This window comes from Nyctereutes procyonoides, unplaced genomic scaffold (genome assembly GCF_905146905.1).
Source record: "Nyctereutes procyonoides isolate TBG_1078 unplaced genomic scaffold, NYPRO_anot_genome, whole genome shotgun sequence".
NCBI classification, from domain to species: Eukaryota; Metazoa; Chordata; class Mammalia; order Carnivora; family Canidae; genus Nyctereutes; species Nyctereutes procyonoides.
This window is the reverse complement of record NW_026575048.1, coordinates 26,403,715-26,692,072: the sequence shown is the minus strand read 5'-3', so window position 1 is coordinate 26,692,072 and position 288,358 is coordinate 26,403,715. Positions and strand designations below refer to the sequence as shown.

Here is a 288,358-nt window from a genome sequence, read left to right as displayed (position 1 = left end):
GGGAAATGAGGTGTGAGATAAGTTTAGGGAGTTAGAGATCAGATGATAGCAGGCCTTGCTGCACATATTAAGGATATTGATCTTCATCTAAGGGAAGTGGGAGGTCATTTAAAGTGGATAGTACTTAAAGCGATGGGAGAGAAGAGGATACAAAACATGCTTGTGAAACAAAAAATGTTTTGGAGTAAAGCTAAAGTAAATACATAGAGGACAGGAGCCCAGACAAGAGCTGATGAAGGCTGGACTCCAATGCTGCATTAAACAGATGAAAAAAAGGATGGACTGGAGCAGTATTGGGAAGCTAACATCATCAGAGTGATCAGGTATAGAAACTGAAGAAGACAGATGCAGGAGCTCCTCACCAAGACAGGAAAACACTGGAAAGTCCTCAAAAGGAAGAAAACGGTCTTTTGAATAGAAACCATAGCTATTTCTTCTAATAAACTTCCCCTCCCCTCCACCAGTCAATCAACTCAAAAGATTTTGGTTAGTGATCAAAACACAGAGTCTATCTTCAAAAATACCTGTCCATTGCTCACTGATGCCTCATCGTTTTTTCTTTTTTTAAAGATTTATTTATTTATTTATTTATTTATTTATTTATTTATTTATTTATTTATTTATTTATGGTAGACTTAGAGAGAGAGAGAGAGAAAGAGGCAGAGACACAGGAGGAGAGAGAAGTAGGCTCCATGCCGGGAGCCCGACATGGGACTTGATTCCGGGACTCCAGGATCGCACCCTGGGCCAAAGGCAGGCTCTAAACCTCTGAGCCACCCAGGGATCCCCCGCTTCATCTTTTTAAAAAATAAAAATAAAAAGTAAGTCACCACACTCAGTCACCTCACTCAGTCACCACACTCCACAATTAGAAGTAAATGGCATTATACTACTTTCCTGGGGCTGCCACAATAAATTACCAAAGAAATGTATTCTCTCTCAGTTCTGAAGACTAGAAGTCCAAAATCAGTATCATTAGGGCCATGCCCCTCAGAAGGCTCTTGGGAAGAATCCCTCCTAGGGTCTTCCAAGTTCTATTGGTTCTTGGCATGTCTCGGCTATGGTACCATGACTCTAATCTCTGCTTCCTTCTTCACACAGCCTCCTTCTCGCTGTGTATCTCTGTGTTGTTTCCTTTTATACTTCTTACAAGGACACTGTCGTTAGGTTTAAGCCCATCCTAAAACCAGGATGATCTCATTTTGAGATTCTTAATTACATCTGTAAAGACCTTATTTCCAAATAATATTCACAAGTACCGGGGGTTAAGAATTATACACATCTTTTGGGGGCCACTAGTCAACCTACTATAGGTGTGAAATGTAAACAGATTGTTTAGATCCACTCTGCTTAGGCAAGCTTCGATGAGTTTCAGCTAAAACGGCATTCTCCGGAGCATGTCAGACAAATGTAAGTTTCTAGACATGCTCAAAATAAATTTCTACCACGGTCAAGTACATTTGGGAAATACTGGATGCTATATACCCTTATGATTTACAAATTTATATATACCTATTAAATTTTCTGAGAAGGCCATTGAAGTTGTTCGATCCCACATTTTCCAAATTAATTTGACCTGCAACATCTTCCTTTTGGTTATACAGCACCCACTGACATCTGAAAAACTGTGGTCCACGGGGAAGACTCACAGATATGTCGAGTTAAAATACAATCAATCAATAATCAGTGAGGATAAATGGTTTGGATTTCAGAATTCTCTCAATTTTGATGAGGGAGAGGAAGAAAGGAAGGGTCCTGTACACAGGGGGAAAAAGAGGGAGTAGTCTGTGAGTTCAGGCAGGGAGGTATGCTGGAGCCAGGGGGCCATATGCTGGGGCAGGGGCAGAAACATGAGACTGGATACTCAAAGGAATTTTTGCTCAAAGAATTCTTTCTTCCCTTTAAACTATGAGGAAACAGCACAAGCTGTGAAAGAGAGGGTTTTGGTTGATTGCCTGGCTTTTTATTTGTGGGTGTGTTAAGGTTGGTTTTCTTCAGTCAAGTAAAAGCATGTAGAGCAACTTTGTGATTTATAGTGGGTTTTGTTTTGTATTTTCTCAAACATGATGATTTCCTCCTAAAAGGGCATGTTTCCTGTGGGTTTTATTAATTGAAGTGCTGCTGTAACTACACTTCTGCCATTCTGAATTCTTCCTGTACTTGCAGCTAAAAGTTGTAGTCTTCCTCCATTTGGCTCCTCAGTTATCAAACATATCTAACAGACTGATGGCTTGGTCAATGAGAATCCTGATTCTTCACTGGAACAGGAGCTATAAAGGCTGTCTGTGCTAGACTTTGGCCAACGTGAGTGGGTAAGCCCCAGTTACCTGGAGATCTGGTAATTCCCAGTAGCCAAGAGCAAACAGAGGCCCAGGGTTCCAGAGAAAGCACAGGCCTCTCATACATCATGAGCTACTCCCAGATTCCTATGCCACCTGCAGTGTTGGACACCCCTTCCTCCTGGGGCATTCTCTGTGGTTGATCTCTCAGCCTCTGGTACACACCAAAACTGTGGCATACCTTCCTCTTTCTGGAAGAAAAATGTGTGCTCTTGGCTCCTCATTCACAGGGATCCTACTACTTTCCTTCAAATAGATCGGCAGACTGAGACAGTTGTTGGGGGGCAGAGGCACTGGGCCCCTCCATTACTCTTCCCTCATCTCCAGATTTTAACTGGATATGAAGCTCACAAAAGTTTGTGGCATAGCAAGCCAAACTCTATGCCAGAGTTTCCTGATATGGAAATCCTATACCATTAGGGGAATACAAGATCATTTTATCTGATATAAGAACAAATATATTTTATGGGTGCAGCAGCACACAAAATCTGTATTCCATGACTGTGCTTGCTTAGAATCAGTCTAATTTTTAAATACACTTTGCTAAATTTAAAGTTTAATTTTAAAAAAATCAATAATCATACAGACATTTCATATATGCGAGAGGTTTAACCTGACTGAGCTTCAGGAAGCTCCACTCCATCATATACAAACACCACCACAGAGTCTTAGACAGAGAGGGACTTCAGTGGCAGCCTGAAGAGCAAGAGTCTTTTCACCAAACTTGCCTTGATAAATGGATTCTGCGCTGAGTTCAGTCTCCGTCAATGTGAGAAAAATTCTAGGACAGACAATTTACCATCACAGACAAGTTCGTACTGAAGGAGGATAGCAATGCTTTTCTTTCTTAGGGAAAAAAAAAATTAAGAAGCCAAACTGCCCTGGAGCAAGAGCTAACAGACAAGTATCAGGTCTTAGAGGGGAAAAGCAAAAGATTTCATTTCGGAAGTTGTAACTTAAGAGAGTAAAAATAACAATCCAATGATTCTGATGCAAAGGGCATTTGCTTCTGAACACTTCTGAGTAACTTAGATTATTTTCAATTGGTTCTTGAACAAAATAGTGCTTGGCTCTTCCTCTAAACTCTACATTTTTTTCTTGAATCCTGCACCACACCTCCCCCCATCCTCACCCCCCAGCTTTATATATCTGCTATGAATGCTCCTGCTCAGATTCTCCAAGGAAAGCCAGAGTCATTGATTCCCTGGATTAGCCAGCAAATCCCTCAGGTATCAGACTCTTGCCAATTTTAGGTCTTTCCACCCTGATGCCAAGGTGATCATTTAAAAAAACAAACAAACAAACAAACAAACAAACAAAAACATTACTCAGGGGCTTCTTGGTGGCTCAGTCAGTTAAGCCTCTGCTTTCTGCTCAGGTCATGATCCCAGGGTCCTGGGATGGGGCCCCACCTCACACTCCCTGCTCAGTCTCAGTGGGGAGCCTGCTTCTCCCTCTCCCTCTGCCCACAGCTCCTCCTGCTTTTGCTCTTTCTTTCTTTCAAATGAACAAATAAAATCTTTAATAATAAAAAAAACTATTACTCATGTATACCCCACTAGGAAACTCTTGATGGATCTTTATCATCCAAAGAGCAAAGTTATTGTTTACTCACTAAATATTTTTTGACTATGTACCATACGCCAGACACTGCTAAGTAGCATCCCCCTTGCTTACAAGTACTGGCACAAGGTAGGCATTTGTTGGAAAATGACTTGGAATTTCTCAGAATCTGGTGCCTCAGAGACCCATGGGCACATGCTTAAGAATGTTCTCTCATCCTTACCTTCTTGGTGAACTCCTACGCAGTTTTCATGTAATAGTGTACATGTCCTATGACACCTTTTTGAATTCATCAAATCATGTGTTTAAAAGTTTATCTTTCACAGCAGTATGTGAGCTTCTGGAAGGTAAGAACTTGGCATTTCTCATCTTTTTATCTACAGTGCCCCGCACATAGTAAGCGTGAATTTATCACCTGAATATGTGAATTGCTAAAATATAATGCAGTCCAAAACTCAAAAACAATTCATTAATTAATCACTGTTTTGAGTTATATCTTGTTATATGAGAAGAATCACAGTCATTTTTTTGCTTTTATTTTTTCCTTTATAGCCATCTTTTTTAATGAGTATATTTTAGATGTGCCCAGTTAAAATAAGAAAAAGGATGCCAGGGATTGGGCTGAGGATAAACTCAAACAAAAGGAGCCCCTAGGTGGCTTAGTCGGTTAAGCCTCTGCCTTCAGCTCAGGTCCTGATCTTGGGGTCCTGAATCTCAGGGTCCTGGGATCTAGCCCCACATCATTGGGCTCCTGGCTCAGTGAGGAGTCTGCTTTTCCCTCTTCCTCTGCTGCTCCCCCTGCTCGTGTTCTCTCTCTCTCTCCCAAATAAATGAATAAAAATAAAATCTTTAAGAATGGGATCAAGAGAAAGTCCATAAGTTTGGGACAAACCAAACTGTTTCAATGAAAAGGAATTATTAAACATCTTCCCTAAGGATGTAGAAGTTCACTCATTCAGACACTCATTCAAATGTTAAATGATGCTTTATAGAATGTTCACTAATTATAATTCCTTCAATATTGTGTTCACTGGAATATTAGGGAACTTCTAATTCATTCCCTCATTAACTCATTTAATGTCTCACAATGACCTAATCTGGGTCCTGCTCTAAACATTGGAAATAGAGGTGACTCTCACAGACAGGGTTCCTATTCCTTGGCGTTTACACCATCTTGTGAGCAGTTGGGTGACAAACATTTAAACTAGGACAGACATCTAACACTAGAGAGAAAGATGGAAGGAAGGAAGACAGGAAAGGAAAATACACCGTGACCATAGTGCTACACAGAGATTTAAAATAGAAATAGGGAAAAGGAGACATCAGTAACTATTTTAGACAGATCATCAAGGAAGGTCTGTCTAAGGTCTAACTAACAATAGGGAGCCAGCCAGCTATGATCATGGGATGAAAGCACTCCAGGCAGACAGAATATCTAGTACAGGATTGTAATTCCTAAAATGAAAATTAAAAACATAATTTAACAACAAAACATACCCACAGAGAAACACATTAAAGTTGCTTGAACTTCTGATTAGTATGAATTCAGACTAGTTTGAAAACCAGAACAAAACTGTCATCACTGACATGAAAACTTAAACTGAAAAAAATTTTAAAAATAGGAGTTTTATTTAATTTTTAAAAGATTTTATTTATTTATTCATGAGAGACAGAAAGAAGCAGAGACATAAGCAGACAGAGAAGCAGGCTCAATGCAAGGAGCCCGATGTGGTACTTGATCCTGGAACTTCGGGATCATGCCCTGAGCCAAAGGCAGACATTCCACCACTGAGGCACTCAGGAGTCCCAAAAATAGGAGTTTTAAAACAAAAAAGAATCTTTTAGCTTTTTTTTTTTTAGTTAAAGTAATCTAGTTTAGCCAAAATATGTTATCTTAGAAAGGAAATCATACCTCAAACTTTTAACTGTTCATTTTCCTACCATTTTGTCAATCTTCAATTTTTTTTGAAAAAAAAAAAAAAGTTATAACTTCCTTTTGGACTGACTACCAGCAGGATACAGAAATCCCAGTTCTGAAATGAAAACAATTAGAAATTTTAGCCAAGTATGCAGAGTGCTAGGCTTTCTTTATGGATGAGGACATCTGGTGAACTTACAGTATCTCATCAATCATCACAACCTCTACTGGATTACAAAAATGATGATATTTAAAGTTTCCAATTCCATAAACAGACAATTAGAGAGGCTGAGTGGGCAAATAAAATGGTTAACTTACAATCACTGATTAAGGCACTGGCAATACTTACCAAAACCTAAGGGAAACTAATACTGCACCACACGGAAAATCTATGACCTCAAATCATGTTACCAACAAAAACAAACAAAACCTAACCACAACACTGGAATTGGAAAATAACAAAACATATATAAAGCATAAAAATATATTTTAAATAAATATACTCAACATGATAAATTCTGAAAACATTATATTGACCAGAAGAGGCCAGAACCCCATTATAATACTGATTTATCAAAAGTTCAATAATAATCCATCCTAATTTATGGCAATAGAAATGAGCAGAATAATTACCTCTTGCAGAGTGATAAGGGTAATGTTCATAAGAAAAAGTCATAAGAAACTTTCTGGAGGGATGAAAAGTTCTACAAATTGGTCTGTGGGGTGGTTATATGGCTGTATACAAAGGTAAAACTTCATTAGATTCAAGATGTGTGCATTGATAAATAATACCATCAACTTAAGAAAAAATAAATACAAGTAATTAATAAATTAGAAAAAAAGTAGAATTAATTAATAAATATAAAAGCTAGCCTCTTAGGAGGGTGGGTAAATAAATAAACTAGGTAAAACCACTACACTACCAAAGATTTCAAAAATGAAGAAAACACAAAAACACAAATTTAAGAATATGAATGGGGAAATATAATAAATATAAGCTCAAATAATTTTAAAAGACTTTTTAATTTATTTAAATTCTAATTCTAAAAATTTGAAACCCTTTATTTTTTTAAAATAAATTTATTTTTTATTGGTGTTCAATTTACCAACATACAGAATAACAGCCAGTGCTCATCCTGTCAAGTGCCCCCTCAGTGCCCGTCACCCATTCCCCCCCACCCCCTGCCCTCTTCCCCTTCCACCACCCCTAGTTTGTTTCCCAGAGTTAGGAGTCTTCATGTTCTGTCTCCCTTTCTGATATTTCCCACACATTTCTTCTCCCTTCCCTTATATTCTCTTTCACTATTATTCATATTCCCCAAATGAATGAGAACATACACTGTCCTTCTCCAATTGCCTTACTTCACTCAGCATAATACCCTCCAGTTCCATCCACGTTGAAGCAAATGGTGGGTATTTGTCGTTTCTAATGGCTGAGGAATATTCCATTGTATACATAGACCACATCTTCTTTATCCATTCATCTTTCGATGGACACCGAGGCTCCTTCCACAGTTTGGCTATTGTGGACATTGCTGCTAGAAACATCTGGGTGCAGGTGTCCCGGCGTTTCATTGCATCTGAATCTTTGGGGTAAATCCCCAGCAGTGCAACTGCTGGGTCATAGGGCAGGTTTATTTTTAACTCTTTGAGGAACCTCCACACAGTTTTCCAGAGTGGCTGCACCAGTTCACATTCCCACCAACAGTGCAAGAGGGTTCCCTTTACTCCGCATCCTCTCCAACATTTGTGGTTTCCTGCATTGTTAATTTTCCCCATTCTCTGTTGTGAGGTGGTATCTCATTGTGGTTTTGATTTGTATTTCCCTGATGGCCAGTGATGCGGAGCATTTTCTCATGTGCTTGTTGGCCATGTCTATGTCTTCCTCTGTGAGATTTCTCTTCATGTCTTTTGCCCATTTCATGATTGGATTATTTGTTTCTTTGGTGTTGAGTTTAATAAGTTCTTTATAGATCTTGGAAACTAGCCCATAGATCTTGGAAACTAGCCCTTTATCTGATATGTCATTTGCAAATATCTTCTCCCATTCTGTAGGTTGTCTTTTAGTTTTGTGGACTGTATCCTTTGCTGTGCAAAAGCTTCTTATCTTGATGAAGTCCCAATAGTTCATTTTTGCTTTTGTTTCTTTTGCCTTCGTGGATGTATGTTGCAAGAAGTTACTGTGGCCAAGTTCAAAAAGGGTGTTGCCTGTGTTCTCCTCCAGGATTTTGATGGAATCTTGTCTCACATTTAGATCTTTCATCCATTTTGAGTTTATGTTTGTGTATGGTGCAAGAGAGTGGTCTAGTTTCATTCTTCTGCATGTGGATGTCCAGTTTTCCCAGCAACATTTATTGAAGAGACGGTCTTTCTTCCAGTGGATAGTCTTTCCTCCTTTATCGAATATTAGTTGACCATAAAGTTCAGGGTCCACTTCTGGGTTCTCTATTCTGTTCCATTGATCTGTGTGTCTGTTTTTGTGCCAGTACCACACTGTCTTGATGACCACAGCTTTGTAGTACAACCTGAAATCTGGCATTGTGAGGCCCCTAGATATGGTTTTCTTTTGTAAAATTCCCCTGGCTATTCGGGGTCTTTTCTGATTCCACACAAATCTTAAAATAATTTGTTCTAACTCTCTGAAGAAAGTCCATTGTATTTTGATAGGGATTGCATTAAACGTGTAAATTGCCCTGGGTAACATTGACATTTTCACAATATTAATTCTGCCAATCCATGAGCATGGAATATTTTTCCATCTCTTTGTGTCTTCCTCAATTTCTTTTAGAAGTGCTCTATAGTTTTTAGGGTATACATCCTTTACCTCTTTGGTTAGGTTTATTCCTAGGTATCTTATGCTTTTGGGTGCAATTGTAAATGGGATTGACTCCTTAATTTCTCTTTCTTCAGTCTCATTGTTAGTGTATAGAAATGCCATTGATTTCTGGGCATTGATTTTGTATCCTGCCACGCTACCAAATTGCTGTATGAGTTCTAGCAATCTTGGGGTGGAGGCTTTTGGGTTTTCTATGTAGAGTATCATGTCATCGGCGAAGAGGGAGAGTTTGACTTCTTCTTTGCCAATTTGAATGCCTTTAAAGTCTTTTTGTTGTCTGATTGCTGAGGCTAGGACTTCCAGTACTATGTTGAATAGCAGTGGTGAGAGTGGACATCCCTGTCATGTTCCTGATCTTAGGGGAAAGGCTCCCAGTGCTTCCCCATTGAGAATGATATTTGCTGTGGGCTTTTCGTAGATGGCTTTTAAGATGTGGAGGAATGTTCCCTCTATCCCTACACTCTGAAGAGCTTTGATCAGGAATGGATGCTGTATTTTGTCAAATGCTTTCTCTGCATCTAATGAGAGGATCATATGGTTCTTGGTTTTTCTCTTGCTGATATGATGAATCACATTGATTGTTTTACGAGTGTTGAACCAGCCTTGTGTCCCGGGGATAAATCCTACTTGGTCATGGTGAATAATTTTCTTAATGTACTGTTGGATCCTATTGGCTAGTATCTTGTTGAGAATTTTTGCATCCATGTTCATCAGGGATATTGGTCTATAATTCTCCTTTTTGGTGGGGTCTTTTTCTGGTTTTGGAATTAAGGTGATGCTGGCCTCATAAAACGAATTTGGAAGTACTCCATCTCTTTCTATCTTTCCAAACAGCTTTAGTAGAATAGGTATGATTTCTTCTTTAAACGTTTGATAGAATTCCCCTGGGAAGCATCTGGCCCTGGACTTTTGTGTCTTGGAAGGTTTTTGATGACTGCTTCAATTTCCTCCCTGGTTATTGGCCTGTTCAGGTTTTCTATTTCTTCCTGTTCCAGTTTTGGTAGTTTGTGGCTTTCCAGGAATGCGTCCATTTCTTCTAGATTGCCTAATTTATTGGCGTAGAGCTGTTCATAATATGTTTTTAAAATCGTTTGTATTTCCTTGGTGTTGGTAGTGATCTCTCCTTTCTCATTCATGATTTTATTAATTTGAGTCTTCTCTCTCTTCTTTTTAATAAGGCTGGCTAATGGTTTATCTATCTTATTAATTCTTTCAAGGAACCAACTCCTGGTTCTGTTGATCTGTTCCACAGTTCTTCTGGTCTCAATTTCGTTGAGTTCTGCTCGAATCTTAATTAACAATCTTCTTCTGCTGGGCGTAGGGTCCATTTGCTGTTTTTTTCTCTAGCTCCTTGATGTGTAAGGTTAGCTTTTGTATTTGAGTCCTTTCCAGTTTTTGAATGGATGCTTGTATTGCGATGTATTTCCCCCTCAGGACTGCTTTTGCTGCATCCCAAAGATTTTGAACGGTTGTATCTTCATTCTCATTAGTTTCCATGAATCTTTTTAATTCTTCCTTAATTTCCTGGTTGACCTTTTCATCTTTTAGCAGGATGGTCCTTAACCTCCATGTGTTTGAGGTTCTTCCAAACTTCTTGTTGTGATTTAGTTCTAATTTCAAGGCATTATGGTCTGAGAATATGCAGGGGACGATCCCAATCTTTTGGTATCGGTTCAGACCCGATTTGTGACCCAGTATGTGGTCTATTCTGGAGAAAGTTCCATGTGCACTTGAGAAGAATGTGTATTCATTTGAGTTTGGATGTAAAGTTCTGTAGATATCTGTGAAATCCATGTGGTCCAGTGTATCATTTAAAGCTCTCGTTTCTTTGGAGATGTTGTGCTTAGAAGACCTATCGAGGGTAGAAAGAGCTAGATTGAAGTCACCAAGTATAAGTGTATTATTATCTAAGTATTTCTTCACTTTGGTTAATAATTGGTTTAACTATTTGGCAGCTCCCACATTCGGGGCATATATATTAAGGATTGTTAAGTCCTCTTGTGGGATAGATCCTTTAAGTATGATATGGTGTCCCTCTTCATCTCTCACTGTAGTCTTCGGGGTAAATTTTAATTTATCTGATATAAGGATGGCTACCCCTGCTTTCTTTTGAGAACCATTTGAATGGCAAATGGTTCTCCAACCTTTTATTTTCAGGTTGTAGGTGTCCTTCTGTCTAAAATGAGTCTCTTGTAGACAGCAAATAGATGGGTCCTGCTTTTTTATCCAGTCTGAAACCCTGCGCCTTTTGATGGGGTCATTAAGCCCATTCACGTTCAGAGTTACTATCGAAAGATATGAGTTTAGTGTCATCATGATATTTATTCAGTCCTTGTTTTTGTGGATTGTTCCACTGAACTTCTTCTTAAAGGGGAATGTTAAGAGTCCCCCTTAAAATTTCTTGCAGAGCTGGTTTGGAGGTCACATATTCTTTCAGTTCCTGCCTGTCTTGGAAGCTCTTTATCTCTCCTTCCATTTTGAGTGAGAACTTTGCTGGATAAAGTATTCTTGGTTGCATGTTCTTCTCATTTAGGACCCTGAATATATCCTGCCAGCCCTTTCTGGCCTGCCAGGTCTCTGTGGAGAGGTCTGCTGTTACCCTCATACTCCTCCCCATAAAAGTCAGGGATTTCTTGTCTCTTGCTGCTTTAAGGATCTTCTCTTTATCTTTGGAATTTGCAAGCTTCACTATTAGATGTCAAGGTGTTGAACGGTTTTTATTGATTTTAGGGGGGGATCTCTCTATTTCCTGGATCTGAATGCCTGTTTCCCTTCCCAGATTGGGAAAGTTTTCAGCTAGGATTTGTTCAAATACATATTCTGGCCCTCTGGCCCTTTCGGCGCCCTCAGGAACCCCAATTAAACGTAGGTTTTTCTTCCTCAGGCTGTCGTTTATTTCCCTTAATCTGTCTTCATGGTCTTTTAATTGTCTGTCTCTTTTTTCCTCAGTTTCCCTCTTTGCCATCAACTTGTCTTCTATGTCACTCACTCGTTCTTCCACCTCGTTAACCCTCGTCGTTAGGACTTTTAGTTTGGATTGCATCTCATTCAATTGATTTTTAATTTCTGCCTGATTGGATCTAAATTCTGCAGTCATGAAGTCTCTTGAGTCCTTTATGCTTTTTTCTAGAGCCACCAGTAGCTGTAGAATAGTGCTTCTGAATTGGCTTTCTGACATTGAATTGTAATCCAGATTTTGTAACTCTGTGGGAGAGAGGACTGTTTCTGATTCTTTCTTTTGAGGTGAGGTTTTCCTTCTAGTCATTTTGCTCAGTACAGAGTGGCCAAAAACAAGTTGTATTGGGAAAAAGAGAAAAAGAGAGGAGAGAAAGAAGGAAAGAAAAGAGAAAAAGAAAAAAGAAAAAAAGCGAAGAAAAAGAGAAAAAAAGAAAGGGGAAAAAAAAGGATGGGGGAAGCAAACAGTAATCAAAAAGAAAAAAAAACACACAGGGGAGTATCTTCTGTTTCTGTATACTTTCAGTCCCTTGACTTCCCCTGGAACTTGTCCTTCCAGCTGGTCTTCTGGGGGAGGGGCCTGTTGTGCTGATTTTCAGGTGTTAGCACTAGGGGAGCTGCTCTGCCCCCTGCCTGGTGCAGGGCTCAGTGGGGGTTGTTTACCCCGTGAGGCCCCAGGAGGAACAACGGCAGTGGCGGGGCCAGCTCTGCAGCCCTGGAGTCAGCTCCCGCAGTAACTCCAGAGCTCTACGTCTGCAGGGCCTGGAGGCTCTGGGGCGGGGCCGCTGATCTGCTCAGCTCGGGGCAGGAGTGTCCTGGCCGTCCTGGACCCTCCCGGCCTCTGCCTGTCCCTGGGGGAGGCCGGATCCTGGGTTGTGTCCCGGCGCCCTGGGCTCCGGAGCCTGCGCTGTTGGATTCTTGGATTCGCGCTCCCGCCCCGCAGCCCCCTCCGCGGAACAGCAGCCCGAGCCCCTCCGAGCTGCTCCAGGTCCCGCCGTGCCCGCTGCAGCCCTTAAGGAGCTCGGCGCACTCTCCTTCGCGCGCAGGTGTCTGTTAGTGTCCCAGGGAGCCCGAGGGCATCCCCGCCCTCCTGGGTCCTGCTCTAACTCCCTGCGGGCACCTTTCCACCCGGGAAGATTGGTGCAGCTCCTGCTTCTCCGGGACGGGGCTCTCCTGTCCTGGGGACACTCGCCCCGGCCTTAGCCCGGCTCCTCGCAGGGCCCCTCCCCCTTGGAGGCCTTTTGTTTCTTTATTTCTTTTTCCCTGTCTTCCTACCTTGATAGAAGCGCGAACTCTTCTCACTGTAGCATTCCAGCTGTTCTCTCTTTAAATCTCAGGCCGAATTCGTAGATTTTCAGGATGATTTGAAGGTTATCTAGGTAATTTGGTGGGGACAGGTGATTTGGGGACCCTACTCTTCCGCCGTCTTGCCCCTCCTCCTGAAACCTTTTAAAAAGAGAACACTTAAACAAAACCAAAATATGGAAAAAATTTCTAAGTTTTCAAAGAGCTAATTCTCACATAAACATTGAATTCAGGCAAGTTTGAGTGAAATATATGGGATAATTATTGTGTTATTTACACCAGTTTTGAGTAAAATGGTAGATTTACACTGGTTTTGAGCAAAAGTGGTAGATCACAGATACTCCATCTTCCCCCAAAATGAAGAAAAAAAGTAATAAACATGCACACACAAATACACACAAACAAGGCAATAAACTAGAGTTTAAATCTCTGCCATAAATGTCTAGAAGAAAAAAGGTAAAGATTCTAGTATGATGTAACATGGCATAGTGTGGCTTTTGACCCATATCTCAACAAGAGAAAGATGTTAAAATATATTGAGAATTCTCACTAATAGCCCCAATTCACAGAGGAGCAAACTGAGTGACAATGATGTTCCCTGGAAAGACATGGACAAACCAATTCTGAAGGAGGCAGAAGTTCTTGTCACCTTTCTACAAGTTTCCAATGATAGGGGAAGAATGGCCACTACTATCTCTATAGAACAGGAGGCTATCAGCATTATTCAGATCTAACTATCCCCAAAGGATCATGGACGATTGAAAACAAATGAGAATATTAATGACATAGGATCTTCTGAGAAAACAGTATGTCAGGGGACAGAAGAAACACTGAAATGCCCCGGTCAGGCTCTCATCATCCACTCACACCCCAACAAAGGTGAGAAAAGCAACCTATTACTAGATTGAAAGATTTAACAAATAAAATTACAGGACACCAGTTTCACTTGGATACACTTATACTAAAAAAATGTTCATTGTTTATCTGATATTCAAATCTGAGAGTTACAGATCATGTCCATCTACTCTAATAGAACCAGAATCAGAGAGATACCCTATTGTTTCCTTTTTGTCACACGATAGAATTGAAACAGCACTGAGGAAAAGATGGGTAAGTGAAGATGAAGTGAATCCAGGAGTTCTTCCTCTCCAACAGAAATTCCTCTTTAACAGAAATGATATAATTTAAAAATAATAAAATAAAATAAAAAAGAGGCCCATCTTAGGCATTTCCATAGAAGCATACACTACCAGAAGATGATATTAACAATATATGCCAAGTCTGAGGAAATGTGAAATATCAAGAACCTAGCCAACCAAGAGGTTGATTAATTATAATGAAGTGTAGCACTCACAAGACTGTCTTGCAAATCCCACTGAAAATGGAAACAAGGCAACTGAGATGAATAAAGAAGGCTTGCTAAAAGGATCAGTGGTGAATACTGAAAATATTAAATTATGGTAATAAGGCTAAGACAAACTAGAAATTATGAGTAAAGAATAGAAAGTAAGCAAAATAAATATGAGGACTTAAAATAACACTATATTAATAAAAACCGATGAGGTGAAGATAGGAATTGTTAAATCACTATCAATCAATATTACCTGAAAGTTAAGTAAAAGTAATAAAAAGTAAAAATAAATATAATAAATCAAATCTTCCTTTTTTATTTTTCTGAAACCAAGAGGCATCTTTTAAAATTAATATTTTGTGATAAAATGTTTATCTAAATTTCTGAACTGTCTCCAGTTTCAGTTATTTCAGCTATTTGTTTTCTGTTAATATCAAGTAAAATTAATTTTGGTAATTTTTATTTTAAAAAATACTAATAAAATTTAATTTAAAAATATAATTTAGTATGATCTCATGTTTGCAAAATTAATTCCATGTAACCTTCTATTTATTCAATAAACAGACATCATTAATTGAGCACCTACCAAGTTCCAGCCACACTGTTCTTTGTATACACACACATAATATATATAGGTATTAAGAGATATCTGGTATCATGTATTAATCAATATTAATATTAATGATAGTTATTTTCAAATGATAGAATTTGTAGTCTCCATTTTGTTCTATTTTTCCTTTCAAATTTGAATTATTTGTAAGGAATGGAAACCATTTTTGTAAAAACAACCAATTATCATAAAACATGGAGAAAGGAGGAAATAACATTTAATTTTTTTAACATTTGATTTTTTAAAACCAGCATAACAATGCATCAAAAAATGCATCAAAATGTCACACATGCAAATTTCATTAATGAATGTTTAAACAAAAACCTCAATTAAAATATAAGAAAAGGGAGTACAACAAAAGAATAATATGCCACAAATAGTTTATTCCCAGATGACAATCAATACTTACTCATCAAAGTTAAGTTTAAAGATTTTAAATCACAAAAGTTTCTTGTTAGAAACTAAGATATTTTATAAAATGCATAACTGATTCCAAATATTAATGAATAATAACCCAGTAAGAGATATTATACTTTTTCAATCTAATAAAGCTGGAGGGAAATCAGGAAAGTAAGGTGTTCCAGAATCCAGGTGAAGAAACTGTTTCAGGAAGGGAGTGATCCACTGTTGAACATTGCCAAGATTCACATAAAACAAAAAAGGAAAAAGAATCACTGATGACACTCTGGTAAAAGCTCTTTTCTTGTCATGGTGAGGATAAAATTTTTATTGAAGTGTTCAAGCAAGGGAAAAGTGTCATCAGCAAGTATGGACAATCTTTGAAGAGTTTTACTATAAAAGGAAAGAGGAAAAAAGATGGTGTGAGGTCAAGGAAGGGATTGCTTGCTTGCCTGCTTGCTTGCTTGCTTGCTTGCTTGCTTGCTTGAAGATGGGATATATTCTAACATGCATGGTGACTCCATAGAAAGGAGGAAAAAACTCGTATTTCCAGAGAGAGAGGGAACAGTTCCAAGAGCAGTATCAGAGAAGCAAGAGGCAGCTGGCCTTAGGAAAGAGCAAGGACAGTTCCTCCATAAAAAGTAAAGCAAAGGCAGAGCATAAAGTACAGATGCAGATAGGTCCGAAGATTTGATGCTGCAAAGGAAAGGGAGTTCTATGTTCATTATTTTCTATGAAGTAAGAATCAGAATCATCAGTGAGAGTGAAAAATGGTGAGGGATGTTGAGGGGAGTAGGTAGGATGAAAGTAGACTTCTGGGATCGTGGAAAAATGAGAGAGGGAAGAAGAAAATAATTAAGATTGCTGGGCTGTGTTCAGGACCCACTTGGGATTTAAAATCATAAATTCTAAGCTTAGGGCCAGTCACCATGGGTGAGTGCTCTGTCTCAGGCGTATCCAGCCCAGGGGCAGATGCAGAATGGGTAGATTACATTAAAGCAGGATTGGGCCTCTTCTGGGTGAGTACAGTAGTGAAGAAAGAGGCCCAGGAGTCAAGGGTTACACACCAAGAGTGACCGCAGTGACACATATGGGATCTAGGTTGGATAAGAGAAGAGAGGACATTCTGGTGAGCACAGTATAACATATAGAGGTGCTGACCCACTGTGTTATATACCTTAAACTAATCTAACATTGTGTATAAGCTATACTCAAAAAACAATGAAATAAAATAAAATGTGCTTGAAATCTTACCTACAAGAGAAAAGAGGACAAGTTGAGGCAACAAATCATGAAAAATTCTGCAGTCAATGGATAAAAGGTCCTAATGTGGTCACAAATGGTTGTATTTGAGATTTTAGAATAAAATAGGACAAACAGGAGCCAGATGGTCAGAGAGTCGGATACTGAAAGCAGAGATTTTGAAGATAACAGTAAAGGAGTGGAGAAAAAGAACATTACAAGTGAGGAAGATAAGGTACTCAGAGGCCAGGATTGATGGCTTTCCATCTCATTCAGTGCAAAATGCAAAGCCCGTATGGTGATCTGCAAGACCTTAAATGTTCTGTACCCATCCCCCTTGAATACCCTGACTTTGTCTTCCACTATATTTCTTCTCTTCACTCTATGAAACCATACTCACCTCCTTACTCTTCCTTAACCTTGCTAAGAATGTTCACATTTCATGTTCCTTTGCATTTACTACCTCTGCCCAGAATATTCTTCCCATGTTACCACCTCATCTAAAAAATTGGCCCACCACAACTCAACAGTTCCTATCCCCCTTCCCTGTTTTATTTTACTCCACTGCACTTAATCACATACTAACATATATATCTCTTACTTAGTTTTCTTGCTTACTCTCTCTATATCTGGAACCCCAAAGCTCCACGAGGGCAATGATCTTTGTCTCTTTGGTTGACTATCACATCCCCAGCAACTAGAAGAATGCTCACGACATAGTACACAATCAACAAATACATACTGAGTGATTGAGAGAAAGAGATGAGTAAGGGAAAGAGTGAATGAAGAAATACATGGAGTTCTAAAAGCTTTGCTGAAATGGAGAAAGATATTGCTTAATTCCAGAGTAATATGATATACTTTTTATAAAACATTACTAATCATCCGGGAAGTGCAAATCAAAACCATAATGAGATATCACCTCACACCTGTCAGAATGGCTAAAATCAAAAACACAAAAACAACAGGTGTTGCCTAGGATGTAGAGAAGAAGGAACCCTTTTATACAGTTGGTGGGAACACAAACTCGTGCAGCCACTATGGAAGACAGTATGGAGGTTCCCCCCAAAATTAAAAATACAATTATCATATGATTCCACAACTAGGTATCTACCAAAAGAAAAAGAAAGAAAGAAATAATTCAAAAACACATATGCATCCTTTTTAATTTTTTTTTTATTTTTATTTACTTAGGATAGTAACAGAGAGAGAGAGAGAGAGAGGCAGAGACACAGGCAGAGGGAGAAGCAGGCTCCATGCACCGGGAGTCCGATGTGGGATTCGATCCCGGGTCTCCAGGATCGCGCCCTGGGCCAAAGGCAGGCGCCAAACCACTGCGCCACCCAGGGATCCCCACATATGCATCCTTATGTTTATAGTACCATTGTTTACAATAGCCAAATTATGGAAGTAACCCAAGTATCCATTGATAGATGAATAAAGAAGATATATATATACCATATATATATATATGATATATATATGTATATGCAATGGAGTATTACTCAGCTATAAAGAAGAATAAAATCTTGCCATTTGTGACAATATGAATGGATCTAGAGAGTATAATGCTAAATGAAGTAAGTCCATCAGAGAAAGACAAATACCATATGATTTTGCTCATACATGGAATTTAAGAAACAAAATAAATGAACAAATTGAAAAAGAAATAAACAAGAATCAGACTCTTAACTATCAGAAAACAAACTGATGGTTACCAGAGAGGAAGTGCGTGGGTGATGGGTAAAATAGGTAAAAGAGATTAAGAGGATACTTATCATGATGAGCACTGAGTAATGTATATAATTATTGAATTATTATATTGTACACCTGAAACTAACATAAAACTATATGTTAGTTACATTTGGAATTTAAAAAAATAAATACGATTTTTAAAAGTTTAACATCTATCAAAATATCCTTGGAAAAAAGTGTTCAAGAGTGAGGAAACTTCTAGATGACATACAAAGCAAAAACATACTAAGAATATTTAATTTTAGCTACTTCTCTCTCAGTCTTCATCCAACCCTCTGAGCCATTCCTTAAAAATAGTTCTCCCAAGAGTCTTGTGTAGTTTTAATAAAGCATACAAGTTCCACTGAGAATTAGAGCTACAAGCAAAATCCAAATTTAGAAGTTTTTTAATTTACTTCTTAAAGTATACATCCAAATAAATTTTAAAACTTCAACATTTATCTAAGCCATCCAGTTTAATATGGGGAGATAGCCCAGGAATATTCAAATACAGATTTATAAGCTTAAATCAATTCATGAATTTGTCCTAAAACTCAAGGCTGTTCCCAAGGAAGACAAAAATGGGGTAGGGCAGATTCCCAAATGGAAGATATGCAAGAGAGACCACAGGTTCCAAAATGAGGACTAATATCACTTATTTTCTGGCATTTTCAGAATTGCATGTATATTAAAGATTTAACCCAAATATTAAGAACAAAACTTAGAAACAACCTAAATCCTTCTCAGTAGACGAATGAACTGTGGACTTTTCATGGAGTGGAATGGGATACACTAGCTGAAAATGAAAGAACGAAAACAGCTCAAACAGAATTTTCCTCCTCTCATTATGTTCTTCTTTCCTTCTCTTGCCTTCCTAGCCCTTTCTCTTCATCCTTCATCCCTTACCCTTCTCTTATTTTTCTGTCCTCACTCCTCCTTTCCCTTGCCTCTTTCTGGTTCACTTCTCTTACACTCCTTTTTTGGAAAATTCAGGTTAAAAGTCATGAGTGACACCAAGCACACTTCCTGCCATTGATAGGAATCCCATGGCTGCCTGGCATAGATCTAGTGTCAGAACCTGAGTAGGGTGAGGAGACCCAGTAGGTTTCTATTAATCTTCAAATTCCATTCCAGAAGTCACTTCCTCCAGCAGGCCTTCCTCCATGACCCAAACCCAGGTGGAATTAATTTTTCCTCTTCTAAGCTCCCAAGATATTTGCTCATGCTTCTAATAATCAAATCTTATTATAACTGGTGTTTAAACTGGTTCTTTCTTCTGCTAAAGGTGGATTATAACAATCGCCATACCTAATACATTACATTTTCTGACCCTACGATAACTTGAATTTGTAGAATGAAGTTGAATGAGAGCAGTGGCAGAGGAAGTATCGGTTCTGGATCTGGAACTGGAGAAATGGAACTCAAATGCAGGTAACATCTGAGATCATACTCGACAACACAGAACCTCAATTTTCTAATCTATAAAACATGAAAATACTGCAGGAAGGCAATATTAGCTGCTTCCAGGTTGTTGAGAGGATGAAATAAAATAACTATAGATGTAGTCAGCACAACATTCAATAAACACACTGTAACGGTGTCTTTGCTGGGTACAGGCTGTGAGTTTGGAATCGTTCAGTTGTGTAGAGCTAGGTAATACCTTCCTCTTGCCACCTCTGTTTACATCCATTAGGTTCACACAGGATGAGGCTCCTTCTAGGGAAAGAACTCCTGTGGTACCTACAACAATTTAACTGTAAAAAAATTGATGAAAGGAAGAGGAGAAGTGGCAGAAACCAAACTGTGAGAAGAGGAACCATCAAGACTGGAAAGACAGAGTCCTCCATGGGGTGGAATGTGTCAAATTGTCCAAATTGTCACGCACATAATTACATAGAATTCAATATACATTCTCAAGTTACTGATATTTCCAGGCAAATATTTGCCCACCAGACCCTGTGCCCTCAGTGGAGATTCACTGTACCAGACAGCCTCAGTGGTAGAGCCTAGGTTCAGGAGGAAGCTGTGACCTGATTATAGGACATGACTAGCATCTGAGCTTTCCATCCCACGCACCCAGAACATTAGTAGATCCTCTGGAAAGACTGAAATTGTAACTATACCCAAAATAGGCACCCCATCAAGCTTTCTAACTCCTTAAAGCTAAGTAACCTGCTGCAACTAACCCTAAGTGACCAGAAAGAGGTGTCTGTTCCCCTATAGTGTCAGGAACAGTCAATCGGTTCTAAGCAACCAAACTGACTCTGGCTATCTAAGCCATAGAAGGAAAGCTGATCCACTTAAATCCAGGAAGGACGAAAAGCAGAATAGCCCCCAGGACCACTGTCAAAATCTCATAGTCTCCCTGAGGCAATACCGTTGGAATAACAATTTGCTTCCAAAGATGTGTCCCTTTAATCACAGTGCAAATATCCTGGAGACTGAGTCATCTCATCCTAGCTTAGGTTAAGAAGACACCTGTGGAAAAAAAAAAAAAAAAAGAAGACACCTGTGGGCCATGTGTGCACAAGGCACTATGATTAAGAACCCCACTGGAACACACAGAAGAGGGAGGGTAGGCTCCCAAGGGGAAGGGGAGATGAAGAGAATGAGAAGCTGGATAAGCATGAATAACAGCCTACTACAAGCCTGCTGTTCTCAGCAGATTGCCAGAGTACTGCAGCAGTATTAGGGCCAAGGCAGCGTGTGGCTGGGCCCCTGGGGGGGCATCCACTCCAGGAGAAGGGATCATCAAGCCGCATGGTGGCTGCAGGGGAACACCAATCTAGCTAGGGCAGAGCAACAACATCTCCTCACACTGCAGGCGTCTTGGCAGCAACAGCAGTCTAGTAGCAGAAGGGAGCAAAAAGACTGGTTTGTGAGAACACAGAAGACCCCATCTGAGAAATTCCAAGAAGTACATAAAAAATGGAAAGAATTAAAAGTAGGCTGAATGAATTTCACCTGTCAGGGGAGAGCAAATGAAATGTAGAAACTACTGTTGATCTTTGATTAGGAAAACTTCAAGTGACCCTTAGTTATTTTCTGTTCTTCAAGAACAGATAGAAAAAGGAACTAGATTCCAATGTCATGCTTACATGTAAGTCTCTTAAAATAGGGCACTGCTGCTAATAACAAGTAGATGGCAGTTCTCCCTCCCCAACAGACGCAGTCACAGAAGAATGACTAACTCCATGAACAGAACTGCCACACACAGTGCTCTCCCTACTAACTGAAAAATCAGGTAATTTTCAAATTCAAAATCCTTCCTCACCCATATTTTATATGGATATGATTTTCCAAAGACATACCATGTCCGTAAGTCAACCAAAAGGATAAAAGGGGTGGATCCTGCCATGAATCACATAGTGATGTCACATCCTTGTTTCTCTCCAGCCATGTCCCTATACATGCACAACAAACACTCTGTGCCTGTCAGATCTAGTCAAAATGAACAACAGCTAGAGAATGACTAAGGGGGAAAAAAACACTTAAAAATTGCAAAACCTACAAATAGGGAATGAATGAAAAGATGTCACACATGCTCATGTACATAACAACATACATGCACTCAGTTTCTCTAAGTCATGGGTATATTTTTCACCAGGTTAGGAGATGATGAAATAAACATCAACTTCAGATCTTTTTTAAAATTTGGTTAACTTAACTTGCCCCATCTGGCTACCCGGAACCCTCTTGATGACTCAAGGTCTGTGGCTGACCCCTAATACAGCCCTCAAAGGGCAAGCCCCAATTCACTGCAAACTCTAAGGAAGCCCTGCAGGAAGAAGGCTTCCCTCCACATTTTATTCAAGTCCTGACTTCTTTTTACAAAGTATAATAAATAAAATTCTCATAATGCAGATGAGAGATTGCTCCAAAAGAGCCACTGGCAAATGAATGATCCATTGCTTCTTGCATCTGGGTAAACCATTTAGAGAACCTGCTAAAATTATTCATGAAACCAGTCTTATACCAAAGTCTTATCAAATGTAAGAGCATTTAAAAACTTGTGAGTCCTGGGATCCCTGAGTGGCGCAGCGGTTTGGCGCCTGCCTTTGGCCCAGGGCGCGATCCTGGAGACCCAGGATCGAATCCCACATCGGGCTCCCGGTGCATGGAGCCTGCTTCTCCCTCTGCCTATGTCTCTGCGCCTCTTTCTCTCTCTCCCTCTGTGACTATCATAAATAAATAAAAATTAAAAAAAAAAATTTAAAAACTTGTGAGTCCTGTTCAATATTAGTTCCATGTTACTAAAAGGAGCACATTAATTTCTAAAAATATTCTTCCATTTGATCCTGACATTACTTAATTAGGAATCTTTTGCATAGATGAAGGCCTTAAATTCTACTTCACCTCCATATTTGGGTTTCACTGTACACAAACTTAGCTTCTATGTTTAGGGCAGCTAAATATTCACCATAAGATTATCTCTGTCGATCAGAATTTAATTTCTCCAGACATTAAGAAAATCATGGCTTTCACCATGAATACTTATGAAGGTTCTGTTCTCAGGCCTTCTGGGTACCACCCTCCGAAACCCTTGAGAGATCAAGGAAAGGTGAGCTCAAAGAGGAAAATTAGAATGTAAATCACACAAAAGCCTAAGGGGTCCTTCACTGAGAGGGAAAAACAAAACAAAACAAAACAAAAAAACGACTAACAAATTATCATGTCCATAAGTTCTGAAAAATTTAAAAGTTAAATAATGAAAATATCGTACGTATGTTTTATATTGTGTTGCATCTTATTTCTATGGCTCTGAGTGCGAAGCAACTTTAGGATAGTATCTTCAATAAAAGTACATTTAGCCGATGAAAGCACTAATAACATATGTATTTAAAAAGCAACATTTCATAAGAGACATGTGGTTCCATTAGGAGTAGCACATTCTTGGAGTCCTTTATGTTTTACAGCAGGATTCTGAAATGCCTTTACGATTGTGGGGCTGTTTCCTTTCCTGCTTGTAGTTTCACCAAATAAGGCTTCACTGTCTCATAATTATTACTCAGAGGTTTGATGGACTCACATGGACTTTGTTGTATTCTAACACACAAATAAGAATCTCATTTTAAAGTCGTCAATAAATCCAAATACAAAATTTTGCATTGTACACTAGAAAAATACCTTTTTACAAAAGAATACAAAAGAGACAAAGGTTGCTAGGCAACCACCAGGCACAAGCTTTAGCTTTCAAGGTAACAAAGAGACTACTGTACTTCCACCACCTGAAGGTCCTTGCTCAAAGCAACAAAAGAAAACTGACAGTAAGGAGTTGGAACATAACCCAGAACCACCGCCATTCTCCAAAATCATATTGGAACATGTTTTATTGATTTTAATATGTTGACTTACAACATAAGTAAAAGAAACATTATTTGGATTGTATCCAACTTTAAAAATTCAACTGGCATCCGCTGCATGACTCTGGCCCTTATCTTCTGTGCACTCTAAAAGATATCCTACACACAGCTTATCTTTAAACGAGGTCAAGAGTAGGGAAAAACACCTCTGAAGGAACTCTGCCATTGGTGGCTTCAACCTGGTCTTTTCTCTTCAGTGTACTCCAGACTCCAAAACATCTAATATCTGAGGTTGGTTTTATAGGTTTAAACTGCTTCAATAATCTAGTAATATCTTGGTGAAAATGAATCCAAGTATTAGGTGTCCTATAATGTTTGTGCCGCTTGAAAGAAGCCAACTGCAAGAAGAGCCTAAAGAGGAACTCTCAAAGGGTTGAATTTCAGGCAGAGCAGCTCCTGAGTGAGGAGAACAGCTCACCAGACCACCACCCATTACTCTGTGACAAGCCTAGCGCTGAGGGCTAAAGGATTGCAATCCTTTTGACCTATGGTGCAGAAGAGTGCATAGTATGGAGGCAAGCTGCCGGCCTTCAGTCCTGGCTCTACACTTACAAGCCTTATGACCTTAGACAAGATGCTTATTCCCTCATTTGCAAAAAGGGGAGAAAGACATTACCTAGCATCCAGCTTTCAAGTATTAACTGAAATAACATATGCAAAACCCTTTACGTAGTTGCTGATATGTGATATGTGCACAAGAGTTTATATTTTTGTTTATATGTTTAATATTTTATTTAAATTCAATTTGTCAACATATAGTATAACACCCAGTGCTCATCCCACCAAGTGCCCTCCTTGGTGCCCTCACCCAGTCACCCCATCCTCCCACCTTCCTCCCCTTCTGCAACCCTTTGTTTGTTTCCCATAGTTAGGAGTAACATGGTTTGTCTTCCTCTCTAATTTTTCCACACCCAGTTTCCCTCCTTTCTCTCATAGTTCCTTTCACTATTTCTTATATTCCACATATGAATGAAACCATAGGATAATTGTCTTTCTCAGACTGACTTATTTCATTCAGCATAGTACCCTCCAGTTCCAACCACGTCAAAGAAAATAGAATTTATATTATTGATATTATTTAATGTCAATGCCTTCAATATTATGAAGGTCAATAGTAAATACTGCTCCATCTCACTGATTTAACAAAATACTCTCTGGGTACTTTAACTAAATATCCACTGTCAGAATATTTTGTCCCATGATATAGCATAATGTCGGAATGAATGACGTGGGGCAAGAACACAGAAGTGGCACTAGATGGATGTGATAAAAGAACATTAAACATACACCTGTCCCTTTCATCATCCTGCATCATCTGGGGCCATGATATTATGGCAGTGGTGATACAGATAAATGGTCCCCAAAAGAGGATGGGGACCTCTATATAGATCTTAGTCTTGAGTTCCTTGCATTTATATGAATCAGGCTACATGGAATTCTGTACACTTAGGTCACCATAGAATTTCAGATCTTTCGGCTACTATCTAAAGGAAGAATACCCGTAAAACCATAAGGAAATTTCCATTTACAGAAAATCAAGAACTACACTGGAGCTGGCTCAGCCACAGGAGTTCATACGTCATAAGTCCACCTAGTGCTGCCTTCTGTGCCCTCTGGCCTAATTCAAGCTGCTTTCTTGTGTACTGACAGCCTCTGTTTCCTGACGTTAGCTTCCATATGCTTCACAATGGCCTCTCTGGTCCCTCCTTCACAATGACTTTCACTCTCATCCATAGATAAGGACGATGCACATTGTGTTACCTACTCAAAATCCCAAAACAGAGATTCTAGCTGATAGCAAAAAAGGTGAAAAGGGCTGTAACGGACAAATACTGCAATATGCTCCCCCAGAGCCTCTTTGGAAATACAGGGGTTTCTCCCCTAGCCACTGGGAGTGCTGCTGCCAGACAGTCCCCAACTGTCAGCCCTCACAGGGACTGCCTCAGCTGCCCCACCCAGGGCAGTGTCCCCTTCCTGGGCAGCTGGGACTTATGAATAGAGAGGATAGTGGCTTAGTCCTCTTGTCCCAACTTGGGACATTTCTGAAGATTCATTCTAGCTTCAAAACTTTCTACAGGGGCACCTGGGTGGCCTCAGTGGTTGAGCATCTGCCTTTGGCTCAGGTCATGATCCCAGGGTCCTGGGATCGAGTGTCACATCAGGCTCCTTGCAGGGAACCTGCTTCTCCCTCTGCCTGTGTCTCTGCCTCTCATTGTCTCTCGTGAATAAATAAATAAAATCTTCAAAAAAAAAAAAAAAAAAACAAAACCCTTTACGGTATCTGCTAAGCCCTGCACTGAGACTGTAGCACCATTCAACTGCTCCCTCTGCCCACTCTTGCTTCCTTCCTTCCCCTGTCCTCCTCCCCTGCCCCTTGTTGATCTTGAGAGCTCTCTTGGATAACATTCTTACCCATCGATCTCCACCTCAGAGTGCTTTGTGGGAAACCAGGCAGTGACATGAGCATAACTCAGACTTTGCACACGCCGTATCTTCAAGCCAATCCATACAGGTTGTCACCAGCCAGCCAAAATACTGTTTGCCCTAGATTAAGCACTCATTCCTGATCCAGTAAGCTGTGGCCCAAAGGCCAGGATAAGGTTGTGTGGTAGAAAACACCACTTTCAGAGCAGCAGAAACTCTGGGCTAAGTGGAAGGTTTGACAGCTCTTACATTCTCTTATCAATCCCAGGCTGGATGCATAGGTTTGTCTTGTTCTTCCCAAAATCCACAGAATTCAGTCTGATTTCTTTTTTCTTTATAGTTATCACTGCTTCCTCTGACTCCTGGAGATCCCTGCCTACGCAAGAATGTCTGGAATGAAAACATCTCCACTTTACTGCTATCTAAAAACATTCCCCTTTGAGTTGGAGGGGTTTCCTGTGAATCATGACAGGGAAACAGAAAGGAGATATGTGAAACAGCAAACATAATTAATACATTAAGAAGAGTTGTTAAAGAGATTTTTAGAAATTCAAGCTTGTGTTATTGCACTAATTAAGGACACTCCGTGATACTTCTTATAAAATTTTAAAAATCCCTTCCTCCTCACATTTGTAATGACTATATCTTTGTTAAGAAAAAAGACTTATTCATTTTGTTTAAAATTATGTGTGCTCATTATAAAAATTAAAGTAACAAGGAAAAGTCTAACAAAGAAAAAAATTGCCCAAAGTCCTACTGCCCATAAATAACCATAATTAACATTATGTGAGAATATTATTCTAGTTGTCTATTCATATATCCAGAAAAATAGATTAACTTTCATTAAAATGGAATTACAATATGCATGCTATTTCAAACTTAAAGTTTCATTTTTAATTTTATCTAACCAAAAAAATGAAAATGAGGTAAAACTGAAATAATCCTTGAGTATGAAATGCTTCTTTACCATAAGAAGTATTCCCAAAAAGATCACTCTTAGGCCAAAAGATTATGAGGGGCACCTGGGTGGTTCAGCTAGTTAAGTATCTGTCTTTGGCTCAGGTGATGATCCCAGGGTCCTAGGATTGAGCCCCGCATCATTGGGTTCCCGGCTCTAAGGAAATTCAGCTTCTCCCTCTCCCTCTGCCTGCCACTCCCCCTGCTTGTGTTCTGGTGTAGTCAAATAAATAGATAAATAAAATCTTTCTTTAAAAAGTGATTATGAAAACTTTAAGCTGAAATAATTTCAACTACATATTTCAACTTTAGATGCTTCCAATGGAACCATGTCCTGCCATAAAAAGAGGAGGGCTGAAGCAGACCACATTACCTTCTCTCTCCCTCCTCATTTCCTGATTCAGATTATACCACCATATTATCACATGTGGCAAAAACTGCTGCTTCTTCCCCAATCTCTATTTCTCCCTCTTTTCAATTATAAGTTCGAGTTGAGCACAAGACATCCCTGCTAAAGACAACATTTCTCTTCCTCCTTTACAGGCAGTTGTGGCCATCTGACAAAATTCTGGGCAAGAAAATACTGGAGAAGTAATGTATGCAACTTCTACGCCATGCCTTTGACGGAGAAGGAGCAGGCCCTTGCCTAGATCCCTTTCCCATCTCTCCACAGGCTAGAATACAGACATGACGCTGATGGCTGGAACTTTCATGTGAGAATATGAAATGAAAGCCACATGCTGATGACGGGCAGAACAATAAAGCAGTAGAAGCCTGGGTGCCAATACCCTCAGCCTCCAAACCAGCCCCAGACTATCTACCCAGGCTTTTACTTGAGGATGAAATACATTTCTACTTCATTAAAGCCAATTCGTTTTTTAGGTTTCTTTTTATAGCATCCTAACTGCATTCTAGCTAATATCTCAACTAATCCATCAATAGACTATACATTTAATGTCTACTCTAAAACCATAATTCCCAGAGTTAGTTTTTCTTAGTTCCATATTCAAAGCCATTCAAAGTTCACAGCAAGTCCCTTTTACCAGGATATCTCCATTCCTGAATCCTGGGAGCTCTCTTTCTCTCTTTGTTTTTATTTGGTTTGTCAGTAGTACATTAGTTTCCTATTGCTACTATAACAAATTACCATACACGAAAACAAACACGAAATCCCAACACGAACTTATCTTGCAGTCTTCTATGTAATAAGTGCAAAATAGATCTCACTGGGCTAAAGTCAAGGTGTTGGCAGGGCTATGTTCCTTTTGAAGGCTCCAAGAGAGAATCTGTCTCGTTGCCTTTTCCAGCCTCTAAAGACTGTTTGGATTCCTTAGTTCATGGTCCCTCTTCCATCCTCAAAGCCTACAATATAGTTCTTCAAATATCTCTCTGATCTGACCTTCTTGCTTCCCTCTCTTCCTTATAAGAAAAGTTGTGCTCGCATTGGGACCATTAGTAATCCAAAAAGTTTCCTCCTCTCAAGATCCCTAACAACTACATCTACAAAATCCCTTTTGGGGACTTTGAGGATTAGGACATGGACATCTGGGGAGAAGGTACATCATTTTGCCTTCCACATATGGTTTTGTTTTATACTCTTTCTTTTATCTGACCAAGTGATTTTTATCTAGAAAGGGTTCATGAGTGCTTCATTGCCTAAAGTATATGCTACATTATTGAGAATGTATCTTTCCTTTCTACTTGAAAAAATTTGTTTGAAAGTTTTATTAGATCACCACTTTTTCCAACATGGTATTTATTTCTATAGTAAAAACTTGAAGGCAGCATGTCATTTTTCTCTTTGTATGTGATATTCTTTTTCTGACTCAATGCCTTAAGAATTCTCTCTTCATCTATGAAGTTCAACCTAATCAGGCTATGACTAGATGTTGATTGCTTTTTATTATTTTTGCTAGGATACAATAACCTTGTCCAATTTACTCCTTCAGTTCTTTATTTCACAGAAATTTTCTTCTCTTATATCAATCTCTGAATACATTTTTAGTTCCATTTGTGAAATTATATACTAGGGTCATCAGCAATCTTTGCATTGGATTGATTGCCTTTGTCTCTCTTTCACATCTATTACTTTATATTTAATTACTTAAACATCTTATTCTTTTTTATTTGCATTCATTATGGCTATGTCAAGCCTTTTGTCTACATCAGTATTTTCATTTTCACCTATGCTAGTCTGTTTCCTGATACTTTATTATTTCTGCGATGTCTTAGTTTGGTTCTCAATTTGTTTTATTTGCTCTAGAGCCACCTCACTATATTATCTATTATCTCTTCCCTGAGATGTCACATGTCTGTCATTTTTGCTACATTGCAAGTAACAGAGAGAATTTGTGGGAATTTCTTTTGTTCTGGGTCATTTCCGACTGGAATCATAGTTTCTTTTCTGTTTTTGTTCATGTCTGCTTTTATTGTTGCCAAAGTATGGAAGTAGGTCTTCACAATTGCACTGTCATTTCTTCTCATGCTTTTCATACTTGATCTGAGCTGCTATATCCCAATAGTTTTTCTGAGATGTAATGTGGATGATTGTTTGCTTTCTCCTCTCAGCTACAATTTGAAGGCTGAATATCTCATATTCAATCATAGACTGAGTCACAGCAGGTGGGGATGAGTTAAAAAGATGGCAAATACCACAAAATCATGGAATCAAGAATTTTAGTTAATAATTATCTACACACTTCTATAATACTTTTTTCCTTACATTTTGGCCAAAAGTTTTCATTTACCCCTTAATATGACCACAATTTTGTAAAAATCACTTTTTTTGGAGAGGCTAGAAAGATAATCTAGTCTCTGCTAACATATTCATCAAAATTTGCATCTATTATGGATAGTTTTATTATGGAGAATTTCTTTTATCTTCACAACTCATACTTGATAATATATAAATTTGGGGAAATATTATCAAATTGGAGATTCTCTATCAAAGAGAAAAAATTTTTCCAACTTCTGGCTTCACTTCCAAATTTTTCATACCTTGTTTCTCCAGTAGCACTCACATATTTCCAGTGAGTGCCAAGTGCCAGGGATACTTTCATAGCATTACTCAGTCTCTGGCTTTGCAGTTGCTTAAAGTGACTCCAGTTGGACTTGCAAAGCACAAGGTAGAAGTATTTCTGGAAGCAATTTCTATGCTGGTCCAGCTAACAATAACTTAATATTCATGAATAGAATTGCAAATCTCTTAAATATATCTCATTAAATTTAATATAGCTATATCCCCAGCTCAACTTACCCTTAGTTAATTCACAAAAAATACCACTGGCCACTCTATTGTCACCCAACACAAGGAGAAGTCATAATAGAAAAAAATAGCTCTTAACTGACTACAGTCAAAATAACTTTCTTTTGCAAATTTTACAAAAACACAAGATAATGTGAGAATAGTATGCTAGAGCCCTCCTGTATCATTTCAAAGAACTTATACAGATGAGAGACTCTGAATCTTAAGCTTTATTATATTCAATGTATATGTATCTTTAAATGAATGGATATCTTTAGATTTTAGACAGTCTCTTCAATTCATGTGAAAACCTGGATCCTTCCATTCTTCGTGTTTCTTCCACTTACTCTTCTCTCCTCATTCCAATACTTCCCATCAGACGAAGGAAAAGATAAATCCACTCAGTTGTCTTCTTTCATATTTAAAGGTAATAGACATCGCTGCTGTAATGTGATTATATGTTCCTGATAAACTTTATTTTCTGTAAATTAATGCACTAAAAATTGGAGAGTTTATGGGGAAAAATACATTTGGAACACTTCACTCAAAACCGGTGCAACTTTGTTAACACAAAAATACTAGCCACAGTTAAATATCATACTGGCATTTGTTAAGCGACAATTCTTCTTGGATCCTTTACTTTTTTTACACAGCCCATGCTTCCTAAGCAAAGATCAGGGATAAACTTTTGTTTAGGAATGATTGCATAGCAAATCTAAAAGAGAGAACATCTCCTTCCCCAAAGATATTCCACAGTAGTAAAGTCTCTTTCTCTTTCCTAAGGACACATGCTTATGTTCCAAGGATAAGAGTAATAGCTTTCCAGAAAAGAGGACAGGCAGGTCATTAGCAACCCTGATAAAAGCTCAAAGTCTCCTAAATTTGGAATTTGTTTCCTGTGATGAAAACCCACTATATGTATAGGCAGTATCCAGCCTTCATTTGCATCTCCCTATGGGAAATTGGGGTTGGGAAATTAATGCAAGATGCTACTCCAACTATTTTCACTGAGTAATAAACCATCTGTGTCTCTGACCCAAGGGTTTAATGTTCTTCTGTATATATATGTGTATATGTATACATAAGACACACACGCACATACATACATGCATCCTGTGGCAAGCTAACTTGCTAGCCTCCAACTAGGATAAAACCTTAGATCCTTCACAGTTTTTGGTTTAAAAGCATTTGCATCCAACATCATAATTGTTCCTTAAATCTTGGGAATTTCTCTTAGCCTTTAAGATCTGAGTCCTTAAGATACCAATTTCATCAAAATTTAAAATTTGATCCAGGTTATAGCCTTTTGCAACAATCCATTTTAACACAGAAAATAACATCCTTATAGCTCCTTCTTCATCTGAAGAATCTACTACAGATTTAACAAAGGCCTTCATGTTTAGGAAATGCAATTCTTGAAGCCACTAACCTCACTACTATTTGTACTCAAAGAAGACACATTTGTAAGATATGAAACCTTTTTATAGGGTTTTTATGTATCACCTAGGTTTCCTCTTTAAATGTGAGAAAGTCTGCCCCTGATCATTTCAAAAAATTAATAGGATGGGGGAGGGAACCCAAAACTTTTTCATCATTCTATGCTAACAAATTCACATTGAAAAAACATGTCTTATAAAAGAGAACACACATTAGGAAAAATTCTCAGGGTCTACTTTTGTTTTGTTGTTTTTAACCTACTGGTTTAACCTAAGGGGCATCAGGTCTAGTTTATGAGCTACACCCTACTGCTTCCGAGCATTCTTCCATCTTTTTTTAGCCACCACTTCTCATATTATTCCCTTGCTCTCCTTTCCTTGTTTGGTTCCTACTTGGTTTGGGCAGGGACTGGTGGAGGAGGAGGTGATAGTATTTGTTTGATGTAATTCGCTGATGTTTCAAAAATAAATTTTTGGGATGCCTGGGTGGCTCAGTGGTTAAGCGTCTGCCTTCAGCCCAAGGCGTGATACTGGAGTCCCGGGATCTGGTCCCACATAGGGCTCCCTGCGTGGAGCCTGCTTCTTTCTCTGCCGTCTCTGCCTCTCTTTCTGTATGTCTCTCATGAATAAATAAATTAAATTTTTTAAAAAGACAAATAAATTTTTTGTACTAGGCATGACACAGAATAGTGCAACATGAATAACAGGCTAACAAGTAAGACACCTCCCTTGTAGTCTAGTTTTCTGCCAAGAAATAACTAGGTAGTCTTAAGAACACTATGTTCAGAAGTCCATCTGGAATATAAGGGAATGGATTTAAAAATCTTTTTGTGTGTGTGGTAAGAACACTTAACATGAAATCTACCCCCCTAGGCCATTTTTAAGTGTACAACACAGTATTGTGGACTACAGGTACAATGTTAAATATCTTCTAAGTTTCTTACAGTTTACAAAGTCTGTGATTCACAGAAAAATGATGTGTATATATATATTTCCTGTTCCTCCCAACAAGAACCAAGGAAAACCCTGGACATTATAAAACAAACATAAGAAGGCTCTGAAAGGTGAAAAAGAAGTAGGCAAATCTCACGATCTGAGGAACAATTTGGTAGTGAGCATCTTGAGTTTTCTCCTTTTAGCCACACAGACTGGGTACTGAGAAGCCAGCAACTCAGAAATGCCAAAGGGAACAAACAAAAAATAGCCCCAAAAGACCAGAAGAGAAGCAGTCTACCAAACATAACTTTCAGACAATAACTATTCTACAGTAGCCACATACACACACACACACACACACACACACACACACACACACACACACACGACCTGTGGCCCCACCCCCATCATGCCAGCAAAGTCTGAGTGGCAGTCTAGACTTCTGCCCTCAAAAGGATGGAACAAAGCCAATACTCAATATTCTTCCAGGGTGGTATCAAAAAAAGGCACAGTAGGAAAGTGAGGCTTTCATCCTTACCAGGTGTAATGAGAACCTCTCCCACGGTGTCAGGGAAGCCTAGACTTTCACTGCCACTTGGAAATAATAAAGTATCCCTCTCCTTCCCCAGTGAGGTAGTGTCAGACTGGGCCTAGTGGGGGGTCAAGAGTTTCATCACTGCACAATGGTAAGGAAACCATATCCCCAAAGTCCCATTGTGTCAGTGGGAAGCAGTAGTAAGGCAACCCTCCTCCTCCCAGCCAGGGAGATAAAAGTAGAGACCTATTAAGGAGCTGGAACTCCTATCCCACCCAGCAGTGATGAAGAGTCCCCCATCTCGGGTGTCAACAGAGGTTAAGTGAGGAAGCTAGACTTCTACTCTTTCCTGGCAGTAATGAGATGGTGTCCTCTACCCCCTTCCCTACCAGAGCAATATCAGAGAAGTCAGCTAAAATAGAAAGTTTAAATAATTTCCAGAGTCTTACAGGATATAACCCAAAAGATCTAGGTTACAATAAAAAATCATACATCATAACAAGAACCAGCAAGATGTCAAACTTAATTTAAAAACACAACCAACAAATGCCAACCCCAAGATGACAGGAGTGTTAAAATTATCTGACAAAGATTTTAGAGCAGCTTTCTTAAAAATACCTCAACAAGCAGTTATAAGAAATTACTTGAAAAAAATATTTCAAATATAAAGTCTCACAAAGGATTGGGAGATATACAAAAGAAATGATTGGAAATTTTAAAACTGAAAAATTCAATAACCAAAAGAAAAAAATCAATGAGTTGGACTCAACAGCAGGAAGACAGAGGAAAGAATCAGTGAGCTTAAAGTCAAACAATAGAAATTACCCAATCTAAACAAAAGAGAAAATATAGACTAAACCAAAATAAATAAACAGAGCATAGGGACCCTTGGGACTTAAAAAAAAAATCTAATATTCTAATATTCGTGTCATCAGAGTAGAAGGAAAGGAGAAAGAGGATGGAACTGAAAAGTATTTACAGAAATAATGAATAAAAACTCCCCAAACGATAGAAACCTACATATTCAAGAAGAGCTGAGTGACCCACAAACGAATATATGAAAAGAAATCCACACAAAGACACATCATAGTCAAACTTCTGAAAATTAAAATAAGTTTTGAAAACAGTGAGAGAAGAGTAACACTGTATCTATGAAGGAAAAACCATTCAAATTACAGCAAATATCTCACCAGGGAAAGAAATATTTTTCAAGTGCTAAAAGAAAAGAATCTTACAGAATTACCCAGAATCTTACATCAAACAAAAATATCTCTCAGGTATGTTGGAGAAATCAAGGCATTCTCAGATGAAAAAAAGGTAAGAGAAGCTGTTGGAAGCAGGCTTACCATAAAAGAATGATTAAAATTCTCTAAACAGAAAGGAAACAATTGAAGAAGGAACCTGAACCATCAGGAAAAAAGAAAAGGACATGGTAAGCAAAAATATGGATTAAAACAACAGAATTCCCTACTCCTCTTGACTTTTCTAAGTTATGTTAGATGAATGAAGCAAAAATTACAATACTGATGTGGTTCTAAATGTATGTAGCAGAAATATTTTAGACAATTATATCGTAAATGGGAAGAGTGTAGGGACATAAAAAAGATTAAGGTGTTTATGCTTTACTCAAGCCAACAAAATGCTGACACCAGTAATCTGTGATAAATGTTATATATATATATATATGTATATATAGTCTAGCCTATACATATATATATAGTAATCCCTATAGCAATTACTAAAAAAGCTACACAAGGTGATTACACTCAAAAAACTAGAGAAATCAAGTGGTAATTCTAAAAATACACCCAAGTAACCCACAGGAATTCAGGAAAAAGAAAATAGAGAAACAAAAAACAGAAAAAGCAAACAAAATAAAAAACAAAATAACAGACTTAAGCCCTAACACATGAATAATTAGATTTAATTTCTCTAAATACAGCAAGTAAAAGAGATGGGCAAATTATATTAAAAAAAAAAAAACATGACCCAGAGGTACCTGGGTGACTCAGTCCGTTAAGCATCTGCCTTCAGCTCAGGTCATGATCTCAGGGTCCTGGGATCAGGCCCCACGTTGAGCTCCCTGCTGAGCAGGAGAGCCTTGCTTCTCCTTCTCCCTTTTCCCCTCTCCCCAACTCATGTTCTCTCTAGCTCTCTCTGCTTCCTCAATAAATAAATAAATAATATTTTTAAAAAAATCACGACCCAACTATATGCTGTTTATAAGAAATGTGCATCAAATATAATGACCTGGGCAAGCTGAAAATTGAAAGTATGGAAAAAGATATATTATGCAAACATTAATCAAAAGAAAGCAGAATGACTATATTAATATCATATAACAGGGACACCTGGTTGGCTCAGCAGTTGAGCATCTATCTACCTTTGGCTCAGGTCGTGATCCTGGAGTCCCAGGATTGAGTTCCAGATCATGTTCCCTGCATGGAGCCTGCTTCCCCCTCTGCTATATCTCTGCCTCTCTCTTTCTGAGTCTCTTATGAATAAATAAAATATTTTTAAAATATATCATATAACATAGACTTCAGAACAAAGAAAATTACCAGAGACAGAGAGGGATATTATCATATAATGATAAATGGGTCAATGCTGCAAGAGAACATAGCAATTCTCAATATGTATGTGCCAAACCACAGAACTGCAAAATATTTGTAGCAAAACTGATAAAATGAAAGGAAGAACAGACAATACTACATTTCTAGTTAGAGACTCCAACGCCCATCTCTCAAAAATCAATAGAACAACTATCTAGAAATTTAGCAAGGATACAGAAGTCAAACACAACATCAGCCAACAGGATCTAATCAACATTGATAGAATACTCTACCTAACAACAGAATACTCATTCTTTTCAAGGACCCACAGAACATATACCAAGATACACCATATTATGGTATTCTGAGCCACCTCTTCCTTGTGTCAACATTCCCCCTCAACTCACAGAAAAGCCACCTACCATCAACCAATCTCTCTTCATTCCAATTTGGTGATGTACAATATATTATAGCTCTAGGACATTCTAGTCACCAGATACCATCAGAGTAGGGAAGAAGAAAAGGTAAAGGGGATTCAAATATCCCCCAGAGATAGCACATTCACTCCAGAACTCCATAGCTTGTTCAGGAAATAAGTAAGATAAAATGGAATCTGGAATCCAAACCTTGTAAATGGCACAGACCATAGTCATTGGAATTGTACAGCCCTAGAAGAGGAGGGCTTACTCAGGATACTTTCCAAGACTGGGAAAGATTAAGCATAAAAAAAAAAAAATCACATGACTGGTGTTTTAATGAGATTTAGCCATTGAATTCCACTATAAAGCCTGCACCTACCTCCAAAAAAAGGGTAAATGACTCTTTCAAATGTGCATTAATTCTAGGATACCATTTAGAAAATTACCTCATCCAGTGTACTAAGTGGCACCCAAATTGCCCAGAAGAGTTATTGTATTTCCCCAAAGTGAGCAATTGACTCTTTTCTAACCAGTTGTATCAAGTCCAATTAGAAGCAGAATATAACTTCCTAGATATTTAAAATGGAATAGGCCAGTATTACAAAAGCCAACTGAGTAATTTATAGGAATTTTTTAATATACAGTTAATATTCCATTAAGATAAGTTAAACTGCCATTTGGAGAATAATTTTCTTTATATATAAAGATAGAACCCATACTTTGTCACTCCCATAAGGCCGTGTGTGTGTGTGTGTGTGTGTGTGTGTTGGTATCTGACTTAGACAGAAATGTATCATTTTCACATTGTTGTGCTGAATTATTCTTTTTTCTTATTTTTTCTTGAAAGGTTTTTGTTTTCTCCATATCACCTATATACTATGACATCATGGAGCAAGTACATCAGCACATTCTTTTCTTGTTATATAAATTACTGGACAGGAAAAATATTCATAGAGCTCTCTTGGGAGACAAATGTGAATCATAAAATCAAGTTTTCTCCATGAGTCTACCTAAGGTACAATATGAATTTGTGAAAAATGCATCCCACTGGGAGTTGGGTAACAAAAATTCGGGCACTCAGTTTAACCTCTGAAGTCCTCAGTTTCTCCTTACAGAATGTGAGTGTTGAGATCTGTCTTCTGCCTCTTGAGGAAGCTGCAAAGTTCAAATTGGTTCATATGCATGAAAGTCTGTCGGCTCCCTTAGGATAGGAAGAAAACAATGAGAATTTGTAGTCATATTCTTTAAGGTAAATCAAAGAAAGTCTTTTAAATTTTAATTAGTTTCCTTAAACCCCTGTGGATAAGTCTCTTTTGCCCATTTCACAACTTAGAATTCAGACACTGGGAAGTTAAATGGTTTGCCCCAATCATATAACCCCCTGGAATTAGAGCAAAGAATTCCTTGCATCTACTGATGCAAGGAACACAGAAGCATCCGTGGGCCTTGTGCGCCGAATCATGGTACAGGAGCTTTAATGTGTGGTTGAGCTCTGTGGCTCTGCTGCAGGGTACCAGAAAGATTCTTTTTAATTTTTATTTTTGACAGACTGGGGATTTTTCATTTGGGAAAAAAAGGGGAGAGAGAAACTGAACAGCAGGATCAAAATCATAATCCCTGTTTTTAATGGAAATGTGAACTCAAGATTTTACCTTTGCTGGCCCCAGCTTGAAATCATGCCCCTGAGGGAAGTCTGCCTTCCTTACAACCAGCTGGCACAGTGTGCTTTGTTTTAAGCAGCTCAACTCAAATATGTTTCCCTTTTTATGCTCTCCCTAATAACGCATGGTACAAAAGATACTGATACTGGAATGAAGTGTGCCTACTTCCTAGTTGAATGATTAAATACTGGCTTACTGGAACTGTAAGTAGGAAAAGAAATGCAGGTCTCCCTTCTGCATTTTCGGATTCTTGTTTACAGTGGGCACAACTCCAGTTAAGTCACTACTAAGGAGTGAAATTGGGTGCATTCTTTGGCTTCTTTGCTGTTCTCTAAGCTGCCTCTAGTTTGTAGGAGCTACAGGCCTTTGCACAGTTAGATGGTTTAAAAAGAGAGAAATTGACACAAGCAATAAAACAACAGTTTGTCAAACCATTTCTCTCTTGCTTTATGGGAGTTGTTTGTTTGTTTGTTTGTTTGAGGGTTTGTTTTTTTTTTTTTTTTTTGGGAGGTTGCTTTTTTTTCTGATGTTCATTGTCATGTTTTTATTTTCTGCTCCTCAGCAAAGCAAGGGAGGAAAACTGATAAAAGGACTAACTTCGAGAAGCTTCAGAAAAGGCCACAAAATATTCTTTTATATAACTTGCTACTTTTTAAACCTGATCACTGAGAAGTAGAGGATTAGGAATTGAGACAGAGAAAGGGGAAAACTAGAAGAATCTCTCCTCAACTTCCTTCTTTGCACTACAATATGGAAATATGTAACAAGTTGCAATTCCAGCCAGTAATACATGTTGTTAGGGCCTTAATTTTGAAAGAAGAAGGCCACTTATCTGGTTATAACCACTCTGGATCTCATCACTAAGAACTCAACAAATTAATCTGGACCCGAGGAGTTGCATAAAGACGTGAGACTTTATGAAGGCAGGACTTTTGAGACTGCCAAGATGTAATGTGAAATAGTTATTGCAAGGTCAGGCTCTGAATCATCTCAGATCTTTATCGTCAAATCTTTACATCTTAGATCTTTCCTCTACGAATTGCACATTGAGCAAAATCCCTACCCTATCAAACCTTTGTCTTCATAGCAACATTCTTTCTAACAACTCAAATGTGGAAACAATCCAAAAGTTCATCCGTTAATGAATGGATAAGCAAAATACACTGCATCCCTACAGTGGAATGCTATTCAGCCACAAAAAGGAAAAAGGAGCATTGATACTTGCTATAGAGTGGATGAGCCTTAAAAACATCATGTTAAGTGAAAGAAGCAGTCAAAAAGGCTACATATGATATGATTCCATTTATATGAAATGTCCACAATGGGTAAATTCATAGAGACAACAGATTAGTGGTTTCAGGGGTCTAATAAGAGTGAAGAACAAAGAGTGACTGCTAATGTGTACTGGGTTTCTTTTATGGGTAATGAAAACATCCTGAAATATGATTGTGGTGATGATTGTATAGCCTGGAGAACATACCAAAAGTTATGGAATCACATACTTTAAAAAGGTGAATTTTATGGTATGTGAATTATATTGCAATTATTGGGGGGGACAGATTAATAATAGTTTCTTTCTCATCAGATTGTTAACAATTAAATAATGCAAGTAATGCACAGTAACACAGTGACTAGCACATAGTAAGTGCTAAATTAATGTTAATTATTGACAAGAACTTAATTCAACTCACCACTCATAGTTAACATACAATGAACTATAAGAAGCATGCAATGGGTTCTCATCTGACCTCTAGGGTTTCCCCATGTGATCGAGTGATTGACCCTAAGCAGTGTAGCTAAAGGAGTAGCTCTGATCCAGTCTGCATTCTCTTCTGAGAATCCCGTGCTTATGTTGCCCCAAAGTAGGATGACCAGATTTAGCAGCTAAAAATACAGGAAACCCAGTTAAAGCTGAATTTCAGACAAATTAGTCATTTTTTCTTATTATAATTATGTTCCAAATGTTTCATAGGACATACTATTACTTAAAAATTATGCAACATTTAGGATATACTTCTACTAAAAAAAATTTTTGTTGCTTATCTAAAATTCAAATTTAGCTGGGCATCTGGCAATCCTACTACCCATGAGGTCTACACTAGGTTGGACGGCTTCATCTGACATTACAGACCTTATTATGAAGTCTTACCAAGCTCAAAGACCATCCACAGGGTACTGCACATTTATTTATAGATTTCTACCATGACACCACTACCATATGCCTTACAAAATGATGGCCTCACTCTGGAAGTCTAATAGCTCTCCCACCTCTAGGTTGTCTACACCAGAGTTTTTGCTCTCAATACAAACATTGTTCCCCAAGAAATCAGCATTTGTCCACACCATGGCAATAAATGAGGCAAATTAAACTCTTCTAGTTGGAAATGTTATTCCTGATAGGAATGGATCTGTGCATTTGCACAATCTTTTCTGGGTAATAACCATCTCCCTTCTCCAGCAATAACTGAGGCCAGAACTTAATATCCAATATCTGTGGTTTACACAAAAAACACAAATACACACAAAAAATAACGTGTGAGTGCAAAAACATATGTGGTCATCGTCAAGTATAACTTCAATCATTAGGTATGGTTAAAATGTCAGTTGCCAAAACCAAATCTGTAGGTCTTTAAGAATATGGTGAATGTTACACATGCAATCATATAAATATAATGACTCTATCTGGAATTTAACTTTTAAAGCAGTTCATTACTATTCAATTCGGAATTTTCTTATTCTTTTAGAAATTTTATTCTACCTGGAGGTTTCTCACACTTTCAGCAAATGTTTCAACATGGTGTACCTCGGAGACTGGTGAGAACGTGAATTTTATTTATACCAGGTGACCATCCCAGTCAATCATGAATTACTTGTCATAAATTACTAGTTTTTTTTAACCTAGAAAGTATTGCCAACAGGACTGGCTACCAAAATGAAAACGCACTTTCATTGTGTTCAAAAGTCATGAAGAATAGTGAGAGCAGACCATTAAACCAAATACAGGTGGCCTTGTACAACCTTATAAGTTGTGTGCCCATGAAGCTGGCCCTGATGACAGGTATCACAATGGCTAAACTGAGTCAACATTTTGAGGGCAAAGTTATGTGTATTTCTCTTCCTCCAAACCAAGGATTGAAATCATCTGATAAATTGTTTCTTTCTTGATCTCATTTGACAGTTTTATCAAATCCAGAGGACCCTAAAAAAAAAAAATTGGGACAAGAAATGGGTTACCCCCTAGAGTAAGGAGCAGAGTGGGTGCAGCACAGGAGTAAGAGGAAGACTTTTGTTGTGTGTACTTTGGTATCTTATATGTTTTGAATGGTGTGATATAAATGTCTTACCCAGCCAAAAATGAGTAAATAAATTTTAAAGAGAGCTTTGGAGTCTCAGATCAAACCCAGCTGAATAAGCCACATGTATTTTGAATATATACAGGCACCATCATTTGGGTGTTTTTATAATTTTCTATTTTTTTATCTTTTATGCATCAAAGGAAAGATATTTCTTAAGGCAATTATGAAATATTCTAGGATGCCTTTAATAGAATTGATTGAATAAGGTAAAATAAGGTAGACTGAATAAGGTAAAATTGTTTCTGCACACCACAAAGTGCTTCACTTTCTAATGCACCGTATATTTACAGTTTGAGATCATTGTGAATTATGTGACAGGATATGGTTCTCGCTTTGTTTTGGCAGTTCAGGGTCCAATTCAAGCTCAAAGCTAGTAACTGGGAGACCTTTGGGCCACATTTCTGTGTTCTAAAGCTTTCCCTTAGATTTCTACTCTTACTCAGGATTTATTTTTCATGATTCCATTTTCATATATCTTTATATTTTCTTCTTTTACTCCATGATTCTTTTAAACCACAAGAAATACTTTATGGAATGAAGTAAATAATTCTCAGCATTTATCCCACAAAGCAATGATGAATGTAGAAGAATTGAATCAAAAAGTTTTGCACTATTTTTTATAGTATCATCTGTCCCTGCTTGTGTGTTAAAGAATAGCTCACTAGACAGAGAGGCAGAATAGTGAGTTAAGAACAAAACCATAGGGATCCCTGGGTGGCGCAGCGGTTTGGCGCCTGCCTTTGGCCCAGGGTGCGATCCTGGAGACGCGGGATCGAATCCCACGTCGGGCTCCCGGTGCATGGAGCCTGCTTCTCCCTCTGCCTGTGTCTCTGCCTCTCTCTCTTTCTCTCTCTGTGACTATCATTAATAAATAAAAATTTAAAAAAAAATTAAAAAAAAGAACAAAACCATATATTTATCGGAAAACCAACTGTTGTGTAAACTTAGAAACAAAATCCAAACCAAGCTATGTGTTAATCAGAGAAAAGTTAATAGTGAGGCATAAACTTTCAACCTTCTAATAGCACAGCTATCAGACTTGGCCCTGATTTAGATTAGAGCTAACAACTGGCAATATTATTAGTATTACCTATAAATCATACCTGCACTACATATTGTCTACTCATACCACTATTGGTAATTGTAAAAAAATCAGGAACAACCTAAATAATGAAGCATGAGGAAACAGATAAGTTATCTATCTAAAACACAGAATATTATATAGCCACCAAAAAACAATGCTTTGAAAAAGCCTAATGGCATGATAACTACAGTTAACACTGCTATTTGACATATTTGAAAGTTGCAGAGAGTAAAGCCAGAAGTTCTCATCACACAAAAAAAAAAAAAAAAACTTTTTTTTTTTTTGTATCTATATGATGTGATACATATTAACCTGTTCTGGTAATCATTTTACAATATATATAAATCAAATCATTATGCCATACACCTTAAACTTTTAAAAAAATTTTAAATCAAATTCAATTTAATTAACATATAATGTATTATTAATTTCAAAGGTAGAATTTAGTGATTCATCCTTGCATATGTAAACCCAGGCCTCATTACATCAAGTGCCCTCCTTAATGTCCATTACCCAATTATCCCTTGGCACCACCCTTTTCCCTTCCAGCAACTCTCAGTTTGTTTCTTAGAGTTAAGAGTCTCCTATGGTTGTCTCTCTCTCTGTTTTTATCTTATTTTATTTTCCATTCCCTTCCCCTATGACCCTCTGTCTTGTTTTGTTTTTTTTTTTTTTCACTGTCTTGTTTCTGAAAGTCCACATGAGTGAAATCATATGGTATTTGTCTTTCTTTGATTCACTTATTTTGCTTAATATAATACCCTCTAGTTCCATCCATGTCATTGCAAATGGCAACATTTCACTCTTTTTGATGGCAATATATATCTATATCTATATCTATATATATCTATATCTATATCTATATCTATCTATCTATATCTATATCTATATCTATATATATATATATATATATATATATATATATCACCTTTATCTCTTTGTCTTTTGATGGGCATTTGTGTTCTTTCCATAGTTTGGCTACTGTATCTTTGGATCCAGGAGTGCAATTGCGGGGTTGTAGGGTAGCTCTATTTTCAAATTCTTGAGGAATCTCCATACTGTTTTCCAGAGTGGCTGCATCAGTTTGCATTCTCACCAATAGTGGAAGAGGGTTCCCCTTCCTCTGCATCCTTGCCAACATCTGTCATTTCCTGAGTTGCTCATTTTAGCCATTCTGACCAGTGTGAGGTGGAATCTCATTGTGATTTTGATTTGTATTTCTCCGATGCCGAGTGATGTTGAACATCTTTTCATGTGTCTGTTGGCCATTTTTATGTCTTCTTTGGAGAAATATCTATTCATATCTTCTGTCCATTTCTTTTTTTTTTTAGATTTTATTTATTTATTCACAATAGACATAGAGAGAGAGAGAGAGGCAGAGACACAAGCAGAGGGAGAAGCAGGCTCCATGCAGGGAGCCCGCCGCGGGACTCGATCCCAGGACTTCAGGATCACACCCTGGGCCAAAGGCAGGTGCTAAACTGCTGAGCCACCCAGGGATCCCCCCTTCTGTACATTTCTTGACTGGAATTTGGGCTTTGGGGTATTGAGTTTGATGAGTTCTTTAAAGATTTAGGATATTAGCCCTTTATTGGATAAGGCATTTGCAAATATCTTCTTCCATTTTGTAAGTTGCCTTTTGGTTTTTTGGTTTTGTTGACTGTTTCCTTTGCTTTACAAAAGCTTTTTATCTTAAGTCCCATGCATTCATTTTTGCTTTTGTTGCCCTGTCCTTTGAAGATGTGTCTGTCTACCAAGAAGCTGCTGTGGCTGAAGTCAGAGATGTTGCTGCCTTTTTTTTTTCCTCTAGGATTTTGATGGATTCCTGTCTCACATTTAGGCCTTTCATCCATTTTTAGTTTACTTTTGTGTATGGTGTAAGAAAGTGGTCCAGTTCCATTCTTCTGCATGTGGCTATACAATTTCCCCAACACCATTTGTCAAAGAGACTGTCTTCTTTCCACTTGATATTCTTTCCTGCTTTGTTGAAGATTAGCTGACCACAGAGTTGAAGGTCCACTTCTGGGTTCTCTATTCTGTTCCATTGATCTAAGTATCTGTTTTTGTGCCAGTACCATAATGCTTTGACTATTACAGCTTTGTAATATAAAATATTTGGCTTGAAATCCAAAGTTGTGATGCCTCCAGCTTTGGTTTTCTTTTTCAACTTTCCTTTGGCTATCCGGGGTCTTCTCTGGTTTCATACAAATTTTAGGATTGTTTGTTTCAGCTCTGCTAAAAAATGCTGATGTTATTTTGATAGGGATTGCATTGAAAGTGTAGATTGCTTTGGGTAATACAGACATTTTAACAATATTTGTTCTTCAATCTATGGGCATGGAATGTTTTTCCTTTTCTTTGTGTCTTCCTCAATTTCTTTCATAAGTGTTCTTCAGTTTTCAGAGTACAGATTCTTCACCTCTGGTTAGGTTTATTACTAATTCATTCTGTAAGGCTTCATTACCTTCATCCCAAAAAGCAAAGACCTCATCAAAAAGGAAGATTACAGACCAATATCCCTGATGAACATGGATGCAAAAGTTTTCAGAAGATACTACCTAATAGGATCCAATAGTACATTAAAAAGATTATTCACTACAACCAAGTGGAATTTTTTCCTAAATTGCAAGGGTGGTTCAACAACTGCAAATCAATCAATGTGATATACTACATTAATGAAAGTAAAGACAAGAACCATATGATCCTCTCAATAGATGCAGGAAAAGAATTTGACAAAATACACATTCTTTCTTGACCAAAACTCTGCAGTGTAAGGGATAGAGGGAACATACTTCAATACCATAAAAGCCATATGCAAAAAACCCATAGGGAATATCATTCTCAATGGGGAAAAACTGAGACTTTTTCCCAAAGGTCAAGAACATGACAGGGATGTTCTCACCACTGTTGCACAACATAGAACTAGAAGTCCTTGCCTTAGCAATCAGACAACAAAAAGAAATAAAAGGCATCTAAATTGGCAAAAAAATAAGCCAAACTTTCAGTCTTCACAGATGACATGATAATCTATGTAGAAAATCCAAAAGACTCCACCCAAAAATTGCTAGAACTGATACAAGAATTCAGCAAAATCACAGGATATTAAGTCAATGCACAGAAGTCAGTTGCATTTCTATACACAAACAATAAGGCAGAAGAAAGAGAAATCAGGGAATTGATCCTATTACAATTGCACCCAAAACCATTAGATACATACACTTTAAACTTATACAGTGCTGTAAGTCAATTATATCTCAATAAAGCCAAAAAATACAAAAAAAAATATACAACATGATAAAAATTTCTGATACAATATTGAGTAAGCAGAATATAATTTTGTTAAATTTATCCAAGAAGAGGGGTTAGGGAGGAAAATAGGTACGTGTGTTTACACACATGGTCAGATTGAAAGTAAGAATATTTTCCTTATAATAATTTCTTATAGTTTCAAATGCTTTTGCAATAAATATATCTTGTTTTATTTAAAAAAAAAAAAGCTAAGTTATTTTTTAAGGCAAATCAAGATTTTCCACAACCAAATACAAGCTGGTACAGCCACTGTGGAATAGAGTATGAAAGTTCCTCATAAATTTAAAAATAGAACTACTCTATGATCCAGTAATCACACTACTGGGTATTTATACAAAAAATTCAAAAACACTAAATGAAAGGGATACACACACCCCTATGTTCATTGCAGCATTATTTACAGTAGCCAAATTACAGAAGCAACCCAAGTACCCATAAACAGATGCATGGGTCATTATATGTATACATACATATAATGGAATGCTATTCAGCCATAAAAAAGAATGAATTCTTGCCACTTGCAACAATATGGATGGAGGTAGGGAGTATAATGCTAAGTGATATAAGTCAGTCAGAGAAAGACAAATACCATATGATCTCACTCATATGTGGAATTTAAGAAACAAAACAAATGAGCAAAGACAAAAGAGAGAGAGAGAGAGAGAAAGAAAGAAACCAAGATACAGACTCTTAACTATCAAGAACAAACTAATGCTTACCAGAAGGGAGGTGGATGGGGGGGATGATGAAACAAGTAATGAAAATTAAGAGTATATTAATCTTGATGAGCACTCAGTAATATATACAACTATTGAATCACTATATTGTACATCTAAAATTAATACAACACTGTAGGTTAACTATACTGGAATTAAAATTAAAAACTTAATTTAAAAAAAAGATTGTGTACAACCAAACTCTTGAATTTAGCAAGTACGCCAATATGTAGGCATCCTTCCTGAATTATGGCTCCATTCAGGTCCCCCAAGAGAGAAATGGTAACTAAACTCCTAGTTCTCAACAAATAAATTCATAAACAGAAGATATGCCTCAGAAATCTATAGAAATACAACATCCAAATTAACTAAGGCAACATATACGGAATCAGTTCTTAAAATCAGCAATGTAGGAGAATAGCAGGCACATTTAAAAATGAGAAAATAAACCAAATTGAGCATGTAATTATTGTTAGTTATGTAAACCCATATATAGGCCTTTAGAAGAAAAGAGAAATAGTGAATAAGGACATATTTTACAAACCAAGGCCCTTGATATTCTTTTTTGTCCGAAGATTCCATGTGGAAAAAAGATAAAGATTTGTTTCCACATCTTGCATTACACAGGTAACACTACCAGCAGCTTGTCACTTCCTATAGCACCTAGCACATGAACAAACATATTGGAAGTTTGACCTGGATTCCCAGACACTAATGAACAAGAGCCTCAGTGATACAAAGGCAACAAACACGAGTTTACAGACTTTTTTCATCCCTTCACTTCTGTGGAAATAACATTTTTTTTTGCTCAGAATTTCAAACCCCTGGTCACACCTCCAAACAAATAAGTCAGTAATATTGCCTATATGCTATCTGCCCAACGACGTGATGGATACAGCTGGTAGTTTAATGCAAATATAAGGTGGGGAGAAGTATCATTACCAAGTGTCTGCCATGTGCTAGACAGAAGGTTGGGGTCTGGAATCTAAGCTCTGAAAGCCTCTTCTAGCACTTTAGGAAATAAAATTCTTAAAAAAAAAAAAAAAAAAGGAAATAAAATTCTCCTGGAAATGTGGTTTGGGGTGTGAAAGAGTAGCTTTCAGGGCCTTGGAGTCAACATGCAGTTTTCTCTGAGGTCTTTCCCTACTTCTTTTAAAAACAGCTCTCACTCTAAAAACAAGAGAAAATGAAGCTGCTGTGATTGTAGGCTTCAATATAAATGATTTCTGCTTCAGAAAAAAAAAATAAAAACTTTCCAGAATATTTAGTTCCTAAGTATTACTTTGAACGAGGGAATAAATAAATGAATTTATGAACAAATGAATGAATGAATGAACGAACACATGAAGAATTTTGAGAATGTGTTCTCCGGGAGGGTTAGGACACTTGTAATTCATTCAAGGGGCAGATAGCATGGGAGAAAGTAAAAGATGCAAAGTACAGGTGCAAAGAAAGGCTGAAGGTTAGTACATGGCTGTGCTTCTCATCCCCCAATGCCCCACAACCCATGGCCTCCAGGCTGGCAAGTTCAAGACTCAAGAAATGACAGGCAAGAGGATATGTTTAAAACTGGGAATTTGCCTGGAGCCATCTTTAACCAGATATCAATAATAAGAACATCAACCACCACCACCACCACAATAATAGTAACAGCAGGAATAGTAGTACAAATAGTAACAATAGGTAACTTTTTAAACTTATTGCCATGTGCCAAGTACTGAGCTAAGCTCTTTGCATAAAATATCTCAAGCAAGTGTCACCATAATCCAATTAAAAGGTAGTATTAGGGCAGCCCAGGTGGCTCAGCAGTTTAGCGCCACCTTTAGCCTAGAGCCTGATCCTGGAGACCTGGGATGGAGCCCCACGTCGGGCTCCCTGCAGGGAGCCTGCTTCTCCCTCTGCCTGTGTCTCTGCCTCTCTCTCTCCCTCTCTCTCATAAATAAATAAAATCTTTAAAAAAAAAAAAAAAGAATGTTTAAAAAAATAAAAGGTAGTATTATTAGCTCCATGTTACAGATTAGAACTCTGGCTTAGAGAAGGTAAGTGAATTTGTCCAAAGCCACACAGCTAGTCCTATGCTACACATATGGTAATTAATTATAGGGTATCTAAACTGTATTTGACACTTTATAAGGAGTTGAATTAGATCAATGTTTCCCAGCCCAGCTGAACATTAGCACCAACCTAACAGCCTCCACATTTGGATGTCTACTCGTTGATTTCCTCCATGTCAAGTTAAATTATTTCATGTGACTCTGGGTCCTGATTCCTGCTGAGGCAGGAATACTCCTTGAGGAGTCAGCTTGGTCCTTGGGTACACAAACACACTGTTTAAGTAACAGACCAGTATGCAAGACTTCCTCTCATTTGAATATATTAACTGGCAGCCCAGTTAATACCCAAACTGCCCATTTCTCTGTTTAGAGATATCAGAAATGTAAAATTGTAATGTTTACTTCTTCAAATTACCTAATACTTAAATTGAAAAATGGACAAGGGAAATGCCACCAGCAATTTGAATAAAAAGACTGCAGCGTAATAGAAAGTTTCTTCCAAGAAAAACAAACTAATTCATAGACTGTGAAAGTTAAATCATCTGGCACAATGGTTCTCAATGCTGGATGCACAGTAAAATCACGTGGAAAAGTCATTAAATAATGTTAATAATAATGCTAGATCCATCCCACAGTGTCTGATTTAACTGATCTAGGGTAGCTCCTGGGAATTGGTGTTTTTAAAAGCTTCAGTCATGGTGAAGAAGCACTGATTCAACCCAGCCCCTCATTACCTATAAAATGATTTGCCATTTAGCAGGCCATGACCACAAAACATCTCTCTAGTATCCTTGGAATCTACATTGAACCAGGACTATAGCTTCTTTTCAAAATTACCCGAAAAAAGTCTTAGAAAAAAATGCTAGCCATAAGACTTGAAGAAAATAAAAATCAAACATAATTATAAATATATTCACTAATAGTTAACACACTGTATCACAATAGTTATCTTTCAAACATACTCCTAAGTCGGTGAATTACTTGTAATTGCTCATTAAAGGTGTTCTATTTTCTTTGCTTCCATTATAGAGAGTGTGAAATTTTTCAGAGAAACCAAATGGAAAGGTGATTGTCCAGATGTAGGCTAACAGAAGTTTCCACAAACACATGTGGAATAAAATCTGGAAGTGGTTCAGCAGACATTGCATGGAGCAGTGTGTATAGCAAAAACTAATCCATCTCATTGTGTTTGGCACTGATTCGATCCTTAGCTAAAATGTCTTACCTAGTTCTTTTTTACAGTTAAAAGAAATGTTTGGAACTTAACATGAGGGCCAAAGAAAGCATAAACATAATAATGATGATGAAATAAATTCCTTATGAGAGTCCGCTTTTCTCTCTCAAATATTTTTACATTTGCTGTTTCACTCTTCATACAACTTGAAAAAAATATATATTAGAAGTAAAGATGGAGATAAACATCTTTCCTAAACTGCCTTGAAAAAAAAGTCCAACTCTCAGTAACTCCCCAGCTCCCCAAATCAGGATCAAATATTATTTCTGTCTCCCACCAGTATGAACACTGGGCAGGATACTTCAGGGTAGGGGGAAGAAATACAGATATGACTAAGGCAAACTCTCTTACTCATTAAGCTCCTATTTTGGTGGAAAGAGTCAGATAAAAAATATGCAAAATAAACTCTGTCTTGTGTTATTCTTAACCATCCTAAATAAGGGAATAAAACTGTTCCCTATCTCAATGAATAGCACCAAGATCCCTTGCCAGTTGAGTAAGCCAGAAATTGAAAAATCTTCCCTCATTCTTACTTCTCTCTTACTAGCCACATCTGGTCCCTTAGCAAGTCCTGCAATTTTGCCTCCTAAATTATTTCTTGATCATTCTTTCCATCACCCCTGTCATCACCAGAGTTCAAGTCACCACCACTTCCCATATGTATGAATTGCAACTACCTCCTATGTAGTCTCTCTGTTTCCATTCAGGATCCACCCAATGTATGCTACCTGTTGCAATAGGAGTGACCTTATAAAAAAACAAATCTAATCATAAGTTCTCTCACTGAAACCACTCCAGAAACTTTTTATTAGCTATATCGTAAAGCCCAAAGTTCCCTAAGCTGAACTAAAAGGGCTTGCTAGATATAGCCCCTGCCTATCTCTCCAGCCTCATGAACTACCACTGTCCCACTGTCTCCCTCTGCTCTCGCTGCTATAGCCTTCCTTCAGATCTTCGACTATTACGTAGTCTTCATATCTCCTGGCATTTTCTTTTTTTTTTTTTTTTAAATTTTTTTTTTTTATTTATTTATGACAGTCACAGAGAGAGAGAGAGAGAGAGGCAGAGACACAGGCAGAGGGAGAAGCAGGCCCCATGCACCGGGAGCCCGACGTGGGATTCGATCCCGGGTCTCCAGGATCGCGCCCTGGGCCAAAGACCGGCGCCAAGCCACTGCGCCACCCAGGGATCCCCTCTCCTGGCATTTTCACTTGTTCTTCCCTTGACCAAGAATACTATGCCCCCACTTCATCCTTTAATCACAGCTGAAATATCACTTAGACATGGAAATCTTCATCAACTTCCCAAACATAATCAGATCCTCTCACAGGACTTCACAAGCAACCTTTGTAATACCCCTCACAACTTATAACTGTATATTTATTGTGTGATTATTTAATACCTATCTCCTCCTACCCTGTTCCTATGGCACTGTAAGACCCATGAAAGTAAAGACAATGTCTAATTTGCTTTCCCAGTATATTGTCTGGCACATTGTAGGAGCTCAATACATATACTGATTGAACAGAAGGATGAATGAATGAATGAATGAATGAACACTAAAGATTGAATGAAAAAAGTTAACACTGTAAATAAGTAGTGAGGAATAAGTAAGATTGTGATCATCAGATAAAGGTAGGGATAGACTTCCAGCCTCCAAGAACAGCAAACACAAAGAAAGTCATAAAGCAGGAATGGGAACATGAAGAATCCAGACTTACTGGGCTGAGGATAACGTGTAATGGAATATTTACCCAGAAAGACGTGGTTCTGTCATGAAAAGTCTAGAATGCAGGATAAAAATGGCACTTAAGTACAAAGTGAGCCACTGCCATCTTAAGAGCAGGAAGTGACATGTAGAAAGTGAAACTTGGGTAATATTCTGTGCTCACTGATGAAGAGGGTAAGACAATTTCAAAGCCTATGCTAATATCACCACAAAGTTATTTTTAAGTCATATTGCTATCATGTACTTAAAACTCATGGGGGTGCCTGGGTGGCTCAGTCAGGTGAGTGTCTGGCTCTTGATTTCTGCTCATGTTGTGATCTCGGGATCATGGGATGGAGCCTTATTTCAGGCTCTGTGCTCAACAAGGAGTCTGCTTGAGATTCTTTTCTTCTTCCTCTGGCCCTCTTCCCCTCACTCTAAAATAAATAAATAAATCTTTTTAAAAAATCATGAAGATACCATGACCTTGAAGCAGAGTATAGATAAAAGAGAGATTTATGTGAGTAGTAATATAACAGGAATGAGATTTCTCAATAAGATGGTGAACTAAAGCAACCTGATTTATAACAGAGTCCCCCAAAGGCTCAGGAACCATCAGCACCAAGTACTTCTAGAAATGGGGTTGAAAGTGAAGAAGACTAGCTAGAAGTCTATTTGAGAAATAGATCACCAAAACCCCTCCTTCCCTCCAAATGAGCATGTTTATTGTTTCAAAGAGGTAAAACAGAGGTGCCTGGGTGGCTCAGTCAGTTAAGCATCTGCATTCAGTTTAGGTCATGATCCCAGGGCTCTTGGGATTGAACCCCATATTAGGCTCCACACTCAACAAGGAGACTGCTCCTCCCTCTCTCTCTTCCCTTCTCCCCTACTCGTGTTTTCTCTCACTTGCTCTGCTTTTTCTCTCTCTCTCAAATAAATACATCTTTTTTTTTAATGAAAGAGGTAAAATAGATCTTCACACAGACTTCTGGTACAGATTAGCATAGGAGTATGACACCAAAAATGAGGGTATGAAGCTGTTTACATATCCACTGCCGAGATTTTAAGCTCTCTTTCAACTCTCAGAAACAAACATATATCCCCCAGACAGGAAGTAGAAAGATTCTTTTCTGGTGCATTGAGCAGCCTAAATTGAAAGACCTAAAGATACTGATATAAGAAATACTTCCATTAAAGGGCCCAGCCAGGTCAGCCTATGGAGCATCTCATAGATAAGAATCACCAACTATCCACTGAGATTTTCTAATCAGATCTAACATCTACTCTTCTATGAGAATCATTAGACACATGAAAATATTACCTATCATGAATGATAGAACCACAAGTTAGTTAAATAGTTAAGTAATTAAGAAAAGCAACTTGGAGAAAAAGAATTCTTTGAGGAAAAAGGAACAAGGCAAAGAAAAATAATGTTAATAAAGTCAGGGAGAGAAAAGATATTACATGTATGAACCAAAAACAGAATCTTATTAAAGAGACAAGAGAGTGAAAGTAAATCTCATTAAAGTCCAACAGTAGATATAAAATCTTGGTAGACAGTTTGGAAAATAAATATAGGGGAATCTCCCAGAGAGGAGAGCTGAAAGATTAATAGATGGAAAACACAAATGTAAAGACAGGAACATAAGAGATCCAGCTAAGGGGATACACCAACCAAATGGCAGTTTCCAGCAAGAGAAAGAGAGAAAGTGAAGGGGAAGAAATTATTAAAGAAATAATTCAAGAAAATAGCCCAGGGGTAAAGAACATAATTTTCTAGATTTTAAAGGCCCAATCCAAAGCAGCCAACACAACAGATAAAAAAAGACACCCCTGGGAAATTTCAGAACTCTGAGAGAAAAAAGAAAGTCTTACAAGGAGCACAGGTGAGAAAAACACAGTTCACAACACAAAGTTTAGGAATCTGAATAGCTTTTAATTTCTTAACATTAACCTTGGAAACCAGAAAATAATGCTAGATTTTCTAGATTTCTACTACCAGACATAAGTTATCAATCAAGTGTAAGGGTAAATAAAAATATCTTCTCAAAATCTAAAATTAAGTCTCAAAAAAAATTACCTCTAGGCACTCTCCTTCTGGGAAATGTTGACTCTACCAAAACAACAAGGAGGAAGACAGAAGATTCAGGTAAAAGGGGGCCCTCCCCAGGAGGAAAAAGGATCACTAGAGAAAGGGAAATCTCAGGATTTCAGCTATGTACCAGCTATATACAGGTAACCAGTCCAGACTACTACAAGCAGGTCAAATTGAGACAAGAGTCCAGGAGAGCATCTCAAGAAGATGAAATTAATAAATTACTGATGCATCTAAATAAAGAATTGAGAAGAGACTTGGAAAATTGTAGAAGAGTTTTGGGTTGAATTAATAATGAGTATGTACATAGAAAACATACACACAAACAAACTAAAAACATAACTATTAACTCCAGAAAACAAAATGTTGGCAAGGAATGTGCTTCTTCTAAGCCTTAATATGCACAGTCATAACATTAAATAAGGCTTTAATCTAAGTTATGATATCACAGGGGAGGGGATGGATGGGGATGAGGAAAGAGGTGAAAGAGAACTTAATTCTCCTCTTTCTAGTGGGAATTCAATAAATCATTCCTAAATCTGAAAAATTAAGGATCAGAAATACAAACTTGCTTTTTAGAAATATAGTGATACACATCGGAACAGCAAAAAAGCTTAAAGTGGTTGCCCATAAATAAGAGGAAATGAAGCATAGAAAAAACTTCTGTTTTCACAAGTCTTATGAAATCACCTGACTCAAACTATGTGTATATATATAGCTTTAATACAAATAAAGATTGAATAAACAAACTATTTAAATTTTAAAAACCAGCAGGCCAACAATGAAGAAGGGATGCATAAAGAAAGAGAGAGAATGACATATAAATGACTCTGATTTTCAAATTTAAGTAACTAGGAGGATGGGGAAGTCCAAAGAAAGGGTAGGATTTAAAGCGAATAAGAATTATAACTCAAAAATACAGTGTTTATGACAACAAATAACTACTTAGTGACACAAAATGATGGAGAGCCACTCTCTTTAGAACTTAAGAGAATTTTAAAGCTGCAAGGACCTTTAAATATTATCTTGGTTCTGTTTCTTAAATCCTTTCTTGAATCTCTTTTGCAAGGGCTATCCATGGATGCTTTGTGTGAACATCTAGCTGACTGACCATTCACCATATCTTCAGGCACTCCATTCCTACCTTGGGCTCCTCTTCCTTCAGTGAAGACATATCTGCATCAATCTCAGTTCAACCTGGGTTCTTTACTCTCTGTTGCTGCTTGAACATACTGCGACCCTGCCCTAAGTATCCTCAGTACTTCCAGTAACTACTCAAATGCTTTTCTGTTTGTTCTCTGGACTCTTAATGAACCAGAGGACCCAACATTCTAGTAAAAGTATCTAAATGCTTAAATATAACTAAAAGTGAATTTATTTTTTTTAAGATTTTATTTACTTATTCATGAGAGACAGAGAGAGAGAGAGAGAGAGAGAGAGAGAGAGGCAGAGACATAGGCAGAGGGAGAAGCAGGCTCCATGCACCGGGAGCCCGACATGGGATTCGATCCCGGGTCTCCAGGATCGCGCCCTGGGCCAAAGGCAGGCACTAAACCACTGAGCCATCCAGGGATCCCCTAAAAGTGAATTTATATAGAATGATGTCCATTTATTCTTGGCTAGCGACAAGGAGTTGAATAAATGACTTCCAGAAATCCCTTCCGTTCCTCTGAGACGAACCTGGTGAGTGCTTCCAGGACAGGGCTGCCATTTGAGTGATGGGTTGAAGCAGGCAGAGGAAGACAAAGGAAGAGACAAGCAGGGCTCTGCCTCCTACGCCTTGCCATCCACAGGCCCTTTTAAAGGCAGCAGTTGTCATGAGGCTAGACTCTAAATCCGTTTCTAAGAGCTGAAGTTCAAATTAAAGCCAAGTACTGCAGCGTTGTTTCCAGAATAATTTGAATCTTCAAGCTGTGCTAAGTGCCTTTTTGCTTCTACACTTGAAAATTACTACATTTTTCAGTTTGTTTCTATTTGAAAGAAAATGGTTTAGGTGATTATAGAGGAGTAGCTTGTCGATTCTGCACAAATTCCACTCGTGATTTTTATGCTAAAATTCCAAAAGTCTCTTTAATAGATAATTTATGTTCCTCTAAGATAGTTTTATTTTAGAATAATAAAAGCCCTCAAACTTCCCAGAGGCAAAGAAAAAAAAAAAAAAGATACTCAATGTGAGATCTAAGAGCTAAGCTCTTCCCAGAGGCCTATCCATCTTACGTGATCAAGAGATATTTTCCAGTAGTTCTCTGTGGGCGACTGGAAAGTGCAGCAAAGTGATGAGACACAAACCCTCTTCCTGGACTTGAGCTACACTGTTGTCAAAAGCAAAAAGCAAGAATTCCTTGGGATCCCTCATTTGAAAAAATCTAACTCTCCAGATATCCATTCTCTTGAACTTAATTTTCATGTGTTCATTTGGCAAGTATTGATGGAGCATCTACTATGTGGCCATCACTGTGCTGGGTGCAAGGGATGTAACAGTGAAGAAGATAGAAAAGATCCCTAGAGCCCACATTTTGGCATGGGAAGACAGATAACAAGATTTGTATTCATCTTGTTGGGCTATAAAGAAAATAAAACAGGTTGATGCTCTAGACAGTGACTGTTCCGTCTCGGGGCTGATAAGAAAAGCCTTTCCAGGGGAGATAGTTGTAGTAGAAACCAAGTAACAAGAAAAAGCTGGGGAAAGAATAGTCCAAGCAGAGGAAAGAGTCAGAGCAAAGGCCTAAGAGAGCTTTTCCTGAGCATTATTGTTGCACTCAATTCAAGTGCTCAGAGACAGAGGCACCTGTTCCCCCAGCTCCTGCACTGTTACAGCTGATGACTCCTGTCTGAGTCCTCTCTAGGAACTGCCTACAGCCCCAGAGTCTCTCATCGCCCTGGAGACAGTCTGTATCCAATGACTGGCCACAGAGGTATAGAGATCTAGCCCTTTGCTTCTGAGCCCCTTCTTCCAGCTCCTGAGAGCCCCATGGGCAGTCTCTGTGTGAGTGTATCACAGCTCAGCTTCCCCTCTGCCCAGTCCTGCTTCCTTCACTCCCCACAGGCATTGAGGCTGAGGGCATGGCCCAACATACCTTCAGTATACACATCATCTCAGCCGCTCTTTCCCTGGGGATTCCAGCTGGAGATCTAAGTGGATCGTTTTGGACACATATAAATATAACAGCAGCACCACCATCAAATTTAGGAATCATAAGAGTGCCAGTGCTTGTTTCATTTCTGTCTAGGCTTAAAGATAACATGATAAGAAGTCCTAACTGGTTTCCATGACACACTGAAGTCTGTCCCCACACTGCTGACTGATGTTTCCCACCCACAAATCTGTTCACGGTGATCCCTTGCCGAAGCCCTTCAGTGGCTCTCAGTGGCCTTCAAGACAACATCTTGGTCCACGAGTCTCTTCATGACCTCCCTTCCCATATAGCCTTTCTACCCACCTTCTCCCACACTACACCCATGGTATTTTGACTATGCTGTTTCACACCCTCTTGCCTGTCTTTAAACCTGCAATTTCCTTCACTTAGCAAACCATTTTTTTTTATTCTTTAAAGCTACTTTCTTTGAAAGCCTTCCTCAGCCCCCATATTCAGAGTTTCTGATACCCTCCTTGTAACTATGTTGTACATTGTGTAGTTTTGTACTGTTGTACCCACCACTGTAAGCATCTGCCCATTTCTGCTGCTCAACTGCATGCGACCACTTCCAACAGAAATATATGTATAGACTTTCCTCTATTCAGTAGTGACCCCTCCCCTGGCATCTAGCAGTGTCAATCACTTTGCAGACACTTGAGAAGGCTATCTCATTCTGACTTAGGCTTGGAAAATAGGCATAGTCACAAAATATATCTGTAAATAGATCCCTTGTTAGCATCCATTTTGCAATTATAGAACCTATCTTTAAGGGGCAGGAATAAAGAGCTGGAGAAACTTCTGTATGATGCTGTTTATGTTACAAATGTCACTGCCATATCCCATCCCTACAATTCTCAGGCAGCTAACATCTTAAAGACCCCCACAGACCACTATATTTCCATATTCATCCACGTCAATTACACTCTCTAACTTAGCAATTCCCAGTCTGTGAAAGCATTATCATGAATATTTATTCATTCTTCCAGTCTACAGAGAAAAGAGAGTGGGCATACCAGAACAATAGTCTGAATGCTTCTTTGTTTGTTTTGTATGTTCACAAATGTAAACACTGCCAAAACACACATAAATTGGAAAAAAATCTAGAATTTTCTTGGTTTGGTAATTTTTTTTTAAAGATTTTATTTATTTATTCAAGAGAGACACAGGCAGGCGGAGAAGCAGGCTCCATGCAGGAGCCTAATGCAGGACTCGATCCCAGGTCTCCAGGATCAGGCCCTGGGCTGAGGGTGGCGCTAAACCGCTGACCCACCCGGGCTGCCCTGGTTTGGTAATTAATAAAGAGCAAGCTCTCCTTTCAGAAACTTTGCTGTGGGGCACTACATTTAAATATTGACCAAAATAAACACATACACACACACGGTCACAATATGTATACATACTTTATATATATAAATATATAAATATATATTATATATATAAATATAAATATATATATTGACCATTGGCAATGGTAATAATGAGCTCACAGAAATATGATCTTCCCCTAGTGACAATTTCAGCATGCAGAAAAGGCAGTGGGGTGACAGAAATCAGTGGCCTTCAGAATAGAACACCTGTGCTTCTCTAGTCCTAGCTATGCCCTTTGGCAGCTTGGGATCTTGAACAAGACATTTCATTTCTCCTGGCTTGACTTCTTATCTGTAAAATGGAGATTATTCCTAATTCACACTATCCTTGTGAGAATTGAATAAATAGGTCACATGTAAGAAAGTGCCTAGGGGCTGGCCCAGTGGGTGGAGCACGCGATTCTTGATCTTGGGGTTGTGAGTTTGAGACCCACGCTGGGTTGAGAGATTACTTAAAATCTTTAAAAAGGGAGAGAGAGAAAGAAAGTACATAGTCCAGGCTTTAACATCATTTAAGCCACAAGAACTATCCATTCAAAGCACAACAAATGTTTTTACTGAAAGTATCTCCCTTATTTCCCAAAACTGAAGCTTAGCAAAAGTAACTGATTCTTACTGATGAATATCATCACTCTACCCTATGTGAGTTTAAAATATGCTGATTTTGAATTTCTCATTTCAATCTTATTTCTACATGCTCAGAAAATCAGTTTATTTAAGAAACTACATCAAACTGTCAACCATATACACTAGGCTTTAACACATCTGATTTCTCTTTCCTAAATAAGCAGTTTGAAGAATGACAGTTAGATAGTAAAAAAGGAAATCAAACCCATGGGATGGTTAGTAGCTTTATATACTTTTATATCCCAGAAAACACCTATGCAGATTAAAACCTTTCTACATTTCTTTAAAAACACATTTCAATCTGACCACCTGCATGTTGAATTGTACAAAAACGGAATTTAAAAGAGTTAGGGTAGTAAATCTCTCCAATCAACATATTACAGAAACCAATATCACCAAAAAATTTTGCCTCTCCAGCAGAGTATTAAAATCACTCAGATCTGATGAGTGTAAAATGTAAAGCTTATCTTTTTAAAAGTCATGTTACTAGGCTATAAGGTTGATAATACTAAAAAATACAATGCTTGAACAGGGAAGAAAACAATCTACCACCATTCATGTCTTTTGATATGCAAAATGATAAACCTTGTCACATGGACTAGAGGCTAGAGCAAATTTTTATTTAAAAAAAAAAAAATTGGAGCACCTGGCTGGCTCTGTCAGTTAAGCATCTGCCTTCAGCTCAGGTCAATCCCAGAGTTCTGGGATTGATCCCCACATTGTGTTCCTTGCTCAGCGGACAGCCTGCTTCTCCCTCTATCTCTACCACTCTCCCTGCTTGTGAGCTCTATGAAATAAAATCTTTTAAAAAAATTTTTAATTAAAAAAAAACTATTAATTGGCCTTTGGTGTAGCCCTGTTTGATGCAAATTATACTACTTGTCAAGACTTTTGTTTAGTCACAAATAAAAGGCTTAGTGGATAAAGGTTTGGCCTTTTGCTACAGGTTTTCTGCCAAACTGTGACCTGAAATGAATGAATTGGTATTGAGTGGGGCCTCCTGACTCTGTAATTTAATGCTGACAGTAATTAGCTAAGAAGGAGGTGTTATAATGAAAGCCCAGGGCATGGTGTTTATGTGATTTTACACAGCTGCAATAGATGGCACCTCCTTTTTCAGTCTTTTTCATTTACTACATCTGAAAAGGGAGAAGGTGTGAGTCGTAAAAGATACTGGCTGCTTGACTTTCTGATAAATCTCTGGACAGTGAAGACCTTGGGTTTAAATTAGCTGTCAAGGGTTCAGCCATCTCACTCACTGGCTCACTATGGAGTTAGTAACATTGCAAAGACATTATAAATGGATTCATACGTCTTGATTAATGCCTTCCTTTGTAAACAGACTTTCAGCATGGAGCGGTGCCATAGCAGACGCCCTATTCTAAAGGTTAATCTTTACATCAATGGCATATTCAAGACATCCTGCATTTTCAGTTCTTCTCTTTTCTTTTTGAATTTCAAATTCTCTTGGAATAAATGAGAATGAAGAGTCCTAATAGCAGAATCAGAATCTATTGTTAGAAATGTCCTGTGTAAATAAAGGATCATTTTTGCACATCTGACTATTTCATAGAACAAAGGAAATCCTCTGTATGATTCTACGTCGAAGTCTTTCCTTCTTGGCCCTTAAAAAATTGCTTTAACAGGAAAGGTCCACACCTAAGTGACCCCTCTGTGCCTCTAGCTTGGGATGATTTCCCTGACAGAATGGTGCTCCTGTATAAAGTAGTTTGTGGGATCCCTGGGTGGCTCAGCGGTTAGTGCCTGCCTTCAGCCCAGGGCGTGATCCTAGAGACCCGGGTTTGAGTCCCACATCAGGCTCCCTGCATGGAGCCTGCTTCTCCCTCTGTCTCTCTCTCTCTCTCTCTCTCTATCTCTCATGAATAAATAATAAAAATAAAAATAAAGTAGTTTGTTAGATGCTCGCAAGTATCCGACTGTATAACCAAACACTGAGGGCCTGTCCTTTTCCAAATGCTGCTAATCTTGGTATGTCTGAATGTTACTTTGCTACTACAGGGAACAAATGGGGGACCATAAGAATACAAGAAGATAGAGGCCAAAAGCGTGTACTAATACATTTTTACTTCAGCCAAGCTTTAGTTCAGAAGGAACTGTTGATATGAGATTTTTGTCACCTCAATTATTCACGATGAATTGGAAGGAAATCTTCCTTCCAAGTGTTTATTGACATTGTCATTTACTCAGCTTCCTGAAGTGTTTTGTTGACATAAATTAGATCTTTGTTTACTCTGTTCCAGATAGAAGCAAAAATAAAATGCTTTGATAAAAACAACTATTTAATTACTGCACCATCCTAGAAAATCAGCAATTCTATGTAAGATTAATAGGTTACATTTATCTACTTCCCTTGGTAAAATAGCAAGAAAACAGGATTATATGCAGAAAGTTGGTTGTGAATTCTAGTTAGTTTTCAGGGTCTTTTTTAGTCTACATACAGACTGTATACAATTTAATTTTGACTTGCATAGCATCTATTTTTTCCATGTTCAAGTGAAATAAACAGTACACTTCTCCAAAGCTGAGGGATTATCTGGCCATCTGCCACTATTGACCTCCAATTATTGTATATTCTTACCATCTTTCTTCTTTTGAAGTAAAGACCTGCTGAAGATTTTAATAAACTCTAATGTAATCTGAGTGGAAACAATGGTCAGTTGACAGTTTCAAAGAAATCCATCTACTCTCTCATCTTTATGACTAAGGACCCAAAAAGGAGCCCTCATTTTCAACAGAAGAACTGTAAGAATTAGACACTGGCAGGAGAGAAATGCAATGGGAATCTTTCTTCCTTAGGAAAATGGGGGCCAATGAGGTTATTAAGCAAGATCCAAGAACATGGAGCAAAGGAAAAATATTTTCAGGCCCTAGGAACAAAAGGCCCAGTATTGGTTCCAGTTCTCTTACCAGGCTCCCATTAGAGCACAGCTTTAGACCATGCTTGAGCAAACAAAAAGAAAGGTATGACACCACCTAAATGGGATTTGTGAGTCAAGAGTCAATAACCAGAGTAAGCAAAGTGTCTAGGAAAAAAGAGATACTTTTTGGGGGGATAAATTAGGATATGACATTGAAAAACTAAGAATTCCTCGTAAATATATCCACAGCCCCAGAGCTCTTGGTTCCTGGAAAGCTAAAGCTCTTAGCATCATGTTAAGCAAGGATCATTCCAGAAAAGGCAAGAGATGCCAGACTGCCCTATCTGCAAAATTTCAGATCCAAACGCATAGTGATGAGATAAGTCTGGTGGCTTACATTGTGGAAACTCAGGCACAAAATAGGAATGAAGGTGGATGTCTCTGAAAAGAAAAGCTCATATGCTTGTTAAATATTGGGGTAGACTGAATAACAGTCCCCAAAGATATCCAGGTCACAGTCCTTAAAGCCTGTGAATGCTTCCTTACATGGCAGAAGGAACTTTACCAATTTGATTAAGACTCTTATGATGGAGACTAGCCTGGATTTTCCAGGTGGGGCCTAGATGTAATCACAATACCCTTACATGGAGTCATAGAGAGATGTGATGGGGGAAGAGGAGAAAGGGTCAAGTGAAAGAATGCAGGCAGCCTCCAGAAGCTAGCACAGGCAAGGAAACATAGCCTCCATAGCCTTCCCGAAGAAATCAGCCCTGTTGACATTGGACTTTCAATTGATTTCAAACTTTTGGCTTCCAGAATGGCAAGAGAATAGACCTTAATTATTTTAAGCCACTAAATTTGCAGCAATTTGTTACAACAGAAATGTGACACCAATACAAATGCGTTCTGGGTTTATTTTTTTTTTTAAATTTTTTTATTTATTTATGATAGTCACAGAGAGAGAGAGAGAGAGAGAGAGAGAGAGAGAGAGAGGCAGAGACACAGGCAGAGGGAGAAGCAGGCTCCATGCACCGGGAGCCCGACGTGGGATTCGATCCCGGGTCTCCAGGATCGCGCCCTGGGCCAAAGGCAGGCGCCAAACCGCTGCGCCACCCAGGGATCCCGCGTTCTGGGTTTAAGCTAAGATTTGGCAGCCAGAGACGTAAGAAGGGTAAAATATAAAAAATAAGCTAAAGCGTAGTAGTAAATTTTCTAGTATTTTAAAGAATAAAACTTAATTTCTAAACCTAAATGTTATTCACCCAAAGCTAAATTTACCAGAAGTAAATGTCTTGATGTAAAAGAATAGCACAGCATTCCTAATGTTATTTTATTTGATTTGTACTTGGGTAAAGATCATAAAATTCCTTTTGACCAGTGCTTTAGTTTCTGAAGGCATGTTATACTGTCTATTGCTTAGTCATACTCAAGTACTCTTGTATATTCTCCTCCAACTGTAGGGACTAGAAGTTTGGAAACAACACCTCCCAGAATCTCTGGCCAATAGAATGCCAATTTAGATTCCATCAAAAAGAAACATTTGCATGAGCAGGAAAGAGGGGCGTCTGCTCTCACCCATGCTGCAGTGCAGCTTCCTTCCTGGGTTTCATAGTATATTTGTCAGCCTTTAGCTGGAATGTAGGCAGCAACTGCCTATAATTTCCTGATTTCTGCAAAGACCCCCACCTCCTCTTTTCTCTTTTTCTGACCTTTCCTACAATATTATAAGCACCTAATTCCTTGGGCGGGGGGGAAGTTCCTCCTTGAAAATGCTAGAGATATCAGGCTAATTTCTATTTTTCTCATTGAACATAGACTGACATGAATGAGAAGTTAGAAAAGGAAATTGCCCTATTTTATAAATAACTAGTTATGATTCTCAGTTAAAATAACTAAGATGTGTTGATACATTGTTTAAACTCACAAAATATAAAAAAAACAAAAAAAATAAACTCACAAAATATTTGCTACTATACAATAATTTGGGATAAAAGAAAGTTTTCTTACATGAGTCTTGAAATGATATGTCTATAAAGAAGAATTAAAAAAAGAAGAAAATAATGAGAGTATAGGGTTAAGAGTGTGTAAGTGGCAATAGACTGATGATTCACCTTATAAATATTGTATTACACAGACTGATTTGCACAGGTTTGTGCTACTGGGCAGAAGTAGTGAAAGCTCAGTCCTGACAATAGGTAAGGAAACAAGAGACACTGGAATAGCACCTTGCTTTTTACCTCCTCTTTTCAGTATTCTTGGACCATCACTGAATAAGTGGAATTTTTGTTTGTTTGTTTCTGAGGTATCTAATATAATAAGAATTAATCTCTTTCCCATATCCCCCCTTTTGGTCTATATCCAAGTTAGTATAAACTTCCCAGTATAACATTTAGATCATGGCATAAATATATATATATATATATATATATATATATATATATATATTAAATGGGTTTATTGAGGCATAAGTCACATATAAAACTCATCCTCTTAAAGTACATAAGAGCTGATAATATATTCACAGAATATATTGATAATGTAAGAGTTGACTATATTGATAATATAAGAGTTGATTGATAATATAAGTTGATCAAAATAAGAGTTGATAATATATTCACAAATTGCAATTATCACCACTATCTAATTTCAAAACATTGTCATTACCATAAAGAGAAACTCTGTGGCAGAAGCCACAGTATAGGTCCTGTCCTATACTTTAATAAAACCACCTTCTGCACCAAAGACATCTCAAGAGTGGTTCAGTAGATTAAGTGTCCACTTGAAGATTCTCTCTCTGTCTCCCTTGACCTCCCCACCACTATGATTCACTTGCTTGGTCTCTCTCTCTCTCTTTCTCTCTCAAATGAATAAATAAATCTTTAAAAAGAAACTTAGCAGTCCAGGATGTGCTGTTTGAGACACTGTAGACAGACCAGGGGTTGCAGAGTGTCCTGGTGCTGAGTGGGGCAGATGGGGAACAGACCCAGCTGTGTGTGCAGGAGGTAGAGACCCTCCCTCCTTGGCTGGCCGAGCCTCCAGCCCCTGGCCCTCCAGGACAGAAGCTGCTCATCATCCGCAGTGCACCTGCCACTGAACTGCTGGACAATAGCAGCGGTGGGGGAGGTGCTGCCACACTGCAGCTGCTGCCTCCCCCACCTGGCCAAGCCTCTGCCCCAGTGGGCATCTCCACAGCTCCCACCTCCCAGATGGTACAAGTGGTACCCACTGGTGCTGTACCTGGAGGTATGACCCCACAGGGCCTACCCTCCATCCAGATTGTCCAGACTCTGCCCGCAGTCCAGCTGGTGCATACGTTTTTGAGGAGAACCACTGGGACTTAATTGTGCCCTACACAGAGACTCCAACTCGCTGGGCTGGGCTAGAGGGAGGGGAGCTGCAGGCTGGGCTTGCTAATAAAGACTGGAAACTTAAAAAAAAAAAAATTTAGCCACATGCATCAAGTGGCGATCACCTTTCCAGCATCCTTTCACTGCCTCCAACACCCTGAAATCCAGGAAAACAAGACTGGACAAAAACCCAGGAATATACAAAGGGGAGTTACTTCCTTCTCCCCCCCCCCCAAAGTTCCTTCCTTACATCCTTAGTTCTCCTACAATGCACTTCTTTTCATTTGCTAATTCACCTCAGAAAGACTGACTATATGTGCTGCTTTTCCTCTAGCTTGGAAACTTGAATTATACCAATTTAACATTATAACCTAATTCCACTGCAATAAAGCAATTTGGGGTTGCCCCTGGCAACCACTACCTACTTTTGGTCTCAATGGATTTGCCTATTGTGGACATTTCATATAAATGGAATCATACAGTATGTACCCTTGTGTGATTGGCTTCTTTCATTTGGCATGTTCAAGGTTCATACATGATGAAGCATGTATCAGTGCTTCATTTCTTATTATCACTAAGTAATATTCCATTGTATAGATATACCACATTTCATTTATCCATTCATCAGTCTGTGGACATGTGAATTGTTTCCACTGTTTAGCTACTATGAATAATGCTGTTAAGAACAGGTTTTTGTATTAACATGTTTTCAATTCTCTTAGAAATATCCCTGGAGTAGTTTGCTGGATCATATGTTAACTCTAAATCTAACATGTTGAGGAACTGCCAAACTATTTTCCAAAAACTGCATTATTTACAATCTCTCTAGGAATGTATTATGGTTGTAATTTCTCCACATCATTGCCAACATTTATTAGTTTCCTTTTTTGGATTATTATTATAGATATCTTATAGATGAGAAGTGGTATCTCAATGTGGTTTTGATTTGCATTACCCCAATGACTAATAATGTTGGGCATCTTCTTATGTTCTTATTCAACCATTGTATATATTCTTTAGAGAAATATCTATTCAAATTATTTACTCATTTTTATTTGAGTTATTTGTCATTTATTTTGAGTTGTAGGAAATAATTCTATACTCTTTATAAAAGTCCTTGTATCAAATATATGATTTGCAAATATTTTCCCTCATTCTGTGGGTTGTCTTTTTAATTTATGATGGTGTCTTTCGTAGCATAAAGTTTTTAATGTCGATGAAGTTTGATTTCTTTTTCATTTTTGTCACTTGTGCTTTGGGTCATATGTAGGAAACCATTAATTATCCAAAGACAAAAAGATTTACACCTATGATAACAACTAAGAAAGTTATACTTTTGGCTGTTATGATTAGGCCTTTGATTCATTTTGGGTTAAATTTTAAGTGTAGTGTAGGAGTCCAACTTCATTCTTTTGCAATTGTATATCCCAAAAACACCTACGAAAGACCATTCCTTCTACCAGTGAGTTGTACTGGTGCTCTTGCCAAAAATGAATTGACCGTAGGGGTGCTAACTGACTGGGTGGCTCAGTCGGTTAAATGTCTGACTTTGTCTCAGGTCATGATCTTGGGGTCCTGGGATGGAGCCCCATGTTGGGCTCTGTACTCAGTGGGGAGTCTGTCCCTCTTCCTCTGTCCCTCCCCCTACTCGTGCTCTCTCTGTCTCTCTCAAATAAGCAAATACAATCTTAAAAAAATGAATTGACCATAAAAGTAGGAGTTTATTTCTGGACTCTCAAATCTATTTCATTGATCCATATGTCTATCCTTATGCCGGTGCCATACTGTCATGATTACTGTAGCTTTGTAGTAAGTTATGAAATCAAGAAGTGTTAGTCCTCCAAATGTGATTCTTTTGTTTGGTTATTCTAGGTCCCTTACATCTCCATATAAATTTTAGAATTAGCTTGTCAATGTCTGCAAAAAAGCCAACTGGCATTTTGTTAGTGACTGCACTGAGTCTATAGATCAGTTTAGGGATTACTGCCATCTTAACAATATTAGATCTTCCAATCTGTGCATATGGGATATCTTTACAATATTTAAGTCTTCTTTAATTTTTTCAATAATATTTTTATACTTTTCAGTGTACAAGTCTTGCACTTCTTTTGTTAAATCTGTTCCTGTATTATGCTTTCTGATGCTATTATATATAAAATTGCTTTCTTGGGATGCCTAGGTGACTCAGCAGTTGAGCATCGGCCTTCAGCTCAGGGAATGATCCCCAGAGTGGGATCAAATCCCGCATCAGGATTCCTGCAGGGAACCTGCTTCTCCCTCTGCCTGCGTCTCTGCCTTTCTCTGTGTCTCTCATGAATAAATAAAATAAAATCTTTTAAAAAATTTTTTAAATTACTTTCTCAATTTCATTTTTTTCTTAATTTCATTTTGATATTTTTCATTGCTAATATATAGAAATACGATTGATTTCTTTATACTGATGTGACATCTTGCAACCTTGCTAAATTTATTGACTCTAACAGATTTTTAGCAGAATCCTTAGAATTTTCTATACAAAACACATAACCTGCAAATAGAGATAGTTTTACTTCTTCCTTCCCAATCTGATGTTTTACTTCTTCTTATTATTTAGTTACACATCTAGAACCTCCAGTCCAATGTTGAATTGAAAGGGCAAGAACAGACAGTTTTATTTTGTTTATGATCCTAAGGGAAAAACATTACACATTTTGACATGAATATATTAGCTGTGAGTTCTTGATATTTGCTCTCTATCAGGTTGAGTAAATTCCCCTCTAATCCAAATTATCTGAGTGATTTTTATCATTAAAGGGTACTAGATCATGTCAAATTATTTTTCTCCATCCATGAAAATTATTATGTGAGTTTGTCCTTTATCCTATTAATACAATGTAATTCATTGATTATCCGATGTTATACCAACCTTGTATTCCTGTATTAAACCCTCTTGGTCATGTTGTATAATTGTTTGTTTGTTTGTTTTATATTGCTGGATTCAGTTTGCTAGTATTTTCTTAAGGATTCTTGCATCTATATTCATATGGGATCAGTATGTCATTTTTTCTTCTCTTTGGTTTTGGCAGTATGATAATACAAGCCCCATAGAATAAGTTGAGAAGTGTACTAGTTTCCTATGGCTGCTATAAAAAATTACCATGACACAGATGAATTAAAAACAACAAAACTTTATCTTCCAACACCTCTAAAAGCCAGAAGTCCAAAATCAATTTTACTGGGCTAAAATGAAGGTGTTGGCAAGGCCATTCTCACTCTGGAGACTCTGGAGAGGGATCTATTCCTGCCTCTTCCACCCTTTAGTGGCTGCCAGCATTCTTTTCCTTTCTTATCTCCTTCTAGGACTTCCATTATGCATTTTTTGACATACTTCAGGTTTTCCCATATATCTCTGAGACTCTGTTCATTCTTCCTTTTTTTTTTCCTTTCTGTTTGTCAGACTAGAAAATCTCAATTAAACTATTTTCAAATTCTCTCATTCTTTCTTCTGCCACTCCAAATCTACTGAGCTACCTGAGTGATTTTTTTTTCATTTCAGTTGTAACTTTTCAACTCCAGATATTCTATTTGATTATTTTTTATAACTTCTATCTCTTCATAGATATTCTCTATTTGATTAAACATTGCTCCCATACTCCCCTTTAGTGCTTTAAACAGTTTCTTTATCACTCTGAACATATTTATAACTGCTGATTTAAAGTCTGCTTAGTAACTTATGGTATTTTAGTAAAATGTGGATTTCCTGAGACTGTTTTTCTTGACTTTCTTTTTTTCCTGTGTATGGGTCATACTTTCCCTTTTTTTAAATGCCTTGAACATTTAGTCAAAAACTAAATACTTTAAATAATAATAATATGGCAACTCTGAAAATGATATCTTCCCCCCAAGGTTTGCTGTTGTTTTTTGTTTGTGTAATGGGTTTCCTGAACTCATTCTATAAAATCTGTGGTCTTTGTCATGTATGGCCACTGATGTCTCTGTCCAATTAGCTTCAGATCAGCTAATAATTGGATACAGATATTTCTTAAATGTCTAGAACAGTAAGTCTCCCAGTATTTGCTAAGAGAGCTTGCATGGGTTTCAATCTCTGGCAGAGAATTCATTACACTGCCTCCGCCTTCACTTCCTGCTTGAGAAGAACCTGAGATCAGTGAGAAGTGAGAGATAAGAGTCTTCTCAGGTTAGTCCTAGATACACACACAGGTTTGCACATGTTATGACCTTCTAGATTCCTAAAAATATGTCAGAGCCCTCTATGAAATTCCATCATCCAGCCTTTCGTCTTAAGTTTCTGGCCAGCTTTTTATGTGGTCCAGATATCATAACCACTTGGGACTCATTATTCTTGACAAATGCCTCAGGGAAAAGACTATTAGAACTGAGCCAAAAAATCAAATGAAGACAAGCCCTGCGAGTTGGGTTTTCAGAGAACTGACAGATAAGTCAAATAATAACAATTATCTGGGGATGGGGGTTTTTATGGATCTCCAAACCCATTCTACCCATTCTAGTGGCTACTAGGTTGCTGGTTTACTGAAATCATGATGGCTACCATGATTTAAAGGTTGATGAGAAGGGCATTGGATAGAGCTGATTAAAACACTGCAAAACCTAGGGCACCTGGGTGGCTCAGTCAGTTGAGCATCTGACTCTTGATTTTCAGCTCAGGTCGTGATCTCAGGGTTGTGAGACTAAGCCCTGCATTGGGCTCTGCACTTAGTGCAGAGTCTACTTGGAATTCTGTCTCTCCCTCTCCCTCTCCTCTTACCCTCTCCAATACACCCTAAATAAATAAATAAAATCTGTAACAATTTTTAAAAACACTACAAAACTCACTGTTCCTACAAAGACTTAAACATTTTTCTTAAATAAATGGTCCCCAAATTACTGCAAACCTTCATAATAATTCCAGAGTTTTTGAAATGTTGCTCTTGATCATTTTTTTCAATTTTCTCATCACTTTTACAGAGGAGTAGATTTTCCATAGTTCTTATTTCACTGATCTGGAAGTGCTCTCCTAGATTATATTATATTAAAAGAGCATCTCTCTCTTTCCTGACCTTATATTACATCACCAGGCCCTCTCCTATTCCATTTGGCTTAGAGGGGAACAAGCTCTGTCACCTTTTTGTGAACTCTGATATTTTGCCTTTTAATTTTACTATAACAGCTGGGAGGAGAAGCAATTCAAATACATTTATTTTTTTCTTTCTTATTTCTCAGCAGTGAAAAAGTAAATATAGAGAGGAAAGCTAAATTCAAATAGCCTTTCCTCTGTTATAGCTTTGAGACTTGCTTTTTATGAAAATATGCCCAAAAGACAGCTTAATTTACATCACCAATTTTCTCTCATCAGCCCAAAAGTGTAATTGGATCAAACTTTACCCCTATAATTATACATAATATACATAACATAAATAGTAAGCACATGTAGGGTTAAATTGGAACACGCCTAAGAACCTGATGAAATTGAGCAGAGAAAATTATAGAAGGATAGAATCCAATGACATGAAAATTAGGTACTTTACATTTTGCATCAGTTAAAAAATAAACTACAGCAGTAAGCAAACAGTTTGCTATTGCCTATCTATACCTTATCACATCCATGTCAGCATTGTTTAATTTATAGCATACTTGTATAAGCTTATTTTTGTGAGGCTGTATTCTACACAGTATCCACCTAAACTGGTAAAGTGTAAAATATTGTGTTTCTGTGTGTGTCAGCACCACCAAGAGCTAAAAAAGAGAGCCTGTCCTGAGTTTAGATTATTCACTGAGATGGCATAGGATATAGACAAACAAAGGCAGGCTGAGTTCATTCCGTATCACCTTCAAGGCAGAACAAAGAAACTGGTTTTTGTTATTCAACAGAGGAAACATGGTATGATCTTCACCGGGGAATATGAATGAAGCAAAATGATGCTATCTTGGCATTATGAATTTTTGCCTAGATGAATACATGAATATAGCTTCCAAGAAGAAACAGACACCGGTCCTATCATTAAGCCTAACCACATATTAAAAATACGAATATTTTATGGGGCACCTGGGCAGCGCAGTGGTTGAGTAGAGCTTTTTGGCTCAGGTTGTGGTCCCACGGTCCTGGGATCAAGTTCCACATAGGGCTCCCTGCAGGGAGCCTGCTTCTCCCTCTGCCTGTGTCTCTGCCTGTCTCTATGTCTCTTGTGAATAAATAAATAAAATCTTAAAAAAAAAAAAAAAGAATCTAAAATTTCACTGTGGAGAAAAGATAATGGCAGTGAGGGAAGGAACAGTATGTATTAACATGTCACACACAAAATCTCAGGATGTTAATCCAGGGCATTTGTAGAAAAAAAAAAAAAAGTTGGCATTTTCCTCTGACCAATCTGTAAGAGTGACTTCTGTCTGACTCTCAATGATATTCAATAGAAGTTAACTATTCCTGAGATTATAGTTCAGGTAATGTTTATTAAGATACACAGCATCTACTTTCTGAGCATGACACTCCCTCAAGAACTCTCAGTAAATGGAAGAGCCACCAAAGGAGAAGAGACCCCCAGGCCCAAGGAGGTCATCGCTGTCTGCAGTGGTCCAAAGATGAAAGAGAATCCTTTGGAAGATGCTGCTTGGAAAAATGGAATTTCACTTATATATGGACTTTTTCCCTAACATTTAAGAAAGCTGAGGAAGAAAAGACTTAAACATAGAAAGGTAAAATCTTTAGGGCAAGCCATTATTTAAATAAAGTGTATTCCCATGTAAAATACGAACATTCCATTGGCTTCCTGACATTGTAAGGAAAGAAAACCTTTCCTTTTTTCCCTTCTAGGTTCTTTGGCTAGTCTAACAATTGACATAAACTGGATTAACAGAAAAACAAATTTAATTTCATATGCACAGTAGTCCCAAAGATATGAGATGAGGTTCAAAGAAGTGACCAAAACAGGAACCTTTTATATAAAGCTTTTAGATAAAGAAATACTTATTTGTGAAGATATGACAAAACAAAACATTTGGGTTTGGGGTAGCAAATTAATGAAGTAACAAAGTTTATACAGCCTTCTCAGCCTTGAATTCCTTGTCTCTAGCAAAAAAGATGTCTTCTACCCTCCAGGCGCAGGGAAGGTCCTTTACACATGGGAGTTTTATTTCCTGTTTGCGGTGGGGGGGGGGGGGTGAAGGGGGGGTTGTAGACAAAGGAAAGCCAGAGTGTCTCTCTTGTACCTATTTCTTAAGTAACTTTACTTCAATGTAATCAATATGCCAAAGTGGCATACTTTGTTCTCCTTCAACACACTAGATGAAACTACAACAATGTAAGAGAGCTGGAAAAAATATGAACTTGGGAAAGAAATGAAAAGTGCTAACCAGAAAGATTCCAGTTGAGAGGAGTTTGTGAAGAAGTATTTAGGAAGATATAAGGGCAGAAAGAGTAAAGGGTACTGCAAAACACTTTGTTTCATTCCATTTGCTGCCTTTCTTTCTTCTTTCGCTTTGTTCACAAGAAAGAGAGGAAATCCAGGCTTTCTCATCTAATTCTATGTCTCGTTTAAATTCCCAACTATTTGGAGTTACCCATCCAAATTTTAATATACATAGGAATTACCTGGGCATCTTATGAAAATGCAAATTCTGATTCAATAGCCCTGTGTTGGGCCCCTCCTACCTAAAGGCTGATCTGCTGATCTGCAGACCCACACTTCAAATAAGGAAGTATTGGAGACTCCCTTAATGGGGGAAACCTTCATTATCAGCCTACTTAATGCTAAGAATTTCCCTGTTTCCCAATATTAAGTACAAATAGCATTACACTACAACATCATGAATTTGATCTCAAATACAAAAAAAAAAAGAATATAATTCATGTGACCCAACACATTCACTGATTTATTCATTTCACAAATAATTACAGAACACCTGCTCTGTACCATACATAGTTCTACACTCTGAAGACAGACTCTAAAATAATGCAAAGTCCCTGTCCTCAAGATGATGCTTATATTTTAGTAGGGTAACAGATTAAAAGCAAATAAATATGCACCATAAGGCCAGATGGTGAAAAATAGAAGACAAAGGAAAGTAATAGAAGAGTGGGTGGTGCTATTTTGCCAGGAAAGGCCTCTGGTCTTTTACCCTCTGAATCTAACCCCCAGCCCTTTTTTGGAAAGTATCAAGGTCAATTAAAACAATTCCCTCCCAATTCTCTTCCATTAACCTTACTCCAGGGTAAAGTCTCCCAAACTCTCCAGCTGTATAGAACCAGCCACATCTTCTGGATTTAGCCATGCCAAGTAGAGCTTGCCAACTTTTATGAACATATATAGTCCTTATCCCAAAGCCAAGCTGGAGAACGAAGAAAAAAGATCAAAAGAATGAGTATATCCTTCAAGTTTCACCAGCCAGTGCCCCCAGCATACTCCTGACTTGGTAAGACACTCATTTTTAATTTCTTCATTTGGCTCAAAAGACTAAGTGGCTTTACATAGATTAAAAACAGAGGAAGAAAAACAAAGTCTACAATTCAATATACCTTATAAGCCTTCACTTCTCTTTAAAAATATTTTATTTATTTATTTGAGAGAGAGCATAAGCAGGGGGAGCAGCAGGCAGAGGGAGAGGGAGAGAGAGAAGCAGACTCTTGGTGAGCAGGGAGCCTGCAGCAAGACTTGATCCCAGGACCCTGAGATCATGACCTGAGCCAAAGGCAGACACTTAACTGACTAAGCCACAGGTGCCCCATATGCCTTCATTTCTATTGCTTTGTCTCATCTGTTTATAAAATACTTTTTATTTCTCAATTTACTTATATTTGCATGAATATGCTTTAATCCATGCTTTCCTGATTTGAGAACTTAAGATATGGAAACATAACCCAATAGCTTTTTTTCCCCCCTCAAAGATGCCCCGGGAAAAATACTAGATTCTGGAACTACGCTGTTTATATCTCTATTTGTCAGAACTATTTGAAAGCTGCAAAAACGTCCTTACTCTTTCCTTGCTATCTCTTAACATGGATGAAAATCTACCATGTGACATATATCTTCAACCAGGGAACAAATCATCTGAGGGCAGAAAGCCTTTGGTTTTATTTGCATGTCTGGTTTGACTCACACAGAATCATACCCCCCCCCACCACAACATTTTAATAAGTGTTTACATGTTACCACTCCCAAAAGACTCAATTGATAAAATTCTGCCTTGGAACTAATTATACTTCAAGACAATCCTACTCTCCATGGATACATTTTTGAGATAGAAACCCCTAATCCTGATGTTTAAATGAGTCCAGAGCTCCTCCTTGTGGATTCTATCTGAATGCTGCTTCCTAAACACCGATTAATTTAGTAGAGAAAAAATAATTAAGTACCTATGTAAAGACATCCTCAGATTTCAGAAACATATGTGTAGAAGATGAAATTTCTATTTTGTGTATAAACTATACCAGCTAGATGAATACTCTCTGATGCAGTATTTAATTTGGAATTAGATCCTATTGTTGGTTCACTGTCTTAAAGTATCAACGTTCAATGAATAGTCTTTTGACATATGCTACCATAGCAGATACTGTGGGTTTCACAGAAAATGACTGTGCAACATAGCCATTTATGAGTAGTAACATAATATGTTATGCTACCATTCCTATTCTTTGAGGATTTACTAGCTTGATGTGAAATGCTATACTACATGATAGCCAAGTCTTGAGGATTGCAGGCACTGCTAGCTCCATAGACACATGACCAGCACAGCTACACAGGGACTCATACTCAGAAAAGTCCCATGCTCAAGAGTTCAAGGGGCTGCAGTTTCTGTTTTAAAATTCTTAATCATTTTATCTTGGAATTTGTATCTTGTAAGTGAAGTCTGATGGGATAATGGAGTATGTGCCAGGGGTTAGAGCCTTAGCTCAGGTACAGTCTTGCTTCCTGCTGCCACCCTGGGATGGGTTACCAGCTGCTGGGGCCTGACCCTCTGGTGCGCCAGGCCCTACTCAACCTCCCATCCTCACCTCAACCAACTAATGCTGCCCCCCTCCACTTTCTGGGTGTGGTATGTGTAAGAGCACACAGGCAGCAGTCTCACCAAGAGGTATGGTGGTGGCCTGTTCTAGGCTGGCAGTGCCACAGCTCACTTAGGAGGAGACCTGGCAAGGGCAAGCCTCTTACCCCTGATCCAGGTATTAGATGCCAGTATAGTGACCTCTATTCCTTGGGGATCACCTGTTCTCAGTTGGTTAATATAGCAGTTTCCTGGGAAAGGCAGATGGATTTGTCACGAAGGTCTGATGCTGGCAGGACGGGAAGCCTGGCAGCCAGTGGGCCAAAGCACAAAGCACAGGGCAGGGTCCTTGATACCTGTAATGATCACTCACCCAACAAGAATCCCCCATGCCCAAAGGAATGTGACACTAAGCAGCAAGAAAAAGATACTATGACAGGTCAAGGGAGACAGCAAAATAAAGTTTTATATCTTAGTACTTTCAATGGCACTTTTGTCTTGCTTTTAATCAAGGGCTCCATGTTTTCATCTTGCACTGGGTCCTGCAAATTATGTAACCATAATGAATGCTTATGTCTCCCCAAAATTTCTATGTTGAAGCTCTAACCCCCAATGTGATTGTATTTGGAGACAGGGAACGTAAATAGGCTTTGAAGTAATTCCAGATGGGATCAGTACCCCTATAAGAAGAGGGAGTTCACATGAGCATACAGTGAGAAGGCATCTGTCCATAAATCAGGAAGTAGGTTCTCACCAGGAATTAAATCTACTAAGCACCTTGATCTTGGACTTCTCAGCCACCAGGACTATGAGGAATAAATGCTTGTTGCTTAAGCTACCTCATCCATGATATTTTGTTAGAGCAGATATTTTGTTACACCAGCCTTGAATATATGCTGTGACCAAAATGTTTTTAGAATTTTTCCAAAATTCCATATATTTTTCTTGTTGAATTATTTTTCCAGCTACATTTACAGAAGCTGGTAAAGATCTAGATTATATGAAACATACGATCCATTATTGGCAATCTAATGGATGTGGTCTGTAACTCTACTCTCCAAAATATAACCCTAGCTTCAGAAACTACAAAAGCCATTTGTAGTATATTTCATGGGGTAGAACCAGTTGCTCATAAGGAAGCCACCACTCAAACACATATAGGAGGCTTAATGGTTCTTGAAATGTCTGCAATGATAAATCCTCATCTGTATGTAACAGAGGTGTTGGTACTGAAGGGAGATGCACTAACTGGTGAGGCTTATTAGCCTACATTTTCTTCTAAATAATTGAGAGACATTTTATAGAAAGTATGGATGGAAGTCTAGAATATGAGATCATGTTTGTGGAGTATTATGAAAGGGAGATAGTAGAGAAAGTCTGAACAATAGCTTATGGATGAAAGACTTCTGGGAGATACAGAAAGAACATGAAAGTGTGTCTCAGGATATGAAGAAATTAATATTGACAAAATGCTGACTGCAACAAAAGCATTGATAATGAAGAGGAAAAGAGGTAGCCACTGAAGGATTTAAGGGATTACAATGACATAATCTCAGTGACAATGAAGATGGCTAGCATTGCGTTTAGTACTGAGTGAAGGGAAAAGAAATTAATGAAATGAAAAGGTTTCATGGAATGACTCTAAGCTAATGTGACAAGACTGAATTCTAGAAGGTACAAAGGAAAATCACTCTCATTGGTCTACAGCCATATTATACATATCATGTGAGGCCAGAAATGACAAGGTCCTGAAGAACTAACATGGCAGCATAGACTAAGAGGTGGGTAAACCCTATCTAATCAAGATCTAAGGACTCAGTGGACAGAGTGACATAAATATAACACTAACTCTGAGGTGTGCTGTTGGAAGAATAGTGGTGTGGCTGAGACACTAAGACAGGCTTCTAAGAGAAATGAAGGAAAAATTTGAGGGAGTAGAAATCATTCCACTCAGCTCATGAACAAGAGAAGAGAGTTCAGAACCCAAGCAGCAGACCTGGTGATTTTCCACATGCAGATGAACCATAGTTCACAGGAAGCCCTGACATTAAAACAGCAAGCTTGAGTTTGCCCTAATGCATTCATGCCTGGATTCCTCCAGCAACAAATCTTCCTAGATGAAGGGCATCACCTTTGACCCAGACTCTAACTTTTCCACTGGTAAAATATGCAGAATGAGGAGTACTTAGCACCCTCAGTCTTTCTTTAAACACAGAGATGATCCCTCACACTTCACAAAGAGAATTTAAGAGGCTTTGTGAGATCACAAGAAAGTACTGTAGTGATTTGTCAAACAGACAAATCATAAATCTCCCTTCTTCCCTTCCGAAATTCCCCGAGTTCCTAAAGTTCCTTTAGATACATTGTTTAATCAAAGTGGCATTTTCAGCAAGACATAGGGAAAACCAGGAGGATACATTAGACATACCATTCACATAAACCTTGGCTAAGATTCATAGTTTAATGGGAATGAGATGTTGGCAATGTTTGATTAAACACACATTTAAGGTATCTGGCACAGCTAATAGTTAGGAGTGTGCTGCAGATGTAATATATGTTGATGAGTCTACCAAATTCAAGTAATTTGATTATAATTTGGTTTTGTTCTCAGTTTCCTTTTATATCTTTAGGACAGTGCAGTATACTTTACCACCTCAACTAGTTATTCTATTCCTGGTAAAAATTTTCTTGATATTTCTTAATTTCCTGAAGTTCTCTGGACCTGTGAGTTAATTGAGAAGTTAATATCAGCTTTTGAATTGCTTTAGGGGAGGTGAATACTAAGAAACAAGGTTCCCACCTATTTAGTTCAATTCTCAATCACATCTGCTATAGAAAGTTGAGTCTACTGCTCTGTATTCTAAAACCTTTATTTTCTGATAAATTTGGAAATCCTGAATATTCTCTTACTTGAAATTGTCAACTTCTAAATTCCTATAGCTGAATGGAAGGGGGTAATCATAAATTCTATTCGAGGTCATCCCACCTTCTAGGTCATTCAATGCCCTTAAATGGTACAGTCCAAGGGATGCTACATCTTTTTTTTAAGGCAGAGAAGTAATGTTCAGTTTCATCAGAATGTCCTTTCTTAAAGTAAAGGGCTTCTAAACACTTTTATGTTACAGACCCCTCTGGTCTGGTATAAAACTTATGAGACTGTATCAGAAGAATGCATAATGAAATGCATAATGAAAAATGTATAGTATTGTAAAAGAAACTACTTATACTGAAATATGATAAAATATTTCTAAACTATTATAGAATAGCACATTTCTTTATTAACATCTTGAAAAGAAGATCCATCAAAGCATCCTATAACCACCATAACTTTATTTTTTTTAAGATTTTATTTATTTATTCATGAGAGACAAAGAGAGAGAGAGAGGCAGAGACACAGGCAGAAGGAGAAGTAGGCTCCACTCAGGGAGCCCAATGCAGGACTCGATCCCGGGACTTCAGGATCACGCCCTGGACCAAAGGCAGGTGCCAAACCTCTGAGCCATCCAGGGATCCCCATCCATCATAACTTTAAAGTAGTGATGAATAAGAAAGATATTTTAAGAAACTAAAACAATTATGATATAATGGGAAAATATCTGTAATTTCAGATGATGTCAAAAGCACAAGTATTGATCATATTTCTGTGGTTTATCTACATTTATAATTAAAGAAAATGCTGAATTTCAATTAGATACAATTTTTCTACTGAAATTGCCTGGACCCCTATTTTCTATTTATGAACACCTAAGGGGCCCATAGATCAGGTTAAGAATCCCTTAGAGAGATTTAAGAGCCTGAAGAAAAAAATGCAATATTAGCTTACTTACTCTATTATATGTCACTTATAGTACATTTCCCAGTATTTAAATAACTGTAGTAACTTTAGTGCTGATACATGTAACTGCCACTTTTAATACAAATATAGAATTTTCCTTTACATTCAAGCCTTTGAATTCTCCACATGTAATTCATTACGTTGGTGATTTAGAGATTCTGTTATAATGACACTATAAAGTGAATTCTATATAAAGCAGATTCATTTTGGATTACTTTCAAAGATATTTCCGCGTCAAAATGGCTTGTTTTCAAATAGCCCCAACTCCAAGGTAGGTCCACAGTGTGAGCTCCATGGAAAATATTACAAAAAGGCTTCCATGTAGCTGCTCCACTAAATCAAATCTGCTTCTAATTAATTGCATAGTGTGTAATGTTTAAACTTTCCCAGATTAGTGGTTGATTTCCTGGCAAAACTCTGTAAACACCAAATAGTCAATAAATTGCCATCTACAAAGCAGGACATTTTAAATGCATACCAAATGCAATTCCCATCTCAAATGCACCAAAACGTTTTTCTGAAAGGAGCTCAGTCTTCAAATATAGCATGTTGTGGTTCACAATTTTCCATGCATACAAACTACTACAAGACTACTAATTGATTACCTTACTCATTTATTTTGCAAGAAGCTTATCATAAATCTTAATAGTGACAATTTACTTCCTCACTCAAGACTAAGTCACATTATTAATCAAACTGGCATAGTTTGAGTTGAAAACAAAATATTTCAGTGAGCAGTTGTTTAATGGAGAAGAAAATGTCAGTATTGTTCCCAGGCTGATCACTTATGTAATAGTACCATCTAGTGGATTCTTGTCTATAACACAGGAAACAAATTCTATAATCAGATTCAGGAAAAGTACGTTTCTTCTAAAAAAAATGTTTTGTTGTACGTATATTTAGTAGACTTCTTACATCCTCAACTAAAAGCATCTGAGCAGGCATCTTCCAAAACTAGAACTGCAGAGTGCCTTTCATCATTCCAAGAAGTTCTAATTTATAAGAACTGGGTAGATTGTCTGAGGGATGTTAAAAAAAAAAAAAAAAAAAAAAAGCCTTAAATTTCTGTTAGCCAAACTACAGCATAGGGTATTCTGAAAGAGTACTATTCTAATAGTCACAATTTGGGGACATTAGAATAATTGATCACATAAGGCTATGGACATATTCATAGAATAATCAGTTATTTAACTACCAGTGTGGCATTGTCCTAAGCAAACAAATATGAATAAGATGAATCTCTTGATGTCAAGAAGTACAAAGTATCATTGAGAAGCCAAATAAACAGTAGAAATAAGAGTGACCAAAGAGGTATATAAAAAAGATATAGTGACAGTAAAAGATGAAAGCAGAGATTAGCTTTCCAGTAGAAGATTTATTAAGGCTTCATGAAGGAGGAACAAAAACTTTGTTCAAAATGGCGTTAACAATAATCCTTTACGTAGCAAGAGTTCCAAGGCACTGTGGCTCTGTATAGATTAATTCAGTGACTCAGTGATGTCAACCAAAGTGAAACCTGCAGGAGGATGCCAGCGGAAGCTGTCCACTCTGGTAGAGATGGGTATTTTTATCATTAACATTGTTCAGAATGACTAGCACATGGTGATATTGAAAAGCAGACTGATTTTTAGCCAGTTTAATATTGTTTTCAAATTCTCTACAGACAATGCAGTCCCTTATTGCTTTTTTTTGCCCAATATCTGAAAACGAAGGAAAAAAATGTAATTTACTGTTAATTCAAGAAAGGGGAAGAATGGGAACAAAAAATAATCATCACAAAGCGTCTATTTTACATATCCTAAGGAAAAGAAATACAGAAATCCTTTCCATAGCAACAGGGAGACCTTTGGAGGCCAACTGTCACCCTTGGGTCAGCTCCCTGGGAGAATCTCTCCAATTCTTTGTCCTCTGGGGCCTCTGGCTTTACACTTTGAGATTACAATCCTTGTCCACTGTCTTTGCACTGCAGAAGAATGTCTTCTTGGGCACTGCACGTGTTTAGCAGCCTAATGTGTTATGCATCCATTCCTAATCCAATCACTGGTCAGGAAACAGGATTCATGATTGATTTAATGAAATGAATGGCTGTATAAAGCAGTGTGTATTACATCCCACAAATTATGATTTAATAAAAGGAGGAGAGGGAATGAGGAATGGGTGATAGGCTGAAAGAGAAAGGAAGTGGTGGGGGGGATCATTGGTACAATATTCTGTAGAGAATATTTTAAGGGTAAGCTTATATATCTTTACAAGTAAATGTATGAAAACCAAGTGGGGTTTATTCCAGACATACAGTGTGTTGCAAAAGGACATATTAAAATATCTGATTAGGAAAGTTATAATAACCATCTACATATTGAAATAAAGATAGATGGATATTATATATTTACATAACATATAAATATTACATATGTAGATACATTTTATGTTATATATACGTATAAATATATAAAGCAAACACACTTACATACATATAGTTCCATTTCAATCTCGAAGCCAACATAACAGGACTAAAGGAGATCCTATTAAAGTCAAGAATAAGTCAAGGATTTCTACTATGATCATTAGTTTTTAACATTGTTCTAGTAGGTACAAGCCAATTCAAGTAGACAAAAGAGAAAAATAAAGGACATGAAAATTAGGAAGGGATGCCTGGGTGGCTCAGTGGTTGAGCGCCTGCCTGCCTTTGGCCCCGGGCGTGATCCTGGAGTTCCGGGATGGAGTCTAGTGTATAGTTATCAATAGCCATCACTTGCGAACAACCAACTGGGAGTGATAATGGAAAGAAAGACTTCACTCAAAATAATAACAGAAGACATTATAAATGTAGGAACAAATTTAAGAAATGTATAAATCTACAGAGAAAAACTCTGAAATTCTCATCGAGGTTAAAAAGAGTTGAATAAGTGGAAAGATACATAATGCACTTGGCTAGAAAGACACAGTATCACGAAGACATCAATTCTTTATAGCTCAATCAGAATTTAACATATTCCCAATTTTAAATACATTGGAAAGTGAATGATATGAAGAAGAGTGAAAGAGTAAACTTGCCCTGCCAAGCTGACTCTATGCAGCCATAAAAAGGATGCAAAAGTACTCGAATGGAATCCTCTTCTAAGATGTGTTGTTAAGGAGGAAAAAAACAAGGGTCAAATTGGTGTCGTAGTGTGCTCCCAAGAGAATATCTATCAACTATCCTTTTAAAAGATTAAAAAAAAAAAAAAAGCAGCTTTTAGGAGGGAAACTGGGTTTCCAGGAAACAAAATAAGTATGACTCTCAATAATGAGAATATCTTCTTCCTTTTGTGGAGCATTATCTGTCTTCAGGCAAAGGGTAGCCCAACACCGAGTAAAGCAAAGTAACTTTTTCTCACCCCCTTTTTTTTTTTTAAGATCGTATTACTTGATTTTATTTTACACTAGGTGGTGGGCACAAAGCAATCCTCCTTAATCAAGTTGACAATTAGCTTCACTCAGAACACTTGTAATAATGCACATAAAAAAAAAACGTATTCATCTTACAAGTTGTTCTGTAATCCAAATATACAATAGCTTAGAAAACAACGTTTAGAAAACAAAAGTCAATGTAAAAAGACAGATTAAATCAACTAGAACAGTACAGGTTTTATATGGCTCTATTTTTACAGTTTTCTTACTGCATCATCAATGTCAGAAATCTGTTCCTTCAGCTGGCTCCATTGCTCAGGATTTAAAGAAATACCTTTTCTCGCCTCTTTTTTTTTTTTTTTGAGAATTCTTATGGTTTTTTTCTCAATTAAAGAGAAAAACAATAGTTAAAAGTTACAGCTTTCAAGTAACTCATCGATGTTATATCAAAAATCTATGCTCTATCCCTAAACAACAAATCTCTTATGGCCTAAGGCATGCAGATACTTACTTGTGGCAATGTGTGTTCTGAATTTTTACATACAGACATATATCACTTTTCCCAGAAATGCTTATTTTTTTTATAATTCACATTTGTATAGATTATGTAAAATTCCCATAAGATCCCTAGATTATAACTCCCGTTTGAGGGAAAGACTGAATTATTTTTTTTGTATATATTTTTTATTGGAGTTCAATTTGCCAACATATAGCATAACACCCAGTGCTCATCCCGTCAAGTGCCCTCACCTCTTTTTTAACAATGAATTCTGAATCGTTAAGACAGATCACCCATTTTATTTAGGTCTCAAATCAAAGCATATTTGGCTCCTTCCAAAAGTCAAATCATCCCTTTGAAGATAGTCATTTGGCACTCCTGATGTATTTTCAAATGTGAATAGGAAACAGGAAGCAAAAGATTAGCATTTGTCAAATGAATCAAGTCCTAAACTATTTCAGGCAATACATTTTTACTTTCTCTTTATTAATATATTATCCTACTTTCCACAAGTTACAACTGCTTGAATATTTAATTTATTCATTTTAATTTTCCCACACAATTGATACTATGAATTTTCTTCTATGTACAGCTTTTGACATACTGCCTATCTTCTGGTGTCAGTTTCTTTATAAGTTTTTCTTTTCTTTTTTTTTTTTTATAAGTTTTTCTAAGTAGACTATAATAGCACTTGGAATCTCATTTTGACCTAAGTTCAGAGGCTTACTGTATGACATAATATAGGTATAATTTCATCTTTTCTTTGAAGTAAAGTGCTACATTTGTACCTGTAGATGTAGTTGTAAGGAAGACAGAGGCATATGAGTCCCAATTACTGAACCTCACTTTATTAAAAATTTCTGATCACTACTGATTTTTCATCATCTATAACTGTCCTGTAAAATCAGTTGTGATATATCCAAGGCACAATCTCTAGGGTAGTATAACATGGCTGATTTTCTGCAAAATGAATTATTAAATCAAAGAATAAAGCAATCATATCCTGAGTAATGACCATGTCCCCCAGGCAATCTTCTTCACTACTGTGGTTACCAGTGTCTTTGACCTGACAGCAGCATTATAAACATCATCTATTATTTATAAATCATTGACACAATAGACCATAGACAGTTCTTTGTCACAGGCCCTCATTTTTTTTTATGACCACCACTTCAGCTTACTGATGGGGTGCAAAGAAGGATTCCCTAACCACTCCATGTGGGATGTTCTGTGTGAACACTTACTCCAAAAGCTTTTTATTCTATCACCAGAGGACGGCCTTTCACAGAAATGACACTTCAACAGAATAACTTCCAAATTCCCCTTAATGAATAATAAATTTTAATATGATTCCATAGGCAATAAAAAGATTTAGATTTTATCTCTAACATTACATTGGTAGGATGGCCAGTTTTCTGAATAAATCTCTTTTTAAACAGCACAGCTGAGGCCAGATAATGCCCTGACATATAGGTTGAATTAATGAGGTAACACTGACAGGCAAGGAGATAATGGATAAATAAATAATAATAACGATGATGATGACAATAGACAGAGAATTACCAGATGCCACTTGGACCTCCTCTAAATGGGCTCTGAAAATATTTAGCAATAGAAAAGCTTTGTGATCCTCAGATCAGCCTGTGGCTCTCGAATAATTCTCCGCAGAGTTCCAAAAACACTTCTTGCTCTATTAATACATTAACTTATTCTCTGTGTCAGCTATATGGTCCTAATTTCTAACTACTGAAATCTTTGATTTGTAAAAGGGCATTCTTGCCTCACCCTCATCTGGCCCTGTTGCTAGGTAGAAGGGGGTTGGGTATAGTTCAGAGCTGTGGTCAAGTGAATATTAACATATCTCCCACCTTGTAATCACAGTCTAGTGAGGCCTGCTCATGTCAGTTACATTTAACAGAAATACAAAAATTTAGCCCATGTAAAAATAGTCACATCTTTACAAAGCCCTTTAATTATTTACAAGTCTCACCAGCAAGACCTAAACACAGCCAGCCACTGCTCTGCATATAACTGAGGATAAAAATGATGTCTCAGAAAAAAAAAAAAAAATCAAAAGAATGTTTTCTGCAGCTCTATGTCTTGCTGATAATTTCTTGACAGTTACAGCAATATAGTCAATATTCAAATGTAGGTTTTGTTTTGAAATAGTAAAGCCTCACAAAAAAATAAACAAATGACCAAACAAAAACCTATTCAGTTTTTCATGAAATAGCTCAAAAAATAGGCATTTCCTATGTAATTACTTTTTCCAAAGAACCAGGAATATACTCTAATCTTACTAGAGGAAATCTTAATGCAGTTGAAAAGGATGTTATCTCCAGTTCTATTCGGATGCTGTCAATAATAACAACAGCTATCATTTGCTCAGAATCTATTCTTTTTTTAAAAAAAATACTTAATATGTACATTCCTTATCTCTCAACCTCCAGGTAACCCTGTAAGGAAGTTAATCCCTATTTTTTATGGGTAAGGAAGCCGATGCTCAGGGGGGTTAAGTGGCCTGTCCAAGGTGGCAAAGTTAGAAATGGCACTGCTGGCATCACATGGAGGCATGTCCAGTTCCAAAGCTCTGTCAATTTAGCTACTCTTTCCACTGTGGCAGATGCAGGGACCCTATAGATTTCATCTAACATGAATACTAGAACAAATGACATTCACACGAGGACACATCTCCATGGGGCTTTTTTTTTTTTAAAGCTTTTATTTATTTATTCATGAGAGAGACAGAGACACAGGCAGAGGAAGAGGCAGGCGCCCTGCGGGGAGCCCGATGAGGGACTCGATCCCAGGATCCTGGGATCATGCCCCAAGCCAAAGGCAAGATGCTCAACCACTGAGCCACCCAGGTGCCCCTTCGCCATGGGGCTCTTAACACAAAACTATTTCCAGGAAAGTAAAACAAATGGTGTCAGAGGCAACACACAAGAATACAATAATTCTTATTGCACCACACTTTTTCATGGTAGATCAGTATTGATGACTTAACTCTAGATTGTAACTTAAATTTGGTATGACATACATTATAATTAACTTTAGACACTTTAGCTAATAACCCACAACTCTTCACTCAAATATGCATTACCAGAATATAGAAGAATGGAGGTGACCAGGAGGTCCATACAACATTGAATCTATTCTAATTTGTCATTCATTTTAAAGCATTTTAAATCATTTGCAAGCTTCAGTAATTTGTTGATTTGTTAATAGAAATTAATTCTTATGACACATTTCATAGCTAATTGTGATACATCTTACTGTCAACACTGCAGTTAGGAATCACTCATGTAGAATCACTCATGTAGCATATAATAGGTACTCAAATTTTAATTTTATTTGATAAAAACTATAGTTTTACTTAAATTAATGTGAGTCTTCACATCTGGTATGTGAGAAAGGGAGAAAAGGATGGAGTAAATAAGTGACTTTGTCATCTAGTCAATGGCTCAATATCTCTAGAGATTAGTAACTTGCTCATTCCTGAGGTGAGTCATTATAATATTAAAAACTAACTTCTTAAATTGAACCAAACGCTTTTTCCGGAAGCTTCCTCCCACCCAATGGTGCATGTTCTACTTTCTGCAGCCACACAGAACTGCTTCATACCTACTGGCATGTGACAGTCCTAAAAATATTGGAAGAGTAATCACATTTTTTTTCTAGCCAGGCCTAACACTGCCTGTTCTTTCAACAATTTCTCCCATGATGTGATTTTTTAATCTTCCCACTATTCTGGTTACTTTCCTATGTTTTTCTTGCGCTGAATTCTTTTCTTGGATGCTTCTTCTACACTTAGCATTCTCACTAAGCATGTTGGCATCCCCAGCCTCGACTATCAATGAGAGTGATTTGTCATTCTATTGGGCAAACACTCTGTCTAATGTTGTCTTTGGCTCTTTACTGATATTGCTGCTATCACCCTATAGTGGTAATTTCCAATCTGAGCTCCTAGAAACCCTAAGGTTAGCAGAAGTGCCTCAGAGCAACTCAGGAGGAAGTAACAGCCAGAATGGGAAACTATACTTAACTAGAGAAACTATACTTTTATCCATTTTTATATTCAGTTTCTGCATGGAAATTCATCTGGAAATATTGTTCTAAAAAAAAAAATGTTTCAAGCTTGAATAGCATCACCCTAGAACACTGCTGTGCAGTGTAAGAATTGTCCAGAAGGCAGGAGAAATCCAATAGAGTCAAAGGTCTATTCAGGCAAGAACACCTTGTCCCAGGAGCTCAGCTTATTCTAAGCAGTCTATCAACTTGAGATCAATATAACAATTGCATCTGAGAGTGTTGCCTCTGCTCTTAATAAAAAAAGGCAAGCTCATCCTCCCTACTAAGGGGTGCTCCTGCCTGACAATTGGACATAGCCAGCTCAATCCATTTGCCTAGCTCTGGGACCCCCACGAGGGTTTTGAAAATTAGTTCTCAATCTTAACTACACATCAGAATCTCTGAGGGAGCTTTAAGTAATACCAGTACCAAGGCATTACACTGAGAGATTCTGGATTTAATTAGTTTTAGATATAACCTGGGCATCCGTATTTTTTAAAATCTCTCCGTGTGACTTTAATGTGCAGTCAGAGTTGAGAACCTCCCATTTAAGACCAACCAAACGTAATTTAAATAGGAAACAATTTGGTTACATGTGGAGAGCCAGTGGAACGGATGGTTGAAGTGACTGAGGAATTCAGTGGAGCTGATTATTTTATGGTGAGGGTCAGATAAGGCAGGGGGAGGTTCTAGGAAGTAATCCTTTCATTGAGAATTTCTCTTAGACTTCCAAGTGATCAAAATGCATACATATTGAAAGGGTAAATCATGGTACTCTCAACATGTACCTTGGAATGATTTTTAAACCATCAGTAACGGGTACAGACAACAATCTGGCCAAAACCAATGGCCTGCTCACCTATAGGTGTCTGTTAAGCATAGTAGAACCAAGCAAGGGTTTGAATCTGGAGAAATGAGAAAAGAAGGAGCAGGTCAGACTAAATCATTTAAACTGCTCTCCTGCCTATACCCTCAATGCCCTAACCTCTCACCTTTCCTTTTCTCTAACAGATTTATTCAGTCCTTATTTACTAGGTCAAAATATACTGAGTGTGGGGAACTCACTTTTCACTAAAAAATGAAAAGACGTTAACCCTTTCCCTTAGAGCTCAAATTCCAGTTGATGAGCTGATAGTCTAGCTTTCCCTTCCTTTTCCTTCAAGTTTTAAAGGAGTAGATTACATTCCATCTGTCAGGTTCCTTGCCTCCAATTCACACCTCACCCTATAGCAAGCTACCACCCCCTCCACTGCCCACAAACATGACCAATAATCTCTTGGCCACCAAATCCATTCACTCAACACTCAATCAAGGTTTGAATGGCCACAGTACTTTTCAGTTTCAGTGTTGTTTTATTAACCATGCCTCAGATTTGTGGAGGCCGAGAAAAATTAAGGCCATCCCACCTAAAGTTTAGCATTAGCACAAGTACAGCCATCTTAGGCCCCTGTGAATAAGATCTCAACTTCATGGGGAAAAACTACAGAATGTCCTCAATGTCCTCGGCAGGGAATCCCATATCAGAAAGACAACAGAGCTCAGAATTGCCCTCAGCAGAGAATCCCATATCAGAAAAACAACAGAGCCCACTTCCGTGGTAGAAAGTCCCATATTAGAATGAGAACAGAAAAAAAAAAAAAAAAAAAAGAATGAGAACAGAGCTCAATGCCCTTGAAAGCCCCATATCTATCAGAATGTAAACAGAACTTGAGAAATTCCTCCACCCCTTCTGAAAATCCCCTAGACCAGCCTATAAAAAACCCAGCTGTAACCCACTTCAGGGTTCAAGTTCCTGCTCTGCTGTGTCGGGTATACTTGGACCCAAGCTCGAGCTTGCTAATAAAACCTCGTGCGCTTGCATTGGTGGCTCCTTGGTGGTTTCTCAGATTCGCAATTTTGGGCACAACAAGAATTAGATACTATTGCCCATTTTCTCTCCCTAGAACTTCTTCCTTCCCAGATTTCCTGAAAGAGTTCCTGTTCCTTTCTCCATATTCCACTTCTTGTGTCTCCTGCCCAGTGTACTCCTCTACCATAGGTTCACTTTCTCCTTTGATCATCATATTTCTTTCCCTGTATATTATCTCTATCATTACATTACTGACTTGAAAGTCAATATCATCCACTCAACATTCCCAAGGCCTCAATCTATGTATTTACCTGCCCATCAAACATCCACCTAGGTTGTCCCACAGGCATTTCCCTCACTGTTCTCCCACACTCCTACTTCTTTAGAACAACATCATCTTCAGTTATGTAAGTTATAAAGTAGGAAGAGTTCTTCATAGCAATTACCCTTTCCCCACCAACCTCCTCACCAGCCAGTGACATAATATAGGAAAAACCTCGATGATTTATTTACTCCTTAGATGACATCTATTATTTTGAGGAAAATGGGTATAATGACATTTCATACCCTTTTGGTTAGAATTCTATTAGCTGGAATGGCATTTCAGAACCTTGGGTTTTAATAGCTGTTAATGAAAAGAAAACACTATATAACTACGAAAATGAATTTGTAAATCAAATGGAAATACTTAGGTTTTCTATCTTTTTAATGAGAAAAAGAATCAAAGGTAAGTCGGATGCTTTTCAGAGAGTTTGATTCTTTCCCATTCATCCTGAGTCTAATATAAAGATCAGCATCCTTCATAGTAAATGCTCCTAGAAGAAATCTAATAAGAAACCAAGGAGAGAGGTACATTTAATATTTATTTGTTAAAATATAATAAAAATAAGGGCTTTTCATGGATCAATCTTTGCATAGATTAGCATATAGAGGACTATGGCCCATCAGCAAAAGGGAATTAAAACAGTAATACAAGCTCTTCTTGTACGTCTCAGGGAACATAATAGAAAATTCATCCATAACTCTAGATCAAAACTTCTTAAATCTCATTTCCCCTCCTCCCTAAATCTTTCATGCTCCATTCCCCTCTCTTCTCCACTCCTACTACCTAGGTGTGTCCTACCCCACACCTTCATTCTTCTGCTCCCACCCAGATCTTAGTGTCTCCACTTAAGTCTTTTCTCATCTTGCATTTCTCATCAGTCTTTCCAATCCTAGGTAATTTTAAAAGCCTGGAATTAGGCTGACAAAGACAGAACTCTCCTTAGCGACTGTTAGAAAACAAAATTCAACTGAGTAAATTTAAAGGCCTAATTAGCTTTATTCAACAATTCATGAATCGGGTAGCATCCCAACTAGCAAGTAAAAAGAAGTTCCCAGAAGTTGTCCAAAATGGAATGATTTTATAGAAACAAGCAGGACAAGAAGGTAATTAACAAAAGAAAATAAAAGATTATTTCAGGCAAGGTTACCTTCTGGCAGGGGGTCTTATCAAGTGCAGACCAGGAAATTCCAGACTGATTGGTTTAAAATTCCACTCTTGGAGGGGTTGAAACTGCAATTAAGTCTTGGTTTGCTGTCCTGGGAGCAAATGACTCCACTTTTGGCCTGTTTAGTTTTGTGAATAAAGAGAGGGGACTATGTAAGCAAAGACAAAGTTATTGTTAACTAGTAAAAGAGTGAGAGAAGAAATAGAAATATATACATATAAGAAATATATATTTGGTCTTCATCCCTATTTCTGGTACCAAGCTCCTTCAAATCCTTGGAATTCCCTGTGTGATAAGAAGAGTACAGGTGTCTTTTATGTTAATGAGGTGACTTGGAAAGCCCCAAAGTCTGATTACTGCACTCCTGGCAAGGGGAGCTAATCCTGTGATTACAGAATTGGAATTTTTCAGTCCCACCCACCACCTACCTCCAGGCAGGGGAAAAGGGCAGATGTTAAACCAATCACCATGGCCAATGATTTGATCAATCATGAATATGTAATGAAGCCTCCGTAAAAACTCAAAAGAAATAACTTCAGAGAGCTTCCAGATTGGTGAATATTGGCAATTTGGGGAGAGTAATGCGCCTGGAGAGGGCATGGTAGGTCCTTGCCCTTCTCCGTACCTTGCCCTATGCATCTTTTCTACCTAAATGTTCCTATATATCCTTCTATACAATGAATGGTCTGATATAGTTATTGAAATATTTGAGTTCTGTGAGCCATTCTAACAAATGAATCCAACCCAAGGAAGAGGGTCAGGAGCACCTCTGATGGCAGCCAGTAAGAAGCACAGGTAATCCCCTAGGCTTAGGATTTGGCCTGTGAAGTGGAGGGCAATCTTGTGGGCCTGAATCAAATACCACTTCCCAGTATATAGTGTTGAAGTAAGGGAGTGGAAGGGACTCCGTTTTAGAAAGGTTCCGTCTCTGCTGTTTTTGCTGTTAGGCCTCATTTACTCGTGTTCTGTCTTTTGCCTCTGAATAAACCAGAGAAGCTATGTTCCCACTTCAAGAGGGACGCAAGAAGATTTAAAAAAAAGGGGGGGGGGCAAGAAAAGTATTCATTTGAGTTTTGTCCTAGGCCCCAAACACCTAATAACATCCAAGAAGAGCCAGATTCTGAACATGAGCTTCAAACCAAATGGGGCTAGGCAAGGAAAGGTAAGGGAAAAGCCCAGAGTCAGGCTCCCACAAATCTCTGGGCTCCCATAAATCCCAAGGACACCAAGAGGTCCCAAGGTCAGGCTCCCAGAAATTCCAAGGACACTGAGATGCAACAGAGATAAGGCAATAAAAACAGAGATAAGGAAATAAGTCTGCCCCTCTGGTTCCAAAGTACTAGGGAATATCTTCTTTTGACGGCTATCAAGTAATCACTGAGACTCAAAACAGTCATCTGTCATTCAGTCAAGATGGCACAAATAATCTCAAGTCCATCAACTCTCTAGTCAGGTTTTCCACAAAAGGCCAGCCAAGAAAGCCCTCAATGGCATCCCTGTCAGGACCCCCTCTCACTCCTGAGAGCTTTCTCTGTATCCTCACTTAATAAACTTCTTTCACTTTACTCACTCTCCTTTGTCCACAAGATTCATTCTTCAACTCCATGAGACAAGAACCTAACTCTCCTGCTTCACTGGCATCAATACCCCAACTTTCAGCAATCTATGGTTTACCACCTTTTGTTCACCTGACACCTTTGATTAGACCCTATTCTGGATTCCTAGGAACATGTACCCTAGACCCTTCTGCAAAATAAACCCCTGGACTCCTAGGAACTTTACCCTAGACCTTTCTGCACTATAAACCCCTAACTCCAAGCAATGACAAGACTCATTCTCCTTTCCCAAGTCTCCCAGATACTCTATTCTCTACTTGTCATTTATGCTATTTGAAAAACTCTGTTTTTACTTTCTCTGGCTCATGTTTGATTTCTAACCTGCATGAAGCCAAGGACCCTCTTGGCTGGTCCTGTGAGATGCTCCCCTGGGTTCTGGTGATGAAGGAGCAGAAGGCAAGCTGAGGACAAAGCTAACACCCCACAAACCACTCTGCCACCCCTGGTGAAATATGTGTAACATTCCTCAGGTACTCCTGGCTGCCCTAAAGCTAAGGAAAAGGAAAAACAAATAGTTAATTTACAGAGATTATAGTCCTGTAGACATGAGTCTCCCTCAGTTTACAAAATGTCTTAGTGATTTACAAGAAAAAAGCATTCTTATCAATAACCTAACCTCCAGAAGGAAACTCCCAAACATCTTAATGTTAATGCTTTATTAGAGGGAAAAACAACCTTGACAATGGCAAGACTTCCAATGTCTAATATGTCCTCTTTAGCATAAAAAAATTCTTTTGAAAATCTCCCTTTTTCCTTATCCCCAACTCCAAAATATAATCAGTCACCTCTCACAACCATTGTGTAGCAGCTCTTTCTGCCCACAGGTCCTGTCCCCATGCTTTAATAAAACCACCATTTTGCAACAAAAATGTCTCAAGAATTTTTTCTTGGCTATCAGCTCCAGACCACACCCCATCAAACCTCACCTCTATTCCAAAACTATATCACTGGAGCTCAGCCTGCCTTGTATCAGTGTCACAATTAAGTTGAATTGTAGGACACCCAGTTGGTGTCCAGAGCATTGCTTGGTGGTGTAGAGGGAAAATATCCCTCCAAACATTGGAATTGGATCCATTAAGTAAGTAGCTGAACTCTGACTCATCTACACCAGTTGCCCAATGACTTTTAAGACTGGAGGGTGGCAGAGGACTGCAGGTTCAGAGTTCTATGGCTCCTACATAAAAATAAACTGCCTCTATTCCACTTCTACATAACTTATGAAAATTACAAAAATATAGCTATTTAAAGTCTCTTAAAATTGCCCAAAGGGCATACAGCAAATTAAGAAAAATTTATTCAAAAATCGACTAAATCCTCATAAGAACAGTAAGCATCTATGACACTTAAACCCTGACTTGCTCCTAAAAGAGGACCCAGTTGTCACCTTAACCTCCATTTTGACCTCAGACTGTACTTTCTAAATGATTTCGTTCTTCTTTCCAGCATATGTCTTAACTCAGGTAAAAGACCTAGAGGATTGGAAACTACTCCCTCAAGCAGTAACAACTGCCCTGATACCAGCAAGACCTCGCATGATTGACCCCAAGACCATGACAGACCTGACCTTTACTGCCCAGCACATGTACCCATCAACCTTTGTCCCACACTGTCCTTGTAGAAACCTAGAATTATTTTTAGTACTTCTGAAACAGCTTTTGAGACACTAGTCCATGGCCTTCCCCGTGTTGGCCTCACTGATACAAATTCCTTTCCTGACTCACCACCACTCATCTCTCAGTCTTCAGATTTTATCTGTGGTGAGTGGCTGAACCTGGTCTGTTTGAGAGTACTGGAGCCAGGTGCTCTTAGACACTTTTTTTTTTTAAGATTTTATTTATTCATGAGAGACAGAAAGAGAGGCAGAGACACAGGCAGAGGGAGAAGCAGGCTCCTTGCAGGGAGCCCAACTCAGGACTCAACCCAGGGACCCTAGGATCATGCCCTGAGCCAAAGGCAGCTGCCCACCCAGGCATCCCATGCTATTGTATTCTTGCTGCCTGGTCACACTCCCTCCTTGATTCCCCAGTTCAGGATGAGGAAAAGTTCCACTTTGGGTGAATATGGCAAAAAATATAGGGCTCTCTGTCTTCCCAGTTCCCAGTCAAGGTAGAGTATCTGTGCTCCTTCCTAGGCCATGCTGCCAGCATTGCCTACTCCCCAACCCCCAGCCCCCAAGCTCCCTGTGACAGAGGTTTAATTTTAGGTAAGTACAGCTAAGGGGTTGAGGGCTATCTTCCTCCACCCAGCCCACACCCACATGGTAAATGCTCTACCCAAACACAGCAGGCCAAGAATACTGGGTCCCCATTGCCCTCCCCCACTCAAAGAGCTGTAGTTCCATGTCAGAAAAGGCAAACCCAAGCAGACCAGGCTACTGCCCCACCCAGTATTCAACACATAAAGCAGAGACATCACTGTAAGAGAAGGCAACTATCCTTACTCCCAGGTTTGGAGCAGTGATTTTTTTGCCCCGAGGTAGATTTTTGTCCAGTGGTAGAAGCAATGGAGAGATTAAAATCCAAATGTCAGTGTCTATAATCTTTCCTCAAGGACTCTTAATTTCCCCAAGGAAGAATCCTTCATGTCCTTTCCAGGATACATCCACCCAGTTCCAGGGTGAGAAGAAGGGAATGAGTGTGCCACAAATCAGAATGCAGGCCTCACGTGGTCTTCACACTGTTCCATACAAGGTCTCCAGAGACTAAACTACCTTGTGCGGGTGGTGGGGGGAGCCTTGGCACTTTGAGTGCTCACTATATGCATTTCCAACAATGCCCCCTCTTCAGCTTTTTCCCACACCCCTCTCCTTTATGTCTGGTTTCTCTAAATTCTGAGGCTTCAAACTTCTGTGTTGAACTTTCCTAATTTTAGACAGTGAATCCTTACTCTCCTGTATCCTCTGTTGCCAAAGAGGCTGGACAGCTAAAATACATACTTTCTCATACCCCCTTGAAGCCAGGGCTGGCTGAGGGACCCAGTTCTCAACTATAAGATGGAAGCCAATGATACTAAATGGGGCTGCAGGAGAGCTACCTAAGAGATGCAGAACTGGTCTTCATGCTGCTGTATTCCTTTCTTGAAGGAGCTGCAAGGCTCATCCAGGGGCTATGGGGCAGACACCTCTTGCTGAAGTACAGGTAAGTATGTATGTATGTGTGCATATATTAAGATTTTTTTTAAAGTAATCTCCACATCCGAGGGGAGGGGCAAGACGGCGGAAGAGCAGGGTCCGCAAATCACCTGTCCCCACCAAATTACCTAGATAACCTTCAAACCATCCTGAAAATTTATGAATTCGGCCTGAGATGTAAAGAGAGACCAGCTGGAATGCTACAGTGAGAAGAGTCCGCGCTCCTATCAAGGTAGGAAGACGGGGAAAAAGAAATAAAGAAACAAAAGGCCTCCGAGGGGGAGGGACCCCGCGAGGAGCCGGGCTGAGGCTGGGGCGAGTGTCCCCAGGACAGGAGAGCCCCGTCCCGGAGGAGCAGGAGCTGCACCAACCTTCCCGGGCGGAAAGGGGCTCGCAGGGAGCTGGAGCAGGACCCAGGAGGGCGGGGATGCCCTCGGGCTCCCGGGGACACTAACAGACACCTGCGCCCCGGGAGAGTGCTCCGAGCTCCCTAAGGGCTGCAGCGCGCACGGCGGGGCCGGAGCAGCTCGGAGGGGCTCGGGCAGCGGCTCCGCGGAGGGGGCTGCGGGGCGGGAGCGCGAATCCACCAGCGCAGGCCCCGGAGCACAGGGCGCCGGGACACAGCCCAGGATCCGGCCTCCCCCGGGACAGGCAGAGGCCGGGAGGGCCCAGGACAGCAAGGACGCTCCTGCCCGGAGCTGAGCAGATCAGCGGCCCCGCCCCGTAACCTCCAGGCCCTGCGGACGGAGAGCCGAGAGCCCCGAGCCCCGTAGTTCCTGCGGGGGCTGACTCCAGGCTTCCAGAGCTGCCATAGCAACTGCAGCTGATCCTCCTGGGGCCCCACGGGGTAAACAACCCCCGCTGAGCCCTGCAGCAGGCAGGGGCAGAGCAGCTCCCCCAAGTGCTAACACCTGAAAATCAGCACAGCAGGCCCCTCCCCCAGAAGACCAGCTGGACGGACCAGTGATACTCCCCCGTGTTCCAATACAACTTGTTTTTGGCCACTCTGCACTGAGCAAAATGACTAGAAGGAAAACCTCACCTCAAAAGAAAGAAACAGCCCTCTCTCCCACAGAGTTACAAAATCTGGATTACACTTCAATGTCAGAAAGCCAATTCAGAAGCACTATTCTACAGCTACTGGTGGCTCTAGAAAAAAGCATTAAGGACTCACGAGACTTCATGACTGCAGAATTTAGATCCAATCAGGCAGAAATTAAAAATCAATTGAATGAGATGCAATCCAAACTAAAAGTCCTAACGACGAGGGTTAACGAGGTGGAAGAACGAGTGAGTGACATAGAAGACAAGTTAATGGCAAAGAGGGAAACTGAGGAAAAAAGAGACAATCAATTAAGGGACCATGAAGACAGATTAAGGGAAATAAATGACAGTCTGAGGAAGAAAAACCTACGTTTAATTGGGGTTCCCGAGGGCGCCGAAAGGGCCAGAGGGCCAGAATATGTATTTGAACAAATCCTAGCTGAAAACTTTCCCAATCTGGGAAGGGAAACAGGCATTCAGATCCAGGAAATAGAGAGATCCCCCCCCTAAAATCAATAAAAACCGTTCAACACCTCGACATCTAATAGTGAAGCTTGCAAATTCCAAAGATAAAGAGAAGATCCTTAAAGCAGCAAGAGACAAGAAGTCCCTGACTTTCATGGGGAGGAATATTAGGGTAACAGCAGACCTCTCCACAGAGACCTGGCAGGCCAGAAAGGGCTGGCAGGATATATTCAGGGTCCTAAATGAGAAGAACATGCAACCAAGAATACTTTATCCAGCAAGGCTCTCATTCAAAATGGAAGGAGAGATAAAGAGCTTCCAAGACAGGCAGGAACTGAAAGAATATGTGACCTCCAAACCAGCTCTGCAAGAAATTTTAAGGGGGACTCTTAAAACTCCCCTTTAAGAAGAAGTTCAGTGGAACAATCCACAAAAACAAGGACTAAATAGATATCATGATGACACTAAACCCATATCTGTCAATAGTAACTCTGAACGTGAATGGGCTTAATGACCCCATCAAAAGGCGCAGAGTTTCAGACTGGATAAAAAAACAGGACCCATCTATTTGCTGTCTACAAGAGACTCATTTTAGACAGAAGGACACCTACAACCTGAAAATAAAAGGTTGGAGAACCATTTACCATTCAAATGGTTCTCAAAATATACCCTAAAAACTACAGAACACTTCTGAAAGAAATTGAGGAAGACACAAAGAGATGGAAAAATATTCCATGCTCATGGATTGGCAGAATTAATATTGTGAAAATGTCAATGTTACCCAGGGCAATTTACACGTATAATGCAATCCCTATCAAAATACCATGGACTTTCTTCAGAGACTTAGAACAAATTATTTTAAGATTTGTGTGGAATCAGAAAAGACCCCAAACAGCCAGGGGAATTTTAAAAAAAGAAAACCATATCTGGGGGCATCACAATGCCAGATTTCAGGTTGTACTACAAAGCTGTGGTCATCAAGACAGTGTGGTACTGGCACAAAAACAGACACATAGATCAATGGAACAGAATAGAGAACCCAGAAGTGGACCCTGAACTTTATGGTCAACTAATATTCGATAAAGGAGGAAAGACGATCCACTGGAAGAAAGACAGTCTCTTCAATAAATGGTGCTGGGAAAATTGGACATCCACATGCAGAAGAATGAAACTGGACCACTCTCTTGCACCATACACAAAGATAAACTCAAAATGGATGAAAGATCTAAATGTGAGACAAGATCCCATCAAAATCCCAGAGGAGAACTCAGGCAACACCCTTTTTGAACTTGGCCACAGTAACCGGAGAAGGACAAACAGTGTATGTTCTCATTCATTTGGGGAATATGAATAATAGTGAAAGGGAATATAAGGGAAGGTAGAAGAAATGTGTGAGAAATATCAGAAAGGGAGACAGAACATAAAGACTTCTAACTCTGGGAAATGAACTAGGGGTGGTGGAGGGGGAGGAGGGTGGGGGGTGGGGGTGAATGGGTGACGGGCACTGAGGGGTACACTTGACGGGATGAGCACTGGGTGTTATTCTGTATGTTGGTAAATTGAACACCAATAAAAATTAATTTATAAAAAAAAATAAATAAATAAGTAATCTCCACATCCAACATGGGGTCTAACTCATAACACCAAGATCAAGAGTCTCATGCTCTATCAGTCAAGCCAGCCAGGAGCCCCTACAATAGGTCCTTAGAAATCATGGTGAAAACAAAAAACTGAAAATTAGAAGCCAATGAAATCACTAAAGATCCCAGAAATAGTTGTAAGTCTTGGAACAACACCAGAAACTTCCTTCACAGTAAATTCTCAGGTTTCCTAGAGCAGCTCAATGAAATATGAAATGATTTGCTCTGGGAATTTCTACTGTATTGCCCCTTGACACTTTGTCTTCACCTTCCTCTCTCCTTGGCTCTACTATAGTGAATAATTTCCGTTTAAAATACATACATACACATACACATACACACACACACACACATATATATGCACCACTCTCAGTTTGTCTTTCCTTTTCCTCAGTTTCCCTTTAGAAGCAGGAAAGGTATACCACTAAGGCCCTAGAAGACTGCCTGCCTGGAAGCAGTCCCTCTTCTCAGGCACACCTGGGCTTCTGAATCAGGACTCGCTGTTCCCAAAAGAGATTGACCCCTTCCCCACAACCATGGTGGTGAAAAATACTTAATGAATTCTTGGAAAGGGCTATAAGGTGGCTTTACATCATATGGTAAAACATTTCACTGTCTTTCACTACAAAACTGCCTTAAATATCTGTGTTAGTCCCACCAGTCACCAACCACATCTTTGTTCTCTTCCTTCTCCTCTACCCTTCAACCTCCTCACAACCCCTGCCTTTTTATTTTATGCGGAGTAATTTATTATCTGTTTCTCATCTTTACATGCATTAGCCAACCTCTTAAAACAAGACCCATCTGTAGGATACATCCTTCTTAAAAGTGAGATATGCTTTCCTTTTTAAAAGTGAAATATAGAGGGAGGGGCAAGATGGCGGAAGAGCAGGGTCCCCAAATCACCTGTCCCCACCAAATTACCTAGATAACCTTCAAATCATCCTGAAAATCTACGAATTCGGCCTGAGATTTAAAGAGAGACCAGCTGGAACGCTACAGGGAGAAGAGTTCGCGCTTCTATCAAGGTAGGAAGACGGGGAAAAAGAGATAAAGGAACAAAAGGCCTCCGAGGGGGAGGGGCCCCGCGAGGAGCCGGGCTGAGGCCGGGGCGAGTGTCCCCAGGACAGGAGAGCCCCGTCCCGGAGGAGCAGGAGCTGCACCAACCTTCCCGGGCGGGCGGAAAGGGGCTCGCAGGGAGGTGGAGCAGGACCCAGGAGAGCGGGGATGCCCTCAGGCTCCCGGGGACACTGACACCTGCGAGCACAGGAGAGTGCTCCGAGCTCCCTAAGGGCTGCAGCGCGCACGGCGGGACCGACCGGAGCAGCTCGGAGGGGCTCGGGCGGCGGCTCCGCGGAGGGGGCTGCGGGGCGGGAGCGCGAATCCACCAGCGCAGGCCCCGGAGCACAGGGCGCCGGGACACAGCCCAGGATCCGGCCTCCCCCGGGACAGGCAGAGGCCGGGAGGGCCCAGGACAGCGAGGACGCTCCTGCCCCGAGCTGAGCAGATCAGCGGCCCCGCCCCGGAGCCTCTAGGCCCTGCGGACGGAGAACCGAGAGCCCCGAGCCCCGTAGTTCCTGCGGAGGCTGAATCCAGGCTTCCAGAGTTGCCATAGCAACTGCGGCTGCTCCTCCTGAGACCTCACGGGGTAAACAACCCCCGCTGAGCCCTGCAGCAGGCAGGGGCAGAGCAGCTCCCCCAAGTGCTAACACCTGAAAATCAGCGCAACAGGCCCCTCCCCCAGAAGACCAGCTGGACGGACCAGTGATACTCCCCCGTGTTCCAATACAACTTGTTTTTGGCCACTCTGCACTGAGCAAAATGACTAGAAGGAAAACCTCACCTCAAAAGAAAGAATCAGAAACAGCCCTCGCTCCCACAGAGTTACAAAATCTGGATTACACTTCAATGTCAGAAAGCCAATTCAGAAGCACTATTCTACAGCTACTGGTGGCTCTAGAAAAAAGCATTAAGGCCTCACGAGACTTCATGACTGCAGAATTTAGATCCAATCAGGCAGAAATTAAAAATCAATTGAATGAGATGCAATCCAAACTAGAAGTCCTAACGACGAGGGTTAACGAGGTGGAAGAACGAGTGAGTGACATAGAAGACAAGTTAATGGCAAAGAGGGAAACTGAGGAAAAAAGAGATAAACAATTGAAGGACCATGAAGACAGATTAAGGCAAATAAACGACAGCCTGAGGCAGAAAAACCTACGTTTAATTGGGGTTCCCGAGGGCGCCGAAAGGGCCAGAGGGCCAGAATATGTATTTGAACAAATCCTAGCTGAAAACTTTCCCAATCTGGGAAGGGAAACAGGCATTCAGATCCAGGAAATAGAGAGATCCCCCCCTAAAATCAATAAAAACCGTTCAACACCTCGACATCTAATAGTGAAGCTTGCAAATTCCAAAGATAAAGAGAAGATCCTTAAAGCAGCAAGAGACAAGAAGTCCCTGACTTTCATGGGGAGGAATATTAGGGTAACAGCAGACCTCTCCACAGAGACGTGGCAGGCCAGAAAGGGCTGGCAGGATATATTCAGGGTCCTAAATGAGAAGAACATGCAACCAAGAATACTTTATCCAGCAAGGCTCTCATTCAAAATGGAAGGAGAGATAAAGAGCTTCCAAGACAGGCAGGAACTGAAAGAATATGTGACCTCCAAACCAGCTCTGCAAGAAATTTTAAGGGGGACTCTTAAAACTCCCCTTTAAGAAGAAGTTCAAGTAACTCTGAACGTGAATGGGCTTAATGACCCCATCAAAAGGCGCAGAGTTTCAGACTGGATAAAAAAACAGGACCCATCTATTTGCTGTCTACAAGAGACTCATTTTAGACAGAAGGACACCTACAACCTGAAAATAAAAGGTTGGAGAACCATTTACCATTCAAATGGTTCTCAAAATATACCCTAAAAACTACAGAACACTTCTGAAAGAAATTGAGGAAGACACAAAGAGATGGAAAAATATTCCATGCTCATGGATTGGCAGAATTAATATTGTGAAAATGTCAATGTTACCCAGGGCAATTTACACGTATAATGCAATCCCTATCAAAATACCATGGACTTTCTTCAGAGACTTAGAACAAATTATTTTAAGATTTGTGTGGAATCAGAAAAGACCCCAAACAGCCAGGGGAATTTTAAAAAAAGAAAACCATATCTGGGGGCATCGCAATGCCAGATTTCAGGTTGTACTACAAAGCTGTGTTCATCAAGACAGTGTGGTACTGGCACAAAAACAGACATATAGATCAATGGAACAGAACAGAGAACCCAGAAGTGGACCCTGAACTTTATGCTCAACTAATATGCGATAAAGGAGGAAAGACGATCCACTGGAAGAAAGACAGTCTCTTCAATAAATGGTGCTGGGAAAATTGGACATCCACATGCAGAAGAATGAAACTGGACCACTCTCTTGCACCATACACAAAGATAAACTCAAAATAGATGAAAGATCTAAATGTGAGACAAGATTCCATCAAAATCCCAGAGGAGAACTCAGGCAACACCCTTTTTGAACTTGGCCACAGTAACCGGAGAAGGACAAACGGTGTATGTTCTCATTCATTTGGGGAATATGAATAATAGCGAAAGGGAATATAAGGGAAGGGAGAAGAAATGTGTGAGAAATATCAGAAAGGGAGACAGAACATAAAGACTTCTAACTCTGGGAAATGAACTAGGGGTGGTGGAGGGGGAGGAGGGTGGGGGGTGGGGGTGAATGGGTGACGGGCACTGGGGGGTACACTTGACGGGATGAGCACTGGGTGTTATTCTGTATGTTGGTAAATTGAACACCAATAAAAATTAATTTATAAAAATAAAAAAAAAAAAAAAAAAAAAAATAAAAGTGAAATATACTTTCCCAGAAGCTACAATCAGACTTTCTTTCCTATGTTGGTAATCAGAATTGGATTACTTATTTCTAAAACAGTCACTGGGGATCCCTGGGTAGCGCAGCGGTTTAGCGCCTGCCTTTGGCCCAGGGCGTGATCCTGGAGACCCAGGATCGAATTCCACATTGGGCTCCTGGTGCATGGAGCCTGCTTCTCCCTCTGCCTGTGTCTCTGCCTCTCCCTCTCTCTCTGTGTGACTATCATAAAGAAATAAAAATTTAAAAAAATTAAAAAAAATAAAACAGTCACTGGTAAGAGGAATAAAATTATTATTACATTGGCTTAAACCAATAAAGATTCAACCCTGGGTCCAGGAAGAAGCTCAGCCAACCCTGATGCTAAAATTAACCAGCATGTTGATCAATGGAAAGAAGGGAGCTTATGTGGAAGCAACTAACATGTGCCACAGGGTGAACAAAGGAAGACATCTTGGATAAGGCAATGTCTGAGCTAAGGTTTCACATGCTAACAGAGGTGTAACAGATTGCCAAGACTCAGAAGGAATGGCTTGAAGAACAGACAGAGGAAAGAGGGCATTCTAAGGAAAGGGGTCAGAATGAGCATAAAGACCAGGAAGATAATGGAAAATCACTGAAATATAAAATGATGAAAGGTAGGATCATGAACCAGCACATAAACTAAATTGTCTGCCTATGAGCAAATGTTTATGAAACTAGAAAAGACAGGTCAAATCTGTATTGGATTTCTCCATCAGACAGATACTCAATAAATGACCCATGCTTCCCTAAAACATCAAAATGAAAACTACTGAAACAAAGAAAAAACTCACAAGTGAGATTGTAACTTTAATCCTCCTGCTTTTGCAAAGCATCCCTGCCTCTCTGTCTCTTTCTCCCTTCCTTCCCTCCTTCTCTCTTTCAGGCACAAAAACCTGAAAGCCAGGGCCAGACGTTTTGGTAGCCTGTGTCCACTGGACTGCCCAGTGGTCTGGGATGGAGTAGAGGCTCTTGCCATAAGAGATCCATTCAATGTAAACCTCTTCTTCTCTTGAGCATTTTTGACATAAGGTGCTCCTGCATGGTTGTATGTTTATTCACTCTGAGTGAGTGCTTTGACTGGGAAAGTAGCTTAGAGAAGTTCACAAGGGAGAGAGGAGACTACATGCCTAATGGGTATTGTTTGGATTCACAATGCTCCTGTGAAACGTCCTCTGTCCTACAATTCATGAATTTGGGGGTGGTCTCCAACTTCTCTCCCCCAACATTTATGCAATTTAATAACATGAGCTATAACCAGGATCCCACAACCGAACCTGGGGAGGCATCTCTATCCAAGTGTAGCACTGCTTCATATTGAGTTTGGATGTGGCCTCATCAATTTTTAAGCTTAATGCTCCACAAAATCAAAAATAACCTGTTAGACTTAGTATGAAAAATAAAACCAATTTTCTTCCCCATACTAGTCAAAATTAAGCATTGCTACCTTCAGGAATAGAAAAGATAGAGGGTGGGAGTCAGCCATGTCATTATACAGGCCTTACAGGTAAAAGGAATTTTATTTACTAAGCACAGACAAAGAGTAACAGATTAGTGCCAATGTGGAAGAGCACTTTTCTGGTTGGGGTGATCAGGAATCACTGCTTTCACAATGATGAATATGGCTAATCTTTGGATTCTAAGCCAAAAACACCATCTATACCAATGGCAGTAATATGCTGAAACTAATTAATATTATATCCTAGATCACTCTGGGACATCACCATTGCACCTGAAAAATAGATACAAAAAATGACTTCCAAGTTCCCCACAAGAGAAGTAAAAACCTATAATCACTGAAAATTTCTAATTTAATAAGGAGAGAAAGCAGATGAAAACATGTTTACAGCTCATATCTGCCAAACAGAATTAACTACTATGCACTTTAAAACTCTTCTTCCAGTGGGGGATTAGGTGCAATAAAGCCCAGCACATTTTGTCTCAACCATGAAATAAAATGATCATCTGCTTATCTGTCATTTATTTCACACAGAGGGCTCACACCAATAAAACTCTGATTTTATAGAGCTAGGAAGGAAGATAAAACCCATAAAACATACTGTACACTTTTATAGCTTAAAGATATGTCTCTCAGAAAGGTGAACCAAATATTTACAAACAAGCCTATCTCATTATCTTTTTTTTTTCTGACTGATTTTTTTCACGATATGGTAATTCCCTGGGTATCTGGAGGTCAGGTTCCAGCAATCCTTTAGGTATCTGAGCATGATCATTATAACCAGAATTTCCTTATTAGGAGGAAAATGTTCTTGGCACTATTGTCTAACACCTGCTGCATGGCAGTGGCCCTGAGCTAACAAGAGAAAAAAATGTTAGCCCCCTCTTATACTCACTGAAGCAGGAGAAAGGAGAGGACCAAAGGTCATAATCAGGGATGGGAGATGCCAAATAAAGAAATAGCCTCTCTTCTGACATCAGCCTTCATTTAGGGGGATTCTTGCTGAATCTTTGTTATTTTACCATTTAAAATCTGTCTGTTCAATTTGATAGAAATATATTGAATAACACCATAATCTGGCACTGGAGAAATAATGAGGCCCCTCAAGGGGCTTATTGTTTGAGATGGAAACAGACAAGCAAACAGAGGATGCTAATATAGCCTGGGTATGGGATGAGGATGAAGTCACCCTGTTGGAAACAAGTAGGATATTATGGAAGGGCTCTCAGAAGATGCTTCAACATAACTGAAATGATGTATTATGACTGCATTAAATACTACCATTTTATTCCTGTTAATGAGGTTGTAAAATGTATTAACTAGTTTAGAGAATAATGACTAATATAAGAAACCACACATCGTGGCTCTGTAGTCCTTATAGACAGATTTCTGATTCTATTTCTTTCTATTTGCAGGATTCCTACCCTGGAGGGGACAGAGATGAGTAACTGTGATTAGAATGAGGGGACAGAATGAGGGGACAGAAGGAGTAAAAGTGTCATGTATAAAGAGAAAAGAAGCAGGCTGTACACTCCCTTTTCTGATTCATACTTCCTATCCCTAGCAGCCTAAACTGAAGAAAATAAGATTTTTTTTAAGAAAATAAGATTTAATTTTAAGTCAAGATTAAGTATTTAACTATGACACACAACTGGAAGGCACCTTTGGCTATCTGAAAATATGAGAAAAATTATGGCATTAAATTTCATTCAAGGGCAAAGAAAGAAAATAAGACAAAAATAAACTGCTCCAGAATTTAACTCCAAAGCAAAACTTGTTCAACATAAGAGATATAGTTGAAGTCCAAGAAGTAAAGAGAGGGAGGGTTGAAAGGGAAAGAGGGAGGGAGGGAGAGAGGCAAGGAAGTAAGGGAGGAAGGAAGGGAGGAAGAGAAGAAAATTGGAAAGGGAAATGAGTTGAAAACCATACAAAGGAAAACTTCCAAAAAGTAGAATAAAAAGGAAAGTCATGTAGGAGAAGAAAAACAACTAAGAAAACTAGAGAATCAATCTAAGAACTTTAAGATCAATAGGATTTCAAAATGAAAAACAAGTGAGAGTCATGTGATTCAGAAATACCACTTCTGGGTATATACATCCAAAGCACTGAAAGCACTTGGAGAGATATTTGTACATCCAGGTTCATGGCAGCATTATTTTCAATAGCCAACAGGTGGAAGCAAACCAAATGTCCATAGAGAGATGGAAGATAAACAAGAAGTGGTATTTACATACCATGGAATATTACTGAGCCTTAAAAAGGAAGAAAATTCTTCCATGTCCCAACATGGAAGAACCTTGATAACATTAGGCTAAGTAAAATAGGCAAGTCACAAAAGGACAAATGCTGTATCATTCTATTTATATGACAGTAATGATTAATTTTATATGTCCACTTAACTAGGCATGGTGCCCAGATATTTGATCAAACATCAGTTTCTATGTTGTTGTGAGGGTATTTTTTAGATAAGATTAACAATTAAATCAGTAGACTTTGAGTAAAGCAGATTACCCTCCAAAGTGTGAGTGGGCAGATTACCCTCCAAAGTGTGAGTGGGCCTCATCCAATCAGTTGAAGGCCTGAGCAATACACTTTAAAAATGGTTAAGATGGTAATTTTTATGTTATGCTTCTTTCACCACTATTAAACAAATACACACACAAAAAAATGAGAGAATATTGTCACTCATAAAGAATATAAATCCAGATATTGGAAAAGGCTACCAAGAACCAGATAAGAAAATGAGAAAATACCCACAATCAAGGCACACTATTGTGAAATTCCAGAACACTGAGGTTAAAGAGAAGATTATAAAAGTTTTCAGAAAGAACAAAACATATTAAGGGTCGTTCATAAAAAGAAACTAGAATGACTCAGACTTCTCAAAAAACACAATGGAATCTGGAAGCAATGTTTTTAAAATTCTGAGGGAAAATTGCCTTCTACCTAGATGTCTATACTTAGCCTAAGTATTAATCAAATACAAGAGTATAAATTTAAGATATTAGACATGTTGAAAATGTTCATCAAAATAATAAATAAACCAAGAAACAAGGTATCCATAAAATGAATCTAAAAGGGTGACAAAGAATATTCCCAGAAGATGACTGTGCAACAGGCTGAGAGAGACTAGAAATTTGTAGGCTCAAGGAAAGTCACCAGAGAAAAAGAGGTCCTGATAAAATATCTGATAAGCTTGTCTGTGTGTAAAATTATATTGAGACGTTCTCACTCTTTCTCTCTCCTTCCTTCCCTTCTTTATCTCTCCTTTTCTTTCTGCTTATTCACGTGTATATTTGTGTTTATATCTTATTCATATCTATATAAATCTATTTATACAAATATTTTTATATACTTAATGTACATCTAAAACAAAGCAAATGAAAAAAGTTATGCAATTATTAATTTCAGGATAAACAAAAAACAGTGTACAAAAAATAAACACAAGTAGAGAAAGTGAGCAATGAAATTAGGCTGAGGAAAAGTTTAGTATTAAAGTGCTAAATCTTCATCCCTCATAATAGGAAATGAACAAATAATGTATAGAATTAATAAATTAAGACCGTACAGTGTTACTTTAAAATATGGAGGCAAAAAGAAAAGAAAAAGGTGAGAGTTGAGTATTTGCCTCTGGCTAACAAGACTGGGGATTAGGAAGAAGTGAATACAATAGGTTGATTTTTTTTCCCTTAAAATCTTCTATTTTATTTAAATGTTAAAACCATATTAGGAAAAAAGGCAACCTTGAAAATTATAAGGAACTATACAACTATTAGATAAATCCATCTATTAAACACTGCCAAATGCTAATGAGGATGTGGAACAAGAACTCTCATTCTTTACTGGTGGAAATACAAAGTGGCACTGCCACTTTGGAGGACAGTTTGGCAGTTTCTCACAAAACTAAACATACTCTTCCCATACAATCCAGCAATTATACTCTTTGGCATTTACTCAGATTAGTTGAAAACTTACCTCTACACAAAAATCTGCACGCAAATGTTTGTAGCAACTTTATTCATAAATGCTATCTATTGAAAGCGACCAACACGTCCCTCGGCAGGTTGAATAGATTTTAAAAATTGTGGTATATTCAGAGAATGTAATATTATTCAGAGCTAAAAAGAGATGAGCTATCAAGCCATGAAAAGACACGAAAGAACATTAAGTGAATAGTCCTAAGCAAAAGAAGTCAGTCTGAAAAAATTGTGAAGGTAGCAGAATATGCCATCCAAAATATGCCACTTTGGCCTAAGGATTATTTTGAGCTAAAAACGATTAAGCAGAAGTAGATTCATAAAAGCTCTCTGCCCTTTTCGTATGTGATTAAAAACAGGACATCAATTTACAAAGACATCCCCACCTCTTCCCTACCAGAAAAGACAGAAGGTAATCATCGGAGACAACTACAGATGGCACCAAAGGAATCCACATAATAAACCTTGCTAAAACTAGCCTTTATCTTCCATTTATTTCCCTATACATTTGCCTGCCCACAATTTGCTACCCTAGAAACTCAAAGTATTATTCCCTTGTCTAGTCATTTCTCTAAAAACATATTTTTAAGATGCTGTATAAGCCCAAGTTCTAACCATCCTTTTGAATTACTTACCTCTGAGTATTCCCATCTGAATGCACAATATATGTATTAATAAAATTCTTCCTGTTTTTTTCTTGCTAATTTGTCTTCTGTCAGTCTAATTTATAGGTCCCAGCTAGAAAACCTAGAAGGGCAGAAGGGAAAAAATTAAGTTTTTCCTCCCCTACAATTACATACCACAGAATTCCAACTATGTGACAATCTTGGAAAAGACAGAACTATGAAAACTATAAAGAACCAGTGGCTGTCAGGATTAGGGGGAAGGAAGGATGAATGAGAAAAGCACAGGGGATTATTAGGGCAGGGAAACAATACTGTATGATACTAAATGGATACATGTCCTTATATTTATCAAAACACATAGAATGTACAACACCAAAAGTAAATCCCAATGTAAACAATACTTTGAGTGATAATGATGTGTTTAACAGGTTCATCCATTTTAACAAATGTATGACTCTGGTGGGGAAAGGTGACAACAGGGTAGGCTATGCATGTGTAGGGGAAGGGGGCATATGGGATAGCATTGTACCATCTGCTCAATTTTGCTATAAACCTAAAACTACTCTAAAAAATAGAATTTATTTTTTAAATGTATACTGCAAAAAAGCATGTCATGAAAAAAATAATACTTAGGACTTACTCTAATAGTGGTCTTCACATAGGAAAGCATAACCAGGTGGAGCCAGTATGGAATCATGGAAAGAACAAAGACATGGAGAACTTGATTCCAGCTTTGAGACAGCTTTTCACCATCTGGGTAACCTTAGGAATGCCAATTCTCTCTTCTGGATCCTACTTCCTTCTACTAAAGAAATAAAGAGCCACACTATACCAGCACTTTCCCATATGTGTTTGACTAAACAAGAGCCCCACAAAATGATATGTTGGGAAAAAATAAAATTTGTGGTCAAGTAACCTCAAGAAGCACAGTATAACATAATTGTCCCTTGGAGACTCTATCCCACATTAACATTTTAAAGGAGATATTAAATCTTATAATAAACTTTTCATTTTTTAACCTCCTTCATAAATCTCTTAGACCGTTTTCTCCTCACTGTGTTTTTTCTTTGAACCTACTGACAGTTCTCTAAACTACTCTTCTGTCAAAAATACAGGGATACACCACTTGTCCTAATCAATTCAGGCTGCTTAACAAAGAACCATAGACTGGATATCTTATAGACAATAGAAACTTATTTTTCATAGTTCTGGAGACCAGAAGTTTGAGATCAAGGTGCCAGCATGGTCAGAGAAAGGCCTCTTCTGGGTTGACTCCTGTCTTCTGATAGCCTCACACAGCAGATAGAGTGCAAAAGAGAACACTCTGTGATCCCCTTTTCTGAGGACACTAACACCTTTCATTAGGGCTCTATCCTTGTGACCTAATTACCTCCCAAAGGCCCTACCTTCTCATACCATCACAGTGGAGGTCAGGGTTTCAACATATGAAAAAGAATAAGGGGTGGAGAGGAGACACAAATATTCAGTCTACAACACTACCCCAAGATAATTTCTAAGTTGAATATTTTAAGATTCCTTCATTATGTATAAGACTCCATAGCTATGCCTATACCATGGCCCTTGGATGAATGATAGATTTGGGTAAATGCATATATTTAAATCATTTCATTCTCTGATTTCTTTCCTCAGTGCTATGAGATAACTTCATGAGAAGTCATCTAATATGAGGTTATGAATGTCACTTCAGAAATAAAATTCCTATAAAATGCATGGTCATTTCAAAGTACAGCTTGGATCTACAGAATTGTTTTATCTAAAACTTTTTTATGTGGCATAAGCTACATAACATATAAATGTCCTCTTATCTGAAATTGAATAAACACACATGGAGGCACCATCAAAGTCTTATTCGGTGTTCTAAAAGAACAGAACCAATTCAGCCTTTCACAGCAAATAGCAAATCTTCCTCTTTGATAGAAATAAATCTGAATAATGAAAATGCAGTGTATTATTTCATGACTGTAAACTAATTTTCTTATGAACTTATGAACAAAGCTGATGAGGGCATCTATCTGTCAATGCAGAAAACACCTCTACTTAGAGGCAGGGAAGAGGGAACTGGATTAAAATGCAGTCAATAAGAAGTGTCCGTCATAGATCATAGAGTACCAAGAGGACTCTTGCTTTAATGCCCTGCAAACTGTGGGAGCAGATGCTGTTATTGGCTCAGGAGACTCATCAAGGAAACATAAATATAAAATAGCAGCTATGCAAGAATGTTTAGGGGCTTTGTGGTAGCACAGGGAGAAAGGTCTTCAAAGCGTATATATCAGGATAGGGCACAAGAGAGAAGTCTGAATTTATAACAGTCATCAGCTACAGAAGAGGCTTGACATCATTAGCAACAATTCCAAGTAGATCTTTCCCCTATGGGAAGTATTATTGGACAATTTACAGTCATTTTTCCTGATTCTTCCAATTAGGATTACATGAAAAATCTAACCTGCCAGAATTAACATTCTGCAGAGGCGTATCTTCTCAAAATCATCACCATAGCCAAGAAAAAAAAGTATTCCTGTCCAGGCCAATTCAAAAATAAATTGCCATCTGCCATCAGTAGGAAACCCTCATTGGCCACAGAACAAAGAGACTATTCCAAAGCCATTGTTGAGTACCTGCTGTAGCAAAGAATAAAAACCAAGTGTTCTCACAGGCTCTAGGGCTCACAGTTACTGAAACAAAATACAAATATTTCCTACTTCATTAGGGTCTAGTCAACTTATCTTTAGTCTTTTTCAGGTCCACAGGCATACAATTAACTTGAAACTACTTCCTCTATATTATCTTTCAGGTAAAAAGATATATATTGTACATCCAGCCCTCAGTAGATAGATACTAAATCAATCTGGTAAGCCATTAAGTAGATAAAAAGTTGTCAAGCAGGAAAGAATGTTGGTAGATGTTAGCGACTACCCACTAAACATCAAAAAGTAAAAAAAAATAAATAAATAAAAGAAAGCAAGATTTTATTGTGCATATTGATTGCACTCTCATTCCCTATACCAATGTGCCATGTGAGCCACCAGCACCCTCTCCTTTCCTATGCCATGAGGCAGCATGGAATTGACCAATAGAGACACCAGTCAAGGTCCACTAACAAGAATTTATTCCTGCGACAAGCTGAGGTTTCACAGTAAAGGGAATTCCAAGATCACAAATCTCCGTTTGTGGAGGCTGAGAAAAATTAAGGCCATTCCACCTCAAGTTTAGCATTAGCACAAGTACAGCCATCTTAGGCCCCTGTGAATAGGAGCTGAACTTTACAGGAAAAACTGCAGAATGTCCTTGGCAGGGAATCCCATATCAGAAAGACAACAGAGCCCAAGCCAGTGGCAGGAAGTCCCATATTAGAATGAGAACAGAGCTCAATGCCCTTGAAGGCCCCATATCAAAATGTAAACAGAACTTGAGGAATTGCTCCACCCCTTCTGGAGGTCCCCTAGACCAGCCCATAAAACTAAGCTGAAACCCACCTCAGGGCCCAAGTCCCTGCTCCACTGTGTCAGGTATACTTGGACCCAAGCTCGAGCTTGTAAATAAACCCTCCTGCGCTTGCATAGCTGTCGGCTCCGTGGTGGTTTCTCAGACACGTAATCTTGGGTACAACACTTTGTCCAAAAATCCATTAGAATGAACATATATTTGATGTTAAAATTAATTATGGTTGGCTTTCTGGGGAGATTAGAGGATATTTTGGTTCTTTTTTTAATTAAACTTTCTTAAAGTAAATTATAATTTTCTTTAAAAGGAACAGGAAACTATTCTGTTTATTTTTAAAGTTTGTTATTCCTTTTTTTTTTAAAGACTTTGTTTATTTATTCGTGAGAGACACACAGAGAGAGAGAGAGAGAGAGAGAGGCAGAGACACATGCAGAGAAGCAGGCTCCATGCAGGGAGCCCGTTGTAGGACTCGATCCCCGGTCCCCAGGATCACACCCTGGGCTGCAGGTGGCGCTAAACTGCTGCGCCACCGGAGCTGCCCAAATGTTTGTTCTTCTTTATAATGCTCAAATGATTTAATTATTTTGGAAGATCAGGACATGCCACCCCAAAATATGCCAGTGTAGCATAAGAATTATTTTGATCTGAAGGCATTTGAGTTCCTGAAGTCCCTCATCTTGAAGAAAACCGCCCCCCCCCTTGTAAGTAGGGCCAGCCCTAACCCAGAGGCAGCCCATCCAGGCGCCTTCCTGAAATTTTAGCAACTAAAAGCATTCTGTTCACAATAAGAAAACCATTTCCCCCCACACCCAGATTGGAATGTCCCTGAATAGGTTCAAGTTTACCCTCTGTGAAATCAACCTGGACGCTATGGGACTCCCGCGGTTCTTTTGCCTTTAGGCGGTTTCTTTCCTTTTGCCTTTAAAAGATCCCTGTAATTGCTAATCGGGGCTCTTTTCCTCCTCGGAGGCGGAGAGCCCGTTTGCGCAAACGTTCAATAAACCCTCTTGCTGATTGCATCTGCCTGTCTGGGGTCTGAGTCTCTGGGGCGTCCACCGGGACACGTTGGCACCTGTGAGCCAGGGTCCAACAATCTTCCTGAAAGCAGAGTCTCTCAAAAGACTTTAACTGTCAATAATAAATCCCTTCCACGAGGACAACTCTAATCTTGGAGACTAGAACTCAAGAAGTAGGCATGACTTTCCAACAGTCAAGACTCAAGGCTACCCTACCTCCCATCTATTCTCCTAGGAGCCCACTGATCTTTACAAAAAAACATTTACCTTCCATAGCTGCCCTTTCTCCCACTCCTCCCCCTTCTAAGAAGTCATTTGTTTTCCCCTGCATTTTTCTCCTCTCCTTCAGCATTAAAGATGGTATATAAGCTCCAAAGTCTAACCACACCCTTTGAGTTACTCCTCACTGGCACCCTCATTCTGCACTCATGAATAAACTCTGCATTTTTCTCCTGCTAATCTGTCTTTTGTCAGTTTAATCTGTAGTCTACCAGACACTAAACATGAGAGGGTACAGAAAAAGTCTTTTCCTCCCCTCCATTTTTCAGACAGAGGTCCAGTTTGTTTTGGAATCCACCTGGATTTTTTTTTTTTTTTATGATAGTCACAGAGAGAGAGAGAGAGAGGCAGAGACATAGGCAGAGGGAGAAGCAGGCTCCATGCACCGGGAGCCCGACATGGGATTCGATCCCGGGTCTCCAGGATCGCGCCCTGGGCCAAAAGCAGGAGCTAAACTGCTGCGCCACCCAGGGATCCCCACATGGATTTTACCTCAACATGAATTCAAAAACTCATATCTCCTTTGGCACACTCTCAAATCCGTCCTTTGTTATTCTATTATTGGCAGCAGTGGGCCTTATATAGGTGTTTGAAGTCTCAGATGAGAAAAAAATTTAAATTATGGAGATGCTTGAGTCCAAAATTGAGGCACAATTTATCTAGAGGCAGACTGACTTGTTAAATGAGCTATCACTAGAATGGTAACTGTTCTAGTGATGCAAATAAAGGAAGGCTTGGAGCCATGTCCTGGGGCAAAATGTAACAGAATCCTGGGAGTGTAGTTCCCCTACCTAAGACTCCTTTGTATGCAGACTCAGGAAGAGAGGATGACTACTTTGCTAATGATCCCAAGACCCCTGGGAGAGAAGATACTTGAAGCCCCACAGGACCTGGCTAGATCACGATATCTAAGACAATAGTCCACTGGCAGGAAAATTTTTCAGAAATCCCATAGTGGAATCATGGGGGAATGGGGTTCTAGGCAACTAGTCCAGGCTCCTCCAAAAGGTAAAATAAGGGAACTGACCTGGGATAGACTGGGCTTGAGTGTGGAGCCCCTCTGGATCCACTATGACAGTGTCAGAAAAAAACGGCTGTGGCTCAACATGTCAACATAACCTCGAAGTGGGACATCAGCCTTTGCAAGAATGCCAAGAAGGGCATCACTAAAGAAATGGACATGAGGCCATCAGGCGTGCATTGAAGCCAGCAGCAGAGCTCTGCAGTACTATCTGAAGCCACAGACAACTAATAGGCTGACTGGATGCCCCACCTCATTCTCTGCCTGGTGTGTGGAAGGAAGATTTGGTCCACTGAAGCTTTGGTTCAAATGTTCTTGCACAGTTGGAAGGGCAGAAAAAATCACAGTGGGATTATATTTGACTTCTTTTCAAACAAAGCATGTGAGAACAAAGAGTATAATTGATGTTTTTCCTCAAACTAATGAAACAAGTCACATCAATTGCAGAAAGGTCGAGTTATTTTAGTTAATAAGCGTATATCTAACAACTGCTGATTTAAATAAAAGTATTAATCATTTTTAAGTGATGGAAACTAGCAGTCATTCATACTCCCTGATCCACAGAGGAAGAAAGACCCACTCATTTGAGAAAAGCATCTTACAAATATTTTTTTCTTTTTAGGACTATAGAGATACCAGTTTCAACATTATTACCAGGGCAAATAAATAACAAGTAATAAAAACAACCTGAATTACATGTTTCTTTTTGAAGGTTCAAGACATGCACTATTTTTAAAGACCTTGGAATCCTACAAGTCCCTTTGTTTCAATTTTGCTTCCAAGGGCAGATTTATATTAGCAGGAAACAAGTTAGCAACTACTACGAATATTCACAGAAATCTCTTTACTGCACAGAAAGGCAAGATTCAGAGTCTCATGAATGTTTCCAATGCTTTATCAAATGAGATTATTTGACTGCTTTCTATGGCACAGAAAGCTTCTCTCCCCCAGAAGCTGCAGGGGAAAGAGGACCTCTTTCTGTGCTTTCTTCATTAAACAGAAAGATTTGCACTCACTAGAGAATTATAAGCAAACAGTAGCCTATAGAGATCAATTTTACTGGTAAAAATGGGGTGAGATGGGGTTCCTGGGTAGCTCAGTCGGTTAAGCTTCTGCCTTCAGCTCAGGAAATTATCCCAGGGTTCTGGGATCGGGACCCACATCAGGCTCCTTACTCAGCAGGGACTCTGCTTCTCCCTCTGTCTCTCCCTGTGTGTGTGTGTGTGTGTGTGTGTGTGTGTGTGTGTTGCGCACATACTCACATACACATGCATGCACTCTCTCTCCTCAAATAAATAAATAAAATCTTTTTAAAAATGGGGTGAGAAACGGATGGAGTCTCACTAATAGTGAAATTAAGAAAACATAGCATTAATCTTTCATTTTACTAAGCTGGTATTTTAAAATTACTATTTGTAAAAACCACAAATTAGATAATCCATAAAAATATGCGTATATGGCCTCTAAGTATTTTGAGAGAAAGAGAAATCATAGGTCATGAGAAATGGAAACTGTTAAGAATTTTTTTCCTTCTTTCCTTTTTTTTTTTTTTTTTTTTTGAGGTGAAAGTATAGTTTATTGAAGATACAGAGAAAGGAGATACAGATGAAATGTCTGGAAGACTCAGTAAGGAAAAAAGGAGCATTAGTCTCTTCTAGAATTTTATTTCATTGGTGCTGCCCAAGCTGGTTTTCTGGGGTATGTTTGTTTTAATTTTGTTTGTGTGTGTGTGTGTGTGTTTTAATTTTTATATGGAGAGAAAGAGTATGAGAAAGCTGTGAGTACAGTTTACCTTTATTAGCTCTTCATGTTTGGTAACTTCACTCAAGCTTTCTGAGCTACAATGTTATCTATAAAGGTGAGAAAACACCTCCAAGTCCTCTGGATTGTTGCCTTGTCTGTCCCTCCTAACTTCAGGCCCCTGGCCATGCTATATCCCAGCAGCCCCTCACCCACGTCCTGTTCACTGCTACCCCTATGGTCACATGGCTCAGTCTCAGTAGCCCAGTTTTCCAATTCCAGACTCACCACAGAGAAAAATATTTGGGCAAGCTCATCTTTTCACGTGAAGCTATAGAGCTCAGGGAACAGTATTCTTGGGTCACATCTTCTCCTCTCACAAAGCCAACTACAACTGAGGTGTGAGGACCCAAGGTCATTCTGCTGTTGGTTTAGCAATAGCAGAGAAAATTTCAGTAGAAGAGAAGCCAGGCAATGATCCACAGCTCTGGGATAACAATAAAATATTTTAAAACTTCTATTAAAATATCTCTCCACAATGCATTTAGAATAAACATTTCTAAAGGTTCTTTATCAGTTTTTGACACTCAAAAATTTGTAAGGTGGGGCACCTGGGTGGCACAGTCAGTTGAGTGGTTGAGTGTCTGACTCCTGCTTTCAGTTCAGGTCATAAATCCCAGGGTCATGGGATAGAGCCCCGTGTTGCTTGCACTCAAGGTGAAGTCTGCTTAAGTCTCTCCTTCTCCCTCTGTTTCTCCCGATTGCAGGCACATGCTTGTGCTCTCTCTCTCTCTCTCTCTAACAAATAAACAATTTTTTGAAAATCTGTAAGTTATCCTTTTTTGTAAGTGACATAAAAAATGAAGTTTTGTAAAACTGAAACAGAAGTAAACTCAAGGCAACTCTAAATTTGAGAATTTTAGTCACTTTAGAATACTATGGTTTGAGATCAAATAGAATGATCATGGGATAAATAAATCACCAAGACATTTATTGGGATAGATTATTTTTTGTTTTCATTCTCAACCACCAAGTGATACCCAGCAGTTCTGTGAATAATATTTGGTCTCCTCTAGTAGACAGCTAGGGAGGGGAGCATGAGAGTAGCTCAGGCTCTGGATCTTCATTAAAAATGATACCACATAGTGGTACTTGATAAATGTAAATGCACTAATGAATCAATGCTTTGGTTTTCTATTGCTTTGGCAAAGTGAAGCAATTAGGTATTTTCAACTAAGATGGACTCTAACGCAAAGTATTTTTTAAAGATAGGTTATAATGCAAACCACAGAAGAGGTGACTTTAACCAGGCAAATTCTGGCCAAGGTGAGGAGAGGCATATGGCAAGCAAAGATGGGGGTGTGTGGTCTTGCTTGGGGTTTTTTTAGTGTGAATGAATTTACCAAGGAATGATATTTCCAAGGAGAAAGCATATGCCTCAGTTGCTTAGTAATGTGGTTTCTAGGAACCTGGAGCCCAGTCTCAGGGCATCTCTGCATAACCAGCAGAGACAACTAGGTCTTCCAGGGAACTGTCTGCTCTCAATAACAGGAGCTGCCGGGGTCTAAGCAGATGCTGCATCTTAACACTCCCATCTTTTTCTGTTCCTTTCACAATTACCCACTCCTCCCTTCTTCTTTCTCCAAGCTTTCTTCCCTAGGACCATTCTGCCAATGGAAAGCAAGGCAGTAGTGTGCTTCTGGAGTCATTTGGCCATGGTTCTTACCATTGCACTCATTTACTGGTTCAGTGAGAAGTTACTCCCCTATGTCTTCAATGTTCCTATGTCTCAATATTCTCATTAGTAAAATGTGATAATAATTGTATCAATCTCTTATAGTTGTTGCAGGCATGAATGAGATAATATTTGTGAAGCTCTAAGAATAGTATCTGGAACACTAAGTGTTCAATATGTTAGTTATTTGTATTCTGACATTTGGAACACAGGCTAGCATTGGTTGCAGAGAATGGAAAAGGTATTTGAGCACTAAGTGTAGATCTTTCTCTTGGCCTTTCAAATAAGGAGCCTCACAGCTCAAAAGTCCAAATTTAATGTATCAGCAGTTTTACCATCTCAGACAGTTCACTCTGTGGATACTGAAAGACTGAAAGGCAAGTTTGAACTTAATGCCTGTAAGAATAGAAGGCTGCACTTCCATCCATAAAATAAGATGCCATCTTGAAAGCCAAACATGAATATTCAACCCCCTTCCTCTTTACTGCTATGATTTTTTTTCTGGCTTCTCTTCCTATAGCATTTGTACAGATAAAATGTAATCCAATGAGATACCCTGTCAACAAACTCTTTTATTGGCAAATTTCTGTAACAAGAAAGTTGGCCAGATGAATTCTCCATGCTATTTAAGAGAAATAACCCTTACTATAAATTTCTATTTTAGGAAGGCTTACTGATACACCCTGTTTAAATTTAAAGCCATATCTCTCTGAGTTTTAGTTTCTTATCTGTGAAAATAAATATGGCTTTTTCCCCCTTATTCAAATACACTGTTCTACAGTTTATTGAAAAGAGCTTCAAGCTTTGTTTTGCATTTCTGCAAAATAACAATAAAAACATTTTCTGATAGCTTTTGTATGCCAGACACTGTTCTAAACACACTGCACAGATTATGTCATTAAGCCTCAAAACAGCACCCAGAGGTAGTTTCTAACACCTATTATACAGAATGAGGAGGCTGAGGCTTTATGGTTTCCTAAAATCATACAAGTAATAAGTGATAGAGCCAGGGAGTCTGTTACTAGAACCTAGTATACCATATCATATACAGAAAGAGGACAGTTAAGACTGTTTTTAGGAACTTTACATAAGAAACAAGAAAAACCGGGGTGCCTGGGGAGGCTCAGTCAGTTAAGAGTACTCTTTCTCAGGGCAGCCCAGGTGGCTCAGCAGTTTAGTGCCGCCTTCAGACCAGGGCCTGATCCTGGAGACCCGGGATTGAGTCCCACCTTGGGCTCCCTGCATGGAGCCTGCTTCTCCCTCTGCCTATGTCTCTGCCTCTCTCTCTCTCTCTGTGTGTGTGTGTCTCATGAATAAATAAATAAAATCTTTAAAAAAAGAATGAAGAAAAGCTATATGTTGCATAGTGCCTCAAGAAAGAAATATATTTAATAAAAGGCATAATGTTGAACCTTCTGATATCTAATTCCTTCATTTTTTTTAAGATTTTAAAGATATAAAGATAAGAAACAGACATCTTGCTTTTGTTACTCAATTTTGTTGACTCACTGATACAGTTTTGTGTAATTATGGTTTGTATAACATCATTTCTGTATAGTATTCCAATGTATAGGTACACATTTGGCCATTTTCCAGAGTAACTATACATAGAATAAACCCAGATCTGCTAGATACAAAGTCTGAGCTGGCACCATATGAAGGGAACAGAACTGCTCTCATGCTCACTGCCCTTCAGAATGAGAGCAATAGAGTCATAGTTCAAATCCATTCCCCAGGTAGTCAAACAGGTCCACCTTCCAGTTATTTCCCAGCTTATTATAGAGACAATACACTCAGCAGCTGAAAGAATCCTCACACCAGCTGCCTGAACTGTGGAATAAGAACCACGTGGTGGGCAAGGTCCAGAAGAAGCCTCTGAAACTACCTCTGTGAACCCTGGTTTCACCCTCTGGAAGGTTCTTCATATTCATCATCCTCCTTAGCCACACCTAAAGCAAGATGGGTAAAAGCTGCCGCCTTCATTCTGAGCAGCTTTTTCAGGATACTTCCTGCCCACAGAAAATTCAGGACCCAAGATTGTTATGTATGAGTCAGTCACGGCCTTCTTTGAGCAGACTCTTTTGTCAGATTAACTTTCCTACACAAATCTTTCACATTCTGATTCTTCTAAAGTCTGTATTTTATGTATGTCCTAATTTTATTTTTCATTCTTTTTTTTTGGGGGGGGGCAGAGTTCTCAGAATCACTACATTCCTTTGCTTTCTTGACCTCAAGACTCTCTCACATAAATTAATTGTATTTACCTTGCTTATAAGGTTTCTGTGGGAGTGCCTCACAATTAATCTCTTTTCCTTGAGGTGCCGAAGGGATGTACTGGGTAAAACACATTTAGGTGGATACTAAATACACCTACTTTGAAACGTCTTACCTCCTTCCATTGTTTTAACATCTGAAGAGTTCAACCCTTGACACAAAATTGATTTTTAATTGACTTTTATTCCCCTTCTTAGTATTGGCTTTTTCTAGATGAAGTTGAAAGCAATGGTATCTTCCAAGAGTAAATCCCTGAATTTGAAGACTTTCTCTACCCTTTTTTATTCCTGACAGCAAACATAGCAATTCTTTTCTGAATTCATCTCTTCTGAATAATATCTTGCAAATTCAGCCATTAGAAATCCACATAAGCTTCTAATATTGTTTTCCCATGTCATTCCCTAGAGCTTAGCCTTATTAGCTATGTGTCTCCCAAGTTATTTCAAGGAATAGTTTAATCAACTCTGTCACCATTGCATAATGTGGATTACCAGTTCTTCCAGCTCCAGGCATTTTCATACCCTAGTAATGCTAAAGAAAAAATTATTCATGATACTTTAGACTTTATTCAAGGGAACTGCTACAAATGGGGTCTTCGCAAGAAGGGAGAAAGATTGAGCTTAACTTCAAGTACATTAAGGACAGGTGGAGGTATATAGTCTAGGAGCAGGATGGAGGTCAGTATACGGAAAATTACTAAGAGGGAACATCAGGGGTGGGGGATACTGGGTAAACTGAAAGGATGTCTGAAGGCAGGCCAGGGTGATAAGATATCAAGGGTGGGAAAGAGTTGAACAGATATAAAGGGTAGGGAATATGTGCTAAACTGACTCAGCAAGATTCTTGATAAAATTGGACTAAATGGGTAGGGCCTCTAGACATGGATGGAGTCCAAGGTCAGGGCCTAGTCAGAAAGAGGATTCAGAGGAGGCTGACTCAAGTTTGGTCAAAGGAAAGAGTCTTTGTCAATATTTTGGATTCTCTCCCCTCTTAAACTTTGAAAAAATATTACCAATTTGGTCTTCTTTTGCTTGTATAAAATCGCTCACTTTCTGTTAGCTTTTCATTAGCTTTCAAACGTGCTCAGTGTAGGGTTGCCTTGGTGACTCAGTTAAGCATCTGCTTCTGCTCAGGTCATGATCCCAGGGTCCTGGGATGGAGCCCAGGAGCTAAGGCATCTGTCTCTCTGCTGTCTGCTTTTCCCTCTGTTCCTCCCCCCCACCACCTGCTCCGCCCCTGCTACTGCTCACCTGCCCTCCCTCAGGCTCTCAAATAAATAAAATCTTAAAAAAAAAAAAAAGTTCCCAATATAAATGTAAACAACAACAAAACTTCCTTGAGTCTGCATATCTTTCTAGTAACATCTCTGCTGCTCTCAGCTTTACATCTTCCAAATCAAACTTCTCAAAGTTTTTTCTCCATGCTCACCATCCTTACTCCTTCAGCTCTCATTCACTCCATAACATATTTCAATTTACTTTAGCCTCCATTACTACACTGCAACAGCTCTTCCTGCATCATTGACTCTATGTAACTAAACTCATTGGACATTTTCTGATCTTCATCCTATTAGGTCTGTCTGCAACATTTAACACAGCTGTCCCCACCCCCTATCCTGAATCTATTCCTAACATCCATTTTACAACACTCCTCTGATTTTTGTCCTTTCCGCCCTTCTCATTTGTAGCTTCATCTCTTTTTCTCTGCCATGAAATACTAGCATTTCTCTACGTCTCCCTTTCCTCTCTCACTCTACTCCCTTTAGGTTGCACACTTTACCTTCGAGTCCCATTCTTTTCAGAAGTAACTCACAGATCTACATCTCCAGCCCAGACTCTCCATTTAACTCCAGACTCTTATCCAATTGCTTATTCAACAGCTCCAATTGAAAAATCTCAAAGGGGGATCCCTGGGTGGCGCAGTGGTTTGGCGCCTGCCTTTGGCCCAGGGCGCGATCCTGGAGACCCGGGATCGAATCCCACATCGGGCTCCCAGTGCATGGAGCCTGCTTCTCCCTCTGCCTGTGTCTCTGCCTCTCTCTCTCTCTCTCTCTCTCTGTGTGTGACTATCATAAATAAATAAAAATTAAAAAAAAAAAGAAAAATCTCAAAGGAATGTGTCAAAATGTCTCCACATGTCCAAAATTCATCTCATGTTCTTGTTCCACAAATCTGGTCTTTTTTTCATGGGTCCCTGTAGCAGGTGAAGGCATCCCGCTCCATTCAGTCACACAACAGTCATCTGAGGGGGTCATTCTTCATCCCTCAATATTGCTCAAACATCCTATCCAATTGGTCTCAATATATCATATCACGATGCTGTGCAAGTTTGTCAATGGCAAAAAGTAACCCAGAAAAATCTTTAGATTGTCAATATATAAAAGGATTAAACTCAAACTTTGACTGTGATCCTATAGTTTTTTTAATGTGAAGAAATGTCATGTGTTTTGCTTTGCCAAAAATCTTTTAATCAAAGATTTTTATTTTTAAGTAATCTCTACATCTAATATGGGCTCGAACTCACAACTCTAATAATGAAGGATAATTGGAAGAAAGGTAGGCAGGGAAAGGGGCCCCCACCTGAAAAGGAAACCACCCTTGAAAGGATTTTACACCACCCTGGAGGGAGCACTCCACCCTTTTCTACGCGAACAGCTCCCTGATAAGTAGATGAGCCCGTGGACAAAAAACTGACTGGGTGACAGGCACCTGGAGATTAATCAGATTAAAACAGCCTGCCAACAAGCCATAAATACCCCTAGATTTAATGCCAAACTGGCAACCCTCTCAGGTCCCTTCCCTTTTTAGGAGCTTTTTCTTATCGCTTGATAAACTCTGCTTTCCTGCCCGCCACTCTCCCTCTGGTCCACCTCTTCATTCTTTCAAGTTGCCTGACCAAGAACCACAGGCACTAACTAAAGGAAAAGAAATCCTGAAACACTCTGGTCAGGAGTTGCATGCTCTACATCCTGAGCCAGCGAGGAGCCCCCCAAAAATCTATCATATTGATAAACTATCTGACAATAAATTGTATTTCTCAAAGAAGTATTTTTACACAAGGAAAATACCCTGGACTAAAAACAAGGGTTGCTAGACAGGCCCCTATGCCATTAGAACAGCAAGGTCATATGGGGCCTGATGGTGACCATGATTCAAACCTTCTCATCCAAGGTGTAGTGAGGGGTACCATAGCCTCAGGAGGATGCCCTGGAGGGATAGGACAGGCCCTGTTCAGTAGGCCTGGAACGCCTGGTGCCTGAGGGCAAGTATGTGGAGCAAACTGCATTTTGCAGGCCAACATGAGCACCCAGGTAACCCTGGCATCATCTGGTATCTGGGACACGTAGGGATAGATCAGGTGACCAGCGAAAATGTCTGGAGGACACATCCCCACACCAAGGTCCACCTCCCTCTTTTGCCAAAGAGGGATCTCACCAGAACTTGGGCTGGCCATCCACGTGAAGTCTGCTGAAGAGAGAACCTGGGAGACCTGATGTCCGCTGTATCTTCCTTGCCTGTGGCCAGGAGCCTGACACAAACCATCTTCCCCACTTCAGCTCCACATGTGGAGTGCAGCTCTGAGAACCCGTAGCTCCAAGAAGTTGGGCTGCAGTGCTGGGATGCCCATACTCACACAAGCCTAGGAGCTGTGGGGCAGGTGCGTGCACAGTGAACTGCCGAGTTGGCATCCATGCTCCCAACAATCTGTCTGCTCTTGGCAGTGGTGGAGGGAAAGTCACAGTCACAGGCAGAGCCATATGGGGGACACACTGGGCTGCCAGAGTCCGTATGCACAAAGCTGAGAATCAGAGAATTTGAGTTTAGGTGTCAATTCATCGTTACACATGGCGTGGGACAGGTCAGTTCACACAAACTGGGAACTCTCTTTCCTAGGTAAATATATTGTGCTGGATACATCAGCCTGGTGAACAATCATAGATTGTGAATCACCCTAAAAAATACTCAGTCTTCAGACACTCCTCAGTAAAATCCAGGTAGCAATCCATTCCGATCTCTTAGCATAGTTCTAGTTCCTGACATCACTTCTGGTATAGATGATGTTCCCATACTACTGACATTGTCACCCATAGTTTTCCCATTTCCAAGGTCACAATAATAAAATGGGCAATGAACAAACACTTTTCTTCTCCCCTGCCCCTCCTCTTGTCTTTAAGCCATTCAACAAGGCTTCCTTATAATCTAAATGTCTGTGATACTCCTATAATGTTTTGTTGTTTTTTAAAGATTACTTATAGTTCTCCTCTATCTCTCTTTTTCTACATTTGGAATTAGACATGATTTTCCTTTGAGCCAAGTCAGAAGTCCATTTAAGTGTCATTGCCCTATAATGTGCTCAGAACCATTTCTCCTGGACAAGCTCTAGTCTGTCTCTGATTAAGTTTGTACAGTCACGCTCTCTATTAGTTAAGTTCTTTACCTAATCTAATTGAGCACCTGAATGTTGATTTTTCACTGCTAAGGATGCAGAAGGCAAGCTTTCTGTCTCAGGTGTTTGCTCATTGGGTCCCCAATATGTTCCCGTTGGCCTCCCCGAATGTGTCTGAATCCTTAGTTGATGGCTATCTTCTAGGCTCCTGTACTTGGAGTCTCTTGTACTTATCTGTAAAATGAGGGTAGTTAAGCCAATGAGTGAAAATTACTAAAGCTAAAAGAAACTGAGACATCCTCATCTACTGTTTTTTAGACTGCTTTTCACAACTTGTTAGTGAGCTGGAAGATCTATTTAGTGGCTTCCAATCAGCATTTTTTTTAAATAAATAGAATAGTTTTAAAAATAAACAAACCAGGGCAGCCCAGGTGGCTCAGCAGTTTAGCACAGGATCGGGCTCCCTGCATGGAGCCTGCTTCTCCCTCTGCCTGTCTCTGCCTCTCTCTGTGTGTCTCTCATGAATAAATAAAAATAAAATAAAAAATAAAAATAAAGACAAACGAGTGTACAGCACCTAGCAAGGAATGTGTCTTTATCACAAAACTGTTTCAGCTGTGTGTGTGTGTGCACACACCTGTGTGTACTGGGTCATGATATTTTCTTACATTTATTTTCTTACTGATTGACATGAGTCTTTTTATTTTTATTATTATTATTTTTAATATTAAAGGTTTTTTTTAATTTTTATTTATTTATGATAGTCACAGAGAGAGAGAGAGAGGCAGAGACACAGGCAGAGGGAGAAGCAGGCTCCATGCACCGGGAGCCCAACGTGGGATTCGATCCTGGGTCTCGAGGATCGCGCCCTGGGCCAAAGGCTGGCGCCAAACCGCTGCGCCACCCAGGGATCCTGACATGAGTCTTTTTAAATAAGGTAAGAGTTGGTCTAGATCAGTGGTTCTCAACTTATGGTCTCTACACCAGCAATGTCAGCTATTACCCAGGAGCTCATTAGGAATATAAATTTTGGAGGATGCCTGGGTGGCTCAGTGGTTGAGCACCTGCCAGAGTGTGATCCTGGGGTCCCAGGATCGAGTCCCACATTGGGCTCCCTGCATGGAGCCTACTTCTCTCTCTGCCTTTGTCTCTGTCTCTGTCTCTCTCTCTGTGTCTCTCATGAATAAATAAATAAAATCTTAAAAAAAAAAAATATAAATGTTGGGGCCTCATCCCAGACCCACTGAGTGAGAACCTCTAGGAATGTGGACTGGCAATTTATGTTTTAAAAATCTTCCAGGTAACTCTCATATACACAAAAGTTTGAAAACCACTGGGCTCTAGATAATTTAGCCTTTTTCAATCACAGAAGCGATTTGAGCCCTAGAGAAAATTATGTCAGTGACTCTTTTCTCATTTCTCCCAAGTATTACATAGACAGAAGGTATTCTTGATGTATAGGAGAAGAGCTAATTATTACATATGCTGGATACCTTAGAGTATTAGGGCTTAATTCTCTCTTGGAAATGGTTGAAAAGGACTGGTCTAGAATGATGCCCCAAGATTCCCTACAGTGTCAAATTTATGTGACTTTACCCAAATTTTCCAAAACATAAAGAAATCCAACACAAAAATTTAAATACAATTATTTCTGCTTAAAATACATTTCATTCTTATCTTTATGCTGTTGTAAACAATGATCCCATTCTGATAATAAAGAAATTAACTCTTGGGATGCCTGGGTGGTTCAGCAGTTGAGTGTCTGCCTTTGGCTCAGGGCATGATCCCGGGATCAGGCTCCTTGCAGGTAGCCTGCTTCTCCCACTGCCTGTGTCTCTGCCTCTCTCTCTGTGTGTCTCTCATGAATAAATAAATAAAATCTTCATTTATAAAAAAGAAATTAATTCTTAACTATAGAGAACAAACTGATGGCTACCTAAGAGGAGGTTGATGGGGGATTGAGTAAAATGGGTGACGGGGATTAAGGAGTGCACTTGCTGTGATGAGCACAAGGTGATGTTTAGAAGTGTGGAATCAATAAATTGTACACCTAAAACTAATATTACACAATAGATTAACTAACTGGAATTTAAATAAAAACTTTAAAAAAGAAATTAAGTGAATATTACTAAGAATTGGAAACTAAGATTGCTGAGGATATTCAAAATTAGCCTCATGTTCATTTATCTAATCATAATGGTTGTATTGATAAACTCTCCTTAGGACAGTGATTTACAGCATTTAATCAGCTTTAGCCCTGTTTCTTCACAACACACTCCCAATCAGCATCTCTTATCATAATGCTGTGATTCTCCTGGGGACTGGGGGGTGGGGGGGTAGGAGGAGGCTTGAAAAATCTCCTTAAAGACTCTAATGCCACACACCATAAAGAATCACTACACTAGGATAAGAGACAAAGTTGCTAATAACAATCTAAGTCAGCAGAGAACATATCATCCTACCAGAATAGCCTAGTTTTAAATAGGCATTGACTGAGTTCCAGGATGATACAAGAGCTCAGAGCATAATTTATCGTTGTATACTTATTTATTCCCTGCAAAGAATCATTTTATTCTTTCAGAAGAAGCAAAATCTTGTCAGGAGAAAGGAAAAATTGTCTTGTCAATCAACTAATCAAGATTTTTTATGTTTATTTTGTATACATCAATGTACCAAACGATATGTAGGACATGCATGGTTTTATAGCAACTGGATAGAAAAGATCAGAACATATTAAATAAGCAACATAAAAATATAACATTAATATATGTTAAATTATGAAGGACTAATTATGAAACCATTTGAGGGGGTTTTAAGAAAAATAGATTTCTAAATTAATCCCAGAAATGATGGCATAAGACCCATCAGAGGCAAGGCCCAGAACTCAACATTGAAGTACTCCAGATAGTTATGATAGTCAGTCAAGTTAGGCACCATCATCTTAGAAATCCAAAGAGGAAAATCAACTTTTAATTGGTGCAGTGAGTGAACACATTCTTTGTGGGGCAGCGAACACATTCCCCATGCCCCTTTGTGGGGCAGCGAAGCTGAACTAAACCTTGAGGGTCTGGTAGGATGTGAGCAAAGTAGCAGACAGAGAAGAGGGGATCTATGTGCCCCCACCTGGAACAGGAATATTACCTGGGACAAAGCACTAAGGAATCTTTGATTGGTAGAGAACGAGTGCCTAAGCAGTCAGAGAAGACTTCCCCAAAACTGAGTCTGGAAGACTCAACTGCCAGTCAGAGAATGAGGGAAAGGAGACTCCAGGTAGAAGAAACAACTTGTACAGAGTACAGAGGAATGGAAGGGCAAGGCAAGGTGTGTTAAGTGAATAGAAGTTCCATATGACTAGCAAAAAGAATCAAAATATGCCACTTTGGCATTTGGATTATTTTGACCTGAAGGCAACTGAGATTCAGTTATATGCTGAGATTCAGCAGATGCAGAAAGAAGTCTTCTCAGACCTTCCATTAACTCACTACAAACAGAAACTTCTGAGAAACTATGCCTTCCGTAAATCCCACCCCAGAAGAGTTTTATGGCCATGAAAAAAGTTGACCCCAAGATGAGTCTACACAAACAGACCTTTCTAAAATATCCCTATCTTCCATCAGTTTCTCCTATATACTTACCTTCCCACAATTTACCACCCCAGAAGCTCAAATCCCTTCTCTTTGTAGTCACTTCTCCACAATTTATCATTCATTGTTAAAATGATATCTAAACTCTCAAGTATAACTATCTTTTAGAGATTTTTGCTTCTTTCCTGTGAAGCACCATTAATAAAAATGTGTATGTCTTTTCTCCTGTTAATCTCTTTGTCAGTTTAATTTACAGGCCCCATTCATTAACTGAGAGGACAGAGGAAAAATTTTCTTTCCTAGAATTGGCAGAGGAAAAAGGAGAGGAGTCCTATGAGAGACAGGGTAGGAGAAGTGATCAACAAAATTAAGAAGTAAAGGAATAAAAAGAATTGGAAATCCCAAACTCACATGAAGGCAAGTAAATTGCTGGGTGTACATGTATATTATACATTGTGTGAGTGATAGGATCCAAAAACCATAGAGAACTGGTAGATTCACACCAAATCTATAAGGGGCAGCCTTCTCAATACAAGCCAGTCATTGTCTCGATGGGCAATGGGAGCCCAGTGCTGCCAAGTTATCTGATTTATGTTTTCAAGAAAACACAGCAATCTGGATTTTTAGATAATATCTTCAAACTTTTAAATGACTCAAAATTCTTTAAAATATTAGAACAAACAAAAAGTGACTCTTGGGCTGATTTGGATACTAGCTCATTACCTCTAAGCTAGAGTCTAAAAAACTCTTTACTACATTCAAATTAGACTAGTGTCTGTCTATTCCTGCATATGTCTGCTTAACAAGTTGGCAGGAAATGGCAATTAGGCTGAAGCATCATTGGATAGACAACAGAAATCAGGTTTGGAGCTTTTATTCAGAAAGACCCAGAATAAATAAACAAGTGCCTAGGTGGCTCAATCAATTAAGCATCTGACTCTTGATTTCAGTTCAGGTCAAGATCTTGGGGTTGTGAGATATAGCCCTGCACCAGGCTCCATGCTGAGTGTGGAGCCTGCTTAACGTTCTCTCTCTCTCTCTGGGTGCCCCTGTGTCTCAATCCATTGGGCACCTGACTTTGGCTCAGTTCGTGATCCAAGAGTCATGTTACCAAGCCCTGTGTCTGGCTCCCTGCTCAGCAGGGAATCTGCTTGCCCCTATCTCTCTATCCACTGCCCCCCAACCCCCAGCTCATACTCTCTCTCTCAAATAAATAAAATCTTTTTTAAAAAAAGAAGATGATTCTCTCTCAGGGCACCTGGGTGGCTCAGTCAGTTAAGTATCTGACTTTGGCTCAGGTCATGATCTCAGGGTTCTGGGATGGAAACCAGCATCTTGCTCCATGCTCAACAGGGAGTCTGCTTCTCCCTTTTTTTCTGCCTTTCCCTCCACTCATACTCTGTCTCTCAAATAAAAAAAAAAAATCTATTAAAAAAATTCTCTCTCTCCTTCTCCCTCTGCCCCTCCCACCTGCACTTTCTTTCTGAATAAATAAATAAATAAACAAACAAACAATTATAAAAAATTAAAATTAAAAAAGGAAAGACCTGGTTATATCTCTATCATCAGTATCTATACTTTTTCCTCAATTTAAATACAGACAACATATTGTTCTCAAAGTTTGTAACATTCTCTTAAAATTGCCCAACTATATACCAACATGGTCAGAAATATATACTAACATGTACTATATACTAACATAGCCAGAGGCATGATTTGAAAACAGGCATTCTTTATTAAAGTAAAAGTGTTTGAGAGGCACTCAGCTGGCTCAGTTAGTGGAGCATATAACTCTTGGTCTTGGGGTCATTGAATTTGACCAGCACATTGGGTGTGGTGCCTACTTAAAAAAAATAAAATATTTAAAAAATAATAAAGTGAGTACTTGAGACCCTACAAGATTAATTCTAAACGCTAATATTTAGAGGAGAAAAGTACTGTTATGTGCAAGCTGAAAAGGACTTTATTTAGTGCACATACAAACTCTCATTTCATGAGCAACACGAATAAATCTATGGTCTTTCTTATTTTCTTTATTTTCTCCTTGTTGGAAGGTTATTCTAAAGGCAGTTTTATTAAAACTGGAAAATGCTACTATTTTTCAAACTCTCTGAGAAAGAAAAATCATTTAGTTTAGATGCCTGTTTATTTGACTCCTAGAAGACCATTCTTTGACAAATGACAAATCTTATGTTCAAGTTTGTACATACTGCATTGCCATTATAAAATTTACCCTTTTAATAGATTTTAGAAATAACTTTAAGAATCTTAGCTGCAGGGGATCCCTGGGTGGCTCAGCAGTTTGGCGCCTGCCTTTGGCCCAGGGCGTGATCCTGGAGTCCCGGGATCAAGTTCCCCATCGGGCTCCGGGCATGGAGCCTGCTTCTCCCTCCTCCTGTGTCTCTGCCTCTCTCGCTCGCACTCTCTCTCTCTCTCTATGTCTATCATGAATAAATAAATATAAAAAATTAAAAAATTAAAAAAAATTAAAAAAATTAAAAAATAATCTTAGCTGCATAATTCAAAACTTCCCTTATAAAAAAACCTCCCTTATAATAATCTTTAAGATTATGACATGAAAAGATGTTCCGCTGAAAACTAAAATAAGTTTTCATTTCATTTTTCCTCTCTGTATTTTTTTTCACAAGTATGAAATATGATGTTTCTTTACTCTTTTCAAGAAGCTCTGAAAAGCCTGGTCTTTTAGATCATTAAGATTTCTGCTTTCCAGGAAGGGCAGTGTGGTAGGCAGAATAATGGAACACTACCCCCCTCCCCCAACACACACACACACATACACAAAGTTATCTGTGTCCTAATCCTCAGAAATGTTAGTTTACATGGAAAAAGAGACTCTGCAGGTGTGGTTAAATTATGTATCTTGGGGGGAACCCTGGGTGGCTCAGTGGTTTAGTGCCTGCCTTTGGCCCAAGGCATAATCCTGGAGTCCCGGAATGGAGTCATGGGATTGAGTCCTGGGATCAAGTCCCACATCAGGATCCCTGCATGGAGCCTGCTTCTCCCTCTGCCTGTGTCTCTGCCTCTCTCTCTCTGTGTGTCCCTCATGAATAAATAAATAAAATCTTTTTAAACATTATATATCTTGAAATGGGGAGATGATTCTGGATTATCTGTATTGGCCCAATGTAACCACAAGGGTGCTTATAAATTATAAAGAAGGGAAGAAACTGATGTGACATCAAGGAAGCTAAGATTAGAGTGATGTGATTATTGAAGAAGGAGAGGGAGGGTAAGAAGCCAAGGTATGAGGACAGTTTCTAGGAGCTAGAAAAGAGAAGAAAATAGATTTTTCCCCTAGAGACTCCAGAAGGAAGGCAGCCTTGCTGGCTTTAGGCCTATGAGATCCCTGACACCTGACTTTCAGAACAGAAAGGTAATCAATTTGTCTTGTAAGTCCCTAGATTTGTTGTCACCTGTTACAGCAGCCACAAGAAACTAAAATAGACAGTAACCCCAGGGATAGATACTGGGAGGGATTTTAATTGGTATTTTACATTCTTTTTGGGTAAGAGTTTAATCAAAGGTTAGCAGGATTAGTAAATAGCCCCATGCCTCCTCACAAGAGCACTCTCAACAAGTCATCATCCAGCCTCTACCTGAACACCTTCTACACAGAAAATTCATCATCTTTCATAGATACCTGATGGACTTCAGATACTTTTAAGTATTAGAAAATTCATCCTTGTACTTTTCTGAGGCCAAAAGCAGGGTTGCTTAACTCTTAGATCAGTGTTCTTTTCATTCTATCAAATTCAGCTTGAATGAGGTCTCTCTCTCTCTCTCTCTCTCTCTATATATATATATATATATATATATGTATGTGTATATATATATATGTATATATATATATATATATCCAGTTTACAATATAAGCAATTTCAAAATAAAATCTACAAGATTCCTAGGTGATCCTATAGAAAAGATGATAATATTTACTTTTTAAAGCATTGTTTTTACTGCAGCAAAATTCATTATAAAATTATTTTTTAAAATCTATGTTGGCTAACCTCCATTTAAATTGATGATTTGTATGAGAGAAGAAATTTAGAGCAATATGACTTGTTCATTCACATTATGTGTTACAACTTACATCAAGAAGTGAGTCAAAAATGAAAGCCTTCATTCTCTTCAATTGATTTTGCATTAAGGATTACTTTCTGTTAGCATCTTCAACAACCCTAGGGGAACAAATAATTATTCCATTTTCATTATAATTAGGTAATTATGTATAATACATATAGGCTTAAATTCCACTAGCTACATATTCCTATTTTTTCATATCCTACATATAAACCCTTATTTAACTAGTCAAATTAGAAAGAATATGGATTCAGATATGACTCAGTCTCAAAATCCAGTTCCTTTTTGGCCTTCTGATTTTTGACAGATCGGTAAGCTACTGAACCTTAGCGTCATTATCTGTAAAATGGGAGTTATACTTACAGAGGCTTATGATTGCATAAAATAATATGGATCAAAGGAGTCGAACCCAACACAGGTACATACATAAATATTAATTTCTTTCCCCAGTCCAAATAACGCAAACTAAGAAACTAAAAGAGGAATAACGTTAAGGATAGGTGCATTTAGCCATTAGACACAAAAACGTTTGAGATAATATTCTTTTCCCCACTGCAAATAATGCAAACTAAAGAACTCAAAAAGGATTAATATTAAGGATAAATGTCTAATGGCTCTCAAAAATGTTTGAGAACTACAAAGTTAAATCTACTGGCTGAGTGTGAAAATTCTTTGAATGCCTACACAATTCATCATTATGCCAGCTCGTGGTTAAATATAATTTCCTAAATGCGCCATCACTCTGAAACAATTTTCCTCGTTTATCAATAATTTCTAAGGACGTACCCAGCCAATCACTGACAAGGAATCCCAAGCCATCATGCATCGAATGTCACAGGGAGCCAAGTGTCAAAGATAATAACATCACAACAGCAAACTTTACTCCCTGTTTAAATTGTGTGGGATTTAAAATATACGCTGTTCAAAAAAAAATAATAATAATAAATAAAATAATAAAATAAAATAAAATAAATAAAATAAAATAAAAAAATAAAAAAATAAATAAATAAATAAAATAAAATAAAATAAAATAAAATAAAATAAAATAAAAGCTGTTCTATCTGATATAGAATAACCCCACCCCCACCCGCCTCTTTAAAACAGGACGCCTGGGAATACAATGCCCGGAGAGGGTTTAAGGAATCGGGGAGAGAAAGCAACAGGGGGAAGGCAGCAACTCTCTGGACACACCTGTGTCAAGGGAAAGTTGCCGCCTCTCTCTAAGCCTGAAATAAAGCTACTGCAGCCACAAGGAAATCACAAGGCATGTTATCTGCCGCTCTCGGCGCTGGTCCGTCTACGCCGGTCCTAAGGAATCACGAGTTTTCCCTTCCTGCACGACCCCACAGTTCCGCGGAGGCCGCGCCAGCCAGCACGGGGCCGGGCATCGACTCGGGTGACTCGGCGGGATCCAGAGACCCTGCTTCCCAGCCAACACCCACCGAGCGTCGAGGCAACCCCCTCCACCCGCCCCAAGCTCCTCCCGCGCCCGCCCCGCCCCAGGACTCGCACATGCGTACGCCCAACTAAGAGAGGTTAGGGACCCCACGCCCAGCTGCCACGCAGCCGGTCCTCCTGCCCTTCTTCGGGCGGCCGGCTTCACTAGTCACTAGTACGCATGTGTGAGGCCGCGCCGCCCCGCAGCCCTCTAGCCGGCCGGGGTGGGGCGGCAGGCGGGACCGAGTTCCCTGCGCACGCTCGGGACATGCGCAGTGCGGCGGCTGAGGCGCCAGCTGTCGACTTGGAAGTTCCGGGGAGGCGGCGCATGCGCGAGTGTACGCGTTGCCGGCGAAGAGGGGAGCCTGACGACTCGGAAATTTGAATACCACAGTAGCATGGAGTGTGACCTCATGGAGACTGACATCTTGGAGTCGTTGGAAGATCTAGGGTAAGACTGCCAGGGTGCGGGTCTCCTGAACCGCACACTGCCGGCCCCCCGGGAACACCTCCTGCGCCCCAGTCGGGGACACCTGCCTCTGCACGCCGCGCCCGGGGGCTCGGGGACCCCGGTGCCACGTCCACTGTCAGCCCGGTCGGGTCGGGGCCCTCCTAGCGCGACGACCCGAGGCCTGCCCTCTGCTCCCTGCAGCCCAGTTACCCGCAGCGTTTGTCAGTCGTGCGTGTCATTGTCTGGGCTCTGGGTTCTCGCCCCCCCCCCCCCCGAGCTTGTCTTCTTGCTCCCCATCCACTTGCCCTACCCCCCGCACTCTAGAGGTTGCCAGAGTGGACTCTCTTTTTTTTTTTTTTTTTTTTTCCTACTTGTCCTCCAAACTTCCTGCTCCTCTCTTGAGCACCTATTTCTACCCCACCCCATTTCTCTGGAAAAACCAACCAACCAACCAGCCTCTCCTTTGCCCAGTCATCCCTGCCTGCACTCCGGCTTCCCCAAGCCACATGCCTGCATCCGTACCGCTAGCCAGGCTCGCTTGTGCACCTAACCTGTCACTACTTCGTGGGGACCACTCCCTGGCTGTTGCCCCCGACAGTGACACGCTCCCCCTTGAGCCACCATCAGTCATCTTCCACCACCAAGTGCTTACATGTGTGCCGTGCGTTTCGTCTCTTTTGACGATCACCCAACCGTGATTTAGTACCCAGAAGCTGGGAATGGGGCTTCTTACCTCACTGGGTCACTGAGGTTAGTGGACTCTATTAAAACTTGAGAATTCAGAACCTGTCGGGCCAAGTGCGGTTCCAGAAACAAACTGTGGGATTAAATATTTTGTCTACAGGTGGATGGTGTCCAAAAAAAAAAAAAAAACACCTAGATTTAGCTAGCTGTATTTATAAAGTAGCAGGTCCTTTATCAAAACCTTTCCCGAAGGTTTTTCCGTGACATGGAAACCTTAGGGCAGCTTTTCTTCAGGAAGGGACACCGTGAGGTTCTCAGAGTCTGTCCGTTTAAGTAACTTGGCTGCCCTGACGATGGAAATTTTGGGGAAAAGAAGTGGTGGTGGTGATCCTCTCTTTTGTCAAATTGAACGACCCTTGTTCTTTTCATTGGAACTTGCTTTGGATTTTCATGAATATTCCAGACTTTAGGGGACTCGCTTCTTCGATAAGGAGATAGATGAAAGTCACATTCAGTAAAATGGTCTCTTTGGTGGACATCTCGGACTAAATTGCTCGCCCACATATAAATCCATTTTTCAGTCAGTTTTTTTTTTTTTTTTTAGGAACACTTGAGCTATGGCAGTGTTAGGCTGATTATTTATGGGCGCAAAGTGAGGTGGAAGAGAAGTTCACACTGTGAGAATATGCTGTGAGGAGAACTAAGTAAGGCCCCCTTGGTTGGAAAGGACATCAAGTCCTAAAAGCTTCCTAAAAGAAATGACACGTAGGGTTAGCATGGAAGGAGTAAGTAGAATGAGAGGAGGGGGCCTTACTTACATGTGGTCGTTCTGGTGTTCTGGTGCGGTAGACTTGCCTAACAACTCGTGATGGATGCTGTTTCTTCCCATTATTGTTCTTCTACCCTTTTAACTATATCTTTCTGGAGTACTGAAAAGTAATTGTTGCTTATAATAATGGTTAATCAAGTAAATATTGGGGATGGATTGTAATGTAGACTATCAGATTTTCTGAAAACTTTGCTATGAATTTTAAGCATAACTACTTAGTTTGGTGGCATTCAGTCATTAAAATTCAAGCTTGATTAACTGACATGTACTTTTAAAGGATTCACTGAGAAATACGAGAATTTAAATGATTTATCTTTTATCTTCAGTGTGGCAGACAGTAGGAATTCAATAACCACTTGTAGAATAAACTAACAAATTCTAAATGTGTAACACAAGGAGAGATTTCTAGGCCTCGTCTCTTGATTGCAGTGTCTAAAAACATGTGCTTTTGAATCTAGGTGCCAGACTATATATAATCTGACTTTTTGCATAAGACTTTTTTACATTCCATTCCGTGTATAAACATAGGTGCATTTTGAGAGAATTAAATGTCATTTCTTTTACCTCTCTATATTTCCAAACATCAAATTATCTTGTTTATTTAATGTTTCATCTTTAATAACTTCTTATGAATATCTCACTCAAAAGACAAAATAATCTTCTGGAGAATATGTATTTTAATATTACCTTGAAAATGACAGAATCTTTAGTTCTAGCTATATTCTAGGTTGGGGCTCAGTATTAATATTGTCTTTTATGAATGTTTGAACATTTAATAATATTTTAAAATTATGCTTCAATCACTTTCAAAGGATTAGGATTCGGATGCAACAGTTCACCGAGACATCAGCTTGCCAGCAATTATTAATCATTTAAATTATTCCAGACATTTCTCTGGGACTAGTATGTCTTAATAGTCTTAACTGTCATTAAATATAGAAAAGGAAATAAATGATTAATAGGAGGGTTTTTGCTTTTAAAGTAAGTCATTAAAAAAACTAACCTAATTTATTTCTGGAAAAATTTCTGGAAAAGGTAACTTAACTTTTATGTCTGAAATCGTAAACTATAGTATAATCAACTATCATTTGTCAATGTGGTTTTAATAATCATTTCAGTTAAAGTAAGAAAATCTGTACAGTAAGAGCTCTCAACAAATGTATAGGAGTTGACATAATTTAGTAGTATATATGATTTTCTTAAATATTTATATATATATTCTGAAGGGTTGAAATGCAGTTACATTGTAGCTTATTTTTCTAATAGATTTTATTAGATTAAACTTAAAATTTAGATTTAATTTTCTATGAATTTTATTTACATTTGCAAGTTTGCAAATTGGTCATCGTAACTTATGAAATTGTTTCGTCATGCAAATAATACATAGATATAGTGTTTATATAAAACATTAGGTGTGATTTTATATTCTTCTGAAGTATAATTTTTTACTCACCAGTTACAAGGGTCCATTGTTGGAAGATGGTGCTCTTTCTCAGGCAGTCTCTGCTGGAGCCAGTTCCCCCGAGTTTACCAAACTCTGTGCTTGGCTGGTGTCTGAATTAAGAGTGTTCTGTAAACTAGAGGAAAATGTGCAAGCAACTAACAGTAAGTAAACATTCAGTTTTAGGTGCAAAATATAAAAATAAAATTGGGGTATTGTCAGTTTAACATTATTAGTACTAAACTTGAAGTTTTAAGTTCTTTGTAAATGTAAAAAAAAAGTTTATAAAGAAACCCCAATACTCACAGGATATAGTTGTGCAATTACTAAAACACTGTGGATGTTGAAAAGATCTTAATATTGAGATTCAGAAATGGGAGACAAGTATAGCATATGTGAACTTCCCAGTCTTTGTGAAACATGACTTGAGTTTTTAAATCAGTGGCTAGAACTGGCAACTAGGATATTCTTAGATTTCAGAAGTACATATAGCATATAAATGCATTATAGTTTTGTTATACATGGGGAGAAAGAGAACACTCTTAAGAAGTTAGGAATGTTATCAGTACATCCATCACAACCAGATTTATGGTGTTGAGATCGGTTTTATATTTGCCAATTTTGTTATTGTATAAGCACTAGTTTGTTGACTCTGCAAAAGAGACAAAAGCTTGGAACCCAACACTCCACCATCTGGTTCCCTCCTACCATAGGTAAAACCTACAATAGGAGACAAAGAAAAATGCTCTCTTACTAACTTTCCCTCATGGAGAACTAAGCACGTAATCCCTTTTTTCTCCCTCCACACAGAATCCTGTTTTAAAGAACTCACTTTCTTGCGTGTTCAGTATATTTAATGTACACGTTAGTTGCAACCAGTTCCAATTACTAAGGACACTGTAGTGTAACAGTAAGGGTAGCAGCAGCTTACATTAATTGAATGATATAAGTACTTTCCATGTGTTAACTCACTTAAAACTTGAGGCAGGGAAGCACAGCTAGGTTAAATGTGTGAGTTGAAGTCACACAACCAGTACCTGATATACAGCCAGAATTCAATCCCAAGCAGTCAGGTTTGGGACCCAGTGCTCTAAATGCTGCCTCTTGACCTGACATTTCAGAAATTGTAGGAACTTGTGAAAACACCTGTAGTAAATGAAATCCTGGAACGCCTTTGTTCACATGAAAACATAGAAGCCAACATACAAAACAAGTAGCAGTGTACCTGTTTAGTTGACGTTAAGAAAGATTACTTTTTGCACAAGTCTTTCTTCCTCTTCCCCAGCTGTTTCTAAATTTCTGTGGAATTTGAGTTCACAAAACAGTTTACAAAACATTGATAATACAGCCTTCCCATTTTACAGTTGAGAAGATGGACCCAGGTCAAATGACTCTTTCAGAGTTTGTTAATTTTTGCCTGTATGTGATAGACAAACATCAGAATAGTAAGGAAGAAATAGCATTATTATTTCTCCTTGGTTCACCAGATGAACTCTGTATTTAACATATTTGGAAATACAGAACTGTAAGTCATGTTTGCTAACTTAAATTTAACCTCACTGGGAATATTAGGCACAAATGAAACAAGTGGAGATTAGTACAGTCATTAAATGCTTGGCTTTGTGGTTCACAGGGGGAGAAAGTCAGGGAGTGCATCAGTACTTGGGGAAGGTTTTATCAAGGAGCAAGACCACTGGGCTTTGGAGAGGTGGGATTTGATAGATGAAGGGAAAGTACAGAGTATATCAATCACAGGGGATAACTTAAATGAAGGCACAGAAGTAGAAATAACACTGTTCTTGGGACAATGAAGAGATTGGCCTAGTACAAATAAAATATTTGTGGAGGGGGGATCCCTGGGTGGCGCAGTGGTTTGGCGCCTGCCTTTGGCCCAGGGCGCAATCCTGGAGACCCGGGATCGAATCCCACGTCGGGCTCCTGGTGCATGGAGCCTGCTTCTCCCTCTGCCTGTGTCTCTGCCCCTCTCTCTCTGTGACTATCATAAATAAATAAATTTAAAAAAAAAATAAAGAAATTTTTCAAGGCAGATGATTAGATTAGATGGAGTAGAAATTAGGAAACCATTAAAGATTCTCAAATAAGGGAATAATGTAATGAAAACTTCTTAAAAAAATTGATAGTGGTATGAGAAAGGGTGAATTAGAAGTCAAAGTAACTTGTACTAGGAAGATCCTATTAAAACTTTCAATTTATATATAACTTTTATGCTAATAGGAAAAATAATCATTTTTATTCAATAAGGTTATTTTAATTCTTAAAAGGCCCGAGTGAAGCCGAAGAATTCCAGCTTGAGGTGAGTGGGCTACTAGGGGAGATGAACTGTCCATATCTATCACTGACATCTGGGGATGTGACCAAGCGCCTTCTCGTTCAGAAGAACTGCCTCCTTTTGCTCAGTAAGTTCATGGCTACTAGAGTGTAGCTATTATTTTTTATTCATATTTTTATTTATATTTGACTAATAAACTGGCTGCTGTAGTACTGTGTCATTACCGATTTAATTCAGAATGCTACTTAAAGGAAACTATTACATTTCCAACTTAGAGCTAATGGTAGGCCTATGCACTGGTAACAGCGTTGTTTTATAATTACTACTCTTTTATCATTTAACTTTGCTGGTATTATTGTGCTTCACCTAATATGACCAAAGGTAATGCTGAATGTTCAAGTGTGTGATCATTAAACCTTAGTGTTCTACACTGGAAGCACATTTTAAAATAGACTAGGAAGATAGTGTGGGAATAATGATGTTTTTTAAAAAATTAAGATGTTTTATAATGTGGATTTTTTTTTTTTTTGTAGTTGGGTAATTGTTCAGGGGTTTTGGTTTGTAAATATATCAAATTACAGTGTAAAATGTTCAAAATAGTATTTGAATTGTTCCTGTGCTTACTGATCATTCTGGGAAATAGATTGTTACCAAAACCCTTTCCTGACATGTTTTTTGTATACTAACTACTATTTCTTTCTTCACCCTGAAAAACAGTAAGTAGACTCACAAATTTTATTGCCTTAAATGAACTCTCCAGTAAATAACAGGCAGTAGTCTTAACTCACAATTTTTGTAGCAGTCTGAGAAACACATTTAGATTAAGCTTTGGTTAACTGAATATTACAGTTCTTACTAGGACAAACACAGTTCGGAGGGTTTTTTTTAAATACTGTCTTTACAACTATACTGGTTTCTGAAAAATGAGACAGCTCCAATTTTGAAGGTTCAGTATTTTAAAGAATGTATTCATTACCATTATACCCAAGCACTGAGGTATTCCAGGATCACTTACATAATTTCCCCTTTGTTGAATGATTATGGGGAGGGAAGGTAGGCACATAAGGTCAGATACTGCTTTAAATAGTGATTTATTGCTGCATGTTGTTCTTATGCATGCATTTAGTATCCCTCAAATTGTGTGAATTTCATACACTCTTCATTCTTCTTTATCTTTGCTTCTGCTGTTTCCCCTTTAAAATATTCCCCTCAGGATAGCTGGGTGGCTCAGCGGTTTAGCACCTGCCTTTGGCCCAGGGCGCGATCCTGGAGTCCCGGGATGGAGTCCCATGTCAGGCTCCCAGCATGGAGTCTGCTTCCCTGTGTCTCTGCCTCCCTCTCTCTCTCTATGTCTAAAATAGATAGATAGATAGATAGATAGATAGATAGATAGATAGATAGATAGACAGACAGACACATAAAATAAAATATTCCCCTCAGTTTATATTTTGTCATGCTAGTATTTATGTGCTCATTCTCTATTCGCTCTGTATAAATATTTCTCATGTTTCCAAGTATCAGTTATCATCTCTTGATGCTATAATTTTACTTCTTTCTCCAGCACCTTTCACCTTACTGATTTGAATCTTCTAATATGTTGTATTCTGAGGGGGAAAATAACCAATCTCATTAAGAATTGTTAGTAAAATAGAGTAGTCTTTGAATGAGTGGCTAAAAAACTCTCCTGTGTCCAGTTAAGAAGTTTTGCCTGTCTGGTTGTCAGATTATTTCCCTTAAGTAAGAAAAAAAGTCAGATATTGGAGTTCCTAATAGATGAAGAAGTATTCACCTTTAATGCATATATTCCTTATTCCTAACTAGATTGTCAGTAGAGATCATTTGTTTTGTTTGTTTTGTATTAGATCTCCAGTGCCCTTCTTAGTACTTTGAACACATCAGTAACAGATAATGTGTTTTAATGGTAATTATATTGGTGAACTAATTTTGTGGGTGCCTGAGATTATGATGTCCCACATTTAGAGAACCAGTTTATAAAATCATGAGTTTCTAGAACAGGGGTTGGCAAACTTTAAAGGGTAAGACTATAAATATTTTCAGCTTCGCAAGGTGTAATATCCTTGTCACAGGTGTTTAACCTCTGTTGTGGTAGCATGTACCAGCCATAGAGATTCTGTAAATGAGCATGGGAGTGTTCCAGTAAAACCTTGTTTAGAAAAACGGTGGTTATTTTCATGACAGTGGAACTTTACTTTTTTGATCTTTTAACTCCTACGGTTTGTAGTATAGAACACATTAAGATGTTATCAAAGTCCTGTAGAATGACCTTTCCAGAAACTTAACTGTATTTATTGTTCCAGCATTACACCTTGGGGGTAGGAAATGAGATATTCAAGCTGGTCATTCTTTCGAACTTTTAATAGGACTTAGGGGCCCAGAAAATGTCTTTTTTCCAAAACTATCTTTCTAATGTTGTCAGAAGGCATCTGAATTTGTCATATAACCTGAAATCCTGAGGTCCATGTGGTTATTAATCATCTTTCCTAAAACTTTAAATGTCCTTGGGAAGGTTGAAGGAATAAGATTGAATATTTATACCTTCATTACGGCCCTCATTATACCTGGCTGAAATCAACACAGGAGGAGATAATATTGATACAAAAGAACTCTGCCAAGAAAAGATTAGAAAGTTTTGTTGATGTAGTTTTTCAAGGGAGTTGGGGAGTGGTGAGAGAAAAAGGTAGGGGGAGGGAAGGTAGGGGGAAGGGAATACTGAGAAGAACATAGATGGAAGAGGGTTTTCTCTAAACAGCCAGAGAGGGTGGTATTAGGCTACTGGAAGCCAAGAGAGGAGCTTTGGGGAGTTTTGTGTCTTCCCCCTTTTGTAAGTTAAGTTTTGACCACTTGAAAATGTTTCCTGCCAGTTCTGAACAACTACCTAAGTATTGGAAGGTAGGAGAGCAAGAGAGTTATATCACTGGTGCACGTCAGTGGTGAGAAGTAAAAAAATAATAACAACCAGTTCCAGTTGTTGCTGAAGATTGGCCACTTGCTACCTTTTGTAAATTTGTTAACAGATGCCAACCCCTTTTCTAGAGTTCCTGAATAGTGGGATATTAGAATCCATATTTTTAGATGTGATCTACCTTGATACTTTAGTTTCAAAGAAGAATCACTTATTTTTAAATTGCCCTTTAAACATATACTGATTAAATAACCTGAATTACAGAACCAGTTTATATGTTATGTCATTTGCAGGTAAAAATGGTTTTCTTTTCTTGTTTTTATCCATTCTTGCAGCTTTAAAAGTTACATATTCATTAGGTCTATAGAGTTGTGACTCCAGACTTATGACTATTAACTGTAGCTGTATCTCATTTTGAAATCTTATTTTGTTTACTTCAGCATACCTCATCTCAGAACTAGAAGCTGCCAGAATGCTCTGTGTGAATGCTCCTCCAAAAAAAGCTCAAGAAGGAGGCGGTAGTGAGGTCTTTCAAGAGTTGAAAGGCATATGTATTGCTCTAGGAATGTCCAAACCTCCAGCCAATATAACTATGTTCCAATTCTTCAGCGGGATTGAAAAAAAAGTAAGACCTTTAGTACCAGATTGTAGTGTATTAAAGGCATAGTTCTACATTTGTTTGAAATGAATCAAGTTAATTTCTCTTAATGGGAACCTAATGTGCATATTATTAATTGTTACTAAATGAGTTTTGGGTTTAAATCCTATCTACCTTAAAGAGAAATTAGTATTTTACTTTTTTTTTTTAATTTGTTAGCATGTTTCTTTTTCAAAAAGGAAACTTTACACTTTGATTTATAAGCTGAAATAAGCTAGGTATAATGTAAAAAGAATGAAGACTTAAGTCCTTTTTAAAATTTTATCCTTGAACTTTGAGACAATTAATTTTTAAGGTCTTTAATCATTAAATGTTGCCACCCTCCTTTCCACTGACTGGACAAAAAAAGGTTGTAAACGTTTTTGGTTTTTAATCCAGTCACTATGAATCTTACATGTTTCAATTGGCAAACTAGGTTAGTTGACTGCTAACATACTCTAGTATGTGAAAATTCAGAATTATTTTTATGCCACACATTAATTGTTAAGAGGTTTTTAAAATATAATTGACTAGGAATAAGCAATTTTAATAAATTAATGAATATAAGAGAATGTTATTTGTTGTAGCAGCATTATTCTCTATATGCATATCTGCTGGACTCTTAAGAATTGGTACATTTGCATTGTGGGGTAGGTGAACGCCATGATGCACAATTTTGGCTGAACTCTACAGGGGAGCAGCACTGTATCCATAGTCCATATTTTTCTGTGTGTTCATTCATCCATTCAGCAAATACACATTGAATGCCTGCTGTTACCAGGCACTGTTCTAGGTACAGTGAAGGAATCATGCTTCCATAGGCACGTGAGGAGTAGGACAAGTGAATGTCTATATCGTGTGGGTCCTGTACATTTTCAAACATCCTCCACCTTTGCCTCTGTCAGGAATCTTCTTTTGATGGCAAGATATGATGGGAATTGGGAAGATGAGGATATGTTGTACTTTTAGATTTGTTTGTTCATTCATTTATGTGTTTGTGTCAGTTAAAGGAGACATTAGCAAAAGTTCCACCTAACCATGTGGGAAAGCCGTTATTGAAGAAGCCAATGGGACCAGCTCACTGGGTGAGTAGCAGTCGTCTTAGGTAATCTTAGTAAAGAACCATCTCCCGGGATCCCTGGGTGGCGCAGCGGTTTGGCGCCTGCCTTTGGCCCAGGGCGCGATCCTGGAGACCCGGGATCGAATCCCACATCGGGCTCCCGGTGCATGGAGCCTGCTTCTCCCTCTGCCTGTGTCTCTGCCTCTCTCTCTCTCTCTCTGTATGACTATCGTAAATAAATAAATAAAAAAAAAAAAAAAAAAAAAAAAAAAAGAACCATCTCCCTATCTCATGATAGTGACACTTAGAGCTTGTCCTTTTTAAGTTACATTTTCCAATAGGTAGTTTCCTAGGTGGACATTGTTAGAGTCATTTTTGTGAATCTGAAGATTTAGTCAGAATAATTGTATTTGTCTAAGATTAGAAATACTTATCTCATAATTTATAAATATATCACATAGCTGGTAAAAAGAAATTGAAGTTCAGTATGTTTCTAATTGCCAAATGGGTTGCCTTCAAGCCAAAAAAGTCATTGGACTAAACTTTACACAGAGAATTAATGGGAAGGCCAAGTGAGAATTCTCTACTTAATCTTTATTATGTTTTGAGACGTTATTTAGCCTATCATTTCATCAACTTAAAAAGTTATTGTAACTTTTATATTATATATTATATTAAGTAATTTGGTACCAAGTGTTGAGGAATTAGTTACGAATGAAACAGACACAGCCTCTGCCCATCTGGAACAAGGGGGTGGTCAAGCACATTTAAATTCTAACTGATCTTTTAAATTTCCTTTTTAGGAAAAAATAGAAGCAATTAACCAAGCCATAGCCAATGAATATGAAGTTCGGAGAAAGCTGCTAATAAAACGTTTGGATGTCACTGTCCAGTCTTTTGGCTGGTCTGACAGAGCTAAGGTACCTATTAAATATTTTAAAAGAGCAGAATATTTATAGTCATGATCCTTAAACATTCCTAGCACAGTTTAGATACAGTGGAAACTACAAGAGAAATGTCTAAGAGACACACATCAGAATTTTTCTTTAGTGAGTTGCTAAGTACCAGTTTTTTTCTTTCAGCAATAATGAAAACACTTTCTTTTCAGCTTTTTAATATCTTGAACAAAACCATATTTTAGGGATCCCTGGGTGGCACAGCGGTTTGGCGCTTGCCTTTGGCCCAGGGAGCGATCCTGGAGACCCGGGATCGAGTCCCACGTCAGGCTCCCGGTGCATGGAACCTGCTTCTCCCTCTGCCTATGTCTCTGCCTCTCTCTCTCTCTCACTGTGTGACTATCATAAATAAATAAAAATTTAAAAAAAAAAAACATGTTTTAGGGCAACCCTGGGTGGTTCAGTGGTTTAACACCTGCCTTCAGCCCAGGGCCTGATCCCAGAGACCCGGGATCGAGTCCCACGTTGAGCTCCCTGTGTGGAGCCTGCTTCTCCCTCTGCTTGTGTCTTTGCTTCTCTCTTTCTCTGTGCCTTTCATGAATAAATAAATAAAATCTTAAACAAACAAACAAACATGTTTAGACCTTACTGGAAGTACTCATTTATAAGAGAAACAGAGAAAGTATTTGAAAATCACTAAAATACTAAATATCACTAAAATAATACATTTTTAAATTACTCACTGTACTTTAAGCTAACAATTTCATTTGCTACTTAAAATGAAAAATACTGGATTTAGCAAGACCAAATATTACTAAGTATTTATAGAAAATCGGAAAACCTGGTAAGACTTCAGGTAAAGATCTTGGTCATTAAACAGATGTTTATTAAATATCTACTGTATGATTGGTGATGGGGAAGTAATTGGCACACATGACTAATTTGACCTCCTCAGGACCCTAAAATGGAATTCATCCTTGAACTATGGAGAGCGTGGTCCAGATGTGTATTACATGTTCCCTTAATTTTAGTTAATTGACTCCAAAAAGTTTTTTTGTAGTTCTCCAGTTATCTTTCTAATAATGTTATTTTCACCTAAAATCTTTAAACTTTAGCACAGCCCTATTTGGCTGCTAAATTGTTGGGGAAGGTATTTATTGAATTACACTATTTCAGCATTGGAAAGGGATGTTAGATACCAGTTTTTTGTTTTTTAAGATTTTATTTATTTGAGAGAGAGTGAGCAGGAGTGGCAGGGAGAGGGAGAAGCAGATTCCTTGCTGAGCAGGGAGCCCAACATGGGTCTCTGATCCCATGACGTGAGCCAAAGGCAGACACTTAACCGACTTAGCCAGTTGTCCCTAGAGATCTGTCTTAACTCCCCTCATTTTGCAACTGGAAAAAAAAAAAAAAACAACCCCAGAGACCCTGTAAATGGGAGGCTTTGTCTGAGATCTCACAGCTAATCAGTAGCAACACTGGGAGCAAATCACTCTCTCCTCTGGCTATCCTGTAGGAAATGCCAGTCCTTTTTTAAGTTAATCTCTGATAGGAACAACAATTACCTTTTTTTTTTTAAGACTTATTTATTCATGAGAGACACTGAGAGAGAGAAGCAGAGACACAAACAGAGGGAGAAGCAGGCTCCATGCTGGGAGCCTGATGCAGGACTCCATCCGGGACTCCAGGATCATGCCCTGGGCAGAAGGCAGGTGCTAAACCACTGAGCCACCCTGGGATCCCCTCAAAAAACATTATCTTTGATAGAAATAGTCATTTCACTCTCAGCATGGTTGATATACTTCAACAGGAACCTGCACCTCTTAGCTAGAAAACTACTGACCTACTGACGGTGTCCCACACCGACTGAGGCATTAACACATAGTGGTTCTGGTTTTGGCCCTGCCTTTACTGGATTGTATCGCTGGCCTCCTGACCCACTATGTGTGAACTTCCATTTCTCTCCCCATTTCTGACATCTTTAAAATGCTGTGTTTAATCTAGGTGATATTTAAGATCCTTTTGAACTGTAATATACAATGATTTTATAAACTATATAAATATATTAGAGAAGATAAGGAAGAACTATACAAATTATAAATTATTTGTTTCATCTAGTGGAATTTATATACTGATAATCTCATTTTGAAACTTGGTTTTAAATCACTTTCTAGAAATACCTTTGTATGCACAAAATGAACTTGTTTCATATAATGACATTTATATACTTACATCAGTTTGAAATTGCATTTTAAATCAGTTTTATTTAAAACACTAAGCTCTCTTCTCAAAGGTGTTTGTTTCCATTCAACAAACATTGAGCACTTACTGTAGGTACAACAAGTAACTATGAGAAAGAAATACATGACCTGTTCAGGAAACTTTCCTCCAGACACTGTGAAATAACAATCTCTTTATCCTTTTAATTATTAAAATTTTTCCAAATAAGTTATGGATCGTCGCATTGTCTTAAACACAATAGCTATTTTCATTTTTAGTATTATGTTCCTTTGTTTGTGCAACCATAATAAGCATACCTTTTTACATCCTTTTTTACATAATTTAATCAATATTTTTGAGTACCTGCATATAACTGACAGACTTACCAAATATTTTTTGTCTTTGTGCTTATTTTACTGTGTATTGTAGCTGTTGTTTCCAAGATTCGATAGGAGATTATTATTTCTCACAGTTCAGGTTAATTTACATTTATTGATTCCTATCTGGAAAACATTTCTTAAATTTGTTCAAACTTTATTTTCTCATGTGTGAAATTTCTTTGTTCTTTGCTCATTTATCTTTGATGGTCTTGTGTTTCGCACACATTTAAGTGGCATGCCCAGGTGTCCCAGATTCCCATTGGTTTGTCTCTCGGGAGCTTGACAGTCTTAATCATTAACTCTTACTAAATGGTTAAAAGTAGACCTTTTTTCCTTATTACTTACAATAGAGGAAAGTATTACACGGGAGGGACCACTTTGGAATATATGTACCCTGTTAACCTAATTAGTACAAATTAACCATAGCTAACACTTTTTATCTCACTGTAAGCAAAGATGGGAAAATTCAAAGGCAAAATTATTGAAATAGGTTTACATCCTTATATTTAAATTGATAAAATGAGTATGTTTGATCTGAGACCAATGGCAGGGGGAACGTTTTTTACCTTTTGGCCCCACAGTCCTAAAGGGAAGCCCCTCTACCCTGTGTGTCCCCCTCCTACCCATCTCCCAGCATCATTCCTTGCTGTATCAGCAAGCCCGACAACTGTATCTTAAGGTGGAACCAGGTAGAAGCAATGGTGAGTATAACCTTTTTTCTTCCTGTCTTAAGCCTAGTAACTATTATCAGCAGTCTTTAACTTACTTAATATCAGTGTTTCTATGTCATTTTGAAAACTGACTTTTGTCTCTGGACACTTTGTTTCAACAGAGTCAGACAGAAAAATTAGCAAAGGTTTACCAGCCGAAACGCTCAGTCTTATCTCCTAAAAGTACTATTTCTGTTGCCCACCTTTTGGCTGCCAGACAAGACTTGTCGAAGATTTTAAGGACAAGCAGTGGCTCTATAAGAGAAAAGACTGCCTGTGCCATCAATAAGGTGATTAAAATATCTTTAATTTTCTTTCACATACACTTATTTCTATTTATAAAATACAGTAGTTTAAAATATCTTTCTTATCCCACAGGTGTTGATGGGCAGGGTGCCTGACAGAGGAGGTAGACCCAATGAAATTGAACCTCCACCTCCAGAGATGCCACCGTGGCAGAAAAGGCAGGATGGTCCCCAGCAGCAAGCAGGAGGCCGAGGAGGAGGGAGAGGTGGTTATGAACATTCCTCATATGGAGGACGAGGAGGTCATGAACAAGGAGGAGGGAGAGGTGGACGTGGTGGCTACGACCATGGTAGCCGAGGGGGAGGAAGAGGAAATAAACATCAAGGAGGCTGGACGGATGGAGGGAGTGGAGGAGGAGGTGGCTACCAAGATGGTGGTTATCGAGATTCGGGTTTCCAGCCAGGTGGCTATCATGGTGGTGGCCACAGTGGTAGCTATCAAGGTGGTGGTTATGGTGGTTTTCAAACATCTACTTATACAGGAAGTGGATACCAGGGTGGTGGATACCAGCAGGACAATAGGTACCAAGATGGTGGGCACCATAATGATCGAGGCAGTGGTCGTGGAGGGAGAGGTGGTCGAGGAGGCCGAGGTGGACGTGGAGGCCAGGGAGGAGGTTGGGGAGGAAGGGGGAGCCAGAATTATCACCAAGGGGGACAATTTGAACAGCACTTCCAGCATGGAGGTTATCAGTATAATCATTCTGGATTTGGACAGGGAAGACATTACACTAGTTGAGGCTACAGAACCTTACATTTTGCTAGAGCTCAAGTAATAGAAACTTAGTTTCAGAATCCTGAGTCCAGCATCAGTTTTGAATTAATGTGAGACCACAGGTGGCAGGCAGATTCCTGCTTGGCATAAGTATTCGTAGGTCTTCATTCAATTCTGTTGGGGTTGTTGTTGTTGTTTTTTTTTTTTTAAGGACTTACATAACTCTGAGAAACATCTCTCCTTTATATGAAGATTTTTCTAAAAGGTAATTAAAATTGCCTTTAATTGACCAGTAGACTAATTCCACAGTCAGAACATGCATACTTTTTGGGGAAGAAATTACTTGAATAAGTAGTTTTCAATAAGCAGTTTTGAAAATGAGGATTCTCCTAGATTTTTTTAGATTTACAACTAGGAAACCTTCCTCATATTAACAATCCATTTATATGTGTTTTCCTTAAAAGTATTCTAATGCCTATTTTCCAAGCACAGTTCTGCCCTGATTGGCTTTTTATTCAGAGAGATTATGCCACATTTGCTTCATTATAGAACTTTTAGGTCCGTTCCTATTAAATGAGCTCTTCTGCAGATAGCACATTCAGTAGCCTTATCCTTTCGGTGGAATACTGTACCATATGCTCAACTCTGAAAACCTTGAACACGGCCAAAATCCGTAAAGATTATAAAAGCAAACTAAGTTGTGAACCTATAGTACATGTAGGCATTTATATAGTATAGCAATTCAAACTGACCTGCATCCATTCAAAACAAGTTCCTCCTTAAACCTTATTTTTACTTGAAATCTGTTAGAAGAAACCGCAAACTGAAATTTGTTTTATGCACGAGTTAATACCACTGGCTCAGCAAATACAAGTTAGTTTGCTTTGGGCAGGAGACTTTTTTGTAATGGAAGAAATGCACTACCAAGTAAGAGGACAGATTTTTGCTTAGTGCAGGAGGCCCTTTATTATTGCTGCAGAAAACAAAAGCCTGGCAGAGTTGATGTTTGACATTCTCCTTGACTGAAATCTACATGAAGCTTCTTGCTGGGTTTTTGTATAAGTAAACATTGTCAAGCTGTGAAAGAAAATGGCTGGAGGTGTGCTTTGTGTGAAAGGTGAGCAATAAAGTATCTGTATGTTCTCTCTCTGGTTTGAGTTTTATTTTAGCTACTTATAAAAACTGAATTAATGGGGATACTCGTTTCAAGCTTATGAGCTAAGGCGTTTTGTTCCCCCCCCAAAATTCTTGAGTGTTCCCTTAAAACGTAATTTGTAATGAAAGCTAACCCTTACCCTAAAACCTTAAATAAATTGAAAAATACTTATTTCCAAATTTACCTTTTACTCTATAATTATAGCTACAAAACCTCACTACTCTTGTCTGGCCACTGGGTGTAGCTGTTGTTACACAATGTATTAGACAAAGATAAATTAATGGCCCTAATCTTTCAGGGTTTTTTTGGTTTTACTTTGTTTCTCCATTCTTCCTAAGAATGAGGGACATTTTTCTTAAAAGGAAGTAAAATGAACATATATGTTCATAGAAACAGATTTAGGATTTCCTTTTACTACTAATTTGGGCTTTATAAAGAATCAACTCATGTCTTAACATAGGATGGCAATATTCTATTTGCCATTGAGATAAGCGCATTGTTTTGGTACTTAAAAACCATTTTGAAAGCCTACCTTTAAAAAAAAAGAAAGCCTACCTTATCATTTTGTTAATTTTACCTGTTTAATAGATTTTTTTTTTTTTTTTAGCTAGCCTTTACCATTCTAAAATGTTTGAACTTGAAGACAATTTAAAATACTTTGATTTATCATTAAAGATTTTAAGGTCTTGAAAGTTGTAAGTATTAGTCTCTTTATGCTGTTAAATATGTCTAGTATGTATAGGAGTTTCCTGTTAGAGATAAAATTGTCAAGGTTTCGTATCTTAGAATGTATTCACATTTACCTTAGCATTTGCTTTAATCTGTTTTGTAACCAAAGAATCCATGATATATCATGAATATGTTTAATTCTTTTGCCAAATATAATTGATTTATTTTTATGGTTAATAGATTGCTTTTCAAATTTGAGCATATAAGTGAGCAAATTATACATTTCTCCATGATGGCTCTAAAATTTGCATCTTCATTTTCTGCTTCAAACTAGAATTTTTTCCCCCATTACAAACCCATAAAAGAATTGTCTTTCAAAAGTTTCTCTTTTGACATAAATTAAGTTCTCGGAATAGGATATTTCAACCCACCAGTGAATAAAGTTCTTAGATTTTGTGTAGAGTGTGTCTGTTGATTTTACATCCATTTGTAACCTTAACTTCTAGTAAATAATAACTTACTGGAGTAGGGAATGTGGGGATTTCTTGGAGAAACGAGAATAAAATTCTTACGGAATTTTTGATACATGAAATTTTAAAATGCCATTACTTAAACAGATTGAGAAAGTTTCCTCTCTAAACCAGGAACTAAAACAATGTCAATATTCTCTGAAAATTATCAAAGATATGCCGTTATCATTTTCATTTCTTGCTCTCAATCCAAACTGAGCTAGTGTCCAACTATGCTGGGCATAGAAAAGTTAAATTCTTGCTAAGGGAAAGCATTTTAAATAATTTCTATATACACTTAACCTATTTTCCCAGTGCCCAAATCACTTATATTCTTACACTTAGATTTTTTTACATAGTGCCCATTCTACCTTTCTGGTAGGTAAAATATTAAAGTATATTTACCTGTATTATATACTTTTGAAAATAGGTTTTAAATGCATGAATATCATTTGACTATCTTTTAAGTATTTTGAATGGTATTTGATTCTTCTTTTTTTTTTTAATTTTTTGATAGGGCCATTGGGTTTACTTAAAAAATACATCACAGGGTTATCAAATGTTATATATAAGAAGCCTTTTTTTCCCCTGCTAGTCTTGTTTCTCTCATTCCTCACTAGCAATTATAATATTAGAAGTGCTTTCTGTTTAGTGTTCCATTTCTACATTTGGCTATGTTAATGTTTCCCCACAGTTCAAATTACTGATAGAAACAAGTATGCATGTCAGTGTTTGAACTGACTTTTTTACCTTGGGTACTTCTACTCACCTGTGGAAGTGTGTTGGTAAAGATGTTGCATAAACAGAACCATTGGCATGAGAACCTCCCCAATATATCATTTACTTCCCACTAAATGTAAATGAAGCTTGGGGTGGAACTAAAAACATTTTTTTAACATGTTCCCTAGGGATTTGAGGGAAAACCTTGAAAAAAATACAAAGGTCAATTAGAAAGTCCTGCCTTAGAAAATGTCCAGGGGAGACCCTGAAACATAATTAGAGCATAAAATAGTAAAAAATGAAAATTATGCCAGCGACCTAGGATAGCAGATTTAGTATTGCTCATATGAGATGGAAATTGACAGAAGTTGGAAAGGTGAGTAGAGGCCAATTAATAGAGGCTCTGTATATCTTCTTAAGTAACCTGGATCCTGTTTATGTCCCTTAGTATACTAGAGTAGGCAACATGGTCAGATTTGGATTCTATATAAATCACTGGCTAGAGTAGAGAATAGATTTAAGGAGGGGCAAGTAAGAATCAGAAGCATAGAGCTTACACTAGTGTATATAATAATAGGGATGGGCAGATTATTTCAATCTGAAACTTTGGAAAATGTCTGGAGACAGATTGGGGAATGATCAGCATCCAGTGATTTTGCATTGGCATAGAATATTGATACTATATTAAGTCAGCCAAGAAAACATTAGACCAAGGATAGAATCTTGGGGAATCACTTACGGCTGATGGAGCATGGTCACAGAAACAAGAGGAAAATGAGCAGTGTGGGAATCTAGGTTTAGTAGTAAGGGCATTAGTCTATTTCTCTTTATCAAGAGCATTGTGTTAACCCAGTTTCACATATAGAATGAAGCCCAGGATGGTTGAGTAGACTGTCCATATCCATGTAGCTAGTAAGTAGGGAGCTGAAATCAAACCTAGGCCATCTGGCTCCAGAGCTCAGTAACCAACAATTCCAATTCCAGATGCTACAGAGATTCAGAGAACCAGAGCTTAAAATATCCATTACATGTTATGACCTTTACAGTAGAACTTTCAGGGTAAATAACTGAAGCCAGCTTACTGCAGTTTAAGAAAGACGAAAGCAAGTTTAGACTTTCTAGAAGCTTCACAGAAGAGGACAGAGTAAAATAATAATGTAAAACTTAATGGGATGAAGTGTTATACTCAGAGGTTATAAAAAGTCCAGAAAATTTTCAACAACATGTAAATGAATATCTACAAGAGCTCAAGAGGGCCAACTGCAGAATTCTCTAGGAATTCAAAGCAAACTGACTATCTTAATGCCATCTTTTTTGAATGAGGCATTTACAAGATGGCTGAGATAAATCAGGTTTTCTTGGGGAAAGGTGTGAAAAGTACAATTTCTCAGAACAGAGAGGCTTACTCCCAGTTACGCATAGATTTCAGCACTTAACCACAGTCTCAGCCAGCACTGGAATCCTTTCTCTCTCAATGGAGACCAGTTGTGGGATATAGAAGACCAATCAGAAGTCAACCACATTCAGTGAAACTGTATAGAAATTTGTTCATTCTAACTATAATCTTCAATTACCAGAAATCAGTGAAAAATATTCTCATGAAACAAGTGGTAAGTAAATCCCAACCTAAAGGGATGAGGGAGGACTATTTGGTAATCTTACAATGATGATGAAATACAATAGTTTTAAATCCTGTAGTGCTGCTGACTACCTTCTTAGCCCTGCTATGTAAGTGGTTACCATGGAAAAACAAAAGTAATAGAAAGCATGTATCCCCTAAAGTCACTTATCTGTAACAAACTAGGACAATGAAATGTGTACCCGTATTAAGTTAAAAAGCAATGTGTAGATACAACAAATAACTTGCCTAACAATCCATTTAGAGCACCAAGAGACAGGTGATCTGGATCCAGATCAGAACTCTAGCACACGAGCCATTATCTCCCAATCTGTAAAATGAGGACAGTAATTCCCACCATCTTAGAATAGCTGTGCAGATTGATCCTCTGTATAAAATGCCCTCCGTGGTGTATGGTACATAATATGCACTCAGTGTTTTGTTACTATCAAAACTATCATAATTACTATGCCGGAACACCTGAAACAGAAACTTAGGGAGAATCTCTTCCCTTCCTGCTTCAAGTTTGTAATAAATGTTGCAAAGCAGTTCACAGCATTCAGTTCTCCTTATTATAACTTCAAAACAGCCTAAAATATCTTGATATCCCACATACAGAACCTATGATGGACAATCTTCAATGTATCCTTCTTGATTCTAGTTTTTGTCTAATAGAACTTTTCCAGTGCATTTGGGTGTGTGTGTGTGTGTGTGTGTGTGTGTGTGTAACAGCAGCTTTGCAACAGCATCATTAAAGACAACAAAGGAAACGTGAAGATTAGGAAATTTGTTTCTTTTAGATCGCTGTCAAATAGTCCCTCTGGTTGGGCTCTTTTTTAAAAACAAAAAACAGGTAAAATAAGAATGTAGGATGATGCTTCCAATATAGCATAGAGTTTTCCAAAATTGAATTATCAAAAATATGCAGTCATTGCAAGGGGGTATGCTGCTTGAATGGATTGCTCTAAGCAAGGCAATAAATTCCCAATCCTTGTCTTCCACAAATACTCTTTTCCAAAACTAGCTGAGAAAATCACTTTTCCCACTTTGCCAAAAAACAGACAAGCGAACACAAAACATCCACAATACATCTCTGACATCTTCCTCTTGTGAATTATGCCAGGTGTAAAACCCTCTGGATACCAAACGCAGAGACCGTAAAAAATACTGGTCGAAGGAAGCCTCCTTTAATATCTATACAAAGCATTCTAGCCCTTTAAATCTTTTACATTTATTTCCCTTAAGGATCAAATTGGCCCGTCTAGGGATATTCTGAATTCAGGGCAACCAAAACAGTATTGGTTAATTATATGGATTTTTTAAAATATAACCAGACCGTTTTATAAAAACCAAATCTGTTAAGATACATTGGATAAAACTTACAGAAAAAAATGTTATATGATTTCTTTCAGACTGAAGGATCTTTATCCAATAAGATAGAACCTATTTTCTCAAATCATGTCATGAGCTCTTTATTCCCATCACAGTCAATGCTAATTTCATTTTACAGCAAACAGTAGACATTTATGATAAAACATTTTGGATATAAACTTAAAAATGTGCAGGTGAGCAGAAAGGCTTAAGGACCACTAACAGATAAATGTCTTCATATATGTATGAGGACTACTTCATTAATAATGCATTGTCCTAGACCAGGAATAGATGTCTGTATATTGTAACACTGGACAAGCCTCTTCTTGAGAATATGATCTCTACTATCATTTCATTCCAATCTTCTGAGGTTGTCTTAGCTATAGAAACAGTAAGAGTGATGGCATGTGGTACTGGAAAGAATGCTAAATTTGGGATTTTTCAAAAATGGTTTCTATTTTTTGAATAGCTGACACATGGCTCAACCAAAATGTAGAAAGAAGTTAATCAGTGAAGCCTCTTCAGTTTTGTCCCTCTGCCACACAGTCCTCCCCACCCCAAAACCTTAACAGACATCTCATTTGTTAGGAGTGTGTACGTATGTGTTCCTCTTTCAGACATATTTTAAACATATAAAGAGAATAAATATATTCATTTTTGCCTTCCACTTGTACACAAATGATGGTATGCATTACATCCATACATAGTATTTTTCACCTTGATTTTTACTTACAATTCATTTTGGAGACCTTTCCGTATCAATTCATGAAGAGTGTTTTTTTTTTTTTAATATCCAAAAGGTATTACATTGTATGGTTGTAACCATTTATTTATTTAACCAGGGCTTTATTAACGGATACTGGATTATTTCCAGTTGTTTCCTATCCTGAACGATAATACTGTTGTGAAAAACCAAGTTCACTTTTTACTTCTCTTGTGTCCAAATATATCTTGAGAGGCCACAAGCAACAGCCTGGGTTCTAGACACATATGGCTGGGGTTTGAAGCCTCCCTTCACCACTTACTGTGTGTCCTTGGGCCTGTTAAGTTCTCTGTACAAGTTTCTCATTGGTAAGAACTCAGGTTACTGCAGAGATTAGTGAATGGCTCTGTATGGAAACTTCGTAGAAGGATGCCTGGCATACAGTAAATGCTGGATTAGCTGTAGCTATGACTGCTACTGTTACTATCATCATCATCTTTAGGACACATTCCCAGACACAGAATTACTAGGTTAAAAAGGAAATACACGTCAGATTTTGACAGATGTTACCAAAGTGATTTTTTTTTTTTTACCAAAGTGATCATTAAGGTTCTACAAATTTACATTCCCAACAGTGATGTGTGAATTGAATGTCTACTTCCTCACATGCATGCCAAGAAAGTATTTAAACTTTTTGAGTCTGATGAACTGTTACTACAGTGTAGTTTTAAGTTATATTTTTTTTTTTTAGTGAGGAAGGTATTCTGTTCTCTGGATTTCTTTTGGTGTAAATTATCTGTTCAATTCCTTTGTCCATTTTATTTGAAACCTGGAACTTGAATTCGTCTGAATGAATTTGTAGCTCTGTGTACTGTGTCATGCTTAGGCTTTCCCTATATAAGAGTTCAAAATATTTTATCTCATAGCTTATAATATGGTTTGATTTTTTGTCCATTTAAATCTTTCATTCATTTGGAAATTATCATGGTGTAAGTTTTGAGCTATAAATCAATGGCTGCTACCCAGTTGTCTCAAATTATTTTACTGAATAATATCTATTTTCTGAAGTGATAGGAGATGCCCAGTTCATCATATGCTTAATTACCATATTGCCTCTTCTATTTCTGGAGTTGCTATTCTACATCTCTCAATTCGTACCCTTGTAATATTGTTTTACTTTATATTTCAGTATCTGATGGAGCTAATTTGTACTTAATCATTAGTCTTTTTCAGATATTGCCTAGTTGTTCATGTTTGCTTTAAAATGAACTTTAAGGGAGGAGGGGCAAGACGGCGGAAGAGTAGGGTCCCCAAGTCACCTGTCCCCACCAAATTACCTAGATAACCTTCAAATCATCCTGAAAATCTACGAATTCGGCCTGAGATTTAAAGAGAGAACAGCTGGAACGCTACAGTGAGAAGAGTCCGCGCTTCTATCAAGGTAGGAAGACGGGGAAAAAGAAATAAAGAAACAAAAGGCCTCCGAGGGGGAGGGGCCCCGCGAGGAGCCGGGCTGAGGCCGGGGCGAGTGTCCCCAGGACAGGAGAGCCCCGTCCCGGAGAAGCAGGAGCTGCACCGACCTTTCCGGGCGGGCGGAAAGGGGCTCGCAGGGAGTTGGAGCAGGACCCAGGAGGGCGGGGATGCCTCGGGCTCCCGGGGACAGTGACAGAGGAACTGCGCCCCGGGAGAGTGCGCCGAGCTCCCTAAGGGCTGCAGCACGCACGGCGGGACCCGGAGCAGCTCGGAGGGGCTCGGGAGCGGCTCCAGGGAGGGAGCTGCGGGGCGGGAGCGCGAATCCACCAGCGCAGGCCCCGGAGCACAGGGCGCCGGGACACAGCCCAGGATCCGGCCTCCCCCGGGACAGGCAGAGGCCGGGAGGGCCCAGGACAGCGAGGACGCTCCTGCCCCGAGCTGAGCAGATCAGCGGCCCCGCCCCGGAGCCTCCAGGCCCTGCAGACGGAGAGCCGAGAGCCCCGAGCCCCGTAGTTCCTGCGGAGGCTGAATCCAGGCTTCCAGAGTTGCCATAGCAACTGCGGCTGTTCCTCCTGGGGCCCCACGGGGTAAACAACCCCCGCTGAGCCCTGCAGCAGGCAGGGGCAGAGCAGCTCCCCCAAGTGCTAACACCTGAAAATCAGCACAGCAGGCCCCTCCCCCAGAAGACCAGCTGGACGGACCAGTTCCAGGGGAAGTCAAGGGACTTAAAGTCTACAGAATCAGAAGATACTCCCCCGTGGTTTTTGTATTTGTTTTTTTTTTTTCTTTTCTTTTTTTCTTTTTGATTTCTGATTGCTTCCCCCACCCCCCCTTTTTTCACCTTTCTTTCATTTTCTTCCTCTTTTTCTTCTCTTTTTTTCCTTTTTTTTTTCTTTTTCTTTTTTCTCTTTCTCTTTTCTTTCCCTCTCTCTTTCTCTCCTTTTCCCAATACAACTTCTTTTGGCCACACTGCACTGAGCAAAATGACTAGAAGGAAAACCTCACCTCAAAAGAAAGAATCAGAAACAGTCCTCTCTCCCACAGAGTTACAAAATCTGGATTACAATTCAATGTCAGAAAGCCAATTCAGAAGCACCATTATACAGCTACTGGTGGCTCTAGAAAAAAGCATTAAGGACTCACGAGACTTCATGACTGCAGAATTTAGATCCAATCAGGCAGAAATTAAAAATCAATTGAATGAGATGCAATCCAAACTAGAAGTCCTAACGACGAGGGTTAACGAGGTGGAAGAACGAGTGAGTGACATCGAAGACAAGTTGATGGCAAAGAGGGAAACTGAGGAAAAAAGAGACAGACAATTAAAAGACCATGAAGACAGATTAAGGGAAATAAATGACAGCCTAAGGAAGAAAAACCTACGTTTAATTGGGGTTCCTGAGGGCGCCGAAAGGGCCAGAGGGCCAGAATATGTATTTGAAGAAATCCTAGCTGAAAACTTTCCCAATCTGGGAAGGGAAACAGGCATTCAGATCCAGGAAATAGAGATTCCCCCCCTAAAATCAATAAAAACCGTTCAACACCTCGACATCTAATAGTGAAGCTTGCAAGTTCCAAAGATAAAGAGAAGATCCTTAAAGCAGCAAGAGACAAGAAGTCCCTGACTTTCATGGGGAGGAATATTAGGGTAACAGCAGACCTCTCCACAGAGACGTGGCAGGCCAGAAAGGGCTGGCAGGATATATTCAGGGTCCTAAATGAGAAGAACATGCAACCAAGAATACTTTATCCAGCAAGGCTCTCATTCAAAATGGAAGGAGAGATAAAGAGCTTCCAAGACAGGCAGGAACTGAAAGAATATGTGACCTCCAAACCAGCTCTGCAAGAAATTTTAAGGGGGACTCTTAACATTCCCCTTTAAGAAGAAGTTCAGTGGAACAATCCACAAAAACAAGGACTAAATAGATATCATGATGACACTAAACTCATATCTGTCAACAGTAACTCTGAACGTGAACGGGCTTAATGACCCCATCAAAAGGCGCAGGGTTTCAGACTGGATAAAAAAGCAGGACCCATCTATTTGCTGTCTACAAGAGACTCATTTTAGACAGAAGGACACCTACAACCTGAAAATAAAAGGTTGGAGAACCATTTACCATTCAAATGGTTCTCAAAAGAAAGCAGGGGTAGCCATCCTTATATCAGATAAACTAAAATTTACCCCGAAGACAGTAGTGAGAGACGAAGAGGGACACTATATCATACTTAAAGGATCTATCCAGCAAGAGGACTTAACAATCCTCAATATATATGCCCCGAATGTGGGAGCTGCCAAATACTTAAACGAATTATTAACCAAAGTGAAGAAATACTTAGATAATAATACACTTATACTTGGTGACTTCAATCTAGCTCTTTCTATCCTCGATAGGTCTTCTAAGCACAACATCTCCAAAGAAACGAGAGCTTTAAATGATACACTGGACCAGATAGATTTCACAGATATCTACAGAACTTTACATCCAAACTCAACGGAATACACATTCTTCTCAAGTGCACATGGAACTTTCTCCAGAATAGACCACATACTGGGTCACAAATCGGGTCTGAACCGATACCAAAAGATTGGGATCGTCCCCTGCATATTCTCAGACCATAACGCCTTGAAATTAGGACTCAATCACAAGAAGAAGTTTGGAAGGACCTCAAACACGTGGAGGTTAAGGACCATCCTGCTAAAAGATAAAAGGGTCAACCAGGAAATTAAGGAAGAATTAAAAAGATTCATGGAAACTAATGAGAATGAAGATACAATTGTTCAAAATCTTTGGGATGCAGCAAAAGCAGTCCTGAGGGGGAAATACATCGCAATACAAGCATCCATTCAAAAACTGGAAAGAACTCAAATACAAAAGCTAACCTTACACATAAAGGAGCTAGAGAAGAAGCAGCAAATCGACCCGATGCCCAGCAGAAGAAGAGAGTTAATTAAAATTCGAGCAGAACTCAATGAAATTGAGACTAGAAGAACTGTGGAACAGATCAATAGAACCAGGAGTTGGTTCTTTGAAAGAATTAATAAGATAGATAAACCATTAGCCAACCTTATTAAAAAGAAGAGAGAGAAGACTCAAATTAATAAAATCATGAATGAGAAAGGAGAGATCACTACCAACACCAAGGAAATACAAACGATTTTAAAAACATATTATGAACAGCTATATGCCAATAAATTAGGCAATCTAGAAGAAATGGACGCATTCCTGGAAAGCCACAAACTACCAAAACTGGAGCAGGAAAAAATAGAAAACCTGAACAGGCCAATAACCAGGGAGGAAATTGAAGAAGTCATCAAAAACCTCCCAAGACACAAGAGTCCAGGGCCAGATGGCTTCCCAGGGGAATTCTATCAAACGTTTAAAGAAGAAATCATACCTATTCTACTAAAGCTGTTTGGAAAGATAGAAAGAGATGGAGTACTTCCAAATTCATTCTATGAGGCCAGCATCACCTTAATTCCAAAACAAAGACCCCACCAAAAAGGAGAATTACAGACCAATATCCCTGATGAACATGGATGCAAAAATTCTCAACAAGATACTAGCCAATAGGATCCAACAACACATTAAGAAAATTATTCACCATGACCAAGTAGGATTTATCCCCGGGACACAAGGCTGGTTCAACACTCGTAAAACAATCAATGTGATTCATCATATCAGCAAGAGAAAAACCAAGAACCATATGATCCTCTCATTAGATGCAGAGAAAGCATTTGACAAAATACAGCATCCATTCCTGATCAAAACTCTTCAGAGTGTAGGGATAGAGGGAACTTTCCTCGACATCTTAAAAGCCATCTACGAAAAGCCCACAGCAAATATCATTCTCAATGGGGAAGCACTGGGAGCCTTTCCCCTAAGATCAGGAACAAGACAGGGATGTCCACTCTCACCACTGATATTCAACATAGTATTGGAAGTCCTAGCCTCAGCAATCAGACAACAAAAAGACATTAAAGGCATTCAAATTGGCAAAGAAGAAGTCAAACTCTCCCTCTTCGCCGATGACATGATACTCTACATAGAAAACCCAAAAGCCTCCACCCCAAGATTGCTAGAACTCATACAGCAATTTGGTAGCGTGGCAGGATACAAAATCAATGCCCAGAAATCAATGGCATTTCTATACACTAACAATGAGACTGAAGAAAGAGAAATTAAGGAGTCAATCCCATTTACAATTGCACCCAAAAGCCTAAGATACCTAGGAATAAACCTAACCAAAGAGGTAAAGGATCTATACCCTAAAAACTATAGAACACTTCTGAAAGAAATTGAGGAAGACACAAAGAGATGGAAAAATATTCCATGCTCATGGATTGGCAGAATTAATATTGTGAAAATGTCAATGTTACCCAGGGCAATTTACACGTTCAATGCAATCCCTATGAAAATACCATGGACTTTCTTCAGAGAGTTAGAACAAATTATTTTAAGATTTGTGTGGAATCAGAAAAGACCCCGAATAGCCAGGGGAATTTTAAAAAAGAAAACCATATCTGGGGGCATCACAATGCCAGATTTCAGGTTGTACTACAAAGCTGTGGTCATCAAGACAGTGTGGTACTGGCACAAAAACAGACACATAGATCAATGGAACAGAATAGAGAACCCAGAAGTGGACCCTGAACTTTATGGTCAACTAATATTCGATAAAGGAGGAAAGACGATCCACTGGAAGAAAGACAGTCTCTTCAATAAATGGTGCTGGGAAAATTGGACATCCACATGCAGAAGAATGAAACTGGACCACTCTCTTGCACCATACACAAAGATAAACTCAAAATGGATGAAAGATCTAAATGTGAGACAAGATTCCATCAAAATCCTAGAGGAGAACACAGGCAACACCCTTTTTGAACTTGGCCACAGTAAATTCTTGCAAGATACATCCACGAAAGCAAAAGAAACAAAAGCAAAAATGAACTATTGGGACTTCATCAAGATAAGAAGCTTTTGCACAGCAAAGGATACAGTCCACAAAACTAAAAGACAACCTATAGAATGGGAGAAGATGTTTGCAAATAACATATCAGATAAAGGGCTAGTTTCCAAAATCTATAAAGAACTTATTAAACTCAACACCAAAGAAACAAACAATCCAATCATGAAATGGGCAAAAGACATGAACAGAAATCTCACAGAGGAAGACATAGACATGGCCAACATGCACATGAGAAAATGCTCTGCATCACTGGCCATCAGGGAAATACAAATCAAAACCACAATGAGATACCACCTCACACCAGTGAGAATGGGGAAAATTAACAAGGCAGGAAACAACAAATGTTGGAGAGGATGCGGAGAAAAGGGAACCCTCTTACACTGTTGGTGGGAATGTGAACTGGTGCAGCCACTCTGGAAAACTGTGTGGAGGTTCCTCAAAGAGTTAAAAATAGACCTGCCCTAGGACCCAGCAATTGCACTGTTAGGGATTTACCCCAAAGATTCAGATGCAATGAAACGCCGGGACACCTGCACCCCGATGTTTCTAGCAGCCATGTCCACAATAGCCAAACTGTGGAAGGAGCCTCGGTGCCCATCGAAAGATGAATGGATAAAGAAGATGTGGTTTATGTATACAATGGAATATTACTCAGCCATTAGAAACGACAAATACCCACCATTTGCTTCAACGTGGATGGAACTGGAGGGTATTATGCTGAGTGAAGTAAGTCAATCGGAGAAGGACAAACAGTGTATGTTCTCATTCATTTGGGGAATATGAATAATAGTGAAAGGGAATATAAGGGAAGGGAGAAGAAATGTGTGGGAAATATCAGAAAGGGAGACAGAACATAAAGACTCCTAACCCTGGGAAATGAACTAGGGGTGGTGGAGGGGGAGGAGGGCGGGGGGTGGGGGTGAATGGGTGACGGGCACTGAGGGGGACACTTGTCGGGATGAGCACTGGGTGTTATTCTGTATGTTGGTAAATTGAACACCAATAAAAATTAATTTATTAAAAAAAAGGAAAAAAAATAAAATAAAATGAACTTTAAAATCGATTTGCTAATGTAAAAAAAATGTTTTCCTCTTAGCATTTTTTATGGATTACAATAAGAAATTCAAAGGCTCACTGGAAGACGACTGAAATCTTCATGATGTTTTCTTCTTATCCAAAAATTTAGTGTCTTCTCATTCATTTCAATCTTCTTTTGTGTCTCTCAGGAGCATTTTAAAGTTGAATTCTCTTGTTCCCTTTTTTTTATTATTAAAGATTTTATTTAGAGATGGGGTGAGTACACAGGGGAAGGGAGGGGCAGAGAGAGAGGGGGAAAGAGAGAATCTCAAGAAGATCCCAAATAGACTCTACACTGAGTGCGAGCCTGACTTGAGGCTCAGTCCCAGGACTCTGAGATCATGACCTGAGCCAAAATCAACAGTCAGATGCTTAACCAAGTGAGCCACCCAAGCACCCCTGCTTGTCTCTTATTCAGTTTATTCCTTGAAATCTTAACTTCTTTCTCTCACTCTTAGATGAGGTCTTTTCTTTTGTCTTTATATTGCAGTATTTATGAAAACTATTTGTCTTTAATAACCAACTACATTATTGACCTTTCTATTTGTAATAAGTTTTCAGTTGATTCTCTCGGGATTCCAAAAATAGAGTCATATCATAGTAATTATTTTACCTACTTTTAAATATTGATACCCTTGCAGTGCCTGGGTGGCTCAGTGGGTTAAGCATCTACTTTCGGCTCAAGTCTTGATCCCAGCCACATGTCAGGCTCCCTGCTCAGTAGGGAGCCTGCTTCTCCCTCTCCCTCTGCCTTTCCACCTGCTTGTACTCTCTCACTCTCTCTCTGTCAACTAAATAAATAAAATCTTTTTTAAAAAAGGTAAGTTTATTAAAAAGTAATAATAAAAAAATAAATATTGATACTCCTATCTTCTTTTTATCTATTTGTATTACATAATACTTCTCAAGGCAATGTTAGATAATAGTGAGGATAGGCCTTCTTCTTATCTTAGATAAGATTTTAGCATGCTTTTAGCATGCTTGCAGTGTTTCCTCATTAGGAATCATGCTGGTTTGGGGGTTGAGACAGATGAATTTTAATCACATTCAGAAATTTGCATCTATTTTTATTTTTAATACTATTTGCATCAAAATGTGTGTTGAATTTTGTCAAATGTTTATTTAGCATGTATTAAGATCATATATTTTCATTCTTTAGATTTATTAACAGAATCACATATTCATAAATAAATGAATATGAGCCTTCCTTAAAACTCTAATATGAACCTTCATATGAAATTATTTTAGTTTTCTTATTTGGGGCAATTCTTACTGAGTTTGGTACTAGTACTATATTTCCTTTATTTAAAGGAGTTTAGAAATTTTTTTCTTCTGTTCTAGAACAATGTAAGTTATACTGAAACTGTCTATACTTTAAAAGTCTGATAAAATTTTCTAGTAGAACCATCTGATGATAACTTTGAACAGTAACTTCAACAATGCCACTTTCTCATTGTCAGTTTTTGCAGATTATATTTTCCTAGAAAATTATCCATTTTAACTAGGCTTTTTCTTCTTTTTTTAGTCTAGATTTGCAAAGTAGCCATTTACTTTACACCTTTTTTGTCTATTCATGCATTTAAGACTTTAACTTTCCCTCTGAATACTGCCTATGCTGAATCAAATAGGTAGTATGTACAATGTTTTTGTGATGTGTTATACATTCAACACGTTCAATTTCCTCTCTGAGTCAAGAATTGTTGGAATGATTTAAAGAGGTGGGCTTTGTTTACTTCTGTTTTAATTTTTGGATTTTAGAGACTCAATATTTTTGGTTTTGCCATTAAGTTCAAATTTTATAGTATTATGATACAGTTTTATCTGTATTTCCAAATTTTTGAAATTTACTGATATTTTCCTTGTGACCTAACATATGGTCAATTTTTGTGAATGTTTCTGAAGAAGAAAGAGCAGAAAATAGATCTCTGTTTTCCAACTACAACCTTAGTATGTTAATGTATCAATTTTCAACTTCATGACTTAAAGTACAGACTCTGAAGTCAGACTGTTAGGATCCAAGTCCCAGATTCACTATTGGGATCTTATGCAAATTACTTAATTTCTATGTTCCTTAATTTTCTCATCTGTAAAATGGCTGTAATGGAAACATCTACCTCTTGGGATTGCTGTTAGGCGAATATGTGCAAAGCATTTATTTCATTGTCTGGAATGAAATCACTATAAATGTATTATCTATTACAATTATTTAGATTTACCTTGTTAATTATCTAGTTCATCTAGAGCAGCACTGTCCAAATGAAATCTAACACAAATCATGTATGCTATTTATTTTTAAGATTTTAAGTTATCTCTACACCCAATGTGGAGCTCAAACGTACAATCCTGAGACCAAGAATCAAATGATCTGCTGACTGAGCCAGCCAGGTGCCCTCATGTATGCACTTTTAAATCTTATGGTAGCCATGGTAAGAAAGTGGAAAAGGTAAAATTATTTTTAATGGTATATTTTATTCAACTCATTATATCAAAAATCTTATCACTGCAGCATGTAATCAATATTCAAAATTTCTTAAGTAACATATTTTACCTTCTTTTTTGTGTACTGTCTTTGAAGTCTGGCATGTTTTATACCTATACTACATTTTAATTTGGACTAGCTACATTTCAAGTGCTTGACAGCCACACTGGGTAGTGCTTGGTGTTTTGGATACATAGGTCTAGAATTTATTTTTTGTGTACTCGGTACTTAGTATATCATGAGCTGAGAACATGAAAATAAATGTTATATATCATTAATATATTTCTGTGTTTTTCTTGTTGAATCTCCTATGCTTTTTGTTCTATAAATGTTGATGTTCTGTAATTTGATGAAAAAACAGTGGTAATTATTATATTTTCATTTTGGGCTTTTTTTTTTTTAGCATTAAAATGGGCCTATCTCTCTTTGTGCCTTTTGCCTTGAGTTTAATTTTGTGCAATACTATATTTATGAGTAATGTTATCTTTGTTTTCATTTACCTGCTATATCTTTGCCTGCTTTTTTAACTTCTCAAGCATCTGACTCACTTATGACAATCTCTCATACACAGCCTAGAACCGGATTTTTCTTTACTAGTCTGTAGTTCAGTTTAGCCCATTTACACAAATATGACAGGTATATTTGAACTCAGTTCTGATTATTTTAGGATTTATTTTCCATTTTTATGGCTTTTATGTATTTATTTTTAAGTATTTTATTTATTTATTCATGAGAGACACACAGAGAGAGGCAGAGACAGAAGCAGGTTCCCTGAGGGGAACCTGATGCAGGACTTGATCCCAGGACCCCGGGTTCAACTCTGACCCAAAGGCAGAAGCTCAACCGCTGAGCCACCCAGGCATCCCCATTTTTATGACTTTTAAATGTTATAAACTCTCTTTGCTTTGGTTTTTGAATTCTGGTATTTAGAAAGATTTAGAGTTTTATTCCAATGTTTACCTTTTTAACTATGTGAAGTTGCCTTCACCATATGTTTCTCCAGAATTACCAAGAAAAGTCATTGGAAACCTGGAAATAAGGCCAAAGATGGCTTCACAGCCTTTGGGTCTCATTCTAAAGTACCGTCTAACAGTGTAACTAAGAGCCATCTGACTTTCTAGAGCAGTGATTTTCAAATGCAGTATCCAGCTAGTAGCATCAGCACCAACATTATCTAAGCACTTGTTAGAAATGCAAGTTCTCAGACCCTACTCCAGACCAGTAAAATCAAACTGTGGATAGAGCCCAGCTATGTGTTTGAGCAAGACCTGCAGAAAATTCTGATACATGAGTAGTGTTTCTCAAACAAGAGCAATTTTGCCCCATAGGGAACACTTTTGACTGTCAGAATTTAAGGGAGAAGAGAATGTGCTACTGGCATCTAGTGGCATACTCTGCAATGTACAGGAGAGCCCTCACCCCTTCCCAGCAAAAAATTATCTGGAAACAAATGTCAGTCAAGCAGAGTTTGAGAAACTCTCTTCTAGGGGAATATAACTTTATTTTCTATACTACTTATTATGGATTAGGATCCAGACGTTAACTTATAGAAAACTTCAAAAGATGCAAATGATTTTTGTCTGGTAGAGATTCAACTTATTTCTGTTGAATAAGTTCTGTTCAACAGATCTTCTGTTGTAGAGAAGATCATCTAAATCTTAGGGTTGAATTGTCCTGCAGGATATTGTGTTAGCTCTCTATTATTAAGTGACAAAATGCAGTAAAACTTAGTAGCTTAAAACAACACTAAGCATTTATTGTTATGGTTTCTGTGGATTGGGAATTTACTAAGTGGCTTTGATATGCAGAGAAACAATTTTCAGATGCTCTGTAACACTGTGGCTTGTTTTCATGTGAGAGGTATTCTGACATCTGCTTATCCTTTTCTTCCCCTCCACTATGCGCCTGGGTTTTTGTTTTGTCTTAACTGTTTTTAATTTTGAGCTTTTATCCAAAATTTGTGGGAAGTTAATTTAGGGAAGGAGCCAGAATAATGTTCAGGCCAGGTGAAATTTGTCATGATCCTGGGTTTTGCATGTAAGTTCAATTAGATTGGCAACTGTGGTTTTTTGTGTGTGTGTTTTGTTGTTGTTGTTGTTTTGTTTTTTTGTTTTTTTTTAACCCCAAGACTGAAGCACTCTGCTATGGTAAAGACAGATGGTTTTCTTGCAAATATTCCCTGTGTGCTCTGCTTCTTCTGCTTCTCAGAACCAAACCAGGTCCAGGAAGCTCCTGCCACTGGCTGGTACATGCATTCCTTTTGTTGTGAACAAAGGATTGAGGATACACAGTTCAGAATGTACCTGTGTGTTGAGAGGGATACTTATATGGCCTGATGTTTGTTTATAATCTCTTTACTACAGCAACCTCTCCCCAGGTCCTCCTGCAATCTCTGATCAATCCCTCTGTTGCTTTGGGCATCTTTCCTGTTGGCCTAGGATTTCAGATCTCTCCTGGTTGCTCTGCATATGGAACTTGTTTCTTGTTTTTATTCTGGTTGTTGTTTTTTAGTGATTTTCAGTAAGATTAGATAATAATTTCTTTTTCCCAACTTTTTAAACTACAAAACTTCAGAAAAGCATAAGAAATAGCACCATGAGGGGATCCCTGGGTGGCTCAGCGGTTTGGCGCCTGCCTTCAGCCCAGGGCGTGATCCTGGAGTCCTGGGATCGAGTCCCACATCAGTCTCCCTGCATGGAGCCTGCTTCTCCCTCTGCCTGTGTCTCTGCCTCTCTCTCAGTCTGTGTCTCTCATGAATAAATAAAAACTTTTTAAAAAAAAGAAAAGAAATAGCACCATGAATATCTATAGACCCTTTAAAAAGTTAACTTATACAGTATTCCCTATCAGCGGGGAACGTGTTCCAAAACCCCCAGTGGATGCCTGAAACCGCAGATAGTACTGAACATGTGTTTTCTCTTCTCCAAATGTACCTCTGATAAATTTTAATTTATAAATTAGGCACAGTAAGACATTAACAACAAATAATAAGAGAACATAAAATACTATAATGAAAGTTATATAAAAGTGGTCTCTCTTCTCTCAAAATATCTTATTGTGCTGTACTCACCCTTAGTCATCTTGTGAGGATGTGATGACAAACTGCCTGCGTGTTGAGACAAAATGAGGTGAGTGAAGCCCACAATACTGAATGCTGTGGCATCTGACATACCATTAGGCTACTACTGATCTTTGACCTTCTGACAATGGGTCAGAAGAAGCGCCTGCTTCCAATGGCTTTGACTTCAGGTAACTGGAACTGTGGAAATCTGAACTACAGAGAAGGGAACTGCTATTCATATTTAAATTTCCCTAATTGTTGCCTCCAAAGTGTCTGCTTTATTTGTTGATCCAGAATCCCATCAAGGTTTACAATATTGTATGTGGCTGTTGTGTTTCATTTGGTTAATGCATTTCTTTTGATCCAGAACTACTCAGTCTCTTATTTATTTATTTATTTATTTATTTATTTATTTATTTATTTATTTTCTTACTTATTTATTTATGAGAGTGAGCACAAGCAGGGGGAGCAGCAAATGGAGAGGGAGAAGCAGACTCCCCGCTGAGCATGGAGCCTGACGTGGGGCTCAATCTCAGGACCCCGAGATCATGACCTGAGCTGAAGACAGATGCTTAACCAGCTGAGCCACCCAGGTGCCCCAGCCCTTCTATTTTTTTTAATGACGTTTTATTTTTGAAGTGTTCAGGCCACCTGCCTTAGAGAATGCCCCCAAGCAATGTTTTCCTTATGCTGTTTTGCATAAACCACAAGTCACTTAGTTTCTGAATAGATATGAATTCCAAGTGCTTGTTTTTAACATTTTAAAAAGAAAATAGATACTTTTGTTTGAGGTCTCAGTACACTCTAGACTTCAGCAAGTTTTGGATGCAACTTGGAGGAAATTATTTCCTGATGAGCCTTAAATCCCAAGTAGTTTCCTATCATGACCACCTTCGCTAGATGTAAAATATATTCTGGTTATCAAATGAATGGTGTACTTTTTATTTTAAAAATAATTGTTTTCCTCTTGTCTGTATCTATTAAACTAAATTCCTTCAAGAGCCAACCTCTTAAACCTAAGCTAGACGTTGACCTATATTTCTCTTAACTCATTTGCATTTTACCCATTTGGTTTCTTAGTCTTGCCTACCTCTATTCAAACAGAGAGAGAATAGCCAATGTTAGGAAACTGACCAGAGTTAACCCTACACACACACATAATGCCAGAAATAAGAAAAACCCCTTAAATATTTTTCATTTATATTTCTCATTTAAATAATTGTTTTTGATACAGAAGTTAGTTAAATGTTGGATATAGAGCTTCCAAAGTACACAGCCGTGTAGACATAGAGTCTGGGATCCTGTAGACAATTTTAGAAAAGAACCCTGCTTAACTGCAAAGAAATATTGACTGACTTACTATGTCTTTCCAAAGTACTTTTACATATATGATTCGACTTGATCTTTACAAGAGCTCTGTGAGGTAGTTGAGGAAGGGGTGAAATCTCTTGTTTTCAAATGAGGAAACTGAGGTTCAAACAGAGTACATGACTTGCCCAGGGTCTCATAACTACAACTGGCAGTGATGGGATTTAAATCTGATTGCGGATTGCATGCCAGAACCATATGGCCATATGTTCTTTGAATTTATGTACTCAAAAATCAATATGTTTATATTAGGTATGCTAAGGTTTCTATCATCAAGAACAGTTTGGTGCTCCCTTCTGTAGGAGTCCTGCCTTCGTTGTGAAACAGCAAGCCCTTTGGACCTTTGGAGGGACTCTGTTACCATGGATATTTGGGAATGTTATTGCTTCAGGAGGCTGCCACTAATACCAATTAGGGCCACCCTCTAGCTAGGCAAATCTAAAGATCAATTCAATCAGTACATCCTTCAAGGAAGACTCAGTTGCAGCACCTAAACTATTCTCTCCTGGGACTTGATAATAGTCACTGTTAAGAGTCTGATTTTGCTTTTGCCTTTCACCAAAAAGGTGGTGGTGACCATTAAACCTACAAAAGGGAGGCCTGGAGGGACCAAACATAACAGTTCTTTTTGCTTCACCATGGGTTTGCCTAATTTACTTATCTTACTGATAATGGGAAACTGACAGATTAGAACCATCAGAGTTACCACTGGTTGTGAGTAAATAATATAATCAAAATTATAAAGCAGCTTCATTATGGACACAGAGTCCTCTTCAACAAAATTAAAATACTAGTGTGTGTGTGCATGTGTGTGTATGTATACCCATATACACACATATACATATTTTGTTTTCTTTGTTTGTGTTTATTTGTTTTTTATTTGAGGTACATTTCTTATCTTCATCATAAGAAGGCTGACAATATAAAATTCTTAGATATGAAAACTCAAAAATAACCCAAACTAAGTGATGAGTGAAATAATTCCTTTGAGAGAAAAAAGAACAGTCCAAATTTTCTTCTTGAATTTTCTTAAAATTAAAAAAACACACATGTTTAAGGTACTTAAATGGCCATTTTCTATTTTTAATTTTGTTAACACATATATCATTGCATTTGGGAAAAGGAATACATACTATATATACATAAAGCCAACACTTGGGGATGGCTGCTTGCTTTCTGAGGTTCTTTGCAAATGGTGAGCAAGTTCTCTTATTACATAGCTTGTTCAAAGCACCCTCAACTAATAACTTCATTTAATTCGCAATATTTCTGCAAATCAATTTCTCAATCTGTTTGGCACAATGAAGTCTGTCCTAGCAAATCTGGAATTGTACTTTAAGGAACCATTTCTCCTGAGGGTAGAGATTAAATATTGCTTGTCTTTGTGCATTTTAGCACAGGACCTGCGTAAAGCAGGTGGTCAAATGTTTGCTGAGTAGAACTGTCCTTAATTTTATCTAATGGAAAAAGAGAAGAAAGGCATTTATTTACTGAAGTGACTGCCCCAAATATAAATAAATTCAATCTTGTATGGTTTATACATTTAAACTTCCAATGAAGACCAGTGCACTTCTGTGGGGCCATAATTTCACACTGGCCACATGGCAGCAGGTCACTCCCCTCGTCCACTGGCTCAATCCAATCTCTATTTGAACACCTTGAACTAACTTCTCTCTCCTCTAATCATGTAAAAAACAGACCCACCTGTAGCTCTGTAGGTCAAAGGGAGACATTGAAAATACTGATACCTTAAAAGCTAAATAAAATATTAATCAAAGGTTGTTTCTGAGGACTTGATTTCTATGACTACTCTTTAATTATGGATGGCAATTTCTTCGGAAGAGGACAAAAGTTCTCTTTTATAATCAAAACTTTTCTTTTTTTAACAAACAAAGTTCTTAAAACTTTTGAATTTTTAAAGATTGCTGGTTGTTTTTCATTTCACTAAGTGGTTTGCTTGTTGGTTTGCTTCTCTCCTAAATTTTATCCCCCCAAACTTAATTGATTTTGTAATCACTATCCACATTTCTTACTGGCAGTCTTAACAGGAGTCTTAAGAAAAATGGCTAAACATAGTCAGCTGAGACAAGTATACTTAATTTTCCCCCACAGCAATTATAAATATCAGGAGATTTTCATGGCTGTGTCATAGCTTCCTTAGGATGCAGAATTGGTAAGACTTATATGAACATAAATGTATGACCTGTTACACATTGTGACAGCGACTGTAGGGTAAGAACAATGTAAACATCTCTTTATGTTAGAAGAACCACCTCATTCCAGGATCTGAAGAGCTTTCTTTGTCCCCTCAAGAAAATAAGTCCTGGTCCCATCCAAAAAGCACACAAAAAAAGACCTCTAAATTGACTCCTCCCCCACCAAAAGTTTATAAAAATACTGAAATAATATTCTCACAAAAAAGTAGAGTTCAGAGAATGAGTATCAAGTACATGCAGAAAAGCTTTCACTTCACTCATATATAAATGGCTCTAGAGAAAGATACAGGAGAAATCTACTAGCTACATCACCCAGTCTTGGTGGCACCTGACTAAGGCCTGGGGAGGAGGAAATAAATAGTTCATAGGGTAAATCCTCTGTCCCATAGTCCAATCAGGGAGACCCCATGGTGTCACCAAGCAGTAAAAGTCCCAGATATCTTTTCAGATAACTTCCTGAGTTGGAGTGTTCTTCAGAGTTTTTCATCTTGCTCCTTCCAAATGCTGACATCATTGCCTCCAGTGTCCTCAGCCTGAAGTCAGCCATCCTGCAACATGAATCAGAACCTGTTGTATGGCTGGGTCACACTTAATAAAACAAGAATATTCTTAGAAAGCAGTTTATCAGTTACATTTGAGGGAACATCTGAAAGGATCACTTTGATCAAATGATCAAGCACTTTGTACTCTTAAGATTTAGAGGGAATTAAAAGATCATGTATTCTACACAGCACATGAAATCTTAAATCTTAGAGTTCAACAAGTTTGCTTACATTAATGTTTCCTAAGAGGGGCTCCACAAAACACTGGTCTATGAAATATTTCTTGTTGAGGTTTCTCTCTTAGAAAAACACAATGTAAACTTGGGTAAGAGCACTGAGAAAATTTGTATGAGAGAAAAGATACATATCTATATAGGTACATGTAGAGATATGCAGAGAGAGCTATGCATAAACATATCAGAACTTACAATAAACTGCATAAGACTTAAGATAATTTCTGGCCTCCTTATTAATTGTCTTCAATGAGGAGAGAACTAGAGGAATTTGGGTTAAAGGTCACTGGAGTTTTTCTCATCACAGGAAACCAAGGGGACTGTGTATTTAGGTCTCCCTAAAGAACGGAATGTGAAGGACCACCCATAAGAATAAAGAGCACTGGCTTGATTCAATAGGTTCTCTGCCTAACCCAATAATTCTGTTTATGAGAACGACTCCATAGGGAGGTTATGGCTGCCCTCCATGGCACGGCTTGAAAGGTTAGGAATATGACACTGATTTCCCCAAATCTTTTTTCTTAATACACTACGGACTGTTGACTAATAAATTTATCTAAGTCTATCTTGAATCAATTTATATTTTCAGCTTATTCTAACAAATTCCACATGCTTCCAATCTGCTTTGGATGATGTGAATGTCATTTTTATGTGGAGCCAGGGCCTGGCTTATAGAACCTTCAGGTTCCTATGTCTCTGATTCTCACCACCCCTTCTTCTCCATGATGCTGTCAAAAGACCTTTTTTGTGGGTGTTGGGGGTGGTAAGGGCAAAAGTTTCCAACTCTTCTTCTCTATCTGCAAGTCTTTTGCTTCCACTGCCCATCACCCTCCCTCCCCTACCCTGATTCTAGCTTGGAAAACTAAACTGATACAGGTACTGGCCTATTGGATACACACAGTGAGTCATGGATCCCTGGGACATCATATCAGTTCACAGAAATGACAGCCTCACTAAGCTTTGGAATCCATCTGGTTCAATTTTATATATGAGGGAATTGAGGTGCAAAGAGAAGAAATCATTTGCCTGGGATCATATAACAAGCCAAGAGCAAGATGAAAAGTGGTACGTGTTAATGTGCAACCACTCAGCTCTCAAAACTAGTAGGCTAGGGGTACCTGGGTGGCTCAGTGGATTGGGCGTCTGCTTTCAGTTTAGGTCATGATCGCAAGGTCTGGGGATCAAGCCGCATGTTGAACTCCCTGTTCAGTGAGGAGCCTGCTTCTCCCTCTCTCTCTCTTTCATTCTCTCTCAAATAAATAAATAAAATCTTAAAAAAAAAAAAAAAAAACCTACTAGGCTGTCTCCTGGACTCACTATAAGGCTTGTCTCAGCCCCTTTTAGCCTCCTTCTTGTGATTTTACTTGTGCTTTGACCCAGAACTGACCTCACCATCCTGTCTGGTCTCACCCACGTCTGCTTCATCCTGGTCAGGCTCAAACTCGGTACCCCGGTCCACAACATCCACACCAGCCTGCACCCTGGGCTTCTCATTTTCCCACTTGGCAAAACCTTTGTCCTTTGCTGCTTTGTCATGGAACTTGGATTTCATTTTGGGGAAGGTATGCGACCCTGAGTCCCCCCAGCCAGCCTCTGACCATACAGGCTCGGTCTGAGTGGCCTGGCTGGTGGTAGCCCTCTGCAGCCTCACAGAGATCTTGCGAGAAGAGCCTGTAACCAGTGTGATGGCTCTGCTGTCCAGGTCTCGGTGTCCTGCAGCCACGCCTGGGAACTCGAACACCTCATCCTGCACTGGAAGAGGAGAGACTGTTGTGATTATTTGACATCTGATTGCTTTAGAGCAAACTGTCAAAGCTGGTGCAAATCACAGGAGTCCGATGAGCAAGGCCCTAGAAGGACAGACCAGAGGTGGACCCAAACTGCCTGCAGGTGAAATGCATAGACATGAGACCTGAGAGCAGAGAGAAGCAGGTGGGAGTCAAGGGTATAGCCATAGCTACTCACCCTGAAGTAAGGTGTTTATAATGACACTGACCTTGGTGTTTACAATGACTCTGACCAGGTTCAGATCCAGAACCCAATGAAAGTCCAATATGGAAAGATGAGCAGAAGGAAATTGAGGTAGAAAAGAAAGCAGAGGATCTTACCTGGGGGCAATGAGGGGCTTCCAGGCAGTGACCCATGACTACTGCCCAAGGAGGGAGCACGGGCAAATCTCCTACAGGCCAGAACCAGGAGGTCTTTGCACTGTTTGTGACAATTGGCTCCACAGTCTGAAAAATCACCAAGTATCACAAACGATTAGTGGCAACCATGTGCACCTGGTGCTGACTGGGCTGCCAGGGTGCCCCTGAGCTGTTGGCTGTGCCCTCCCCCTCCCCTGCTTCATATTGACTCATAGTCCAGCTCAGGCCTGCAGAGTGTGTCTAGGGACCAGAGAAAGGCCAGTGGGACTTACTTGCCTCCCCGGGGTTCCTCTCACACTTGCTCAACTTCTTCCTCTACACAATTCATTGAGGCGCTGGGGAGCAAACCAGCAGGGCATAGACCTAGCAGGGAGTTGCCTTTGCCCCAAACTAAATGCCAATTCCATGGGACTGGGGTTGTCTCCCAGGCTCCACCAAGAGGCTCCTTGAGCCAGAATGAGGGAAAGAAACCCCAACTTCTAGTGTCTTCTAGGCTCAACAGCTGCCTCCGCTCATTTACAGTCAGGTATTCCTTTATTCAGTATCTGCCTGCATTTTATTCTTCTTCTTCATTCCTCCAATTTTTTTAAAAGATTTTTTTTTATTTATTCATGAGAGACACAGAGAGAGGCAGAGACATAGGCAGAGGGAGAAGCAGGTTCCCTGCAGGGAGCCTGATGCAGGACTTGATCCCAGGACTCCGGGATCACGAGTCCTGGCAGATGAGCCAAAGGCAGCCAAAGGCAGATGCTCAACCACCGAGCCACCCAGGCATCCCCCTCTAAATCTTTTCTAGAACAAGGGATCTTATCTCCTGCTTCCTCTCTTTGCATAGAAACAGAAAACAAGATGGGCTTATGCCCAATAACATATTCTAGATTTGATTATGGCTTCAAAATGGCAGCAGACTGTAAAACTCCCATTAGAATGCTTTAGTTAAGAAAGTAGACTATAAATTGCTACTTAGAGTAGAAAACTTGGGCTGCTTTGCAAAAGAGAAACACAGTTATTTCCCATAGAGGGTTCTACATTTCTCTTAGAAATGAACAGATAGTATCATTTTAAAGAGCGTATTTCTCCCTATCAAAGAGGACTTAATTCTTTCCAATACTCGCTTTCCCCTCAAATGATCTTATTTCAAATACTCTTGTAATGACACCATGGAAAGACTAAATTATAATGAAATGTTGTCTATTTTAATTAATTTTAACATTCTTTGGCCTTTAAGAGAAAATACTGTATATACACAGATGATCCAAGGGTTTAATTGATTTTCATCTTCATAAAAGTGTGTTTATATGTGTATGTGTGTGTGTCTGTCTTTAGAGGATAAGGGTCAGAAACCAGAATAAAACTATAGTTAAGCAGTAAGATATCTTTGCTGTATCTTTGCTACTTGAAAGTACAAATCCAAGTTACACTCAGACAACTAATACCAAGAACTAAAGGGAAGGTTTTTGAGATGAAAAGGTGGCTCCCATTGAGCTTCAGGAAACTCTGTTCATACAACACAAGGACCAAATCCTAAAAGATAGCTAGGAAAAAAAAGGCACCAAAAGGCAATAGTATTAATCTGAAGGCATTCTGTAATGAAAATGTTTTCTTTTGTAGTGATATCTTTCAAGAGCATTGTCAGATTCTTAAAACCATCAGTAAACTATCCAGTAATTTCTTTATTTAAACACCAATAATATATGGCGGGTGGGGAGATGGGGTCACTGGGTGATAGGCATTAAGGAGGGCACATGATGTAATAAGCACTGGGTGTTATATGCAACTGATGAATCACTAAACTCTATCCTAATAGAGTTAGGATCTAAACTAATCTAAACTAATAAAAGAGTATATGCTAATTAATTGACTTCAAATAAAATTTAAAAATAAACATCAATAATATATAATGATCATATAGGCACTAGTGGCAAGAGTCCTAAGTGCCTATTAATATGCATGTATATTGCATTTATCAAGTATATATTTCTTTATTTGTTAATAAACTTCAATTAAATGGGGAACCATATGAACAAATTCATTGAAAGGGACAAAAATAAGTTTTAAGGAGAAACCTTAAATCTGTTTTTCATCCATAATCTGTGATTTAGTGGCAAAAGGAATAGCTAGCTCTATGTGAGAGCAGAAAGAAAGGCATATGTATTACAGGAATGAGTATGTGCTTATTCCCATGAAGGAAAAAGTTCTTTTATATGGTATTTTAGTTAGGCCTTTTCCACTCCAAAATTCTCACCCTAACTGTGTGATGTTTCACAAGACATCCTAGTGAAGAGGCCACATGTCTGTGGGTTGATAAGGGTGGTTTGCTTGCTCTTGCAAGCAAGAATTGTGAAATTCTGATTGAGGCTATCCAGAACTGCAGGGATTTTTTTCCCTAGACACATTACCTTCTTCAGTTGCCAGTGGCCCAAAGACCTGAGTTCTCCAAGATGCCAAGAGTTTCTGTAGTTTCGTCAGATACACTGACATTTTAACATTTTACAACATAACGTTTATTTACCTTTGCATTTGTATCCTTGCTTGATTATGCCCCAGAGCTGTAACAAAAGACAAAAGAATGTCAGAGAATCTGAATTAAAATCTGGAAAAAAACAAAACAAAACAAAACAAGGCCAGAGAGAAGGAAGTCCTGGGAAGCATGATGGCTGGTAGAGCACAAACAGGATGTAACTGATCCTGACACCCTTCCTGTCAGATAGAAGAATGGTCTCCTAGCTCACTCCAGCTGGGGTGATAACAGTTGTGCTTCCCTTTTCTATCTGAAAGCCAAATGGGAGCCGGGATGGGATACTGATGTTGGTACATTTTTTTGGACCTTGGTATAATGCGCTCTCAGCAAAATTTACTGGGGAGACTGTCACTGTTCTTGGAAGCCCCCAGCTCCCTCCGCCTTCTTTTTAATCACTCCAGCTGCTCTTAGCGCCCCCTACAGGAAATTAAGCAAACTACATGGTGCATATCCCACTAAAGCACTCGCCTGGTACCAGGCTCTTTTCTGAGTAGCATTTGTACCCTGAAAGAATACAGAAAAGGAAAAGATCTATTTGTTCACGTAGTCATTCTCTGATTGCTCAGTGTTTGGCCTGTGCCAGGGCTCAGGGAGATGCAGAAAGCTTTCAGATTGTGCCAACCCCAGAGGAAGTAGGATGTAGGAAGTGACAAGTGCCTCTGGAGAGATGTGAGGGCCTACAGTTTAAGGAGGGGTGTTTCCTTAGGGGGTTCAGGGGATTATCCTGGTGGTGGTGTGTTCTTCCCCATGCCTCCCACAGCATTGCTCATGGATCCCAGGGAAACAGAAACATAAATATTAATGAATTCAGTGGGCTTAGCTTTAAGCTGGAAAAACTCCATTTGTAACCTTTGAGTGGTTATGTTAGGTGACTGATACCTGGTTAATACAATGATTCTAAAAGAAACAGGGCCGGTGTTATATGGGGGCTGATGGGAGTGTCATTTACCTCTATGATAGGGGAACAATGCCCTGAGAGTGGTCATTATGACCCTCTCTATAAGAAGAATGAATGAATGAATGAATGAATGAATGAATAAATAAATAAATAAATAAATAAATAAATGCCAGTAAATAAAATAAATGCCAATGTCAAGTGACTCAAGGGTGTCAGGAAGACCGATCCTTACCCTCTTTCTGACAAGGAAATTTCACCAGCGGTAAGTGATTCTTTTGAGTCTTAAAAGTTATCATGTCCTCCCGAGTACATTATTAAGTTGCAAATGTATGCTGGGAAGGTAGAATTATTAAGACAACTGATTGGAAGCAAGGCCTCAGTTACCTCGGATGACTGGAAGAGGATAAGGAACAATCTATCCAGAAAGGGGAAGGGGCCTCAGGGTAATCACATCATGCCAGAGCTACAGGGATCTTCAAGATAATCTAGTTTTCTTCTCTCCTATAACAAGTGAGTGGGATTAAATAAATTAAATAATAAATTAAATAATCTGCAAGGTCGCACATCTGGGAAACTTTGCAATGGTAAGAAATCCTTTGCTCACAGAGTCCTTGGTGACAGCAATAACAATAATAATGACAGCTAACATTTATTGAACTTTTGTTTTGTGAGAGGCACTGTTTTAAGCTTTTCTAGTTAATATATATTAACTCATTGCATGCTATGTATATTTAGACTGAACAATAAACAGGTGATGTCACTTGGCAAGGTCTCATTGCTAGTGAGTAAGAAAAGAATAATGTGTCACAGGAGGGAAAGACAGGAAGACACTGCTCCTGGGTGTTTTGTGTGTGAGCAAAAGCCACTGATCTAGGACAAGAGAAGTTAAGATTTGAGAAGAAGCATTCTAATATCCAGATATGGCACATTATCAGCAAAGCTGCAGGAACTGCTAGAAAAAATAGAGTAAAGCCTGAGTCCTATCAGGAGGGAAACTCAGGGCATTGCTTGTTAACGTTCCTTAATAATGAAGAGACAACACAAGACAGGAAGAGGCTCTGGGTCACTGTCACTGCCAGCCAAGGACAGGAGATAGTGACCTCATGTGGATGGGTGTATAAGACTATTTCCCCAAGCTTTGATGTGAGACTTCAGGTTGCTTTAAGATTTGAAGGGACTACAATGTAAGGAGCACTGGGAGTGCATATGAGTCATGGGCCTGCTGCTAATGCTCCCTGTGATCTTACAGAAATCACTTATCTTCCCCAGACCTCAAAACAAGGGAATTAGCAAAATTCTTCAGTTCGGGAATTCTGAAATAAATGGATTTCAAATAGTGTTTGTTTTGCTTACCCCTAAAATGGAATTTATTTCAAAGGCAGGTGGTCCAGGAACCAAAAAACAGTTGCTTGCCTTCCCCTACAATTCCTTTCGATGACACATCTAAACTTATAAATCCCTCTGAAAACCAATGGACTTAAAAAAAAATGTGTGTGTGAATAAAGATCAAATCAAATCTCATCCATTGAAATTAAATATATTTTGAAGAATAAAAAGGGCTATTAAAACATTAAATGACTTAATTTCAATTAAACTCGAAAATATTTAGGAGCACTCAAGAGGAGAAGTATTTATTCTGAGCTACATGACGGGCAACATGTCTGATGTCATTTAAGTATTGCAACAACATGGCAGGATGTGTGCTTGAACACAAACTCCTGTCCTTGGGGCCCCCTAAAGCCAGTGCTTCAAGCTTGGGATGAGAAAAGTGTAATTTTTGCAGCAGTACATAATATCAGCTGTGAATTCAAAGGAGTCACCAGTGGACACAATGGCTGAATAAAGCTAACATAACTGAGCTCTGGCATTTGGACAAAGGAGCAATAGCCATGCTGGCTGCTGGGCCATCCTCACCTACAGGATCACATTTTCATCTTCTACAATTTGGGTAACAACTAGAGTTTCAGGGCCCATGAGTCTTTGTCCAATATCAGGGCCAAAGCTGCCCTTAGTTGCAAAGAATTATCAAATGTGGGGAAACAAAGTGTAGGTAGCTGTGTAGGTAGAGCGCAGGATTTAGAGTCAGAACACCTGTGTTTGAGTCCCGGCTCTGGTGATTACTGACTGTATGATCCTGGAAACCTGACTTATCCTCTCTGGACCTCGCTGTCTTACTAGGCAAATGGGGAGAATAAAATGTCCACTTCATGAGTGAGTGATGAGGATTAATTACACTAACGTCTATGGAAGCACTTCATTACTGTCAAGTGCCAAGTAAATGTTATTTATTATTATAACCATCTTCCCTCCAAAAAGATTTTTTCCTTTTTGGGTTATGAATTATTGAGCCATGCCATGATGTATTTCTAGTGACTGACATCACATGAAACAAGAACTGGGAAGAACTGGCTAAGATAAATACTCCCCTTAATTGCACCTGCTATGAGTATTAGCACCGAATGCCAAGGCTCATTGGGCAGAAACTTGCCTTGGCAGGGATTAATAGACAAACTGCTCTCTTGAGTTAACAAGCCTCACCATCCTTCTCTGTCATCAGCCCTGCATTCCTAGAAAGAACATAGTGAAACCTGCAGATCAGCTTTTGTTTTTAACTTAATTTTTAATTTCAGGGAGCCATATTTTGCTTCTGATCTAAAGCAGACAATACTCATTTTCCTACCTTCTCAGAATGAGACACAGATAACTACCCACAAGGGAAAACAATAGAAAACAGACTTACAAATCCTGCACAGTGTTCACAGAAGGTTGGCTTGAGATAGGTCATCTCCTGAAAATTATGGACAAATCCCGGTCCCATCTTACAGTGTAATTGGGATTTAGCTCGTAGGAAGTAAGCCATCATTTCATCTTTACTAATTAGGCCATCCCTGTGAAGAGAGTCAGAAAAAGGAGGGGTCTTTGAAGATCATGTTGCTAAGTGGCTGACACACTTTAATCACCCAACCCTCCAAACCTTTGTGGCCAAAAGTGGGCGGGGAGTGATGTTCTTCCTGAAAGGAGAGAACCTCAAAGACAGCATTTAGTGTCAAAGGCTTTCTTAGTAAGGAGGAGATATGTATGTGTATCCTAGGCACTGTACTATGGAAAGTCTCTTTCATTTCCAAATGGTAGTTTCCAGAAGGAAAACTCCTTTCTAGCCCGTACCTAGCAATAGGGTGTGTAAGAATCGGGTTGCTGGAGAAAGGCAGCAAACTGTAATAACTGGGTCATCATGCTCAAGTTCATTCAGCCTGATGTCATCCAGGCCACTATTATTAGTAATCTCTCATTCATATGTTACTGGCTTATAGACCATTTGCCAGCACAATTCCCCCAGATCTTTTTCACAAAGAACCCTCCAGACTTCTAGTTTACCAAGAGATCAAATCCACCTGAAGTAGGTAATCTTCACACGGCTTCTCTCCACATCAGAATGTACTGGAGGCCACACCCTTCTGTGCCAATTCAGAATCCCTTTTTATCTTCTTGGGTCCTCCCATCTCTGAGGAAATCAGGCTCCCATCTCTCACCCTGCAGCCTCCCAGGATGCGGCTCCTTCCAGGTTCTGCTCAGTTTCTTCACCCACTCCTTCCTCTGTATACAAATATGCTCACAACTCCCTTGCCTGGAAAATGTCTTTCCTCAGTCTTGCTTCCATTCCATGTACCTGTTTTTTCCCTTTCCCTTTTCTTACTCCCAAAGTATTCAAAAAGAATATTCATTAGAGATTTTCCCCCCCTTCATTTACTCTTCACTCCAAATAACCAGGCTTCTAGCCCTACTATTCTATTGAAACTGTCACAATGACATCCTCAGTGGCCTTCTCACCCCTTGAAGTTGTTGGCCTCCTGGGCTGCATGTGGCATGGGGACAAGCTTCTTCTTTAGTGATCCTCTCCTCCATGTACCCCTGTGATTCCACACAGCCCAGTTTCTCTCCTGCTTCCCATGCTCCTCTTTCTCTGGCTCTCTTATAGGATCAACTTCTTCCTTTTAGCTGCATGGTATGGGGTAGAGGGTAAGAGTCCCCAAAGCTGCCCTCCTCAGGCCCCAAGCTTATGTTTTTCTCAACTTTCCCATCAGAATTTGCTCACATGCCTGGGACTCCAGCTTGCCTGGCTGGGCTGAAGACCTAGCAATGTATACCTCTGCAACTGTTCTGCTGAACCTTGGTATCATATCTACACCTTACTAGAATCTCCTGGATGTTCTACTCGCCTCTCAAAATTGACATATCTCAGCTTGTCTGACAAAAATCATGTAAGCTATGAATATTTCAAACCTTCATTTTTAGAAAAAAACATTTTTATATATCTTTGCTGGGACAGTGTCTGGTCCATCTAAAGAATTGGCAGAAGAAAAAGAGATGAAGAGTAGGAAGTGATTTTAAGTTCATCTCCTACCTACATGTTCCTGACAGAAACAAACTAAGGGAAGTAGATAGCAGGTAACTTAAATTTTATTTTGTAAAAGAAGTTTATGTTTCTTTTTTTTTAATTTTTATTTATTTATGATAGTCACACAGAGAGAGAGAGAGAGAGAGGCAGAGACACAGGCAGAGGGAGAAGCAGGCTCCATGCACCGGGAGCCTGACGTGGGATTCGATCCCGGGTCTCCAGGATCGCGCCCTGGGCCAAAGGCAGGCGCCAAACTGCTGCACCACCCAGGGATCCCAAAGTTTATGTTTCTAACAATTTATTTCAAATTATTCTTTGTTCTAGATATGCAGTTAAGATGAATTAAGGGCAGCCCGGGTGGCTCAGCAGTTTAGCGCGCCTTCAGCCCAGGGTGTGATCCTGGAGACCCGGGATCGAGTCCCATGTCAGGCTCCCTGCATGGAGCCTGCTTCTCCCTCTGCCTGTGTCTCTGCCTCTCTCTCTCTGTGTGTCTCTCATGAATAAATAAATAAAATCTTAAAAAAAAAAAGATGAATTAAGGTTTTAAGGTGTTTGTGATAAAATACCAAGGATTTCCTTGGTGTATTGAACTACTTACAGATTTAATTTTTAAAAAATTCTCACACCAACAAAAATATTGCAGGATGTTAAAGTGATATAATTTGGACATTTCACCAATATAAAATCTAGCATCTCATTACAGATGCTTTTGAAACGAGGAACTAATCTCACACAATTAAAAATTAAGCAATCAAATTACTAATGCCAGTGTTTCTCTGCAATATATATTTTTTATCATTATTTTCTGATGAGCTGGCTTTTAGCCTCTAAAGTCATCTAATTTTCCAGGAGTCATTTGAAGCTAAAGAGAAATATATTTTTACTTCATTTATCAGAACAACCTTTGAGCTAGCAAAGAGAAAAAGCAAGGACACTTCCTGGCTACCTATAGATATCATCTGCTCTTCTGAATACTATAAGTAATTTAAAATAATTTTACCTATTTGTGTGTTTTAGGATTGCCCTCAAGTCCTTTGATGCTGAGGACTTGACGAGCCTAGGTGTAACTATATTTCTCATCTACTCTTTTTCGATGGAGGTTCTGGGGTTGATGAAATAGCTAAGCAGAAGTAATGTGGAGAAAGGAAATTTGGGCTCATTTGCAAATGGGCACTCAGATTTAACACGGATGGTGTAGTCTGACCTGTGACTTTATCCAGTCATGTTTGTGGACACCAAGAAAAAAATCAGTAAGACATTGGGCTTCTCTCATCAATGTGCTAGGATTAAAGCTGTCAGAATGTAAATTAAAGATAGCCCTGTTCTCCTCTGACACTAATTTTCTACTTCAGTATAGTTGCATTACAATATAACAAAATTAAAACTTACTGATCTTTGTCCAGCACACAGAAGGAATCCAAAAAGGGAAAATTGGCAGCTATACTTTCAAAGTCCTCTTGGGAGATGTACCCATCATGGTCATGGTCATAGTTTCTAAACACAGACTGAAAAGGAAAGACAAATATTTATTGAATAGCTACATGAGTCAGGCTCTGAACTGGTTATTGGGAAAGCAGTGATAATCAGAATATTATTCTATCAAGGATCTTGGAGCCCAGTGGGAGATAATGAAATCCAGAAGTCTTTATGGTATAACAAGATAAGTGCAATGCTGAGGATAAAAATAGTCTGTTAAGTGGGGAGAGTGGAACAGAAAATGAAGCTTTAAAATGTTAAATTATCTAAAAAATTCAAGTATGCTCTAAATGCAATTTCAATCAGAATTCCAGTGGGAATTTGTTTGAAATGAACACATTGATTCTAAAGTTCAAATAGAAGTGAACATGTTGAGAATAGCCTAAAATTGTTTAAGATGAAAAATAATGAGGGAGAATGTGTCCTATCAGAAATCAAATAATCTACAAAGCTATGTGAATCAAACAACATGGTACTGTAACTTACTACAGGGAGCAGAGTCCGGAAATAGACCTATGTATATACAGGAAATTAGAATATCAAAAACTATCTTTTCAAATCCACAGGGAAATTAAAGATTATCCAATGACTGCTTTGAGTTAAAATGCTAATACTCTTACAAAATCAATTGGCCCAAACTAAATTCTAGGTGCATTAAATATTCTAATGCAAAAACTAAGGCTATAAAAATATGAAAGGTAAGTAGATAAAAATATATTTTGTTTTGTGTTGAGTGGGAAAGGCCTTTCTTACCATGACAGTGAAGTCAACAGCTATAAACGAAAACATTTTATTACATAAAATGCAAAATATCTGAATCAAAAAAGCTCAGCTGATAAATTTAAAGATAAAGAAGATAAATTTAAAGACAGAGAAGATTATTTGCAAATATACATGAGAGCAAAGACACAAAAGGAAAATGGGAAATCACCAAAGTAAAAATACAAATGGCCAATACATTCATGGAAAATGCTTGATTCTGCTAATAATTACAGAAACACAGAGAAAAAAAATTTTTAACTTCTCAGATTGGAAAACATTGAGATAGGGATCCCTGGGTGGCGCAGTGGTTTGGCGCCTGCCTTTGGCCCAGGGCGCGATCCTGGAGACCCGGGATCGAGTCCCACGTCGGGCTCCCGGTGCATGGAGCCTGCTTCTCCCTCTGCCTGTGTCTCTGCCTCTCTCTCTCTCTCTGTGACTATCATAAATAAATAAAAAAAAATTAAAAAAAAAGGAAAACATTAAGATAATTGGCAATTTCCTAGGGTGTGAGAAAATAGGCACTCTCCTATTAGTTGATAAAGTAAATAGCTACAATTTTTCTGGAGGATAGTCAGTGCTTACTCTCTGACCCAGCAGTTCCACTTAGGGGAATCTGTTTTCCAGGGGAAAACAGTTGAACAGTGTTACTTAGAGGCATACATGGGTGTATGTGTTTATGGGGAGCATAAAGTCATACAAGATAATTTACAAATTATCAGTGTTTATCCCTAGAGAGCAGAATCCCCAAGGCATAAAAGTAAGGCTTGTGTTCTCTATATTTTATGACAAATTGCATATTTACAATGATTCTGACTTTCTTTATAACCAGAAAAAAATAAGAGTTTTCCATTGCCCTCTGCTAAATTGAATTTTCAAAAAGGTTTGTTAAGTTCTCCTCAAAAACACAATGTGATCTGATATACGCAAACAGATCATAATGAGTCTTTCTCCCTTTTCCCCATGGTTTCTGTTTATTCTCTTTTATCCACATTTATTCTCTTTTATCCATAAATCCATATCCATTTATCCTATGTTGTAAGCTGCTTCAGGAGTATTTTGGAAGATGACAAAGGCATAAATGAACAAATTACTTAATTAAAAATGGACTGTTTAGCACCCATTGTAAGTTTATTTTTAGATAGCTGAATTGTGCAAAATCATAAAGCATTACATTTTTTGCAAGTCTCAATATCAATATTTATCTACAAAGTTGCTTGAAATTAACTATTCTACAGTACCTACTATTTATAGTCTAATATCCATATTCATGTCAAAAATACAATCTTTTTTGTAGAATAAAATTTAGTATAAAAATTCATAATAAAGCCCAGTCTTTCCTTTGATTGAAAGAAAAGTAGGCAACGTATTCAAACTGAGCCACCCTTCCCCCATGAAATTGGAGAGAAAATAAGAGAGATGTCATAAGGGAAGAGAGAGACTCCCCATGTGGAGCAAAGAAAGTCCGTTTGCAGATAATGGAATGAGCACACAGCGAAAAGCAGAGAAGAGAGTAGGAGAATCATTCTGTCTTTTATTTCCTGGTTACAGACCTTCCTGAGCTGTAACTCCATCCTGCCTGGATCCCTTACCCCCCTTCCTTGGCTCCAAGTTGGATCTGCTACCACAGCACCAACACATGGCTTCCACTGGAGCTTATGCTTCTCGGTGCCTTCCCTCATCCTTTCTGACCTTTCCTTGCTGCCTCATAGGCTCCACAGAACTTTCCTTTCAATGCATCACAGTTCCCTGAACGATCCAAGATGTAGAATGTTCTTTTTCTTTAAACATCCAACCTCAGCAAAAAGTTCATTTCATCCCAAAGATAAAAGATATGATCCTATTGCATCATATCCAGCCATGAAAGCAGAGTTTTGTTTTGTTCTAAGATTTTATTTATTTATTCATGAGAGACACACATACACAGAAGGAGAGAGAGAGAGAGACAGAGAGAGAGAGAGAGAGAGAGAGAGAGAGGCAGAGACACAGGTAGAGGGAGAAGCAGGCTCGACATGGGACTGATGCGGGACTCGATCCCGGGTCTCCAGGATCAGGCCCTGGGCCGAAGGTGGTGCTAAACTGCTGAGCCACCTGGGCTGCACAGGATCACAGTTTTTAGGGCCAGGTATGTTTCCATTTGCCCCACATTGGCACTTCTACTCTTCTTTCTCCATGGAAAACTCTGATAGAGATTTGTCCATCATTTAGTGATGTTTCGAACCTAAATGGCATTGTGCTGCTGTGTCACAGACTCCCAGTACATACAGCAAGAGAAACTATGCAACATACAGGATTTTTTCCTACCCTCAGGTTATTAATTTATTGGGCATTTTATTGTGATCCACATAGGTTTTCTAATGAGTAGATTCTAATCCCCAAACAGTCCCTCAAGTTCCAAGGGCAACAGTGGCATCAAATGCTACAGAAAGAGAGTTGGAAGTAGCTGAGGGTATTTGGGCAAATGAGAACAGAAGCCAGAAGGGGGAGGGGTCCTTTCTGGGAGTCTCCCCCAGAGGCCAATGCCAGTAGACCTAAGTATCTGCTAAATTGTTCCTACCTGCCAGAGGGCTGTTTCATTGACTTCAGCTGACTCTTGGGCAACTATAGAATATTCTGGAAAGAGAAAGGGGCCTTCTACTCTCTCAATCACTCACCTCAACTAATTTCCTTATGTGCTTGTTGATGACTGTGGGGTCTGGCTTTGGCATCACTCCTGATGCCCACTCCAGGGGCACCACAGGCTTGGTGGGCGTCGTAGGGGAGGTAGGCTGTGACAGAAAAAACACATTTTTCAACTTTATTTGAGACCTTGAGCAATTAGGGGACACAAAGAAAGACATATACATTTTATATATTAATAATACCAGGAAAAACTTATATATTAGCTCTTAAATGTTCTAAAAAACGAGCATCTTTTGTCAATGGGATCTACTCTGTGGCTAAATACACATTTGGATAGTGCATTTTCTGTAGCAGTAGCCTGGATTCCATTATTTTAAGTGGAAAAGAGGTATTGCTCTTCCAACCCACCAAAAAATCCTATCTAGTCTCCCCAAACATTACTAAAACATCCTCAAAACCTATATAATACTCCATACAGATATTTGTATAATGTAAAATATACAAAACACCAGTTGTCTAATTCTTTAATATTAGTGTTGGGGATAAATTAGTAGATGTGTGCAGTAAGTGAGCCCATGAGAATGGTCAAGTTTATGTCCTCAAACCATTTTCCCTCTCAGTATGCTCAGTCACTTCTCACTGGCTCAATGGGTCTTCCTATCCTCTTTGGTGAATTTACTTTATACGTTTTTCCACATTCTTGCAAGACATTTTCACTAAATGATGTGGAGAAGACAGTGGTGACAACACATAACATGTTCACACAACACAAGGGAAAACACAATCCTACCAGGAGACCAGCCAAGAGTTGTGTGTGCTTTATTCTTCTCCTTTGGACCCATATAATGTAAATATTTTTGCTAGTGCATGCATGCAAACCTGTACTGGCAGGTTTTTAGTTGATACTGAATTGGGAATAAACATGTTTGCAAGAGGAATCAAGAAGTAACTGTGCTAAATTTAAGCCTCTGGCAATGTTATGAGGTGGGTGTTGCTGATATCCTGCAGGCTACCAACTGAACCAAAAATTATCTGCTATCTGAATAAGATCATCGAGACATAGACTCACTCATACACACATCATATATATCACGGATCTTTTTTCCCTTTATTTAAATTCAATTTGCCAACATATAGTATAACACCCAGTGTTCATCCCATCATGTGCCCTCCTTAATGCCCATCACCTAGTTACCCCATCCTCCCACCCACCTCCCCTTCCTCAACCCTCAGTTTGTTTCCTAGAGTTGAGTCTCTCATGATTTGTCTTCCTCTCTATTTTTTCCCCAGTTTTCCCTCCTTCCCTTATGGTATCTTGCACTATTTCTTACATTCCACATATGAGTGAAACCATATCATGACTCTTTCTATCAAGCTTTTCATTTTGTTCATCTGATGAAGGATAAACCCATGGTTCCCAAACTGTATAACAAGGTACCCCATCCAGAACACTGCAGCGGACTTCAAAGGTTTACTCAAAGATATTTCAAACTTCCAAGGGAAATACAGCAGTATTTGTCAGACATCATGTGAACTACCAGCTTGAAATAGTTCACAGTTCACCCATTAGATAGATCATGCTACATTTTTTCAATGATATCATATCTTTCCAAAGCAAAAAATCAATGTGGGACAAGAAAAAAGGTAGCAGTATTCACTCTGATTCCAAGATTTAAGAAATTGTTCCATGCCCAACAGGCACACACATCCATTAGTAAGGAATTTGGGTTAGGAATGAAATTACAATATTATTTTTATTTCCACATGTATTATTTTCTCAAGTGGGTTCTAAGTCATTAGAACATTAAGTTGTTTGGATCTAACTATTTTATACATGGAATTGAACAGTATTTCTTTTGACCTAGAGGTGGTGTGAAAAAAACAAGATGCAAAGTAAGACACAAACTGGCAAGACACGAAGGGTGCACTGTGAGGAGCAAAGGTTCGCAGTGGGACTACAGTGAGGCCCACCAGCACCAACCATCAGCACACTGAGTGTCCTGATAGGAGCTTGTTCTCCAGTGTTAGCATATGTCACACCTAAGCACAAAACAGGATGATATTCCACTTAGACAAGAGACAGAAAGGGAATGGAGAAATGCATTTTCATAGATTCATAGGATTTTAGCCCTTGGAAGGAGCCTTGAAAGCTTCTGCTTTTACAAAAGATAAAAAGACTTTTCTATGTTTGTTGGAAATGTCTTCTAAAATTGGCAAAAAATGTACCCTGAAAAGAAACTAAAACAAATCTAAAGAGTGCAAATCAGTCAAGTGTGCTAACACGGTCATTCCTAGCCTGTTCCTGATACAAGGGCAGGAAAATGATGGGCAGCGTCACATGGTAGAAAAAGTACAGGCATTAAAGACAGGCCTGATGCTGCATCCCATTTCTCCACCATACTGGCTATGTGCTCTGTGTGAGACATCTGTCCTCACCAGACTCCATTTCCTTAAAAGTTCATGAGATACTGATGCCCTACCAGGTACCTAACAACCAACCGGTAGCAATTCAGGTACCTAGTCACAGGTAAATAAGGTGTGGGGAGGTGGAAATGCATATATACAGTTTGCCACTCTGCAATCAATTCCTTCACACCAAAACTAAGGAATGAGAGAAGAGTTCATAAATTCTTTTTTTCTAATAACTTTACTGTTCTCTCCAGCTGTTTGTCATGCTAACTCTGCAGAATCTAACCCTCACTCATTCCTTTGACCTTCCCATGTGGGTCTGTTCTTCAGTGTCTCCAGGAGATGGTCCTCTGAGGGCTGGTGGTGAGGTGAACATAGTGATGGAACCACCACACTCACCATTCTAAGAACAGGTACTTCCAGTCAACTGACTCGGACTCAAATGCATAATCTCTGAGCACCAGAAAATGACCTTAGAGTCATTCTGCCTCTTTGGGGCTGATGCTTCAGAATCAGAATAGATGGTCAGACCTAGGGTCCACGTCTCTGACAATATGCCACTGAATTCAACTGGTAAGGAGGTAGGGCATGAGGCCTTTATCATAAACCTGATCTCATCTAAGAAGCAAACATAGACAGTTTTTCCTTCAACATGCAAACCTCATCCTCACTGTAAATTTCAAATTCACCGAGGTATTTTTTGTTAGCATAAAACATATCTAAGATACAATCTACTCACTAAAACTAATGACCAGTGTACATTCAGTAATGCAATTTGCTCAATTGCAGCAGATAATGTTTCTTTACTAAGAGTCGGCTGTTAATAGAGACATGATCCAATGTGATACTGAAACTCTGAGCTGAGTTATTAGCAGAGAAATTTGTGAATTATGATTAGGGCATTCAAAATTGATTAAACCAAATTTTATGCTGAATGGGATTTTATATTGAAGAGTCTAGATGCTCTGTAACATTGAGTTCTTCTTTTGTTGGGAAGAGGGCCTATATATATAACAAATTCTCACAGGACACAACACATAGAAGATAAACAATAAAACAGTAATTAGGAATATGTTCTTCTTTATTAGACTCTGCTGTGAAGAAATAATCCTCAAACTGTCAGGGCTCAGCTGTTCCATTGGCAACATGGAATAATGCAGATTTTTAAAATTCTTCAATCTTCAGATCACAAAGCATCACGGTAACAGGCACTTACTATAAACGACAAACAACAGTATTTGGCACTGATCCTTAGAGAGAAAACACCACCTACCGATTTAGAATTTCTAGGCTCTAGCACCAGTGATAGTTTATAGATATCATCTTCTGTGTGATATAGGTCCAGAGAAAGCTGCAAGAAATTAGAAGAGATAAATGATGATGTTGGCTCACATTTACTTATACACTGCTGAAATATTTTCCAAATTCAATGCTTAATGTCTAATAATTTGAGAGAATGCAGAACATTAATAAGATAGCATGTAGAGGTACAACATGAACTTTTAAAAAGAAACAGTTAAACCTAGTATGGTCATCATTATCCTATGATGTGTTTACAGCAGCAAAAGGCAACACTCTCAATGCTATAGGGATTGTTCAGGGAGATGGTTGTCTAGAGTCTGGTAGGCCTGAGTTCAAGTGCTGAATCTACCTACCACTGGTTAGTCCTGTCACCTTGGGCCAGTTATATTAGAGATGTCTGATACTTAGTTTCCACATCTATAAGATGGAAATTACCATAAAAGTCCCTAATGAATTGCATTTTGATCAGGATCAAATGGAATACTTAATGTGAAATACTACCCGTGGGCCCTGGTACACAGTAGAATGTCAAGAAAGGTTATTTGGTGTTGCTACTGTTATTATTGATATTTCGTGTGGATGTCACCAAAGACAGAAATGATCAGGATGGAGTCACAGAAGAACTTGTGAAGTAGGACTTACCTGGGAGGTCTTGCGGAAAGAAAGAGGGAAAGATCAGGGCAGGCAAGGACAACAACTTGGATAAAAGATTGGAGAGGATGGATAAAATCAGTAAAACCTAAAATGCACAGTCTCATTCACCTAAAATAGAAGTCATGAGACTTCAAATAAGCCACCCACACCCTTCAATGCTAAGCTACCTGATGAACCACATCATGTCATCAGTAGTGACTGTCATCAGGTGCCCTGTCCTTTCTTTGGCCATTTAGACGTGGAAAGTTTCCTTTAACACATTTGAGTCTAAAGACTTAGTGTGTGTGGATAAGGAATGAGGGAAAAGAGCAAGAAGGAGGAAGTGGGAGAAAACTCAGACAAAGGATGTCTTTCAAGGATTTATCGTTTTGTTTTCATTTTTTTTAAAAAAAGTTGACATTATACAATGTCATTTTTTAATTAATCCTTCATTCATTCAACAAATATTTATTGATCATCTAATATGAGCCCAGGACCATTCTAGTCACTATTCTAGCTCCTAAATTCAACATTTAAATTAAGGATTTTATATATCAGGTCATACGTGGCTTTACCTAGATTTTATCACCTAGAGATTTTTCTAAACATAATAAAATCGACTTTATTATAAAGTGGCTCCAGCATCACTTCAGATCTTGAAAATCTTGCTCACAAAGAATGTATCTACCTTTCCCTCAACAGCAGGCACTCCTGCCTCCAGGGGCTCTGCCTTTTTGTTGGCATCCATCATGTATCACAAATGAATGCCTTTAAGGCCAGTCCATTATATAAAAGAATGAAGTGGGATGCAGGAAAGAGATCTTTTGATAGGAACATTGGTATAACAGTGTTTTATTTAGGAAAAAAATCTTTAGAAATGTAATTACCCTGGGGACCTTTCCTCTCAGCTCAATAATAAAAACTTGTGATAAGTGGAATCTGACACTGGATCTCCAGGTTAGGGAAGCAACAGGGAGAGCAGTGGTCCCTGATGAATGAGAGACAACCACTGCTCAGCTAAGGCAAATTGTTGTGAGCCTGACAAGTGCCATATCTTTCCATTTGTCAAAAGAAGCCAGAAATCTGGATATTTTATTAAATATCTCACCTTTTTTTTTTAGTATATGTGCTGCTGAAGTAACCACTCTCAATTTTTTTTAAAGATTTTATTTATTTATTCATGAGAGACACACAGAGAGGGCAGAGACATAGGCAGAGGGAGAAGCAGACTCTCTGCTGGGAGCCTGATGTGGGACTTGATCCTAGGACCCTGGGATCTTGCCCTGAGCCAAAGGCAGATGTTCAACCATTGAGCCACCCAGGTGTCTCAAAATATCTCAATTTTTAAATACTGGCAACTAATAAAATCTTTATGATTCCATGTGGGCCAAAAAAAAAAAACCTATCTGCCATGGGGAGTTGCCCGCCATTTTGTAAATTCCACAATGGAAAACTCTACTGGCTTCTAAGCTTCAAGAAAGCAGGCAGTGCATCCATCTTTTCTACCTCTATAATCCCAGCCACAGCTTGCTGCCTTACATTGTGAATGCTACACAAATAGAAAATCAAATGACTTCTTCTAAATTCCTTGTTATAGGAGTTATTCTGGACTTTGATGAGTCTGTTCCTGTCCTCCTGATTAGGCCTCTAATGACTGGCATTGGCATCTGTTGGAGAAGGAATGACAACAGTGCTAGAACATCTCACCAGAAATCCAAATAATCACACACTAAGTAGGGGAGATGTTCTTTTAAAAGACACAGAATATCCTTGGCTATTTTCATACATCACATGAATAAATACCAGATCCTTTGATGGAAATATCTTCTCCAAATGTTTGCTATCTATTAGCGGTGGTGTGATCTTAGGCAAGTCATTAACCTTGGGTCTGAGTCTGCTGGTCTATAAAATGGGAGGCATAAATAATAGCTCCCTCCCAGGACTGCTGTGAAGACTAGATGAACTGATGTGTATCCAGCAGGGGTTTGTTTACTGGACCACAGAGATGGGCGCTGTAGAGTATGGCTTCCAGTCAAATGCCAACATGTTCATTAGTGAATGTAAAGCTGCCCCTGCATTACTCTTGCCATTGCTCTACTTTCCCAGCCATGATCCTACCTACAAGCATTCTCTCATACCCTCTAGGTTTTATAGCCCTGTGCAGAGTAACCTGTTTTACTTCCTATATACCTATATTTTATAGGCAGTTTGTCAATGGAATTTCAGGAATGTTTGCTTGTGTCTAACATATTTTGAGTTTGATTGTTTTTGAAAAATATTCTTAGTCACTGTCTCAGGTTGCTGCATTTACATCCAAGCCTATCAGCAAAGACGGTTGTTTTGATTTACTCTGTACATTAAGACCACACTGCCATGGCTGGAAAATTATAAAATAAAACACACTTGGTCATCAAACTATCTCCATTCACCATTTTTGCAATTCTTCTTCTTCTTCTTTTTTTTTTTTTTGAAACTGTAAAAATACAGGGGGCTTTCCAGTTATTTGCATATACTCAGAATGGTAAAAGTAACTGATAGATCTAAAAATACTATGAAAAGAATCAGACGATTTCATACACCATGAAGCAAGAAGCATCAGCTTTTAAAGCTTCTGGTTCGAGGATTGGGATCACAATGGAAAATGCCTTCTCTAGATCTTCCCCGAAAAGGGGAACAACCCAAATCCCAACAGTTTAGTGCTGGGGTCCTCCTTCCTTTACAGGCCCAGTGCTGTTCAGGGGGTAAGTTTACAATGATAAAAATGGCACAGAGTCCCTGATTCACAGATTTTGTTCTGTAATTAACTCCTTCTTTAGACATCCATGAAGAAAGAGAGGTTAAATTTTTACAGATGCAAAATAAAATAAATGTCAGCAATGTTCCCACATTACAGAGTTAATGTCCATCATTGAGAGAGAGAGGGAGGAAAATCTGAATCCCTCATCCCTCCAAACTGGGATTTAGATTTTCGCCATCTGCAAGCCTGTTGTCCTATAGAAATTTGTTTCTTCCTTTGTAAAATACAGAGGGGCAGTGGTGATGTTACATGCTCTGCCCTGTCCAGGCTACCTCCTAGGGTGTCTGTGAGAATCTATCAAGAAAATACATGTGAAAGTTCTGTGAAAATGCAATCAATTATTACAGAAAGTTCAAACATTGCTATGCAGCTCACTGCATGGAGCAAACATTCAGTAGTTGTGGATTCATTTAAGAGTTCTTATTTTTACCTTCCAGGGCTCTCTATTGTGAATTGGCTGCCTCACCTGAAGCCATGTTTAGAAGCAAAAAATCACTTTGGGCAAAAACTTGACCTAGAGTCTAGGGGGAAAGGAATGGCCCCTTCAAATGCTGCACTTATGGATGCCTTCACATACATTTGGGCAGCTTCTGTCAATCAAATGGTTCTAATCCCAATCCATATGTGCTCTGTGAAATGCCCATTGGGCTCCAGTGAACACCTGATAGGAGTCACCTCTACCTGCATTGAAGAGATGAATCCACCTGTGACCAGGAAGAATGAATGTATATTCCTGTGCACTGAACCTCTTCCTTGGTTGTGGGGAGGAAGGAGGGATGTTGTCTTTAAATAGAAACTGGCTTGATGATAGATGCTCATATGTGGGGCTATGCTATCCTGAGGAGCCACTGGGCTGGAACCACAGAATCAGACTGACACCAGGTTCCTCATTCTCAAGGCTCCACCAATCTTTCTATTTAGAATCATAGAAGTTTAGAGCTGGAAGAGATCTCACAAATGAGCACAAAACCCTTCATAAAAAGTCCAAAGTCCAAGCCCAGTTAGCAAGGAGACAAAACTAAGTAACTGCACACACAGGTAAAGGCTAGATCTCCCACCTAGGATTTCTGCTACTGCACTACACTAGATAACACTGCTGTTCCTAAATATGGTGTTTGGTGGCTTCTATATCCTCCTTTATTACCAAGAGGAGGAGGAGGAGGAGGAGGAGGAGGAGGAGGAGGAGAGAGAGAGAGAGAGAGAGAGAGAGAGACTGAGTGGGTATCCTCTTTTTTTTTCCCCAGAGCGAGAGATTGAGTTGGTATCATCTTTTTTCTTTCCAGCAAGAAAACCAATTTTTTTCTTAGTCCTTATTTCTAGAGTTTAGAACTTCCATTTGCACCCAAAAAAATTTCCTTCAAAATCCTTTGATACTTCTCTAAATATCTGTCATTCTGTTGCTTGCTGCATTCACAACTCAAAACTAATTCCCCTACTCCACCATTATCTTTTGTCTGGATGAGAAAATGCCCAAGTACGGTGACCTGCTCTGTGATGTTCTCCCCCACATGGTGAAGCTGGCCTGCATGCAGGCTGTCTTAGGCTGGTCTGCAGACATCACCTGTGCCTGTGGCTTTGCAGTCTCATCAGGGCTGCAACTCTGGTCACTTATTCATGGAAACAGATTTACATGGCAAATGATCAATAAATGCAGGTGCCTAGATTGTTGTGAGGTTTTTTTTCCCCCCAATAGAGAATGCCTGTGTGTTTACTGTTGTCAGACAAACTCAAGAGATTCATGTTTCTGTGTTTTGGCCACTTCTGCTTTATACTAAGGTACAGCTGGCATTATTGCATGCACTTTAGGGGTTCTGTTCTTTCGTAAACAATTATGTGCTCTAGGAACAGTTTGTGAAAAAGTCTAGGAACCAACACTCTTATTCCAGTGTAGAGTCCTAGGGGGATTTAGGCTCTCAGAGCTTCAGAATGGTTATTCTTTTCATTTTCTATGGCCATTAAAGGAAAATAGTCAATTCAGTATTGCAGCCAAGTGTCAGATGCTTCAGTGTTATAAACCCAAACAGGGAAGTTGCTTCTCCATTTGTTAAACAAGGGTTAGAGAATTTGGTTATGCCTCTTCCTCCTGACAAAGCAGCCGCCAATGGGGAAGGTTCTCTTCTTACACCTGTGGAGTCTAAAAGCACTAGAGCAGCCTAAAAGCACTGGAGACCAGCCACAAATGACAAAAAAAAAAAAAAAAAAAAAATACATGAATGTTAAGTAGATGTCTTCTGTCCGACCCATTTCATTCCTAAATACAGCATTCAAGTCATCTGTTGAGCTCTAAACATGCCAGGTACCATGCTGGGGATATGGAATGTGTAAAGCAGGTAAACAGGAAAAAAAATTGAATACAAATGATGCCTCCTATGGTTATAAAAGAACAAAGGGCAAGAGCCACACATGTGACATATGTATTCCTGCTCTGGAGAGGAACAGAGAATGATCCAGAAAGACAGAGGCTTTTGAATTGAGCTAGTCACAGGGGTGGGTAGGGAAGGGATTTTCCAAGAAAGTGCAAAGGTCAGGAAGCAGAAGGCAACTATTCATGGTGGAAAGTTCAATGTTCCTCAGAGGCAAGTGTGATGTGGGATCAGGTGATAACAAAACAGGTTAGATAGACAATGAGTCTGGAAGGGCCTCGAATGCCAGGTGGGTTTGCAGAGGTTGGGGGGGGGCAGGGAGATTACAGAAGAGGTCTGGACATTACCCCAAGCTTCAGCTACAACTGCACAGGGAGGGCAAAGGGAAGGGGATGAGGTGAGGCAATGTAGAGGGAGTTGTGATGAAGGAGAGTGAGAAGGGCTGAGTGCAGGAGGGCCTAAGAGCTCTGGATGCAGTCAGAGCTATAGGGGTGGTGACTAGGCTTCCCCAGACAACAGGAAATTTCTTTGCCCCAAGATTATAGTCTCAATTCATGCTGCTTATGGGAGTGGGTTCCCCTTCCCTCACTCACCCTTTCCGATTTCTCCCCACCTACCAGCCCTGCATGCAACCTGGTGAATGACTGGCCCAGATCATCCTGCACCCTCCTCCTGTCATGCAGTGAAGCCCAGAGGGAAGAGCCTTAGTGCAAACTCCTGTCCCTTGAACTCACTGTTAGCAGGTTGATCAGATCCATGTTGGGTTCTAAGTGGTGGGAGGCGTTCTGGAGGGACACCAGTTCACTCAGGGTCACGGAGAGCTGATGCATTTTTACAATGTTCACTTTGTTGTCCTCTGTCCAGTCTGGGAAAATAACATGGACTGCTATCAAGTCCTTCAAGTGCACGCCAAGGATGGGGATCTTGAAGCCCTCACAGTCGGCGAAGGCTCTGCGGTAGCTGCAGTAATTGCCATTGGAAGAGACCAGCTCTGTCATTTCATGCCAGTTCTGGGAATGGATGGAAAAGGAGAAGTTTCAATCTTCCTTTCTGCCCACCCCCAGGCCCTGCATGTGGCTAGGACATTCCTTGGCCGCTGAGAGAAGTATCAATTGCACCTACCCTGATGTAGGGGAAGTACTCACCTGGAAAAGGAAAATTAGAAAAGGTACTGGTTCTGGCTGTGAGTGGGAAAGATTGTCCTATTCAACTGCAGAACAGAAATTGCCCTCACCTCTGCCTGCCTGCTAGGGATATTGGCATGTTAAACAGCATCAAACACCTGCAAGCATGTCACACTTCATGGAGATATTATGATCCACAAATATAAGCATTATCGTATTAAAATATATAGTATATGACAGTGTCCTCATTGTTCTAAGAAAGTTGTAGTCATGAGATTACTTGAAGGTTAACCTGGGACAGAATAGGGTAGGAAAAGCCACACTGGGGTGTGAGATAACTACGGTTTGGGACTCTGTCATTAACTAGAAGGGTGACCTTGAACAATTAACTTCAGGTCAAGGGGGCCTCAGTTTCCTTTTCTGTAAGAAAAAGGAGTTCAGATAATTTTCAAACAGACACTAGTGATTCCAAGCCTGTAAGAGCCTCTACTGAATACTTATTCTTCACAACATGTAAAATAGGTTTTGCTCTTTACTTGAAATTCAGTACAAAGCTAAAGGAAAATAAGACACTTGTATAGCAACCCCCCTTATACATAGAATGTGTGCCGTGTTTAGGTCAGACAGCAGCATATCTTGGCTTACATCCTGCTGTTTATTGTTAGTTGCCCAACAGCAACTAGATCTTCCAAATAGACCTCATTTTCTATCAGTCTGCACTTTCTCCAAGCAGCCCATGTGACTCAGATGGAGCTGCATCCATTCCCAGGTCCAAAGATGGGTTCTGATTTACCATCATCCTAATTCCATCACTCTGGTTTGTGATTAATTCAGGAACACAGAGGTAAGCCAATCAGCACATTATATTGCTATAGCAACTGTTATGGTCCAGGAGTGAGCACATGACTTGAGGTAGCTCAATCTGCCTAAAAAGAAGGTCTTTCGTTCCAAGGGGGCAGAGCTGAAGAGAGTTTTCCCTATCTCCAATTTTCATGAGCAAGAAAGTATCATTTTCTTGCTGCTGCAGACAGTCCAACCAGGAGGGAAACCAGTCTAATGAAACAAACAAAAACCTAATCCTCCAAAAAAGAGAGAGCTACTGAGCCAGAGCTCTGATCAGACCATGCTTGGAGCTGGCCCTGTCTCTGGACTTCCAGGTATAGGAGATGGCTCATTCCCTTACTGTTTCAGCAATTTCAAGATTTTTAAAAAACTTATAGCTGAAAGTTTCCTTACTGATTACAGCATACTACATGGTTACAAGGAAATCTTTTCGTAAGGATGAAATGTTCCTTTTTACTCAATAAGGGAAAATATTATTATTGTGGTCTGGAAATAAATATGACAGAAAAAGCTGGGTTTAGGACAGGATTATTATTTTTTAAAAAATATATTTTTGTTCCTGAAAACTCAGCTATAAGTCTGCAAGATTTCTAGATAATGTCGGCATCTCCCTCCTCCTTTGTATTGTTCACTGCCCTGAACATAGTACTATGAGTAGAGCAAGTGTTCAGTGACTTCATTTGAGGAGGGTAGGGTAGGAATGATTGGTCTTATTCTCCTTGTACCCCTGTGTGTGTCACAGTGCCTATCACATAGTAAGCACCAAGCACTCTCTTCCTATTTAATTCCCTAAGTGTAACCAATAATTGCCTAAGAGGAAAACTTTCCCCCTGAGTGACATTTATTAGGAGCATCCTATCTCTCTTTTTTTTCCCCCAAAGATTTTATTTATTTATTCATGAGAGACATAGAGAGAGGCAGAGACATAAACAAAGGGAGGAGAAGCATGCTCCATGCAGGAGCCCAATGCGGGACTCAATCCTAGAACTCCAGGATCACATTCTGAGCCAAAGGACAGATGCTCAGCCATTGAGCCACCCAGGTGTCCCTAGGAGTATCCTATCCCTAAACAATTTATAAATGACTTTTTTTCTTGGGATTAGGATCTAATCCACTGTACCTTTGTAACTTCTGAAGAAAGATGAGAATGAGTCTCCTTGAGGCGTGAAATGGAACTATGGCTAAGGCCTCCCACCACTGCCATCAGGGTGTTAAAATTTTTGAGCTGAAGGAGCTTCTGCAATGAAAAATGTTAACATCAATACTTTGTAACAATTTTAAAATTATTCTGGCCTTTCTGAATTACAGGTGAATGCATGCACAATTTCAACAAGGATCTAGGAAAAATATTATCAATTTAAAATGAAGTACAAATGCAATCCACCAGAGAAACATTATTTTATAGAAAAAATAGTTGTAATAAACGCTTCTAAGTATTGCTGATTAAAAGCAATCTTCTTTCATGAAAGCATTATGAGTTGTTCAGTAGATATGAATACTTTTACTGTCCTTTATATTGTGAACCCCAAATTTCTTCAACTTTTCTCTAGAGTGAGTGAACATCTAGATTCGTTTAAGAATCCCATCTAATTCCCAGACATACATACCTTGGCAACATTGATAAACTTTGTAATGACTTCTGCCCTTTGCTGGGGGGTTGGTTTGCTAAGGACCATCAACTGGACCCACTTAGAGATTCCATTAAATAAAGCAATAGATCTCTCCAAGGTTGGGTTATTCTCCAGGCAGCCATGGATGACATAGCTTTGGTAATCAGTGAACTAGTAAAGGAAGATCAGAGACTCTGAATTATAATGGAGTATTTGCAAAACCAAAAATTAGAATGCTGTATGGAAGATGTGAGCTACTATTTCATAACAACATGATTTATTTAACATTCATAATGGCATCTTACACATTTGAATATACATGTACCCTTAACATTATTCTGCTGTGTTTCACTTCCCCCATACATAGACACATACTTCCACATCACAGTGTTGGGGGTGTGGGTGGGAGTGGGGAAGGACAAGATTTGAAGTCACATTCCAATGAGTCCTAAATTTGCTGGTTCATAAGATCCACCTGGGGCATTTGTGTTATACGTAATGGTTTCTGGGAATGCTCCAGACCTAAAGGATCAGTATCTCCAGAGGAAGAACCTAAGAATCTCCATTTTTCAGTCACTACTGATGATTCCAATGGTCAGGCAAGTTTGAAATATAGTGGCATACATTAAAGAAAAGGAAATGAATATAAATATAATGATTTCAAGTCAGGATAATTTTGTAACATTTTTTTCAAGAAAAAATAGAAAAAAAACACTAGTTGAAGTAAGGTAGCTCCTAAGCAAAAAAAGACACCATTTCAGGAAGTCAGGATGGATGTCATCAGATACATATGAGCCTTCCATCATATAAAGAGTGCAGGGGGTTCCCTCTCATGACCTGCTGATGGAGAACCATTAAGGTCCTCTCCAGGTAGGATTATTTATTGAAAAGAATCAGCCTTTCAGAAATCCATACTTTCAACTTCATGTTCTTCTTTGCAAGTAATAATGTAATTAACTCACTGGCATCTTAGAAAAGAAGGAGGAAGAATAACTGCCCCAGAGTTTGCTAAGACAAAGGCTGATTGTGAGCCACTGTAAAAATATTATCCTAACAAGTGGATAGTGAGTAGGTGGCTAGGAAGAAACCGTAGCAGGAGGAAGAGAAAAGAGGTAGAGAAGGAATGCTATCAAGACAGAGTAGGAAAGAAAAGTTTAATTCAGGATCTCCATTCCTGGGAAAGAAACAACCTGATAGGAGATTTTCATCAAAGCCTACACGTCTTATTTTCAACCTACACCCATAATTAGGCATTTATACAAATCCTTACCTAAATAAAGATTTCTTCCCTCAAATGAAGGGGCTTGCAAAACATGTTCACTTGGGAGAAGTCAGTGGAGCTACATAAACCTTGAATGGTTAAATCTCCACTGAGTATTTAGAAAATCATGCTTTAATCCTATGAAAGGAGACATTGAAAATAGCGACAGATATATAGCTCCTAAGCCATAAAATAAAGACAGGATAATATTTATCTTTGGTTAAAAGGGATTGTTCCTGTGAATTAAGGGCACTTTTCCAGTGGAGCACAATGACAGAGCTGCCAATACTTCAGAGTATGAAAACGCAGCTCTTGGGAAAGTTGGCATGGGGGTTGTTATCCTTGGAAGAATAAATGTCAGTTTCTTACTGAGATCCTTCTAAAAGATTTATGCTCCAGAAAAGTGAGGTGCTCAGCCAATTCAATGGGCTCCAGATGGTCAAACAGCAGACAGGCTTTTCCCTTCTTGGATACTTTTTTCCTCTGTGTGACTCTTCTCATCCAGTCATAGGAAGGACTATAAAAGAAACAGTGAGTCTGGTCAATGTGCTGAAAGGCCATTTCACTCAATGGAAGTTATTAACCTACTGACTCTGTAACTCTTGGCCTGCTTCCAGGAGCTTGTGCAAAATACACGCCCTGTCCTTCATATTTGAAGAGAAAGCCACTGACCCATTGCCAATAGAACATAAACTTTGAGCTGTTTTTCCAGACAGGGTGGGTTTGCACTGATCTATCCAGAATCTCTTGGTCGCTCTTTCTTGTGACCAGTTAGGTTGGGATCATAGGAGAGAGGTCAGGGTTAGGTATATAAATTTGGCAGATTATTAGTATTTAGGATGGTGATTTAAGGCACCTGAAAACCACCAAAAGGTGGTTCTCACACTCCAGCAACATATGCATTATCTGAAAAGCTCGTTATAAAGACAGAAGTCAAAAAGAAAAAAAAGGTCAAAAAAGTAAAAAATAAATAAATAAATAAATAAATAAATAAATAAATAAATAAATAAATAAATAAATAAATAAATAAATAAAGACAGAAGTCTGACCTCACTGCCAAAGATTCGGATTTGCTAGGAATGAACTGAATAATCTATTAACAACATCCCTAATGATTCCTAGATCACGCACTGTTGATCAGGACTCTTGAAGAAGTATTCTAGGAAAATGGACTAGAATATGAATGCCGAGGACACAAGGGCATATCTTTGCAAGATGCATTAACCAAATGTAAGGTCATTAAATAGTTTTCTAAGGTAACTAACAAAGCTAACTAGTAGATATAAAATGCTAGTCTAATAAGTACTGAGTTCCTAATAATTGAGCTAACCAGTTCATGGCAAAATTATAGTCAATATTTGTACAGCCTCAGACTAACCTCAGAAGCACACGGTACAGGGCTTCTCAAACTTGAATGAGCATATGAATCACCTAGGGCTTTTATTAAAATGCACTTTCCAATTCAGCAGGTTTAGGGTGAGGCCTAAGAGTCTGCATTTCTATTGAGCTCCCAGGTGATGCCAATGTTACTCATCTATAGACCACACTGAGTGGCCAGGACATAGGAGACAGGAACTAGATTTAGTAACTAAATATTGAGCATTTCTTATGTGCCAAATGCTATGTTACTATGTATTTGTTGGATGCTCATAATAGCCCCATGAGAAAGGTACTATCACCATTTTACAAATAAAGAAACTGAAGGTTGGAAAGATAAACATATCCAGTGGGTCTGTGCTTATTGCAGCAAGGTTTTCCTCAAAGGAGCACACCTTGATTCCGAAACAGTATGTACTGAGTTTAAGTGGAGTCATCACCACTCCCTCCCCCAAACAGTGGACTCATCATGTTTGAAAGAAGCTTGTGCCACTCTTACATGCTGGATATGTCGATGAGGCTGATGTGCTTTTCATACCCTAGTTGACTAGCTACTTCCCGGAACTCTTCAGTCATACGGATCAAACCGAGATCCAAATTAAACTCTGCAGGAAACTTGAGAATCCAGTACCTGAAAGGCATCAAGTATTTTTGACGATGAGATTTCAAGCTAGACCTTTATGGAAACTATTGTATCATTTTACAGATTATATTTAACAATGAACCCAAAACCATATCCCAAATTAGCAATCTCCTATTCCCCACGCGTGACACGGGGTCTCACTCTTCCCCCCTTCGATCAAGGACTCTAGTCTATCACACCCACTCTGAGTCTCTCTCTCTGACCCTAAGTTCTGAGCAACTGCACTCACATCTAAGTGTTGAACCACAGCTGAGAGGAAACACTTCTCCCGACTCATGACAAACTAGATAGGAAAGCGTGTGTGTGTGTGTGGTGGGGGGGATATAGAAAAAATGAATTTAGTCTTTCCAAGAGCTAGTTTCATTCCCTAACCACAACTGCTACTGCTTGATCTCTAAGAGAAAGATAAATTCTACTCCCAGGAACAGAGAAAGGCCAATTTAAACAAAATGAGTATAAGGAGGAATCTGAGTCAATTCTATTGCCAAACCAGGTCTGCTGCCTGGGGCAAAAGAAATTGTCAACCATTCCAGAACCATATATTACAAGACAATTACATGTATATTTACCTCATGAAGTAGCAGATCTTTAACCGAAATTCATCACAGCTTTCTCCACTGGCATCTCGATACGTATACTAGTTAAAGAAAAAAAACCTCTGCACGCTGTTTCCTTTGCCCACACCTTCAGCTGTTTGACAAGTTTAGATGAATTCCTAATAAGAAGGCCATACTGGGGACATGTGGGTTATGTGGACGTTCAGACAGGGGAGAGAATGGGGTCTGACGATGTCAGCACTGAATAATTATAACCTACACACTACTCCTTAATATTGAGACCTGGGGACCCTCAGACCACTGGGGACTAGGATCTTGCTCCCTTTTAGGGACCTCTGCTCAGGGTGAATGTCCTCTTACCCCCTGACACCCCCTTCTACCCTGTGGCTGTGGAAAGGATGGAATGAAGAAGTTGGAAGTGGAGGAAGCTTGCAATGAGCAGATGGATGCCCATGTGACCCTAATAAATACTTGACAGACCTTCGGCCTTTCAGACTCCTCCTACCCTGTGAGGATTCCCAGTCATCTGCAAGCTGGGCTTGAAGCAGTGGGAGACTGTAGGAACCAACATTAGTGATGACATGATAAATATTAGATCTCCGGGAATAAAACCTCCCTGTAAATGTGAGACTGTTTTGTCATTTTGGGTCATTTGGCTTTCAGCCACCTTTCAGGACTGTGTACAAAAGTGGTAGACTGCTAAAAGCCCTTATTATAGAATGAGGTTTCTGTGTTTTGTTCTGTTTTTACTTTTATACCCAGAAGGAAATCTGAAATTAAGGTCAGCCAACAAATTGCAATAAACTTGCTAGAATGTTCTTTGTGTCTTGTCAGCAAGGGAAGATGTGAAAACTCAGGTGGTGTTTATGCCTGAGCCAGATCCCATTATTTTGGCTGGCATTTCCATATGTCTAAACTGTATCCTCCAAAATGTCCATCATTTTGCCATCCTAAAAAGAATAAATTAGTTCTGGGATCAGTGTTGGCTATTCTTTCATTGTACTAACAGCAGAAATGTTTAAGTCAAGTTAAAAGCATTCAGCCTACAGCTTCTGTTTCATTTTATATCTAGTAATTATTTTCAAGTAGAGCCAAAACATCCAGATGGATAGTCAACTGTTTGGTCCATCATCCAGATGTCTTGTCTAGACATCTATATATATCCACAAAACAGCTGGATAACTGACTAAAGACTGTTTATTCATCTTAATTTACCGGCTTTTGTTAGACACTCTATCTAAATACAGAACTTGATTTATGATGGTAAAAATTACACAGTAGTTGAAAAGATATATGCAGAGAAGTTTTTCTGCCAATTCAGTGGAAGATAAATACCATCGGTGCATCAGTAGAACTATTCTTGGCAAATAACTGTTATTCAGCTCTCCATTGTCATCTGTTAAAAAATAAAATAAAATGAGTGAGAAGACAACAGTACTACAGTACTACTCTTCTCTTTTTCTAATAACAGTTGAGAAACATTATTGTCAAAAATTTTCTCATAGACCCAATTATTGTTTTCCTCCTCCTTCCATTGGTACTTCTTTGCAAGTTAAGTGGATAGGAAGGTTTCACCCTCCCTCTGGTGTTGGATAGCCAGATTTAGCAATTAGCACTATAAGACACTTAATAATCTGAATTAAGGTAAAACACAAATAATTTTTAGTATATGTATATCCCATGCATTACTTAGGACATGCTTACATGAAAAATATACTTTATCTGAAATTTAAATTTAACTGAACCTCCTGTATTTTATCTGGCCACCCTACTCTGGTCTAACTCTTCCTATAACAATCAATTTTAAAAAATAAAAAAAAAACCCACATGACTTTGTGCAAAGAATAATCTGAAACGCTGAAGTAGATATGTAAACAATGTTAAAAAAGCATATGGCTGGGCAGCCCCGGTGGCTCAGTGGTTTAGCGCCACCTTTGGCCCCGGGTATGATCCTAGAGACCCAGGATTGAGTCCCATGTCAGGCTCCCTGCATGGAGCCTGCTTCTCCCTCTGCCTGTGTCCCTGCCGCTCTCTCTCTCTCTCTCTCTCTGTGTCTGTCATAAATAAATAAAATCTTTAAAAAAAAAAAGCATATGGCTGTAAAGTCTGTAACCTAGTAGGAGATCTAAGACATATATGCAAATGTAGAATGGAGCAGATTGTGCTACTCACACTTGTCTGAGCCAAAAGATGGAGAGAGGATCACAGCACCCTAAGAAAGTCACAAAGGGCTGTGGAAGGAAGCAGTTAGCATTCCTGACGGTGGGGATTAGGAATGGTATTGTCAACATCTGAGACAGTATCTGAGATGAGCCCTGAAGCAGAATTTCAGTGAAGGCACAGAGGTAGAAAGATGCAGGGAATGTTCCAGAAACATTAAGTAGACAGAGTGGCTGGCATGTTAGCTATGGGCAGTAGAGGGAAGGAAATGCAGAGGGCAGTGTTATTAGGGAGATAGCTTGAGGTAAATGAAAAAGGACTTAAATACTAAAGTTGGAGACTGAATTCTGTTCCACAGCAACACTTGCATCTGAAAAAAGGGGAAGTGAGAGTATCAAGGTATATCAAAGGGAGAAAAGGCTCATACCAAACATCTCAATGCAAGTGCTCAGCAGTTCATCTAACGTTGCTGCTTTTCCAAGTCCACTTGACCCCATGGTTATTTAGCCGTTGTCAAAAAACTAGACACATTTTCAGCATCAGATAGACCATCTCCATAATCCTGTAACTTGGTAATGTTTGTGTTGGTACCAGTGTCTATTCTTAGTTATACTTCAAGATTCTAAAGAAACAAGAAAAGAAAGTTATCAGACCAGAGTGCAGACCACATTAGAGTATTACTTCCCTACCTAAAAAGATAAGGACTTCCAATGACTGTATCCTTTTACAAGGATCAGAGTGACAGAGATTATGTCAACCACGAGGATGGCAAAATGCCTACAAAACTGTTCCTTGGTATGCAGGGTGCTCCAGGACCACAGAAATGTTCTGTTAGATACCATTCCATTTTGTAGCTGACATTTTTTTGATACAAGATCTTAACACTTTCTTCATATTCTTAAGTGATGAGAGATATTTAAGAATATTACAAATGTTACATGGTTTAATATTATTACAAGTATATAGAAGGAGATAAATTTTAAAGTTCAAATATACTGATGAGCATCATCCTCAATGATCATATATACATTCAACAACTGATTTAAAAATCTTACTTGCCTATTTTTAATAGTAATAATAACATTAGTAGAGTAGTAGTGGTAGTAGTAATAGTGAAAGTATTAACAATAAGCTATTGAACACTCACATTATATACCAGGTACCATACCAAATGCTTTAAATATATTATCCAACTTGACCTTCATAATAATACCATTATGACCCACACAGTGATGCTTCATAGCAATGCTTCCTAACAATAGTAATTATTATTTCCAGTTTACATATGAGATCATGAGATTTGCAGAGATTCTGCAACTGGTCTCAAACCAGACAATTAATAAGGCCTAGAATCAGGACTCTGTTGTAAAATAAAACTTTTAGTTTCCTGTTCAGTCTTTCATTGCTCTCTCAAGTATGGATATCATAAACTGTTACAATTTGGCCCCGTAATCTAGTGAAGAATATCACTCCTCCATACCATATTAGAAGCTAGTCATAGCCAAATGATCTGTTGCATAGGTAGAAGAAAAATGTGGATATAACAGAGGTCCCATTTTACAGCATCGTCATGGGAAGCATGGGATTAGAAATAACCTGTCAGGGTTCCTTACATTGGAAGTACTGCTGTTGGAAACACCATCATTTTATTTTACAGATTTCTTATGACAGCTCCCTATATATAGCTCTTAGAGAAGGTCAGAGATCATGATGTAAGACAGTTATCCACTTTGGTCAGTTTAATAGGCAAATGTGGCCACTGGGCATTAATCTCTTAAACTGTTTGAAGTCAGTGTCTATTTTACTTTCAAAATATATTTATTCAACTAGTAATCATTGAGTACCCAACAAATGCCAGGCACTGAGCTAAGTACTGAGGCTGCCAAGATGAACAAATCATTGTCCCATCCCTGCCTTCAGTAGGCTCAAAGTCAACTTCAGAAGACAAACACATGAATGAATAGAAAAAGAAGCTAATGTGTTTGGTTGTGTTAGTTCAATCAGACCACCAAAGAGTGACTTTTGAGTGGGTCTGTGCACTAGGCACATAAATCCAAAGAGAATTTTTTGCCATGTATTATTTCTGTGTGAAAACCATATTCTTATACTGGAGGTGCCATGCTCAAAGAATAAAAAATAGAATTATTTCCCATGTGCTGTAAAAATAACAGAAACACTGGATCAGTGCTCTCCCATTTCTGCTGCTCAAATGATTTGTCAAAGGGAAATATTAAAGATGCCTGGAACCAACTCTTTTTATATCTCTTGACCAAGTTACCGTATCGGTGAGGCCTTTCCTGACCACCCTATTTAGAACAACAAGACCTTTCTCCCCAAACTCACCTCCTATTTGGCATGCCTTTCCTCACCTCATGAATTATTTTTCTTCCTAACGATTAACCCCACATGACATACTATATATTTTACCTGTTTATTTGTTTTGAAATCTCTCTAGCACTATAAGCATAAGCTCTATGAATACAGGGATTTTTGTGTTTTGTTCTCTTTTGGTGTGCTCAACTCCAAAAATTTTTGTCCCTCACAGAGAAGATACCAAGAAAAGCATTTGATGAATTAAGGAATAAGTGGATGGATGAATAAACGAATAAAATAAAAAACTTGTTAAAGCTTTGCCTTTGAATATGTATATATTTGTATGAATGTGTACTACACCTTTGTTAGTTTTAGTAATTTAAATCAGCTTTTAGTAAACATCCTGGGACAGAAGTTCCTGCCAGCTTTCTAGACTTAATAGTATCTGTCTGTATTCATAACAAGAACTTTTTATCTCTTCTAGAACATTCTGGGGGCAACCCTTTTCTTATTTCCCTAATGTAAATTCTGTCAATCCCATTAAAGTCAAGATTGGACAAGTGACAAGTTTGATTACCGCTCTCATATATATAGACATTTTTTATCTTGTTAACTTTTACTGAATAATAAAAATAAATTTAGATCCAAACAGCCTAGATTAACTAAACTAGATTCTCAGATCAAAAGAAAAATTATTCAGCAGATCTACTTGAGGAATCTGGGGTTTCCCGATTCCTCTCTATAAGGAATACCTTATGGAGGGGTTTCCTGATACCTTTCCATAAGGGGTTAGAAATAACCTTGTACCAAAGACCTGTCACCATGTTTGGAGTTATATTTATGATCTGCAATGAAGCCAGCACCTGAGAGCCAGGTAGGCTGGACTATCCAGTTACAATCTGTCTCTGTAATCAATAGATATGTCTATGTCCCTGCTTAGCATTCTGTTACCTGAACGTGTACCTGAGATTTAATTTTTATATGTGTGGATATTATCGTGTCTACAACTGCTTCTCCAAAAGTAAAGCTTTTCTATTATAGAAGCAATATAGGGGCAGCCTGGGTGGCTCAGCGGTTTAGCACTGCCTTTGGCCCAGGGTATGATCCTGGGGACCCGGGAGTCCCACATCGGGCTCCCTGCATGGAGCCTGCTTCTACTCTGCCTCTGGCTCTCTCTCTCTTTCTCTCTCTCTCTCTCCCTCTTTTTGTGTCTCTCATAAATAAATAAACAATTTTTTTTAAAAAGCAGCAATATATATTCATCCTTTAATATAGGTAAGGAAACGGGAAGGAAAAAATGTTATCCATAATCTCATCATCCAAAGATAACACTCATTAGTATCATAGCATGTTTCTTTTGGTTTTTCTAGGCATAGTTATCTTGTCAAGTTTCTTACATAATCTACAGTAGTTTAAAGAAATACTCACTGGTTTCACACTGAAAGATATCCAGGTCTGAACGAATTTTAAGGGCAGTTATCATCATTGGAAAATGCACTGGGGATGCAGTCTGCAGAACCAGCGTATCCACCTTGAATAACAAGTACTTTGGAGAACCTGGTAGAAGAACATAAAGAAATCCCCAGGCAGAGTTAATTAATAAAAGCCCAAAAGAATCTACATTGTGTTACAGTATTCCCAAAACCCTATAGGTAGTTTTGAAATTTTGTCTAAATTTCATCTACAAAGTCAATTAAAAAAAAAGAAAATTATTCAATATAGTTATTTGATGACTTTTTTTTAAATCAAGTAATTTAAAAAATCAGCCTATTAAAGCCCTGCAAATGTGGCAAAATCAAAATTTATATCCATTGTGTAAACTACTATTTTGATCCAAATATACTTCTATCTTTGGAGTAGTCCTTAAGAATTTCCAAACACTAACTTTGGAATGTTAGTAAATCTCTAAAACAGTTTGTTGTGGTGATCATCAAACTAACTCTAAATCACTCCTGACTGTCACAACCTGAATGTCAATGTTATTTTAGTCCAGGTTGTTTAGTCTCCAAATGATTTGAGACTTGCTTTATAGTGTTGATAGGTACTCTTTGGCTGCAATGAAAATTACTGCTCTCCAGCATCCACATTTTCTCACAAGTTTGAAAAGGACATAATAAGCCAAAAATTTCCCCAGGGCTTGAATTACTTCTAAGAGAGAAGTTCTCACTTCAAAAGGGCAATAGAGTTCTGTTGGGTGTGATTTCCAAAGGCCATGATGTATTCATGCAGCAAAAAGGCTTTCATTAACATGAAAGCTTCTATCTTCAAAAAATCCTCATGAAGTTTCCTAGGACAATAAGAACCAAGCTCCCAATTTTAGAAATAGTAAAAAGGAGCCAATTCTATACAGCTGTCCATTAACAGACATAAATTAGCACCCAAGCCTCTTGACTCATAATCTTGGACTGGATTTCAACATTAGATAAGCAAATGGGAAAAGTTTTACCTACCTCTGAGTAAAATGCCATTAATGCTGCTTACTTTACTAGACTGTTGAAGGAGTTACAGAGGTAAAATCTACCTACTGCAGGTCCTATAGAACACTGGTTGCCCACACTACCTCTTCCCTTCCAATATTTTTTTAAAGATTTTATTTATTTATTCATGAAAGACAGAGGTAGGAGAGGCAGTTTCCCTGTGGAGAAGGAGCCCAAAGCACGACTCGATCCCAGGACCCTGGGATCATGACCTGAGCTGAAGGCAGACACTTAGCCACCCAGGCGCCCAATCCTTCCAAAATGTAAGGGTTTCTAAAATGAGGACTTAGGTGAAATAAAGGACCAATATGATTGAAGTGACAGGAAGAGAGGTGTTACGTTAGAGAAGGAAAAAGGAAATCAGAGAAAAAATATTGTGACACTAGAGCTGCCAGGGGTAGGGCAGGTGGCCTCATCAGCAATGGAATTCCATTCCCAAAAGTTCTCCAGCCAAAGTAAAGTAATGACTGTCAGAGATGTTGTAGGCTTAATTCCCAGATGGTGTCTAGGAAGCATGCCAGAATGACAGCAAAGTTTGCTCCTGGTTCCAGGATTGTAGGATTTATAAGGTGAAATATTATATCTAGTAAGTATTCAACAAATAGTTTTGAAATGATGTTGGCCATATTAGAACTTCCAAAGATAGTCTCGTCTATAGCATTATCTCCATTGCAAAAAAAAAATAATAATAATAATAACAAAAGACTAAAGACTTAAAGACTCTTCCCTCCTAATGGCAGATATTGTCTTTATTTATAAATGACCACAAATATGTCTTTGCTTTTATATGACCTTTGTATGGAGATAAGGGGATTTCTCTAAATGCCTAAATCCTTAGTGAGAATGAATGCTAATTATTACAAACCTTTAAGCCTTAAGGATTAACAACTAATGTGTCATAGCATTCGTTGTTCTGGCCACATTCAAGCTTATCTACTTTTCTCACCACAGACATAAGATTTGAAAGATGCTGTGATTATATTCTCTGAGACTCCATTGAAAAAATCAAGGCTATTAAGCTCAGTAAGAGAAATGATAACAAAACCCTAAAAACTAATGAATTTATTTGATAGATACTGAGGATCTATTAGACACCAGATACTAAACAAGATACTAGAGTGGCTGGTAGAAGAGATTGGGTACAAACAGAGAAAAGGATAAATTGGTGAGCAAGAAAGGCATAATTCTTTTACTCTAGTAAAGAATTAAACAAGTAATTACAATAACGAATCCCAGGAAGGGGAGGAACTCTAATTTTATTCCAGGAGCCAAAGGAGTTTTAGCTAGGCAAAGAGTGGATGGGAAGATGGCAATTATGAAAAGCTGAAAGACATTTAGAATGACTCAAGTATTGAATGTGGCAAGACATGACACTAAAAAATCCATAGGCGTAGCTCATGATCAGTATTGTAAGCTATATGAAGGAGTGTGGGCTTTATCTGAAAGGCAGTGGGAAACCATTGTTTTAAAGGGGAGTAAGAATGTGGCATGATCCTATGTAGGTTTTTTTAAAGATCCCTTCAGCTGCAGTATGGAAAAGAGATGTACCCTGATGCAGAAACCAGTTAGTAGTCAATTATAACAATCTAGGCAAGAGACAGATTGTTATCTAAACCAGCGTGTGGCAGTAGAGATGATAAGGAGGGCTGGCTACAGAATATAATTTGAAAATAGATGCAACAAGATTTGCTGATCCTATGGCTTTGGAGAATGAACAGAAAGGTTTCTGCTAATAACTTCCAAGTTTCTAGCTAGACATTTGGTTGGGTTATAGAGCCAATCCCTTGAGATTGAGAAACTGAGGGGAAGAGGAAGGAGAAGCAAGTTCATGGTAGACAATGATGAGTCCAGTTTTAGATGGGTTAAGTTAGAGATGTCTGAGACATCCAAAGGGAAATGTTGACTTAGCTTCTGGATACCTATTAAATTTCTGAATTGACCCTTGAGCATATTTAAGTGCTAAGAATCAGTGGAAAGGAAAATTTAAGGAACAGGACAAAAAGAATTTAATCTATATAACAAAGTCCCTGAGAGGATAGAAGTGATGGCCCCATGCCTAAGTGGAGGGATTTACCTTGGATATGGTAACAGGTCACCTTTTTCAATTCAACAGCAGGAAAAAGGGGGAGAATGAGTAGAGGTATAGATAGATTTGTCCTTTTGATAGCAGGAAGTCAAGGAAGTTTCTAATGATTCATTAACTCTAAAAAGGAGATAAGGTTATCTGCTGGAAGATCCAAGGTTTATCAAGAGGAAAAAATATGCAACAGATGTAAAGCACAGAAGAAAGAAACCAGAATTACTGGGCTATTTTCCATTATTTCCATTGCAAGGGCTGATGTTTCTCTTCTGAAGTTTGTTTTGAGAGAAGTTTAGTGTTCCCTGTTCCCTGGGTGACATCACTCACTTGTGCCACATTTCTGAAATTATTTAACTTTTCTGGAACAACTTATATGGCAAGTTTCTTCTTTATGGAACAGGCAATTCTGAGTTAATGCTATTATATAGTCCAGTCACATGTGGTTTCCATAATTCAGAGCTAAAGCATGGCTGCCATTTGCTAGGCAGTTCCCTCACAAGAGCATGCATCCCTCCCATTTCACCTAGCTTTGCTTCAAATGGTGCAGAAGACAGACCCTACTGGAAGTGAAATAATAAAGAAATCATTTGTCTCATTTGTCTTGATCCAGGATATTGCATTCAGGTATCTACAGCCTCAGCCACCATTGCTGCCGGGATTCCTGTATCTCTGCTCCCTCACACACATTTATGAATAATGGAGCAATATCCCCAAATTGTTATTTAACAATGACATATGGAGTAGCTGCAGAAAATACTTTCTCAACTCTGAAAGTAATTTTTTTCATTCTTGTCTTGGATGGATTTATTTAACGTGATAATGAAGTTTTCCTGGGTTTTAAACTTTTGTTGTTTGTTTTTCTCCTACAATGAGCTTTTTCTAAATCAATAGGGCATTAGTAATCAACATTGTTGTGGATTTAAGAAAACAAAGTAATAATAGCTCTCTCAAATACTACTTGCTGGTGGCATGTAATGTGATACACATAATGTTGGGAATATTATATTTAAATCTTGTAATATCCTGAGATAGAAATATTATTCTATTTCATAGATGATGAAATTGAGGCATATGGAGATTAAATTATTTGTCCATATTATGTTACTAGTTTAGTGGCAAAGCCAGGTCTGTCTTAACCTGAAAATTTGTATTTTTTTCTACTACCCACACAAGTGTTAACTGTTCTTAAGACTTGCCTATTAGATCAATTTCTGGGCATTGTCTAGAACAAATGTGGACTATGCCCTCTGCTTAGCTTCTAAGCATTCTATCACTGGCCCTATTGTCTGAAGATGAATAACCATCATTATTACAGCAAGCGTGGCATTTCAGGGACTCACTGGTACCAAATACTGAATGGAAGTCAAATAAGCAGCTCAAAGCTCATTCCAAAGGCCCCCTTGTTGTTTGGGTTAACAATTAAGTAACAAGGTTAAGCTGCATTATATTTATTTTCTTGGTTACTGATATTTATTATTGGCAACCAAGCAAACATATTTATAGCTATCTGACATGAGTTGAATGAGAAATGAGAATCTTGAAGAAACTATAGTAATAAATATGAAATTCCAAAGTCCAACCAAAGAGATATTTTCCTAGCATTCGCCTGAAGCCAAACACAGAAGAGAACCAATATATGCACATATTGGACATTTGCAATCAGATGGTTTCCAGATGGACACATTCAACTCCGTGGAAAGGTTATGACCTCCTATGGCAGCTCTAGTGTTCCGACTGTAAATAATATCCCAAAATAAGATTCAGAACTAGAAACATTTAGCTTAGAAGTTACCATTTTAAGCTTTGGGAAAACAGTTTTTATGAAGATCGGATGTTTTCTTCAGCATTATATTTCTAAAAATTTTGTCTGTGGCACTAATGCTTGAGAAGGACCTGGTTCCAAATCCCCTGAAATGAAGTCACGTCCCCTTATCCTTTGATTGTTCATTTACTCCAGAGTGAACTAGATGATGATGATGCTGGTGGAGGAGAAGGAGGAAGAAGTCATCGTTTTGAATGCTGTCAGTGCCAACATGGTGCTGGAGTGCTTTACCCATTGCACTCTGGGAGGCCAGTATTCTCCCCAGAAATCTAGCAATAAATAAAACTCAGTTAAACCTTGTTAATTAGTCCTTACAAAAAATTCAAGGAGACCATGTGGGATGAGCTCTGAGCTCACCTTATTGACTTCTGTTCAGTACTTGGTACCAGCACTAACATGGTTATGCCTATGTGCCCACCAGGAGCAAGAAGACATTTTCAGCAACTGGAATGAGTGAATAAAATTCTTAGAGATCCACCTACTGGGGCCAAATGACAATCTTAGGGGTTAGAATCTACATAAAGGGGATCTAAGAGAATGAAGATAAACAAAAGAATGTGAACAGAAAGCACAGCCTGCAGTATCATCTCTCTCTCTAACCTACCATCATTCTGTGCTGGGGTGGAAGCTGCCCATCTCTGAAAATCTTGGAAAGCATTTTAAAACCTGAGTTCTAAGTTCTTTCATAGGAATACAGCAAGAAGCACCAGACTTCAAAAGTATCGCCATGCTCACAGAAAGACATTTGTTTGGTTGAACCAAAAAAAAGGGCCAATTATTATTAAATGTCTTTTAAACACTAGGTGCTATCATATGGCCTGGAGATGTAAAGAACCCACTTAAAGGGCCTATATCCCCTTGTAGGATACAGATTATAAACCAATAATTATAAAACAATGAGCCCAGTAAGTCCAGTGTCACAGAAACATGCTCTGAGTGTTTATGAGAGCACAAAAGTGGGAGCAAATTTAACCAAAAAGATATGGAAAGGCTTCCTGAAAGAGGAGACATCTGAGAATATTTATGGGTCACAGAACTAGAATAGGAAATACCAAATTCAGTGGTACCAGACAGAAAAACAGCCAGAAATATCTGAGCTTGATTCCGGAATTGGGCAGATTGATATCATCAATTTGTTATCAAGAAACTTTTACCCTCACAGGAAAAAAGAACACATATGAGACAATACCTAGAATAAGAGCTGATGACAATAAAATGATTGGGATGCACTGAGTTCTGAACTGACATTGGATTTTTTAAAAAGCATAAGTAAATGGATGCACTGTGAAAAGCACTGGGGTTATATAATGCTGCTTTATTAGTAGTATTAAATTTATTATCCAATTTTACTATTAATGGTGATGACTTTTTTTTAAAGATTTTATTTATTTATTCATGATAGACATAGAGAGAGAGAGAGAGAGAGAGAGAGAGAGAGAGAGATAGAGAGAGAGAGAGAGAATGGCCGAGACACAGGCAGAAGGAGAAGCAGGCTCCATGTAGGGAGCCCGACACGGGACTCAATCCCGAGACTCTAGGATCGCGCCCTGGACCAAAGGCAGGTGCCAAACCGCTGAGCCACCCAGGGATCCCCAACAGTGATGACCTTTAAAAGTTAAATTTCTTGCACTATTCTAATGCTAACTTTTGTATACACATATACAGACCCATTCAAGGATGTAATATTAATTTCTCCTTTTTAAGTAAAGCTGTGCTATCATCCAAATGAAAACTTTTGCTCCTATTTAGAAACCAGTATGTTCAGAGTATTCTTTGGTGGGATGGTAAAGTCTCAGTTTGCAAATAATTCTGAATCGAGGATTTGGGGCTAGACCTTTATTTTTTATTTTTATTTTTATTTTTATTTATTTTTTTAAAAGAGTCTTTTTTTAAATTTTTATTTATTTATGATAGTCACACACACACACAGAGAGAGAGAGAGAGAGAGGCAGAGACACAGGCAGAGGGAGAAGCAGGCTCCATGCACTGGGAGCCCAACGTGGGATTCGATCCTGGGTCTCCAGGATCGTGCCCTGGGCCAAAGGCAGGCGCCACACACTGCGCCACCCAGGGATCCCTAGACCTTTATTTTTTAAAAAGATTTTATTAATTTATTTGAGAGAGAGAGAGAGAGAGAGAGAACCATAAGCAGTGGGGGCTCAATATGGGACTCAATCCCAGGACCCCAGGATCATGACAGCCAAAAGCAGACATCAAAGGCTTATTCAACTAAGCCACCCAGGCGCCTCCGGGCTAGATCTTTTACTGAAACCAATTAAAAGTATAATATAGGAACCAAAAAAAGTGCTTTTAAAATTATTTCTGTATTCTCAATTAAATGTATACAGCCCAATGGCCATAATTAGAAGACTCCAGTTAATGACTTTGTCATCCTTTCTGATTTCAGGTGTTTTTCCTACAGCAAATGTTTTTTCCTTTCTCTAAAAGGAAAACACATCTCAAGAGGTAGTGGTATCTTTTTTCTTCTCATTTACGGCATTAACTAATTTCACCTTATTCCTGAAAAGAAATCCCGATACATACCAACAAGAGAGAAAATATTAGTGACTAATATATGTCAGCAAAAGAGAAAATATTAGTGACTAATATATAAGTTAAGTGTCTTAGGTCCCACTTAACTTCTCTAATGCTTGCTTTCATCATCCCTAACACAGAGAAACAATATTACTCTGTCTTCCTCATTAGAGCAAAAAAAGTCCACTTAAAAAAGGTTTTAAGAGCCTAAAACACAATGAAAAAAAAGGGAAGTCCTAAAATTATGAAATGTTCCCAACTATATTTGTAAAGTGGTTATTTAGAATTTAGAAGATATTTCCCCACTAGAACAAATATTATAAATGGATTAATAGCATATTACAGACAGAGTATGAGGAAGTCAGTGGGCATCCATCACAATGCTGAAAAGAACTTTGGAATTCTCACAGAATTTAGAGGTTGACAGTACTAGTTTGTTAATATGCCAAATTACCCTTTGGAGATTGTGTAACAGCTAGAAACATGAATCAGATGGGTATTTTTTTTTCTTATTAGAGGATCTAAAGAGACACAGGAAGAAGAAAAACAGAGGGAGAGGAAGATTGCTTCTAAAAAGTAACTATTAAAGAGTTGGAGGAGACAAAGGACTGGAAATAGGGCTTTGTTGATACAATTCTAAAACGGGAGAATGATTGGAGCGAAATTGTTAGCAGTTCAAGTAGCCATGAGGTGTCTTTTCTGGCCAAACCCAGAAACAAACAAAAGACACCAGCTCCCTACTGGCCACCTCCCCTATCTCTCTCATCTTTTTACAACCATGTAGAATTTGCTGGATTGGTTGCATCTTCTCATTAGTCCACCCAAATCAAACTCTCTCCAGTCTTCCCCTTTCTTCCCACCCCCACACTTCACTGAAACTACTCTGGTGGAGACACCACATATATGCTAAGGCTCAGCAGCCTTGTGTTACCTCTTGACCACCCTCCCCCTGAAATTCTTCCCTCGGATGGTTTTCCTCCTGTGCCTCTGGTCACACCTCGGTCACACACAGACTTCTCCTATGGCTGGGGGTCTACAGGTATTCGTGCCTGGACTTTTCTTGTCACCTCAGACTCTCCATGGTAAACTCATCCACAGCCACAGCTTCCACTACCACCTCCATGTCAGTAACTCCAAATCAAACTGAGGCCAGCTACATGCTGTACTCTATTGGAGCAGGCGTGGGGGCTGCAGACAGGCAGACCTGGGGTAGTGTCTCAGCTCTGTCACTTAATAGTGGGTACCTTTGAGAAAGTTTCACTTGTAGGTAGGCTTTCATACCTTACCATCATACATTGCTACTAGAGATATGAAATGGTGCAGCCACTTGGGAAAACAATTTGGAAGTTTCTCAAAAACTTAAACGTAGAGTTACCATAACACTTCAGCAAATTCACTTCTAGGTAGATAGATACCTGAAAGAATTGAAAACTTACGTCCACATAAGTTCAGTAGTACTATTCACACAGCCCCAAAGTTGAAACAACCCAAATGTCCATGAACTGATAAGTAGATGGACAAAATGGTATATGTGTATAATGGAATTTGATTCAGCCATAAAAAAATAATACAGTACTGGCACATGCTGCAGGATGGGTACACCTTGAAAACATAATGCTAAGTGAAAAAGGCCAGACCAAAAAAAAAAAAAAAGGCCACATATTGTATAATTCCATTTAAATGAAATGCTCAGAATAGCCAAAGACTCTACTCATGACTCTACTCATAGAGACAGAAAGTAAATTAGTGGCTTCTAGGGGCTGAGGGAAGGGAGGCATAAGGAGTGACTACGAGTTCAGGGTTTCTTTTGGGAGTGATGAAAATATTCTGAAGATTGATAATGGCAGCTGGTGAACAACCGAAACGACTAAAAAATCGCAAAGCTGTACACTTGAAAAGAACAGATTCTAATAGCATACAAATTATATTTCCACTACAATTGTTTATTTAAAAAATGTCCCCTTCACCCTCCTAAACTGCTGTACCTATATAGCCTTCCTTGATGCATGGCTCAGTCTGCCTCCCAGTATTCCATGCCAGAAATTTGGGACTCATCCTAGACCTCCCAGCATTTTCTTTAACCATCCTTCTATGCCCAAGTCTGAGTATCTGCCTTCCAAATACTTCTCCCATGTGTCCACCCCTCTTTCTCTCCACTGCCACTCCTAAGTATTATGAGATGGAGCCTTTGGGAGATAATGAGGTCATGAAGTGGTTTGTTGCTTAAGTCACCCAGTCTATGGTATTTTTGTTACAGCAGCCCCAACTGACCAGGACATCATGCTTTGTGCATACTGTTTCTTTTTTAGAATGTTTCCTTTCCCCTCAATATGTCTGTTTGGCAATCACATGCTTACTTCTTAAATGCTTACTTGAATTCTTTTCCCTGCTCCCAGCTCCTCCAGGCAGACTTGGCACTTAATGTCCTGACTTGTGTTAGGCTTTGTATGATTTATGTTGCCGATGGCTCTGTCTCCCCAGCAGTTTCTTAAGAATCAGACTGTGGGGCAGCCCGGGTGGTTCAGTGGCTTAGCACTGCCTTCAGCCCAGGATGTGATTCTGGAGACCCGGAATCGAGTCCCACGTCGGGCTCCCTGCGTGGAGCCAGCTTCTCCCTCTGCCTGTGTCTCTGCCTGCCTCTCTCTCTCTCTCTCTCTCTCTGTCTCTCATGAATAAATAAAATCTTAAAAAAAAAAAAAAGAATCAGACTGTGTCTTGTGTCTTTCAAGCTCTCAACCCAGAAGTGTGTCTGATATCTGTATATGGCTATCTTGCTCTGCCATCTTATTCTTCCAACATCATCTGCAGACTTCAAATTTGTTTCTTTTCTACTTTTTTCCTCTCATCTTATTTTTGTCTTGAATTTTTTCCTTTTATTGAATGAATTTACTCATCTTATATTAACATGCCCCTGATGGAATTTCAAGACATGCTTCCAGATTTTTATTACAGATTTATGTTACAGAGAATAAAATTACACTGAATATTTCTTCCAGTCATTTTATCATTTATTTAATAAACACTTGTTTCTGTGCCAGGCGCTGTGATTAACACCATGGCAGAGGTACAAGATTATATCAGGCACAGATTGTGATCTCAGAGGCCTTAGAATCTAAAGAGAGGGGCACAAAATAAACAGAAATGATGATACAAGGCATTAGGAAAGAGTCACGAGAGAAGTAAAAATTTCTGACTCAGAGTTGAGCTGGGCTTTAAAGCATGAGTGGGTTTGCTCTGAGTGGAGAAAAGAAGAAACCACCTGCAAAGAAAATGACACTGAAAAAGGCAGAGAGCTGTGGAGAAGCAGGAATGCTAACAGAGTGGGGAACTCTTACAACTGCAATTAAAGTATCTATGTGTTCATTCTTTCAGTCAACAAACATCGAGTGGGGGGAAAGGAACTACCACTCTATGCATTGGGACCAAAAGCCACTGTGAAGGCCCAGGCAATATAATCCAAATGCAGCATCCCTTTCCTATGGGTTTGGGCAGGTTTCACACATTTAGTCATGTAATGAGTTCTGAGTACAGCCTAACTGATGGATAAGAGTCTGGACTCTAGAGCCAGACCAAATTTGACTCTTGTGCTTTCTAGTATGTGGCCTTGGGCAAGTTATGTAATCTTCCTATGTCTCTGTACCTTTACCTATATAGTTGGATAGTAAAAGGATTTATGTTGTAGGGTTGTTACGAGAATTAAGTGAGTTAATATAAGCTAAGTGCTTATTAACTGGGACATAGTATATTCTTAGTAAGTGTTAGCTACTATTCTTTTCTTCCTAATAAATGAGTAAAAAGTGCCCTCTACCTTTTGGAATAAAATGATTCCTATTTATAACATTTCTCTCAAAGTTATAAGCCCCATATATTTTATCTACATACTCATTTTGTAAAAGAAAGAAGAGACAGAAACAAAGAAACCAGGGGGAAAAGCAGCATAGGCCAGAAATTTGAGTTATGAAGGGAGAACTAGTAAATCCCATTTTTTTTAGTATTATTTATTTGTTTATTCACGAGGGACAAGGAGAGAGAGAGAGAGAGAGAGAGAGAGGCAGAGACATAGGCAGAGGGAGAAGGAGGCTCCCTCTGGGGAGCCCGATGTGAGACTTGATCCCAAAACCGTGGGATCACAACCTGAGCCAAAGGCAGACACGCAGCCAATGAGCTACCCAGGTGCCCCTTAATCCCATTTCTACTAACTGTGCCTCATGCCTATATTTCCCTAAATAAAGATGCCATGATCAGCTTCTTACTATGTAGTATTCACTATTTTGGGAGGACAAAGTAACTGCCTCTAGACATACAGCCCAACCTATTCATATTCACTTATTTATACTTAGGTTAATATTTGTAAATATTAACTTATTTTTAAAGAAATATCTATCAAACATATAAATACTTAAGGGGATACAAAGACACATGCATGGCCCCAAAGAAGTTAAAGAGCAGGAGATTTTAGTAGATTCATATAGAAATCCCAGTAATATTTCATGTGTATCAGAGTCTTGAATAGGATTCAAGTCTTGACATTCCAATCATTCTTCTCCAGCATGGGAATAAATGCGTATCAGATTATTAATATCCATTAAAAGCAATTCTTTAAAGTAGAAATCACACAAAAACATTTCCACCTAAAGTTCTGCTGATGGATCCACTAGTCACAATAAGGATGTTGAAGAATTGAAATAGTAAGCGAAACCGAGCTGGGCACTAAAATTAGAATGAGAACCTCATCAGCTTCTGTGGTAATTTGTGGGGATTTCACAAGTTCCCATGTTCACACAGTTTTAAACCCTCACCAATCTTTATCTCACCACAATATCTCATTTTTAGTGACTTTTTTCAATACCTCTAATTTCTAGTCCAGGAGCCAGGGCATGTATTTATTTATTTAGCTATATTAGCACTAAAGGATTTACCAAGCATTGAGGTAAAAAGATACTTCCTCACTACTAAAAACAATGCCAATTATTTGTTGCATTCTTTAAAAAAAAAAAAAAAGATTTATTCATGGGAAACAGAGAGAGAGAGAGGCAGAGACATAAGCAGAGGGAGAGGCAGGTTCCATGCAGGGAGCCTGGTGTGGGACTCAATCCTGGGACTCCAGGATCACACCCTCAGCCGAAGGCAAACGCTCAACTGCTGAGTCACCCAGGTGTCCCTATTCATTGCATTCTTAAAACAGAAAAATACAAATGAAAATGTTTAAACCTCTCATTAATTTATTACTATGCAGTAATACTTGGTTTGAGAGATAAAGGGGGAAAAAGCTATCATAAAACCATCAATGACTGCAGGGAAAAATACTGCACTATCTCAATAGGTGTTTATAATGAAAATGAAGGAACACTCAAGACCCAAAATGTGTTTCCTTCAGGGATCTAAAGCAATGTGAATAGAGCCCAAGTTTTATAAAAGTGTTTTTGGTTCTTAGGCATACTAGTTTTTTTCCCCAAAAAAACACTTAATTTTGTTTTTTTGTTTGTTTTTGTTTTGTTTTGTTTTTGTTTTTGTTTTTAATTTTGTTTTGGATAAGGGAGTCTTGACTTCAATAATGCACTGTCTACAAGGTGCCAAAACTATTTTCTTAAAACTAAAAAATTGTTCATGTCATTTAGATATCTCCAAATCTCCACATTTTTGTTGTAAAATGGAGCGATCTGAATCATCCCAGTGAGTTTTTTATTGAGAACTGTGTTGACAGCAAGATGACTGAATAGATGTCATATGCTTGACATCGGCAACATCTTGCATAGGTGTTCTTGTGGGTCTTAATACAAAATTCATACTTTCCATAAAATCTAAGAAACTGATTCTGATGCTATAGCAACTAAATATAAAAGTACAGTGACTTTTAAATTCACTTAAAAATTATATTGTTCTCAAATGCTCTTTTCACATTTTTCTCTTTATCTGAGAATGCCTACTTAAAGACCTACAAATACTGAACCACAAGTCTTAGGTTCTTTTCTCCAAATTGAACATTGTGCAAATTAAGGTCTTCCTCACTCAGTGTTCACAGATTATAAAAATGGTGACCTCTTAGAGATCTGGCTCACAAACATATTTGTTGTTGTTGTTGTTAGGCTCACACAGGATTGGCTCTCACAAAGTTTCAAAAATTCTGCATCATTTGCAACATGTACAAATCCAGACTTTCACTTTTTCACAAATCCAGTTTTCCAGATTCTTATGGTAAAATCAGATCTGCCTCATGAAGCAACATCCAGCTGAAGCTGAGTTGCAACTGCCTTCTAGTTCCTCAAAGTTCCTGCTGCTCTCTATTGTTTCTCCAGCTGAGGTCAAGGGTCATTGCCATTTATCATCCTACTATATGCCTTTTCTATTTAGTAGATTTAGGACAGTGAAATATCACTTGTCCCAAAAAGAGAATTTTTCTTACCCCGAATCTACCTCACTCATTATATTCCTCATCCTGGAGACATTTGCATTTGTGAGCCCCTACCTCAGACACATCACGCTGTCTATTGACATCACAGATGCTAAGTGAAAGCTAAAGAGGACTCTTCACTGGGCAGATCTTCAAATGTAACTATTTGTGGATTAAGCAAAGAAGAATCACAGCTACTATGCCTTCTGGCATATTTTCATTCACAAAGTAGGTTCAAATTGCAAGACAAACTATACCTCATGCCCAAGAAAGAATGTTTGAGGATTTCTATAGCATTTGTCAAGCTTGCTTTGGATAATAAATTATTATTTATTTCCATTTATAACATGTTTAAAATGTCTATATTATCTCCAAGTTTTTGCAATTCCCTCAGATTTCTGTGCTTTCCTTTTGCAGAAAAGTTTTCATAACAAAATAGATGTCCACTAATGGCTCCCAAGGAGCATGTGACTTGGTGTGAACTCCCTCTCAACACTTTACTTTGTAGATTCTGGAAATATTAAGGGAAAATAGAATGTACACTGGGATATTTATATAAAAAACATGTACCATTCTTGCTTAGAGGCAAATACATCTTTAGATTCCTCACATTATAGTGAGTATCTAGTTTCATTCTCTTCCATTTCCTCTCTACATTACTTTGGATCTGTTTACTACAGCTAGTAACAGTTTACTCCTCCAGGTCAGATTTGAGTAACACACAGGTACTCATCACTATGAGCTTTTCAGGCTAGCTTCCTGTGGATAATTCCCAGCACTTAGATCATGAGTCACTCAGGTAACTAGTGACTATACAAGTTGAGCTGGTATTCTTCCTTTGTTGTTGTTTATTGCTCTAAAAGGAGAAACCAGAAACCAGAGAAGGGTTATTTACTAGACAGTGCAGCTGCAAGGACTGGTCTCCAAACACCTGATTTCATCAGCTTGCTCATTCAAGTCTTCTGACAATACTTTGTTTTGTCTACTTAGAGAAACTGTGTAGTTCAATAGAGAAAGAGATTGTGGTACAGGAGACACAGAGAACATTTGTACTTTTCAAGGGGACCCTTTTTTGGCCAGGTAAACTACCTCACTTTATAAGGATGAGCCCCAGAACCAAAAGGATAACAATTTGTCCAAGTTTAAACAGTGAATTTAGGCAAGAAAGGGAAATACATCATCACAGTGAGTGTCCAGAGAATCCAGCCTCACAGTGAGGTCTCTGGACATAAAAAGTACATGTATCAGAAAGCTGAGTTTGAACTTAGACTTGGAGAAATAGAGCTGCTATATGCTATCTGTCACAGAATTTCTGCTCATCAGTCTAATTTTAAGGAAGTTTGGCTCTGACTTTGCAAATATGATTCCTATCCTATCATCTCCCTTTGTCAAAATATTTTTTGTATTCAGGGGTCTAAAATGGTAATGGAGGTTTGAGTAAGAGGGTTAAATCCCTGGTTGGTGGGTACTGGGCATCTGAAGCAGTTCTGGGTAATTTTGAGCTGGGCAAGGATGTATTTGTTGGGAACGGTGAGCTTGAGAAGGTAGAACCTTGGAACTTAAAATGGTCCTGGCACCAATGACTGGCTCTCTGGCTCTGACGCCTCCACACTAAACCCTGTCTTGTCATTTACTTCTGTCACATGAACCCCACATATTTTGTTGGTTAACTTTGGCCACTCAAACTTTGGCTTCTCATTTTAAGTCTTCCAGAAAAGACTTGCACATGCTCCCTTCCCCCAGTGTAAACTCACTCCTATGGCATCATTAGGCTTTGAGAATCTGCCTTTGCTCTCCCAGGTGAGAGACCAAAATGGTCTATAAATTACAGTTCCTATTGTCCTCACCTTCAACTTCTACCCACGCCAGTAGTGGCAGACTTTTCAAGAGGGATAAAGCTGGATTTTTAAGGAGCAAAACACTTCCCACGTTCTCAGCTATTTGTCTCTTGAGTGGGTAGCTCTAATCTTAGTTGGAGAGAGACCTCTCTACTTTGCAAAATGAGATTATTGTGTTCTGGAAGATACCTGCCTCTTACTAAATTCTTGGAAGAAATTCAAGGAGGCCCTGGGTTCAGAGGGACAACCTTGCCAGTGAAATGAAGGGGGTCTACAAAAGAGGTCCACATCCAGCTTGAGAACACATCATCCTACTGCAAGACCTTCATACTTTGATCTGTCAGTATAGACTCATGAAGCCTGGGGCAGAAAGAGAGAGCCAGGCATGGTGTTGCCAACTGGGCCTGTCCCTGTTCTCCCAGGCTTCCATATACTCTCTCCCCCAAGGTGGGTCTTCCACATGTAGGAAAGTTGTTCAGTTGGGTGTGCCCCTTTCCCATACCCACTCCTTCAAAGCACAACTACTTTAGGGGGCGCAGAAGTTTCTAGTCTGCTCTGGCTGCTATAATAAGATATCACTGACTGGGTAGCATAAACAACAGAAATTTTTTATTGTTGTAGAAGCTAAGAAGCTCAAGATTTTGTTCCTGGTGAGACTCTTCCTGACTTGCACTCTTCTTGCTGTGTCCTCACATGGTGGAGAGATAAAGAGTGAACAAGTACTCTTTTGTCTTTTCCTCTTCTTAAATGGGTTCCAGCCCTATTGGATTAGAGTATTACCTTTATGACCTCATATAATCTTAATTACTTCTGTATAGACCCTACTTCTAAATTCAGTTACATTGAGAGTTAGAGCTATGACTTATGAATTGGAGGAGGAACACAATTTAGCCCCACAGCATGACTCTTAACCGAGAATCAGATTTGTAAGATCCCCAGCCCCCAACACCATATGTGGAATTGTGTTTGTGCCCACAATCTTCTTTCTGGGGAGAGGGCCCATAGGCTTCCTCAGAGTCTCAAAGGGGTCTGTGATCAATAAAAGTTTAGAAATCACTATTTAAAGCCACAAAGACGTATTGCCTCAGAGGATTTCAGAAGAAGACAAAAGAAAGTCAATATTCCTTGAGGTTCTACCATCTGATGTCATTTTTTAATGTCTTAGAATAGATGGGCTTGCCCAATGCAAAGGACAGAAAAAACACATCATTCCCTGATTCCTACCAACAACTGTTTAGAGTTACAAAAATCTGAGATACTGAAATGTTTACCCCCTCAAGAGTCCATGTACAACCTTAGATTGAATATCCCATTTAAGAACAACTTAAATACAATGTAAGATTTCTCTCTCTCTCTTTCTCTCTCTTCAGAGATATCTATGATGCTGTCAAGGTCTAGAGAGACTACCCTCCTCCTCCTAGTGAAGTTGCTTTCTTCACCACTTCGTTCAGCACCTTGGCCAGACACCCTCAGGTGAGGCAGGGTGGACACTGTGTTGTGTGGTACACCGGCTTCTATGTTAGTTCCCACAGGGCAGAACAGCCAAGAGGAGGGCTCTAAGGGCACATAGACAATGATAGAAGTCCAGCCACTTCATAAAAAACATGGTCAAATGGTGTTCTTTCAAATAGGGCTTATAACAAGCCCAATGACATTTTGTTGACCCATAAGCCACAAGAGTTCAGACATTAGTGCAGTGCAGTTCTCAGACTAAGGAAATTGATAATGCATGTAATCTCTGCATGATCTCAAAGCTTTGTGGCCATGATCTAACTTCACTCTACAAAACAATTCTGAAAAAGAGAGTTAATAGTATTATTTTTATGCTATAAATAAACAGGAATATAAAAAAATTAAGAGAATTTTCATTTAGCTACTCAATTCATCAACCAACAAGCATTGATTAAAGATTAACTTTTTTCTTTTTTTGGGGGGGAGAAGAGCAGAGAGAGAGGGAGAAAAAGGATCTTAAGCAGACTCTACACCCACCATAGAGCCCAATGTGGAGCTCAGTCTCACAATTCTGAGATCATGACCTGAGCTGAAATCAAGAGTCAGATGCTTAACCAAAAAAGCCACCCAGGTACCCCTTTTCTCTTTTCTGAATGATGTTTAACTACTATCTTTTAATCTACTTAAGAGTATGATTCAAACAGCAAAATGATCTTATTCTTATCTCATCAGGAGAAAAAAAAAACTATCTCTTTAAGACTTACAACCCCAATAGTCCTTTATTGGCTAAACAACTACTGACTGAACACAATACTTCTACCTTCCAGACAGTATGCCAAGGCCTGGGTACCCAGCAGTGAACAAAAAAGGCCAGATCCCTGCCTTGGACTGTACAATTAGTGAGGAAAACCAACATCAGACAAGTAGACAAGCTAATATACAAGTTGTTATAAGAGCAATGAATGAAAACCTTCACAGGATGTTAAGATAGAGAATGACAAGAGAGATTATTTTAGGTGAGTAGCAAGGAAAGAACTCTTTGAAGTGTTAAAACTTGGAGATTAATTTAGTGAAAGATGTGAGAGAATGAAAGATGAAAGGTCTGAAAAACTGTCGGGATTACAATTCCATTTACTAAGTTGGAGAAGGCTGACAGGACAGAAGGAGAGGTACACTGGGAGAAATCTAGAGCTGTACTTAAGACGTGCTAAGTTTGAGTTGCCTGCAAATTTCTGGTACAGGTCTCAAGAGGCAGTTATTTATCCAAACGTGGAAATATCTGAGATAAAATTTAATAGCAGCTAAAGCTACAAAAATGATACAGATCACTTGGAAAGAAAGCCTAAAGAGAAAGGACAAGAGAGCCCACTCTTATGCCTTGGGCATTCCAACATCTAGAGGGCAGAGAAAGGAGGCAAAGCAGCAGAGTATTGTGAGGAGTTGTCAGAGAGGCAGAAGAAAAATGTCAAGCATAAGGCCAAGACAAGAACATGCTCATGGAAGCTGAAACTGTGTGTTGAATGCTACTGAGAGGTCAAACAAGAGAAGGATTGGAAACTATCTGCTTTTTAAATTTTTTCTACAAGGAGGTCAATGGCAACCTTATAAGAGCAGCTTTAGTGGAGCTGTGGGCTGAAGCCAAGTTGGTGTGAACTAAAGAATAAATGGGAGATAAAGAAACAGAGACAGCAAGTTTAATGACTTTGTCTAGAACTGAAGAGAAATTGGCAAAGGATGTGGGGATCAGGGGATATTTTTATAAGATGAGAGATGCTGAAACATCCCTTTATTCTGATGGGGATGATCTTGTAGGGAGGAAGAAGTTAAAGAAGGAGGAGGAAGGGGTAATAGAGGGGATGAGCACCTCTTGTAGCATGAATGAAGAAAGGAGAACATGGTTGCAAACACAGAGCATGTATAATTAGCAAGGGGAAGATTAAGGAGAACAGAAGTCAGAGATATAATCATCAGGTTGGCAGCAGGAGTTTATCTAATCCACCTGTTTCAAATACTCTCAGTTCTTCCTCCTGAGATTTTGAAGAGGAAAGAAGCAAGCAAATTAAAGAGCTTCCCACATCCTAAAAGGAGAAGTCCTAGAATGAACTGTCCTAGGACTTAGGATCTAATGATCCCTTCCCTTGCTCGGTATGGCGCAAATTCCCTTGAATATGTTCCTAGTAATTAAATATTTGTATTCTTGCCTCTGCCAACATTTGGTGCTCTCAGATACCAAATAATGCGACTTGTGCTGTAAACCACTCAGCTCTTCTTTCTGTGGACCTTATTCTGAAAGACTTTGTCACTTTACATCTCGTTTTGGCCTGATGCCCATACAGTAGTGTTTCAGTAAGGGGACTGGCTCTTCAGTAGCAGCCATGAGGCGAAATGCACATGTAAATCAGCTAGTGTGTCTAAGGCACACTAGTGTAAGATTTGTGACTGACACATATTGATCAGGATTTCTCAACCTCAGTAGTATAGATACTTGAGCTGGATAACTTTTCCTTGTGGGGGTCCATCCCATGTACTGCAGGATGTTTAGCAGCATCCTTGGCCTCTATCCACTAGGTGCCGGTAGTTCGCCATCTCCAACCCCAGAAGGAACAGCCAAAACTGTCACCAGACATTGCCAAATGTCCCCAGAGGGTAAAATTGCCCCTGGGTGAAAACCATTGAAATAGACTGATGTCCTAACATCAAAATGGAAACTGAAAAAGTCAATCAAACACCTAAATTTCTTTCAAGTATTAGAATGTCTGCTTTTTTGTGTAAGCAAATGCCTGGCTATCTGAATTTTTCAAATGAATCCTAGATATATCTTCATCAGTAATAAGCATTTGAACAAATGCATCATCTAGACATCCTCTCAACTTGATTTTTTTTTAATTCTTGAGCCAGTTTGTGGGTTTTAACATGTCAGAATTTTATTTCACTTACAACACTTCAAAGCTTTCTAAGTCTAAGCTTGTTCATCACTCCCCTAACTGACATACTTTGGCCTTTGTTTTATTCCTGTGCTAATCATTTTCTGTTTTATTTTTTTCTGTTTATCACAGGCTGCATTTATTTATTATTTTTTAAATATTTTTTATTAAGACTTATTTTATTTTAAAGACTTTATTTATTCATGTGAGACACACACACACACACACAGAGAGAGAGAGAGAGAGAGAGAGAGAGAGCACGCAAGCAGAAGCAGGCTCCATGCAGGGAGCCCGATGTGGGACTCAATCCTGGGACTCCAGGATCACACCCTGGGACAAAGGCAGGCTCTAACCTGCTGAGCCATCCAGGGATCCCTCACAAGCTGCATTTAATCTTTCTGGAGAATGTCAGAGGATGTATGAACACAGGCATTTTTTTTCTCCATTTGTGGATAAAAAGTTCTCTTTTGTGAAAATAGTTTACCTTCTTTCCTCTTGCCCACATACTGGCTCCTCTTGACTAACCCCAGGATGACTTTGTATAGAATACATTGCCTGTACTACAGTTTTTACTTACAAACCATCCACTCTGTCACACTACTCTACAGAGTAGTTACAGGAGGGGACTGAAGCTCAGTGTGAAACTACTGGAGGAGATCTGTTCTCATACCTGCTCAATCACTTACTGGCAGAGAGCTTATGCTTTCTGGGTGCCAGTTTCTTCACATTCTTCAATTAACATTTACTAAGAAGCATTAGTTTTGCCAAGTCAATACTTGACATTGCCTCAGAGCCTGTTTTGCAGTAGGGTTATGGTTGCTCCATATGATAACTTTTGAGGATCAGGAAGTTCTCAAACGCTTCTCATTTTCATAAATAACCTAGCAGGAATCAGCCATGAATTGTGTTAATCCTTCTTGAATCACAGCCTTTCCTTATGGCAAAATAAATGTGTAAGTTTAATCTCTCTCTTGTAAAATACAAATTTTGCATAAACAAATATTGAACCCCAGTTACTAATATGTATGATGAAGTCTTAGAAATGAAGTGTAATGTTGTCTGCAACTTATTTTGGGGAAAAAAAATGGATGAACCAGTGGATGGATAGAAGAATGGATAAGCAAATAGGTGTGAAAATGCAAACATGGTAAACTGTTAATGATAAAATTGAATTGGTGGTATATGGATATTCAGTATACAATTCAAGTTTTTTTGTTTGAACATTTTCATCATAAAGTGTGAAAAATTCCATTCATTATTGTAAATTCACATCATTCAAACCTTTAGTGTTTTGCGGCCTTTGATGAATAAGTCATGTTCATTAGCCTTTATGATTTTATAGCTATTATCAGATGTAAACTAAAGAAGTCTCAGTCATCAGTCTGTCCAAGTGGCTCCTCTAACCCCTTGAAAATTTTAGATGTTACTTTGGATATTTTCTAATTTTTGTTAATGACACTCTTAAGATGGAACAATCAAAATTACTTCAAATGTTCCAAGTCTGAAAGCTTTGAGGGTAATAGGAAGATATATTTTGGATTTGTTTCCAAATGCCTCTCATGTTAAAAACCTCTAAATTTTCTTTAACTCCCTTATCTCCTTTACCCGCATATCTAATTGCTCTCAAGAATTTCCAATTTACTTTTTAAGTATTCTAAAAATTCTTCCATTTTCTCCATCACTACTGGCTTGATTCAAACCCACCTCTGGAGTCTTCTATCAGTTTGGTGTTGTTATATTCCCATCATTGTCTCCAGAGTTTTCTTTCCAGATTACAAATATATTCATATCACTTATTTGAAAAGCTATAACAATAGTTATGAATTATTATTTTAGATATGTTAATGATATAGATTTTTCAAAAGAGAATACATCTTTTAGAAATACATACCAAAATATTTACAGGTGGAATGATTAAATGCCTGACATTTGTGTCAAAACTAATATTGGGACAAGAGAACATTTGTGGGGATAGAAAGGAAACACAAGATTGGCCACTGAAAATTGTTAAAGTCAGGTAATGAATACATAGGGGCTCACTATATTATTCTGTCTACTTTTGTAGATGTTGGAATTTTTCTAAAATAAAAATACTTTTTAAACACTTTAAATGGTCCTCAAAAATATCTAAATGCTTCAGAAGGGCAAACATCACCCTTAGCCATCAGAACAAGTGATCTTTAGCTTTTTATCCAATTCTTCCTCTAATGCATACCCCCTGATTCATCTCTACCAGATTACATGCTCCTCATGGAAAGACGACCTTCAAAATATAGTTTTTTCTTCTTGAACAAGGACTAGTTCCTTGTCACCTTTTATACCTAGTTCAAATGTCACCAACTCTAAGGAACCTTCCTTGACTCACTCAGATAGTTATCTCCTTTTCCCAACTACCATAAAACTCCATACAAACCTCCTTTATAGGCAAAATATTTGTATGTCGTGATTATAATAATTTTTTAAAATATTGATATGCTTAAATAAGTGGTAATATCCTATAGGTTAAAGTCTGTGCCATGATTCATGTTAGTGTAATATGCAACACAAAGCATGTTTAAAAATACTTGCAAAATGAATTGTATGAAAATATATTTTGGGCTTTTTCCTTTTTTTTTAAGATTTTATTTATTTATTCATGAGAGACACACAGAGAGAGAGGCAGAGACACAGGCAGAGGGAGAAGCAGGCTCCATGCAGGGAGCCTGATGTGGGACTCGATCCTGGGTCTCCAGGATCATGGCCTGAGCTAAAGGCAGATGCTCAACCGCTGAGTCATTCAGGTGTCCCAGACTTTTTTTCCTTTTACTTTTATTATCTAAACATAAATTCAGGCTTCCACATAAGAAGTCCCATAAGCTAGACTGTACTTATTGAAGTTTTGATAACTTTGGTTGAATAAAATTTCCATATCTAAAGATTAAAACTCAGAACAATTTTTCAAGCATATTAGCCTCTCTTCCACAAGCTTGATATGAGAGAATATTCCAAATAGTTACAGAGTTTTATGTATACACATTTCTCAGTCATCCTTATAGCTAAAAAGATAAATCCTCAATTCTTACCCAATAAAACCACCATCACTGGCTTAAGTCAACCAAAGTTCCTGCAGTTTCCAAGAGATGGTAAAGAAGGTATTCTAAAACAGAATTAAAATAGCATGAGATATGTTCCACTGGACCTGCTTCAAGGTCTGCTTCACTCTTTTATCTATTTGTAATCACGGCCCCAAGGAAAAAATGTATTAAGTGAGTACGATTGCCTCTTTCAATGCCAATATTATGTCACTTCTTATAAAAACCAAATATAATTTAAAGTAAACTGTCACTGCTGGTCAATCAGCCAGGTCCTCCAGTCATGATCTTTTTTATACCTGTCATCATCTGAGATAGTGTAATGATTTTTGAGTGTAGCCAGAGGCTTGGCTCTGCAAGACAACCCTGCCCAAGGTGCAGAGCGCCACGGTTGAGAGAACACCTCAACGATAGGAACAGGATGAGTGCATTATGGGTAGAGGCTAAGAGGAGACTGCAGGATGCACTCATGCATCCACAGAGTCCTAGGAAGTTTTGTCCTATAGCATCCCTCTAATGGAAATGGCTATGATGTAATGTTGGTTGCATGGCAAAGCAGGCTGATTCCAGACTCCACAGAACGGTTGCCTCTTCCACAGTGAGCAGTTTTTAGCATGAACACAGTGAGAGACAAATGAAGTTCAACACAAAAGGCACACACTTTGTTTTCTTGACAGACTAGAACCAGAACCCTGGATTCATTACTCGCTGGCCTGTGACCTTGCAGAGGATACTCAGCCTCTCTGAAATTTAGTTTTCTCTTCTGTAAGAGTGTCAGTGATAATATCTACATCGGGGAGTTGTGAAAATAAAGTCTCTTTTCTCTCCTAGTAGCAAATTATGTTTAAATGCCAACTACAGAAGGAAAAGAGACAGACTCATCTTAGAATTGAGTGAGTGGGGAAAGAGATAACAGTGAAGTCCACAGCACTGCCATTCAGATGGAGCACTGTCCTTGCCATAAACAAACAATAATCTGCAAAACATCCTGTCAACTCATATGATTTTGAATGGCAGGCATTCCATGCATACATGAAATACTTTCTACTTTTAAAAAGCAGAACTGAAAGTAAAGCAGAATCCGAAGTTCAGTCAAATTGAAGCCAAGGTAGGATTTTTCCAGAGCCAAGTATGGAAATTATACTCAGCTCTTCTATTTTAAAATGGTTTTAAATTCTTGAGTAGTTTTTGAGCTTCAGAATTCTATGTTGAGAACATTCCTCCTTGATAGTTATAGGCAGGTTGATAGAGTATGGCTGAAGAAGGCATTTGTCCTTCCTAGCTCCTTGATTCTAGATCCAGAGAGTTTGGTCAAAACAGTGTGTGTCAATTCCTAAAAAGGAACCCCTTAGTGGTATCTTCCTAGAGTGAACATAGGTAAATGTCTCTAAGGAAAACTGGTTCAGCTCATTTTAAATTGTTAGATGAAAATAAAAATATTACTTTCTCAAAACAGGCAAGTGACTAAACAGCTTTTTTTCATTTTTCTCTTTCTTTCTCTCCTTTTTTTAAAAAAAATTGATTCTATGGCAGATTGATGGCCCCTGCCTGAATTCCTCTTCAGCCCCTTGACTTCCTTTTGGCCAATTCATCAATTGCTAAGATCTCAACCACACTACAAAGACCTCAGAGGGGAAAAAGAGAAGCGATTAAAATCACACACATTCAAATGTAGTTACTTGTCTGTGATTTTTGAAACAATGAAGCAGTGGCAAAGTAGTGACTAAAATAAAATTCTGGAATTAATGACGAAGTTTTTTCCATGTTACTTTCCCCATCACAAGTTCTCTGTCAAAGACTGTACCCCAGACACATTCATTTCTAACATTTACAATACAAAAGCAAATTAATGACAATGATCTAGGCAAGGGTCTTCGAATATTTTGTGGGCTATGCACAGGTTCTCCTAAAGCAGCACTAAGTTAAGCATAAAGAGGGATCCCTGGGTGGTGCAGAGGTTTAGCGCCTGCCTTTGACCCAGGGTGCGATCCTGGAGACCCAGGATCGAATCCCACATCGGGCTCCCGGTGCATGGAGCCTGCTTCTCCTTCTGCCTGTGTCTCTGCCTCTCTCTCTCTCTCTGTGTGACTATCATAAATAAATAAAAATTAAAAAAAAAAGTTAAGCATAAAGATAGTGTAAAGGGCAGCAGTTGGAATACATGACCCTTCAAAAACCAAAACGACTGATTTGATCACAGGGAAACTGATCAGATGTTGGGAAATCTGCAGCCATATAAATTATTCATATATTGAGTTGAATTCTCCATTTACAATAGTGGCATTCGAGTTTATATTACTTCCTATTCTACAGACTGGAATCCAAGGCACTAAGCTTTTATATATATATATATATATATATATATTAGAGAGGGAGAGGGGGAGGGGGAGGGGGGAGAGGGAGAAACTCGAGCTAACTCTACACTGAGCATAGGCTCTACTTCGGGCTCGATCCCATGACCCTGAGATCATGACCTGAGCTGAAACCAAGAGTTGGATGTTTAACCAACTGAGCCACCCAGGCACCCACAGGACACTAAGCCTTTAACCTATTTCATTTTCTTTCTTCTTTTTAAAAAATTTTCTGTCCACTTTTATCCTCTTGAGAGGTACAAAATGTTCTGATTATTACAGTAGTTACTAAGAAAAACACTCTTTGAGTCAATTCATGAATCAAATGTTTTTCAGAATTTTTTAAATTCAAAAAGGCCACCTTTAACATACATACTAAAAAAAAAAGTGACTTTAGAACGAAACACTGTCATAGCTATTATTGTCAAAGAGCTGTTCCCTTGCTTCCCCCAACCTCACCTCTAAGTCATAGCCATTAAAATGTGCAGCTGCACTGTAAAATCATCAGGCATCGGGCACTGTCATTTTTATGACATCGCCAACACAGAGATAACTCTGTTATACAATGAATCGGGTGACCATAACAGAAAACTGACTAGTAGTGAAGATTCTCAACTATTCTAGTGAGCTAGGACTCTTGTAGATAACTTTGCAAAGGTAAATGGTCACAGTGGACTCTATTCCTAGTAGTCAGAATAAACTATTTCCCATGAGAATAAGGTGTTGTAACTAGGCGGAGCTTCCAAGAATGCTGATGGTTTTGTGGGATAATGGAAGTGCATGCTGAACAACAGGCTACATTTTTTTCTAATACCTAAAACAAACAAACGAATGACCCAGATGCCTTATAAAAGCTGAACATTACATCATGCCACAGTTAGTAGGATGGCAGGGGAAGAAAAAGACCACTAAGTTCGTTTAGAAATACTACACAAATACTCTTGTGTCTGTCACTAAGGCTGATCCTGTTTCTAAAGACAAATATCCACAGGTTGTGGAAATAGCCTCACGGACAGGCACGAGATGGTACATCCTGAATCAGTCTCCCATTTACCTTTTGTTCATCAGAAGATAATGCAAATGACAGCACTTTTGATCACAGAGGACAATTCTCCAGATATTCAGAATCAGAAGATGGAGGATTTAGCTGAGCTCTGCCAGTTACTGGTTCCATGACTCACTTTCCCTCATTCTCAGTTTCCTCACTAAACAGCAGTGATGATGTTCTCCTTTCACAGGATTGTGGCACAGTGCAAGAAAGTGCCTTACACCAGACAATACCAGTATAAATGCAGGACTTTATACTACAAATGGGCTCAAGATCAAACACTGTGAACCTATAGACTCCAGAGATGCCACTGTGATCATTTGCAACTACAAAAACAACCCACCTGCTCCCCTCAACCCCTCAACTTTCAAATCCATAAAACAAAGGAAATGTGATTTGCAAGTAGCAGAACAACTCTAGGGATTGTAAATGAGCCATCAATACAAAGGGAAAGTGGGACCCAAGGGAGTTAACTCTTTGGGAATAGGTTCTTTGGAACAGACAAGCTAGAAAAAACAAAGGAACAAAAACAGCCAACATGGGCATCACAAATTTTGTTTCCTCATCCTAAAACGTCCCAAGAAGATAATCAAACACTTTATTTTGCTTTAAACCACCTCTGGAGGAGCACCTGGGTGGTTCAGTGATTGAGTGTCTGCCTTTGGCTCAGGATGTGACCCCAGGATCCTGGGATGGAGCCCGAATCGGGCTCCCCACAGGGAAAGCCTGCTTCTCCCTCTGCCTAGGTCTCTGCCTCAGTCTCTCTGTGTCTCTCATGAATAAATAAATAAAATAAATAAGTAAACAAATTAACCAACCAACCAGCTCTGGAGTATAACTTATGGACTCTGGCGATTTTGAATCTGTCTCATGTGTTTCTGCATAACCCACTGGACTGCACTGACTGCCATGGAAAGAAGCCATTTCCAGCAAGAACTGGAGGTCATTTCCAGTGGTTCTGGTTTAGCAAGACTGTCTTGCTGACTTCCCTGGAGTTGGACTTAGTTTTAGAAGCATCAGTAGGTGATGGGGAGATTAAAAATTCCTCTTTCTTCCCATAAATAGCTTGATCTTCAGAATAGTATAATCTTGCCATATAACAGCCTCGGAAAAACATTAACAACTTCCTCAAAGATATCCATGACTGGTCTCCATACTTAATTGTCCTCCTGATTAAGCAAAAGACCCCTCTGCTGTGTATCATGTATTAGACCCTATGTATTACTCAGTGTTCCTTCTCATCACCCACCTTAATTTTGACATTTAACTACATGGAAGAACCAAATGAAATTTTTAGAAGGTTGAAGAATGAAGTTTCTTTAAGGGCCTAGTCTCTGGCTGACAACCCAGGGAAGCTTCAGGTTCATGGCTCACAAGTAAGACAGCCAGTCTTTAGGTATGTGGCAGGTGCAGGAAGAAGTATGTACCTGGGCAAAGGCTGGACCAGGCAGCAACCCAGTCAGCAGAGAAAAGCTCTCCTCCTTCACCTCAGTCTCCTGGCCTATAACCTCCCCCTCACAGCTCAGAACAAAAATAGATGGAAGGACTGCATTGTTTCTCTTCGTGAAGAGCCACCAGCCTTGGACAACCAGCCTTGGAGCCACCAGCCTTGGACAACCAGCCTTCCAGGTTGAACGACAGTGAACAGGTCTGGTAATAGTTTTATCACCACCAAGTGAGCTCTTTGGGGTGGGGCAGGGGTGGAGTGGCTGTCCTCCAAAGGAAAGGAGGGACAGGAAAAGCTGAGGAAAGGGCCAGAAAGGGCAGTGACAGTGGTGTGCTCCATGGTAACGATAAAACTCAAACTTGCTGTTCTTACCAATGTGAGAGCCATCACTGAACCACTCTCAATGAGAAAAACATGCTGCAGGTCAGTGATCCTGTGCAACTTGGGCTTGGACTGTCACCAGGGGAAACCTCACCCTTCCTGCTGGGGAGCGTGCAAAAGAGCCCGAACACACATTGTGTATCTGTGTTGCACTCAAAATATGCTCATTTGCATTCCATTGAGCATTCCATTAAGCACTCAGCTTTTAAGTTTAAATGTGTGGGATTAGCATAGATGTTCCACGTTTATTATTTAACGTGTGCAGGTTCTGGAATCAGATCCAGGAGCCACTTCTGTGTGTGCCATATATTGCTCAGCAGATAAAGGGGTTCCTGAGCTTCAGTTTCTCCACCTATCAAACTGGTATAATGATATGTAGTACATAGACATATTGTGAAGATTATGTGAAAATAAATACGCTTGCTTAGCACATCAATTGGCAGAGTAAGTGCACAATAAATTTAAGTTATAATTAGTAGTGCTAATGTTGTAACAATAACATAATAATAGTAGCAGAAGCCCAGGGCCCTCTCTTGTGGATCTGCAACTAACTAGCACTTTGACCTGAATAAAGAGGTCACAATTTTCTCAACTTTGAAATGAATGCACTAAATTGCACATTCTAGACTTCCTATTGAGACATGAAAGTCTGACTCTGTGAGTGTACTATCTGCATGTAAAATAACTATTTATTATTCTGTTGATATTTTGAAAGTCAAGATATCATTGGGTTTTTCAAAATCATCTGTGGGCCTTCAAACATTCAGCACTTGAGGAATTCAAGGATACTACTACCAATGAGATACCCCCCTCCCCATTTTATTGTGGTTGTCTCTATTCTTTTGGAGACATAATGGCACCTCATAGTCCTTTTCCACTACGCCTGCAGTAAAAGTGAAACTATACCGTAAGCAAACTCCCTTAAAAAGTGGCCCCGTGGGCAGCTGGTGCCCTGTAGTCAAACAGGGAAGTCACTGAGCCATGTGGCCCTGGGCTATATCAAGGACTTCACACAAATGGTATAAAAACGAATGCAGGAATTAGAAATATTTTTTTCCCTCATTGAATATTCCAGGTCTTGTAGATTCTGCTACGTTTTAAGGAAAGAAAAGAAGGGGAGAAATTTCTCAGTGCCAGACTAGCCACTTTTTCAGACAGGCATCAGAGAGTGCTTCCAGCCCCGATCTTTGACTAGTGTGGTCCTCAGGACCAACCACTGAGGGGAGCTGCAGCAGGACCAGCGTGCTCTGGGTCATTTTCAGACCATCCTCTACATTCAAGGGGCGGGTGTGGTGTGGGGAGAGCAGAGCTCCCTCCAGGCAGGGGCAGAAATTGCAAGGCAACCCAGCAACCTGAGCATATCTGACAATCCCCTGGTCACCCCGGGGAAACACACTTCAGAATGCCCTGTGCTTGTCTCAAGCCAAATAACTGTTCGTTAAGAATTCAAGTCAAAACAACCTGTGCCCCCACCCCCCCCTTCCTAATGTCCAGGCAATCCAGAAAAAGGAACTTGTTTGGTTATCTCCCCCAGGCTCTGATTCAGAGGCCTGTCACTTGCAGAGGGTTACCTCATCAATTCCGGGTTCTGTCCTCTCCCTATCCCCTTTTCCTTTCTTAAACATTCTGGCTGGTGGCCTCTACAGGACAGACGTCCCTGACCAACAGCCCCATTCCAGCAGGGTGCCTGCGCTGTTGCTCTCCTGAGAGCAAGCTCCAGGATGGCCGAGTGAGCCTGAGAAAGAACAGGTCTGTTCCTTGGAAGCCAGTTGTCAAGCCCCCAGAGTGGATAATCAGCTGCAGGCAACCCTTTTATATATAATTCAGGTCATCGACAAGGAAGGAGGACACCCAGCATCATCCAAATGCTAACTTCCTCTTATCTAAAGTAAGAAAGACCAAAGGCGACTAAAAACTTTAGCTTTAAAGTAATGAAGCTGAATTAGCTTGTTAAAGAAAAGAGCTACCAAATGTATCTTCAAGGAGTCAGAAAGCTGACCCAAATTCTAGAAACACTTTCTCATCTAAACCTCAATATGACTTTGTTCGTTGTCTATATTGCAGGTTGTTACACACAGTTAGAAGGGATCGTTTCCAGAACTGGTCAAATCAGACATACACGTTTCTCAAAACACTATTTTTCAAATTTCAATGGTAAAAATCGATTAAAAATCACATCTAGTCCATCAGTTCACGTTCACCGGCTCTTTACTTCGTAACCTGAATCTTGCCTTTAAGCCTCAACACCACAGATCATGGAAACCCCAGACACCAGGGAATCAACTTGCTGCTTCCTAGGTCAGAATGGAGAAATATGCCTCCTTCACCCCTGAAGTTAGAATACGACGTTGCTGCAAATGACAGAGTCCAAAATAAATAAATAAATAAATAAATAAACAAACAAACAAACAAATAAATCACAGGTTCAGTAAAAATACAGATGGCTCTTAACAGATAACACAAATAAAATACCTCCTTGAGTGCCGATGGAAACCAAAATCAAAGTTAAAAGTTGCCAGTGCCTTGCACACACACACACACACACACACACACACACACACACACACAGTCTGTCTCCCCCTCTCTCCAAAGCCCTGCAGTTGCTTACCCGGCGCCTCTGCGGCCGACCCCACATCAGCACCCCCTGCCTGTCCAGCTGCCAAGTGCCGGAGCACGCCGCGAGCAGCTGTTTCCTTCAAACCGGGGCGCTGTGTCTTAAGCAGTCACATGCGCCTCCTGATAAATACTGCTGCCGTGCCAGGAGGTCAGCACTGAAGATCATTATTCTCCTAATTCGCAAACCTCATAACCCCTGAGCTGGCTCAGCCGTTTCACTAGCACGCAGAGCAGTACCTTCCACAATTTGTTTTCTTTCAGCGGCAAACCCCAAACAGCTGATAAGTCACCATGAAGGGCAGGTCACTGCAAGTGGAAAGTTGATGTGTGGTGGGGGTGGAGGGGAAAGGGGCTGGCAGGCCCTGTGCTCTCTCATCTCCCTCAGGTTTTCACTGGGGCTCTTGAACAGAGAGAAGAAGGAAGCACAGGTCGGCCGCCAGGTGGAAGCTGCTCTGCGTCCCAGGTGTGCAATCCACCCCCCCCCACCCTCCCCAGGACATCAAAGTGCCGCCCCATCTCGGTTTCGTTTTCTCAGCATCCCAGGCTCCCATTTGTTGGAAGGGCTGTAAGATGGGGCAGCCTGTTCTGGGGAAGGTGGACTAGAAGTCTAAGGTTTAGGTTTAATTTCAAAGGCCGGGGCTGCTGTGCCAGGCAATGCTGAGGGGCAAATGTGTGAAGGGTTAATGAAGACCAAAACCCCTCAGATGCAACTTCGCCTAGAGAGCTCATGGAAATGACTCTCAGGTAGCTTAAGACCAAATTTAGGCAAACTGTAGTTATCTGTTGGATTGTATCAACATTTGGGGTGGGGAGGTGGGCACAGCAGAGCCATTGGGACTATCAGCTAGGGAATCAGAGTGGAAACAGAAATGATCACAAGATTTACAAGCCACTTTACAGATGTGCTGCTGCCTGCTTTGCTGCTAGGAAGTTGAACGAACCTGCTGTTTCCTGTGCTGCTCACAAAGGTGGCGGACCATCTGGGTGCCTTGTTGGATTCAAACTTCTCACCTTAGCTGATTCTCTCACCCCATCCTCTTCATTCCCCTCTCCAAGGAGAGCCTGTGGATGCTCTGACTTTGGATAGCACTTGACTTCTTGGTATTGTAAGAGTGACACTTTCTAAAAGCAGAGCCCAAGCAGGGTAGAATGGAGATATGAGAGGCAGTCGGCTCATTTGGCAAACTGAACATCCAAAAAAGATTTTAAGAGGTTAAAATGCCCCAGGGGATTTCTGCACCAGCATGAGCCTGTTAAACTGTCAACCTTGATTTTTAATAAGTGAGATCTTACTCAACAGAGGAGCTTGTGTGGGCAATCTTTCATATCTGGGTTTTGCCTCATAATTATTTACAGAATTAATCAAACCAGAAGTTTCCCTCCATACAGAGGAGAGAGTATTTTTCCAGAATAACAAAAAAAGAAAGAAAGAAAGAAAGAAAGAAAAAGAAAAGAAAGAAAGAAAGAAGAAAGAAAGAAAAGAAAGAAAGAAAGAAAGAAAGAAAGAAAGAAAGAAAATTAAAAAAAAAAAAACAAAACCCCTTGCCATTCTTTCAAGGCACTAAATTTGTTACCAACATGTAAGTGCCCAAAGCATAAATAGAAAATTGTTTTGCAAGCTTCAAAACATATCCCTTTTTAAGAGGTCAAAGTTAGTAATAGAAACTACAGATATCAAAATACAATGTGCTAAGATATGTCACCTTCATAAACCTTTTTTGTCGTGTGACAATCATTAATCAGAAACAGAAAAGGAGGTCCACTAAAGATCTGAAAAGTTATTTTGATTTATTTATACTTTACACTTACAGTAATGGAAACTTTTGTGATCTTATGGCATCCATTAATCACTTTATTTGTAGCTGGTGGTGTTAATTATTCTGATGATTCCATTGCATGCCACATAGTTAGTGAGGCAGAGACTCCCAGAAACCCTTCACGACCAATTAAAAAAGCAGCCTCAGGAAAGATAAGCATAGAAATTCTTTGATTCTGTTGGGAGAGAGGAATCATACATCCCAAATCATACTTATGGAGTGAACTGTCAACCCAGACCAAGACCCTGGACCCTTCTGACAGTGTCCAGGAGTGTCACTGAGATTCCACAGAGACACTTTTCTAGCCTTGCAAATAAATGTGGAGATCCCCCCTCTCTGGCACAAACACCTATAGTTTCCAATCTCCTCCTTCAACTCAAAAAGAAGTGGCCTCCTCCTGCCGAAGGCCATTGACTACCCACCCCACCCCACCCCCGCCGCCCCAGGTTTCTGTCTCACCCTGGGACTCCCACCTGTTCAGGACTCTTTGCCAACAATCATGCCTTCTCACCCTCCTCTTTATCTAAGTATGCTCACAATATTTTTACATCTTACAATCATTTTTTATCCTTTGCTCCTTTAATTCCTGTCCTAACCTACTCATTCCCTTCACAGGTCACCTTCTAGAGATATAGTTCTTGTGTCCATCACCTTCACATCCTATTTAAGCTGAGGCCTGCTTCCAGTTTGGCTCTTCCCCTACTTCACTGAAACTGCTTTCCCCAAGTCACCAAAGACCAACGCTATTGGACACGTTTTTGCTTTTATCTTACTTAACCTCTTGGCTGCACTTGACCTAACTGACCAAGCACTCCTAATGTGTTCTCTTTTGGCTTCTGTGAAATTCAATTCCTACCTCATTCAGCCTCCTATGTGGACCTTTCTAATACCTGCTGCTCTCACACGTGAAAATCCCCTCTGTTCTTCCTGTTTTCTAACAGCTCTCCTATGTCTTCTTTTATTACTGAATGACTACAGTGGTTTCCTCATTAGTCGTCCTTGCCTCCAAAAGTCGGTCTCTGATCTCAATTTCTTTTATTTTACTCTTACACTTTTGTACTGAAAGCCTCTCAAAAACTGTGGTAGAATCTTAGCATTTTTGTATTCCCAGAACCTAGGACAAGGCTTAAATCCCTTTTTTGTACATTCTGTTACTGTTTCATTTCTTACTCTGTGTTCTAATTAGGTCTTAATGTGTCTATGTCCCATCCAAACTTTGACAACCTTAAAGAAATCCTGTGACTTATTCATTTTATATCCTGAAATGCCTAATACGATGCCTGAAGTGTAAGAGACCTATAGCTGAAACAATGCTGAATGACTAAATGAATGATTAAAGAGGAAGATCTTCTGTTTATTCCTCCCAGAAAAGATATAATAAAGCTTTACAAAAACTGATTTTATATTAGGCCACCAAAAAGTCTTATGTCCCCCTCCCCCAAAGAAATTATTTTCAGCATATTCTACAACCACATTGTAATACAACTATAAAATAATTGCAAAAGTGTTAAGTCAAAAGAGAGCTCTTTTTTGAGCTCTTGGAAAATTATTAGGACTCTTCTTTAAGAAAATCATTGATTGGAAAGAAATCAAAAAGGCAATTGCAGAATGCTTAGAAAGTCTTAGTAATGAGAATACCACATATCAAATACTGTAGGTAGAGCCAAAAGAGTTAATTAGAAGCAAACTGACCCAAGATGTTGAAAAATAACAGATCAATAATCATGGAAAAATGTAAAAGTTATTGAGAAATTGTTTCCAAGAAAGGTTTCTAGTCCAAATTACTTACACAATCAAGTTCTCCCTGAGTTTCAAACCACAGATAATTCCCAGGCTGTATAAAATGTTCAAATGGACAGAAGTAACAGAAAACTAGCATAATAGTCCTGACATAAAAGCAAACAAAAGCAGAATAATGGAAACCACAGACTAATCTCACATATAGTTTACCCGAGAAATGTAAAAAAAAAAAAAAAATCCCAATATTAAGGAATACATTTGCATGATGACATGATGGGAAAAAAGCCTTTGAATTAGCACAATAGGTACCCTTGAAAGTCTTTTGATAAAATTCAGTATCAATTTTTTTTAATTAATAAAATGGAGCTAAAGAATTTTTATTGGAATGATAAAGATTATCCCCAAACACAAGCATCATACCTAATGGTGTAGTAGTAGAGGTATTAACATTAAAATCAAAAACAGGGAAAGGTGGCTCATTGTCATTGCCATCACATAGCACCGTTCTGGACATTTGAGCCCTTGCAACCAGACAAGAGAAAAAGAAAAAGAAAAAACAACTGAAGAATGATGAGAAAGCAAGAGACAAAATTATCCAAATTGCATATGTTATAATTATTTACTCAGTAGAATCAACTTTCAAAAATATTTTAATTAGAGATGTCAGTAAACAGCCACAAAATAAAATTAATTGGTTTTCCCACATCACAGCCTAAAACTGTTTAGAAAATATAATGGAAAAATAAATCTCATTCAGAATGGCAACAGTAATAACAAAATTTCTGGGAAAAACAAGTAAAGTGAAGAAAATATAAAGAAATTTATAAAACTTGACTGAGAAAATAGGAAATATTTCAATAAATGGAATATTCTATGATTTTCCAGGACCAAAAGACTCAACATTGTCAAGATGTTGACTCTCCTCTATTTAATTTTTAAATATAATTAAATTTTGATTAAAATGCTGGAGATTAAAAAAAAATAGGTCAGAAAAGAAAACCTGAAGCTTATGTGAAAGAACAAAACACTGAGAATGATAAAGAAAATTTTAGAAAACAACAAGGTGGGTGGGGAGTACTAGGTGTTAAGTAGGCTGCAAACATCAAGAATTAAAAGTTTGAATCTGGTACCAAAAGAGGCAGAGCAATGGAGCAGAACAGAAAGCCAGAAATATAAATACAAGTACTATATTAAAATGTTTATTTGTTAAATATGATATTTAAACCTAATGGGAAAAGAATGGATTATTTAATAATTGGTTTAATAGTTAAGTATTAGGAAAAATTAAATTATTACCAATTATTAAAATAAAATAAAAATCAATTATTACCTCACAAAAATAAATTATCTCACACCATACACAAAATAAGTGCCTGTGGACAAAAGAGCTAAATGTGAAAATAAGACAACACAAGAACTTGAAGACAATAATGTGATTATTTTCATAAACTTAAAATTATTTTAATTTTAATTATTTTAATCATGATTAAATACTTTATCATAGAAATTATTTTGATTACGATCACAAAAGCAGAAATCATTTGAGAATGTCTTAAATATTTAAATAAATAAAATGTAGAATTTATGTATGTCTAAAATAACCCCACCATAAACAAAATTAAATCACAGATGACAGAATGAGATAAAAAAATGAAATCTATAAGATAAAGGGTTAACGGCCTTAATATATAGTCTCTGTCATTAACAACTAGGCAAAAAATATATAAAGACTTTATAGAGAAAGAAATAGAAGTGACCCGAATACATACACATGAAAAAGAAATCCAGCTTCTTAAAAAGGAGTACAAATTAAATAATGATAGGATACCATTTATTATTTCTAAACTTGACGAAGATTAAAAAGTTGATAATCCCCAATGTTGATAGGAGTTTTCAGAAAATGGCACCTTTATATCTTGCTGGCAAGAATATAGATTGGTACCACATGTAAGAAAGATAATTTTGTGATACATAGCAAAACCTTTTTAAAATATGTATACCCTTTAATTCATCAGTTCCTGTCTTAGAAATGTATCCCAAGGAAATAATGTGGATTTTCATACGTGCAGGACTGTTTCTCACAGCACTGTTTATACTAGTGAAAAATTAAAAACAATCTACGTACCAAAAGTTGAATAAATTATTATATATTCATAAGATTTAGCACTACACAATCATTACAATGTTGAAGTATATTAACATGGGAAAATATTCAGCATAGATTAAGTGGATAACTCAAGTTATAAAAGTTTATTCAGTATGATCTCATTTTTCTAAAAAGACGTGAACATGTGAAAAAGAAACATTATATAGTTGACACTTGAACCACACCAGGGTTAGGGGCTCTGACCCCCCCACACATTGAAAATCCTCGTATAACTTTTGACTCCCCAAAACCTTAACTACTAATAGCCTACTCTTGGTCAGAATCCTTCCCAGTAACATAAACAGCTGGTTAACTCATATTTGTATGTTATATGTATTATATACTGTATTCTTAAAGTAAGCTACAGAAAAGAAAATGTTAAGAAAATAATAAAGGAAATACATTTACAGTGCTGTATTTATTTAAAAAAAAATCCACATGTGAGTGGCCCTGTGCAGTTGAAACCCATGTTGTTCAAGAGTCAACTGTGTATCAAATTTTTAATAGCAGTTATCTTTAGGAGTTGGGGTCAGTGTTCTACCCCCCTTTATGCTTATTGTTTTTTTCCTACTGTTTTTATTACAAATATGTATCAGTTGTTCATTTGTAAATGAGATCTTTCTTATAATAAAGAGACGAACCAGCATACTAGAGTGGTTTCATCATCTACACAAAGAGGAGAAAGCCATTGACAAGAAATGTGTTCAAGAAAAAGGACCCAAAGCAGCAAACCTCTCCGTCCATTAATAAGACCTGACACTTCTTCCCGACTAAGTCTCGATTCTCTGTCTTTCTGTTCCTGGACCCAATATTGGATAGCAAGTCCCTGGAAGTATTGGAACGACCATGTTCAGAGGATGCGGGAAGAGGAGAGAAGTATGGTCTTGCTTGAGCACCTTGGATTCAGTTTCCCAGAGATGCCCTGATAGGCCTTTATGACTATCTGAAGTATTCCCCTAAAGTGGAAATTCCCAAATGGTTTCCATCCTGTGCACACTTGGTCAGAGAGCAGGAACCTCCTCTGCCAACTGCAACCTCCCCCCCCCCCCCCCAGTGAAGCCACCCATCTCTCATTCCACCTTGTGCCAAATTCCTGCTCCAAATTGGTGATACACCATCTGCTGGTCAATTTGAGGTACTAACGTCATACCGCACCCCGACCCCCACCTCCCTTTCCTTTCAGAGGACCTTTTACACATTACTATATTTCTACCAGGTCATCTCTTCCTCAGATACATATACTTTTTGGATTCCTTGTCTCCTCTTTTTCCTCCCAACATTTGTCTAAGTATCATGGAACCAAATAAACCAAAATAAACACCTAGACAATCAGTGATCATAAGAGTCGTGCTAGCTACATGCCTTAAACCAACAGAAAAAAATTGTGAAAAAATCAGAGAGTGGAGTTTTTAATCTCTAAAGCCCTTGAACAGAGCAAACCATTGTCGACTAATGAAAAAATACACTGTCTGTGTTCAAAGTGCATTGCATTTGAGGATTCACCAAAGCGTGTGACATAAATCTTTGTTCTCAAAGCTTACAATCTCTCTTGGAGAAAATGGAACATGCAGAAAGCCATACAAAAGGAATTATAATTATCATATATCATAAAAATTAGTGTCTATTAATATTATAACATATTATACTAACATAGTATTAATAATATATAACAAGCTAACATCTGAGCAAAATACTCATTTAATTCTCACAACAATGCTCTAAGGAGATGCTATTATTACTCTGATGATGACCCTTAATGAGATTAACTAGTCTGCCCATAGCTAGTAAGCAGCAGAGAAAGAAAGAGAGAAATATGGATTCAAACAAACCCAGGTCTCTCTGACTCTAAACCTTCCACATTTACAGTCCCCACCCAACCAAATAAATGATTTAGTATCCATAAAAGTTTTCATAGACTTTCTCGTCCATTTCTAATTAAACCTGCTCACTCTCATGCACAACCAAGACAATTGCATTGCGCTTTGGGATCTAATAATTGGAGATGAGCTGTACAAAAACAAAAGGGGGACTGAATCAGGAGGATGGCCTTTGTAAGAGGAAGCCTCTGCAGAAGTTGCTCCCACACCCTGTCTGGGTGCCCTGCCTCCTTTCAGCAGTATCTCTGGAGAAATCCTCAAATTGCTGGACAAATCGGTCCTGTTTAAAAATGGATTTCCTCTTTCGTTCTCTTTCTTTTTCCTATATTTTATTTTTTCTTCCTTTTTGTAAAATTTCATTTTTTAAAAACCACGTTACATATTAGTATAGCTGCATTTACTTAATCTAATTCATTGAAATTTACCTTTATGGCAGATTTTTTTTCCCCTCCATCTAATCAGCTTCTTAGACTAGGCTGGCTTTCTAGCTGAAGCTGGGATCAGTAAACATGAGAAGGTAAAGTTAGCATCCACGACACAAATTACCTCACTTAGCATAACTACTTACATAATAAAATTTCCAGTAGTTTTATTACTAAACCCTGATTTGACAGCAATTTGCATTAATCTTTGAAGATCTTAACCCTATAAATCACCTTTTTAATTGACTAGTAGTCAATGTAATCTGAATCTAAATCTTCTAACATACCATTGTTCCTTCCAGAATTTAGTTCTTTTTTTATTTATTCATTTGAGAGAGACAGAGAGAGCACGTTAGGGGAGAGGCAAAGGGAGAGGGAGAGGGAGAATCTTAAGCAGACTCCCCCACTGAGCAGAGCCTGATGGCCTTGAGATCCCAAGATCCTGAGATCATGACCTGAGTTGAAATCAAGAGTTGGCTGTTCAACCCACTGAGTTACTCAGGCACGTCCACACAAACACGGAATGATTTTAGTTCTTGAAGAAGTTGCTTAGAGGAAAAAAAAATTTCCTAAGGCTGCCTCTGTGCATTTTTCTGAGAAATCATTTAGTGTGCAGAATATTAACAGAAGGGCAATTTCAGATTTATAATTTCCTTTCTAGTCAAGTTTCAGCATCATTGCTATTTCAAAGGAGAAAATACAAAGCTGATTCACAGCAAATAAAGCAAAGAAATATATTTTAAAATTTTGTCTTGAAATGTGTGATAGCTAAATACATGAAATGGGCATAGTTTGATCTTTGTAAGAATCATAGGCAAAGCACAGTTAGAAGCTGCAAGTCTTATTTTTCTCTTATGAGAATTCAAGGGCCCCCTCCTCCTGCCTTCCTCTCTCACCTTCCCACTAGGGCTGCACTCACTGAGTCTGCTAAACTATACTATATGGTTCATATTATAGCTCACTAGGCTGAAGATGAGGCTCAGTGTACACCTTCCGAAGGAAGGAAGGAATTTTTATACCATGGTTGTAATAATAAAATAGCCATATTATTTTGATACTAAATCCATCTGCTAAAACTGTGCAGGCAGGTATGCCCCCACTTTTTGAAAGTTCAAGTTATGCTACTTCAAGTTATGCTAACCTGTTTATGCTACTTCACTTTTACAGTAAAAGAGCTACGTTAGTACCTGTTTTTTGCTAATAGAAATTTTAAAAAGGTGGAAAGCAAAAACAGTGTTCAGCAATTGGCCTTACAGAGGCAGGGCACACCCGGAGCCATGAGTGTGGCACCCCCGGGGCCAAGAGTATGGCTCCACCAAGCTCCTCCTCAGGAATTACACTCACCATCCATGTCTGTGAGCATCTGTGCTTTTTGTCGATTTATTTTGTGCCCTCATTAATAAGATATGATATCAGAAAAGCCTAAGAGAGGTTATTTTTGGAGTGTGGGCACACTCAAAAACTTTTCCATATAAATGAGTGGCAATTGCTTCATTGCTTTACACAATTTTGGCTTACAAAAGGTATCACAGAAATGCTCTTTTTTTAAGATTTAAAATTTTTTTTTATTTATTTGACAGAGAGAACATGCACACACAAGGAGAGGGAGGGGCAGAGGGAGAAGGAGGGGCAGACTCCCTGCTGAGCAGGGAGCCATCACAGGGCTCTATCCCAGGACTCCCGGGACCATCACCTGACCCCAAAGCAGACGCTTAACTCACTGAGCAGCTCACCCAGGAACCCAGGAATGCTCTACTTTTGAATAGCTGGGGGAAATGTGTCATTCTGAACAATGTCAATTAATTCTACATAATCACTTCCCCCCTTCACTCTATCACATTATCCAAAACCAGCTAGCTGCCTGCAAGTCCTGCTTTCCAGTCCTTTGTGCCAAACTACTTGCTCACGTTTTAATCCAACCATCACCACCTCTAGGTTATAAATCTGTGAGGACTGAGCTTCTAACTTTATTTCCATATCCTTTCCTAAAGTATCATTACCTTTATCACACACTTCAGTAAACATTGCCATGATTTACCTTCACTGTTTGCTCAAACTTTTGGCTGCAATTTTGGGATTACTTACAGCCTTTGTGTACAGAAAGCCTTTGTATAAGATATTCTTCACCACGACTGGCAGGGAGAACACAAAGGCAACCACAGACAGAGCAGGAGCCCACTGAGTACTAAGGACCTAGTATTACTGCAACCGGATTTTCTGATTTGTAGGTCAGAGGGGGGTCAACTAAGAAAGCACTTATAAAAGCACATGAAAAAAAGTGGTAGAAAATTTTCCAGTTTTCCTTCACGTTTTAATTAAAAAGGAAGTTTTTGTTCTCAGGGCTCGTCTTTGTGATTGCCATTCTTATTAGTGAAAAACGGTGGAGTTCAATGTATGCTGTGCTCAGATTCTCAAATTGAGGGGCAAGTGGAGGGGAAGAGTCAGAACTGAGAGGTGGGTGTTGTTTCTTTAATATAACCATAGGAAGTAAGAACTCTGCAAAGCTTCTTGCTGCTGGAGATAAACACATGGAAGCGAGAAATCACTGCAGGGGAGCACAGGCTAAATCAGCTGCAAAATACCAGCCTCCATGGTGAGGCTTTGATAGGGATTTGAATGCCTATAAATTCTTTTAAAATTTATATTCTAGTGGTCAGAATAACTACATTTTCACATGAAAGAATAGTCTTGTCTCCTTTTGCAAAATAGGAAAAGCAGGACTCCTATGTTTTTTACTTTATAAAATATTTAAGTTTAAAAAGCAATAATGTTCTGTAGCTAGTCAAATGACACAGAGATACACACAAAGAAAAATGTAGTAACCTCTCTGTCCTATCCATTCTCATCTTGCCAAGACAATATACACCTGTGAAAAATGTATCATATATATATGTATGGGGTTCTATTTTTTCATTAAAAAAATCTGTATTTGATTTTTCCCCTTGATGTATCATGGTCATGTATATTGGCTCCAAGGTCAATAATAGAGATTTAACTTCTACTTTTTAATAGCTGCATACTTCTCCTCAGTGTAGTTATAGCATACTTAATTCACCCTATTAATGAATATTCAAGATGCTCCCAGTTTTGTGCTTGTGTAAACAGTGTTGCACTAAACATCCTTGTACATGTATCTCTAGCTTCCAGTGCTTTTAATTCCATAGTATAGATATCCAAAACTGGGATTATTGGGTTTGCAAAATTATTCATGTTACTATACATGCTCAGTTATTTCCCCAAAACTAGCTTAAAATCAATGCAAATGTCCATGGCCTTAAAAAGATTGATAAATATCAACGTAGAGGATCAAGAGTTTAATATGAGAAGCACTAAAAATTCCTTCTAGAATTCTGTACCATCAGGTATATTAACTAAATCATTTATATTGAAGATATTTGCTTGCTTTTCACAAATAATAATGGTTTTTAAAACGAAAATGTTTTAATCCAATCAACTAAAATGTGTCAAAGTTAAAAGCTGGAGCCTATTTCCCTCCGGCTAGTCCTTGTGATCTTCACACACCAAGAATTCCATAAACTCTAAAGGCCATTCCAGTTGTAGAATCAATTGCTGATTAATTTTTTTAAATTATGAGTGGATGTGAACTGATACATTATGAAGAACTAAAATGTTAATGTTGGACAAAAAATGTTTCACTGTATTTTCACAGAACTCAAAGAACGCAGTGGTGCTTGTGGGAAAAAGGGTCAGTCAAAAATTCACTTGTTTTGGTTTTATTCTCTGGACTGTGGCCTTAGTAGCTGAAGAGCCAGCTCTTGCCCATGCCATCTCCGTGAGACAGGAATGGGGCTCACAGTCCAAACACAAGGATAGGAATACCCAAGGTCGATAGCTCCATGCTGCCTGGTAAGGGTTGGTTTTCTAAAACCACCTCTTCACAATTATATGGTTTTGCCATGTCATCTCATTTGGGACTTTGGAGTGAGAAGTTGGACTACATTTTTCTATACTTTTAACAACATATATATATTCCACATTATCATTAACTGACATGGCTATACCAGGCAACGCACTCTAAGACACAAGCAACCATGCATAGGGTTCCCTGCCTTAAGAAATGTTACATTCAACATAAACTCAGGAAATTTGTTCACATTACCAAAGCATTCTTTGTTTTAGAAAACCAGTCATCAAAGGATTACAAGAAATGTGTGCACTGCTGGTGCATTAAAAATGGCATTCAACCACCCAAAATTCAATTCATATTATTCAGGAACACATTTATTAAGTAACATAAACATGAGCCCGATTTTAGATCCAACTTACTGGCCCAGCTGGTCTGTGTCCTTTCCTTCGGCACAAAAAAGTGGGCAAGCAATTCTTCACTGCCTGTGATGGACAGGCTATTTCACAACTACCCCGCCCCCCACCCCAACTCAGGGCTTAAAGTAACCTGCTAAAAATAGCCCCTCAGCACTCACATTAGCGTCCTTAGTTGCAGGGCCAGGTGAAAACATAAACTGCTTGAAATATGTCCTGCATTCTAATTCCACAGGACTACCATTAGCTGAAAATCCCCGCTAATCCTCCTGACAATTCCAACATTAATAAGCATTTTCTTTTTTAACTGTTTTTCCAAACTAGTAGGAGAGGCAGTGTGTTGAGCATTGAGGATGTTGACACATTGGAACATTGGGAAGTTAGGATTCTCATTCCCTCATCAGCCACTCAGAAGCTGAGTAAGCCTAACCCTTTACATATAAAATTCCTCAATTGTAAACAAGAAATAATAATACCCAACTCAAAAGGTGGCTATATGGGCTGAGAATAAAATGCTGTATTTCAGGATTTTATCCTATAAAAATATTCAACGAGTGCACAAAGATAAATGTTAAGACAAACTCAGTGAGGCACATACATGTAATCACAACAAAAAAGGGAAAATAACCTAAAAAGAAAGGGAGGTTGATCAAAATAATCACAGTGCATTAATTCAGTGCTATATATGTCATGCAGTCAGGAAAAGGATGAAATGGGAAGATGGCTTTGTTGTAACAAGTGAAAAAAGCAAATTGCAAAAATCACTGTATATAAATGATTATTGGAGAAAAAATGAGTGGGAAATATCAGAAAGGGAGACAGAACATGAGAGACTCCTAACTCTGGGAAACGAACAAGGGGTGGTAGAAAGGGAGGTGGGTGGGGCGTGGGAGTGACTGGGTGACAGGCACTGAGGGGGGCACTTGATGGGATGAGCACTGGGTGTTATTCTATATGTTGGCAAATTGAACACCAATAAAGTTTTCCTTATTGAAAAAAATGATTATTGTTTTAAGCCCCAAAACCCCTCCCTTATATATTTAGGTCCATTTCTATCACAATCAAGTATGCTTTCGAATGCATAGAAAATATCAATGATATTTTCAATGATAATGGGCAATAGACATATATCCACTTTGAAGAAAATAAGACTTCCAAGTGTTGCAAGTCTTTCTTTTTTCACATTATTAATTTTTTATATTGAGTACATTTATTTATAATAAACCTCTGCTGTTTTTATAATTAAAAATTAAAGACAATAAAGACTGCAACGAGAACTAATTTACTGTAAAGCAGTTGGCACATGACTAGTGGGCTTTGATGAATGATTATTATAGTTAATTCTGTCCAGAAACTACAGAACTTCTTAAGTAAAAAGGGGTAACAGAAAGCAGGCCTTGGTCACATGTTGCCAGTTACGCTTGAGTGTGAACCTGATCCGTTTTATTTTTTAAGTGACCGTTTATGTTCTTGATTGTGGTGATGGATTCCTGGGTGTCTACATATGTCAAGACATCAAACTATATACTTACAATATGCACCTTTTATTATATGTCAATTATACCTCAACAAAATTGTTTACAAGAGAAAAAAAAGTAGAGCTAAAACTTTCAGCAATGATAAGATGACAGATGGGAGAATGAGATCAGAATGAAAGGTTTCTAGGGCCTTTGTGTTATTCAGAAAAAGATGTCAAGATGAAGACATTAGCATTAGACTTTAGTTTTCTGTTTGTTTTCTTAGCGTTAGACTTTGTTACATCAAAAAATGTCTTTTATGTGCAACCACTTACAAGAAAAGAAATAGAAGACGTAACTTCCAAAACACTAGAGGGGAGAAACTAGAATAAGGAAAACTTGAAAAGTCCAAAAGAATGAGGAGAAGAAAGGAAAAGAATATTAAATAGAAAATAATGCTATTAACTATTCATAGCATTATGGACTGCCTGAACTTACCAACAAAATGCAAAGACTATCATTAAATAACAAGCAAAAGGATGGATCCATTTTTAATCAGTTCAGCTCCACAAGTGTAGGGTGTGTGTGTGTGTGTGTGTGTGTACACAGAAAAGAGGATCAGGTGTCTTTCCTCAACTCAACCTTCTTTAACTGCTTTTCTGAAGCCTTGAAATTAATGGAAGGAAAGTTCTTTATACCAAAAATAACAAAGGGAACTGACTTGGTTGGGAGGGCTGAGGGTGGGGAAATGTAAGGGAGGCAAGGACAACTGGCAAATAGAACCATGTTTAGCTGCCAGAACCTTAGCAAAGGGTGAATGAAAAGTCCAGGGAGTTGTCTAGTGGATACCAAATGAGGCCACCCTTCCTACCTGTAGTGAGGCCCTCTGGCCAGCCTGGGGCTCACATCTGGGACCTCTAGCTCCTCTTCTCAGAAGGAGGTCTGAAGGTAAAGAGGCTTCCGCTGTCTGGCGGAGCCAGCACTCTTCTGAGAAATGTGAACTAAACATAGCCATGCCAGACGGGACAATTCATCCATTCTTTCATGGAATCTGCAAAACTGGGTAGATGGTTCTAATCAATCTTATCTGGAAAACAGATGAGAAATTCTTCCCAGAAGTTAATTCTTTAGTACTATTCCAAAAAGAGGCCACGTGGCTCCTCTGGCTGTGTGTGCTTGGCAGCGCTCTCCCAGCCTCTACTGATCTGACAAATGTTGGGGTTGCTGTGTGGGCAGTGGTGGAGGAGACCCTAGGTGACTGGGAATGGTCAGCCCTACAGTCCACTGCCCATGAAAGGCACCTCTACATGCCCTTCCCTGCCCAGTTATCTAGGAATCTGATCACTGGGGTGCTAACATAGAAACTGAACCAGACTAGGAATCAAAAGACAGAAAAACCATAAAAGACTATGACAGAGGGACACCTGGGTGGCTCAGCAGTTGAGCGTCTGCCTTCGACTCAGGGCATGATCCTGGGGTGCTGGAATCAAGTTCCACATTGCACTCCCTGCGAGAAGCCCGCTTCTCCCTCTGCCTTTGTCTCTGCCTCTGTGTGTGCTTGTGTGTGTCTTGTGAATAAATAAATAAAATCCTTAAAAAGGAAAAAAAAGACTATGACAGGGAACAAACAGGGTTGCTGGGGCGGGGGAGGTGGGCAAGGCATGGACTAAATGGGTGATGGATATTAAGGAAGGCATTTGTGTTGAGCACTGGGTGTTATATGTAAATCACTAAATTCTCCTCCTGAAAAACAAAACAAAACAATACAACCCAAAAGTCAGGATGTCTCCCATCAGCTCTGCCTTAACCTACTTGATGCTTAGTGAGGGAGCCCACTACATTACCAGTAGGGGTCCCCCTTAATCATCAATAAAGTGGGAATGACAGTATCTGTCTCCCAGGTTTTTCTGGAAAACTAACGAAATGAAGTACTTTGAAACCCATAATATAGTGTGGAAATGCAAAGTGTACTCATTTCTTACATTGGTAAAGCAGCTTTAAGCCTTCATAGTACCTCTGCCTACATAACACAGAGGAGTTATTGCCTATAGAGGAGGTTAAGGAGTCTCAGCTGACATCTCTGACACCACCTAACATGCCCACTCTTAGTGACAACCTCATCTGTCCCTCCTACCTTTGGAACTTCTTTGGTATTTTGGGCAAAGTTCATTGGTCCAGGGATGGGCATGGGCATGTGACCCAAAGTGGAGTAGTCCTAGTTCTTGTCTTGCTTTGGCCACATTTGAGTGTTTCAGGGATGAACATCTGATTTGATTCAGGCAGATGATTCTCTAACCTATGAGTCACTGCCCCATGCTTTTCAGACACGGAGCCAGAACATGCTTCTTCTGTGGTCAAGGCTTAAGATACAAAACCTAGAACCTATTAGCAGTTACATTTTCTGCTTTGCCTACACCATTCTAGGAGCTGAGTGGGAGTAGAGGGCTGGTGTTCACTTTCAATTAAATCTCTAGTTTTAAGTATATAATGCCTGCCTTAGCTGGGTTCCATCCAAGGATCAGAGTCTCCAGTCACACACCCCATGTTTTAACTTCTTGAGAGAATAAACCACCAGAATCCAGCAAAACAGTGAGAGAGGGGCAGTATCCCAACTGTGTGAAGTAGGGCAGGGGATCTGGAAAGCTAACTGCCTTTTAAGATTTTGAACCACTCCTCCTCGTATTGGCCTCATCTTCACCTGCAGTTTCAGGGTGTCTGGGCTACTAATTCCTGGGTCTTTGAAGGGTTTGTCAGTGTAAATCGGATTCATTTTCTGATTTCTATTGTTGAATTAGTAGCCAAATGTCTGTTTTCCAGCTTTCAAAATATTGTCACTGTGTATTTGTGACTTTAAAAAAACACAGCAGGGTGCCTGAGTGGCTCAGTCCATTAAATGTCTGCCTTTGGCTCAGGTCATGATCCCAGAGTCCTGGGATAGAGTTCCACATCGGACTCCCTGCTTAGCAGGGAGCCTGCTTCTCCCTCTGCCCTTTCCACCTGCTTATGATCGCTCTCTCTCTCTCTCTCATTCTCTCTCTCAAATAAATAAAAGAAAACCTTCAAAACAAAAACCAAACCAGAAACCTTTGACCTCATTTGAATGGGATCTCAGAAGGAAGAAGAGGAATTAAAGGTTTGTGTTACACCCTTCTTTAGCTGAAAACTCAAGGTCTGTACAATATACTCATCACTCTTTATAATACTCAATCCTCTTTGCCAGTCCCTGTGGGCCAGGCCTATCCCAAGGCTCTCTACTTTGGCCACCCTTCCCAGTCTTGTGCTCCAGATTTCAAAACTATCTCTCTTCCCATACCACCATCCTAAGTCACAAGATTATTTAGAAAAGCTCAGCTAGCCAAACTTTATGTCAAGGTATCAGGGATCCACTCGTTCCTATTTGGAATGGTCATTGTTTCTGAAAAAGTGAGTTGTGTTTCTTTGTATGCGTGTGATTTCAAAATTCATGTATGTTCACCACAAATGATCTGAAAAGTACAGAAAAGCTCAAAGAAAAAAAATCAACTCTAATCACACCATTCTTAAAATTTTATTTTCTTATGAATGTATGTGTGATAACCTGCAGATAGATGGTCCCAGTGATCCTCATATGGCTTATATCTCAGGGAATTTATAGCTAAGTTGATGAGAAATGAAAGTCCTGGAAAATGAACCATGCAGGCATCTAATGACTTGATAAGTGAAAGTAGTATCACCAAACATCATGTGATTAAATGTATTAGATAGATGGTGTGTTATAGTGTGTCTGAAGCGGGCAATGTCCTTGAAGACTGATGGTGTCTTCATCAAACAGGGCAGATATGTACAGGGTCTGGAAGCCTATAGGATTTGGACGGAGAGAAAGAAGGGGGAGTGGCGGAACCCCAGTCACCTAGATCAGCACAGGGAAATCCACATAGAGAGTGACATTTCAGGCAAAGTCAGGAGACTTGCTGGCTAGGGTCTGGTAGAGAGAAGTAAAAAAATAAAATAAAATGCTCTATTACACTGACGGCCAGGTGTGTAAGACATAGCTTTTATACAAGCACAAGGTTCTTTTCTAAAAACTGCCACCATCCTCAGGATGAGCACTGTGACTCTTCTGTCAAGCTCATAAATGACTAGGCAGGAAATTGACACCTGAGGCAAGTTTAAGCTGTTCTGATAGTGAGATTCTTTCTCGAGACTTTGGAATTGAAAGCAAGACATTTATCCATTTCTACCAATACTTGAAAAAAAACAAGACCATACTGAGGAGCTGATGGACATCCTCTATCCTGCACTTGGTGAGGTAGAGGTAGGAAAGGCAACGGGGAAGGCAGGGGAGGTGAGAAGAGCCTCTGAAGAATGGAGGTAGAAACCATCATGGTCCAGCATTGATGGCTTCAGGCTCTGATCACCTAGATTCTGGACGGAGGCCCTCGCAGTTCTCAGCTTTACTTCTTGTGCTTTCATGACAAACACTTTTTCTTATAACCGATATAACTACTTTAAATATATTTCCATTCATTGAAACTTGGCTAAGATCCCAGGTAGTGTGCAGCCTTGCATCATGGTGTTGCTGCCTCAGCATCCATTTTGTTTTGCCAAGTGGGACACTAGCCCCACTAGCCTCACACAAGGGCTTGCCTTAGATAACACCACAGAGTGACAGGTTAACGTGAGTTCCTTATAGGACTTCCCTAAAGCCTCCCCAGCCTCCCAGGGCCTTTCCTTATGCTACCCTTAGGTAAGACCCAGGGAGCTTACCAAAAGCCATACTTTGTGGTTTGAATCAACTAATCTGGCCTGAGCCCAGGAACCCCAAAGCATTCCACCCACAGCCTCTAATAAAGGCATTTACCCAGGTCCATGCCTGCACCCCGTCTTGACCTCCCTGTGTAGCCCCTAAGGTATGCAGTGAGCTTCATCCGGGACCTGTGAGTAGTAAATCTCTCTATTGTAGTGTCTGTTGTGGTCTTTTGTTTCGCTCGCCATCCAGCAACCCAGGGCTCTAGTTAACAAATGTTAACAAAATCACAACACCCTCCAAGACCGGATTATTCTCTCAAGAGTGTGGGGAGGTGAGTGTGAAGGGAGCAGAGAGCCTGCGGGAGAGCCAGCCATCAGCTGGATGGCTTCTGACAGAGTCCTGGATTTAGGTAAAAAGGACTGAGGATGGAAATACTAGTGACAGAAAGGGAGGAATGGAATGTGAGACACATTTAACAAGAAGGATGATCTACTGGGTTACCAGGAGGTGAAGAACAAGATGGAGGAAAGATGGCTCCAACCCAGATGGGATGATGTCATCATAAAAGGAAAGAACACAGGGAGGCTGAGTAGATAAGGGAAGAAGGGTAGGATTTTTATTTTGGACGGGCTAAGTTTGAAGTGATGAAGGAACATCGAGCAGAAACATACGGACAGATGCTTGGTCCTAGAATGCAGGCTACAATTCCCTCAGCGCTAGATAAGCAAGCACAGGGTTCTTTACATATGGAAGCCATGAACAGGCTGTCTGAGGGAGAAAGGATTTTTTTTTTAAGATTTTATTTATTTATTCATGAAAGACACAGAGAGAGAGGCAGAGACACAGGCAGACGAGAAGCAGGCTCCTCACAGGGAGCCCAACAAGGGACTCGATCCCGGGACTCCCTGAGGATCACCCCCTGAGACAAAGGCAGATGCTCAACCACTGGGCCACCCAGGCATCCTGGGAAAAAGGATTTAGAGAGAAATGGAAGACAAGGATGTCTGGTAAATGGCTGCAACTGAGGACAGAGGAAAAAAAAAAAAACACTTATCAAGGCTGAGAGAAAACAGGAACAATGTGACACCTCAGATTTCAATAGAGGATGATTTTAGTTTATTAAATGGTGCAGGGATCAAGAGGAATAAAAGTGGGAAGAGGTTATTTCCCGCATCATTTAGAAAGTTTCTGATACTGTATTTTCAGTGGGGTTGAGGACAGAGCAGCTGATTTCATGTGTTTAGAATCTTGAAAGAGAAATGAGAAAACAAATGTGTGAGGTTTCCAGAAGACACACTGAGAATTTCAGCAGTGGAATTAGAGAATTCAAATGGGTAATTAGTATGGGCAGCAGATTTTTTAGGCAGTCTGGGTTGTAGTTCCCACGGCAAAGTAAAAAACGTGAAGGTTTTAAAGAAAATGTCCTAGAAGTAAAAGAAATCGAGAAAGAGGACCCTGAAGAAGGATGGGTTCATCGTGGGGGTGGGGTGGGGGTAGAGGTTGTTTCAGATGCAGGAAACACAGATGTGCATGCTCCAGGTGCGGCACACCTCTTGGAGCAGCATGCGGCACAGCCCCCACCCTTGGTCTTGGTTGGTGGACCTCCATAACCAGAGAGACAGCCCCCCCCCACCCCGTTCCCAGCCAGAAGGAATTACAGGAAGGGCTTCCAGAAGAGGGAAGTCACGGGAACACATTATTCTCCCGGTCTAGACTCTTGTCCTTGAGCTACACACATAATTTCCACTCACCTAAATGTCCTTCAGTTCTCTTGCTGACGTGTGGAACCACCCAGTGCTCCTCGTGCCTGAAGGCTAGCCAGTGCCTAACTTGGCCACCTGCTCTTCATTTACTAGTGGTTACAAAAAGCCGTGGTCATACCTGCAAGATCCAAGAGCTCACAGCACTCACAAAGATACAAAAAACTGAGTCAGAAAGTACCCTCTACATGCAGAGACCAGCTGCGCATGCCTGCCTCCTGGCCTTCCACCCCCCAGTCCCATCCCCCCCTCCACCCCCCTGCCCCTGGAGGCTGCAGGGAATAACACAGACCTATAGCCAAGTCCCTGCCACTCTGCTTTTCTTCCCCCCCTGGAGACCTGAGCAATTGTGCACAAACCTCTGCCTCATGTACTCACATATACTCCACTGCAACCTTTCTCTCCACCTTCCTCTCTGCCTACTGTTACTTAGGAAACACTCACCCTATTTGGGAACAAAAAAAGATCCTAATTATGGTTACACAGTAAGAGCAGTGTCAGATGTACTTCATCCTTAAGGAAAAGGCAAATCCAAAGTTCAGACATACAGATGCAAAGGCCTTCTCCACCGACCAGTCATGTAGGCAAGGGAGCCTCCTTAGAAAAGAATTTCATCTGTTTCCTCACTCTTTGGTGAATTTGCTTTCCTACCAATATTCAGGGACAAACTAGTATCTTTTATACTAGTTCCCATGCCCGGTGCAACATCTGATGCTCGCTTAGCTCCTCTATCAGTGCTTGTTGCTTTGGACATAAGGTGATTTGTGCGTTGTGCATGTTCTTTTTTGTTTTAATTATTCATATATAATCAATGTAATTATTGACATATTATTAATGTAGGATATAATATGCAAATGGAGAAGTCATACATTAATAATTATACTTCATGATGACTGCATTGCAATAATGTAATCCATGTTCATGGATTAATAATTTAATCCATGTTCATAAAAAATAAACCTGATTTTTATATAAAGAATAACAATTTAATGTAATATACTGTGAATATAAATATATTGTAATAATTTCATTGGAAGTACACGGCACTTTAGGTGTGCATATCCAGTCACTATTTGTGATTTTGTTTCTATGGGAGAAACGGAAAGTGAATTCAGAGGGCTGAGAAAATTCTTACAAGCAAGCTTTTGGTGCACTACCAAGTTGCCACTCATGTGATGGGTGGTCATTATTTACATTGTGAATGTCTTTAACTTTTATTTTGATTTTAGAGTTTTCTGACTGCTTTAAATCTAGCTCTCATAAACAAACCCTCATGGAATAAGAAATGAACCCAAACTACGATTCAGTCCAGGGGGCTGGGACTTATTGCCAGGACTTCGGGGCCCTTGTCTCCAGGACTCTGCCATTGGCGGAGCCACAAGAACCTACAGAGTCTTTTAGTTTTATCCACTTCCACCAGTTCTATTTTTGTATCCCCATATTTAGCACACAGAGCTATCTTTATCGCTCCAGCTGACTGGCATGAGAGTCCCCAGGGCATAGTAGTTATACAGGATTATTGAAGCATACTTCCTATTCTTCAAACAAGACAATGCGGAATGCAGAAAAGACATCAGCAAGGGATCACAATGTTAGAAAGAGTGTATGTGTGTGTGTGTGTGTATGTATGAATAACTAAAGATTTCTTTCTTTGTACTAAGTTTTATGCATTATTAGAAACAACGTTCAAAATGCTTTCTGGAAGTTCGTTTTAGGCTATGTAATGAAATCCACTCGTATGCCTAAGTTCATGTGAAAACATCATTATGAAATAAAGTTTCTTACAACCCAGATTTCAAAAATTGGGAGTTTTTAAAGACCTCTATTACCCTATTCTCAAGTGAGGCATCCATTAGTTACACAGTCTAAATGAACAGTTGAACTGTTCTCATAGGCCAACCCGGCCAATCTTTTGCTTGCTTTTCAGTTATTCAGTTTTCGTTGATACTTGTAAGAGTGGCCGGCTGAATATATCACAGAGGAGAGGACGGAGTCCTGAACAGGTAGTAGGATCTCACAGCCCAAACTTCAAATGCTATTTATGTAACGATAGCTCTTCTGGTTTAGATTTGTCTAGTACAGGAGCCACCAGGCACCTGAATCCATTCAGCACATAAAATGAACCTTGTCAGAACTGAGATGTGTGCTAAGAGTAAAATACACACTGGATGTCAAAGACCTCTCCTTCCTCCAAAAGAAACGTAGACTATCTCACTAACACTCTTTTATATTGATTACATGTCAAAATGATAATGCTTTTACATACTGAGTTAAATAATTATATTTTAAAGACTAATTCTATGGGGGTGCCTGGATGGCTCAGTCAACTAAGTGGCTTTCTTTTTATTTTTTTTTTAATGCGGCAACTAGAAAATATAAAATGCCATTTGTGGCTCACATTGTGTTTCTCTTGGACAGCACTGGTCTAGAGGACTCCACAAAAATAGCATGACCTGTAAGAGTTCTTTAAGATTGGAAGCAAGAGCTGCTGCAGAATTTTACTCCAAATCATGCTAATCAGAGGAGAATATGACTTGCAGTAAAGGTTAAAGCATGCCCTGCATGTTTAGTTCCCCCACCCAAAGAATTTTAATGGTACCCAACCTGACAGTGGAGTGATGCTTATGAACACAGCCACTAAGGGAAGAGAAATCCTACTATGGTGTATTTACTACCTGCCTCACCCAGCTCTTTCCTGATAGATAACACAGCCTACATTTCAGCTCAGTGGTTACTAATTGTGCTCATTCCACTGGAGAATGAACCATGAGTTTGAGTTTTTGTTGTTTGTCCCCCCAACCACTGCTGCTAAAATGAAGACCAGGGATCATTTCATGGAAAACAGAAATATGAATTTGATATTTTTACCTCAAATAGAAAATAAAACTTCTAGGATTTTATGTATGGGCAGCCAGTGGCTAGTTCATTATTCAAGGAGCATTAGTAGCGGACACACATGCACAAGGAGAAGTTCACACTGACCCTGAGTATTAATATACATAAAAAATTGAGCACCAAATCCTTGAATATGTGATTACTAGATTACTGAACCAAAAACATATTTGGGAATCACTGCTGCCAGCAAAGAATTGTGTAACTGCTGGTAAAAACAACAGCAATTTCAGGAGTGGATTGAAAACAAAACAATACTATCTTTGTAATGTTCTGAAATCGTTGCATGCATAAAACTGAGACTGGCTCCTTTGCATTTCCCAGTCTGATCTGCTGACCATCTTGTCTGCCCATAATTGTTTTCTGCCATTCATTTCCTCCAATTGTCAATTATTACTAAAACAATTATGAAAAAAAAATGTGTGTGTCTTTGTTTCCTGTTGCTGATGAATATAGTGAAGTCACAGACCAGGCTAGTGCATCATAATCTTTTCCATTACAATGAATTATGCTGTCATAAACAGGATACAGCTCTTTACTGGGCAAAGAGGCCGTAAATGGGGCTGAATTAGCACAGACATTATTGTCAGCCGTGACAGCCATGACAGCAAGAAATTAGAACACTGGGACTTAGCTCTCTGCTTCTTAAAGACATGCTGTTTTTGGCTCCTGACTATAAGGGTAGTACATGCTTGTCTTGGGGAATATGTTTATCCCAGAGACAAAGCAGAAAATAAAAATCCTTATTATCCCACTAACTAAAGACTCCTATTGTTAATATATTTTTTAGGATTTTATTTATTTATTCATGAGAGACACAGAGAGAGAGGCAGAGACACAGGCAGAAGGAGAAGCAGGCTCCCTGTGGGCAGCCTAATGCAGGACTTGATCCCAGGACCACGGGATCAAGACCTGAACTACTCAACTACTGAGCCACCCAGGTGCCCCCTATTGTTAATATTTTGATATGTAAATTTTTAGTTAACTATTTTTCATTAAACATATATAATTTTTAAGAAAAGGAGATCACATCCTATATATAATTTTTTTTGCCTTCTCGTTTTCATTTAACATTCACTATAAACATTAAATATTTTAATGCAGTTTAATAGCTATATAAAATTCCACATTGTGGAACACTATTTGACAATTTCCTAATTCTGTATATTTGTGCAAAGTTTATCCGTTACAAATAGATAAACATTCTTTTACATACGTGTTGGTCTCAATCTACGAATATTTCCTTAGGATATATTCCTGAAAGTTAGATTATTTAACTTTTGACTAAAAACTATACTGTGGGGATCCCTGGGTGGCGCAGCGGTTTGGCGCCTGCCTTTGGCCCAGGGCGCGATCCTGGAGACCCGGGATCGAATCCCACGTAGGGCTCCCAGTGCGTGGAGCCTGCCTATGTCCCTCTGCCTATGTCTCTGCCTCTCTCTCTCTCTCTCTGTGACTATCATAAATAAATAAAAAAAAAACACAAAACTATACTGTGTATCTTGCAGTAAATATTTAGAAGAAAAGGCCTAGGAAACTTTCTTAACAATAAAAGCCCATATGCTCATTAAAAGCTTAATAAGCAAACTCGGTAATATGTGCCCCCCTAACAAAATAAAGAAGGGCCATAGGATGCCTGGGTGGCTCAGTGGTTGATTGTCTGCTTTCGGCCCAGGGCGCAATCCTGGAGACCCGGGATCAAGTCCCACATTGGGCTCCCTGCATGGAGCCTGCTTCTCTCTCTGCCTGTGTCTCTGCCTCTCTCTCCCTCTCTCTCTTTCATGAATAAATAAATAAATCTTTAAAAAAAGGGGGGGGACATATTTTTCATGGTTACAAAGTTTAAGAGAAATCTGAAACTGGCCCTACTCAAACTGCCCTTCAGACCAACCAGCCGTAAGGGGAGGGCTATGTAATTCCATGAAGTCCTTTTCCAGAATCTCCTAGCACAGTTAGCAGCCCACACATGGTTCTGCAGTGGTTCTGTGAACTGGTTTCCTAAAGAGCTTGCTTCTAGCTGCTCCTGCGCGGTCCCTGCTGGCCGGGGCGTCGTTACCTGGCACGGCCACGAGAGGGCAGCCGGGGACAAAGAAAGGGGTTTAACCTTCTAGACCCTGTTTTCAGCATACCCTTGAATTCACCAGATAAGCAAGGAAAAGTAACAAAGGAGGCATTGAAGGGAAAACCAATTTCGGAAATAAATAAGCACGCAAATACATAAATGCAAGTACAAAATCGTCCCTTTGCCTGGGGAGATGCACCAAAAGCTGCAGAATTCTGAGAGCTACCAGTTAGAAAAAATTAAAGATCAGGAATCCAGGTAAAAATCGGGTGACAGCTTGAACGACTGGTGCCTTTTGACTTTTGCAGATGCAGAAAGGGGATTCAGAGCAGATCCCTGACCTTCTCTCGGAGAGAGAGAGAGAAGCCTGTCCCCCTCCCTAAACAGCTGCATTCCAATCTCTGCCCCCCTAGCTAGGGAGTCCTGGACAGATTCCTCAACCTCTCCTCTGTTTTCCCTTTTTTATAAAATGTGGCTAGTCATGCAGCCTGCCCACGGGCGGTTGTCAGCATGAAACAAGAGACTGGACATAGAAGACTTGGCATGTAGGAAATGGCTCGTCTGTGCTGGCTTCTGCAATCTCTTTTGCTTCTCATCTCCCTCCTAAGCTGTTCCCATTTCCAGCTGTTTGCTTGGGATTTCTACCTGACTGTCCTATCAGGGTATCAAAGTTAAAATGTCTAAAACCAAAATCCTCATCTCCCTAACTCCCTGACTGCTGCTACCTCTCGGATTGGCTATTCCTCAGAATAGACTATAAAACATAACATCCTCTCTAAGGCTTCCTCTCCTGCTATAACCCTAGCCAATTAGTTTACAAAGCATGTCGGTTTTTTCTCTCATGTGTCTCCATCTAGTTTCCTTCTTTCTCTTGTCACCAGAACCCAGGCCTTGGCAACCTGTTCTCCTTGCCCCACCAGGTCCTGCCTTGAATGGGCAAATTTTATTGATGTCATTTCCCTTTTCAAAGCCCCTCAGTGGCTTCCCAGTGGCTTTAAATTAGATTCTAGACTCCTCTGTCTGGCATTAAAGTCCCACCACACTCTGACCCCAACCCCCTCCAGACGCTTCTCTCTTGTCCCATGTGCTCACGGCCTCTGCCCCTGTCAAGCTGTTGACGCACAGTTCCGTGCTATGGTGGCCAGATTTAGGAAATTAAAACACAGGACATTCAGTTACATGTGAATTGCAGGCAAATAACAAATAATATTTTTGAATCGAGTGTGTCCCGTGCAGTTGGCTTCATATACACCTGTGCAATAGGACATAGTTACATGAGAAAAAGTTCATTGTTTATCTGAAGTTCACATTTCACTGGGAATCCTGGTTTTCATCTGACATCCCTAATCCTAAGCACACCAAGAATATTCCTATCTCATAGGAATGTGCAGAGGCCCACATATACAGCTCCAGTCTTGTTTTGGATACCCTTATCTCCTGCTATCCCCATCAGATTTCTGCCCTGCCAAGTCAGCTCGCCTTCATAACTCCATGGAGCCTGCCTGAATCAGGACTTCCTTATCTGGTACCCACCATCTACATCATTCATTTGGTTAATATTAATAATTAATTTCCTGTGGGATGCTTCGTGTCTTACAGAATTCCCTTTCTCTGAGTAAATGCTGAGTTATCAAAGGTAAAGACTGCAGGAAAACTTAATAAATATGCTTTGGTGGTGGGGTGCCTCTGTTAACCGGTAATATAGGGTGTAAGGGGATCAGGGAATTGGAGAAAGAAAACCTCCAGATGCCACTTATCTGGATTTAAGGTGCTCATAGAGACACTAAAACCAATATGCAATGCCTCCTGCCCCCATGACACCAGGCCAGGTGGGCACAGCTGCCTGACCTTGGCATGCTTCTCTCCACACTCCACTTCAACACATCCTACGGGTTGTGGTGACATTTCAATCTCTCACCACTTCATACCATCTCTTCAGTAATTTGATCTCACTGATATTTAAATGTGAGCGACAGAGGTGGGTCTATAATGTAACCTCTGAAAACACAGCAATTACAAGAGTCATGCTGGAAACCCAGCAATAAATTTCCACTTAATAGAAAAGTTTTTAAAATGACAATCTCTTTCCCTCACAATTAGCTAACTCTAACACAAAATGCTCTCAGGAGCTTAAACGTACATCAAGAAACTTGCGAAGCTATTCAACAAACCCCCCAAAATCTATTTTAAGTAACTGGTGTTTCATGAATACATTTATAAGCATCTGTGGGGCATCCAGAAAGCAGTGTCCAACCATAAGACTTCTAAAAGTGAAAAACAATACATTCTTAGAATAAAATGCCTAACTCCTAATTCTTTCTATTATTTAAACATTCACTAGTATTTAAAACATTTTTATTCTCATAATGTAAATACACAAATGTGTCAAATGAGAAAGTTGTGTTGAAATCAGGATCACTGTCAACACCAAACCCACATAGGGTGGGCAATTAATTAGGTTACCTTGGATTTCACTTTGTGTTAATAATAAGGCAGACTCAGAATTGACTTTGTAGCACTGGAATGTCTTGGAAATAAGTGGGAAGAGTTTATCTGTTTCTTCAGATCCATCATATTTATCCAACATAATCTTCTTCCCTTCTTCGTGTGGATGGTTTAAGTTCAACTAAGAAACGTATTTTCTCTCTTCAAGCAATACTACATTTTGCTACAGTTTCCAAGGAATGAATTATAATTTTTTAATCAGAAAAAATGACCCTTAAATCCTCCTAGGAAAGACAATGGCCAATGAACTCCACATGGAGACAAAACCAAGGCTTGGCCTCCTTGCACCAGCTGCAATCTGGCTGGCTCAGCTTTTCTGGCTTCCAGCTTTGCTATCTCCTTGCAACAGATTCTAAACATACCAATCTCAAACTGGGATAAGCCAAAATAACAGCAACACGTTTCCTTCTGCTCTTTCTTTTCAGTAGACCACTGGAAACTTATTCCTTTGTTGTCATTGTGACATCAGTTGAGTGACTCCAGGATACAAATGTAGGTATTATCAGGGGTGGATGCAAATATGGTGCATCATTTAAACAAACCTTGTTGTTTGATGGCAAGGAATGTTAAAAGAATTTGGATTGTCCCTAGAAGCTTTCCAAGTTTTTGTGGGCAGCATCAACTGTCCTTGGATTTAACCCATTCTATTTAGACCTTTCCACTTCCAAAGCCAGGGGCAATTTTCAGGTCACTCAGAAAACGTATATTACATGAATGTTTTGAAATCATAATTTAAATGTAAATAACTATTGTGAACAGTTTCTATCACTGGAGCTGTTCAAGGCTGTTTTGGGTGCTTCTGGAAGGTTCTCCTTTGTCTGAAAATGAATGTCCAGGAAAAGAAGCTTTGTATCAACAACAACAACAACTTTATCTTCACTTACTTTTCTACAAAATACTAACTTTTAGCTAAAGTAACTTTTCCAAAGTTGATGTTTTTTGCTTGAGAGCTGATTTCAATGGATTCTAAACCAGAAGTGACAAAAAAAAAAAAAAAAGATCAAAACAAAAAAATAAATAAGCCAGAAGTGATCAAAGAAATGGTACATGGATCATTTATCAGCAATTCGAGAGGATTGGACAAACTCAAATTATTTTCAAAAATGATCTTCAGTAAAGTTATTGATACTACTTAATCCCTTGGTGATGACAAAACAGAAGAAAACATACTGGGTAAAAAGCTATCTTAAGGAAACAATTACTATTTCCAAAAAAAAAAAAAATTATCATTGTTAAAAACTGAATAAGTCAACAGCCAAGACTGACTTCTACATTTCTTCGGAAATAGAAACGAGCCTACGAGCTTTTCCTGAGGACCTGCCCTCACAGCACACACGCCGGCCCTGGCGAACGCCCATTGCTCGCCATGTGCATGTAGACACAACAGTGGACAGTCTTAAAAATGACACTTACCTTAAGTCGCAGACGTGCAATCATTTCCAGCTCATCCCTCTGTTCAAATGTCTCTTTCTGCTTCGTCAACCCCTCACAAGTTTCTCCTCCACGTGTGCAAATACCTAGAGATTCCTGTCCTGTCTCCTAAAATGCTGCCATCACCTCCACTGCCCTGATGCTGGCCAAAGGTGGAAAGCATGAAAAAAATGTCAAATTTGCAAGCTGTTTACGCCTAAGGACGACAGTGAAGCTGCTAAGCTTTGAGCTCAATGAATTAAAGGTTGTTTGGCTAAATGGCAGGCACACTTCCTCCTATTCTTTCTGAACTTAGTTTTCCTGCCTCCAGTGGAGCTTTTTCCTTTCCCGGGCTATAAATAGGCTGGTCGTAAGAGCACTGAGGAAAGAAGAAGGCAGGAAATGTATTTGATTTCAAAAAGCAGTCTGAGGTGTGTGTGTGTGTGTGTGTGTGTGTGTGTGTGTGTGTGTGTGTTTCTTTCAAGTGAACACCAATTAACAAGCTAAGGGAAATTCAGCTTTGGTATTGGTACCAGAGTCAAAGTTTAATTTCCTATTATCTTGGTTTCACTAAAGTGACATTTCCCACAAGCAAAGCTTGGGCTTGGCGATGTACCATCTTCTGTATAAAATACCGTCAACAAACCTACATCATCTCCTTCATTTCCCACAAGAATGAGCCAGAAGGAGAATTTCCTGGGGGAAGTGAGGGAAGGGGGCAGGCCACGGGGGTCAGTCACTACTCTTATTTCTTTTCATTCGAAAGAAGCTGAAGTACTTTTGAGGCAAGGTTCAACAACAGGAAGATATTAACAGGTGAACGAGAAAACCAGATACTTTGGCTTAAAAGAAATTACGAAGCTAAGTTTATAAACTGGTCGTCCATCTGCATTAGACTAAAGATTGTCCACAGTTTTGCTACTCAAAGATATTTAACTTCTCTCATAATTACAACAGAAAATAAAAATTAGACCTCATTTTTCACATATCAGATGGACAGATCCAAATGTTGACATTGTCAGATATCATTCAAGTGTGGAGGAGTAAGAATTCTTGTAACAGTCGATGGGAGTACAAATTGGCGTCAACTATGTTGTGAGTGATTCTCAATTTCTTGCAAAATATGAAGTTTACATACTCTAACAAAACACTTAAACATGGTTGATTTGGCAAAATGGGAGTACAGATCTTGAATGTGGGGACAGTCTGGTTTGTGATATACACATTTAGTGCTCTTTTATTTTTTTACACTGTGCATCCCATGCTTTAAAAACTTACTAATTTTGTGGACGCCTGGGTGACTCAGCGGTTGAGCGTCTGCCTTTAACTCAGGGCATGATCCTGGTCCCGGGATCGAGTCCCACGTTGGGCTCCCTGCAAGGAGCCTGCTTCTCTCTGCCTGTGTCTTTGCCTCTCTCTCTGTATCTCTCATGAATAAATAAATAAAATCTTTATTAAAAAAAACCTTACTAATTTTGAAGACACATTTTAGAAACTGTTATTACTTAAGGTCCTTCTTATGATTCTATTAGTTATCTATTGATTATCTATCATTTTCTGTTGGTCATTTGACACCTACCTCTGTCAACAGGCTGCTCTTTATATTGGGGTAACACTTTGAGAAGCAACACAGGGGAAGTCAGAGAATTCCCTTGATGGAGGGGCTGCTTGGTATGCTGTCTGCTGTCTGTGGACCAGTAGCCTCAGTACCTCTTGGATCAGAATCTCAGAGCTGGGGAGGGGAGGAGCAATCTGTGTGAACTCCAGGTGATGCTGATGCTCCTTACAGTATGAACAGCAGTGGTCTACAAAATTATTTTGTTTATTAATATCCCACTTTAGAAAAAAGATTTGGTGACTATCATTAATAACACTGTAATGTGGGGCAGCCCCGGTGGCCCAGCGGTTTAGCGCTGCCTTCAGCCCAGTGTGACCCTGGAGACCCACGATCGAGTCCCACGTCAGGCTCCCTGCATGGAGCCTGCTTCTCCCTCTGCCTGTCTCTCTCTCTGTCTCTGTCTCTGTCTCTCTCTCTCTCTCATGAATAAATAAATTCTTTAAAAAAATAACACTGTAATGTATATTTGAAAGTTGTTAAAGGAGTGGAACTTAGAAGTCCTTATCACAAGAAAAAAATACTTGGTGGCAGATGTCGACTTACCATGGTGATCATTTCATAATATATAGAAATATCAAATGATGATGTTGTATACCTGAAACTAATACAATGTTATATGTCCTTTATACCTCAATTTAAAAAAATAAAATTGAACAAGATTTAAGGCAATTGATTTTGTTTTATAGAAGAATAATGAAAATTTCTTTTTTTTTTGAATAATGAAAATTTCTAAATGCTTTTTATGCTGGTGACGACTATTTAGAAGACTAGAAGAGTCTATATATATATATATAATATTAGGAAGATACACTAATCTCCCCGTTACTGTGGAGAAGTCACCTGGAGCAAAGCAATAGCAGCAGAAAGAACAAGCTGATGGTTTATAAGGGAGAGACAAAAGTTCTCTCTCATTTGGGGTAGTCATGATAAAAATGGATAAAGTCAAAGCCAACTTTACTTATATGTATATCTGAAAATTATACATTGCCTAAAATTAGATGAAACCAAAGAAAACAGGAAGAAATTAAGTCTCTAGTTGGAAACAAAATGTCCTATTTCCCTACTTTTGTTTAGTGATTTGATTATTGTTTTCAGATCCAACCATTTCTCATCATCCATTTGTACCCTTCATGTAAAGACCTGATAATAGAAGGAATAGGTCAAACAATGAGCTCAGCCAGAGCCGGTGAGGGAAAAGCAAGAGTATGTACATTCCCAGGCACAGATGGGGAGGAAAAGATTTCTTTAAAAGAGAGAGAGGGAGAGAAAGGAATGAATGACACTGTTGTAATAGCAGAAAGGAAAAAGGAAATCCATGGTGGTCAGGATATAACAGCTGCAGTGTACTGAAGTGGCTAAAAGGGACACGAGTTGACATTGGCAAGAAAATGGCCAGCCACAGGGTAGTATGTTTCTGGGGGCAAACCATGCTCCCATGTGTGAAGCATGAACTCTCCAAAGAAACTCCAAGTACATTAGCCAGGCTTTCATTGTTCACTGGAAACGTTCCTTCTCCTTTCTTGAGGAAGTATTTTACTTCTCACAAAGAACAGTTTCACAGAGCTCCCCAAATAGCCCATCTCTAGAAATGAAGCATTAAAACATTTATGGGAACAGAAAGGCTCTGTGCTCTTAATCTAAAATTAATGATAGACTCTCTCAAAAGGCATTAGGGGAAAAAGTCAAAAGGCCTCGTGGGGAAAGGTAATGTGCAACTTTCTTCCACTATTTTGGTTTTGCAAGTGGAGGAAAATACCTTTTTTTATTGTAGTCACCTACAGTGAATTTCAATGTATACAATAGAAAGGAAATCCAAGCAAAAGTTGTTAGGGAAAACTACAAAAATAAAATTTGCATATTTTTGCTCAAGCTGAATGCACTGTACCTGAATGCCTTATAGATACCATTAATAAAATTCAATCTTTGTTCACAACATGCAGAAGTGCTAGGTGATTACACGTTGTGGGGAACTGTGTTCTTTTTCTTGAATTGTATCATACTAATGAAAAGAAATCAGAACTCCTGAAAATTGAAACCATGCAGGCAAGTAAAGAATGAACCTCTAAATTGCAGTAGGAATGCTGAAAAGATAGTTGAATGTTAGGAAGGAGTTCTACCTTATAAAAATAAAATATAAATATGAAAAAATAAAATATGAAAGCTGACTCTTTGAAGGAATGAGAATACTTATTAGGGTAGTAATAAAACTTCTCCATTAATTTTATTAAAATTCAATTGTGTTCATCAGTAGTTTATTTTTACTTAGTCTAATTGTCAGTAAACAACAATGTTAAAGTTACCTTGCAAAATTGCAATAATCCTGGTACATATGAAATAGATCAGAATATCTCACAGGGGAAGCCCAGCCTTGGTAAAGTTCAGTGGGAAAATCTAAACCAGACTGCCGGCCTTCACTGGATTTGGCTTTGGCCTCTATTGGTATTCCCCCACTGCCAAGCATCTAAAATAAAACAGCGCTAGTTTCCATGTAATGAAGAAGAAGAAAAAAAAAAAAAGGATTCTGAGACTCTCCAATAATAGATGCCTAGAGCATTATCAATTTTGTCAAGACTAAAATCTGATGTCATAATAACTAAAGAGATTATAATTGGTGTGGTGGTAAAAGTTTTTCAGGGACTTTCTTTTTGCTGTTTCTGCCAGTTGTGTGTCTCTTTGGGAAAAGCCTTTGGACTCCACCGTAAGGTAGTTTGTGAACTAATCACTGTTGGAAGCAGGGAGAAGCAAAGCTATCACTGGGAAGAAATATGCAGAAAAGAAAGCAGATCATTATAGGGACAGGGCATAACACATTTCTGAAGGCAGAGGGAGATTACCATTGGCTCCAAGAGCATTGGTGCCCAAATATTACCTTATCTTTGTGCAACATTTGGAAGGAAGACAGGAAGGAAGGAGGGGAAAGAACATGGCAGTGAAATTGATTTGCCGAGCAAAAATTAAAATTTATTGCTCTGAAAGTCACTCTGGTCTAGTAAAGGCCAAGTGGTAGGTTGGTTGCTAATTTAATAGTGTGTACAGTTTCCTTGCTTAAAAAATAGTACATTTGTTTGAATTCATAATAGAGTCAATATGCCCCATAATCCCCTGAACCATATAATTATAAACTAATGAAAAAAGTTCAAAATGAATTTAGGTTGATATTGTCAAGGTGAACATAATCACAAATTTTAGAATTATAACATAACTTATGGGGGTACAGGATCACCCCCAAATAGATGCAGCAAGTTAAAATAAATGAGTCTTCTGATCATATTCCATATGACCAAGAGATAGATTCTCTCTTCCTTGTCGGCTTTGAAGAAGCCAGCTGCCATGTTGTGAACTGCCTCTGGAGACCACTACATGGCAAGGACCTGTGGGTAGCCTCCTTCCAACAGCCAGCAAGTAACTGAAGCCCTCAATCCAAAAGCATGCAAGGAACAGATGCTGCCAAGAATCACATGAGCTTGGAAGCAGCTCCTTCCTCAGTTGAGCTTCGGATAAAAGCAAAGCTCTAACCAATGCCTTGATTGAAGTTTTATAAGACTCTTTTTTTAAAATTTTTATTTATTTATGATAGGCACACAGTGAGAGAGAGAGAGAGGCAGAGACACAGGCAGAGGGAGAAGCAGGCTCCATGCACCGGGAGCCCGACATGGGACTCGATCCCGGGCCTCCAGGATCGTGCCCTGGGCCAAAGGCAGACACCAAACCACTGTGCCACCCAGGAATCCCAGTTTTATAAGACTCTTAAGAAGTGGACCCAGATAAGCCATCTGGCGAGGCAGGCTATAGAAAAGTCTCCCATCAAGATGGTTTACAGTCTTATGCAAGGTAGTCACACACATAACCATGTATTTCCCATCACCTTTGTGGCATTTTATTGGTTAAAAGCAAGTTACAGGTCCTGCCCATGCTGTGGGGGAAGGGATCAAAGGGCACTGACTACCAAGAGGCAGGGGTCATGGCAGCTGCCCTAGAGTCTATCTGCCTCTATGGTAAAAGACTCAGAAAGGGGCAGCCCCGGTGGCGCAGCAGTTTGGTGCCGCCTGCAGCCTGGGGTGTGATGCTGGAGACCTGGGATCCAGTCCCACATCGGGTTCCCTGCATGGAGCCTGTTTCTCCCTCTGCCTGTGTCTCTGCTTCTCTCTCTGTGTGTGTCTCTCATGAATAAATAAATAAAATCTTAAAAAAAAAAAAAGACTCAGAAAGCAATGAATACGTGTAACACCTGGTGGATGACTGAAGACTATTTAGGATGATGTTACCCAAAGACAGAATAGACAAACTTATTTCTTAATTGTTCCTCCTTCAAAGCAGAGGGAAATCCACTGCCTTGAGACAGAAATAGGACATCTCCTTACCACCGTGCACTTTTAAGTAACTCTCTGACCTGAATGTCCTCAGGCTCCATTTTTGAGGTCCTTTCAGTTCTAAGCTTCTGTGACTTTGGACCTGACCTTCCAAGCCTCCAAAGATGTTTCAGAATGCCACAAACCCTGATTGTATTCATACCAAGCATTTGGTGACCTCTGGGTTACTGTCGATATCTTAATAAAACAATACTGGGGAGAAAAGAATATATAACACATTAGTCCCTTAGAAAAGTTAAGCCAAATCAACTGGGGTATTACTATCTGATCCAACTTTTGATTTTCCATTTGAATGTTTATATTTCTACAGTATGATGTCATCTAAAAATACACGGAGATAAAACTATTATGAAATTCACTTTGCATAGGCAAATTTTGAGCTAAAAATTTTTGTTCTCTGGAGGGAACAAATTGCATTTCAAATTACATCCAAGTAATATTGAGTGCACCAAGAAATTACTCTGGCAGTGTAAATTTACAGACTCAGGGCTAGAAAGCCTTCACAGACCACCGCCCATCTGATGGGCAAAATTCCTCCAGAGCATGAAGAACAAATTATCTTATTAATTTCTAAGTAAAAAGCTGCCATTGTACATTTTTGTGATATCATAAATGCAAGTGATTCTAATAGAAATTAAATTATGAATAATCTAAATAAGGCAACTCCAAATTGCTTTGTTCACTAGATAAATGAACTTTTCTTTTTCTTCATGCAAAAAATTAGATTCTAAAGTATATGGAACTTTAAACATATATTCACAGCTATTCTTGTGTGGACAGACTACACAATGAAAAACGTCATAATACTGTCTAATATTTCATTAAGAACACAGGTTAAAAGTTATAAGATTGAAACTAGGAATGCTTCATTTCCATTTAAAGGTTGAAAAGGGATAAAAAGTTCAAGAAGGAAATGACTTTTTAGAGTTGTATGAGATCAGAGGATCTGAGAGCCTGGATTTCAAAACACTAAACACTAAAGCCACATATTTGGAGCTTGCATCACATTATAGCTCCTTATTATAGGGCTTGCTCAAATACCAAGTATTAATGCACAATTAATTCTGAAAGAAACCACATGCTATAGATTATATTTTATTTGGACAAGTCTAGCAAAATACTTTTTATACTGTATTCTTTCAACCACATGTAAGTCCCTACTAAGGACAAAGCTCTGTGCTTGAGCCATGGAAGAAAAAATAAAATTAAACATTTGGCCTTTGCCCTAAAAGCAGTACACCTTCTAAAGCAGAATGTCTCAAATCATGGTTTAAAGACAGCCTTTATCAGTATAACATAGAGTTTACTGAACATGCAGATTGCTGGTCCTCAGCCTCAGATAATTTCTTTTTCAGTTAAGTCCAGGGTAAGCCTTGGAATATGCATTTATAGTAAGCCTGTGATTGTTATTATGCACTGAAGTTTGAGAAGCAGTGATCCAGGGGTCAAATACATATTTTTAAAAAAAGATTTTTTATATTTATTTGAAAGAGAGAGTGAGAGAGAGAGCACAAGTGGTGGGAGAGAAGGGACAGAAGGAATGGAAGAAGCAGATTCCCTGATGAGCAGGGAGTCCAGCGTAGGAACCCTGAGGAGGGGCTCTATCCCAGGACCCTGGGATCATGATCTGAGCCAAAGGCAAACTCTCCACTGACTGAGCCACCCAGGTGCCCTCGCAAAACATACATTTTTAATTAGTACAAGAGAGTGACCTACTGGGAATAGGTTTTGCAAGTACTGAGTGAATTCTGATTATAGCTATGGCCAACTGTTGGAACACATGTTAACATGTAAACTTCCTTTAAAGTCAGTTCTAATTTTGCGTAATGGTAGCATTACAGCATCAGTTTGTGGATCTTAGGAAAGATCTGGAGGGAGGGAACTTTTTCCCCTGCGTACTAAAAAAAAAAATTTTGGTATTTTTTTATTATGGTAAAAATACCTAACATAAAATTTATTATCTTCACAATTTTTAAGTGTACAGTGCAGTAATGTTAACTATATTCACATTGTTGTGAATCAGATCTTCAGAACTTTTTCTTACAAAACTGAAACTCTATACCCCTAAAACAGCAACTCTCCCTGTTCACCCTCCATCAAACCCTTGGTAACCACCATTCTGCTTTCTGTTTCTATGCTGGGAAGACCATCTTAAAAACCTAATCCAAAAACAAAGTACCAGATCTGAATAAGGAGAATTGAGTCTAAGCATAAAAATCAAGGATTAGATTTAAGAAATGAGATCATAAAGCAGAAGGAAGGAGCATAGCAAAGACAGTTTGACGTGGAAGCAGAGGCATTATCCAGAACTCAGTTGATCCAGTTTGGCCATCTGGCTATGGGTGTTGGGTGCCATGGAGACATGCTCTTTGAAGCCAGAATGTGAACTCTAAGTCACTGTCAGCTCTCAGATAACTCCCCATACATTTGGTGAACAAATGCCTATGACTAACGTAGATGGGAGGGGGGTCAGGGGATGAATTTTGGCGATTATAAGGAATATTTTCCACTCTCAAAATTTGCTGCAGACTTGGGAGATGAGTAGGTCTATGATAAGATCCATTGTAATGGTTTGCTAGGATTGGAGTGGTTGAGGTACTCCTTGGAGCATGTGTGTCTCTCTGATCCAGGCACAGTTGTCATAAATATTATGTGTCAAAAGGCACCATTCCAAATGTAGAGCCACCAGAAGTTCTGGAGGGTTAATGCTTTGAATAGGCCATGAAGATCTAACACAGATGGAGAGATGGCCTGAGAGAAGTCAAGGATTTCTTCTTTCTTTCTTTCTTTCTTTCTTTCTTTCTTTCTTTCTTTCTTTCTTTCTTTCTTTCTTTCTTCTTTCTTTCTTTCTTTCTTTCTTTCTTCTTTCTTTCTTCTTTCTTTCTTTCTGATTTTATTTATTTGAGAGAGAGAGAGAGAGATAGCGAGAGAGAGCATGAGCAGTGAGGAGGAGCAGAGGCAGAGGGAGAAGCAGGCTCCCCACTGAGCAGAGAGCACAATGCTGGGCTTTGGGCAGCTTGATCCCAGGACCCTGGGATTATGATCTGAGCCAAAGGCAGATGTTTAATCAGCCACCCAGGCACCCTGAGTCCAAGGATTTAGATGAAGGTGTCCCCCAAGGCATTAATCTGGGTGAATAGATTCACCAGATGGGTGCTGGGTGGTTCTGAATCTCATCCAAGTCCTACTATAGGAAAGGAAGAGTGGAAAAAGTAGAGAGAACCTATTCTTTAGAGTCAGATACACCTGGTTTCGAATTTGACTGCATCTTCATATATGGATGACCTTTAAACTGTGTAATTATCAATTTCCTCACCTATACCTCAAATTGGAACAATACCTTTTAGGATTAAGGGTAATTATGCAACATATAGCAGAATACCTGGCCCAAGAGCTGTCGATAAATGGTTGTAATGGTTATTGCTACTTAAAATAGTGACAAGTGGTGTCCTTGCTTTTGTTATCAGAAGAGCCTGCAACATGGTCCCTGCCACACCCTGTTATTCAAATGCGCAGGACAGGAGATTTTTCTTACCTCTTTTGGCTGTCTGGCCCATAATGTATGTGGAATTCAAATAAGAAAGAAAAGTGCAGCAGGCATGCATCCAGGTGGTTCAGTCCATTAAGTATCTGCCTTCAGCTTGGGTCAAGATCCCAGGGTCTTGGGATCAAATGCCCTGCTCAGCAGGGAGCCTGTTTCTCCCTCTCCCTCTGCTGCTCTTTCTGCTTGTGCTCTCTCGCTCTGTCAAATAAATAAATAAATAAAATCTTAAAAAAAATGAATGAATGAAAAGGAAGAAAGAGGGGGTAGAGTTAAGGAGGGAGAGGAGGAGGGAGAGATAGAAGGAAGGGAGGCAGGCTCATTTTTGCTTTGTCTTGAATGATGCAGACGCCAATTATCAGGCAGGGAGTATGGTCCTTTATGGTGACATATTCATACCTTAAACATAGTTTTTAAAGTATTAGAATATTGTATTAAACCTATTTTGTTATCTTTTGTGCCCTTGCAAAAGGGAAAAAAAGTCCAGCATGGCTTGGGATAGTGAGCCCAGTGATGAAATGCCTGGGGCCACCATCTGTGCTGAGGCGAGCCCCCACAGACATTTCCCATTTTGCAGCCAGTTTTGTACCCAGACTGGCCCATGTAGTTCTTATTATGATTACAAGGTACACCTGAGCAACGACCATTAGAGAACTCTGAAAAAGCAACAATGAGGTTTATTACCCACAAGTTCTGGAGGGTGAATGTCATACTTTGGGCCACAGAGAAAGGTTGTGGATAGAGAGCACACAAAGACATAGGGTTCTGCTTTTTTGAGGATGAAGGCTCTAAAAAAAAGAAAACTTCACAGAGCGGGGTGGCCTATCTCTTTATCCGGTTGCGTTGCTAGCAGTGTTTACTAGAGATGGCTCTTTGAAGTAGGTGCTTCTGCAATGAAAAGCCTCATAATGTCAGGCATGTATATTACATCAAAGTTGTCAGACATCTACAATTCAAAGGGCCTTAGGATGCCTGGAAACCAACACTGGAATATCATCATGGCTTTTTCTTTGGCTAAAATCTACTTCAAACTCTCAGACTAGATTCTCCTTGAGACTAGAAATGTAGGACTCTGACACTCCAGGCTTGTATCTTCACAGTGACTAGAGAGCAAAGGGACTCCCTCCTCCCTCCTCCATAAGAAAACTCCTGTGGCTGGACTATGATAGGCTTGGGCAACATGTCCACTTCTTGTAAAAATCACTGTAGCCACAGATGAGGTCTGTGGACTGGCCCGGGCTGAGTCTCATGCCCAGGCTCAGAGTCAGAGAGGCTGACTGCTGGAGAGGAGGGTAGAACAATGGGGATCTAGAGCATGCCTCCCATTCCCACTCAGTGCCAAGGGCACTGACCCCAAGAATTAAGAAAATTCTAGATCAAGATAAGCCAAAATAAAGATGAAGAATTTGCAGTTCTCAGAATTCAGGCCTGGTGGCTGATATCTAAGCAAAGATAACTCTTCTTCTTGTGTTGGTTAACAGGACATGAAGAGTGGGAAAACTTAGGAATGAAGTTCTGGGCCTCAAAAAATCTCTGGGAATTAGCTGATGGTATGAAGAGGGAGCTTCCACCAAGGCTAGAATCATAAACTGCATTAGCTTCCCAGAAATTAGCTCAGGAATCCCATTTCTGATCTAATTCTTGACTTAATTCTAACTGACTTAATTCTAAGTCTAGAGACTACTGCAGACTGGCTAGAGGGCACCAATACCCAGAGTTTGTATAATTCAGGATCAAACATTAGTATTTTCAAAAATGGAGTCTATGAGTAGATATCTACATTCTCTATAAAAATTATTTGATTTTAGACTTAAAGGATGCTAATCTTTAAAGAATATACAAATATTTTAAATCAACTGACACCACCTTTTATCTAAGTATTGCAGGGTGATATCAAAGAATTTACATAAATAAACAAGTAAAGGATACATTTGTACATAGAGAATAAATCAGTAGAGAGCTGTATGAACCAAAATTCATGATTGTTAGAAGAGAGAAAGGTGATGAAAGAAATAACTGGTAATACTGCCCAGACTTCGAAGCCAGACTTCAAAGAATGTACACCACAGCAGACAGTATAACTCCTATGAGTGAAAGACAATTTAATCTTAGAAAATGTCATTTGTCATATTAAATCAATACTATTATTTTAAATATATTCATTTTACTGTTTTGTTGGCTTATAATTGGAAAATTTGTTTTGACTTTGTACTTGCAAAGGAGCTATAAGCACAGGGCGTCTATGTATTATATTTGAATATGTAAATAACATGATAAAAAGGAATTATTGAACACTGGGAAAGCTGTACATTCCATGAAGGAATTTGTAGGCTGTACATTTGCATTGAATCCATGTTCACCCAGAACTTCAGAATGAAAACTTATTTAGAAATAGGATCTTTGCAGATATACTTTTTGGTGATTTCAAGACAAAATCATTCTGGATTTAAGAATGGACCTAAATCCAATGATTTAGTGGTGTTCTTATATGAAGAGGAGAGGACGCATGAGACAAAGTCCCTATGAACACAAAGGGAGAGATTGGTGTGATGTGGCAACAAGTCAATGAACACCAAGGAAAGTCTGGAGAAGGTAGGAAGAGATAAAGGATTCTCCCATAGAAGCTTCAAAGGGAGCATGCCCTGCTGGCACCTTGATTTCAGACATCTAGCCTCCAGAACTGAGAGAAGAAGCTTCTGTTGCATTCAGGTACCTCAGGTAAGTAGGAGTTTGTTACCACCGGCCCAGCCCTTTGCCAGTTCCTACCAAGGGCACCAAGGACGTCTTGAGGGCTATGAAGCAAGAGATGCCCTCGGCCCTCTGGACATCAGGACTGGGTGTGGTGCTGCTCATGCTAGGCCTCTTACACAATGTGATGTGCCCCAGCATGCATATCTGTGTGCCCACCTGAAGGTGCCAGCAGAGAATGCTGGCCATAACCAGCTGCCCCAGCTTGTACTCAGCCCCTGGAGCTATATGAGCTCCACAAGGAAATGGACTCTGCAGGCAGCCATTTTCAAAGCCCTTCCTGGGACCAGGCAGGAAGCACCGAGGATTCCACATCTGGTCCTAGGAGACTCTCCAGTGACCAGACTGAATGCCTGTCCCTTCAATCCTTGCTTTATTCCGGTACAGGCAATAAAACACAGTATGGCCCGCACAGTATGGTCAGAAATCTTACAGTTCACAAGACTCTATTTCTAGATATGAGAAAAACAACTGTTTAACATTTCCCCTAAATCCCAAGATGGAGGTCCTATTGAGGTTTTAGAAATAGTTGCAAATTCTTTGACATTCCTTCCACCAAATGGTAGAGCTTATGTTCCCTTCCCTTGAACCTGTGTGGGCTTTTAGGATCGCCTTTAAGAAACAAAACATGGGAGAAATGATAACGCATGACTTCCAAGGTGAAATTAGAAAAAGAAGACTTTCTGCTGGCTTCTTTTGGGGACATTTACTCTGGGAACCATGAGCTGCTACATAACAAATCTAGACATCCTGAGACCATCATGTGGAAGAAACCATGGAAACAAGAGAGAAGGACAGACAGAGAGAGATACCTAAACAGCTCCAGGTGTTCCTGTCCCCAACTATTTGAATCTCTCCAGACCAGGTGCTAGAACCTTTCAAGATAATACCGGCCTCAGCCACCACCTGATGACAGTGTCATAAGAGATCTCAATCCAGAATGTTCAGCCGAGCTGCTTCCTATTTCCTAACCCACTAAAGCCATAAAGGGCAATAAGTCCTTGTTATTTTTTCTTTTTTTTTTTTCCTTTTTATAAGAGACACAGGGGAAGAGAGAGACAAGGAGAGAAAGAGAGAGAGTGTGTGTGCACGTGAGGGGGTGGAGGTCAAGAGGAAGAGAGAGAATCCCAAGCAGACCCCATGCTTAGCACAGAGCTGGACACAAGGCTCCATCCTACAACCTGCTCAATTAACTGAGCCACCCAGGCTCCCCACAAGTGCTTGTGATTTTAAGCCTCTAAGTTTTGAGGTCATTTATTATACAGCATTTAATAACCAGACTAGAGCCTGAGAATAACAAACTGCTTTAAAAAACCCCAGAGTCTCCCTCTGCCTATGTCTCTGCCTCTGTGTGTGTGTGTGTGTGTGTGTGTGATGAAGAGATAAATAAAATCTTTAAAAAAAAAAAAAAAGTCGAAGGAACTATATTGGGATTCCTGGGTGGCTCAGTGCTTTAGCGCCTGCCTTCGACCCAGGGCATGATCCTGGAGTCCCAGAATCGAGTCCCACATCGGGCTCCCTGCTTTGAGCCTGCTTCTCCCTCTGCCTGTGTCTCTGCCTCTCTCTCTCTCTCTCTCTCATGAATAAATAAATAAAATTAAAAAAAAAAAACAGAGATCCCTGGAATAACCAAATTTCTCCAAAGAAAGGAGTGGAGGTGGGTAAAGGATCCAGTAGCAGCCTGAGCCAGTGTCATCTGTGCTCGTAAAGCAGCTGGTCTGCCCCCATCATGCTGAAATGAGCAAATGCTCCTACCTGGAGCCCGGAGCTACTCATGCAGCATCATGGAACCAGAGATGGGGGTGATGATAACAATTTGCTCATGACTGCCAGAGCAAGGGCAGTGTCTCTGAGAACTGAGGCGGAAAATGTTCAAAAGGTCATTGTCACTGATGGGAGTGGTGGGGAGCGGTTAGTGGAGGAGGACCTGGCCAAGGGATCAGGGTCAGGATTAGGGCTGCAGTAAGAGTGAGACGGTCCCATTTGAAATTATTATCTTCCTATACCCTGCTTCGGGCTGCTGGTACTGAAAGGTGCGCAGTATAGTGATTGACTACTTCCATACATCACCAGGTGCTGCTCACAACAAGTGCCTTCCTTAATCCCCATCACCTATGTCACCCATACCGCCCCCCTCCCCAACAACCTCCCCTCTGGTGACCATCTGTTTATTCTCCATAGTTAAGAATCTGTATCTTAATTTCTCTCTCTCAGTTTTTTCTCCTTTCCTCATTTGTTTTCTTAAATTCCACATGAGTGAAATCATATGGTATTTGTCTTTCTCTGACTTATTTCAAGTTACATTACAAAGTTGTAGTAATCAAAATAGCATGGTACAGGCTCAAAAACAGACAAATAGGGATTCCTGGGTAACTCAGTTGTTGAGCGTCTGCCTTTGGATCCGGGTGCGATTCCAGAATCCTGGGATAGAGTCCGGTATTGGGTTCCCAGGAGGAAGCCTGTTTCTCTCTCTGCCTGTCTCTGCCCCTCTCTGTGTGTCTTTCATAAATAAATTTAAAAATATTTAAAAAAATAAATCAACAGAACAGAATAGAAAGCCCAGAAATAAACCCATAACTATATGGTCAATTAATCTTCGATAAAGCAGGAGAGAATATCCAATGGGAAAAGACAGTCTCTTCAACAAATGGTGTTGGGAAAACTGGACAGCCACGTGCAGAAGAATGAAACTGGACCATTTTCTTACACCATATACAAAAATAAATTCAAAGTGAATTAAAGACCTAAATGTGAGACTTGAAACCATAAATATCCTAGAAGAAAACACAGGCAGTAACATCTTTGACATCAGCCGCAGCAGCTTTATTCTAGATATGTTTCCTGAGGCAAGGGACACAAAAGCAAAAATAAACTTGGGACTACATCAAAATTAAAAACTTCAGCAAAGGAAATAAACAAAAATAAAAGGCAGCCTACAGAATAGGAGATGTTTGTAAATGTAATATCTGATAAAAGGCTAGCATCCAAAATATATAAAGAATTTATAAAACTCAACACCCAAAAAACAAATAATCCAATTAAAAATGGGCAGAAGACACGACCAGACATTTCTCCAAAGAAGGCATACAGATGGCTAACAGACACATGAAAAGATGCTCATCATCACTCATCATCAGGGAAATGAAAATCAAAGCCACAATGAGATATCACTTCACACCTGTCAGAATGCCTAAAATCAAAAACACAATAAACAACAGATGTGGGGAAAAAAAGAACCCTGTGCACTGTTGGTGGTACTACAAACTGGTATAGCCATTGTGGGAAACAGTATGGAGGCTTTTCAAGAAGTTAAAAATAGAACTATCCTACAATCCAGCAGTTGCACTACTGGGTATTTGCCCAAAGAATCTGAAAACACTAATTCAAAGGGATACATACACCTATATGGTTTTAGCAGGATCCTTCCCAATAGCCAAAGTATGGAAGCAGACAATTCTTTATATTAAAATTCCCTTTTTCATGTATCTGGTGTGGTTCCTCAATGGATCCTGATTGATACAAAACTGTTTCTTTCAAAAATAATCTGTAGTAGTACTATAACTGAGGTTTAAATACCAGGGAGACCAAGATCAAATACCAAATACCAGAGACAGGATTTGAAGGAGCAATCACAAAAATCAGAAGGTTGAAGTTGGGCAGAGACAAAATCAAAATAACAGTAGGGAAGGAACAAGGTAGAAGGTTCAGGGCAACTGCTATGAAGATGATTCATTACCAACTCACTCCACCCCTAAAGGGCAGGTGGAGTGGGTTGATAATGAACCCCTGTCCCTGAGTGATTCAGCACCCTGGGCTGGCTTAAAAATCCCAAGCAAAGTGGACATAAATTATATAGATTTGGGATTGGTGACTTCCAAGGGCAGCTTGCCAAATGGTTCTTATTGCGCAGCTGTCTATGGTCATAGCATCAGATATGGAAAATAGGCTTTTTTGCCTTACGGCTTTTTCTGGTCCGTCATTTCTACTCCAAGGACCAAAACTGCCTTGAGACCAAAGTTGTGAGAGCACTTGCTCAATGTGTACTCAAAATTACTATCTGAACATTGTTGGCAATGTTCTTGTGATTCCCAGAGGCTTCTCAGCTCCAGACTGGTGCAGACTATAGACATTCAGCATCTCCATGTGAACATCTCCAAGGCATCTTAAACTTACCATGTTCAAGATCAGATTCAATATCTTTTCATTCAATCTTCCCCATGGTAAGTAGGTATGAAGCACTAGCTTTCCTCAATGTAGCCACCAAAACCAGAAATCTAGCATCCTCCTAGAACTTTCCTTCTTCCTTTTCTTTTACTGATTTCAGACCATTTGCCTAATTTGTTTGGCATTATCAGTGAAAAAGATGAAGTCTTTTTGCCTAGTTGGGGAAACAAAGAAAATCAGTAAAGGATAAATGTGAGCAAGACCTTTTATTCAAATGTCTCTTATAAAAGGGAATCATGAGAAATTGACAAAATGGGGGCAGTGCTGGTGAGAAGGAACATGGGGAGGGAATTCTGAAGATCTGTAGCCCTGATCTGCAGGAGGTGTATGAGAACAAAGTGCTCTATGAGCTTTGACTCTAGCCTGATTCTGAAATGCAGAAGTCCCCTGGCAGGAAAACCTGTGGAGACTACAGACTAACCCATCCTGCCATTGTCAGCCCCACTGGAGGGGCTGAGCAACTGGAGCAAAAGGAAGTTGTTTTATTGTTTTGTTTTGTTTTGTTTTTGTCTTAAAGAGATATCTTTCTTAAAATTTGTGTTAATGTCTTGAGTAAAGATGTAGGGGGTATGGAAACTTGAAAGAGACAGCAACCATATTGGATGACTGAATCGGAATCTCAAAAGATCCTGACAGTCTAAAGTAAAGGGACAAATGACAGTGGTGAAATTAATTGGAGCAAATGTAAAATTCTGCATCAGTTTCCAAAATAACCACTTGCACAAGTTCAGAATGGAACTTAACAGGAACTCATACTCTGGGGCACCTGGGTGGCCAGTGGTTGAGTGTCTGCCTTTGGTGCAGGTCGTGATCCTGGGATCCTGGGATCGAGTCCCACATCGGGCTCCCCACAAGGAGCATGCTTTTCCCTCTGCCTATGTCTCTGCCTCTCTCTGTGTGTCTCTCATGAATAAATAATAAAATCTTAAAAAAAAAAAAAGGAACTCCTACCCATCAAACTTGTTATTGATGTATGTCAATCTGGATAAGCTAATTGCTATCATTACAATTCCTAACCCTCAGTGTTCTTAAAATATTCTATAGGGAAAAATTGCGAAAGGGATGTCCATGCTGGCTCAGCCGATTGATTACTTCTAGCACATCTTCAGACATTTCCATTAATGTATGCCCAGTAAGGAGATTTTAGATATCTCATTTTACCTAAGTTGAATTCAGATTAGGAAAAATGGTTTAAAAAGATTTCTGAAAAAAAAAAAAGCATGTGAAAGAAAGATAACAGTAAAAAAAATGAAAAGAAAATGGCACAGCAAACCTTTTTTGGAGTACCAACTCTTCATCAGCTGCATTATGGTTAACTAATTCCTCCAAATCTAAAATTATCAAGAAGACAATTTGAAATGTGGATCTACATCCACTGTCATTAATGGTAAAACTCTCCATTAACTGACTAGCATATTATGTCTTTAGATATTGAATAATAGTACAAAGTTCAGTAATTAGCAAGACATTTAAAAATGAAGCATCCAGAACAGGAAGATGAACTAATTTTTCAGAGATATTGAAAGTAATGCAGAATTCCAATTTATACAAATTTGTATATGTAGGCAGAGAAATCACTAAAGCATTTCACAGAATTGCAAAAGTAAAAAAGTGAAAAATAAATAGTGGAGTAAACCCAGGTCATGACAAAGCTTAGGACACTTATAGATAATTGGTTAGAAGCATCTTTTGAGATTTTTCACTTT

General features: G+C 39.1%; 2 protein-coding genes and 2 long non-coding RNA genes across 9 annotated transcripts; 1 reads left to right on the top strand and 3 right to left on the bottom strand.

Moving 5' to 3' along the window:
• Positions 1-89,749: 89,749 nt before the first annotated feature.
• On the bottom strand, positions 89,750-108,443 carry LOC129511132 (uncharacterized). The gene is made up of 3 exons (XR_008664753.1): positions 108,308-108,443; positions 107,677-107,788; positions 89,750-89,919 (listed from the first exon to the last, which is right to left on the bottom strand). It is a non-coding gene; the product is annotated as an uncharacterized LOC129511132 (long non-coding RNA).
• Positions 108,444-122,188: 13,745 nt separating this feature from the next.
• Positions 122,189-132,712, bottom strand: LOC129511131 (uncharacterized). The gene is made up of 3 exons (XR_008664752.1): positions 132,457-132,712; positions 131,276-131,363; positions 122,189-122,992 (listed from the first exon to the last, which is right to left on the bottom strand). It is a non-coding gene; the product is annotated as an uncharacterized LOC129511131 (long non-coding RNA).
• Positions 132,713-133,012: 300 nt separating this feature from the next.
• Positions 133,013-149,390, top strand: FAM98A (family with sequence similarity 98 member A). The gene is made up of 8 exons (XM_055327546.1): positions 133,013-133,153; positions 136,123-136,271; positions 138,390-138,524; positions 141,761-141,945; positions 142,962-143,042; positions 143,821-143,937; positions 147,346-147,513; positions 147,602-149,390. The coding sequence occupies exons 1-8, from the start codon at positions 133,101-133,103 to the stop codon at positions 148,265-148,267; spliced, it is 1,554 nt and encodes a 517-aa protein (XP_055183521.1). The 5' UTR covers positions 133,013-133,100; the 3' UTR covers positions 148,268-149,390.
• Positions 149,391-170,480: 21,090 nt separating this feature from the next.
• RASGRP3 (RAS guanyl releasing protein 3) lies at positions 170,481-270,380 on the bottom strand. 6 transcript variants are annotated; one of them, XM_055327588.1, is made up of 19 exons: positions 270,155-270,380; positions 261,274-261,403; positions 210,049-210,177; positions 206,735-206,929; positions 205,441-205,543; positions 204,160-204,222; positions 203,447-203,578; positions 201,940-202,087; positions 200,307-200,480; positions 199,820-199,936; positions 197,467-197,742; positions 190,911-190,988; positions 187,261-187,374; positions 183,761-183,876; positions 180,716-180,863; positions 177,069-177,105; positions 174,518-174,643; positions 173,797-174,161; positions 170,481-172,182 (listed from the first exon to the last, which is right to left on the bottom strand). In XM_055327588.1, the coding sequence occupies exons 4-19, from the start codon at positions 206,802-206,804 to the stop codon at positions 172,174-172,176; spliced, it is 2,076 nt and encodes a 691-aa protein (XP_055183563.1). In that variant the 5' UTR covers positions 206,805-206,929; positions 210,049-210,177; positions 261,274-261,403; positions 270,155-270,380; the 3' UTR covers positions 170,481-172,173. The 6 variants fall into 6 exon arrangements, with proteins under 6 accessions (XP_055183563.1, XP_055183561.1, XP_055183566.1 ...); XM_055327586.1 differs by lacking the exon at positions 261,274-261,403; XM_055327591.1 differs by lacking the exons at positions 261,274-261,403; positions 270,155-270,380 and adding an exon at positions 255,665-255,717.
• Between the last annotated feature and the right edge of the window lie 17,978 nt (positions 270,381-288,358).

Bases quoted from the DNA above. Each gene is read 5' to 3' on its own strand.
- RASGRP3 (XM_055327588.1), bottom strand. From the start codon at position 206,804: ATGGGGTCAAGTGGACTTGGAAAAGCAGCAACGTTAGATGAACTGCTG. The intron at 199,937-200,306 runs GTATGTATGTCT...TTTTCATTGCAG, and splicing joins AGTTTATCAATGTTGCCAAG to AAGCTCCTTCAGCTCAAAAA. The intron at 197,743-199,819 runs GTACAGTGGATT...ATCCATTCCCAG, and splicing joins TTTCTTCAGAAGTTACAAAG to AACTGGCATGAAATGACAGA.
- FAM98A (XM_055327546.1), top strand. From the start codon at position 133,101: ATGGAGTGTGACCTCATGGAGACTGACATCTTGGAGTCGTTGGAAGAT. The intron at 133,154-136,122 runs GTAAGACTGCCA...TTTACTCACCAG, and splicing joins GAGTCGTTGGAAGATCTAGG to TTACAAGGGTCCATTGTTGG. The intron at 138,525-141,760 runs GTAAGTTCATGG...TGTTTACTTCAG, and splicing joins GAACTGCCTCCTTTTGCTCA to CATACCTCATCTCAGAACTA.